At 41.6% G+C, this 283,740-nt stretch overlaps 10 protein-coding genes, 1 long non-coding RNA gene and 1 pseudogene across 64 annotated transcripts; 2 read left to right on the top strand and 10 right to left on the bottom strand.

Moving 5' to 3' along the window:
• Positions 1-17,827: 17,827 nt before the first annotated feature.
• Positions 17,828-28,526, bottom strand: LOC139041954 (uncharacterized). The gene is made up of 3 exons (XR_011498009.1): positions 28,376-28,526; positions 22,963-23,359; positions 17,828-20,190 (listed from the first exon to the last, which is right to left on the bottom strand). It is a non-coding gene; the product is annotated as an uncharacterized lncRNA (long non-coding RNA).
• A 1,429-nt stretch (positions 28,527-29,955) lies between these two features.
• On the bottom strand, positions 29,956-35,409 carry ECM1 (extracellular matrix protein 1). 4 transcript variants are annotated; one of them, XM_014865389.2, is made up of 10 exons: positions 35,186-35,409; positions 33,901-33,963; positions 33,719-33,820; positions 33,316-33,396; positions 33,001-33,057; positions 32,345-32,667; positions 31,691-32,065; positions 30,953-31,173; positions 30,709-30,796; positions 29,956-30,280 (listed from the first exon to the last, which is right to left on the bottom strand). In XM_014865389.2, the coding sequence occupies exons 1-10, from the start codon at positions 35,253-35,255 to the stop codon at positions 30,050-30,052; spliced, it is 1,611 nt and encodes a 536-aa protein (XP_014720875.1). In that variant the 5' UTR covers positions 35,256-35,409; the 3' UTR covers positions 29,956-30,049. The 4 variants fall into 4 exon arrangements, with proteins under 4 accessions (XP_014720875.1, XP_014720876.1, XP_014720877.1 ...); XM_014865390.2 differs by having other exon boundaries at positions 33,001-33,054; positions 35,186-35,403; XM_014865391.2 differs by lacking the exon at positions 33,001-33,057 and having other exon boundaries at positions 35,186-35,395.
• Positions 35,410-35,867: 458 nt separating this feature from the next.
• Positions 35,868-47,787, bottom strand: TARS2 (threonyl-tRNA synthetase 2, mitochondrial). 4 transcript variants are annotated; one of them, XR_011498000.1, is made up of 18 exons: positions 47,631-47,787; positions 47,117-47,313; positions 46,679-46,802; positions 45,649-45,773; positions 44,605-44,722; positions 44,422-44,486; positions 43,883-43,961; positions 42,571-42,717; positions 42,284-42,382; positions 41,509-41,726; positions 40,866-41,028; positions 40,511-40,648; positions 40,250-40,327; positions 38,433-38,533; positions 38,121-38,218; positions 37,877-37,949; positions 37,139-37,253; positions 35,868-36,234 (listed from the first exon to the last, which is right to left on the bottom strand). XR_011498000.1 is itself a non-coding variant. In XM_014865386.3 (18 exons), exons 1-18 carry the CDS (start codon positions 47,694-47,696, stop codon positions 36,086-36,088), a joined length of 2,157 nt encoding a protein of 718 aa, XP_014720872.1. In that variant the 5' UTR covers positions 47,697-47,787; the 3' UTR covers positions 35,868-36,085. The 4 variants fall into 4 exon arrangements, 2 of the variants coding, with proteins under 2 accessions (XP_014720872.1, XP_014720870.1); XR_001401913.3 differs by having other exon boundaries at positions 47,622-47,773; XM_014865386.3 differs by having other exon boundaries at positions 38,121-38,222.
• A 4,979-nt stretch (positions 47,788-52,766) lies between these two features.
• On the bottom strand, positions 52,767-148,681 carry RPRD2 (regulation of nuclear pre-mRNA domain containing 2). Of its 8 annotated transcripts, none has more exons than XM_044758524.2 (12): positions 148,587-148,681; positions 145,680-145,738; positions 101,697-101,826; positions 78,416-78,516; positions 77,480-77,557; positions 76,154-76,206; positions 75,437-75,563; positions 73,844-74,019; positions 67,367-67,649; positions 65,465-65,725; positions 63,273-63,473; positions 52,767-59,450 (listed from the first exon to the last, which is right to left on the bottom strand). In XM_044758524.2, the coding sequence occupies exons 2-12, from the start codon at positions 145,684-145,686 to the stop codon at positions 56,677-56,679; spliced, it is 4,191 nt and encodes a 1,396-aa protein (XP_044614459.1). In that variant the 5' UTR covers positions 145,687-145,738; positions 148,587-148,681; the 3' UTR covers positions 52,767-56,676. The 8 variants fall into 8 exon arrangements, with proteins under 8 accessions (XP_044614459.1, XP_070352937.1, XP_014720866.1 ...); XM_070496836.1 differs by lacking the exons at positions 145,680-145,738; positions 148,587-148,681 and adding exons at positions 141,310-141,453; positions 142,353-142,474; XM_044758527.2 differs by lacking the exons at positions 145,680-145,738; positions 148,587-148,681 and adding an exon at positions 141,310-142,113 and having other exon boundaries at positions 53,932-58,128; positions 59,031-59,450.
• On the bottom strand, positions 92,934-94,953 carry LOC106846545 (elongation factor 1-alpha 1-like; annotated as a pseudogene).
• A 1,757-nt stretch (positions 148,682-150,438) lies between the features above and the next one.
• On the bottom strand, positions 150,439-170,100 carry PRPF3 (pre-mRNA processing factor 3). Of its 7 annotated transcripts, XM_070496839.1 has the most exons (18): positions 169,968-170,010; positions 168,671-168,765; positions 167,599-167,788; positions 166,794-166,924; positions 165,420-165,515; positions 164,587-164,733; positions 162,920-163,003; positions 162,505-162,725; positions 161,259-161,565; positions 160,419-160,585; positions 159,314-159,393; positions 157,728-157,871; positions 157,121-157,220; positions 156,835-156,948; positions 155,203-155,321; positions 154,831-154,914; positions 153,439-153,500; positions 150,439-150,801 (listed from the first exon to the last, which is right to left on the bottom strand). In XM_070496839.1, the coding sequence occupies exons 6-18, from the start codon at positions 164,602-164,604 to the stop codon at positions 150,655-150,657; spliced, it is 1,647 nt and encodes a 548-aa protein (XP_070352940.1). In that variant the 5' UTR covers positions 164,605-164,733; positions 165,420-165,515; positions 166,794-166,924; positions 167,599-167,788; positions 168,671-168,765; positions 169,968-170,010; the 3' UTR covers positions 150,439-150,654. The 7 variants fall into 7 exon arrangements, with proteins under 7 accessions (XP_070352940.1, XP_070352941.1, XP_044614466.1 ...); XM_070496840.1 differs by lacking the exon at positions 168,671-168,765 and having other exon boundaries at positions 169,968-170,031; XM_044758531.2 differs by lacking the exon at positions 165,420-165,515 and having other exon boundaries at positions 169,968-170,009.
• Positions 170,101-170,134: 34 nt separating this feature from the next.
• Positions 170,135-214,050, top strand: APH1A (aph-1 homolog A, gamma-secretase subunit). Of its 2 annotated transcripts, XM_014865406.3 has the most exons (9): positions 170,135-170,187; positions 180,610-180,703; positions 210,061-210,722; positions 211,281-211,451; positions 211,608-211,681; positions 211,915-212,037; positions 212,191-212,318; positions 212,749-212,872; positions 213,210-214,050. In XM_014865406.3, exons 3-9 carry the CDS (start codon positions 210,610-210,612, stop codon positions 213,272-213,274), a joined length of 798 nt encoding a protein of 265 aa, XP_014720892.1. In that variant the 5' UTR covers positions 170,135-170,187; positions 180,610-180,703; positions 210,061-210,609; the 3' UTR covers positions 213,275-214,050. The 2 variants fall into 2 exon arrangements, with proteins under 2 accessions (XP_014720892.1, XP_014720893.2); XM_014865407.3 differs by lacking the exons at positions 170,135-170,187; positions 180,610-180,703; positions 212,191-212,318 and having other exon boundaries at positions 210,237-210,722.
• MRPS21 (mitochondrial ribosomal protein S21) lies at positions 180,045-191,648 on the bottom strand. 3 transcript variants are annotated; one of them, XM_014865412.3, is made up of 3 exons: positions 191,515-191,648; positions 190,938-191,052; positions 180,045-180,348 (listed from the first exon to the last, which is right to left on the bottom strand). In XM_014865412.3, exons 2-3 carry the CDS (start codon positions 191,018-191,020, stop codon positions 180,168-180,170), a joined length of 264 nt encoding a protein of 87 aa, XP_014720898.1. In that variant the 5' UTR covers positions 191,021-191,052; positions 191,515-191,648; the 3' UTR covers positions 180,045-180,167. The 3 variants fall into 3 exon arrangements, with proteins under 3 accessions (XP_014720898.1, XP_014720899.1, XP_070352960.1); XM_014865413.3 differs by having other exon boundaries at positions 191,270-191,525; XM_070496859.1 differs by lacking the exon at positions 191,515-191,648 and adding an exon at positions 191,265-191,376.
• On the bottom strand, positions 195,866-200,334 carry CIART (circadian associated repressor of transcription). Of its 7 annotated transcripts, none has more exons than XM_070496845.1 (7): positions 199,476-199,579; positions 198,465-198,890; positions 198,204-198,279; positions 197,895-197,973; positions 197,669-197,780; positions 197,225-197,279; positions 195,866-196,513 (listed from the first exon to the last, which is right to left on the bottom strand). In XM_070496845.1, the coding sequence occupies exons 2-7, from the start codon at positions 198,828-198,830 to the stop codon at positions 196,308-196,310; spliced, it is 894 nt and encodes a 297-aa protein (XP_070352946.1). In that variant the 5' UTR covers positions 198,831-198,890; positions 199,476-199,579; the 3' UTR covers positions 195,866-196,307. The 7 variants fall into 7 exon arrangements, with proteins under 7 accessions (XP_070352946.1, XP_070352947.1, XP_070352944.1 ...); XM_070496846.1 differs by having other exon boundaries at positions 199,419-199,481; XM_070496843.1 differs by lacking the exons at positions 197,225-197,279; positions 199,476-199,579 and adding an exon at positions 200,313-200,334.
• Positions 201,154-208,263, bottom strand: C25H1orf54 (chromosome 25 C1orf54 homolog). Of its 11 annotated transcripts, none has more exons than XM_070496856.1 (8): positions 207,982-208,263; positions 207,664-207,812; positions 207,215-207,273; positions 205,912-205,995; positions 205,438-205,496; positions 204,912-205,022; positions 201,928-202,026; positions 201,154-201,243 (listed from the first exon to the last, which is right to left on the bottom strand). In XM_070496856.1, the coding sequence occupies exons 3-7, from the start codon at positions 207,258-207,260 to the stop codon at positions 201,931-201,933; spliced, it is 396 nt and encodes a 131-aa protein (XP_070352957.1). In that variant the 5' UTR covers positions 207,261-207,273; positions 207,664-207,812; positions 207,982-208,263; the 3' UTR covers positions 201,154-201,243; positions 201,928-201,930. The 11 variants fall into 11 exon arrangements, with proteins under 11 accessions (XP_070352957.1, XP_070352956.1, XP_014720894.2 ...); XM_070496855.1 differs by having other exon boundaries at positions 201,928-202,029; positions 207,982-208,256; XM_014865408.3 differs by having other exon boundaries at positions 201,928-202,029; positions 207,757-207,812; positions 207,982-208,191.
• CA14 (carbonic anhydrase 14) lies at positions 210,671-220,615 on the bottom strand. 12 transcript variants are annotated; one of them, XR_011498003.1, is made up of 14 exons: positions 220,235-220,362; positions 218,126-218,222; positions 217,064-217,243; positions 216,527-216,669; positions 216,206-216,301; positions 215,946-216,012; positions 215,610-215,767; positions 215,377-215,497; positions 215,112-215,132; positions 214,917-215,001; positions 214,669-214,794; positions 212,422-212,499; positions 212,225-212,340; positions 210,671-210,807 (listed from the first exon to the last, which is right to left on the bottom strand). XR_011498003.1 is itself a non-coding variant. In XM_014865403.3 (12 exons), exons 2-12 carry the CDS (start codon positions 220,287-220,289, stop codon positions 214,731-214,733), a joined length of 1,011 nt encoding a protein of 336 aa, XP_014720889.1. In that variant the 5' UTR covers positions 220,290-220,338; positions 220,492-220,615; the 3' UTR covers positions 214,332-214,730. The 12 variants fall into 12 exon arrangements, 7 of the variants coding, with proteins under 7 accessions (XP_014720889.1, XP_044614472.1, XP_044614470.1 ...); XR_011498004.1 differs by having other exon boundaries at positions 212,464-212,499; XR_011498005.1 differs by lacking the exons at positions 210,671-210,807; positions 212,225-212,340 and having other exon boundaries at positions 212,484-212,621.
• Positions 219,937-253,073, top strand: ANP32E (acidic nuclear phosphoprotein 32 family member E). Of its 5 annotated transcripts, none has more exons than XM_070496848.1 (7): positions 219,937-220,312; positions 241,844-241,993; positions 242,717-242,839; positions 243,595-243,760; positions 244,862-245,040; positions 249,745-249,799; positions 250,708-253,073. In XM_070496848.1, the coding sequence occupies exons 2-7, from the start codon at positions 241,934-241,936 to the stop codon at positions 250,776-250,778; spliced, it is 654 nt and encodes a 217-aa protein (XP_070352949.1). In that variant the 5' UTR covers positions 219,937-220,312; positions 241,844-241,933; the 3' UTR covers positions 250,779-253,073. The 5 variants fall into 5 exon arrangements, with proteins under 5 accessions (XP_070352949.1, XP_014720901.1, XP_014720900.2 ...); XM_014865415.3 differs by lacking the exon at positions 219,937-220,312 and adding an exon at positions 238,476-238,969; XM_014865414.3 differs by lacking the exon at positions 219,937-220,312 and adding an exon at positions 238,549-238,969 and having other exon boundaries at positions 250,711-253,073.
• Positions 253,074-283,740: the final 30,667 nt, after the last annotated feature.

The following is a 283,740-nucleotide window of genomic DNA, read 5'->3' as shown; positions in this document are numbered from 1 at the left end:
AAAGTATCTCTAGGACTAGGACAGATAAAGGACAAAGAGAGGGGACAGGCTGAGTGACGGTTTGACTTTGGGCTTAGCAGAGTGATTTAATAATAATAATATGCCTAACATGTATACAGCACTGCCTCTGTGCCCAGGGCTATGATAAGAGCGTCACACGTCACCTCAGTCAGTCCTCATTGTCACAGATTTGGAAACAAAGACACAAAGAGAAATTCAGTAATTTGCCCCACATCTCACAGCTAGAAACTGTTCTCTCTATATATTGTGTGCAAGTTGAAATTTGTGAGAAATTTAGCTCGGTTCTCTTCATAATTTTTTCTTCTGGTAGGAGATTAAGGAAGTTTTATTTGCGTTGAATTAAATAACATTTTAAGCTAATGTTTCCTGTGAGACATTGCCCCTATTCCAAGTTAATGCTGATGCTAATGCCAGTGTGTACAGGGGGCCCAGAAACGAATGTGAAACGATCTGTCTTTTGGTTTGTGGTCATAGCAACCTTTTTCAGAAAGCCTGGTGTGTGCCTTTCTGCCTCTCGGAATCATGGTTTGCTCAATTCCTTTGTTCTAGAAGAGCCACTCTATTCCCAGTGGCTACACAGCAGGCTGGTCTCCAGCCGTTGATTCCCAGTGTCCTGTCATGTCGTTTCACACTGTTTTCTTTCACTGATGCCATTCTTCTGACGATTTGGCTTTGCCTTGTCCCTGTTAGCTCACTCCTGACAAGAGTTATGAGAACAACCTATTGTGACCTGGTCACTTCAAGGAGCCTAGGGGGTGGGGACCACCTGGCCATGTTTACCTTTGTATCCACCACCTCACCTTGCACATAGTAGGCATTTAATAAATGCTTGTGGGACGAGCCCATGAATGAGAACCAGTGAGCACTGCCTCAGCTCTGGCCATATTCCAGCACTTTCTGGTTATTGTCTCACTGCATCATGGCTGAGCTGGTTCTGGGGTGATGAAATGATGAAGAAACAGGATGTGACCTGTTTGGTTAGATGAGGACCAAGACGTGGATGGGATGTTTTGGTCTCCCAGTCACTGCTCTGGAGATGTTAAATTTCATCAGAAACTCCCAAAGCCAGAATTCTTCTTGATTTGATTTCCGTATTTCAATCTACCAGTGCCTCTCAGGCAGGTCCCCGGGTTCTGGGTGACAGAGTTTGCCTTGGTACTGCCCTGAGCTGTGTGTCTGGTCATTGGTATTCGGAAAACAGGAAGTGCTCGGTAAATGTTTATGGAATTGAATGAATTGATCAGACATAGCCCTGGCAGCCATTAACTTTCCAAACTGATCAGTACTTTGACAACTATGTTAAGTGGTTTGAACCCGTGTGCGCATCTTCTTACATGTGTGTTTGGGAAACATGGGCATAAATTAGAGCCTCTGGATTAATTCTGGCCTCCAGAATGTTGGAGGATATTCATTGTCTGCTGAGCCGGGGAGATTTCTCAGATGATATTTTTCCTCTATTATAGTCTCAACATAGCTGATTTACAGATTTAATAAAATGATCCCCATTACTGGGAGTGGGGAGAGATTAGCCAGGACCCGTCCCTCTGACACAAAGTCTTCCACCCAGTCACCTCTGTCCTCATGATCTTAGAGAACATTCCCAAGCAGTCACTCTGCCTCACAGCTACCAGGGCCTGGGGAGCCCACCACAGTCTGTGTTGCTGCTGCTGCTGCTGCAAGGTGGCGAGACTCAGCACTGGGTCCTGAAGAGACTGAGTGCAGGAGAACCAGGACTGACCCAGATTCCGGGCCCAGCTTTGCCCTTTGGGAGCTGTGTGACCTTGAGCGTGCTAAGCGTCAGCTTCCTCATCTCTCAAATTGGAGTAACAACAGTACCCAGCTTATCTAGTTCATAGGTTACCGTAAAAAGCAAAATAAGAATGAGAGCACTTGGCTGGCCAGTGGCGCAGTGGTTAAGTGTGCATGTCCTGCTTCGGCGGCCCGGGGCTCGCTGGTTGGGATCCCAGGTGCGGACATGGCACCGCTTGGCAGGCCATGCTGTGGCAGGCGTCCCACATATAAAGTAGAGGAAGATGGGCACGGATGTTAGCTCAGGGTCAGTCTTCCTCAGCAAAAGAGGAAGACTGGCAGTAGTTAGCTCAGGGCTGATCTTCCTCAAAAAAAAAAAAAAAAGAATGAGAGCATGTGTGTGAAAGCTGTAGAGTCATATAGGACGTAAGTTAGTGTCATGATTTATGAAGCTGTTCAAAGTTTGTTTTAGTTGATGTAACGTGTAGATCAAGACTCTGAGTTGTGTGAAGACTTAAACCTGCCCCGTCGTGGTACCCAGAGCTCTTTGCTGAGGATGCCCTCTCAAGCCTAGCAAGACTCTTCGAGGATTTGCCAGAGACAGCACATATTACTGTGTTCTCCCAGCAGGTTGCTGATGGCGGCCCAGCCTCTGTGCCAGGGACTGGGGAGGAAAGTTATGCTGCTGTGTGGGCAGAAGCTGTCTTCCCCACTAAGACCTGGCGGCAGATACGCCACCAGCACTGAGTTCTGTGATGTCTTCCTGGCTTGGCGGGCTCCTTCACCTTGGGCTTCCTGGACCAGAATGTGAGGTGCTGTGGGCCGGCATAGGTTCAGCAGCTGCTGAGGGCAAAGATGCCCCACGAAGACTGGCCGGGTCGCAGCACGAAGGACCAGCGCTGCCTAGCGGTGGTGGGGACAAGGCTTGAGGACTGCAGGCATTCCGAGAAAACAGAGCAACCTATTGTTCTGTTCTTGAGTCTGGAATTGCCCTTAACGTCCTGGCCACATGCAGAACTGTGACCACTTCCAAGATCAATTGCAGACGTGAAGTAAGAGCAGGAAATAGCATATTTTGTCCCAAGTAATGAAGATGACAGAAATCTTTCTCCCCTCCCCACAGAGGCTCCTACGAGAGACTAAAGGTCCATATGATAATTGGGCCCAGTTTTCAACCCCTCGCTTTATTCCAGAAGTAAACTCAGAATGTCTGGCAGCACAGCAGAGACATAGGGATGCAACTCTGGAGGCAAGGCGGGCCCCCACGGGGTGCAAGCAGTGTCGCTCTCAGTTCAAGCAGAGCAGGGAGAGCAGGTGGCGTGCCGGCTTCCAGGGGCCAGAAGCTGGATAAGTGAGTTTCACCACTTGAGCTTGAGAAGTGGCTTCTTTCTCAACTGGGTTATCAGTGGAGACAGGGGCCTCTAACCTCAGGACGGCCTTAAGGAAGGGGCCATGGTAATTCTCCCCACATGAATCTTGCTCTTGTGCCTAAAAGTTTTCCTGCCCTTCCAGAGAAAGCCAAATGGGTGTCAAATTAATGTTGACAGATTGTGCTGAAGGCCAAAGAAAGGCAGACATAAAAGGGTAGGAATAAGGGTCCAGACTGGAAACGGCGGCCAGAGAGGCGGGCAGGGCAGCCGGAGGAGAGGCGAGAATTGCATTCATACCAAGGACTTGAGGTCAGAAACAGAAGAGTCAGGGCATGCTGTGAGGACATTTGGGCTGAGGCAGGAGGTATGTGGGCCTGCCCCTCTGACCTTATGCCCCAGCTTATCTCAGAGACCTCAGGGGCCCTCGTGGCCAAAGAAGCCAGCATAGCACGTCACCTTCTGGGGCTGGAGAGAATCTCCCTTCTCTGTTCTCGGCCTTCCCTGCTCCTGGCAGCTTCGGGATCCAGTCCTGGCTCTTAGCTTGGCGTTCAAAGCCTTGCCTTCTGGCCTCAGCCTGCCTCTCCAGCTTCACCCACCCCGAACAGGCCAAGCGCCCCAGCCAGGGCCTGTGCACCTCCTTGCCTGGAATGCCCTCCCCTCCCTCTCCTCTCGAGCTTGTAGCATCCACCTCCCAGCCCCAGCTCAGTCTCTCTGAGTGAGCCCCTCCCGCCCAGGACCACCTCTGTCCGTCTCTCTGCCAGGCCCAGACCCCTGGCCAGGAGCACTCTCACTTAGGTGTGCCTGACAGTTGCCTGCGGGGACTATTAAAATACAAGTCCCGGGTCTGGCTGATCTTCCTGAGCTCCACAGGGGTTCAGTGCTTATCAAAGTGTGAGGCCCCCTGGTCTAAACCACTCCCTGGGAAGATACTAATCTGGGTCCTTGGAGCACAGGTTTGCAGGAACAGCTTAACTGATTTCTCAATTACAGCCTAATTTCTGCTTCCAGCGCCCCTACCCCTGGGCCAATGGAAACTCCATTGTCAATGTAGGGGTTCCCCGTCACCTGCGGGCACTCAGCAGCCTAGCTTCTAGCAAGATTGTGTTGGTGAGGAGCAGGTGCTTATTCCCTGAGGGAGAAGCTGACAGATCTGAAGTAAGAGCTGGTTCCTCTTCCTTGCTCTGTCCTTGATGCAGCCAGGGTCACAGTCTCCCAGAGGAGGAAGGAAGCAGATGCCGCCTCAAGATGGAGGACAGATCAGCCTGTGACAGTGATGACCTAGAACCCAGGGAAGGAAGGGTCGCGACGGGGTCCTCTCAATTTAAAACTGAAGCCTTCTCCCCAAACCTGCTTCCTCTCCTGACTTCTCACCTCCTGTCGTTGGGACTTCTTCAAAATCCTTGAGTCATCTTTTCTCCTTTCTCTCCTTTTTCTAGAATAGTATGAGATGTTATAGGTCATTTTGCCCAGTCCCTTCATTTTCCAGGTGAAGAGATTGTGGCAATTTTTGGCAAACCCAGAATTAGATCTCTGACCGCGTCACAGACATGAAGTCCAGTCCTCTTGCCCCAAAGACTCCATGTCCTTCACATAAATATGTATTCTTGTCCATTCTGCGTCTGTCACCTGATTAAGCTCTCTTCACCACCTACGTGGATGACAGTGACAGTGATCCAGGCAAACGTGTGACACTTTGGTCACGGCATCGATGGAAGACCTTCTCTCCTCCTCCCCATCCCTCACATGCTACTCATCCTTCAAGGTCAGCTCAAATGCCACCTCCTCCAAGAAGCATGTGTGGGTCCGGCATGGCCTCCCCGCCCCAGCTGCATCCGGCGCTCCAATCCTCACGGTGGGATCGTAGGCAGGCTGCATCTTGATGCTGGTGAGCTTCCAGTAACTAGATTACAAATTTATAAGAGCAGGGCCTTGCCTCACACCGGTTAGCTTCCCCTGCCGGGCCTGGCTCTGAGGACTATGTGAAAAAATTTCAGTCCCCTCTTGTGTGGTGCATGCTAACAGGGGAAACTTTAGCAAAATCATTAGAAATGTCCACTGAGCCCTTGGCCAACGTAAAATGGGGACACAAACTCAGAAGCAAGTAAGCTATGAGAGTGGCTGACGGTGGAGGAAAGAACTGGTGCATCAGATCAGCGGGCGTGTGGCTCCAGAACAGGAGGAGAAGGACTGACATCGGGCGCAGGCGGTGGGGGCTGCTGCCAAGGAGGAGAGGCAGGAGGTAGCACAGCTCGCCCTCCAACCGCGGGCCCAGCATCATCCGCTCACAGATGTACAGATGCGCCCGGACGCTGGCTGTCGCCACTGGCCCCAGTGGGATTTCTGAGTCTCTAAGGTGACGACTGGCCTTCCTGAGGCTGAGAAGTGTGTGGATCCCTGCTCAGCGGCCTCGTGTTCAGTCCAGGGCTTCAGCCTGGCTCCCGGGCTTCCATGCCCCTTCTACCTGCCGCTGGAACTTGATTCTTTTCGTGACTCTGTTCCCAGGTTGGCCCAGACAGGGAGGGAGGGACTCCGAAACTCCGCAGCACGGCCTCGACCTGGGGCATTTTGGAGCTCCTTGTTCTGTCTGGTGCAGAGCAGGCTCTCGATTACATGGTTTACTGCACGAACCGTCATATTTGGGGTCAGCTCCCTGAGGCTTGTCCTTTGAAGCCTGATGAGTCAGCCCAGGGCCAGCGTCAGCAGGAAAACCCGTTTCTGAGCTCTTCCGTGTCTTCTCACTTCGCCACGGCCACCTGGAGGCGGTTCAGCCAGCCCCAGGAAGGGCCTGCTGCCACAGGAGGGGCAGCCTGGACCAGTGGAAACTGTTCTGGAAGCGTGAGGAGGGGCGGCTATGCCCAATACTGCCTGCCATTCTCCCCCTCAGGCCGTGTCCTCATCTGAGACTGGCAAACACGGGCAGGAAGAGGGTGCAGAGATGCCCGGCCTCACAGTCTGCAAGGGCTTTCTAGCTTCATCATCTGGGTGTTCCCCGGAGTCTTACAAAGTGGGGGTGGGCTGGTGGACATTACTTCCATTTCTCAGATGAGAAAAAGGAGCCAGGAGATGTCAAGCGCTTGACTTTGGAAGCAGAAGTGGAGCCAGAACCCGGGTCTCCTGACTCCCGGCTGCGCACCTTCCCGCTGGGACCGGCAGCAGGGTGGCAGGCTCGGCCGGCCGGCCGGGTCTTCAGAGAGCCGGCATCCTGGTAGGGGGAGTTTATGCTGTTACCCAAAGGAACGTGCAGCCTTTTGGAGGTGGAGGGGCCAAGTCCAGGCCTTCCCCTTATTTTACAGAGGAAACAGCCCAGAAGGTCGTGAGCTCCTCCGGGCCATGAGGTCCAAGAGTGCTGGGCTTCAGGGAGCCCGGGTCCCCCAACTCCAGGCCTGCAGGTGCCCATACTGTGCACTCTGAGCCCACAGTGCAGAACACTCAGGACCCGGGTTTTGAGTCTCTGGTTCCTGAGCCGCAGACTGGATCCAATTTGGTGCAAGATTGTGGGACCCTTCTGCCAATCACTTTGTCTTTATTGATGAGCAGCTGTAGGCCCAGTGGGTTCGCATCCCAGCTCCCTGACCCACCGGCGGTGTGAAAGGGGGACATCACCATATCACCGCCTCGGGGTCCTGGGAGGTTTAAATGAGATGACACGCATGGTCTTTAACTGAACAGTGCCTGGCCCACAGTAAGGCCCCACAAATATTGGCTGGCATTATTATTTAATTTAGAGTTAGAAGAGTTGCATTAAAATTTATTTGTCTACACGAGTATGAGTGGCTGTGTTGACACCCCAAGGAGGAAGCTATTGAAAGGTCTGAATGGTTCCACAGCAGGAGAGCTGCTCTGTGGTTGAACTGGCCTGCACAGGGCCTCCCTGGTACCTCCCCAGCGTGACCAGGAGGCCCTTGCCTGCTCTGCACCCTGCCAGGGACCTGTCATCAGCAGCTTAATCCACGCCCCAACTCGTGGCCTTGGATTACCAGGGATCTGAATACCCCGAGGGAGGCTGGTCCTTGCCCACTGACTGATCTCTGGGACCAGGTGGGTCCTGAAGGTCAGGCCAGACCTCTCTGTGGGGAGGGAAAACAAATACAAGCTGAGATTCTGGAGAGAATTAGAGAAAACATCTCCATGTCAGCCTCCATCTGCCCCACTAGGGCTGGGCATGCATACCAGGCAGAGCGAGGGGAACTTTTACTCAAAGCAAAATGATCAGCAAGGACATTGGGAATGGACCCTTCACAAAAGCAGCTGAGAGATGCATTCAGATCTGAGCCAAAAGCTCCTGGTGGGGTTGGCAGGGTGCTGTGCTCCAGAAGCCCGGGCTTCCCTCCGTGAAGGTGCAGGCCTCAAAGGAGCGTGGGGCACAGGCAGAGGAGGACGGTGGCTTCAGTGACCTGAGCAAAGGGCATCTCCAGGGGATCCGTTCTGGCCACTCCCTGAAAGCAGTGCAGTTGGCACTCGCCGAGCAGCCGAGCCCTCTGCGGGCTCAGAGCAAGGAGCCGCCCTCCTGCTGCGCCTGCCTCTCTGGGACAGGCTCTTGGGAGTTGAAGCATATGAGCACAGGTTAGGGGTGGGGTGGGTCAATTTAGGACCCACGGGTTTGTCACCGCCCTGCCCTGGCCACACCAAGACTTCGCACCTTCCTCCCTACCTCAACCGTCCTTCAGTCCTTTACACTGAAGAGGATTTTTAAAAATAGGCAAAGTATGTGGTACACAGTGAAAAGTGTCGCCCTCTGCCACCAGCCACCCATCCCCCTCCCCTGCAGCAACATCTGTATGTCCTCACTAAGACGGCATGTGCATAGGCAAGCACACACATCCATATTCTTATCTCTCTTCTTTTGGTCACAGAGACTCCTCTGAGAGTCTGAAAAAACTCTGGGTTCTTCCCTAATTAGTGTACAAATTCAGGGGTGTACACACAATCTGTGGCCCATTTTGTCCTTCTCAACAAGAGATTCTGGTGTGCCTTATAGCAACTGGGTCTGATCCACGTTTTATTGCCTTGACGCTGGCCCCCACATAAATACATTCCCTAACTGCCTGGTGACAAAATAACTAAGTCAGGCCAGCCATTCAGTGCCTCCTTTCAGTGGTTTCCTATTGTATTTAGAATAAAATAAAACAAACTCTTACCATGACCTGGAACGCCCTTCATGCATGGTCTGACCTGAGCCTCCTTCCTGGTCTCATCCCACCACTATTACCTTCTGCTCATGCTGCTCTAGCCGCACCCACCTTCTTCCTGTTCCTCCTTGAACATGTCAAACCTGGTTCCACCTCAGGGCCTTTGCATAAGCTGTTCCTTCTGCCTGGAAAACTATTTCCTCTGATAGTTGCATTGCTGGTTCCTTCTGGTGTCAGCTCAAATGTCATTCCTCCAAGAGGCCTTCCTCAACCACCCTTCCTAATGCTGTGCCCCCACACCCAGCACCCCTTCTCTCCATCACCTCATCCTATTTTACTTTCCTCAGGGCACTTACCGCTTCTGAAATTCTTATTTTTTCAGTCATTTACTGTCTGCCTTCCCCCACTACAGAGTGAGCTCCATGAAGTCAGTGGCCTTGCCTGTCACATCTCCAGCACCTAGAACAGTACCTGGCACACAGACCACTCAGTGAATATCTTGAATTGAATAAAGAGTCTTGGTGGAGTTTAGATAAGAATCTTGACGCAATTCTTCATCCCACCAAGGCAGCTTCAGGCCATCCCTGGATCCTGTTCCAGGCAAAATTCCTGCCTTTCCCTCACGCCTCTATTCCCAGCTGTCCTACCCTCTTCCCAGATCTCTGGAGCCCCTCCCTCCCAGTCAGCATCTAACAAAAACTCTTTTGTGATTTTATGCCCGGGGGATTTAATCTGAGTCAATCTGCTCCAGCTCTCACTCAGCTGAGTCCAAAGGTTTGATCAGTGTTTCCAGTGGAACAGCCAGCAACTCTGCTGTCCAAGGGCTCAGTGCTCCACCCCAGGGGGAAGGAGGGAACTGACAGAGGACGGCCTGAGCCTCTGCTCCCTGCGCTTTCCTTCCTGGGTCTTGTGGAAATAAACGAAGACCAACCAAATGGGAAAAGCAGTGCCTATTTATTCATAGCTTGCTATAGCAAGGGAGTCAGCCACAGTCGCTTGCGTTTTAGCAGAGACAAAGGCAGGCGGAGGGGTGGGAAAGCCTTATGGTGAAAAAGGGAAGGCTTCAGGAGTGCCCTGATTGGAGGCTGTTGATGGTGGTGGGGGCGGGGGGGGGGGGTGGGGTGGGGGCGGCGGCGGTGGGCTAACCAGAAGCCCAGCATCCTGTATGACTGGTTGGGGGTGCGTGTTTGGCTTCCTCTGGTTGGTTCTAAGTTGCAATGGGGATAAAAATTAGGGAAGCTATCAGTTATTAATCAAGTCCTGGGCATTTTGAGCAAATTGTTCCAGAAGTTATTATTTAGCTTCCTGGATTATTGCTACAGACAGTCTGACTTCCTACAAATCTGACTCGTAGATTCTCTGCGTGGTTTATTGTGGATAAGGAGCCAGTCTTCCGGGCAGGTTTCTGCAGGTCGTGGGTCAGTGTTCTATTTTTCCATCCAGTCTGGCCGTTGTGTGTCGTGTGTCCAGTCTCTGAGTATACAGTGCAGATCCATCTCTTGGTGACTCTGCCCACCTCCCCTTAAATGTGAAGCCTTGGAATAGTAGACTCATCAGGTATGTAACTGCCTTCATTCAGCAGCTCTCTAGAGAAGGCATTCTCTGTGCAAAGAATGGTGACAGGTGCAGGAAAGGAGCAGGACTGGGCCGGGCCCTGCCCCTGGGCATGTGCAACCTAGTTAGGGAGGTAAGACGCGTGGTAACCATGGGACTGTGCACCACATCACACGGTTGGTTCAGAACAGGGAATTCCAATTAGGGGAGTTGGGAAGGCTTTATGGACCGTGTGGGATTTCTCGAGCGGGATCGCTATAGCTGGAGACCGGGAGACACGAGGGAGACTCTGGGAAGGGATACAATGAGGAGGGGCCTTGGAGTTGGTCACTTCCTCTCTCCGGGTCTCAATTCTTTGTAAAGCTGCTGGGAGGCAGACACAGTCTGTGTGAAGGTGCTTTGTGAGTTGTGAAGATTTCAGTGTGAGGGAAGGCCATGGAAACCAGCCCGAAACGGCATCTCTCACCAAAATGAGAAACCAGAATGTACTGAGGCAGTGTTAATAATAATACCACCGTTTAGTGAGTTTGAATCCCTGCTCTGAGCCTGCATAGAAACCCTACGGCAATCCTAGGAGCTAGTCACTATCATTATCTCCGTGTTGCAGATGAGAAAACGGAGGCACAGAGCAGTTAAGCAACTTGCCCTGAATCACACAGAAAGTATCAGAGGGGAGAGAATGCTTAGATTGTGTGCTTTGCACAAGATTAGCCACAACTGTGCTCCCCCAAATGCTGATTCAACATCTTTGTCCTTGAATGTGTGTCCTGACGCATCACTAACCATTAGTTATAATAAAAATTAGCTCTTGGAGCGCCTGGCATGGTCCTAAGCATTTGCATGTATTAATTCACTTAATCTTTACAACAGCTCTCTGAGATAAGGACTAGGATTATCATTCCCACTTTATTTTATTTCATTTATTTAATTAACTAATTAATTTTTTTTGCTGAGAAAGATTTGCCCTGAGCTAACACCTGTGCCAGTCTTCCTCCAATTTATATGTGGGTCACCGCCACAGCATGACTGATGAGTGGTGTAGGTTGGCACCTGGGATCTGAACCCATGAGCCTGGGCCACCAAAGTGGAGCTCACCAAACTTAACCTCTACACCACGGGGCCAGCCCCATCATTCCCACTTTATAGAAGAGAAAACTGAGGAGCTAAGTGGTATGGCCCAGGCCTCTGACCTTGGAGTCTGCGCGTCTACCATTGTGCCATGCCACCTCTTGTCAACAAGAAGAGTTGTGACTGTCCATCAATCAAGTCAGTGATTCACACAGTGGATCCACAGCTAGGAGCCAACTACAGGTCAGTGGGTCTTGCCTTGCTGGGTCACAGACCCTTTTGAGGATCTGGTGGAAACTACAGACAGTCTACCCAGAAAAATGCGTGTGCGTACACACCCACACACACCATTTGGTACACACTTTAGAAGATTCACAGACCCTTCTAAAGCCTTTCCGTGCCAAGTGAGTGATGGGGAAAGACTTCTGGGGTGAGTGCTTCAGCCAAGGGATATTGTCCAGTCTGGAACAAAAGGGCAAAAGTTTGAGTTCTAAAAGGTTTCATTTATTGAGAGAGTAGAGACAAAATTCCATGTCTACTTTTATTGACTTTACAAGAGAACAGAACAGAAAGCAGCCCGGCCTGAGAGGCCCCATCTTTGCATCAACCTAATTACCCAGCTTCTCCCCAACACCCAGACAGCTGAACGCTGCTGGAGGAGATCTCATAATTCTGCCGATTTATGCCAATGCACATTTATGGTTTCTATCCCAGCTGGGTCCGTAACACTACTTGGCAACTCTTACTTGTACCAGATAAACACTCACACCCAGTTCTCACGATGGCCATTCCAGCCCCTTTTTAATGATTCTTTGAGCTTTAAAAGTTTTCATGTGTTAGAAGAAGCACAATTGTACACATTTTAATTTACATCCTCCAGGGTTTTTATCCAGTTTCTCTCTCCACTTGTGCTCCTGACTCTTTTATTTATTTATTTGCATATTTATTTATTTAGAGGCTACTATACCTGGCACTGGACTGGGCTCTGGGACACCTACCATGGTCTCTGTTCTCATGGAGCTTACAGCCCGGAGAGGAAAACTATTGTCCAACAAATAATTACAAATACATCGACAGGTACTAGAGCAAAAGTAGAGAGTGTTATCAAGTCTGTTGATCTGGGAGTGTCAGGAAGGCCTCCCTGAGGAAGTTACATTTAAAGCTGAGTCTCGAAGGATGATGTGTTGGTGAGGAATGCTTTGGGCTACAGACAACAGTGAAACCATAAGGATATTTATTATTTCTTTAAGAAGCCTAGAAGCAAAGTGTTCCAGGGTTTTTACGTGGCTCAACAATATCCAGAGCCGTGGGTTGACATCTCTGCAATTTTCTTGGCTTTTCCCTCAGTCATAAGAGGGTGCCACAGAGTCAAAGGTGACTTCCTTACATAACATCATCTCAAAGCAAAAAGAAGAGAAAGGGCTCTGGTTTCCGAACAGATCTCTTGCAAACGGGCACAAAAATGCATCCACAATTTCCCAGAAGAGTTCCTCCTGTGTCTTTTCACCCAAAAGTGGGTTATATACCCACCTCAGATGGGCAAAGAGGAGGAGGGATACCATGATTGGCTTAGACCTGTCACGATTTATCCCACGGCACAGTGAGGACCCTACCTCCTCTAAAGATATTTCTCCCCATTGGACTCCTCACTTGAGGGTGAAAGGGCCCACCAATTCTGGATATGGAAGCCTAGATAATTCAAACAAACCCTCATACCAATAAAAATTTTCTTAAAAAAACGTTTAAAAGTTACCTTAAAAGCATTAGAGAAGTAACCAGATTTGAGGAATTACTGAATTGAGACACTGAGATGCTGAAGAGGATGGGAAACATGAAAAGTGAAGCCTTCTCTGAAGCCTGCCTATGCCTTGAGGTTTCTGTTCTGGAAAAAGCTGAAGAGTAATTCTGGCAGTATGAGGGGCTAGGGTGGAAATTTCAGGACCAGAGTCCTGGCAAGAATAGGGATCCCAGTGAATATCTCTCTATACTGGGTGTGATGCTGAAGAGATGCGTGCTGGGTGTAAGACTGACCCAGAAAAAACCAAGACCTGAACTTGATTTAAGGTGATCCAGATTGCTAGTGACCTCAGGAGCTGGCAAAATAATAAGGTCCTGTTACAGGAAGACAATAGCATCTTGAGCCTCAAGGTATTTCTAAAAATAATTTTTCAAAAAGAATGTCCAGGGGCCGGCCCCATGGCCGATTGGTTAAGTTCACGTGCTCTGCTTCAGTGGCCCAGGGTTTTGCTGGTTCAGATCCTGGGGACGCACATAGCACCGCTCATCGGGCCATGTTGAGGCAGTGTCCCATATGCCACAACCAGAAGGACCCACAACTAAAATATACAACTATAAAAAAAATAATAAAACATAAAATATACAACTATATACTTGGGGAGTGGATGTGGGGAGAAAAAACAGTGAAAAAAAAAAAAAAAAAGAAGAAGGGGGCCGGCCCAGTGGCCAAGTGGTTAAGTTTGCGCACTCTGCTTTGGCGGCCCAGGGTTTCACCGGTTCGAATCCTGGGCCAGGACATGGCACCACTCATCAGGCCATGCTGAGGCAGCATCCCACATGCCACAACTAGAGGGATCCACGACTAAAAATACACAACTATGTGCCAGAGGGTTTTGGGGAGAAAAAGAAAAAAAAATAAAATCTTTAAAAAAAAAGAAGAAGAGGGGCTGGCCCCGTGGCCGAGTGGTTAAGTTCGCGCGCTCCGCTGCAGGCGGCCCAGTGTTTCGTTAGTTCGAATCCTGGGCGCGGACATGGCACTGCTCATCAGACCACGCTGAGGCAGCGTCCCACATGCCACAACTAGAAGAACCCACAATGAAGAATACACAACTATGTGCCGGGGGGGCTTTGGGGAGAAAAAGGAAAAAATAAAATCTTAAAAAAAAAAAAAAAAAAAAAAGAAGAAGATTGGCAACAGTTGTTAGCTCAGGAGCCAATCTTAAAAAAAAAAGAATGTCCAGCACACAAAGATAACCCACAGACATAAGACAGCATGAACAAGAACGGTAGGTACAAGAGATAAGAGAAATAGACTCACAGGGTCTCCAAATATTGAAATTATTAGCATAGGTTACAAAACAATTATGTTTGTTATGTTCAAGGAATAAAAGCCGAGAATGAAAAATTTGGCTGAGAACTAGAAACTTAAAAAAATGATATAGCAAATTTAAACAGGAAAAAATGTAAATTCTGGAACTTAAAACTATAATAATCAAAATTAAGAATTGAAACAGACGGGGGGGCTGGCCCGGTGGTGCAGTGGTTAAGTTTGCACGTTCTGCTTCAGTGGCCTGGGGTTCACGAGTTCGGATCCCAGGTGCGGACATGGCACCATGTGGCGAGCCATGCTGTGGTAAGCATCCCACATATAAAGTAGAGGAAGATGGGCATGGATGTGAGCTCAGGGCCAGTCTTCCTCAGTGAAAAGAGGAGGATTGGCAGCAGTTAGCTCAGGGCTAATCTTCCTAAAAAAAAAAAAAAAAGAATTGAAACAGATAGTTTTAGCGGCAGATTAGAAATAGCAGAAAGGAAAATTAATGGACTGGAATATAGGTCAGAAGAAAATATCCAGAATGATGCATAATGGAGTAAAAAGATAGAAAATAAGAGGAGTGGATAAGAGATATGGATGTCACAATGAAAAGGTCTAAACAGAGTCCCATAAAGGAAAGAACAGACATAGAGAATATTTGAAGAAAAAATGGCTCAAATTTTTCCAGAATTGATGAAACGCATCTAATCACACATTTAAGAATCCAAAAAATCCTAAGCAGGATAAATAAAAAAGAAACTCACTGCCTTACACATCATAGTGAAACTCCAGAAAACTGAAGACAAAGAGAAAATAGTAAAAGCAGTCAGAGTAAAACAAACAAACTATCTTCAAAAGTCAGAGCATTTGGAGAATTCACACTTCTGAATTTCAAAGCTTGCTACAAAACTACAGTAATCAAGACAGTGTGGTATTGGCATAAGGGTAGATATATAGGTCAATAGAATAGAATTCAGAGTCCAAAATAAATCCTCACCTTTAGGTTCCATTGATTTTCAATATGGGTACCAAAAATTCAATGGGGAAAGAATAGCCTTTTCAACAAATGGTTCTGGGACAACTGTATACCCACATACAAATGAATGAAATCTATCTCACGTCATACACAAAAATTAACACAAAATGGGTCAAAGACCTAAGTGTAAGAGCTAAAAGTATAAAATTCTTAGAATAAAACAAACATGGGGTAAATCTTCATGACCTTGGGTTAGGCAATGGTTTTCTAGATATGACACCAAAAGCATAAGCAACTAAAGAAAAAAACAGATTAATTGGACTATATGAAAATTAAAAGCGGGGCCGGCTTGGTGGCGCAGCAGTTAAGTTCACACATTCCGCTTCTCAGTGGCCTGGGGTTCGCCGGTTCCGATCCTGGGTGCGGACATGGCACCACATGGCAAGCCATGCTGTGGTAGGCGTCCAACGTATAGACAAATATCTGATTAAAAAATGGGCAAAGGGGGGGCTGGCCCCGTGGCCGAGTGGCTAAGTTCGCGCGCTCCGCTGCAGGCGGCCCAGTGTTTCGTTAGTTCGAATCCTGGGCGCGGACATGGCACTGCTCATCAAACCACGCTGAGGCAGCGTCCCACATGCCACAACTAGAAGGACCCACGACGAATAATACACAACTACGTACCAGAGGGCTTTGGGGAGAAAAAGGAAAAAATAAAATCTTTAAAAGAAAAAAAAAATGGGCAAAGGATTTGTATAGACATTTTTTCCAAGAAGACATACGAATAGACAATAAGCACATGGTAAGAGGTTCAACATCATTAGCCAGTAGGGAAATGCGAATCAAAACCAAAATGAAATACCTTTTCACACCCGTCAGGATGCCAAAATAAAAAAGATAGATAATGACAAATGTTGATGAAGTTATGGAGAATTTGGAATCCTCACATACTGCTGCTGGAAATGTGAAATAGTGTAGCCACTTTGGAAAATAATCTGGCAGTTCCTCAAAGTGTTAAACATAGGATTACCATCTGACCCAACAATTCTACTCCCAGGTACATACCCAAGAGAAATAAAAAATTTGCCTGTGCAAAAATTCCTATATGAATATTCATAGCAGAATTATTAATAGCCAAAAATTGGAAACAATCCAAATGTCCATCAGCTGATGAATGGATAAATAATATGTGCTATATCCATACAATGGAATATTATTCAGCCATAAAAAGGAACAAAGTACTGATACGTGCTACAGCATTGATGAACCTTGAAAGTATTATGCTGGGGGCTAGCCCCATGGCCAAGTGGTTAAAGTTCTGTGTGCTCTGCTTCAGCAGCCCAGGTTCACAGGTTCAGATCCTGGGTGCAGACCTACTCCACTCATCAGCCATGCTGTGGAGGCATCCCACGTACAAAGTAAAGGAAGCTGGCATGGATGTTAGCTCAGGGCTAACCTTCCTCAAACCAAAAAAAAAAAGGAGGAGGATTGATGGCGGGTGCTAGCTCGGGGCAACTCTTCCTCACACACACACACACACACAAAGAGTATTACGGTAAGTACAAGAAGGTAGACACAAAAGGCCACATAATGAATGATTCCTTTTACATGAAATTTATCGAACAGGCAAAATCCGTAGGGACAAAAAGTAGATTAGGGGTTGCCTAGGGCTGGTGGGTGGACGGGAGGTGGGCAGAGTGTGCATGTGGGGAATGAAGATAACTGCTAAAGGGTACAGGGTTTCTTTTCTGGATGATAAAATTGTTCTAAAATTGGCTGTGGTATTCGTTGCCCAACTTTTGTGACTATATTAAAAACCACTGAACTGTATACTTTCAATAAATGGGTGAGTTATAGGGCATGTGAGTTATATCTCAGTGAAGCTGTTACAAAAAAGAATAAAGAACATAGAACAGGTGGGACAAACTGAAATAGATTTAAATACCAAAATATCGCTAGTTATATTAAATGTAAATAGACCAAATGCTCCAGTTAAAAGACATGGTTGTCTGACTGGATTTTTTTTCTTTTTTGAGGAAGATTAGCCCTGAGCTAACATCTGCTGCCAATCCTCCTCTTTTCACTGAGGAAGACAGTCCCTGAGCTCACATCCGTGCCCATCTTCCTCCGCTTTCTATGTGGGACGCCTGCCACAGCATGGCTTGCCAAGCAGTGCCATGTCCGCACCTGGGATCCAAAGTGGTGAACCCCAGGCCACCGACGCAGAACGTGTGAACTTAACCAGTGCACCACCGGGCCAACCCAGGATGTTTTTCTTTTTTCTTTTCTTTTTTTTTTTTAAAGATTTTTTTTTATTTTTTTCCTTTTTCTCCCCAAAGCCCCCCGTACATAGTTGTGTATTCTTCGTTGTGGGTTCTTCTAGTTGTGGCATGTGGGACGCTGCCTCAGCGTGGTCTGATGAGCAGTGCCATGTCCGCGCCCAGGATTCGAACTAACGAAACACTGGGCCGCCTGCAGCGGAGCGCGCGAACTTAACCACTCGGCCACGGGGCCAGCCCCAGGATGTTTTTCTTTTAAGTCCAACTATATGCTCTTTACCAGAGATAGAGAGGGATACTTCATAATTATGGAAAGGTTCAATTCACCAGGAAGATAAAACAAGTCTGAATTTGTTGCACTAATAACATGACCTCAATGTATTCAAAGCAAAAATTAAAATAAACAAATAGCTGATTGTAGTGGAGATTTTCACACACTCTTTCAGTAGAAAAGAAAATCGGTAAAGATCTAGGAGATTTATATAACACTATTAACTAATTTTACCAAATAAATGTATAGAATATTATACCTGAAAAACTGCAAAATACACATTCTTTTCAAACAAATATATAGTTTCTACAATAATCGCCCATATACTAAGCCATAAAGCTAGTTTCAACAAGTCCAAAGGATTGAAGTCATTCAGAATTTATTCTTTAGCCATTCTGCAATTATGCTAGAAATCTAAAACAAAAGGATAGCTAGAAAACCCCATATGTTTGGAAATAAAACAATATACTTCTAAATAATCGATGGGTCAAAGCAGAAATTATAATGAAATTTAGAAGTCTGAACACAATAATTTAAAAATATTACACATCAAAAAGTGTTGGATACAAGCTGTTCTTTTGAGGGAAATTTATAGCCTTACATAGTTACTTTAGAAAAGAAGAAAAGCTGAAAATTAATGAACTAAACATGCATCAAAAAAGTAGAAAAAGAATAGCAAATTAAACTTGATGAAATTAGAAAGAAGGAAATAACAAAGATAATTGAAAACATACACAAAATAGAATAAAAATAAAACGCATGTTGATACTTTGAGAAGACTACTGAAATTTATAAACCTTCGGTGAGATGAAAAACAAAAAAAGAAAGAGAAGGCACAAATGAACCCTATCAGGAATGAAAAACAGGGCATTACTATAGCCCTTGCAGAACCTAAAAAGAAACCAAGAGGACATTATGAACCTGATGCTGAAGCATTTGAAAATTTTTACGAAATGGATAAATTCCCCAGGGGGAAAAAGACAATTCACAACATTTTATCCAAGAAGAAACAGGAATTCTGAAGAGACCAACAACTTAAAAGAATTGAAACATAGCCAAAAATTTCCCCCAAAGCATGTTCCGGGCCCACACGGCTTCATCAACGGCTTGTATCAAACATTTACAGAAGAAATGAGGTCTCTCTACACAAACTCTTTCAGAGAACAGAAGTAATTACATTTGCCAACTCATATTGAGGCTAGTATTATACTATGCATACAATGTATTGTATATGGTACAATGTATTGTAAATGTATATTTAAAATTTTTTCTATATATTGTTTTGACATCCTAAAAAAAACCTTTCTGGCCAGAGAGAGACAATTCTTAGAGACAGCCGAGGGCACAGTCCAGAGCCATACCGCCTCTATCTTTTCTTGCCCCCCAGGAGGCAATATTCCTTTCTCTTAATCCTCCCAGGGCCAGGTGCCAGGCAACTAGGAACCACCCCAATAGCCCAAAGCCAGCTGAAATTATTCAAAATAACCAGTCTTAAATTGTTCACCCTGCCCTGCCTGCCCTTTCCTGAAGAAACCCCCATAAAGGCTGTGACCCAAATCTCCCTCTACCCCACTGTCTTCCCCTCACCACCCTGGTGTCCTTCCCGTGTGCTTCTTGTCTCTAGGACCTGTGAGTTATTTAATAAACTTTCTTTTCCTGAGCCTCTCTTCTGTCTCCTTTTGTGGCTGCACAAGATTGACTACATCATAAAAACCACAAAATACATAATTTTTTGTTTGTTTTTTTGAGGAATATTAGCCCTGAGCTAACATCTGCCACCAAATCTCCTCTTTTTGCTGAGGAAGACCAGCCCTGAGCTAACATCGTGCCCATCTTCCTCTACTTTATATGTGGGACGCCTGCCACAGCATGGCTTAACAAGCAGCGCCATGTCCGCACCTGGGATCCAAACCAGCGAACTCTGGGCCACCAAAGAAGAATGGGCAAACTTAACCGCTGCGCCACCAGGCCGGCCCCTAAATACATAATCTTGATACAAAAGCCTGAGGAAGACAATATGAGGAAGAAAAATTACAGGTAAATCTCATTCACGAACAATGACAAAAATTCTAAACAAAATATTAGGAAGTTGAATCTAGCAATATATAAAAAAGAATGATTCACCATGTCCAGGTTGTGCTTATAATATTATTTTAGCAATACAAGCTAAGTTTAACTTTAAAAAAATATCAGTTAATGAATTTACCACATTAACAAACCAAACAAGCAAAACCATAGATCATCTCATTAGCTACAGGAGAGATATTCAATAAAATTCAGCATCCATTTATGATACACTAAACTCTTAGCAAACGAGGAATAAACAAGACTTTCTTAATACGATGAAGGGGGCCTCCCAAGCACGAACAGCAAACATCTTGTTAGTGGTGAAATGCTGAAAATGTTTCCTTTGAGATCAGTGATTTATTGCTGTGTAGCAAATTACCTCAACACCTAGTGGATTAAAACAACAAGCCTGTATTATCTCATGGATTCTGTGCATCAGGAACTCGGCAGTACTTAACTGGGTGGCTCTGGGTCTTTCATTGGGCTGCCGTCCAGAAGTCAGCTGGGACGCAGGCATCTGAAGGCTCGTCTGGGCTGGAGGATCTTCAGAGTCGCTCCTGTGGCTGTTAGCAGGAGGCCTCAGGGCTGTACTCGCCGGAGTCCTCGGCTTCTCACAACGTGGACCTCTCCTCACAAGATGACGGCTGGTTCCCCCTAGAACTAGTTTCCAAGAGAGAGAGACAGATGCCACTACGCCTTTTATGTCCTAAAATGTCCTCACTGGTGGAGATAAAAAATGGTACAGTCACTTTGGAAAACTGGCAGTTTCTCAAAAGTTTAAACACACATTTACCATATGACCCAGCAATTCCACTCTGCTATCTACCCAAGAGAAATGAAAACATATAGCCACCTATAGACTTGCACACAAATGTTCGTAGCAGCATTATTCACAATAACTAGCACTTCTGGTTATGCTCAACTGGTCACACGAGCAATATGAGAGGGGGCTACACAAGACTGTGAATACCAGGTAGGCAAGGATGCTCGGGGGCCACCTTGGAGGCCGGCTACCACAATCAGGAACAAGACAAGGTCAGGATGCCCTCTGTCTCCACTTCCCATCAACGTTACTTGGAGGTTTATCCCAGGTAGTAAAAAAGAAAAGAAATAAAAGGCAAAAGGATTAGAAAGAAAAAACAAATGTATTGACATTCACTGTGGATGTGACTGACTGCACAGAAAATCTCGAGGACTCCACAGCTAAGAGGCATCTTCTTTCCCTCACAGGCACCTCCAGATGCCTGATCCTAAGCCCTCATCTTGCGGTGCCTCGAAAGCCAATTCCACTGAAGGAGTGTTAGAGGTCCTAGGGGGACCTTTCAGGGTAGGGTTGCCCTGAAAAAAATTGAAGCTAAGTAAAAAAAGACAGGAAAGGATAAATCTTCAGATTAAAAAAAGTCTAAACAACATAGAAAGGAAGCAAAAGCAAAACAGAGCGTTAAATGAGAAGAAAATCAAAACCAAACAAAACGAGAATGTTATGTGAAGAACACCTCAAAGAAAAGGAAGGAGGAGGAAGAGAGGAAGAAGACTCATCGGAGAACACTGAGACGGAGGACCAGGAGGGGCCGCCTTGCACGCAGGAGACGGGGAAGCCAAACGCGGGTTTTACACCAGGGCTTATCAGTGGTCCTTGTACTACCCTTCAAAATAGTTTAACAATTGCTTTGCAGATGCATGTTTTTAGTAGCCCTAGAAGATTTTTTAGCAGCCAAAAACAAATTTTCGAGAAGGAGGAAGCTCTACTCCATCTGACTATTTTTTACAAATTTAGATAAATGTAAATGTGTTTTTTATGAAGTTGTTGATTCTTCTGTACAACCATAAATTAGTGGCATTTTGAATTAAGGAAGACTTTTATTGTCTTCAGTACAAACTTAACATTTCAGAGGCAGGGAAGGAGGGGTAACTTTCATAATGGATAAACAAATTTTGGTGAAATACAAAGCATAAATCAATGGCAACTGGAATCATAATCATGCATTTAACATGTCCTAAACACTTTAAATGGTCTATCTTCTATACTCATGTTTTTAAAAATAACTTTCAGGTGTACAATTCAGTGTGTTTAGTAAATTTACCAAGTTGTGTAACCATCATCGCATATCAGTTTTAAAACATTTTCATCACTAATAAGATCCCTCATGCACATTTACTCTTAACCCTGTTCCCCCCTCCTACTCCAGGTGATCACTAATCTACTCTGCCTCTATAGCTTTGCCTTTTCTGGATATTTCATATGCACAAAACCACACAATATGAGGTCTCTGGTGTCTGACTTATTTATTTCACTGAGCACAGTGTTTTTAGTGTTCATCCATGCCGTAGCATGTATCTGTATTTTGTTCCTTTTAATTGCTGAATTATATTCTATTGTGTGGATATATCACATTTCGTCCACCCATTCTCCAGTTGATGGACATTTAGGAGGTTTCCATTTTGGTTATTATGAATAATGCCACTAAGAACAATTGTGTGCAAGTCTATAGGTGGCTATATGTTTTCATTTCTCTTGGGTAGATACCAGAGTGGAATTGCTGGGTCATATGGTAAATGTATGTTTAACCTTTTGAGAAACCGCCAGTTTTCCAAACTGACTGTCCCACTTTTTACACCAGGGATGTTTGAGGTTTCCCATTTCTCTACAACCTTGCCAACATTTGCTATTATTTGTTTGACTATCACCATTATAGTGGGTGTAAAATGGTATGTCATTGTGGTTTTGTGGGTTTTTTAAAAGATTTTTTCTTTTTCTCCCCAAAGTCCCCTGGTACATAGTTGTGTATTTTTAGTTGTGGGTCCTTCTAGTTGTGGCATGTGGGAGGCCACTTCAGCATGGCCTGATGAGTGGTGCCATGTCCGTGCCCAGGATTCAAACCAGTGAAACCCTAGGCCGCCGAAGCAGAGTGCAAGAACTTAACCACTCGGCCATGGGGCCGGCCCCTTTGTTGTGGTTTTGATTTCATGTCCCTAATCACAAATGATATTGAGCATCTTGTCACATACTTATGAACAATTTTTATGTCTTCTTATGTGAAATGTCTGTGCAAAATCTTTTGCCCATTTTTTGATTTCGTTGTTTGTTTTCTTATTATTGAGGCATAAGACTTCTGGATATTTTCTTTGGGATACACACCATGTTGTTTTTCAGTAGAATTGTCTCTCAACACACAGCTATGCTCTGGGCATGAATCTCCCTCTCAGAATGTATGGTATCCTTGACATCTTTGGTAGCAGTAGTCTAGTTTTTCCTAATAACTTTAATAACGTGCTATGAAAGCCTGGAAATTTAAATTGAGTATATGGTGTGTATAATATTAAAATTTAAAAAAAATTTTAGATTAACACTGACAGTATTAGTTTCTTATGGCTGCTGTAACAAATTACCACAAATTTAGGGCTTAAAACAACAGAAGTTTATTCTCTTACTGTTCTGGAGGCCAGAAGTCCAGGAGGCTGGAGGCCAGAGTCTTACAGAGCCAAAATCAAGGTGTCAGCAGGACTGGTTTCTTCCGGAGGCCCCAGGGAAGAAACTTCTGCTTGTTTCTTCCAGTTTCTGGTAGCTGCCCACAAATCAACCATTCAAATCTCTGCTGCCATAGTCAAATTCCTTCACCTCTTTTGTTGTCATATCCCACTCTGCCTCCTTCTTAGGAGGATCTTTGTGATTACATTTAGGGTCCACCCAGATACTCCAGGATAATGGCCCCATCTCAAGGTCCATATCCTTAGTCACCTAAGGTCTCTTTTGCCAAGTAAGGTAATATTCGCAGGTTCCAGAGATCAGGACCTGGATATCTTTGGGGCCACTGTTCAGTTCACCACACTGTCCAACAGAAATATAATATAATGTGAGCCACAAATACATGCCACATATGTAATTTTAAATTTTTTAGTAGTTAATTTAAAAAAAGGTAAAATGAGACAGGTGAAATTAATTTTAATGAAATATTTAACTCAGTATACCCAAAATATCATGCAAATATGTAATCAACACAAAAATTATTAATGAGATATCTTGCATTCCTTTTTTCATGTTAAATCTTTTTTTTTTTTTTGAGGAAGATTAGCCCTGAGCTAACATCTGCTGCCAATCCTCCTCTTTTTGCTGAGGAAGACTGGCCCTGAGCTAACATCTGTGACCATCTTCCTCTACTTTATATGTGGGACACCTGCCACAGCATGGCTTGCCAAGCGGTGCCATGTCCGCATGCAGGATCCGAACCGGTGAACCCCGGGCCCCCAAAGCAGAACGTGTGAACTTAACCGCTGCGCCACTGGGCCGGCCCCCAAGACACTCTTGAAAAAGAACAAAGTGAGAGATATCAAAATTTGTTATAAAGCTATAGACTGTGTAGTACCGTGCAAGATGAAGAAATACTAGAACAGGGGGTTCAGAAATAAACCCATGGAAACATGGACACGATTCATGACAAACGTGGCTCTGCACAGCCGTGGAGAAACAACCGGTTTTTCAACAAATGGTGCGAGGATAAGTGAATCTCCAAATGGAATAAAAAATGAATCATGATCCCTATCTCCCAGAATAATAATAATCAACTCCAGGTGGATACTGGCCTTAAATAAGGTAGGCAAAAGAATAATACTTCTCAGAAGATAGAACAGGAGAGGATCTTTGTGACCTAAGGGTAGGAGAAGATTTTTTAAAACGGAAGGAAAAAGCACTAAACATAATAACAATTACATTAAATTTAAGAACATCTTTTTAATCAAAGACACTATTAAGAGAGTGAACAGGCAAGCCACAGAGTAAACAATGAAGAACGAACCACAAATCCATAAGGAAACATCTAACAGAAAAATATGCAAGAGACTTGAGCAGGCATCTTACAGAGGACATCCAAATGGCCAAGCAACACATAAAAAGGTGCTCAACCTCATTTACAGTCATGGAAATGCCAATTAAACCCACACTGAGATCGCAACACAAATTCACCAGCATGGCTAAACAGACAGACAACCTCAAGAGTTGGTGAGGATGTGGAACAAGGGAATTCTCATACACTCAGTGAGAGCGAAAATTAGTGCAACCACTTTGGCATTCTCTAGTTAGGCTGAAGAGATTCTATGACCCAACAATTCAACTCCCAGCTGTATACCCAACAGAAATGCATGCAATACGCACCATTTTTATATTGGCATATTTGAAATAGCCTAAAACTGGAAATAACCCAAATATCCATCAACAGTACAATAGATAAATTATGGTATATTTCTAAAATGGAATGCTATATGAAAATGAACAAACTACAGGTATATGGAGTAATATGACTGCAAGTTTAAAAAACCAGACACACAAACACTACATTCTGTCTGATTCCATTCTTATAAAGTTTAAAAATGGGAAAAATTAAATGATTGCACATTATTCACAGTAGCGAAAGTGTCCCAAGTGTCCATCAACAGAAAAATGGATAAACAAAACGTGGTATATCCATACAATGGAATATTATTCAGCCATAAAAAGGAATGAAGTTTTGATACATGCTACAACATGGGTGAACTGTGAAAACATTATCCTAAGTGAAATAAGCTAGACACAGAAGTACTTACAAATATTGAAGGTACTTACACAAGGTTCCTAGAATAGGCAAATTCACAGAGACAGAAAGTGGATTAGAGGTTACCAGAGGCTTGGGGAGGTGGGGATGGGAAGTTACTGCTTAATGATTACAGAGTTTCCGTTGGGGCGATGAAAAAATTTTAGAAATAGATAGTAGTGATGGCTGCACAACATTATGAATGTAATTAATGCCACTGAATTGTACACTTAAAAGTGGTTGAAGTGGCAAATTTTATGTTATATATATTTTACCAGTTAAAAAAATTAATAGCGTAGTATACCAGAATCCACCTATTTGTACATTTTAAGTGGGTGAATTGAATGGCATGAATTATATCTCAATAAAGTTTAAAAAAAAAACCCTAAATGACTGTTTTTAGGATTCATATTTAGGTGGTAAAACTATAAAGACAAAGCAAGTGAAGGATTCCTAGAACTATCAGGAGAGTGGCTGCTTTACAGGTGTGGGAGGAGTCTTAACCAGAAAGCAGCATCATGAGGGCCGCTGGGGAGCTGGCAATGTCCTTTTCCCTGACCCGGGTGGTTGTTGCTGGGAGTTTCATTTTATAATAATCTATTGCACTATACATTTATGTTTAGCACACTTTTTAAATGTGTGTTACTTTTCACAATGCTTTTTTTAAAGAATAAAAATTCAGCAAGAACAAAGTATTGGGGGGTTGGAGGAGGATGGCTTGTTGAGTAGACAAGAAGTGTCTGCCACAGGAGAACAGAGCTGACCCATCTGAGCAGATGGAGAAGAGAGTTCTATGCAGAGAGAGCTGCGTGTGAAAGTCCCCGAAGCAGAAAGAACATGGTGAACCTGAGGAACTGAAAGGTGACCAGCGCAGTGCTGACCAGGCTGAGAGAAGGAGAGGGAAGAGCGTGTGTGATGAAGTCCGAGCGCTGGGCAGGGGCCAGATGGAAGGCCATGCAGCCATGTGAGGATGTTTTAGACATTGTCCTAAGGGAGCAGTGGGAGGTCACTGAGGGGTCATAAAACAGCAACGTGACCTGATCAAATCAGTAAGCAGGTCATCCTGCCTGGAGTGTGGGGCGTGGATTGGACAGGGTCAGGGGTAGGAGCCAGGAGACTAGTTAGGAAGCCGTTTTGATAACCCTGAGGGTTGGTGGAAGCTTGGACTAGGGGGGAAGCAGTGGAAAGGCGAGGAACGCAGTGTCCTGTGCCCTGTGCCCTGTGTGCATTTAACAACTCTGTTCAACTATACGCAGCACTCTCTCATTTTTTTATGTAGTTAAAAATAATGTTATATTGTGTACCCTACTATATACTCTACCTTACTATATACAGCACATGCTTACACATACACACTGGTACATACGTTTTGTATACACAGGTGTGCACACAAAACCGTGGCGACTGTATTTTATGAGTGATTTAAGGGATCTCCAGAGGTTATGTTGACTATACAACTTTTGCCTTATGTGCCGACTTTAGAACCTAACCTGGTGAAAGGGGCAACTCCACTGTTGACGGACTTACGAGATATTTAGGGGCTCTGGTGACTGCAATAGAAGGGAGAAGGAGAAGGATTAACTAGAGAATGATATTCCCAGGTCTCTTGCCCAAACAACTGAGTAGACGGTGGCTCCATTCACTGCGATGGGGCCCACTGGCACAGGAACAGCTGGAGGGTAGAGATCATAGTTCATCTTCTCAATATTTTATGAAAAAGTTCAAAACGCAGAAAAGTTGACAGATTGTATAGTGAACACCCATATACTCACCACCTAGATTCTATAACTCACTTATTGCTATATTTTCTTTTTCACATCCTCCCATAGTCCCAGAGGAGTTAATTTTTGAACAAGCTGAGTTCGTGGTATCTAAGAGATTTCCAAGTGTCCTGTCTAAAGGCCCTGAGTACAGAGCTACGTTTAAAGAGCAGCCTACGCTTGCTGCCTCCCCTTCTCTGCCTCCCCTTCACTCTCAGTTCCCTAGAATGTGGCTTCTGACATCTTCCTTCTTAAGGTGGTTTCACCAAGGACACCGACTACTGAGGACTCCAAAACTGAACTTATCACTCTCCTGTAAAACCTGCTCCTCCTCCCGTATATCCTACCTTACAGTGACCCAAACCTCAAACTTGGGAGTCATCCTAGACATCTTCTGCAGCAAACAGGTGCTGTCAATCCTACCTCCTATAAATATCTTTAAAAGATGTCCGCTTTCGCTTCATCCCCTCTACTATCAACAGCGTTCTGGATCTCAGAATTTCTCATAGTTTTATTCACATTTAAGTATTACAGTTTCAACCTCTGAACTGGCTCTACCTTCTCTCCAGTTCGTCTATTCCAATCCACCTGTTTGTCAATCTAATTTATCTTAAAAAAAAAAAATCTGTTCACACCACTTTTCTTTTACAGTCCTTTACAGGTGCTTATCCCCAGGTTGGCATGACTTTTATATTTCTTCAAGATTTTCCAGAAAGCATGACTAAGCCTAAATTTCCAACCTCATGCCTAGCTACTCTCCCACACCATTGCTACTACTTAGTGGCTCTTCAAGTACGCGAACCACACTCTCTGCTTTATTGCCTTCTCCTCCAGGAAGACCTTGAAAGCCAGGCTAGACGGCTCTCATAGAATCCTGAGAATAGATATTCAACCTCCACAGAACTAAACATCCTTGAGGATAGTGACTTAGTCTTCTTCATTGCCAGACACTAAGCACTCTGCCTAACACAACAGACCCACAGTGTTGCAAACACCAAGTGCTTTGTACATTCTCCCCTTCCCTTCAACAAAATCCTCCTGAAGCTTGAATTTCTCCGTGAAGCTTTCCCGGGCCCGGCCAAGTAGTCAGGGGCTCTGACTCCTTTATCTACCGCCGCTGATAAACTATTTTAATAGTTTATCTATAGCACTAATTGCCGTAAATGTTAACACTTCCACCTTTTTTTGATAACAGCAATCCTATCCACGCTTCCGGGCTCTATTCAAAGCCACCTCCTCCATTTACTAGTTCGCTGCTTCCTTTTAACTCTCAGCTCCTGATGCTTATATCTATTTAGCACTTGATATACTTTCATTATAGCTGCTTATTATTGCTTTCCTGGTTCCCTTCCTCTCCTCCCAGAGTGTAAACTCCTAGGCCTGGGACCTGCTCCTCTCTGACTCCCTCTCCAGCACTGGGCGCGGCGCTTTGCAAATACAGCCCTAAGGCACCTCCGGGAAGCTCCTGGAGGGGCAGAGCCCTTCCAAGACGTCTCCGCCGGCGGATCCGCTAGCCCGTACCTGCACGGCCGGAGCTCCGCCCCCTCCACGAGCTCTTTTCGACCCGGGCACGGAGGGCGGGAGAACCCGTCAGGAAAAGAGGAGAGCCGACCCTGCCCTCTCCCTGCCCTGTCCCTAGGTCCTAGCGGCTGCCGGAGTACGCCGGGCCTCCGCGCAAGCGCAATGACGCTCTCTGAGGGCTTGTCGCGAGCAGGAGGCCCGGGGCCGCCCAGGCTAGAGTGGGCGGGGTTGCTGTTGCAGGGGCGGGGCACAGCGGAGCTCTCGCCCGCTCATTGGCTCCCGTGCTGACGGACAGGCGAAGGAGCTGCTGAGACGCTGCTTGGTTAGAGACAGCCGTCTGGGCAAGATATAACTAAGTAAATAAATAGAAGGCCGTGGAGGAGGGGAGGAGGGAGCGGTGGGTGTCGGTTTGAGAGCGGCTGGAGCTCAGCTCATCCCTGGCTGGGGCAGGACGGCGGTCCTCGGTTCACTCTCTTCCGCCATAACTGGGCCGGGGAAGTCCGGCTTTCTGGAAAGTTGTTCTGGCAGCAGTCGCAGAGGACTTGTCCCCACGGAACCCGAGTCTCATTCTACGTCCTTCAACTCCAGTTTTGTGGCTCCGGTTTCCTAGGGGCAGCCTCCAAGGGCTGGAGAGTTCCGCCACGCTGTGGTCCAGCTCAGGATTAGGGACTTCAGCCCCCTCCCCTCGGGCACTGGCACGACACCCTCCGAACTGGCCTCCCAGGTTTCTGCCTGGCTGCAGATTTTGTAAAAGGCAAATCTAAACACATCCTTTGCTTGAAACCGCCAGTGCCCTCGCGGGCAGAGGCGTCAGGATCCACTTTCAACCTTGGGGTATGAAGCGGTTGTGAAGCGCTCCTGCTTATCTTTCCAGCCACATCTTGGAGGAAGACCAACAGAGTCAGGCCCTTTCAGTCCTTGTGGTTCTGCATGAGCTGTCCCTTCTGCCTGGGCCGTACTTGCTCGCTTGCTCGCGCGCTCGAGCTCGCTCGCTCGCGCTCTCTCTCTCTCTCTCTCAGAAGCTCAGACCTCACGGCCATATTGTCCCTGGCCCCACTCCCACCTCTGGACTTGGTTATCTCGCGCTGCGAGCATACTGGCACTCTGGCAGCCCTGTACCACAGCTTATCACACCTGCTAGGTTCCTGGAGTGTAAGCAACTTGACGGAAGGGACTGTGTTTTCCAGATGTGTAGCCTCCAGTCTAGCACAGCGCACATCCATAGGAGTTCCATAAATGGATACTGAATGAATCAATGCATAACTTTTGATCCAAGGATCAAAAGTGAAGATCAAAAAATGTCAGGCTGGGCTGTGGCACTTTTGGGGCTCACTAAAGACATGAACTGTATCTTTTTCACCTATGAATCCCAATAGCTAGCTAACAAGGTGACGCTCCTTTTTAAGTATGTGAATAAACTCAAGATGACAAATTGTGAAGTTAAGCAGTTTAGTTATGGTCCCATCACAGCCTGTGTGATAGGACTTCTGCTCAGTCAGTGGGGGCAGGGCAGTAGGCCTCAGGGCCCAGTCACTAAAGAAAATTCAAGCAGGCTTAGGAGAGACAAGACAACAAGGATGCCAAATCCAAGAGGTGTTTACTGTAATGAGTGTTCAGGGAGGGTGAGGTCGGGTGGGGTTCCCCTAGTCTGATCCTCCAAGGCTCTGGGGTGACTCATTCTTCTTTGGGTCCAGGGGTGGGGCTGATATTTGTTCCCTGAGTTGGGCCCTGCTCCCCCTGGCCCTTGGCATCCCTAGTGTCTCCAGCCACTAGGGCCACATTCCTCAGATAATTAGTGTTAAAGCAGTTGGTCTGTTCATCTCCAGAATTCAGGTCACAGCAGAAGGCAGAGTCTGTCCAGAAGCTACGTCGGGAACCACACAGTTCGTCTATGAAGGCTGATTTCTAATGAAGAAGAGTGAAGCAGAAATGACAGGGAGGGGGTTGTCAGAAGTCAGGCACGGACGGATACTTGGGTGCCCAAAGTCCCCCTTCCCTCAGCTTCTACTGCTCTCTCCATGGATCCCTTCCTGGGGCCCAGAGAGAGTGCAAGGCTGTCTTGCATAGCTAGATTCATTGTGATGGACAGATGTGCACATCTGGAAATGCCTGAAGCTTGAGGCCCAGAGAAGGTATAATAGCAACTTATAAGTGGGGAGAGGTCAGGCCAGGAATGAAGACTTCTGGAACCAAGAAAAAAGATCTCCTCCACTAGTCCTCATTATTTCTATGGGCTGGTTTGAGGTACTAAAGAGAAGGGGTAGCCTGTAGTTTCAGCCCCCCCTCCCCCTTCCCCTGCATTCCTTTGGAGAACATGACCCCCTATCCCTCACCTCCTCCTCGGCACAGCATGCCTGCTCTGGAAACGGCAGTTCACAGCAGCGGGCAGTCATCTTCCGGATCAGCCCAGGAATCTGTTTACTATGTTGGTGAAAAAGAGCAGGGGTCAGGCTCCTTGGATATCCCCAGGTATCAAAATGGTACTTAGAGACCATGATTTTTCTCTTCCCAAGAGTGCCCCAGAAGGAAGGTTTTTGGGAAAGGAAGAGAGTTGGGGAAGAACTGGGCAAGACTCACTGCTTGGTGAGAACTCTTGTATTTCCACAGAGATGGCCCATGAGGTTGGGGGTGACTCGGCTGAGGTCAAGGGTCAAGATGTCCCGGTCATAGTTGGGGTAGGGAGCCCGACTGGCAAAGCACTCATCGCGGGCAGGGCTAGGAGGGTGTTGGCAACACGAGTGGTGATGGGTCTTTACAGCCTGTTCCCGATCACAGTATCTATCAAGGGTATCTTCCCACTGTGGGCCAGAGAGAGGGAAGTCAGAGGCCTGGACACTTGGCTCCTTTTCTCCTGACCCTCTGCTTCCCTTATTGCCCGTACTGTGAGATGCGGGACTCCCAGCCCCAGGTGCTGAAAGAGAGGGGAAGAGAACCAGAGGGCAAGGAGGCAGCTGTGGGTATATGGGGTTGGGAAGGCGGAAGGGTGGAAGCACAAATGAGGTTTGGAGCTGCCCACAGGAGATAAGCTGGAACGGCGGACGGAGAGGGTCAGGTGAGGTCACAGCTGGACGGACGGATGGTGGACAGGTGCACATGTGGGATCATGGGTGGACGAGGCCAGGAGTGCGGGATGAAGGCTCAAGATGAACAGACTCAGATGATGAACACAATGGATGGACGGACAGTCACAAGCAGACGAATGGGTAGCCATGCTCACAGTGGGGAGGTACATGGATGAATGGACCGGTGGGATCAGAGGTCGGAGATGGGTGGGCAGGCAGACAGGCTCTTGGGGGGGCTGGGATGCCCACTTACGGCCTTCCATGTACAGGTGTGGTTATTCCCCTGCCGGCAGCAGCGCTGGAACTCCCCCTCCAGCCGGGTCAGAGCCTGCAGCTGCCTTTGGATGGGGTCAGTAGCTGGGAGGTTTCTTGGCACAGAGTGGAAGCGTCTTAGGTGGCAGATGTTCTTGATATTGTCCAGAGTGGGTACCCCAGGGGGGAAAGGCAGCTCGGGGCCCGAGGAAATACCCGGCTGGTGGCTGGGGCAGGCCTGGAGCTGGTAGTGTGGCTGGGGCGCTTCCTCTTGGAAGCAGGAGAATCGAGCCTCCCCCTGCCGTTTGCAGCACCGGTGGGCTCGGGTCTTGACCGAGAACTCGGCCTCACAGAACTGGGTCATTGCATCCTCCCACTAGAGCAAGAGGGGTAGATCAGCCCAGCAGCTCACTGTCCGCATTCCTGTCTTCCTCCCAGCTCCAGAAAAGGAACCAGGGCAGGTAGATAAGAAAGAAGCAGCAGAAAGAAGCAGAGGCTGTCCTCTGCCCTCCTGGCACATTGGGGAGGCCCAAGGGAGCGCCAATAAAAGGGACCTGAGGTTCCTGCAGGCCTAGGCCTCTAGTCCTTAAAACACACACATACATACTGTCTGGGGGTTAAAGAATACCCCCAGAATCAAGAGCCCAACCCTTACCACGAGTTTTGCACACTCCAAGCGTTTTGTGTAGCTGTGGCAGCGGCAGCAGCGAGAATATCCAGTCTCCAGCAAATTGAGGGTCTCACCCTGGCGAGTAAGGTGGGAGTAGCCAGACTGTGGCAGGTTCCAGGGGCCATACACCACATGCTGACGATTAGGAAGGCAGATCTGGTCCAGATTGTTGGGAGAAGGCCGCCCAGGGGGGAAGCCATCCAGTCGGTGGCCCCAGGCCCCTCGGGATTGGCCCTGTCGGCAGTGCTGGGCTGCATTCCAAGACTCCACCTCTGGGGTGCCACGGCTCATGAAAGGAGCTGGTTTTCCTAGAATGGGGAAAACAGAGTGGGAAAGGGGAACATGTGGAGGAATAGACAAAGGCTAGATGAGCTGGGAAGATTGAAAGAACTTGGGGTTGAGGAGAAAGGGCTGGGAGGATGTATGGGAAAAGAGGAAGAAATGAATTTGCAGCTCTTACCTTCAGAATGACTGACCGAAAGGAAAAGAGAACTGAGGCATGAAAGGTGTCCCCCTTACAGACTGCCCTCTCAATCAGGCCTGCTCCCTGTGCTGCTTCCCAAAGCTCAGGCTCCCTGCTTCCCTCCCCTGGGTCCTGAGAACTAAAGCAGGGGGGAAGACTGACCAGAGCTGTCACTCACCCTCTCCCTGCTTAGGTGGGAAGGTCATCTCCTTCTGATGTGGGAAAGGTGGGTCTACTAGGGTAGAAGAAGATTCGTAAGCAAAACTCATGTTTGGATGGGCACCTCTAGAAGAGGGGACCTGTTCAGTTCCCATTCATAAACAAGAACTCAATAGAGAAGCAAGTAAAAGTAAATGCTCTTTTTATGCCATTTAATCTCATAACTTTATAAAATAGGTATTATTTCCCCAATTTTACAGATGAAAAAACGAAGGCCTAGAGAGGTAACTTAAGGTGGGGGGGGGGCAGGTAGAGAGGAGAGGGAGTCACCTACCTTCCTTCTGTTCCAGAGGGAGCTGGGGAGGGGGCAGCTCTTCTTGGAGGGGGATGGCTTCCTGAGGAAGAGGGGGATCCACTGCAAGACAGGGGCAACAAGGATCAGACTGATGTCAGCAAGATCATGGGGGCTGGAGGCTGAGGCGAGGGAACGGGTGAACACTCGCCTTCCTTTTGCACAGGGAGCTGGGGAGGGGGCAGCTCCTCCTCTTGGACAGGGATGGCTTCCTGGGGGCGGGGGGCTGCACTACAGAAGGGGGAGTATGTGAGTAGCCCACCTCTTCTCCTAGCTAGGTCAAGGAGAGCAGGCAGGGCCTTCTTCCCCTCCCCATCTGAAGAACGGGGGTAAGCCAGACCAGGCACCTGGAAGGGTAACTGAGAAGGGCGTGTGGTGGACTTACCTTCACTCTGTCCTTCAAGTTGAGCGCCATGCTGAGAGGTGTCAGGGTGATCCATGGGGAGGGCTCGGGTCAGGGGTGGGGAAGGGGGTGCTGCATGGCCAACTAGAGGCAAGAGGGGAGGTGGTTAGAGTCTACAGTTCCTCCTAGACCCTCAATCCCATGCCACTCGCCTAAACTCTTACCTTCTTGAAGGTGGTGGGTGAGCTGCTCTGGCCCCAGCTCCCTCTGCCCTGGAGCCTTGAAGCCTGGAGTGAGGAAGGGTGAGTCAGGGGTGGTTTTGAGGAGCCCCTTCTGAGCACAGGATGGAGAGGCAGTAGAGATCAAGTGTAGGAAAGATGACCAAGACACTTGAAGGCCCTCTGTATTGTTCCTGCCCCATGTCCCCTAATCCACCCCTCAGACACACCTAGACATGACTGACTGGGTTCTGAGAAAGCCTGTGATGTTCTGACAGCCTCACCTCTACCAGGCTCAAAGCTTCAGGTCTCCTGAGTCTGGGCCTGAAGGGAATGGGACATTTGGGGCTGGAGAGGAAGGCCCTAATCTCCTGTCAGTGCCTTCCCCTCAGGGCCTCTGGGGTCTCCTCCCACAGCCACTCTGCTGAGACGCTTCTCTCGTTTCCAGAGGAGGAAGTCCAGACCTTGAATTGGTTGAAGTCTTACCTGTCCACCTCCTCTGCCCTCCCTCCAACTCCAGGCCCTTAAACATCTTTGGGCCTTCTGATAAGGAGCCCACCCAGAAGTTTAAGTGTCTTCCCTTCAGCTAGTCCCTGATCCTCCTTAGTTTAGGTCTCAATTTAGGACCTGGGGAACTGGGATGGTTTAGGACTCCTGAGGCAAATCACCCCACAGCCACAGGGAAAGGAATCACTTGTAGCTGATCTGCAGTCACAAAGACTAGGACCTAGGAGGGACAAGATGGGGCCTTACAGAGATACAGACTGCATCTATGACATCTCAATAGTTTCCCTCAGTAGCATTTTGTTCAGCATCCCAGCAGATAACATGTGTATGCTAGACAGAGGGTGGCTTTGTCTGGTCCCCTGTGGAAGGACGACACCCTCTCAACTCCTCTCCAAACAGGCAAGGAGTCAGTCGAGGCTCTCTGTGTCAGCAAACTCGATTGAGCAGCCTGGGCCCCACACCCCCTCCCCCGGCCTAAGAGGCCCCATATATACATCCTTCTCAGGCAGAGGCCCCTCACTCTGTGAATCCACCCACCCCTCAGGAATTGTCCATTTGACTCCAATTTTGTGTTTCTTGGCAGCAATCTCTAGGAACCCCTCTCCTGTGCTCCTGCTCCCCCTCCCTGGTTAAAGGCTCCAGCGCCCAGGCCCACTGTGAGCCTGTTCAGCAACAAGAGGCCAAATGAGAATCACCCTGCTGGTGATGAGCCATCTAGGATGGCTGAGCCAGGCCCCAGGCCCATGCTGGCCGGGACCTCTTCCTTGACTCCAACTTCACTCACCTCCCTTGGAGGCTATACAAGCAACAGCCAAATAGGCCAAGACCAAGGCTGCTCTGGACATGGTCCCCATGCTGGGGCAAGGACTGGTCAGCGGCCACTCAGGAGGTAGGTCTTCAGGCAGATTTGGATTTGAAGGGCTGTGTTGCCGGGAGCCTGCTTCTCCAGTTGCTGCTACTGCTGTTGTGAACTTGAGGGCCGGTTCGTTCTTTTTTATATGGTTATCTGGGATAGCTCCCGCCCTCCTCAGCTTCCTGCCATGACTCAGTCCCAGCTGCTCCTCCTCTGGTAGCCACTCCTCCCAAATTCACCCTGGAGCCTCCTGAGAGGATTGAGAAGAATGGGGGTGATGGAAGGAGGGCATTCTTATGGCCCCAAGAGAAACTGATTCTGAGAGCCATGGAGCAAGAGATATTTGAGACCTTATTTTATGCTTTGATTCCTCCGTTTGCATGCTGCCCTCTGTGAAGAAGGGATCTAACAACCCGCTGAATTGGGAAAGGGAAAACAGAGCACTAAGGAGTTTAGGGTGGGGAGCCAGACATCTGTCCCAGGGAGCTCCCCTCCCAGTGAGAGGCCTGGGCTGCCCCTTTTCAATTTCCCCAACACCCTGGGACAAAAGAGAGAAGACAGAGTCAAACTCTGCTTTTATCCCTCCTCAGGAGTCAGAGATGAAGACACATACTCCGTAGCTTCAAGTTTATTTTTAGATTCACTCTCCTCACATCCAAACAGCTGCAGCTTCCCCCAGACCAAATCTCTTTCCAGGACAGCAGATTCATGCCTCCACACAAGTTCTGAGGGGTCTGGGGGACTCCAGACTCTGTCAGTCAGGTGGGGCTCTCTTGTGTTCAGGGAGGTTGGTGGCTCCTGCAGGTCTCTGTCACATCTATATACAGAAGCTCAGAAAATCTCTTCAGCATTTGGCACCCTGGTGTTCTGTAGCTCCAGCAGCCGCTGCACAGCTTCAGTCAAATCCCATTCCCCAAGTCGACGATTATCTCGAGTCCGAATGTTCACTGTTCTCTTACTCTGCTCTTTCTGACCAACCACTGCAGAAAGAGGGGAGGATTGGGAATCTCAAACCAAATTTATCCACATGGGGTATTTCCTTTTGCTATGCAGAAATTTAAGAGACCTAAATCTTTACGAAAGGTGAGAGCAGAGCCCAGAGATAGTTCAGGAAAAGGACATGTTTAGTTGTCTCTTGCTTGCCAGTTCCCTAGGGGCTCATCCTGAGGAGATAAACATTCCACAAGCCTTATCACTTCCAGTCAGGAGTCAGGGCTCAGAGATAGTAGGGTTAGCCAGAGAAAGACAAACAGGTCAAGCAGAAGTCACAGAGAGAAATTGTGTGTGTGTGTGTGTGTGTGTGTGTGTATACATTAAGGAAAGGGGAGGGTGGAAGGGGTGGAAGATACACGTGCAGGTCAAGGGGCAGCTTGCTCTAAGTGCTGGCAGGGCGCGTGGGTGTGTAAAACTAGAGAACAGGTAACCTGGTCAAGGAGTTTTTGCTCCTTGCCTTCTAGACAGAGCTCTGAACCTCGGAAAATGAAAAAGGAGCAAGGTAGGGCTAGAATTTTCTCCTTAAGGCCTTTCTCCTCACCCTTAGGGCTGACTCCATCTAAGTCCAGAATAAACAAAGCTAACTAATTAATGCCTTATTAACCCTTCCTGACCCTTTCTCTCCGATGCTCCCTTGGTTAATTAACCTAACAGACACCAAGAGCTAGTGTGAGAGTCAGAAGAAAACTGTTTGAGGGTCACAGGTGGTTGTCAGGGGGTGAAGGAACCTAGGGCCCAAACGTGTCCTGAATCCTGACTCCTGCCCAGTCAAGTAATGAGCCCCAATTTACCCAAATATGCAGATGAACAAACTGAACAGACAGAAAAAAAGCACGGTGTAGAGGGCAGTGATGTCGGGCTCCAAGGACCTGTGCTGACATGGCCACTTACCAAACTGAAAGTTGTAGTGGGCGAGCTGAGCCCTGCGGACTCTCCGGCTAAGGGTCAGTCCGGAGTCAGCATCGAGGTCGCAGACCAGTCCTGCAGCCTGCAGGCTCCGCTGTGCCTGGGGCAGAGGTTTGGTGACAGGAACTTAATTTAATGGAAGGCTGAGGAGGTAGAACAGGCTGATACTATTCTTCCGCAAACCCCAGCTGTTCCTCCTTCCTCTGCCTCAAAGCTCTCCAGTTCTCAGGACAACCCCTCCTCATACAATCCCTCCTCATTCGTCTCTACACTGAGGCCTCTCCCCAGGCCCCACAGCTTCTTTGTCTGCCTCCTACTGAAGCCAAGTTCGCCAATAGTTGCCTGGACTCTGCCTGCTTCTAGCTACCGCTCTACCCAACCAGCTGCTCAACTCTGGTACCTTCCATATCCTTACTTCTCTCTAGAAAGGAAAATAAAACCAACATTTATCCAAGCCCCTTTCTGTGCCAAGCGCTCTGTTGTCAGCATTTAACATTTGTTTGTTTGTTTAATTTTCACACAGTCCCCACCAGGCAGGGATTAGTCTCATTTCTCAGACGCGGCATTCCCAGCACACAGGCTGGCAGCCGTCCAGTTCGGTCTTGTGGCTCCAAGTGCTGTGTCCCTTTTACTACCCCATGTGACGGCCATTACCCACTCACTGCCCAGCCTCAGACTCCCTATCAGTCCTGCTTCGGCCCATCCTTACCCCCAACTCCTTACCTCCCTGGCATATCCCTCTTGCTCAGTCCCCACAGGGATGACCACCACCTGGAATGGGGACAGCCACAGTGGCCTGGTTGAGAGAACAGAGGAGGGAAAATTATTCTGGCTCTGACTGTAAGTGTCGCTGTAGGGAGCAGGTTCTAGGAGGAAACAGATGCTGTAGTCTAAAGGGGGCCAGGATCTGGAGCATGCACTATCTGGCTTGAGGGCCAGAACAGAAATCTGTGGTTAGAGGTCTCACCATTTTCCCCCACAGCTTTCTGCCAGCATTCCCAACATTCTTTCCACAGAACCTAGCACTGCTCGGTGAATGAGGACTGGATGCTCCAGGGCCCCCGCCTGCCTTGGAGAGAAAAAGGAGGGTGGGTGGAATGCAGGAAGTGGCATAAAACATGCATCCAAGATCACCTTCCAGTTTTCAAGAAATATTCAGTCCTGGCAGGGGAGGGTGTAGAGGATTTGGTTTAGTTTTTAGGGTCAAAGGTGGAAGGGGAAGTCGTTCTCCACCTATTCTATGGGCAGCCAAGAAAGGGGATGCAGTGAGGCTCTGTACCCCTTGTACTGGAGGTCAAATCTCAGGGGCAGTTGGAAGTCAAGCTGGATTGTCCCACACTGATGGGACCGACCCAAGGCATCGTGGAGGTGCACATCAATCTGGAGGAGAAGGATGAGAAGGCACCAGAGAAACCAGAATCAGTATATCTTCCATGATCGGTGCCCACCACTCGCCCGCCCCCTACCCCTGCCTTACCTATGTTCCAGGTTGTTTTGAGATACGCATCACCCAGCTGTATTATACTCTACTTCACTCACTGGGGACCCTGCAGTAGCTCTTTCCATTTAATGGTATTATAATATTAGGGGACATCAACATTCACATGAACAACCTATCCACAGCCTGGCCTCTCAATTCCTTGAGCTCCCCACCTCAGGGACCTTTACCCATACCCAGACTATGGCTAGACCCTTCCTCCTGTCATTGCCCAGAACGGCTGCCCCTCTGAAACAGGCCCTGAGACCCTGCTCTGATTACTCTTGGTCTTCTGGCTCTGAGAATGATTCCTATTAACGGCTCTTCAATCTCTAGGTTCCTTAACTCCTCTTCTTCCTTCCCGTTCACAGGCCCATCCCACCTTTGTTTCTTCCCCTCATGCCGCTGTAACCACTCTCCCTAGTTTCCCTCCTATCACTGTTCTCCTCTCACATCCACATGGCAAAACCCCACCCTGGTGGCACCCTCACCTCCCACCTGCTTGGGCCTCTAAAAGAACTGCTCAGTGCTGCCCAATATGTCACATATCACACAGATGCAAAAACAGGGATGGATGCCACCACACAAGTCGCTGTTTCAAACCTTACCTGGGCCCTTGCTTGCCAGCAATCCTCTCACTGCCCCAATAAGCTCTGTTTTCCTCAAGGATTTTCAAGCTTTCTCCTCTTTCTTCGTATCTTCATCCCCCTCACTGGCAACTCTCCTCTCCCCTACTCCTATCAGCAAATGATCCTGCCTCCGATCCGACGGAGAATTCAGAAAACTGACATCATGAGATGGGAAAATGTTTCAACTTCCTGTCACCACACCTATAAACTTCCTTGCATCTACCTCCAGCCTTTCCTCCTGCCTCCAAAACAATGGCAAAGGTGGTGCCTTCTGTGGAGGGTTCTCGATCTCACCCCTCAAGCCTTCCCAGGAACTTTCCTCCAATGAAACACCTTCTACAATGTCAACTTCTCCCTGGCCCACACAGGCTCCCTCTCATCACAGCATTTCAACATTCTCAAGTCTCTCCCTTCACAAGCATCTCTTTTGACTACCCAGGACCTTCAGCTCCTCTCCTCTGTCTTTAGAAAAGCCAAAGCCAAAGTTCTTCAAAGAGTTATGTCCATTCATTCACTTCTGACTCCACCCCCAATCCCTACTTTATCAAAAATGGTCCTTCAAAACCTAACAGCCTTTTTACTAAATCCAGCAGACACTTTTCAGTCCTTTTTTCCCCTGACTTCTTTCACTTCTTCCAACTTGCCACGTGAGTTTTCACCCTTCCCCCCAGCCTCTGCCTACACTGTTCCCTCCTGAAACACCCTCTTTACTTGGCCAACAATTACCTTTCAGATTGGAAAGAGATTCCTGTAGGAAGCCTTTCCTGACCCCCTTTCCTTTAGTACCTACACAGCACTGATCCCATGGTGCTGAAATGCCCGATTTACCTCCCACAGCCCTCATTAGACCATAAGTTCCATGGGGGCAGAGAATGTGTTGCTCTTCTCTATATCCTACAAAATTTAAAAAATATTCCTTCGTTTGTTAAACATTTAGTAAAACAAAACAAAAAATGAACAAATAAACTGTAACCAGGGCCCCCAGCTTGCCTTAGGCCCATAGAAGGCACCATCTCCAGGGTTGAGGTCCCAGGGTTCTCCAAACTCTTCCAGGGCCTGTTGAAGGACCTTTACAGGGAATGAGACAAAAGAGGATTACGTTATCTTAGACTTTATGAGCAACATATCCCTCCAGTCCCCAACAAATGACCCTCTCAGCCTATGCCTCTGCTGAGGATCCTGATTCTCATCTCCCAACCCCTCCCATAGGAGAGCAGTTTGTCTGCCTCTGCTTCCTGACCACCTGCTCACCTGCTCAGCCTGGTCCCAAAGGCAAGGCTCTCCCAGGAAGCCAGAAGGTCGGGTGGACAGTGCCAGGCGGAAGGAAAAGCCAAGGACAGCATAGATAGAACGGAGGAAATCAAGACAGCCTCGGATCTCTGCTTCCAGCTGGGGGCAGGAAATAAAGGTGAGTGTGTGCTAGACAGAACTTGGGGAAGACGGTAGTTTGGGGAGAAAAGAGGGCAAAAACAGAGGAAAGTTGGGAAGAGAATGTCGCTGAAATGTAGTATATAAAGAGGGCCACTGAGGGTCAGGACTGTTGGTGGTTCACAGGGAAAATGGAAGGTGGTGTAGACAAGCTTTGGTGGAGCTGGGGAAAGGCCACCTGGTCTGGTGCACAGAAGATGTGAGCGTCATCCTGCTGGAAGCGCCGCAGCCGGGTCAGTCCTCCCAGACTGCCAGAAACCTCTGCCCGGTGCAGGGCCCCAAAGTCTGCCAGTCGCAGGGGCAGCTCTCGCCAAGATCTGGGCCGGTGGGCGAACATCAAGCTGAGGTTGGGGTGGGGAGGGGTCAGGGCCGCAGGGAAAACTAGCCCCTGAGGACTGCTCTTCTGCCCACTCTGCTTGGTTCCTTCTCTGCACCATTAGCTAAGGTCCTTTCCAGCCTTGGCATGCCCTCCTGTTGAGTCCTGTCAGTCTGGCTCATCACGAGCTGAGCCCCGCCTGGTTCAAAAGTGAATTTCTCAGCAATGCTAACAGATACCATTTACTGTGCTCCTGTTCTGTGATAGGCACTGAGATGAAAGAGAAACCTCGGATAGCAGTTCCAAACCCTTGATGTTACACATAAAGAGACTGAGGCTTAGAGAGGTACAATGACTTTCCCAAATTCACATGGTTAGCTAGAGGGCAGATTCAAAACGCAAATCAGGCGTCCCAGAATTCATCCAAGGTACTTTCTCTTACTTCTATTTAGCAACCCTGCTGCCTAGCCCTGCGAGGACCCAGGCCTCCTGGCTCCCAGCTCACCAGTGCGCAGGGCAGTTCATGGGCTTGAGGGCGAGTGTGTCTGTGGGATGGCTGGTGGAGTGGTCACTCTGGGAGCCAGTGGGCCTGTCAGAGCCTGGGGGCTGCAGGGCAAACATGTCTTCCTGGTAATGCTCCCAGTGCCCTGATAGTTCCCAGAGTTTCGTAGAAAACAGTGTAGGGGTTTTCACTTCTGAGAAACCACGGCGGGAGTACTCGGCCTGCAGAGGAGGGTACAGATATTGAATGTCAGAGTGACTTGGGGGAGAGGAGGCAGGGTGACTGCTGTGTGATTCTCCTGGCCCTCAGGTCATGCTGATCACAGCTACAACCTGTTAAGTACCATGTTCCCACTCTATGCTCCCACTGCAGACCACACATTTTTAATACCTTGATAAAGGTCACCAACACTTTATGATATTTGTGTTTATGCTTCTAAGTCCTCTCTTTTTTTTTTCTTTTGAGGAAGATTAGCCCTGAGCTAACATCTGCCGCCAATCCTCCTCTTTTTGCTGAGGAAGCCTGGCCCTGAGCTAACATCCATGCCCATCTTCCTCTACTTTAGATGTGGGACACCTACAACAGCATGGCTTGATAAGCGGTGCCATGTCCTTACCTGGGATCTGAACTGGCGAACCCCGGGCCGCAGAAGCGGAACGTGCGCACTTAACCATTGCGCCACTGGGCTGGCCCTAATTCCCCTCTTTTAAAACTTAGCCTCTTCTGGGCCCTTAGTCCCTCTCTGGTCTTTCTTCCCCTGGACTGGGGTCCTCCTTACCCTGATAAAAGCCACTAGTGCATTATACACCCTTGTCCCTCGAGGCAGGAAGAAGCAGCTCCCAGGGCTCAGTTCATGGAAGAAGAAGAGCTCTTGTTCCTGGGGTCAGGAATAGTAACGGTCACTTCAAGGGGGAAGCAGGGGCTTTGGAAGCCAGAAGAAATAACTGACAGAGCTGCTCAATCTGTTGGATTCCGAATCTGCTCCAACTTCACACTCAGTTTCCTTCCTCTCTCTCCAACCCTTATCATCACCCCCCACACACACCATTTTCCTAATTTCTGTACCTTCCCAATGCGCCGGTGGTCCCGTAACTCTGCTTCCTCCCTCCATTCTTCCCAGGCCCTCAGCTCCTCTGCTGTGGGGAAGGAAATCCCTGATACTCTCTGCAGTACGTCTGGGGTGCCTGAAGACCTCCATAAGGATGACGAGTTCTGTGGAAGGACACAGGGAGTCAAAGGGCAGATGGGCAGAACTGAAGCTACCCAACCTCTCTTTCAACCTCACATGATACTCTCAGTGTAAGCATCACAGGTATGCCACTTGACAATGATCCCACCTCATCTCTCTCACTTCTCTTCCCAGCATCACCACCAGGAGGATGGCCACTGCTATCCCCCAGGCTCCCCTTGCCATGGTTACAGCCTTGGAGGTGCCTGACTCTTGATTCCTACATACGCCCCGCCCAAGCCTAACCTCACTCTGCCACCTCTTTTTCTCCCCATTCTCACTACCGCTGCCCTACCAGCACCTCCTTCCCTTTCTAATTAAGGACTGCTGAGGGGAGTAACCCAAGGCTCTGGTCAAATGTCAGTCTGTCCATCCCCCTATCAATCTCCCAGACAGCTGCTAGGAAACTCAGTCTCCCACACTATATCCTATTCTTGGCCACATGAAATTCAAATGTCTCTCCTTGCTCTTTCCTTGAATGATAGTACTAACAAGAAACAGCATGCATTATAGCACTTCTAACTTTTCCGCAAACACACACTCCTGCATTAACTGGTTTTGTCTCTATGACATGGATTTACTGGTAGGACGGGTACTAACAGCCTCATTTTATAGATGGGGAAGACAGGTAAGGAGATTTACCCAAGGTTACATACTTAATTAGCAGCAGAGCTAGGACCAAACGCAATGGCTAGGTTTTCAGTTCAGGGCTTTCTGCTCTACATATCTATCTGCCTCTCTTCTCTCTCCCTGCTCCCACTCCTCTAACAAGTCACCTCGCCCAGAACAGTATTTTCATAAACGGCAAGCCCTTGACTTAGAGTATTCTCCCTGTGCCTGTCAAACAGTGTTCTACACCCCTCTCCCCACAGGAGCCTCCCTTATGTGACCCTGTCCAGCCTGTTCATGCTCTCCCTCTCCATGTCTGACATGGAATTTGAATTGGTTTCTGGGCCCTGGCAGGGTGTCTAGTATCTGCCATCAGACTGAGAAGTTCTAGAAGGCGGAGACTAAGTATGTTTCTCCTTCTAGATTCCTCCCTTAGCTAACAGAGTAGAGACGGCACTGAGAGAGAGGCTCATCTTCCCATTTTCCTACTCATTCCAGTGAAAATGGGTGTCGCATTCTAACCCTGCCCTCCCAACTGACCGTTAACAGCTTCAGTGCTCCAATCTGTCCAGTATGCCGAAGGTGGGGGCCTTGGCAAAGATCAACCAACATGCCACACCTAGGAGAAAGAAGGGGCCAGTCAGTGGTTTCCAAATTCTTGAGCTTCTAGCTTTCTCTCTCATAGTCTTTAGTTGACAGAAAAAGGAAGTGAAAAACAACTACTGTACAGGAGTCAGCCTGGTGGCATAGTGGGTAAGCTTGTGTGCTCCACTTCAGCAGCCCAGGGTATGTAAGTTTGGATCCTGGGCGCAGACCAATACACCGCTCATCAAGCCATGCTGTGGTGGTGTCCCACATACAAAAAATATAGGAAGCTTGGCAACAGATGTTAGCTCAGTGCCAATCTTCCTCACCATTAAAAAAAAAAGAGAGAACTATCGTAGAGAGAGAGCAATGGGAGATGAAAATCAATTCCTGTCCCCATTTCTTTTCTTCTATCTTCTTTCCCTTATCCCATTTCTGGCCTTCTTAGTGCATCCCTACCTCTCCCTGTTTTCCTCAATCTTGGCAACTCTCACCCATAGACTGTTGCTTTTGGACCTGTCACTTTCTTCTCGATCAGGCGAAGCTTAAAGGGGTTATCCTGGAAGAAAGAAAGAGTGAAGTCAAGTCTTTATTCCCATAAAGATGTCCTGGGAGAGAACCACCTCTTCCCTCATGCCTCTGGATCTTCCTCCTAAACCTGTGTGTCTCCACCCCACCTTGAAGAGCTGGCGAAGCTGATCCTGGGAAGCCTCCAGCCTCCGGAAGGGCTGAGCAGCAGCTGCAAGTTTCCGGCAAAACTGCTCCAAAAGAGGCAGGTCTGAGCCCCGGACTGTCCTGGAAAGATGATGGTTGGCTTGCATCCTCTAAGGAGTATCACCTGGGTGACACACCTGTTGGCTAGGGGGTGAAATCCTGCCCTCCGGAAATATCTAGAATTACTGGCAAAGACAGACAAACTAAAAGAAAACATAAATAGGAAATCAAGTACAAATTTTACAGCTGGAGCAAAACATTTATGTATGAAATTAAAAGCTGAGTGCAGGCAATTTGGATGGACAAAATTAGAGCAATAGTAATAAGGGATGAAGAGTACGTTGAAGAATTCATAAAGGCTAGAGAAAATGAGTTTCAAGCAGAATTAGACAGAAAAGGAAGAACACGAACTAGTGGAGAAGGTGCTACCAAGGTCACAGTTGAGGCTTGGAGAGGCCCTCCCTCCAGCTTTCTCCTCCAAATTGAACATGCCTGAGGCCCCAGAAACCACCCCAGTAAAAGGGTACCAACTTTTACTTATAAGATGAATAAGGTCTGAGGAATTAATGTATAGCATGGTGAGTATAGTTGACAATTTCGTATTGCATAACTGAAATTTTCCAAGAGTACATCTTAAGTGTTCATCAAAAAAATAAAAAGCATGTGACGTGATGCATGCGTTAACTAACTCAATTGTGGGAATCCTTTCACAACGTAAGTGTATATCAAATTATTACATGTATATTTTAATCATATTACAATTTTATTTGACAATTATACCTCAAAAAAGCTGAAAAATAAAGTAACATATGGTGAAATCTCTACAAAAGAAACCACCCCAGTTTGGCAACTGTGAAGCTAAGGAGATCCCGGCCAGGCCGAGGACGTCAGATCTAACTGTCCTTGCAGCTCTTCGACCCTCCCCTGAAGTCTCTCAATAAAATGGTTTGAACTCCTCCACAAAAGGACACCCCAGAATCATTCTCCTCCTTCTTTGCACTACTCACCGTTCCTTTCCCAGGAAGAAATCATGGTAGAAGCCACATTCTGTACTTGGACCTCGGCAGAGGACAGCACCCAGGAGTTGTTCAGCTGCCGACCCCAGGACATGGGTGCTGGAGTGCCAGAACACCTGGGTTCACAAGAAAGGAGTTCATGAGTTCATAACCTTCTCCTTTAACCTCTAGCTCTCTGATCCTCTCCTTGGAGAAGCTGGTGTGAAACCAGCATGGCTCTTCTAGGAACAACTACCACAAAATGGGGAACCTAACCTTGAAGGTGACCAGTAAATAATAAAAAGTAAAAAAATGAGAAAAGAAAGGGAGAAGGCCAGTGGAGGCAGTGCACAGAGAGAGTACCCTCCAGCCCCACGCCTTGGTGCTTCCTGGTGCAAGGGCAGAAAAGTAGAAGGCCAGTCGGTTTTCTTTTGCTACTTCTATAACATCTCCTTTTAGGGCTTCAGGGTAAACTATCTTCTTAAGGCAGTGGTTCCTAAGGACAGTTTGGTCTTTTAGCCCTATATGTTTTCCATCCCAGGATCTAGCATGATGCAACCACTCCTCTAGGATTTTGTCACCATTTACACACAGGTGATACGAGAACTCCATTTTCTTGGATCCTAATAGATGAGGTCTGCATTACCCAAGCTGACATGAAGAAGACAAAGTGGGGAGGAGGTCATGTGCTCAGTTGTGGAAGTCATGTTAGAATTAAATATATGCTACAGATGACTTATACTGTGTGTCTCAAGTGTTGGGGGCGGGAGAGCTGATGGGCATATTATCCTTCTGTTTTCAACTTATTATCTCTCCCTTTCACTAGCACAAACAATGTCTCCCTAACAAACCTAGGCTAAGTAAAAACTTTCATCCTAAGTTTCCAGGTTAGCCAGGAATAGTCAAGACACACAATGTGTAGCAGGTCTCCTCCTAATTGCAAATGGAGAAACTGAGGCAAAAGAAAATAAATTCTAGAATTGCACACTTAAATCTCTCTTAGTTTAGTAGCTACTGTATTCCCAATAAGGAAGAAACTTACTGCTTTCCCCTCTGCAGAATCAAATGTCAGAAATCTGAGGTCAGAATCTTTCTCCAAGGGCCGCTCCAGATCATAAGGTTCTCCATTCACTTCAGCAGCCACAGCAGTATCTGCAAGTGTTGAACTTCAACAGCGGGGGTGGGGATAAAGAAAAAGACAGGGTTACAATCCACAGGGGAAGAGAGGGACTCATCTCTCAGCAACCCCAAACTTGCAAAGGGGAAATGTGTTACCAGAGCAATAGAACCTATAATTTTTTTCTGGACCTATAATAGAGAAAGAGCAAACTCTGAAACTAATGCAGATAAAAACGAATCCACAGGAAAGGCTATCTTCATGGGGGTGAAATAAAAAACAGGCAGAGTTTTCTTTCCCTGCTTACGTCAGAGAAAGTAGAGAAGTAGGACGATCCCGGTACGTGTCGAATGGGCCTGGTACCTGATCTGCTGGGCTAGCTGGTAAGGGGTTGTGTTCCATGCCACAGCGTCCACTTTGTGACCTCCAGGAAGTGCTATCTTAATAATCCGGTGTTCCTTCTGTGCCATGCTTGCTACCCTCTTTACTTGAGCAGCCCATAGCTCCTCAAAAAGGCCAAGCCGCTCTGCCAACCAGTGAGGAGGGGTCGGGACAGCTGCCTGGAGGGAAAGATTGTAGGCGGTAACACAGGTCCCATCATTCCTTCTTGCAATTGAGGATGGTGGGAGATGAGGATACTTAAGTGGCCGTCGTCCTAATTCCCAGTCTTTAAGAGGACTGGATGACAGAGGGCCCTAGGCTGCCAGCCCTACAGTCCCCAGGCTGTTGGCCCTAGGAAAAAGACGGCGCATCTAAGGGCTAGGGTAGCCGGGTCCGGGGACGCAGGGCGGGAGTAGGGGGTGTCAGGCTGGGCTGAGAGCCTACATCTTGGGCTTCAGCTGGGCTGCGGTTCGCAACTTTTGAGTACCTCACGCACCGTATGTAGCCCGCAAGCGTGTAACCCCGGCAGCCAGAGCCGTCGCCACCTCTGATACAGCCCCATGTTCCTTGAAACCCGTGCTACATCCTCAAACAAATTATGGCCGCTTCTCCTTCACCGGACTCCCCATTGGCTTCTGGCCCAACAATACCTATGCCTATTGGTTACTGCAGCTGCCACTCTAGTGTGGGACCACCTCCAGGAAATCCGAAGAGGTACACCCCACACAGCACGAGCAGCGGTGTGGGTGGTTCCGGCTGACCGGAAGACCTAAACTGTTACACACACCCGCAATCCTGAGACCTGCATTTTCAGCCCAAAGTAGCAATAAGGTATCCTGTGGCTTTGAGAACAGGAGTAGGAAAACTCTTGAGAGTGGGAGTGGGAGAAAAACGGACCGAAAGAGGTAGTCATTTCCTTTTAACCATAAGTTTTCTTTTACGTAGTCTTTACTGGCAGGTAGAAAACAGGTAAGAGAACCAGACAGACCTAGTGTAAATCCTGGCTCTGCCATTCGCTATGTAGTTTGGGGCAAATTATTTAATTTCTTCTAAGCGTCAATTCTCACCTGTAAAATGGGAATAATAATAGTATCACTGCCAATTGTTGAGGTTAATTTTGTGTAAATCGTCTAATATACCGCGTGGTGTACAGTAATGGCAACAATGGCGGACAAGCTATTAGAATAAGTGAATATAACAGCTTTAGGGCTGGACCAAAGAATCTACAAAGGGCACTTCTTGGAGTCCCTTCATACTTAAGGTGCTTAAACAGGACCTTAGATACCTTTTAATCTTACAGGAATTTAAGTGCAGAGAAGGTAAGTGATTTAAGGTCAAATACTAAGTGCTGATGCTGGATTCTGAATCCACGTCTTGTACTCTTCTACCACACCAGGCTTTCCCTGGTAATAGAGTTTACTTCCATTATACTCCCCCATCACTTCAGAAAGAGATGCCTGACCCTAGAATCTTAGCGCTCTGCTTCGTACACAAGACCTCTGCCTCTCATTCCCATCCTAGCTCTCAACCTCCTTTATCCCTTCTCTTCCCTCTCCCTGCTGTATCTAGGATACAGGACTAGGTATATTTGACTTATTTTACACAGTAAAAATGGAAACATGGTCAGAATTGTAGTAAACTTTGAGAGGAAATGGACTTGGAGGCAGCTGTGAGGTTCTCAGTATTCCCATTAGTCCCCTCACCTGGGGATGGGGATGGTTAGAGTTGGTTCTCAAGTTTCCACTGGTGACGGAGTGAAGGATTGCGAAGGAAGAGCTGTCAGAGAAAGCTGTTTAATCTAGGTTTCCAGAGGCCAGAGGTTCTGTCTGGGGAAGGCAGCAGTTGATCTGAGTCAAAGGCACCAATCTGGATCTTGGCTCCATCTTCTGATATGTCAGACACCCTGAAATACAAAAAGAAATAGACAAGACTGTGGAAGAGGAAGATTGTGTGTGTGTGTGTGTGTGCGCGCGAGCGCGTGCATGTGGTTGGGAAAAGGTCGTGAGAATTTAACAATGGCATTCAGAAAGTGTGACAACAGGCAGAACTTTTCCCATGGCTCTGCAACAAAAGGGTCAAGGGAGTGTTATATTGCAGGCAACAAAATGATACGCTCAATAAATAATTATTAAGAATGTATCAATCATGTATTGACTTGAAACCCCACAGGATACATATACGGACACACACATTCTTTGATCATTCTACCTTGTCTTCTTTTTTAAGGATAGTAGACAGATGGTGGAATAAGTTGGCTACACTGTTATGGCAGCTCCCTGCACTCATCCCTCAAACATTTACTGGCTGCTTACTGTGTGCAATGCACTGAGCTCGGTGCTCAGGGGATGCTGATCAATCAACTACTACATCACCTATGTAACTCGTGTTGCAGTGCAGGAAGGAATGTCAAGTTATTCCATTCCTCCCCCTGTAGCAAGCAAGCTAGTTAACAAACTAACAAGCTAGCTAGCAAGCAAGCAGGCAAGCAGCAAGCTAGCTAAGGCCAATTCATTAATCACTGATTCTTCTACAACTTCTGATTTGTGACAGCATGTCTCAGCCTCAGGGAATTTTAACCCATTAGTCTGCCCGGCAAATGTTTATGCCTAAAACTGCTCTTACCTTCCACCCAGAATATCACCAAACTACTACTATGTGCCAAGTGCTAAGCCTTCACTATCTCATTTAATTCCTAGAACAACCCTGACAAGTAATAGCTCTTCTTATGCTCCCTTTGAAACAAGGCAAATGACCCTCAGAGAAATCAAGCACCAGTCTTTCTGAATCCAAAGCTTGTGTTATGCCATGCCATACTGTCTCTCAGGGACCAGCATAGTCATAATGCATGTTTGGTAGTGCAGCTCCGTTTTTCTCTCCAGCGTATACTACTTGGAGCCTTTGGGGCCAAAGAGGCCGAGGCCTTTAATATAGGGTGGACAGGTGGGTCCAGTAAAAAGCCAAGAAAAGAGGTGTCTTACCAAATTTTCTCTACCAGCCTAAGGTTAAGGGAAAAATGCCAGATGATTTCACAGAGGTCTAGGGAAAAGGGAATCCCAGTAAAGGGTATCCTAGATCCTTAGTCAAGTTTTGGGAAACTCTCAGCTTTACTCCACTTAGACATCTTAAGTTAGCTAAAGCTTTGGCTGAGGAGGTATTGCTTTTATAATCTTAAACTATATGTGAGAATGCTCTCCATTAAAGGTAAAGATCCCAATCTTCATTGGCATCAAAACGTACCTCCAAATCTATCTCAGCTCTTAGAAGCAAAAATTTCCTTGCCACAAGGAGATAGAAAAGATACTAGAGGTAAAAAAGAGAAACTTAAGAAGGTAAGATATATAAAGAAATGTTTCTATCATTGCTGCCAAATGCTTTTGAGGCCCAAAGAACTAGCTACTGGTTCTAAAGGTACAGTAAGTGGTGTGGAGAGGTTATGTTTATTTAAAAAATTTTTCCCTAGCAATGAAAATCTAGAAAAGAGCCTAGCTTTTACTGCAAGATGCCACAAAGGGAGAAAAAGTCCAGCCAACTTTGCTGAGTAAACAAAGAAGGGGAGCTTCCTATCTGAAGCATGGGGATAAGGTCAACTTAGCTTTGAAAACAAAGCCTTGGACTCACCTAAAATCTCTAAGATTTCCCTCCTTCAAGACATCTCTTAAGTCGGTAGAAGAGAAACAATGAAACAGCCACCTCCACCCCTACCTTGACCTGACCTGATTTGTCAGGTCAAGGCCAAGGGAAACATATAAGGAAGTCTCCCAAACACAGGAGCCAGTGCAGGGATGTGTCACCTTGGATTCCAAGCTTAAGTAAAAAACAAAGGAAAGAGCAAAGCACTTTTAAAGAAGGTCCTAGATTCATCTATAGAAAGCAATAAATTAAGGCCCACTACCCAATAACCAAGATTTCAGAATAATCCTTTACTAATCTCTACTGCCCTTGGCAACAATTGGCTACTTAAAAGATACGGGACCTTAAGTATTGTCTCATGTAGGTGCAAAGCGGGAAACAGAAGGAACTAGATGCTGTCCATCTCCTTTCTTTCTACCCATTCCAACTGAAATACCCCAATAAAAGTGTAAGAAGTTTCAAGTCCCCTTATCTCTTTTCCACAAACTATGTGGCAATGGACTTGAGTAATTCTCAAAAATAAGGGGGGATGAGGAAGTTAGTTCCTGGAACATCTAATCTGCTATGAACCCCAACAGATCCAGGGTGGACTGGTTCAGCCAACACCCTTTTGAGTCAAACACAAAAATCCATAGGCTGTGGTTTTTTTTTTTCCTGTTGGCATTGCTCACTAGCCCCTCCACCCACATCTGTATTCTCAACTTTTAACTTGTGCAACAGTGAGAACAAATGGAAAGGACAGGAAAAAAAAAATAAAATAACGGAACCATAAGGTAACTGAAATATCAATTTCTAAATAGATCTCAACCTTCTTATCCCCTTCCCCTCAAATTTATAACTAAGCAGAAAAAGTTTCTCCTGTCCTCCCCCTACAGTTAGAATTTGATAGTTTTACATTGCACTTGCTCCTTTCCTTTAAAGCATATAGGCCTCCCTTTACTTCTACACAGGGGAAGGGAAAACAGGATGTTTACTTAAGAGCCCCTATCTCACTTACTGGTGTCCCTCTCATAGCTTTGTCTATGCTGCCTCAGTGAGTTATTACTCAGCAATTATAAACAGCAGCTGCCCAGACTTGTCCAGTTACTCATAAACAAGTATGAGAAACGCCCCAATACCCCAAAACCCATTCAGACGGTGTTTGTGTTACTGTCTACATACATCAGGGGGTAATTCATCCCTCCTCTACAAGATTGGCTTAAATAAAACAATTTAGGGGGAGGAACTTAATGAATTTTCAACATGACCAGAAAGGCCAGTGAGGAAGTCTAAATAAGCTGTTGCTCCCTTGGGGGTGGAGACAGGAATCAGGTGGGCAAATCAAGGTCCCCAGAGGGGACAAGCAAGAAAGGGTGAGCCACATTCCAGAATCGTCCAGCACAGTGGTACACCCTACCCACTGGGTGTGTTCCTGGGCCGCTATTTCTGAAGTGTCTGGTGACACACGTGTGTAGCTTCACGTAATCAAGGCTGCTATTTAGAGCCTTATACCCTGCCAGTGACTTAGGCCTGGTCTACATGTGGTGACTCTCTTTACCCCTTAAAGCCAACATTCCATTTATTAAGCCTCACTAGGTTATGAAAAAGAGATCGGACAAGAGAGAGGGGTTAAGTGTGACTTCTGTATGACAGACTGCCAATATGCAGCAAGATGGGTAGATGTGGGCAAATAATTGGCCAGAAGGATCTCTACCACCACCCCCAGCCCAATTCTATGCTTGTTTTAAAAATACTTCTTTGCTTACAATTGTACAATTTTTTGAAGACATACACAAATAATTATCCATACAGTATATCCCATTACCAACCACTCCCTGAACATCTTCATCTCACCCCACCCATCATCCTTTCCAAAACTGAATTATACAAAGGATCAAACAGAAAACCCATGAGGCCATGAAGATCTTAGAGGCTCAGATTGCCTTCAGTGACACTGAGTGCAGAAGTCAAAGGGGACAGCTGGACCAGATCAATGTGAGAGGGGAAAAGTCAACCACACAACAAAGGAAACCATACTTTATTAAACTGGAAAACAAAAACATAATATTGGGGAAATAGATTAAAAAAAAAAAGAAGGAATGGCTGGAAGAGAGGAAATTGCCAAGTGGTAACAAGGAAGGGACAAGATAGGTGGTCAGTGGCATCTTTGTGTGTGCCTCAGAAATGGGCAGGCACATACATTAGCACCTCTACCCCGTACACACTTTTAGACCAAAAGCCAATACAATCGTTATCTTCGGAGAAATATCCAGGCTTTTCTTTCTGCATTCTGTAGTTGGTTTCACCTTCAGCCCTGGACAGTCATGTAAGGTCTTTGTTGGAGAAAATTTGGGTTTTTCAACCACAGGCCTCCACAAAGCAGCAGTTTCAACTCCTGGAGAAGTTCCCTCCTATTTGCACTCAACAGAGAAGCCAGGGCCCTTGGTCAAAGCCCCAAATCTCAAAGAAAAATGTCAAACCTTTAGAACTAGTTATTTTATTAAATGATATTAATACACATTTCAAAAGGATTTCATTGTTGTTGCCTCTAAAGCATGTACTTGTTTTGTTTTCCACACTGAACATGTGAGAATATCAATCCAACATATCTAATTTTAATCTTAACAGGCACCCCCACCCATTCAAAAAAAAAAAAAGGTGGAGGAGAGAGGGCAGGAAAAAAGGGGAAAAAGCAGTAATTTACAGCGGCTTCAAAACAATAACAGCTGAAGCTTAATTCTGCATGACCCAGTAACTTCAGGATTGGTAGTGAATATTCTGCAATTAGGAAGTTTAGTATATTCACATTATCTAAACAGGTTTGCTGTACCATATATACCACAAACATTGTATTCCTGGGATCGGAAAGGATAAAAGTCCTACTCTCTGATCATTTTACCCTCCCTGGAATCAAACCAAGTTCTATTTACTCTCAGCCGTTGGGAGGGCAGAGGGGTGCAGGGAGAGAGCTCTCATCTACGCTTGACTGAAAATGAACTCTTACAAAATACTGAAGGACTCAATTTCTGATACTGTGTCACTGAGTTGTAAGTGGTACCAGTGTATTCACGACTCCCACCAATTCTCTGTCTGTGATTTTACAGTGAGCACCAAGGTCCTTAGTAACAACTTCACATTATTTTGCTTTCATATGAATCATGTCCTTGCCAAGACACACTATGTTATGCTTTCTTTAAAAAATATCTTGTTTATTTTTTTAAACTCAGGTTGAAATACAAAAGTCAGAGCATGGGCATGGAGTTTTAAATCACAGACACAGAAAGAATAAAACCCCTTTGTTTCAATGTTATGAATATCAGAATTGTTTTTTTGTTTCACTATATCACATATATACATTGTCATCTTCATTTACTGCTGTAGTCAGATTTCCTTAAAGTTAACAGCTGACAGTCACATACAAATCCTCATTTTCAGCCTGCAACAAACGCATTGAGGATTCTGTGGCTTAAAAAACAAAACACCCCACAAAAAAACCAACCCTTAAAAGTCCATCTTATAAACTGTACAACAAGGTCTTTCCTTCGCGTATTAGCCATCATGCTTTTGAGGGCAATTACCCTACCCCAACATTCAGGAAGCCACTTTCCTGACATCCCTACATTTTCTCATAAAATCAAATGGTCAGAGAGCCTTTTCAAGTAAACACTACTTAGCTTAAACAAGAGCAGCAGAAAGAATTCACATTCTTTTATTCTAGAATGAAAAACATCCCACTTAATTTCTGCAAAAAAAAAAAATCAATTTCAGTTTTAAGTCAAATAGAACTCTCCCTCCCCCTCCCCCCACCCTCACTCTCTCACACTTTTCCCTAAACAAATGTCTTAGGACTCAATATAACTATATTGTTTCTTGGCTTTGCTACACTATATACCCCCATCCCACATACAAGGTCATGGTATCATGCATTTTCGTGGGGAGAACTACAGGACAGAGACGCTTGAGAGGGTCAAAGAAAGAACAGTTGGCTTAAGACCAGAAATGCATTAGGAAGATGAATAACTTGCAGCATCCTAACCACAGAACACATGGCGAGCCCAAATAAATAACATGGAATAAATTACAAAAAACTCCCAAACTATGACACACACTGGTTTAAGCTGTTTTGTATCTGCAAAGCAAGTTTATTCGGAGACAATCATCTTCGTCACTACATTGTCCGCTCTACAATAGTAATCCCCGTACTTCCTAGAGTTAGTTCTACACTAACTTGGAAGAACAGAGGAAACTTGCCGAGATTCCCTAAAACACTCAACTCAACACGTATCGTTTTACTCATCTAGCTGGGGATTACCAGTGTGTACCTTAGGGCAAGACACTAAATAAAAAATGTAGTAAAGTAACATTTGCTTTTCAGTGTCCCTAGATAGAAAGATATAAACACGCAAAGTGCAGTGATTGTCTTTTTCCCAGTACTAGTTGTAGAAATACAAACAAGAAGTCTTTCAGTTCAGGGAGAAGAAAAGCACTTCTTTCTCATGTAAAATGACTAAGGGTAGAAACCTTATTTCCTATTGGGAGTGGGTGGTGAAAATAAGGCTTGAGCCTTGAAATGGGACAGGCTATCTGTAGAGTGGGGTAAGTTTGGATTTATCAGGTCTTCCTGTTTCTCTGTAGAGATATGTATGGTAATACCCACTTGTCACTAAGACATATCTAGAGAGGTATAATATAAAGAAAATGCTATTGAACCTCCTCCTCTGAAATACCAACAACAGAGGTGCAGACGGGACTAGGCAAGGGGAAAAGGAAGATGAAGACAAGTAATTGCCTTCCCCTGGTAGTTAACCCTTGCTGAAGACCGCCCCCAAACCTCACTCCCATTAGGGAGGCACCACGGTAAAAATGTCTACTGCTATGAAAAATACAGGGATAATATTCCAGTTGCCCCCTTGTAGCAACTGTCAACTGTAGTGACTTTCTTTCTGGTCAAAGTAGAAGTGAAAACTGAGGGAGAAAAAGTCAGTCAAGAAGAAAAGCAGGAAGCAAGAGCTTGGTGCAAGACGTGTGAAACTACCTTGAAAACGTTTCCCATTTATTCTTTCTGGTTTATGAAGGAAGGGCAGGTCATATCACACCATTAATGGTTCCTTTCTCTAACTCCATTTTGTACTTACTCCTTATTTTAACCTTGAAATTATACCCAGTCACCTCTCTTTCATTCCAAGGATAAAGAGGAAAATTTTTGCTACGATACAATGAGGTTTTTATCTCCCCAAAGTTACTGCCTGATAGTACTTTAGAAGAGGGTGATTAAAAATAAAATAAAATTAAGATTTCAGGAGAAAGGTAAAGAACTCAACTTCGACATGCCTTTAAAAATAAAAACAAAACAAAAACAAACAAACTTGACAGGTCCAAGGTCTCCCACATTTCCTCCCTTGCAACATCTCTTGGCTGTTAGCAGGGCAGAGAGCATACAGGGAAGGGAGCCAAGCTGGTTACAGCAGTTACTTAGCTGGAGAAGGGGACAGGAATCTTTCCATTGACTACTTGATAAGCCAAGCCCAAAATAACATCCCAACATTGCACGTGTTATTATCTGTACTGATGGAAGTTTTATTTCAAATGTAATAATACTCTTCAATAGATGGGGTGAAATAAGATTTGTTTTCCTCCCCGCCCCTCAAACCCCCAGCCAAATGAAGTGGCTTTGGTTGTGTTTCTTTGCCCCCTCCCCTGTAAAATACAAACAACTTGGGAAGGGTAGGTAAGTTGCAGTGGGAGGAAGGACTGGATGGAATAGTGAAATGTAAGCATATATGACTTTTTAATTTGGAAGGGAGACCCTTTGTCATAATAAAAAGAAAATAAGTCAAAGGAGGGAAAACAAATATAAACAACAACAATAATAAACCAAACTCCTACTTCCAATGCTCTCTAGACTGTTCAGAATGCCTTTCCCTTGGTTTCCATCAGTACCTGGGAGGGAAGAATGGGCGTTTTGGTGCAAAGAACGGAGGGCCCCTAGCAAAAGGTGGCCTGGGTCTCTTTAAACTGTGGAACGGGTCTCTGCTGAGAAAAGGTTCCCTAGGCCGAAAGTCTGGCCGGGGATTCCGCAAAATCATACCACTCCGGTTGATGGCGTCTCTGTGTGAGGGACCCAAGGGGGGGCCACTGCTGCTGTTGCTGCCTCCCCCACCTCCTCCTCCATGAGCTGGGCCCAGGTGCTCCAGAGAGTGGGAGGGTAGGCTCAGGCTCTCGCGTACATGGCTAAGGCCAGGGCCGTTGAGGTCCCGTTGAGTAGGGCCCCCATGGTCCCTGGGTCCTGCGAGCACCCCAAAATGCTCAGCCAGGGTCCCTTGAAGGAGAGAACTACGGTCCTTGGAAAATACTGCCATGGCCCCTGCCACTCCGTGCTCTGCCAGTGGTGGGGTTGGGAAGGGTACAACCCCAGCGTGGTCAACAGGGGGTGGAGGAGGAGGTGGAGTAGAAAAGGGGACACCACTCCCACCACTGCTGCTATGTTCCCCAGGGGGTGGAGGAGGGGGTGGAGTGGGGAAAGGAACTCCGCTGTGCTCTCCAGGAGGAGGGGGTGGGGCAGCATGGGCCAGGGCTGCCTCCTTTGTGAAGGGGTTCGAAAGATCCACAGAGGGTAGATGAGTGGGTGCATCTCGAGAGAAGATACCACCATGATCCTTAGCAGGGGCAGGTGGGGCAGATGATGGCCCCACTGGCTCTCTCTGGAAGGGTGTCCCATGTTCCAAGGGGGACGGGGGGAGATGATGCTCAAATGTTGAGTTGAAACTGTTGGAACGAAAGCTGCCGACACTTTCCTGAAACTGGGGTGCCCGTTCCTTGTATGGTGCTGTTTTAAAGCCAGTGAGGCCTCCGCTGCCCCCACCCCCAAGGGATGCCAACTCAGAGGCACTTGAGGGGCCATTGTCAAAAGAGCTGCCCGAGGTGCTCAGATCAAACCAACCCACCCTTGAAGCCTCACGCCCATGTCCTCTATTTCCCTTCCCAGGAACTCGGATGGACTCTACGGTCTGTATTGGCTCCCCTGACATCCTCCTATTGGATGCGTTATGATAACCCAAGGTTTCTATAGGGGCCCCTTTTTCTTCCGTACTATCAGGCAAGTCTAAGCAGGAAGAGGAGACTCGGGTTTCTATGCGGTAGTGCTCTTCTTGCTGCTGCTGATCAGTGGTGGTCAAGCTGGGCTGGGCGAGGTTTGAGAGACTGACACCATCACTTGAAGTGCCCTTGCTGGGAGTCTGGCCAAAATGCTTATCATCTGAGGGCTTTCGTGAGGCGTTTTTAAGCATATTCTTAAACTCAATCGTCGATGTGGTGGAAATGGTGGAGGCCAGGACTTTCTCCACGCCTGATGTGGGTGGGTGGCCCGTGGGAGCGGCAAGGGTATTCTGCGGAGAGAAAAGGGAACGATGTGGAACTGGGTGAGGAGAGTCTGGGTACTGCTTCTGTGGCAAACTGAGATGCCCAGTGGTAGATTGAGACAAGCTATTGTGGTTGGAGTCAGGGGTGAAAAATGAATCATTCTTACTCGGTGATGGTGACCGGTCAGACCCAGGTTCATTCCCTCTTATGTTGAAGGCACCAAATAGCCCAGGGGAAGATGAGAGACGGTCACAGTTCTCACTAGAGTCCAAGAGGGCCCTTACAGATAGAGGGAAGGCAGACTTTACCCCAAATTCTTGGGCCCTGTGGCTATAACTGGACAGGATTGGCTGGTACTCGGTGGTATCAGAAAGCTTGCTTGATTTCAGGATAGACTTGGCTGGTTTCTTCTCTAGGTTCATCATGGCAGAGGGTGGAGGCCCTGAATACTCAAAATCTCGGTAATCCTCATCTTCCTGGAAAGAAGTATCTGGATAGAACTTTTCCTGTGAAGAGTCCATCAGGGAAGATGGTCTCTCCATTCCATCAGAAGGCTGCTTATAGGGTGATTCACTCCCCAGGCCAAAGGGTCGATATGTAGATGCAGAACTGGAGAGCTCCCGGGGGTAGCTTTCCTCTCTCCCAGGGGGTGGTGATCTTGTACTGCTGGGTGTTGAGGAACCAGGGCTAATAATCTTAGAAAGCAGGGACATGGTATCTACACTGCTGGATGTGGGCTTGTCCATCATCTCATCCTGGGTGGGTGTCCCACTCCGTTCATCACGCACAGGGGTTCCATCAATGTTGTCGACTGACGTGCTAGTAGGGCCACGCTGGAAGTCTGAGGGATGGTTTTCTGCTGGGGCACTGGACCCCAAACTGCTCAAGATTGGGATGTTTAAATTTAAGCCACTGAAACCAGGATTACCTTTTAAGAAGTTGTGGATCTTCATTTCCAGGCTTGGGGAGGTGGACTCGGACTCCAGCTTTGGTTTGGAGATCTCTGAAGATTGGCACATGGCAACTTCAGTAGGTGGGACAGCAGGGCTAGTATTGTGAGTACCTGAAAACCCCAGAGAGTTGGATGGGAGCTTGAAAGTAGTGCTTGGGAGCCCTGGGCTTTGCCCAATTGAGGCCTTGCTGGCTGAAGTTGAAGACACTTCAGAAGTTGATGAATTAGGAGAATAGTTGAAGCTTTTGGGAATAAAGGATTGGGTATTGGAGGGCAGATTTCTTCCTTTTATGCTAGAGACTGTGGTACTGGCAGGGGAAGCTGAAGTAATCTGGGATGTAGCTTCACAGGCTGGAACTGGGTTCCCAGTAACGCTCTGAAGTAAAGATGACAGGCCTGTAGAAACAAAGATTAGAGGAATTAAGAAGAACAACTCCCTACCTTACAATAAAAACAAGGTAGGCTAACAGGATATTCTCATTCATGCCAGTGGGAACCAGATAGACATTAAAACATGAGGCCTAAGGGAATCCAGACCAAACAAGCAATGGCTAAATTTCACAGAAAACACTGGACCTATTTATCAATATAAAGAGAGCAAATCACTGAAATGTTTCCAGTACAGTCACGAAACAAGTCCAACAAGGCATAATAAAAGTCAACAGGAAAGGGGGAGATTTTAGTGTCAGAATCATTCCTAGTTTAAACAAGACAAAGCAGAGAAAGAAAGGGGGCAAAATTATTCTTAAAATAACACTTTAAGCCAGTATTTCTTAATGTTTGATCGGTGGAACTGTTTCCTAAATGCAAAGAGATATTCTGCCCTACCCTTCCTGTCCAGCCTCCACAACTGTCTCTAATACTTTAATGTACACTGTTATTCTAAAAAGGGATAGAGCATATGCAAATTGCAGAAATTTATTTGAACAGCAACACTTTTTTCAAGATGCATCTCTTGCTAGACTAGTGTTTCCTTTGGGGAAACAATGTTTTTAGTTATCATTTTTCGTTGTAAAATGTAGCAAGAATAAATATACAAACATACACCATAAACACTTACAAAGCTAGACCATCAGGGGCACTGATCCTTTCACAAGAAAACACACAATCACCATCTTAGAGCTTAGAAAATTCAAAGATTACTGATCTATCCAGGTTGACACTGATGAGATTCAACCCTACTCACTGATAGACAAAACCTCAGAAGCACTGAGAAACAATTCTTTGGGGCAAAGGCTGAAGTCCACCAAAGCAAACTGCTCCTGTAGAAGATTTTTTAGAAAAATACTTGACAAAGACATAACAGACAGTCCCATAAAGTCAATCATATTTCAGAAGATTTACCCAATTTATGGTCATAAATGAAAACTTTCTATGTACATTTCACTCAAACTTACAGCTTTAACTCATATACTAAAACTTTTCCTTGATAACGATATGGTGAAAGAAAATAATATTCCACATAATACTTCAATTAATGTTTCTTCAAAATTTCAATTTTAATCCATATTTGCTAAGAGATTTAAGGTCTGATGAACTTTAAGGCCACTCCATCCTTGTAATATTTTTAACTACCATCTACTTTTTTTTTTTAAAGATTTTATTTTTTCCTTTTTCTCCCCAAAGCCCACCAGTACATAGTTGTATATTCTTCGTTGTGGGTCCTTCTAGTTGTGGTATGTGAGACGCTGCCTCAGCGTGGTCTGATGAGCAGTGCCATGTCCGCGCCCAGGATTCGAACCAACGAAACACTGGGCCGCCTGCAGCAGAGCACGTGAACTTAACCACTCGGCCACGGGGCCAGCCCCACTACCGTCTACTTTTAAATAATGGTATGTGGCAATATTCAATAATACCCAAATAACTGGAATATTGTTTACTATACTCTTAAAAAAAAAAATCCATGCTTGATTTCCAAAAAGTTCCCTGGCTATATAATTTTCCCCCTCCTAATAGATACTACTCAGATTTCTGGTATAGGTGAAATAACCTCTCACCACTAGATATTACTTTTCTTCAATCTTAACAAGCCATACTCAATGGACCTCTGCTCACTGAAGTTCTTTTGTGTTGAGCCTTATCTGTCAATAAGGGCTGTGAGTGACAAAATCAGAGCACAGTTCTAAGAGATTTCCTTTACAGTCTTTGAAGAAACACATCTATTTAAGTCACTGGATGTAGTTCTTTTAAAAGTCAAGGAGAGGGGCTGGCTCCGTGGCCGAGCGGTTAAGTTTGCACGCTCTTCTGCTGCAGGCGGCCCAGTGTTTCGTTGGTTCGAATCCTGGGCGCGGACATGGCACTGCTCATCAAACCACGCTGAGGCAGCGTCCCACATGCCACAATTAGAAGGACCCACAATGAAGAATATACAACTATGTACCGGGGGGCTTTGGGGAGAAAAAGGAAAAAAATAAAATCTTTAAAAAAAAAAAAAAAGTCAAGGAGAATTCCACTTTTCATAAGGAAATGAAAGATGATGAACTACCCTGTCATTCCACAAAGGTTGTTTTCTGGGATTCCCGCTTTCATTTTGTCAGAATACATTTAGTTCTGTTCAAATTTTGCCTGATGAAAAGGTCCACATGATACTGTTGCAATAATTTGCTGAAAGGAAAACCTTCTTAAGAGGAAGTATTTTATCAATATAAGAAGCAAAAATAAAAGTGAGTTCAAGATTTTTACTTTAACTATAGAATGGTGATAGAAGAGAGACTAGAAGGGAGAAATTATAAATATGCCAATCTCTCAAACTAACTATCCCTGAAATTAGCAGTCTAAGACGCGCTGTAGTATCATCATTAATTCTTTACTGCTGGTCCCAAGATATGGGGGCTGTGGATTATTATCTAATAGTATTTAGTTCTTTCTAACAGAATTCTCCTATATCATAAGACAAAGTTCACTCTAATATAGTGCTTGGCTGACCCACTTACAGAACAGTTTAGAGAATAAGAAAATTAATAGATACCTGTACTGCTCTCTATTCATATAAAGCAGGATTTCTCAATCTCAGCACTATTGGCATTTTGGGCTGGATAATTCTTTGTTGTTAGGGCTGTCCTGTGCATTGCAGGATGTTTAGCAGCATCCCTGGCCTCTGTCTGCTAGATGTAGTAGCACCCCTACCCCAGTTGTGACAAACAAAAATGTCTTCAGACATTGCCAAATATCCCCTGAAGGCTCCTGGTTGAGAATTACTGATACAGAGTAAATCACTATATTGAAGATACCGTTCTGGTATTTGTAATTCATTGAATAATTATACTGAGGTATTTAAAAAAGGTTATGTTGCTATCTGGAGGGTCTGAGAACAAAGAGCAGGTAAGATTTATGAAAAAATGTTAGAAGTAGACATTTTTAGGCACAAAAGAAATAATTAGCAAAGCTGAATAGAGGTTCACATAAGGTAGAGATTACAGGTAGGAGAAAACATAAAAGATGTACTCTATAAATATAGGCCTCTATAAAACATTAGGACATAAAAAAAGAGGTAAACATGTCTCATAAGATTTTTGATAGCAGATTGACCTTTCTTACTGTCTTTAGCTTTGTTTAATATTAAAATATGTAAACCTCAGGGCTGGCCCCATGGCCGAGAGGTTGGGTTCGCGAGCTCCACTGCAGGCGGCCCAGTGTTTCGTTGGTTCGAATCCTGGGCGTGGACATGGCACTGCTCATCAAACCACGCTGAGGCAGCGTCCCACATGCCACAACTAGAAGGACCCACAACGAAGAATATATAACTATGTACCGGGGGGCTTTGGGGAGAAAAGGAAAAAGAAATAAAATCTTAAAAAAAAAAACCAAAAACGTAAACCTCAATATATCCTAACCTGTACTAAGAGCTAGGATAAATGAAGCTCCTAGGGGTGTCATGGTATAGGTGAAAGAATACTGGACTCCAGTCAAGAAATCTGACTTTTAGTCTCAGCTCATCACCGAATAGATAGATGTGTGACCTGCTTCAGGTCACATCACCTCACTGAGCCTTGATTTCCTCACCTCAAAAGGAGGGGATTAGACTAGATGATATTTAAAGTCTTTCTCAGCTTTGATATTTTATAATTCTGTAAGTGCCAGCTCGTAGGTGATAAACATAAAGAGAATAATGAATAAACTGTATTAAACATTCCATGGTTTTGGATCTGAGATAAAATCCAGGATTAAGCCAGAGACGAACACTCACAATGCAAGGCCCTCTGGCACATGCCCGTTTACCTTGCAGCGCAGGGGCCGACTGCGTCTGGGTTTTGGAAAGAGCAGACAGAATGCTCTCTGGGGTGATCTCCACCTTCGAGAGGATGTTTGCCAGAGGGTTGTGAGATGTGGTCGTGGCAGGTGCGGGTGTTTTCAGGCCACTGGTGAGGTTGCTGGGACTTGTAGGAGTTCCTGGAGAAGGTCTTGATGCAGGACTGACCCCTGGTGGCAGAAAGATTAACTCAAAAAATTGCAATTCAAAAATTACCTTTAAATTCATACTTTCCACTCACTTAATGGAGTTTGGTATGTTTACCGGGAATTCTTTTTTGACTGATCCACAAATGATCCATATCATGGCTTGCACAAAGAAAAAATCTGAAAATCAGACTAAGATTTGCTGTCAACTATTTGGAACACTCCTAAAATAAACAAGTTTTAAGTTTTTTTCATATGTATTCATTAGTTTCAAAAGACTCAACAGGAAGAGACCAGGGAATTTATTTCTTTTTTCTCTACCAAATGGCACCTACAGCTCAGAGTCCTGCTGACTGACTATGATCAGGGCCATTACAATTGTCTAACTCAACCACTGCATAATTCCAGGTGATTAGTAAGTTGCTTGTGAAATGGCCTCTTAAATGAGATTATATAAACAACTTCCTTTACATTTTAAACACTGGATTGATATTTTAATGACCAAAAATATGAACAAGTATTTCACAAAGTAAAATAGATAAGTGAACAAAAAGAATTTTAACCACATCTTTAATCAAAGGAATACAAATTAAAACAAATGACTTTTTAAGATTGAATTTGACAAAGATTAAAACAAAACAAAACAGTGTTGGAGAGGTTGAGGAACAACAGGAGCTTTCATATACCTGGAACATAAAATAGCACATTTTTGGAGATCATTTTAGTTATAATATGAAAAGACTTAAAAACCTACATGCTGACTTTTTTTAAGAGTCTTTATCTTTTATTAACACATTTGTTTTCCTGGTTTTTCTCCCCAGATCCCCCCAGTTGTATAGTTGTATATCTTTTTAGTTGTGGGTCCTTCTAGTTGTGGAATGTGGGATGCCGCCTCAGCGTAGCCTGATGAGCAGTGCCATGTCCGCACCCAGGATCCGAACTGGTGAAACCCTGGGCCGCCAAAGCGGAGCGTGCGAACTTAACCACTCGGCCACGGGGCGGCCCCAAGAGTCTTTATCTTTGAAAACTTGTATTTAAGGGGCTGGCCCGGCGGCGCAGCAGCTAAGTTTGCACGTACTGCTTCGGTGGCCTGGGGATCACCGCTTGGTATTCCCGGTGCAGATCTACGCACTGCTTGGCAAGCCATGCTGTTGCAGGCATCCCACATATAAAGTAGAGGAAGATGAGCATGGATGTTAGCTCACGGCCAGTATTTCTCAGCAAAAAGAGGAGGATTGGCAGCAGATGTTAGCTCAGGGCTAATCTTCCTCAAAAGAAAAAAAAAAAGAAATAATAATATACAAAGTATTTATGAACAAATAAAATAATTGCGATTTTCTACAAAATAATCAGGATTGGGTTGGACAGAGAAGAAACAAGACTGGCCATGTGTTTACAGTGCTGAGGATGAGTAAGTGGAGGTACTCTATTTTTGTATACTTTCATTAAAATTTCCATTGGAAAGAAAAGCCCTGTGTATTCACCAACTCTTTTAGGAAGGCTTATGCGTAAAATTTTAGCATCAAGGTTGTTCATTATAGTATTATTTATAACAGTGAAAAATTGGAAACATACTAGATATTCAATAATAAAGGCTTAGATAAATCATTAAATGCTATGTAACTACTAAAAATTATATAGATGAATATTTATTGACTTACAAAAACATTCATGATATGTAAATTTCTAATAGCTGGTTTCAAAACAGTATATGCACTATGCTTCAATTATTAAAAGAAAAATTACTACAAATATTTAATCTCCCCAAACATTCATTTACCCATAGGACTTGTATGGTTAGACACAAGTAGTTTCCCCTTTGGAGTAGTGGGATTATGGATATTTATTTTATTCTCTTTATTTTTTAATTTTTCTATAATGACCATGTATTGGCTTTATTTTTTAATTCAAAAAATTACTTTTAATTTTAAAAAAGTTACAAAAAAAAACCAGGCTGATAGTTCAATTAGAAAGATGGAAATCAGCTTTTTATCCTCTTTACTAGGCTCACTTACCAGTATTTTTCATGACTGATGTCAGGCTGCTGAGGATGGAACTGATCTTTGCCAGATCCACGTTAGCCAGGTTTGGCAAAGCCAATGCTGGGGAAGGGGAAAGAAGAGAAGTATTCACAGGCTTTGGAAGAGGTGGAGTTGCTGTCATGGTCACAGGCACTGGGGTACACGAAGAGGCCTTTGAGATACTTTCTGTTGGCTTTGTAGGTACAGAAGTGGATACAGCAGACTTCTCCATAGGTTTTTCCTTCCTGTCCTCTACTGTTGAAACAAAGGAAGGACATGATAATGCATCCTAAAACTTTCCAGATGGTACTTTCAGTATGAAACAACATGTCCTAATATTTCCTCATTTGGGGGTAAAAAGCACTATGCTTTTAGAGAAAACCACCTACTTCATGATTTTTTAAAAAGTCATACTCTTTATAATATATGATCCTTTCTGCCCTCAATATCTGCTTTTCCAAATTCTTTTTTTTTGCTGAGGAAGATTTGCCCTGAGTGAACATGCTTTGTCAATCTTCTTCTATTCTGTATGTGAGTCACTGCCACAGCATGGCCAATGACGAGTGGTGTAGGTCTGCACCTGGAAATCAAACCCAGGCCACTGAAGCAGAGCATGCTGTACTTAACCATCAGGCCATGGGGCCAGCCCCCCAAATTCATTTTTTATCTTACTTTTATTGATCTCCTTGCATCTTCTTAGTATCTGTGTAATAAATTTGTACATTTCTGGAAGCATGTTATTATTTGGTACACAGTTGTGTTCTGTCTTTTGGTAATATTTATGTCATAAATTGTCCTGTCTTTTCTCTTCTGTTAACCTGAGAGCTTTCTAAGAGATACAAACTCTGTACATATTTTTATTTATCTTCCTTTAGCTTCCTGAAGTTGGCCTACAGGGGGGTGCAATTAGGCACTAATTTGAAACTGCAATGTTTTAACTCTTGATGTCTTTGCAATATACTCCTTTTAATACTTTAAAAGCTAAGCAGTATATGAATAGTGCATTAAATTCAACAGAAGTTAAACTGCCTGATAAGAACAATTACAAAAGCTGGAGATATCAGAAAAACAATTCACCAATCCAGGTTAATTTTGGAAGCATGGTTAACAAATGGTGGTTCTGGAATCTTTAAGATCAAGAATGACAGAAAATAAGGAATTCCAGTATAAGTGTCCCTCCCTTTAGAGCAGTGTTGTTCAATAGAAATATAATTCAAGCTGCATATGTAAGTTTAAATTTTCTAGTAGCCACATTAAAAAAAAAGGTAAAATTAATTTTAACAATATCTTTTATCTCAATATATCCCAAATAATTTCATTTCAATAAGTTATAAATATAAAAATTATTAATGAGTTATTTCACTAAGTACTAAGTTTCTGGAATCCAGTGTATATTATTTTATAATTAGAGCACATCTCAAGTTGGCCATATTTCAAATGCTCAATAGTCACATGTAGCTAATGGCTACCAAATTGAACAGCACGGATCTTAAGCAATAATTCCTTTTTTTGCTTTTCCTCCCCCAATCCCCCCAGTACATAGTGGTATATTTTAGTTGTGGGTCCTTCTGGTTGTGGCATGTGGGATGCCGCCTCAGCATGGCCTGATGAGCAGTGCCATGTCCACACCCAGGATCTTAAGTGTCAAAACTCTGGGCTGCCAAAGCGGAGCACACGAACTTAACCACTCGGCCACAGGGCTGGCATGAGCAATATTTCTTAACCCATGTGGCATACCAAATCTTAAATCACCGCTCTAGAGACAATAATGCTACATCGGTGTTCTAATCTTGTAAGAATTAAACTATCTTTTAATACCTGCCTATGATAAGATTCACTGGTGGGAAAGCAAAGCAGATAAGGAACAAGCTGTCTATTCATCACATATGGACATACCAATGATTTTTGACCCATCATCTTCCACATCTGAGAGTTCCATGTCTTCCACATCACGATTATCTGTTGCAGGCTCAGGTGTTGCAGATTTCTCACTCTCCACAGTTGGTGACTGGGATTCCTCACCTCCCATTCCCTGAAAAGGAGACTCAGAACCAGTCGGGGAGGGAGCATCCATGCTTGGGGAAGGGACTGGTGATTCTTCAGGATCTGGAAGAGTTGACTTCAACTGATCCAGCTTTTTCTTTAAATTGTTCACTCGATTGGCGAAGGTTTTGTATGCCTAAAAGAGAAAAAGAAGAGTTAACTGCTCAGAGAAAAGAACCAAGAAGCTACCATTTTGACTTTAATCAGACTGCTACAAAAGAAAAAAATACCATCTGTCAAATCATGGAGTAGTTTTCAATCTCTACTTTTTGTATTCCGTAAGTGAAAAGGACCATCCACGCAGTTGCCTAAGTTAGAAACCTAGAGGTTATCTGTAATTCATCCTCCCTTGCTCTCTTCTATCCACCCAATCAACCACTATTTACTGAGAGCCTAAATGTGCTGGCCACTATTCTAGGTAATGGAGATACAGCAATGACTAAGAAGACAGAAAAAATCAAATCTATAAAGTACAGCCTGGGAGGTCAAATACTATTGATTTTTTTAAAAAATAAATTTTATTTTACAAGAATTTCAGGTATACAAAATTACTGTGAAGATAACAGAGAGTTCCCACATATCCTGCATCCAATTTTACCTATTATTAACATCTAACATTCGTATGATATACTTGTTATAATTAATGAACCTATTTTGATAATTATTATTAACTAAAGTCCACATACTTTATTCAGATTTCCTCAGTTTTTATCTAATGTCCTTTTTCTGTCCAGGATCCCATGCAGGATACCACAGTTCACTTAGGAGTCATGTCTGCTTAGGCTCTTCTTGTTTGTGACAGTTTGTTAGACTTTCATTGTTTTTGATGACTCTAACAGTTTTGAAAAGTCCTGGTCAGGTATTTTGCAGACTGTCCCTCAACTGAGATTTTCTGATATTTATCTCATGATTAGACTGTGGTTATGGCTTTCTGGGAGGAAGACCACAGAGTAAAGTGCTACTGTCATCACAATATATCAAGAGTACATACAATCAATATGATGTACCACTGCTGATGTTATGATCACCTGACTTAAATCCTAGTGATCTGATTATCTTAACTGCCAATGCCTTAAAGCTATGTCTCTTTTTCCTTTTTTATTGTTAAGAGCCTTGGCCCATTAGGATTGTGAAATCATTTTGGTTGGTCATTCAAGAAGCATTATTTTAAAAATGGAGGGGCCAGCCCCGTGGGCAAGTGGTTAAGTTCATGCACTCTGCTTCAGCAGCCTGGGGCTCACTGGTTTGGATCCTGGGTATAGACCTTTGCACTGCTTGTTGGGTCATGCAGTGGTGGCATCCCACATAGAAGAACTAAAATAACCAACAACTAGGATCTATGTACTGGAGCTTGGGGAGGAAAAAAAAAAAAGAGGAAGATTGGCAACAGATGTTAGCTCAGGGCCAATCTTCCTCACCAAAAAAAAAAAAGAAAAAGAAATAAAAAATAGTCTAGAGGGGATAAAAAAGAACAAATAAAACAGAGCAGAAATCTAAGAGTACATGAGACATGTAACTGGAATCCAAGAAGGAGAAGAGAGAGAATGGAAGAGAAGAAATAACAGAATTCTATATCAAGAGAAAATATTTCACAAAAACCAAAGTAAAATAAAGACATTTTCAGATAAACAAAATATGAGAAATTTATCACCAGCAGTCCTATACTACAAAAAATGCTAAAGGATTCAGGCTGAAGGGAAATGATCCCAGATAGAAATGTGGATCGGCAAAAGGGAATGAAGAACACCAGAAATCGTGAATATGTGAGTAAATATAGAAGAGTATGTTTTTTTCCTTAATTTCTTTAAAAGTCTACTGACTGTTTAAGAGAAAATTAATAAAAATTATCAACTATATAAAATATATGCAAGTAAAATAGGTAACAATAGCATAAAGATCTGGGGGAAGGGAACTCTATTATTGTAAGGTTCTTACACTGTAATTGAAGTGATAGAATATTAATTTAAGGTATTATTATAACAATATTAAGATAGTAATATTAAATTAACACAGTTTAAAGAGGTAAGTTAGGGATGTATACTGTAACGCCCCCAGAGCAACCACTAAGAGAGGGAGTGAGAGAGAGATAGGGAGGAAAGGAGAGAGGAAGTTGGGGACGGAAGGAAAGTGAGGAAGGGAGAGATAGCAACAAGAAGAGATAAAATGGAATCTAAAAATTACTTTATTAACTACAACAAAAAAGGCAGAAAAGGAATAACAAAGAAACAAAGGACAGATGGGACAAACAGAAAACAAGTATCAATATGGCAGACAAACTCAAGCATATCAACAAATGGAATAAACACTCCAATTAAAAGGTAAAGATTGTCAGACTGAATTAAAAAACAACAATAAAACAAAAACAAGATGCAACTAAGTGCTGTCTGTAAAAGACACACCCAAATATACAAATTTATGGGATGCAGCTCAGAAGGAAATTTATTGTATTAATACCTTTTTAAAAAAGCTGAAAATCAATTACCTAAATATTCATCTGAAGAAATTAGAAAAAGAAAGAAATTAAATAATGTAGAAGAAAGAATATCTCCCAGTGTATTGCATATAACGAGTAAGTTTCGTTTTGTAAAACTTTTGCTGTGTGTATATGCACATGCTTGTTTGCAGATCTCAGTTTCCACGTAAAATCTTTCTTGTGGATTGTAGTCAAAACCTTTTAGGAAATTCTGCTTAGAGGTTTAGTTTTTCAACATAAGCCAACCTGGATTACTTCAACAAGCTCCTAAGTTGTCTCTCTGCCCCTAATATTCTCCATTCTGCTAGCTAGATTTGAAAATGCAAACCTTATCACATGACTAGCAAAATTAAAATCCTACAACTGCCTCCCACTGCTTTCTGGGTAAAATTCAAAGGCCTTAAAATAAATACCAGGACTTTTCTTCCTGACTACCTCTCCAGTTTTATTTATCACTATCTCATACACACCCAGCTATAAGAAACTACTCTCAGGCCCACCAACTTTGCCGTGCTCTTATGTTCCCATGCTCTTTTATTTTCTTCTTCTCCCCAAAGCCCCCCAGTACATAGTTGTATATTCTAGTTGTGAGTGCCTCTGGAAGTGGTATGTGGGACGTGGTCTCAGCATGGCTTGATGAGCAGTATCAGGTCCACGCCCAGGATCCGAACTGGTGAAACCCTGGGCTGCCAAAGCGGAGCACACAAACTTAACCATTCAGCCAAAGGGCCGGACCCCCAAGCTTTTGAAAATGCTCTTCAGAGAATACGGGCTTTCATTTAGCTAACTCTTGCAATTTCAGAGTTCAGCTCCTTTGGGAAATTTTTCTCCCTATCTTCCATCTCCACTTTCAAATCAGCTAAAGCACCTATTAAATCTGTTTTCACAGTACTATAGTTACCTCTATTATAGCATTTATTACACAAAATTACAATTATGTGTTTTCATTGTATTTTCTGCATCACATCAAAAGAGTTCTATAAGAATAGAGTCTCTTTTTTCTCTGTATTACACAACGCTTGACATAGAATAAGCGCTCAATAAATGCGTGCTGAATAAACCTCTCCCAGACATTTGCTGAGGAGCCTCCAAAACAGACTAAATGACTTTATATGATTTCATATATAAGGGCCCTAGGGACTATTATAGGTCAACACTCAAAAATTATAAAATGGTCTTTTGGTCAAAATGATGAACTGACCATTCCCATTCATGGTTTCTCCTTCCTGAGACTCCTATAAAATGAATTGCAAAGGAATACAAAAAGGAATAAACCAACAAGAAGCAGCAAACCTGAGAAACAGATTTCCACAAATTTTCAGAAGACAAAGTGTGCAAAGTGAGGAGGCAGGGTGGAGAAAAACGAGGTTAGGAGTATGCAGAAAGGAGCTGATTTGTCTTGCAGAATCCCTGAGAGGCTTTGATCCAGGAAATGATGAGTATAAAAGGGTTGAGTGAGTAGTGGGATTGATGTCACAATAATTAATTAAAAGTGTGAATACCAAACATTCACTACCACCTCCTCTGCAATCTTCATACTTGGCAGCCTAGGCACTATGCCCCGGGCAAAAAAAATATGAGTTCCTTCCTAAAGAGTTAAAATATCTGGGCAAAAGACTCTAGCCTTCTGACATTCAGGGCTCCTCCTACCCTAAGAGCCAGCTCCTCACCTGTCACAGACTTTAACGGTTAAACCCAAGAGTACATAATCCCTTCCTACATACAGAGAACCTCTCAATTTTTTCATATCTCATTCTTAAATATGAATGGACAAAGAGATATTATCTGACTTTTGAGGAAAAGCAGAATCATAAAAGAAAAAGTCCAAGATAATTAGAGGGGGGAAAAAGACCCTAGAGGAAAATAAGACAATTCAGGAAAGACAAAAAAGTTGTATCCTCAAAGACATCATATACTGGATCCATAAAATGAGAAAGAGCTGCCATAAAAAAGGAACAGAGATCAAAAGCGAATTCTTAGAAATTTAAAATATTAATGTCAAACATAAATATGAAAAGATGAAGCTGGAAGATAAAGTCGAAATCTTCCAGAAAGCAGAACAAAAAGATTAAAGTTGAGAAAACACAGGACACACAGGTGATCAATCTGGGAAGTCCAGCATCTGATTAATCAATATTCCAGAAAGAGAAAATAAAGAAAATAAAGATAAAGAAATTATCTCATAGTTGAAGAATACCAATCTTTAGACTGAAAGAGCACACCAAGTAAACCTAGAATAAATGAAAAAAAGAAAATCTCACATGTCGACATATCACTGTAAAAATTTCAGAACACCATGGATAAAATCCCTAAAGCTTCCAGACAGAAAAAAACAGCTACAAAGGATCTTGCAAAGACTTCATATCAACATATTAAAGACAATGGAGTAATGTCTTCTAAGCTATGAGGGAAAATGATTTTCAACCAGGCAACTATCAAAGCAAATGTGAAAACAGAATAAAGACATTTTTAGATATAAGAACTCAAAAAATTTCTCTCTTGCAAAGCTTTTTTTGGGGGGAAATTAATTGAGGATGTGCTCCAGCAAAACAAGACAGAAAACCAAGAAAAGAAGACATGGAATCTGGAAAATAGAGGGCTCATATAAAAATAGCAGTAAAGAGTGGTCCTAGTATGAAATCTAGAGACCTAGAGAGCAGGAAATGGAAAACTCCAAAATTTCTAATATACCCACAGTTACTGTAAGGCCTTGCAGTGAACAATGTTTACATAGTTATAATATAAACTTTGTCTATTAATTTTCAACCTTTAAAGCAAGGAAATAAGACAATTATGATTATAAAATGGAATGTAAATATTATCAACCTTGACAATGTAGTCTACTGAAGTTGGGAAACTAAAGGGATAGACGAAAACTAATGGGAAAGAATAGGGACGTTAATATCCTCATTTTACAATGTGAGGAGACTACAGTCAGTGGTCAAAAAATAGTATATATAGTAGTTCAATTTACAAAGGTAATCAATATATTTAAAACAGTTACATAATGATATTGGGAGAGGGGGAAGGCAGGTGAGCATAAGCTAAATTCTCATTTGTCATACCAAGTTAACAGATATTTCTTAAACAGGATAAATCAAGAAAGAACAATATAGGCATATTATTTAGAAATATGGAGACAAAACCCAGAAAAAGTAGCTAAATGAGTTAAGAGAAACTGCTTCTAGGAAGTGGGACTGGTGGGATCTACAGTACTATATGCTTTTATGATAGTGACTAAAAATTAAGTAAGTATAGGGGCCGCCCCGTGGCCGAGTGGTTAAGTTCCTGCGCTCCACTTCGGCGACCCAGGGTTTCGCCGGTTCGGATCCTGGGCGCGGACATGGCACCACTTGTCAGGCCATGCTGAGGCGGTGTCCCATATGCCACAACTAGAAGGACCCACAACTAAAAATACACAACTATGTACCGGGGGACCTTTGGGGAGAAAAAGGAAAAATAAAATCTTATGAAAAAAAAGAGAGAACCATAAGTGTGTTTAAAAAAAAATTAAGTAAGTATAAAATGGACAGTTTCTTTCAGAGGCCATTAGACAAATATCCAATCATTAACACTCCTTCCAGTGGAGGTGGGAACAGAGAGGGTCCTTAATTCAGTCAACTTGCATAAAATTTAGTAACGATGTTTCCATCAAACTAGATGGTTAAAAAAAAAAGGTTATATATACTTCTGCCTTATTTTATATATTACCTGTACAAGATTACTAACTCTCTTCAAAAGTGACTTCATCTGTGAACTGGAGATAATGCTTATCCTCATAGAGTTAGTAACACATATAAACAGTCACTGACATATAGGAAAGCAATCAATATAAGATATCTTTAATTATTACTTACATTGGCCACCACTTTTACTTCTTTGTACTGTGCTTCGTAAAAAATTCCCGCATTTTCCAGTGCTTCTGTTAGTGAGGGTCCATTTTTCACCTGCTTATCTAATCCATTCACAAATTCCTCCAGCTTGGAGCTTGCTTCTTCAAATTCTTTGGAGAACTTCTTCCCACCTGTCTTATCTAAAATAACAGAGGAAGTATTCATTTTAGGATAAAAAGTAAAAAAATTTAACCTTTTGAAGAAAACCCCTCTCCAGATGATCTGTGAACCTGTTCTTGCTGCCTTACTGTGTAACAGTCTCTTAGTTTCACCTTAAAGAAGCTTCTCCAAATGACAAAAATCACAAAACAGATTATTAAAATGATTCATGTGAATCTGCTAGAGTTCAGCAAGAGAGCATTAGGAAGGCACCTGTAATTAAGGTACAGAAAATAAAGTCCAACTAAAAGAAAGTTTATTGATTGCTTTTCTTCACAAATTTGATGCCACACTGCTAACTTAGGAATAACAGAATGAGGCTCAATTCTGTTCACTTATACCATTAAGTTTTACTCTATAGAATGTATAAAATATGTCTCTTAGATGAGAAAACTAAAGTTCAGAAAAGTCAAGATAAAGTGACCTCTGTGTGTATAACATTAAAAATTCTTTCCAATCTGAAGAAGATTCCTGATAATTTCATATCAGAAGAATAATAAACCATGAATTATTTCTTCCAACAACAGTGACATTACAAACTGTTACTTACTTTCCTAAGTATACTTATTTCCCCATGACTGTTGGAATATGGCTTTAGATATGGGCACAAATTTTGGCTTTGCCTCTTATCAGCTGTGTGACTTGGGCAAACTACTCATCTCCTTTGGAAGCCTCAGATTTCCCATTTATAAAACAGAGGTTTTTAATACGATTCTGAGTTGTTGTAAGGATTAAACTAGGTAACATATACTAACTTTAAAGCATGGTACAAGAACAAAATAGGTGCCAAAATGAATATGTAGTAGCCATTTACTAACTATTTCAAAAATATTTATCATATACCTATTATGCACCAGGTATTGCTCTCGGCACTGGGATACAGCAATGAACAAATAGGGATAATTTCTACCTTCATGAGATTTACATTCTAAAAATTAATAATATGGTTATTGCTTATAATTCACAATGTTAGAAAAAGAGAGCAACTAACTAGATTTTATAAGGCATTACAGTGACCTTATTAAAGATCACACCCAAACCAGTTAATTACACATGTGAGACACACTTGTCTAGATATAACCCAATACATTAAGAAAGCACTAGAAGTGGGGAAAAGGACAGAATTTGTTTGTTGGGTTTTTTAAACTTATTTTTTCTCCAGCTTTATTGAGATATAATCGACACGTAACACTGTGTAAGCTTAAGGTTCACAATGTGAAGGACATGAATTTACCTATGAAAAGTATATGCAGGAAATTACAACCTGGGAAACCAGAGGTGCCACAACTGCTCTCCACAACCTAAGGTTCTCTTTATGGGAGAAGCCACTGTGATCTGAAAATGACAGATCTGGAAAGAAAATCTGAGTTATTCTATTTAAAGGGATATAAGCATTACCTTTTAAGCATTTGAGGGTTTCTGTGCTACACACATCTACCCTCATTGTTGACAGCTGTTTTTCCTTCAATTCTATTTGATCTTCTGAGCGCTTGTACAGCAACAGCTCTTCAATGAGGGCCTGAGACTGAACACACACCAGAGTCATACTTCATTTATGAGATGATTCACTTTTCGATTTTTCCCCACTAAAATAAAATATGACTAAAACCTAACAAAACTCCAAGAGGAAAAAGTTCTTCATGTTTCCTCAATCAGGGATATTAATATCAATTCTCATGTCAAACTCATATTTTCTTATACACTTTAAAGATCCTTTTCCTTGTTATTTAAAGCTAATTTAAGGATACAGGGTTAAGACCGAAACAGACAAAGGTCCACTTATATCCACTTTAAATTTTAATTAGATAAGCATAGTCTTATTATATTAACACTAAGAAAATTCTAATTTAGAAAGATGAATCCCTTGTTGGGGGGGTTCAATAAAGAACTCAACTGGTAAAAGATATTCTGGAAGAAGGTTATTTCTTCCGTTGGGGAAGAGATAAAACTTGAAGACATCTGATTGCAATCTGGATTCCTTTAGAACAACTCAAACATGTTTAAAATATAATTGATGTACAACTGAATAAAAATAAACCTTACTGGACTGTATAGGAATCTAACACAAAAGGGGTGAACAATGCTTTGGCATGTTAAACATATTCTGTAACTTACTCGAAATTCAGCAACTATCTTAGACTTGAGAGCAGCTTTTGGATTCGTGGATGCTGTTGGAATTAAACAAAAGATCATTAAGAATACAGACACAAAAAGTCAACTAATATTTAGGAAGATTTTCAACTCTATAGTTAAGGGTGTAGTCTTTGACTATGTCTCAAACATGCACATTTAATCATGATACAATTCCTAGAATAAACAATGGAATATGAAATTTCAACACTCCTAAGTATAGTCAATATAAAAATATACTATTTAGACGAGTCTAACCTACTTACCTCCAACAGACCCTTTAAGCGACAAAGTCCTAGAATTACTCATTTGGAGATACTGAGATACATAAAGTACGTTTTCTCATAGTCTGACTGAGTGTAAGAGGATCTCAATACTTCAAATTAAGAGTGTTCAGGAGCAAGACATCCAGTTAATCCTGAGCACTGGCTGAAGAAAATTACCTAAAACATTAACTCTATTCCTATGTATTTAGCTTTAGATTCCTTTTTTCTGTCGACTCAATTCACAGCAAAAATAGGCAGGGAGAGTTCTAAGTACATTACCACTGCAGTTGAACTTTGGCTGAAATGATGACTCCTGTTGTTCCTAAGCATGCAACTTATGACCAAAAGGATGTCAGAGTACTCCCTTATGATGATGAATATCATATGCTTGCTGGAGCAAAACCATCCCAAGTGTCTTGTTTCACCTCCCAATTCTCACTCTCTTTTACCTTGTTCCCTCCACACCTTCAAGTCTTTCTCAATATTCCTCAGTGTGGCCCACAGCAGCCTACAACATGCAGTATTTCACTCCCTTGTTCTCATGCTGGGTAAACATGATAAACATAGCAGGAGCTCCTGTTAAGAGAATGAGGTTCTGGCCAGGATTTGAGGCCCATGTCTAATCTGTAGAGTGTATCCCCAAATCTGAAGGATTTCATGGCTCCCACAGAAATGCTTCTTAATGCCTAGTCTCCTCTTCAGCTCTGTTAATGCCAGCTGGCTCTAACTTCATTATCTTTGAACCTGAGGGTTAGCCTGGGCACTATCAAGTATTTTTTTTCTTCTTTCAATCCCCCAACTACTCTTGAATCTTCACTCATTTAAACCCTTTTTCTGCATTTCCTTTGCTTAAAAGCAGCTTTTTTTTTTTTTTTAGAAGTAACTCCATGATGGCTTGTTTAGTGTAAGTCACTGGGAGCCTCCCAGGCCTGGAAAACACAGGCTTGCCCATGGTTTATGCCAGGTACGATGTCAAATGGTCTACATTTTCTTCAGCTCCAAAAAGAGGAGGTAATTTTATATTAGTTGAGATTTTGTTCCTTACTTTGTGATTTCTTCCACTGCTTATTCGGTTGTTTGTTCAGATTTTCTTTCAGCTGCTTCTGAGTTTTGAAAGTGGTACCTGGAAAACATTTCAGTTTTTGCAATCTGGCATTATGGGAAGCTGTTCTGTCTGTCCACTTCAGTGTCAAAGTTGTAGCATGAAAAAAGGCAGTCCGAGACTGTGTTGTTTCTTTCTTTCCTTTTCTTTCATTTTTATAAAAAAAATTAAAACACCCACCATATCTAAGAAGCTGTCAAATAAACATCATTTCTATAATCAATGAAATTACTAATTTTGAGAATAGGGCAGTAAGCTAAAAATACCAGTTAACACATTCAAATGAAGAATTTAACAGCTTCTTAGAAGGTATTATTTTTAAAGTAAAGCTCTAGTCAAACAATGGTCACGGTATCAAATATCACCAGCCTCCATTCAATGACTTAATTACACGCATCTAATATATAGAAACTAAACAACTTAAAAAACAGATACACAACTTACTGCAAATCTAAACTACAATAGAGACAGAAGAATGTCGATATATGCTTAATGTCAAATATCTTAGTAAAAACTGGAACCCTGTCCAACAATCCTCCAACAGTAAAAGGACAGGACAGTAATTATTAAACACAAAAATGAACAGCTTAAAACACTCAAAGTAAAGCAAATGCAGGAAAATAATCAGATGGCCATCACCACTGAATATACTTGACTTTCTTTAGTCAATAAAAATAAAATCCAACCCTCCCCAAAACAATTCTACTTAAGTTTTAAGTCAAACAGATCTTTGTAAGCATTTAATTTTATATAAATAGGGCCAAATACAAAACTTTATTTTTCATTATTAAGCAACAAGACCAGATCTATAAAACACATACAATTTTAAAGACTGAACAATGACACAAATTTTCCTTTTAGGATAGAAAAGATACTTACTCAAAGCTTCTCTTAATGCCATAATCATTTCTTCTGGGTATACATTTCTATCTTCCCAGATTTTAAAGATTCGTTCTATAGACTTAGAGACAGATGGATCCCTGAGGAGAAAGGAAAAGTGAGACAGACATAAAAACGTTAACTTATATCTTAAACTAGAAATCTGAAAGTAAAGTTGTCAACAAGATTATTTGCCAAATGTTTTCTGATGTTTATTTTAAAACATTTTTTTTTTCAGAGTGCCTAGGACTAAAATCTTACTTAAACACTCTTTTCAACACTTTTTATCAATGACATAGATGAGGCTATGAATGACATACTGAACTTTTAGAGGCATATGAAGTTGAGAGGGCTAGCTGATGTGCCCATTGACACAACTGGTATCCCAAAACATAGGCTGAATCTAGGAAGATGATATCTAATAAGGGAAAAGCTGGTCCAAACAGCCAATTGCACTAGTGTAAATGAGAAGACAAAGGCTTAGCAATGCTGTGCGGTTTTCTTCTTCTTAAAGGTTTGGTCGAAAATAATCACGAGTCAATCACATACTATGACATGTTTTCCAAAAAGTTATCACCTAATACTATAAGAATACACATCAAAATGAGGGAGGTGAGGAGTATCACTTTACTTTGTTTGCTTCACAGATGGGCTTCTGCGTCAGGCTGGTCATCTTACTTAAGGAGGAAAATGATTGCAGTAGAAGTGCTTGACAAATAATTACCAGGAAGCAAAAATTAAAATTATATTTTATGTGGAATTGTAGAAGAAACAAAAAACAGTGCAGGGAGGACATTAACTGTTGTAAAGAAGAGGGATCAAACTGGTTTTGTGTGATCCCAGGAGGCAAAATAAAGACAAAGGCATACAGTTATAGAGAATGAAATTTCATTCTAATCAATCTGTCAAAGAACTGAGAACATTCTAACATTCTTTTTTTTAAATTTATTTTTAAAGATTGGCACCTGAGCTAACAACTGTTGCCAATCTTTTTTTTTCTCCCCAAATCACCCCAGTACATAGTTGTATATTTTAGTTGTGAGTCCTTCTAGTTGTGGCATGTGGGATGCCGCCTCAGCATGGCCTGATGAGCGGTGCCATGTCCGTGCTCAGGATCCGAACCAGCGAAACCCCGGGCCGCTGAAGTGGAGCACGTGAACTTAACCACTCGGCCCTCTAACATTCTTAACAGATCTGTCAAAAGACAAAAACAGGGAAAAAACAAAAAACAAAACAGGAACTTATCCTTTCTCTAAGCAAATCCATCAACTCTTAAGAAGACTGAAGAAACTGAACTATGTCAACTTTATGGCCCCTTTCAAACAGGAGAGTCCATGAATCCATAACATCACAGTTCACAAAGGACTTTTTATGGCCTAATAACAACATGCACAGGAAACAGAGAAAACTGTACTAAGCGTCTAGAAAATTTTATTTTCTAGAGATTTATTAACCAGAATGGACAGACTCTATTCTTGTTTCTTTTCTTAGGCTTTTTATGCTGACATCTTTCCTCTTATTATCAAAGAAATACATATACACTTACATATAATAGTATATATACCATTTATATAATAGTACTTGTATTTATAGTGTATATCCTAGTATATATAGCACTTATGACTATCATATATTACAGACACTAGAATATATAAATATATTACATATTATAAATACTATAAATGTATGTATACGTAACACTGAAAAAATTATAGAAAAGTATAAAGAAAATTCCACTCATTTCCACCAAATGGAGATTCACAGTATACCAATTTCAGCATTATCTTCTAGTATTTTTTTTCCCCATGGATGCAGTATTGTATTTGAAATCAATTTTATACGTGTGTGTGCACATAATTGTACTCTATTCTATTCATTTAGCAAAACAAGCACTTCCCAATGTTCTAATCAACTCTTTATAAGCATTACTTTTAATGACTACACAATACTCCCTATGTAACTGCTCCAAAATTTACCACCTGCCTACCATTGGATACTTAAGTTGTTTCTGGACTTCTGTTACTATAATTAATGCTGCAATAAGTATCTTTTGGTCAAAGCCTCTTTTTCTCCTTAATAATGCCAAAATGCTTTCTAATAGGGTTGTACCAATTTATACTTGTACCACTAATAATGAAGTTTACCGTTCACCATACTTCTGCAGCAATGGTTAGTCTCATTTGTTTGTATTTGTAATCTCAATTTAACCATTTCCCTTTCTCTAAAAATATTTACTCAAAATTTTCAAATATACTTCAAAGTAGAATCACCCAGATCCAAAAAATCATCAAGATTTTGCCATATTTTCTCCATCTATCTTTTTCTTTTTTGCTGAAGTATTTTAAAGCAAATTTCAGCTATTGTGTCATTTTACCCCACTCTAAAAAAATTCTAATATTTTGCTGTATAGCTATAGTACTACTACCATGCCTGATAAAATTAACAGTAATTCTCTGACATTGTCTACATTCATTCCATAATCAAATTTCCCTGAATGTTTCAACGTCATTTTACTGTTAGTGTGTTTGAATTGGAATCCAAAGGTCAACATGCTACATTTGGTTAGGGTGCTTAAGTCTCTTTTAATTTAGAGTAATTAGATTAAATTGTTCTCAGTATTTGTTCCATGCCATTCATTGACTTGTTGCAGTCAAGGGGTCAGCTGTCCAGAAGAATGTCTTATATTCTAGCTTTATTTGCTTTCTTTAGTCATTTAACTTGTTCTGCCAATTCTTGAAGTTCCTCTAGATGAAAATTAGTTGGATTACATCCACGTTGAAATTTTTTGGAAAAAATATTTAATAAATGATGCTATATGCTTATACTGCATCCCATCAGGACATATACAATGTCTGGTTATCCCACCTTTAATCATACTAAGATTAAGGCTATCCCACCTTTAATAATACTAAAATTCATCAACAGATTGAGGTGGTCTATTCTCTTGTGAACTGTGCCTATCTGCTCACTAGTATTTTAGTGTTTTTCTAATGATTAAATAAGTTTTACATATAAAAATATTATTTTGCCCACATTACAATTATCTTTCCTCATTTTGCACTTTAATGTTTAAGTTACATTTTAAAACATAGAATTTTAAAATGTAGCCTTGTTAAAGTAAAAAGCACTCTCTATTGCCACCACTTTTTTTTTTTTTAAAGATTGGCACCTGGGCTAACAACTGTTGCCAATCTTTTTTTTTTTTTTCTGCTTTATCTCCCCAAACCCCCGCTGTACACAGTTGTATATCTTAGTTGCAGGTCCTTCTAGTTGTGGGATGTGGGACACCACCTCAACATGGCCTGACGAGCGGTGCCATGTCCACGACCAGGATCCGAACCCTGGGCCGCCACAGCGGAGCACGCGAACTTAACCACTCGGCCACAGAGCCGGTCCCAATTGCCACTTTTTAAGTGCAGAAAATTTTCCTACCAAAGATTTTTAAAATTGTAACATTTTTTCTCTCTGTTTTTGATGAGGAAGATTGGCCCTGAGCTAACATCTATGCCAATTTTCCTCTAGCTTTTGTATGTGAGACACCACCACAGCATGGCTTGATGAGCGGTATATAGGTCCATGCCTGGGATCCAAACCAAAAAGCAGGAAAAAAAAAAATGAAGATTGGCAACAGTTGTTAGCTCAGGTGCCAATCTTTAATAAAAATAAAATAAAATAAAATAAAATAAAATAAAATCTACTGGGATACAGGATGTAAAGTCGAGCTCTAAATATATTTCCTATTAATTGTTCCAATATTATAATTTCTTTTTTCCTCATTGATTTACTGTGCTTCCTTTAGCATACATTTAATTATTAATCTTTTTCTAGGCTGCAAATTCAGTTCCATTGATCCATTTTTACATTATATTGTATTATCTCCCAAACTGTGGCGTATCTTCTCTCATGACAATTATATTTCAAAATATATATATATTTCTTAAAGATTTTATTTTTCCTTTTTCTCCCCAAAGCCCTCCGGTACACAGCTGTATATTTTCAGTTGTGGGTCCTTCTAGTTGTGGCATGTGGGATGCCACCTCAGCATGGCCTGATGAGCGGTGCCATGTCGGCGCCCAGAATTCGAAACAGTGAAACCCTGGGCTGCTGGAGTGGAGCGCGTGAACTTAACCATTCGACCACGGGGCCAGCCCCCTCAAAATATTTCTTAGTTATATTCTCACTTGCATATTTTTCCAGAGTAAATTTAGAGTATTGTTAAGTTTCAAAAGGGGGGAATCTTGGCATTTTTAATTTAAATTATATTAGGCTCGTATATTAATTTAGACAAAGTATTATCTTTCTATTAACACCTATGAATTATTAATACATTATTCATTATTGCAGCAAAACATTAATACTTATGAATTTATATTCAACATTCCCAACTACAATTTATTCATACAGGTCTCACATATTTCTTATTAAGGCTATTCTTATAGATATTTCATAAATTTTACTGCTAGTATGACTCACCATCCTTCTTATTGCTAACTTTTCAGAGTAAAACTGATTCAGAAGTTTCTTAATGATAAATTTATCTCAGTTTTTGTTTCTCTGGAGATATCTTTATATGGTTTGTCTGGGTCTTGAAAGCAGTTTTGCTTTGTATGCAAATCTATGTTGACAAAAAATCTATGTCCTATGAATGCTATAAAAATATTTTTCATAACTGCATTCTAGCTTCCACTGTTGCTATCAAGAAGTATGTTGTCAGTCTAATCGTAGTCCTTGTGTATGTGATCTTTCTGTCCTTTCTCTTTGGCCTCCTTGTTTTTTGTTTCCTTTTTAAAAAATTGTGGTAAAATAATATAAAATTTGCCATTTCAACCATTTTTTAAAATACAGAACTCATTATATTCACAATGTTGTAAAACCACCACCATCTATTTCTAAAATTTTTCATTATCCTAAACAGATACTCTATACCTGTTAATTAATTTCCCTTTACCCTTTTCTATCCAGCTCCTGAGAACTTCTAATCTACTTTCTTTCTGTACAGATTTGTCTAATTGTAGATATTTTATATAAGTGGAATCATACAATATTTGTCCTTTTGTGTCTGGCTTATTTCAGCATAAAGTTTTCAAGGTTCATTCACATTGCAGCATATACCAGAACTTCATTCCTTTTAAAAGAAATTGTAGCAAAATACACATAAACTTTACCATCTTAACCATTTTAAGTGCACAGTTCAGTAGTGTTAAGTACATTCACCTTGCTGTGCAATTGATCTCCACAACTCTTGCAAAACCGAAACTCTATAGCCATTAAACATTATCTCCCCATTCCCCCTACAACCACCATTCCACTTTCTGTCTCTGTGAATTTGACTACTGTAGTTACTTCACAGGAGTGGAATCATACAGTACTTGTCCTTTGGTGACTGCTGTACTTCACTTAGCATAACATCTTCAAGGTTTATGTTGCAGCATGTGTCAGATTTCTTTCCTTTTTATATATTTTACGTATATACCACATTTTGATTATCCGTTCACCTGAAAATTGACACCAGGGTTGCTTCCCTCTTTTGGCTATTGTAAATAATGCTGCTATGAACAAGTGTACAAATATCCATTCAAGTTCCCGCTCTTGTTTCTTTTGGGTATATACCCAGAAGTAGAATTGCTGGATCATAGCGTAATTCTATGTTTTACTTTTTGAGGAACCACCTAACTGTTTTCCACACCAGCTGCACCATTTTACATTCCTACCAGAAATGTAGAAGTTTTTCCCCATCCTCTCTAACACCTGTTATCTTCTCGTTTTGTTTTGTTTACAAATTACAGTTATCCTAGCAGGTATGAACCCTTTGGCTGCTTTCAAAATCTTTTGTTTTGTAATTTCATCTGAATGACTAGGTGTGAATTTCTTATTTATCCTGCTTATTATTAGTATGTGTTGTAATTCCTGTATCTGCAAATTCATGTTTTTCATCACTTTCAGAGAGGTCTCAGTCATTACCTCTTCAAAAGAACTCAGAAGTTCTCTCTTCCTCAATTCCAACTTGATGTTAGTTACGGCTCTCATTCTAATCTTCACTTTCCCACCTCGTTCCTCTCTATTGCTGCATTCTACTTTCTTCAGAACTATTTTCTAGCTTAATCTCTTTTTCCTCTCTACAATACCTATTGGTTCTTTTGAAACGTGTCCAAATATCTTATCCATTGTTCATCTTATTCTATTTAATCTTTAATATTTCTTACACAGTTGTTCTATATATTCTGTCTGATAATTCTAATATCTGAGGCTCACTGTGGGGGGATCTAAATCTGCTGATTATCATTCATGGTGGTTTGTTTCCCAGTGTGGCTGGTGATCTTTGTGAGCACATATTTCTTCAATCTTAATCTATGGGATTCCTAGTGGTCTAAGTAGGAAATATGTTCCTAGAGAGACAATCCATACTGGAAGCAAGGGGAGCTTATGACTCCAGACCACTTTATCCCGTCTCCAGAGTCTCAGTCTTAGTGCCTAGATCACATGGTTCTGATACAGGCATACAGGTCAATGTCAGCTCTGCCATTCTAATATGTCCGCTGTTGCTGGTTCAGCTTATATTCTGTCAAGAATGTAACTGTTTTATAAAAAAAGGACTCTTTGGGGGGCCAGGCTGGTGGCGTAGCAGTTAAGTGCGCATGTTCTGCTTCAGCAGCCCGGGGTTCACTGGTTCGGATCCTGGGTGCGGATATGGCACTGCTTGGCAAACCATGCTGTGGCAGGTGTCCCACAGAGAAAGTAGAGGAAGATGGGCACGGATGTTAGCTCAGGGCCAGTCTTCCTCAGCAAAAAGAGGAGGACTGGCAGCAGATGTTAGCTCAGGGCTAACCTTCCTCAAAAAAAATAAAAGGACCCTTTGGAATAGCTGGTTGGCCACTCAGCCAGCTGTTCTCATAATCTGTAAATGTCTGTTTTTTTAACCAGACTAGAGAGCTTCTTCATGGCAAAAACTGTAACTTATTTGTTTTTTCAGCACCTACAAGGTGCTTACTACATACTAATTGAATGAATGACAATTGAATTTTCTCATTTTTAAACCAAACTATTCATTATGAAGTCCCAGTAGCTATTTACCAAAGTCCTCAAGGAAAATATGCTAGAAAAACAGCAACTGCTAAGAAAACACAAATAAGACTAGGGGGTATAATATAGTAAAAATAGCATTAGATGGGGAAATTCTTTTAGGAATTCTCCTAAAAGAAAACAAAAATCAAATCCAAAACAGCAATTTTACTTACCTTGTTATTCTAGACCTCCATTTTAGCCATTACGGATCACAATCTCAATTTCTACAGAATATACAATTATTACCACACATAACATAAAACAAATTAATTACCAACTCTGTTGTTTGACTTGTAAGTAACAAAAATTGGCTGACCTTGGAGAATTGCTAGGATGTTTAATAGATGCTTCCTTTGCTAGCAACCCCCTACCCCGCCTTTACAACAGCAAGATGTTAGCAAATTATTTCAAAGTATAAAGTTGAAGAAGAGTACAAGAAGGGGTACCCAAGTATCTTTTCTTTATCAATATCTTATTTCTGGGATGCCATCAGAATAACATGTTATATCTTGGAGGTCTTTAGTAAATATTTGCTAACCGACTAAACGGAAAGCTAAATAATGAGTCAACTCAAGGAGGAGACAGTCAATACTTAATCAGAAAACCTTGAAGCTCAGAACACAGATGGAGATAGATTTCCTCTCTAAAAACTAGATACTCTGGGGGGGCAGCCCCGTGGCCGAGTGGTTAAGTTCACACGCTCTGCTTCAGCAGCCCAGGGTTTCGCCAGTTTGAATTCTGGGCATGGACATGGCACTGCTCATCAAGCCATGCTGAGGCGGCATCCCACATGCCACAACTAGAAGGACCCACAACTAAAAATATACCAACTATGTACTGGGGGGCTTTGGGGAGAAAAAGGAAAAATAAAATCTTAAAAAAAAAAAAACCTTGCTACTCTGTATTTCCTAAAATAATCCCCATTTATACAACTTAACTTTTTTATTTGCCTACAACAAATATCTTTCCTAGTGTGTCAGATGTCTTTAATTTTATTGTGTCTTCTATAATGTAGTAGTTTAACTTTGATGTAATAAATTCATAAATACTTTTCTTTGTTATCTGTTCTTTGTGTCTCAAGAGCTTTTTAACCCCTATAGTCATAAAAACATACATATTTTCTTCTAACATTTAAAAGTTTTGCTTTACACATCAAGGTAATTAATTTGGAATATATTTTTGTGTATGGCGTAGAAAAACATTTAACATTTAATTTTATTTTTTCCACAGGGAAAGCCTATGTCCCAGAATCACTTACTGAAGAGTTCACCTTTCTCCCAGTGATTTGTAATGCAACGTCTACCATTTACAAAGGGCCCATATATGTATGGGTCCATTTCTAGGCTCTGTTTTGTTCCTTAAATCTGTCTTATCCTTGTAATATCACACTAATTACTAAAGACAAATAATAAATCTTGATATTTCATAGATTAAGCCCTACTTGCTTTTTTTGTGTGAGGAAGATTGGCCCTGAGCTAACATCCGTTGCCAATCTTCCTATTTTTACTTGAGGAAGACTGCTGCTGAGCTAACATCTGTGCCAATCTTCCTCTATTTTATGTGGGATGCTGCCAAAGCATGGCTTGATGAGTAGGGCTAGGTCCATGCCCGGGATGTGAACCTGTGAACCCCAGGCTGCTGAAGCAGAGCACACAAACCTAACCACTACATCACTGGGCCAGCCCCCCACTTGCTTTTTATAAACAGACTTGGCTACTGCTAGACACTGACTCTTCTATATGAATTTCGGAATCAGTATAACAAGTTACTTAAAATGTCTTATTGGGATTTTGATTAAAGTGTACTGTATTTACATGCTGATTTTTGTCTTTTTCTAACAGTTTATAATTTTCTCCATAAAGGTCTTAACACACTTTTATTCTAGGTAACTTACAGAGCTTTTGTTGTTACTGTTAATAATATCTTTTTATCTACTATGGTTTTTAATCAGTTATTTCCGATATATTGAAATGCTATTGATTCCTATGTTAATTTGTATCCAGTAACCTTGCTAAATCCTTTTTAGTCTGTAAATTCTCTTGGATTTCCTATGGATCACAAAATCTCCATATATCTTTTTACCCCTCATTATTCCATTGATTACATTTAATAGTTCTTCAACAACTATAAATTGGAATTTACAAATTAAATACAAATAAAGCAAATACCATGCACACTGTTGAAACTAATTACAAACTGCAATGTGAACATGATACTGAATATACACACTGAATATATACAGTCTTAAATTTATCAAGCCTACACCATTATCATTCAATTATTTCACCATTTTCTTCATTTGAAATATCATGAAAATCTTTTTCATAATGTATGGTGAAATTATTAGTGCCTTCAAGTGATGCAAACAATCATTTATATATTAAAGTCACCTTTAACCTTTCCTCATTAGCCTCTGATAAAGTAATATTATCTTAAGCAAAAATACAATCACAAATACATGTTAACATAGCCACTGAAAATAAGTCACAGAACTGTTACAAGGCAATGATACAGATGATTCTGAATATGCTTACAATTACTTTTGAATTATTATAAATTAAAAATTTAAATTTTATTTCTCATAGCTAATTCTCAGATCCTTTAAACTACATCCATCGATCCACCTAGGAATACTGAGGCCTGTAAGAAACACCGATTTACAGCACTCCATGCTATTTCCATCCATCCATCCATAATCCATTTTAGAAGCATTTACTAATCACCTATGAAGTGCCAGGCATTGTGCTGGGAACAGAAGCTCAAAGTCTGGGGGATAGAAATGTGACAAAAGGCACTTGTACCAATTACAACGCAGTATGTTAGGTGCCATAATAGAAGAAGAGATAAGGTATAATGGTAGTAAAGAGAAAGAATTCTTTAATCCAGATTGGGAAGCAGAAGACACGAAGAGAAAATTTCTTGAAGATACCAAATCTTTTTCTTTTATTTTTTCCTTTTTCTCCCAAAACCCCCTGGTACATAGTTGTATATTTCAGTTGTGGGTCCTTCTAGTTGTGGCATGTGGGACATCGCCTCAACATGGCCTGATGAGTGATGCCATGTCCGCGCCCAGGATTCGAACTGGTGAAATCCTGGGCTGCCAAAGCAGAGCGCGCGAACTTAACCACTTGGCCACGGGGCCGGGCCCGAAGATACCGAATCTTTAAGGAAGGTGGAGGCATGGAGTGACCAAAACCTTACAGAGCTTATCATCTAATTGGGAATATGGTACTGCTCTATGGTTTATTACACAACTTATTCTTCTAGGCTGCCAATTCAACTTTCAAAAGGAACCAACTACCTCAACTCATTACTCAGTATTGTAATTTGAAAATCATGTTCAGTCTAAATAAGTCTGTTTTTGAGCTCTATTTCCATCTATTTACGTGGTGACATTTCGTGAAATTATGAGATATCCATGACAGAAAAGTCACATAAAACATACATATACATAAAATTATTCAACAAAAAATTAAAAAGTGAATACCCATGTAATCACAGCCCAGGCCAAGAAATAGAACATTGCTGGCTCCCCAGAAGACCTGAGTGGGCCCCTTCAAGATGATAATCCCTTCCAACCACCTGAGATGGTAAACCTTTGTGGTTATTATTTCCTTACTTTTCTTTAAAGTTTTAACATCTAGGTATGCATAAATGGTTTATTTTTGCCAAACGTGAACTTCACATAAATGGAATCATATCACATATAAATATTCCTTTGTACTTTCAATCAATATTTTGTGAGATTTATCTATGTTGCTGCATGTAACAGAAAGTCATTAATTTTCTTTGCTGTCTGGTATTGCAACATGCCACAAGTCATTCATTTTATTGCAGAAAAACATCTGGCTTGTTTCCAAATTATTATCATGAACAATGCTGCTATAAAAATTAACTTCTACTGATCCTATTGCACATATGCAAAAGTTTCTCAGGTGTAAAAGCCTAGGGGTGGAATTCCAAGATCACAGGGTGTATATAACAGTTTTTAAAAGGAGGTTGTTTTATACCAAGCAAGCCGCAAACCAACAGAATGTGAGAGCTCCCACTGTGCCACAATCTTACTAATGCTGGTATTGGTGGACTTTAGAGTTTATGCCTTATCTGGTAGGTATGTGTGCCAGTTATTAATTTATTACTTTTCAGCTCTAAACCCACCCTTCCTCCTCTTACTGGAGTCAGACTGTGCAAACTCCATTTCTCCTTTGCTCAGCGTTAGACTCTGCCAATAGAGGGCCCTAGAGTGACAATGAGATGCTGGAAGAGGCAGTAAGGATTCTTCTCTTGGTGTTCTGTTCTGAAGTGGATCAGCATGTAAGCGGAGGGCTGCCCTTGCACTTCAGCAATGAATGCTCTCTCTCCAGCCTGTTTCTTAGCCACTGCAGTGGCAGGTAGCATGTTTGTGTAGCAATCTGCTCTTTCTTCGGGTCTGAATCTCAGCTTGGAGGAGAGAGGGCTCCTTATTCACTTTTCCCTCAGATCCAGAGGTGGTAGCTGCTTTCAGCAGATACTATCCCATCACACCTTAGAGTTCTTTTATTCCTTCTAGTAGTCAGCTACTTTTTACCTACTTAACAAAATTCGTTATATTAAGTTTTCCCTGTTTAAATTACTGGTGTGTGGTTTCTCTCTTTTGATTGGAACTTGACTTATACAGTATGTAGTACTATATCTCAGCAGTTCTAGGGCTATATGGCATGTATTATCACCACAGACTGAATGCAGAAGCATACAAGAGAATTTACCTGTCTGCCTTTAAGCTAGATATTAAGGAGATCCACAAGAATGCAAAACACCACCACTCTTCTCACTAAAAATTATTTTATTTACATTTATTGTTTTAAAAGTGATTAATAAATATCCAAACAATTTCTGTTTTAATTTCTGATAAGTGCCAGGTGAAATCTTCTAATTTTTTTTGGTCTTGTTCTTATTATATTGTATATATTATATATGCTGGATACGAACACTTTGGTGACTGCGTTGCAAATATTTTCTCCTGTTCTGTGGCTTGTCTTTTCACTCTTTATGGTATCTTTAGATAAATGGAAGGTCTTCATTTTAATGTAGCTGAATATATCAATCTTGTGAGGTAAGGTCATGAGATATTCTCCTATATTGTCTTCAAAAAGATTTATAGTTCTTTCTCATTTAGGTATTTAACATGGAATTAATTTTTTGTGTATGGTGTGAATGGGATCTAATTTGGTTTTTTCCTATATAAATAGCCACTGTCCCAGCAATATTTATGAAAAAGTTATTCTTTTTACACTACCAGTAGTTTGATACACAGACCAAGTATACATATACATTAGTCTGTTTCTAGACTTTATTACATTCCACTGGTTTCTCAGGCTATCTCTATAGGGCCAAGTCCATACTGCTTTATTTATCATAGCTGTATAAGAAGGCTTGAAATCTGGTACAGCCAATATTCCCACCTTGTTCTTCTTCAAGAGTTTCTTGTCCTTTTCTTTTTGGGAGAGGAAAAGGAGGGAGCGCTCTGCACTTTCACATAAAATCCACAGTCAATGTGTAAACTAGGGGGAAGAAAACTCTACTGAGATCTTAATTAAGATTGCATTAGATTTATAAACCAATTTGGGAAGAAGTGACACTGTTAAATATTGTCTTTCCTACCACAAATATTTATTTAGGTTTTCCGTAATGTTTCTCAATTACGTTTTATAATTTTCTATATAGAGATCTTACATATCTTTTGTTAAGATTTCTAGGTACAGTCAATCTTCATTTATCATGGGTTCTGTGTTTACAAATTCACCCACTTGCACTAAAATTTATTTGTAAACCCAAAGCACTACTTGTTGTGCTCTTGCAATCATTCCTGGACATGTATAGACTGGTGAAAAATTTGAGTTGGCCAATGTGTGTGTTTTTAGATAAGGTCAAACAAGGTGATGCTCTGCCATGTTGTTTCAACTATGATACTAAAAAAGTGTCCTTTTCATAGTCTATTTAGTGCTACATTTCTTTGCATTTTTGTGCTTTTTCTTGATGATTTCGCTGTTTAAAATGGCCCCCAAACATAGTACTGAAGTTCTGTCTAGTATTCCTAAGCACAAGCAGACTGTAATGTGCTTTACAGAGAAAATACATGTATTAGATAAACTTTGTTCAGACATTAGTTATAATGCTGTTAGCTGTGAGTTCAATATTAATGAATCAACAATATATTAATATATATACTAAATAAGGTATCTTTACATAAAACAAGGTTACATATTGATTGGTTGACAAAAATATGGCCAGGGGCTTACAAGACCGTAACCCTGTATTTCCCCCAGGAGCAATGATTCACTATTCACTCATTCAGTGTTAACAGCAACTTCATGGAACATAATTACTTGAATAACAAGAATCAACTGCGTTTTTTTTCCAATATAAAGAATTTAAATGTTTTTCATTTTCTTACTTTTTTTCTCATAGTCAAAATTAATTTAACATATTGATTTGAGTCCAGCAACCTTGCTAAATTCTTTTAATGCCAATTATCTACCTGCAGATTGCTTTTCTATGCATACAATCATATCATCTGCAACTAATGACAATTTTGGTATTTTCCTTTTCCAATCCTTTAATTTATACCTTTTATTTCTTTTCTGTTTTTTGCCTTACTGCTCTGGCTAGGAACTCCATTACAAAGCTGAACACAACTGTTGATACTGGGCACTATCCTTGCTTTGTTGCTCTTAGGTAGCATGTTTGCTATAGGTTTTCATTTTGGGAAGATAATGCATTACTAGACTGAAGATGTTCCTTTCTATTCCTGTTTTGTTTTAGAAGAAATGGATTTTTACTCACTTTTGGGGTACCTCTTAAGATGATCATACGATTTTCTTTTAATTTTTAAGCATAGTAAAACAGATGATTTTCCAGTATTAAACCATGCTTCCATTCCCAGGATAAACTCCACATAGTTATGATATATTATATTCTTTATGTTCTGCTAGACTTAGGTTGTTTTTTGCATCCACATTCATGAATAAGATCAGTCTATAAATTTTCTTTTCTTGTACTCTCCTTCCTAGTCAAGTTTCGGTGTCAAGCTTATGTTAGTCTTATTAAGATGAGTTGAGGCATATTCTCTTTTTTCCTCTGAATGAGTGTGTGTAAGACTAGAATTATTTCTTCCTTCAATATTTGGTGAACCTGCTGGTGAAGAATGGAGGTCAGGGACGTTCTTTTTTTTTTTCCTCATTAAACTTTGTTTTAATGGGTCTCAAAATTGTGTGACAGACTTTTGGTCAAGTCGTTTCCATTAAAAAGTACTGATTTTGAAAACTAACAAATCAAAACTGCCCCTCCCCTCGCAACAAATGGTCCACAAAACATTTTCTTTTCCTTCTCAAGGTTTTACCATGTACTGTTATCATAAACTAGTCCCTTTTTTCCGTATTGTCTTTTAGCATTTATCACATATGTAATAATATTAATTTAATGGACTTTACTTTTTAGAGTCCTTAATCAGTCTTTTACTATCCAACTTAAATGGCCAATTGAGACAAATAGCTCTGAGACAGTTTTTCCACCAATGATTAAGACTGGGGTGACAGGAATAGAGATAATATTCACTCTGCCTTCTGAGTTTTCTGGGCAGACTTGGCGACTTCGCCAGCTCCAGCAGCCCTCTTGTCCACTACTTTGATAACACCCATAGCAAGGATCTGTCTCATATCACGAACAGCAAAGAAGCTCTCAACATACACAGGCTTGCCAAGAATAATATTAATGATTTCAAGAGTTTGGGGCCATCTTTCGGCTTCTTACTAGAATGGTGATCAATCTTCTTCTTTAGCTCAGCAAACTTGCAAGCAATGTGAGCTGTGTGGCAATCTAGAAGAAGTGCATAGCCAGTACTGATTGGCCTGTATGATTCAGGATAGTCACCTGAACTATGCACGATAAGCATCTTTGACAGACACACCCTTGACACTGATGGCCACATTGTCCCCACGAAGAGCTTCACTCAAAGCTTCATGGGTGCACTTCAAGAGACTGTAGTTGTAACACTGATCAGAGCAAAGGTGACCATCACGCTAGGTTTGAAAATACCAGTCTCTACTTGGTCAACAGGGACAGTACCAATACCACCAATTTAGGAGACATCCTGCAGTGGCAGACAAAAGGACTTGTGAGGTGGACAAGACGGTGACAGAATGCAATCCAGATCTTCAAGCAGCATGGTTCCACTGGCACTGCCAACTTCACAGGTGACCTTCTCTCTCTTGAACCAAGGCGGGTTAACACTTGGCTAAGCATGTTTTCACCATTCCAACCAGACATTAGCACAAATGCTACTATCTCAGGATTGTCGCCAATTTTCCTTTTTTTTTAGATTTTATTTTTCCTTTTTCTCCCCAAAGCCCCCCGGTACATAGTTGTATATTCTTCGTTGTGGGTCCTTCTAGTTGTGGCATGTGGGACGCTGCCTCACGTGGTTTGATGAGCAGTGCCATGTCCGCGCCCAGAATGCGAACCAATGAAACACTGGGCCGCCTGCCGCGGAGCACGCGAACTTAACCACTTGGCCACAGAGCCAGCCCCCCCCCCTTTTTTTTTTGAGGAAGATTAGCCCTGAACTAACTGCTGCCAATCCTCTTCTTTTTGCTGAGGAAGATTGGCCCTAAGCTAACATCCACACTCATTTTCCTCTACTTGATATGTGGGACGCCTGCCACAGCATGGCTTGCCAAGTGGTGCCATGTCCGCACCCAGGATCTGAACCGGCGAACCCCAGGCCACTGAAGCAGAACATGCGCACTTAACCGCTGCACCACCAGGTCGGCCCCACCAATTTTCTTAAGGTAGGGGCTAACTTCCTTAACGATTTCCTTGTATCTCTTCTGGTTGTAGGGTGGTCCCACAGAATCCATTTTATTAACATCAACAAATCATTGTTTCATACCCAGTGTGTAAGTCAGAATGTCATGCCCATTCTTGGAGATACTGTCTTCAAATTCACCAACACCAGCAGCAATAATCAGGACAGCACAGTCAGCCTGAGATGTGCCTATAATCACGATTTTGATAAAAGTCTCTGTGCCCTGGGGTATGACTGACAGTCACATAATACTTGCTGGTCTTCAATTTACACAGGGAGATATCAATGGTGATACCATGCTCACATTCAGCTTTCAGTTTATCTAAGATCCAGACATACATGCCCTTTCCCATCTCAGCAGCCTCCTTTTCAAATTTTCTGATGGTTCTTTTGTCGATCCCATCACATTTCCAGATCAGATGGCCAGTCGTAGTGGACTTGTGTCCAATGATGACAATATTGGTATGAGTCTTTTCCTTTATCATTCTGGCTTAGCTTTAGTAGTAGTTTTCATGACACCTGTGTTCTGGTGGCAAATCCATTGTGAAAAAGGAGGATGTTCTTATGGGAAGATTTCTGACTACTGACTGAATTCATTCACAATAGTTATAGGATTATAACTTACGTCCTCAATTTTTTTTCTCTGAGCCACTTTTACAACTTGTATTTCTTTGAAGAACTTAACCATTTTGTCTAAATTTTCAAATGTATTGGCCTAAAGCTGTTCATATTATCCTCCTTTTACGGTCTGCAACATTTGTGATTGTGTCCACCTTTTACATTCCTAATATTGTTTATTTATGCCTTCTCTCTTTTCTTGATCAATCTCATCTAAAGTTTATCAGTTTTATCACCTTCTCAAAGAATCTATGCTTCCTTTGTTAAACGCTTCTATTGTATGTTTGTTTGGTCTTATGGTTATGTTTTTTCCTTCAATTTTATTTTATTGTGGTAAAATACAAGTAACAAATTTACCAACATAACCATTGTTAAGTGTACAGTTCAGTGGTATTAAGTACATTTATATTGTTGTGCAACCATCACCATCATCCAGAACTCTTTTCATCTTGCCAAACTGAAACTCTATACCCACTAAACAATAACTCCTCATTCCCCGCTTCTTCCAGTCCCTGGCAACCACCATTCTACTTTCTCTACGAATTTGACTATTCTAGGTATCTCACTGTATGCTTGGGTTTTTTATTTCACTAATTTCTCATTTTATTATACCCTTCCTTCCTTTCTTTGGCTTATTTTGCTCTTCTTTTTTGAACTTCTTGAGATACATACTCAGCTCATTAATTTCTGGAGCACGTTTATGTTCCTGACACTCTTATAACCGCTTTACAGATATTAGCTCGTTTAATCCTCACAATAACCCTAAGATACTCTACTATAAAAGCTGTACTATTATTCTCATTTTACAGGTGAGAAAATGGAAGCACAGAACAATTAAATAACTAGTTTAACAAGTGGTAGATCCAGGATTTGAACCTAAGAAATCTGATTCCAAAGCTTGGGTTCTTAACTTCTAAGCTCCATTGCTTCTCAACAAAGAAGAGCTATTCCAGGACAAAAACTTCACAAACACTTATATTAAGACATACAGTAAGAGAGTTTGGCTAGAGCAATGGCTCATTACTGGGACATGGGAGAGCTGGTGATAAGAAGGGGAAGGAAGGTCGGGATTTGATTGTAGAGGGCTTTAAGTGCCTTCCCAAGGAGCTTGGATAACAGTACTGTAAGGTAAAAAAACTCACTGAAGGCTACTGAGTGACCCGATCTCATTCTTTCTTATTTTTTTATGTTCTCTTTCCTATCTTAAGTTAGTTTTATACAACTTATTATCAGTATCCTTATTTGTAAAATGAAGATAATCTTTGCCTCTATATTATAGAGTTGGTTTGAAAATCAAAGAAAATAACAAAGATGGAAAGGAATTTATTAAATCATAAAGTAATATAAAAATATATTTTAAAGAATGATCAGAGTAGTGACTTGGTAAAATTAATTTGTCAATAATAGTAGGAGTAATCATCATCATCATCAGAGCAGCAGCAAACATTTATTAAGTGTTTATTATATGCCAATCACTGTTCTAAGTTCTTTATATGTATTATTAACTCATTAGTTCCCACACTCTCTCAGGTAGGTACTATTATTGCTCCATTATATAGATAAGAAAACTGAGGCTAATTTAAATTGCCTAAAGTTATAGAGCTGGGAAGTGGCAGAACCAGGATCCAAACCCATGTACATTGGTTCCAGAGCCTATGGTCTTAAACCATTATATCTCTGGACATCAATGTGTATGTGGCCTAAAGTGGATGAAAAAGATATCAGAAACTGAGAAACTAGTTAGCAGGCTGTTATAATCATATAAATACACCAAATCAAGATGATAATGGGAAACTAAAAAGCAGAGAGAAAAGGAGGAAGAAACAGCAAAGAATCAGCCCCTGCTAAGTGACTAAGAAATGAAGGGACAAGAATTTAAAACTACTAAGGGGCCATTATAAGATGAAAAACTGTACGTTAATGTTTAGGAGGATATGTGGTAGAATAGAAATAACAAAGGACTATGAGTCAGAAAAATCTCAGTTCTAGTCTCAGCTCTTTTACTAAACTGTCATTTTATTTTGGGCAATTTCTTAACTGTTCTGGGCTTCAGTTTTCTCATCTTGTAAAAAGGAATAACAAAAGCCAATCTGCTTACCTGCACAGTTCGTTACTTTGAATTTTCAATAACACTGGTATAACAATTTTTAACTTATACTTTCACACAAATTGTAGGAATAGGACTTTATACAAGCGTAAGGTGTATTACTGCTTTAGACATTCAAAGCTGAATATCGTCCTTAACAATGAAGCAGTAATTCCCAGAAAGCAGTTGAAGACATGGTCAAAAATCTAGAGAAACAGATATAGCAGTTATTAGTACAAGAGTAACAGTTAAATCCACGAATAGGTAAGTCTCCGAGAGAGAGTATATAAAGACAGAAGAAAGGCAGGTCTGACAGTTTAGTCAGAAAGTGAGAAAACTACCAAAACCCAAACTTCCAAATGGTTTCAAAACTTTCTTCAATAACCAACAAGTAGCCATGAAACCCTTCTTATGTTGGGTTTATTTCAGAATATAAAGCTCATTATTTCCCCCCAAATCTTTATTTTTTCCCAACAAAGGTCATATATACAATTTTCTCTATACTCACAGTCAAAAAATAAATAAAACAAACAGAACCCACATTAAGCTCTGATGATAACTGACATAAATTCACTTTTCAATTCAATTAAAGATGATAATTTAAAAGAAAAAATGACTGCCTTTTATGAAGGTTTGGGATGGCGACAGGCCTTAGGAAAGTTTCACCCACATCAAAGATATACCTACACTCAAACAATCCTGACACAATACAAGCAAACCTTCAGTTCTTAGAGGAATTCTAAATCTAAATATAACATGTGCGTGTAAAACTTATGGAAGTCATTGCTGGTGGCAGAGTAGTCCACAGTTTTCCAAGTGGTAACTCAACTCTGACATTCATAAAGACATTTTCCCTGTGCTTCAAACTGAAGTTTCAACTATTCTGTGCCCACAATGATGTACACATTCAGATAAATTGACATTTTTGTCCCTTAGCTGAGATCTCTAGGACACAAGTGGCAAGCAAATATCATCAGGTTGGTTTACTTTCATTTATGGCCCTCCCTGTCATAGACAGATTTTCATTACAATAATAACTAGTACGTCTAAAACAAAATCCTCAGGTTCTCAGCCTACAGAATTTCAAACCAGTGAGGGAAGGACAAACTGAAATTTAGTAAAAAGGAACTGTGATAACCAGGTAATTATTTGGAAAGAAAGAGCTTTACAACCCATCTGAAAGCAGTAGTTTTCCTCTTCAGTCCTCTCTCTCAACTCATGGCTGTGAGTCCAGCCCATATCAACCTTTATTGAAATTGAGCAGCTCCTTAAAGGGATTAAAGGAATAAAGGAAATGCCTTATTGCAGAGGTCTCTAACAGGTTGCCCATGGCTCAAATTTAGTCATTAGATGTGTTTTTGTCTGCCTAGCAATACATTTTTTAAAACGTGATTTAGCTTCATACATTTTTTTTTTAGCTTCACACATGAGACACTGGACTCATATTTCCTTATGGCCATAGGCTAGAGCTGAGTAGTGCTGCCCCTTTAAATAGGTTTTTCCTCACATTCAACCCACTTCACTCATCTATGTTACCTGCCTAGAACTTCTAGACGTGTGCCCCTCCTTAATCAAAGAGATTAAAATGATAGCCTTAAATTAGGAGAAAAGAATTCAAAAACTATAGAACTGAGTCTAAAGTATTACTGTGAATAGAAATTTAAAAGGGGATAGTCATGGTTAAGATGGGGCTGTTTATCAAATACTGAAGCTGGTATTTTAATGTCCTCTCATTTATCATATAAACAAGGATATATTATGTTTCACTGATATAGTCTTCTGCTCCTGCCTCTATTATTGTTGTTGGTCTTTTTGTTGATACTGTTTTTTAACCACCCAGGGGAGATCAAGGCTCCCTGGAGGTATTTATGTGTTTGTTTGTTTGTTTATTTTTTGGTGAGGAAGATTGGCCCTGAGTTAACATCTGCTGCCAATCTTCCTCTGTTTTATATGTGGGATGCTGCTATAGCATGGCTCTATGAGCAGTGTGTAGGTCCACGCCTGGGATCCGAACCTGCGAACCCCAGGCCACCGAAGTTAAGCATGTGAACTCAACCACTACACCCCTGTGTCGGCCCCTATTATTATTTTGAAATATATATTGATAGCTGACAGGGGAACTCTAGCCTTCCTGTTCTTTTAAAAAGTTATCTTTGATATTTATCCTTCTACATTAAATCCTATTGAGATTTTGACTGGGATTAGAACGAATTTACAAATTACATATTGGGAAAGAATCGTATTTTTAACAATACCAAATGTTTCCCTTCAAAATGGTATACATATTACCTCTTCATTTATCCAGACCTGCTTTAATAGCTTTTAGCAAAGTTTAAAATTTTTCTTCAAAAAAGCTTTACCTACTTATTACATTTATTCTTGGTTAGAGTTTCTCTTATTTTGAGGGGCAATACTTTTTGTTGGAAAAGGAATCTTTTCTTCTGATTACATTGTTTTAATTGGTTACTGCTAGCATACAGAGGAAAGCTACTGATTTTGTATGTTGAACCTGACTGGCTATTTAACAGAACTCTTTCATTAGTTGATTCTATGTAGGCCAGGGTGGCAAACTATGAACCTCAGGCCAAATCGGGCCTGCTGCCTCTTTCTATAAGCAAAGTTTTATTGGAACAGTCACAGCCAGTTTATATATTGTCTATGGCTGCTTTCATGCTAGAAAGGCAAAGTCAAGTAGTGGTGACAGAGATCCTATGGTCTGCACAGCCTAAAACACCTACCATCTGGCCCTTTACAGAAAAAGGCTGCCCACCCCTAACGTAGATAATCATATTATCTGCAAATAATGACAATTCTGTCTCTTCTAACTGCATTCTTATTTATTTAGAAATAAATGGGATCTCCAGCGTTAAGGGGGAATATTAATGACAATAGATGGCATCCATGACTTGGAATGCTTTTATTGCTTCACCATTAAGTCTGACGTTTATTACAGGTTTCTGAAGATACCCTTCATTGAGTTAAGAACATTTTCAGAGATTAAAATTTTAATTTAAAGGACTGTAACTTTATTCTGAGATTATGTTCTTCCCACCTTTTTCTATGAAATAGTAATACAAAGTGGTTGTTTTTTTGTTTTTTTTTTTAAGATTTTATTTTTTCCTTTTTCTCCCCAAAGCCCCCCGGTACATAGTTGTGTATTCTTCGTTGTGGGTTCTTCTAGTTGTGGCATGTGGGACGCTGCCTCAGCGTGGTCTGATGAGCAGTGCCATGTCCGCGCCCAGGATTCGAACCAACGAAACACTGGGCCGCCTGCAGCGGAGTGCGCAAACTTAACCACTCGGCCACGGGGCCAGCCCCCAAAGTGGTTGTTTTAAAAACTATCTTTACATGGTAAAATAAAAGCTGACAACCGTATATTAATCCATGAACTAGGCCATGAAATCTAAGTCTAGGAAACACTAGGTTAAATTTTAAAGAGACTATAATGATATCACAGCAGACACTCTAAGTGAAATCATCCAGTATACTGCTTTTCTTACTCAAAATTATACTGGGTTTATATATGTAAAGAGGCAGCACAGATTAGTGGTTAAGTGGCAAAGAACACAGGCTTTGGGGTCTAGACAAACTTGGGTGAGAATTCTGCCTACCCACCCCCTACCCTGCCCCACGTAGCTATGAGAATTTAGGCAAGCTACTAAATCTCTCTAAACCACAGTTTCCTCTTCCTCAAAATAGGGATAATAGTAGTAACCACTTTGTAAAGTTGTTCTCTGGATTAAATGACTTAAAGCACACAAAGCACTTTGTATAGTATCTGGTCAATTACGAGTGTTCAATAAATGTTAGGTATTGTTATGGTTATTACTTTATGTATTTCTTGATGTGTATAAATCTTTATCATTTAGTACATTCAATGAGGACCATATTTTAATCTTTTGTAATACCAAAGTAGAAATCCCAAGTTAACAATCAAAAGGAGGGAACAAGGATCATTCAGTTCTGACTGGGTTAATACTAACAAATGAGTCAATAACATACAACATTCATATATTTATATAAATATATAATATTATGCTAATAATATATAATTTGAGGAAACATTTAGCTATTTTGATTGTTCCATATAATTGTTTATCCTCCAATTGTGTGTGTGTCTCTTGCACCAAACAACTTACAAATATGGATGAAACACAAGGAAAGCACTATTAATACAGAGCAAAAATAAGATCAAATATAAGTGTTCCATGCACTTTGGCAAATGATGGATACAATTTTGCTAAGAATGGAACAAATCGATAAGGAGTTGGGAACAAAGATTTCCATTTTTCTTTAATTATACAGCTTTCCTGGAGGGGGCAAGATTTCAGGAAGACTCTGAAAGAACAAAGGAAATGTGTAAAAAACACAAAAACAGAAGAAGAGGTGTAAGGCAGTACAGCCAGAGAGTATGATCAGGAGATACATATGGTCAAGTTAGAAGAGAAGAGACAGAGAGTAAATAACAGACAAGCTTTCAAAAAGGGAAGAAAGGGTTTTTAAAAGACAAATGTGTGTATTAGCAGGAAAGTTACAATGAACAATTTGGGCAAAATATCCTTGGATCTTCAAGCATGTGCAACTATTACAGTTCTTACTAATGGGTAAAAAGGGGAACTAAAATTCTAAATTTTCTAAGTTTAGATCCCAAAGAGCCGTAAGAATTTACTCACTTCACTAGAGCAGCTGCTTCAGGAAGCACATCAGCAAACGATTCACGAAATACGATGGCGTTTTTCCTTTTGCAGTTCTGTATGACATCGTTGGCAAGGTAAAAGAGATTCAAACGGTGGGGATAGGCAGCTGGAGATGATAAAAGACAATAAATAAAACCAAGTGAGTCAACTTATACTTGGTTCAACTTATTCCAAATACAGCGTTCTCAAACTATGTAACTGCCATTACATGGATGGATAGACGGATAAACAGACAAACAAACTAGCGGGTCAATTTACTGAACTTAGTTTCTAAAAACCTTGACTGCTTCAGGTTAACTTTCTGTTCAAGGTACTCCTTGAGTAGATTTCTACTTCACTTTGTAGATGTGTGGCAGTAAAAAACTCATTTACTCTGGAGAAGCTACAATAAAACAAGATTGTTCTCCCAAACATTTAGAAAGATAAAAAAATTAGTTGAAGCAGCTCAACTTGTTGCAAAAACACCACGGTTAGTGGAAAGAACACAGGCTTTAGAACCCAATCAGAATGTGACCTTAAGCAAATTGGTTAACCTCCTCTACATAATTACCGTAGATAGCTTCTTTTCATCAACTAGTCCAGACACCACTTAGTTACACCTAAGTCCTCTCACCTACTGAAAAAGAGGCTCTGTTGCTACTTTCATGACAAGGTGAATGTCCTAGGAAATAAGTAATCTGCTCCCATAAACACACCTACATCAACCTTTTCAACGGCCCATGACAAGGCCCAATAAATTTACGATCTTGAACCTTGAGCAAAGCCACCCAAGTGTGAAGTTTCATTATTATCCTGGTCAATGTTAATGTCCATGTAGATGATCTATCACATTTTCCTGTCTCTCAATTTCTTCATGTCAAATTCAGCGATCTACAAGAACCACTCCTTTGTGTATTTTATTTTATTTTTTTAAAGATTTTACTTTTCCTTTTTCTCCCCAAAGCCCCCCAGTATATACTTGTACATTTTTTTTAGTTGTGGGTTCTTCTTTGTGGCATACGAGATGCTGCCTCAGCATGGCTTGATGAGCAGTGCCATGTCCGTGGCCAGGATCCAAACCAGTGAAACCCTGGGCCGCCGAAGCAGAGCGAGCAAACTTAACCACTGGCCATGGGGCCCGCCCCTCCTTTGTGCATTTTAAAATCCCCTTTTCTGACCGTTACGTTCCATTCCCATTATATTTGTTCTTCAATTTCAACAAGATCTCACTTCTTTCTCTCTCACTCTACAGTCTCTTCCAGTACTAAATTCTTTATCAATTTCAGAGTCTTTGATCCATTATTTAAACCACTCTTTTATCAAAACCTTCATTTTCTTTTCCTCTTCCTCCTTAATTTAGCCTTTTGTTATGTGCATTCAACAAAATCCTAACGCCGGATCAATCTAACTGAATGCCTTTACTGCACCTTTATTTCTGCTCCTGGGTTCTGCTGAAGAAAAATCATACACCAGGAAAACTGAAACCATATAAATTCAGTCTCCTCCTTCAGTTGGGCCCTTACTGCTACGGTCCTTCCACATGTCCTTTATTAGGGTAAGCCCCCTATCTTACCAGATTCCTTCTCACTCTTAGGAGATAAACATATGCTATTTCACAGAGAAAGCAGCAATCATTAGTTAGGAATTATGTGATCTCAAAAAAATGTATCCATATTTAAACCCATCCAGATCAACTTACCTGAGTCAGCTAAAACCTTTCAGATTCAGGGATCTGAAAGTTTCATATACTCACTGCCTCCACTTTAACTCTTACTAACTCCATAATTATACGAGCTACCTTTTCCTTTTCTACTTAAAAAATGCAACCTACTATGCTAAGAGCTTTATATAAATTATGCTATCTCATTTATGTTGCCATCACTCCACTCAAACAGCAATTACCAAAATTATCAATAATTTTCAACTTATTAAATCCAATGGAGATTTTTTAAAATGTTATTTCTTTGCACACAGAATAATCTGTTATAGAAATTTCTCCTTTGGTTTCTGCCATAACCATTCTCCTGGTTTTCCTCCTACCTCTCTGGCTCCTCCTCCATCCATATACAGCTGGGCATGTATAGGTAAACAGCTCTGCCTGTGATTATCCTCCTTTAAATATTGATGCTCCCCAGGGTTCTCTCCTGAGCACTCTTCTCTATTCACCCACAGCATAGTCTTTAAGATTTCAGGTTTTAAATCAGATAGTCTGTTCCATTCCTGGCTTTGTCACTTATTAACTTTGGGTTTTTATACATTACTTAACTCTTCTATATGTCACTTTCTTTTTCTTTGTAAAATGACAACCTTACAAAGGGCTGTTATAAGAATTAAATGAAACAATGTATGTAAAGCATTTAGGACAATACTTAGCACACAGAGAATGGAATACTATCAGCATAATCATCAACTTCCATGGCTTTAACTACTACCATCTATGTATCAATGACTCCCATATCCAAAGATATCAAGCCTGGATTTCCCTTTACCAGTCAATGCACATATGCACTTCTAAATCTCAGAGGTACCTTGAAATTGATTTTTCAGTATTTTATTAATAATTTTCAGGGGCCAGCGCCGTGGCTGAGTGGTTAAGTTTGCGTGCTCTGCTGCAGCGGCCCAGGGTTTCGCTGATTCGGATCCTGGGTGTGGACATGGCACCGCTTGTCAGGCCACGGTTAGGAGGCATCCCACATGCCACAACTAGAAGGACCCACAACTAAGATATACAGCTATGTGTCGGGGGGATCTGGGGAGATACAGCAGGAAAAAAAAGAAAAAAAAAAAAGATTGGCAACAGTTGTTAGCTTAGGTGCCAATCTTTAAAAAGAAAAAATAATAATAATAATTTCCCCCCTCTTCCCTTATTGCTCTTGTATTTAGCCAGAATTTTAGCAATCTTTGACTCCTCCTCCTCCCTCCCTGACCCTCACTCCCATATGATAAATCTCCAAGTCCAGACAATTCTATCTCCAATAACTCTTGTCAAATTTATCCCCTCTTCTCCTTCTCTCCCTCCTTTTGCTCCCTGCCTGGGTTCATCATCTTTGACCTGTACTACTGCAACAGCCTCCTAACTGGTTATCTTACCTCTAGACTTGGTCCCCTCAAATTTACTCTCTATATTATTGCTAAATTCATCTTAAAACATTACCCAATTATTTCTCCTATCTTTCAATGCTTTCCAACCGTTTACTGGAAAATAACCAAACATCTTAGTCTCCATTAATGATCTGGATCCTACTTGCCCTGCCAGTCTCATCTCTTCCCCTTCAAATTCAAAGTTCCCTCTTTAATGAATTACTCAGTTCCCAGAAATCTTGCATGCTCTCTTAGAATTTTCCTTTTCTATGATAAACCTATTCTGAATAATCTTCAGTTTTCTACTCATCCATAGGAAAAAATCCAAAATTTTAAATTTAATTCACGTCAGATTCTGACCCTCCATCTTATCTCTTCTTCCCCAAATAAATCACCTTAAACTATTTTATTGCCACTTCTTCCACCCTCCACTCCAGTCAGAGCACTGTAGAAATTCAGAAGGAATGAGAGAAGCTGGCTGAGGTAGTCTGGGAAGACGCTTAGAAGCAGTGGAATTTGAGAAGACCAATGCTGAATGCTTCCCAAACCCTCTGCAACCTAGCTCTCACCTGTTTAGCTTCAACTTGAGCCGTTCTCTCCCTTACAGCTCCAGTTTAGTGAACTACACTCTTCTCATCTCCAAGCTCCACCCTCTCTTTGTCTTGCTGCCCATATCTCAATATTTCCTTTTCTTTCGTCAAGTCTCAGCTTACATATCATATGGAAGCTTCCATGGAAGCTTCCCATCCATGAAGCTTCCCCTGACTCCATAAGACTATGCCTTTAGCGCATCCTCAACTTGAACCTGTCATAACATTTATCACACTGTGGTGTACTCGTCGGCCTCCTCCAGCAGAACATCAGCTCCCTGAAGGCCGGGATTCTGCCTTGTTTAATGCCATGTCCTCAATGACAAATCATTGTCTGGTAGGTGCTCAATTAATACTAGCTAAATGTTTGATGAAGAAGTTAAATTTTCATAGGGAGGAAGGAAGGGGAAGAGTATTCCCATGAGAACAAGTCATGAGCAAAGGTGCTGAATACGACTGTGCAATGAGTGTCTTTTGTTTTGGAGAAGGGAGAAATTTAGGCTAGAATTTTTAATTTATTTAACCAATACTTATATAGCACTTCCTATGTGCTAGGCACTGTTCTGAAGATGATACAATTATTAACTGATATTGTTACAACAATTCTATGAGGTTGGTACTGTTATCTCCTGGAGGTGAAATGAAGTGAACTGTCCAAAGTCACAGCCAGTAAGTGGTGAAGCTGGGATTTTAATAAAGACAGTTTGGATCCAGAGTCTATGTTCTTAACCGCAACCTATTTCTGTTTCTGTCTTATCAGGAAGGTTTGGGTGCAAGAACAGTGGGAGAATAGGCAAAGATGACAAAGTCTGATGGGACTTAAATAATAATCTAAAAAGTCTTAGCCTTTATTCTGTGACTAAAAAGAAGCCATGAAAAGCTTTTATACAGAAGCATGTTTTAGGAAAAGTAGCAAATAATTTCACTGTTAAAAAAATAAAAAGATGAGCTGGCCCAGTAGCATAGTGGTTAAGTTCACATGCTCTGCTTCAGTGGCCTGGGGTTTGCAGGTTCGGATCCTGGGCACAGACCTACACACTACTCATCAAGCCATGTTGTCTGGGGCATTCCATATACAAAACAGAGGAAGACTGGCATAGATGTTAGCTTAAAAACAATTTTTTTTCAAGTAAAAAGAAGAAGATTGGCAACAGATGTTAGCTCAGGACCAAGCTTCCTCACCAAAATAATAATAATAATAATAATGATGATAATAATAATAATAGCTAATCACACTATAAGGAAGGAACCAGACAAATCCAAAACGTGAGTTATTCTGCAGAACAACTGAAATCAGTGGCATAAAATGTACTGGAGAGATTAAAAGACTCAAGGGACATAGCAATCTGATACAATTAATTTGTATTCCTGAACTGGATACAGTTAGGACTAACCAGCTATAAATGACATTTTTGGATCAAGTGAAGAAATGTGAATGTACCTGGGATTAGAAAAGATGAAAATTTACAGAAATGGAAATAAAGAAATTATCAACTGAAAATAAAACAGTAATTACAGAATGATCTCATGTTAGGAAAAAAACCTGAAAAAGAGATCAGAAAAGACAGGGAATTGAGTTTTAACAGTACTGATCTCTATTTTTTTCCTTTTGCTTGTCTGTATTCTAATTTTCTACAATACATATTTACTGCTTCCATAATAAAAGGTTATTAAAGAAACATAGTCATTTTTGCCCAGAAAGTTTAACTGGTTGTCTTGAAGTACTTTGTATTTCAGTCTGGACCTCTTCTTTGAACTGCAGACTCAAATATCCAACTGTCTACCCAACATCTCCGCATGGATGTCTAATACACAGCTCAGACTCAAATATGATCTTCTGCTCTCTTCCTCCAAACTGTCTCCTTCTACAGTCTTCTCCAGCTCAGTAAATGACATTTCTTTTGGAGGCCTTTTTTTGTTTTTAAAGATTGGCACCTGATCTAACAACTGTTGCCAATCTTCTCCCCCCTCCCCCCGCCACCTCTTCTTATCCCCAAAGCCCCCCAGTACACAGTTGTATATTCTGGTTGTAGGTCCTTCTGGTTGTGCTATGTGGGACGCCGACTCAGCACAGCCTGATGAGCGGTGCCACGTCCATGCCCAGGATCCCAACTGGCGAAACCCTGGGCCACTGAAGTACAGCATGTAAACTTAACCACTTGGCCACAGGGCCAGCCCCAGGAGGCTTTTTTTGCAGCCAAAAATCTTGAGTCATCCTTGACTCCTCTCTGTCTTTCACAATCCACATCCAAACTCACAATGCCAATCTCATTAACGCTACCTTTGAAATGTACACAGACTGAGAAAGTCACAGATGCAGAAAGGGGGAAGGTTAGAATAAACGCTGTGGTGTTGGATCGTAATTGGAAGTCTTGATATGAACTCACAGTTATATACAGAAAACATACAGTGAATGAGTGTGTGTATGTGTGTGCATGCGCACATGCATACATACAACTATTTCCTAAATCTTTCCATGGAAAATGCCTAGAAGTAATAGTATCCCAATACCTAATACCTAGATCTTGGTTTCTACAAGGAACCAGGGCTTCTTGGAGAAATGGCTGATTCCAGGCCAGTAAAGAAAGTATAAGAGCTTGGAACGTCTTGTACCAGAAAGCAAAAAAGTGCCCAAAGAATGATGTGAAAAGGAAACAGGCACTATCTTCAAGGGGTTCTTGTTGGTCAAATCTATAGATGGACAAGTGTCAAAACAAATAATGGTAAAGGATTATAACCCACTGAATAAAACAGCAATCCATGAATACATACTGATGTAAATAAATAAACAAATAGGGGAAGGGGAAAGCCCTGCCTCATAACCAAATGCCAATTAATAAGTGCATTAGGAAGGATGGAATTAAAAAAAAAACATTTTGGGCCAGGCCCAGTGGTCTAGTGGTTAAGTTTGGTGCACTCCACTTTGGCAGCCCAGGTTCGATTCCTGGGCACAGACCTAAACCATTTGCCCGTCAGTGGCCATGGGTGGTGGCTCACATACAGAAAGAGGAAGACTGGCAGTGGATGTTAGCTCAGGGTGAATCTTCCTCAGCAAAAAAATAAATCAGCATTTGGCAACCATCACAGTAAAAACTGACTCAAGCAACAATCACCAATGGACGCTAAAGCTAGTGAGAGAGAGTTTAATTCAGAACAGGATATTTACAGTCTCAGACTACTTCCCCACAAAATATTCACTCACTTTACAGTGGAGAAAGCAGGCAAAGACCATCTTAATCGAGTGATAAAAGTTAACACCACTATTAATAAGGCAGATTGACATCACGTTCCTCCACATATAATGTATTAAGAACCAGCATCAGGGCTGGCCCGGTGGCGCAGTGGTTAAGTTCGCACATTCCACTTCTTGGCGCCCAGGGTTGGCTGGTTTGGATCCCGGGTGCGGACATGGCACCGCTTGGCAAAAGCCATGCTGTGGTAGGCGTCTCACGTATAAAGTAGAGGAAGATGGGCATGGATGTTAGCTCAGGGCCAGTCTTCCTCAGCAAAAAGAGGAAGATTGGCAGTAGTTAGCTCTGGGCTAACCTTCCTCAAAAAAAAAAAAAAAGACTACAGCATCACTTCTGGTATTTTTGCCCAAAACTGCATAATCTGAATCTAATAATAAGCAAACATCAGATAAACACAAATTTATGTATATTTTACAAGCTATTGGCCCAGATTCTTCAAAAATGTCAAGGTCATGAAAGATAAAGACAGACTGAGGAACTGTTTCAGACTGAAGAAAACTAGAGAGACATGAAAACTACTGCAACACATGGCCCTGGACCTTTAAAGACCAACAGTGGCATAATTGGTAAGTAAAATTCAACTAGGGTCTGTGGCTTTGATGGTAGTATTGTATCAGTGTTAATTTCCTGATTTTGATGGTTGTTCAGATGCTATACAACATCTGTTGCAATGTACTGAACTGTGTGTCCCCCAAAACATATGTGGAAGCCCTAACCCCTAATGTGACTATATTTGGAGACAGGGCCTACATATAAAGAGGTAATTAAGGTTAAATGAGGTCATAAGGGTAGGGCCTTATAAGAAAATAAGAGTGTCCTTATAAGAAGAGGTACCAGAAATCTCTCTCCCCCACACCCCCGCCCCCTTCCCATCATATGAGGACAGAGTATGGAGGTGGTCATCTGCAAGCCAGGAAGAGAGCTTTCACCAGAAACTGAACTCTGTCTGACCTTGGCCTTGGGCTTTCCATCCTCCAAAACTGTGAGAAAATAAATTTCTGTTGCTTAAGCCACACAGTTTGTGGTATTCTGTTATGGCAGCCCAAGCTTATTAATACAACTATATAAGGAGAATATCTTTTTTTTTTTTTTAGGAAATAAGACACTGAAGTATTAAGTAGGTAGGGTATCATGTCTGCATCACACTCTCAAATAGTTCAGAAAAAAGTATGTGTATGAAGAGAGGAACAAGAGATAAAGCAAATACGGTAAAACATTAATTATTGGGGAATCTAGGTGAAAGGTACCTAAGAGGTCTTTGTAATATATCACAACTTTAAATTTGAAATTACTTAAAAATAACAAAAAAAACCCCACACAGACTCTAACCAATACTTACCATTGCCTCCTGGTCTAAGTCATAACCAACTTTTGCTTGAATTCTCGTGGTAGACTCCTAACTGGTCTCCCTGCTTCTACCTTTGCCCCACTTCACTCTAATTTCAACTCAGAAGAGAGACCCTTTAAAAACTAAACCTGATCGTTACCATTCCACTACTTAAATCCCTCCAATAATGGCGCCCCTCTTACTTAGAGTAAAGATCAAAGTCCTCACGATGATCTATAGTCCTAAACAACCTGCCCCCGCATTCTCTCTCTGATCTCCTGTCCTGGTCACCATTTATTCATTCCATTCCATCCACCTTGCTGCTGCAAGATCTACAACACAGCTGGCATGCTCCCTGCCTCCGGGTCCTTTAAGCTCCCTGCTTCCTCTGCTTGGAACATTTTTTTCTCATGTATTCTCATGGTTTACTTTACCACTGCTTTTAAATCTTTGTCCAAATGTCACTTTCTCAGTGACTTCCTATACTTCCCTGACCAGGAAAACTGCAACATCAAACCACCAATACTTCTATCATCTTTCCTTATTTTATCTTCTCACATAACACATATTTCTCAACATACTATACAATTTACTTACTTTATTTTTTGCCTGCCTCCCCCCATGAGAACATAAGCCTCATGAGGGCAGGGATTTGTGTCAATTTTGTTTACTGTTTAATTCTCAGCAACTAGGACCATGCCTAACACATAGTAGGCTTTCAGTAACTGTTTCTTGAATGAATAAATTAGAAAAAAAGAGAAGGAAAATACAAGGAAAAAAAGAAAAGGAATGAAAATGAATAGTCTTCTATTCAGTCTGGTTAATAATCCCATAAGGCAGTTGGCTTCTGTCTAACTATAAGGGACAGATAGGTATTCGAGAAGCTGCAGTAGAAGTTAATCTAGATATAAAGTCAGTGTGCTCACAACATCAATTACTCAACAATCTGGAAACTAGGTACTCAACGCTCTTTTTTTTTTGAGGAAGATTAGCCCTGAGCTAGCTACTGCCAGTCCCCCTCTTTTTGCTGAGGAAGACTGGCCCTAAGCTAACATCCATGCCCATCTTCCTCTACTTTATATGTGGGATGCCTGCTACAGCCTGGTGTGCCAAGCAGTGCCATGTCCACACCCAGGATCCGAACCGGCGAACTCCGGGCCGCTGAGAAGCAGAACATGTGAACTTAACCGCTGTGCCACCGGGCCAGCCTCTTCAATGCTCTTTTTATCATTATGAAGAAGGGGAAAGACACTGACAAGAGGAAAAGGAGGGCTATTAAGTACTTTCAAAATAAAACTGTTAAGCTGGTGGCAGAAGGATTAGATAATTTTTAACTTGTTGATATTAATATTTTATGTCAGCCCATCCTTGTTCCAAAAGGCAAGGTTAAGGCAGCTGATATAATATAGAAAGTGTTTTCAACCTGAGTGGTCTTTCAATTACAGAGAAGAGGCATTATGTATAATGGAAAGGGCACAAGGATGAGAGTCAGAGGGTCTGATTGTAACCCTTCAAAAGGATTCAGTTTCATTAGCTTTAGTCTGACTTCATTTGTGAAACAAGGATGTTGAAAGAAAAAACAGAAACAAGGTTACGTGAACAAAAATGTTATCTATAATTGTAGAAAAACTAGAAGCACCTTAAAGAATAACAATAGGAAAACAGTTAAGTAAAGGTAATCCATATTACGTGGTTGATAAGTGTCTGTAAATAACACGAAAAAGCTTGCATTAGAGTTAGTGGAAAAAACCAGGAAAGAAAAATGTACATATACCCTATGTAAAACTGGATGATTATTTTCTAAATTTTCTATAACACAGTTATATGATTTTTATATTAAAAATGAAGGCATATAAAATAACTGATTTGTATTAAATTATCTATGGTGCACTCTCTGGCTTTAATAAACTATAATTAAATAAATATTTATTTGTGAGGCTATTTAGTACAAACAATGGCAATGCTACACAAATATTTAAAGAGAAAAAAAGGGGCTATCCCCGTGGCCGAGTGGTTAAGTTTGCACGCTCCACTGCAGCAGCCCAGGGTTTCACCAGTTTGGATCCTGGGCATGGACATGGCACCGCTCGTCAGGCCGGCGTCACACATGCCACAACTACAAGGACCTGCAACTAAGATATACAACTATGTTACCGGGGGAATTTGGGGAGATAAAGCAGAAAAAAAAAAAAAGATTGGCAGCAGTTGTTAGCTCAGGTGCCAATCTTTAAAATAAATAAATAAATAAAAATAAAGAGAAAAAAATTACACCTTTTCCCAAAGAATCCATATCTTCTCTTAAAAAAGATAAATCCTCCAAATTCCTTAAAATCACTTAATTGCTTTGTTGAGGGTCACGAGAAAAGAATAATCATCTGAAAAAGCATCAAGGTAGAAAGAACACTAAACTCAAAGAAAAGCTTAGTGCCACGCTGACCCACCACTATGTGAGGATGATCTTACATCATCTAAACCAGGAGGTTTCAAGAGTGAAAGGGGTGTTGATCACATCAGGACACGTGGTTACCTATGTCTAGTGCTGAGCTAAGACCTAACTAGCCTAAGCTTCTGTAAAATGAATGCATTCAAACAGTTTCTAAGGCCCCTTTTAGAGCTAAAACACAATTTTCTCTCTCTTTATGAACTTAAAATACTGAACAGTGCTGTATTGTACAGAAGTTGGAGAAGCTTACTTTGTTTACTCAACTATTTTTTAAATAAATACCTGAATGTTTGCTTGGGGGCTCAGACTTACAATTAAGTTTTATCTGGGAACAGATTCATCAACAAATTTAAAATGTACCTTAAACTTCCTCTCCATGAGATGTTCCTATCGGCATTGGGAAACAATGTACTAACTCAGTGACACCATGGTATGAGAATGCTGGCACTCTATGTGCCATCTCCAATGACCAAAAGTCTTACTATCACATGCTCCATAGAATAAAGTACAAAGAACATTCTAACACAGAAATTAGAGATTTCAAGAGCTATAGGTTACTGGAAGTCACATCATATTTAAATTTAACTTCTAAGAATTCATCTGTAAGTACTTAGCCAGACTTTAAGAGCACAAACAATTAACAACAGAGTTAAACAAATTCAGAAGGAAAGGCAATCAAATTTCAGAAAGAAATAGGAGTGCATAGGGAAATACTGACTAATGAAGAACTGGAAGAAATAATAAGATTACGTTAACAAAGATGAAGAGAAACAGAAGAACCAGCAAGTGTGAATCTCCCTAAATTTGTTGGCGTTCAAAGTATCAGAACATTCAACTGATTTAATTTCCAAATGATTCACTCTATGGAATTATATACTACCAATTAATATCACATTCATTATTCTTGTTTTACTATTCACTTCTACACGTGCTTTTGGTAATCAAAGATGTAGGAATACATCATACATATTTCTGTACAAGGTTGTTTACCAAAAACTCATGAATATTGTAATTAGTAAACAATTTTAAGACTAATCTTTTGTCTTACATACTGATTTTAGAACCTGAGTCCCAAGTAAAATGATTTCAATGTACACTGAAAGAGCCACATCTAAACTAAAAATTTCAAAGAAGTCTCTTAACATTCATAAGGTATCAATCAGAAGTTCTTTAAATAATTTGCCAGACAGAACATTTGTTAAATATCGTTATATACAATTATCTAGAAATCTACTAAATCCAAATGTTCCCTAATTCTAAACAGAAAACTGTTCAGTGTTATCAATGATCTGTAAAAGGTCAAGAGAAAATTAGAATCTAAACATCCACCAACAAATGGAGCTGCTTTATTAAATTCACAAAATTAATGTAACTATTAATCAACTATGAAGACCATGTAGAAAACAGAAAAATAGTTTACACACTGAAAGTGAAGAAAAAAAAGATCTGTCAACTTTGACTCTTGCTTTTCCTTATTTTCTACATGCAAGTCCTGTCACCACTTTATATATCACCAAGAAATTTAAAAAGTACTTCCAGTTAGTTGAACGAAACCATCAACTGTAAAATACGCACTGATTTCAAACACATTAAAATGTGAAAAAACAATGTGCATCTTAGAATTGATGGAATATATAACTTCTAATTCATTCTCTCCCTCCCCACTCCTTTTGCCACTACCCTACTTCAGTTTCCCATCATTACTACAACAAACCTCCTAATAAGTGATTTCACCACCATTCAGTGCATTCTCTAGACGGCTGGGAATTTATCCCACAGATAGGCTTACTCCTATATACAAAGATTGATGTATAAAGATCTTCTTTGCAGCACTATTTCCAACAAAATCCTGGAAATAGCCTAAAAGTCCATTGATAGGGGCTTGGCTAAATAAATTATGTTACCTCCATCCAGCTGAGTAATACATAATTATTACAAAACACAAGGACAGGGGCTGGCCCGGTGGCACAGCGGTTAAGTTCGCAGGTGCTGCTTCTCAGCGGCCCGAGGTTTGCCGGTTCGGATCCTGGGTGGGGGCATGGCACCGTTTGGCACGCCATGGTGTGGTAGGTGTCCCATATATAAAGTAGAGGAAGATGGATATGGATGTTGGCTCAGGGCTGGTCTTCCTCAGTGAAAAGAGGAGGACCGGCAGCAGTTAGCTCAGGGCTAATCTTCCTCAAAAACCAAACCAAACCAAACCAAAAAAACACAAGGACACTCTATAGTTCATGTGGAACTATCTCCAAGATACAAAGTGAAAAACATAAGATACAATGGGTCTACTATGCTACTATATATGTACAAAAAACGCAAACATAAACCATAAACTTTCACTCACAGAGAATACGTCTGGGAAGATAGACAAGAAACTGCTAACAGTGATGCCTCTACAGAAGGAAACCAAGGGATCAAGAGAGAGAGGGACACTCATGATAGAGGAATTCATTTTTTATTGTACACTTTCCGGAATTTGACTTGGGCATGTATTTACTTATTCAAAATAATACATTAAAAATTAAAAAGAAAATACCCCTATGCGGCTACATTTTATGCCCTTCCTCAATACTGCTAAAATACTTCGTATATAGATAATGTATTTTTCACTTGGAGTTGAAAATAGCCACTCATAATGCCTCCACCAGACCACGAGCTCCTTGAGCACAGTGGCTTTGCACCTCAATGCCTTATCAACTACTGATCAGGTAGACAATAAAAATCTTCTATTGCAGAAATGAATACTAACCAAACTCTCCCTCCTAAAATCACCTCCATCCAGGCCTCATCTTCCCCCATGCTCCAAATTATCTGCTTCTCTCTCCTATCAATTACCTGCAAATGTTTTGGAGTCCCCTAAATAACACCAAGCAATGATCTAGGACGTGAAGGAGAAGGAATCTTCTACTTCTGACCTTTGTTAACTGAGTCCATCTTCCCTAAGTCTATATTGCAGAGTCTTAAACCCCTCTCCCCAAATGGCTCTTTTATAACATTTACTCTTTCAAGTTTGACCTAATTTCACTAATATGAAAACGCTGGTGAAAAGAGGAATATTAAATAAATAAGGTAATCTGTCCCACCTTAGGTGCTAAAGATAGTCCTGTCTCAAATGCACATATCAGTATTCTCATTCCTTTCAGAGGATGGTATAGTAGAAAGAAAACAGAAATTAGACTGAGACAGATATCAATTCAAATTCCACCTCCATAACTAACTGGGTCATGACCTGGACTAAAATTATATGCCTCTGAACCTTAATTTCCATATCTTAAAAGGAATATAATAGCTCAAAAGGCTTTTGGAAAGAATAAATAATATATGTTAACTATCTGATTATAGTACCTGTTACAGAGCAGGTCAAATACTTCATGAACAGTAGTTGTTTTCTCCCAGTTTTCCTTCCTTCTAAGCTAGTATATTATCAGGTGAGTATGAGGAGAGAATGCCATCTAATTAAACTAATCTAAATTAAGGTACATGGCACGACAGTTTCTTTCTCCTTAACTCTGGCCTCTGAAAATGAGAAGAAAAAAGGTTTTACAATTCTCAGCTCCTCCAATCCCACGATTGCCTTGCTCTGTTCTGGCTCCTAACACCTAGAAAGCTTGTGAAAAAAATCAGAGGCTCAATCACTTGGGAACCCTTCTTTGAGGAATGAAGTCTTAGAGTTTCAAGCCAACTGTTTTCTTCTCAGCCGATCTCAGAAATGTTTGGTCTGCCTGTAATAATACTAAATACAGAGATTTACATGAGTTGTAATAATTGCTTATACTTAAAAACTATGCAGAATAATAACTACGCACATATATTTAATCAACAAAATATTTTAAAAAGGTAATTATAACCGAAACTCTGTTCACATATGATTCAAATGTTGGTTAATCACAGAGCCAAGCTGTTCACTCATGGAGTTACAAAATTGTTCATACTATTCCTTTCATCTAAAATGACGTTACTCTTCTCCTTTCATTTATTTGAATTCTCATCTCAAAACCCAAGTCAAACCTCCGGTCCTCAATGAAAGCTCTTGTAACCACTTCCATCTTTCTTTGCTCTGAACTCATACTGTTCTTATATTTAATTAACATCATGCACTGTCTCAAACATTAGCTTTGTCTTGGCTAGATCACACATGCTTTGAAAACAGAATTATATCTTCTACTTCTTTTCTATCTTCCATAGTGCTGAACATGAACTAGACTTTTAATATGCATTTGTTGACTGACTGTCTGTCAGCTTTGGGCTAACTTGAGGTAAGAAAAGTCCAACTACTCCTTTTCATTTTCAGTGAGTATTAGCACAACTATTTATCATTCACAACAATGAAGGGAAATACTAGTGTGGCTGATCCAAACTAATTCCCAAAACATTTACATTGTGCATTTAGAATATACTATATCAACTCTTTTAACAAATTTACTTTGGGAATTATATGCTTAAGCTTATATCATAATAATCTATCTCACTCTCCCACCTTATACTTCTCTGATAGGTTAAGGAAGAGAGATGCTGCAGAGAGTAGGAAAGGATAACTTGTGAGAAAACAATATCTTAACCAGGGTATCATTTGACATTTCAACATCAATGCCACCGCCACCACCCGCAAAGCATATCTGAGACCAGGAGTTGTAAAATTATACATTTACAAAAAACATACAAGAATTAGTTTCCATAAAATGTTCATAATATAATGTCAGCCAATCAGTTGTCACAGTTAGATACTGCGCCCTGACTTTTTACATTGAAGTGCAAAGGCCTAAGAATAACAAAGACATAAGGCAGAAGAATTTGGTCTTCCAGATACCATGACATCACATAACAGACTATGGAATTGGAGGAAGTATAGCCAAATTGACCAGTGGAACCCCATGGAGAGCCCATAAACAGATCTGTGTGTTAATTGCTATTTATGACAGGGGTAGCCTTGCAGGTCATTGGGGAAAAGGAGAAAACTACTCAATAAATTGGACATCGACAACTGTGGTTCTATACATAGAAAAAATGAAAATGAACTATCATGTTACACACAAAAATCAATTCTAAATGAAATCAAGACAAATACAAAAGGCTGTAACAGAAAATATAGAACATCTTTTTGATCATAAGGTAGGGAAAGAATTCTTAAACCAGACATAGTGTGCTAACCATAATAAAAAGTGTGCTAACCACAAGACATATATAAATTAAGAAGCTCTCTTCATCAAAAAGACACCATAAAGAAAATACAAAGGCATACTCCAAATTGGGAGAAGCCCTTTGTAACTTCTAACATGGGCAAAAGACACAAACAGGCAATTAACAGAATAAGAATCTTGAATAGTCAATAATCAAAAAAGAACTTCATTAATAATCAGGAAAATGCAAATTAAGATCACAATGAGACAGTGTTTACCCTCCTAGATTGGCAAACAATTAAGAGAACTGACAGCATCAAGATTTGGTGAAGATGCAGAGAAAAAGGAAGTCTTATTTATTTAGTCTGTCGGTTTTTTTTTTTTTAACTTTTAATGTCAGGTTTATTGAAGTACGATTTACATATTTACATAGAGCAAAATTCACCCCTTGTAATGTATAGTTCTACAAACTTCGACAAACTTAGTTGTGTAACCACCACAGTTATGATTCAGTTCTATTACCCCCGCAACACCTTCTTGCCTAGTTTTCGTGAACCCCTCTCCCCACCTCTACTCTCAAACCTTATATATATTCTTTCTAGAGTCTCAAATAAATGGAATCATATAATATGCAACCTTTTGAGTCTGACTTTTTTCACTTAGCATAATGCATTTGACATACATCTCTGTTGTGCATACCAGCACTTGATTTCTTTTTCAGTCATTTAAAAAACAATTATGGTAAAAGATACAAAACATTTCATTTCTTTTGATTGTCAAATAGTATTCCATTTTAGGGATGTCCTACAGTTTGTCTGTTTGTTGAAGGATATTTGAGGCTCTTTTGTTTTTGGTAATTATAAATAAAGCCACTAAAAACACATTAATAGTATCCTTAATGGAAAACTTCTTAATTTTGATGAAGTCCAGTTTATCAAAACCTTTCAGGGCTGGCCTGGTTGCATTGTGGTTAAGTCTGCACGCTCCACTTCAACAGCCCAAGGTTCGGAAGGTCAGATCCCTGGCGCGGACCTACACACTGCTCACCAAGCCACACCGATGGCATCCCAAACACAAAATAGAGGAAGACTGGCATAGATGTTAGCTCAGTGACAATCTTCCTCAAGCAAAAAGAGGAAGATCGGCAACAGATGTCAGCCCAGGGCAAATCTTTCTCAGTAAAAAAAAATTTAATGGATTGTGGTGTGGGTGTCATATCTAAGGCATCTCTGCCTAGATCAAAGTCACAAAGACTTGCTCATATATAATGGTGAAAGATGGAAAGCTGTTGCCTTAAGGACGGAGGAACAGAGCACCAATGTTCATTCTCACCCTTCCTCTACAACTAGAAGTTCTAGGCAGTGCAGTAAGACAAGGGAAAGAAAGAAAAGGCATATTGACTGGAAAGGAAAAAATTAAACGGTCTCTATTTGTAGACAACACAATTTGTCTATATAGAAAATCACAAAGAATCTACAAAACAGGTACTAGAACAAATAAGTGAGTTTAGTAGAGTTGCAGGATAAGGATACATAATAGCTGGAAAATGATTTTTTTCCTAAAAGCAGTATCATTTATAAGAGCATGAAAGACTTACATATAATCTAGCAAAATATGTGCAAGGTTGTGTGCAGAAAAAAAAATACAAAACACTGATGAAAGAAATCAAGAAGACCTTTAAGTAAGGTCTTAAGGATTTAAGTAAGGTCATATTTATGGATTGGAAGACAATATTGTTAAGACGTCAATTCTCCCCCCTAAATTAATGTACAGATTCAACATAGTCCTAATCAAAATCTCAGAATGATTTTTTGTAGAAGTTAAGAAGCTGATTCTAGGAGCCAGCCCCATGGCCAAGTGGTTAAGTTTGCATGCTCTGCTCCGGCAGCCCAGGGTTTCGCTGGTTCAGATCCTGGGCAAGGACATGGCACCGCTCTTCAGGCCACATTGAGGCAGCATCCCACATGCCACAACTAGAAGGACCCACAACTAAAATATACAACTATGTACCGGGGGGATTTGGGGAGAAAAAGTAGAAGAAGAAAAAAGAGATTGGCAACAGTTGTTAGCTCAGGTGCCAATCTTTTAAAAAAAAAAAAGCTGATTCTAAAATTTATATAGGAAGACAAAAGACCTAGAATAGTCAAAACAATTCTGAAAATTTTGTTGGGAGGACCACCTGATTTCAAGACAAACTACAGTAACCAAGACAGTGTGGTATTAGAAAAAGGACAGACACACACATCAATGGGACAAAACAGAGTCCAGAAATAGACTCATGTGGTTAATTGGTTTTTGACAAAAGTACATATGCTGGGCCAGCCCCAGGGCAGAGTGGTTAAGTTCACTCGCTCCGCTTCGGTGGGCCGGGGTTTCATCAGTTCAGATCCTGGGCACAGGCAAGGCACGCTCATCAGGTCATGCTGAGGCGGCGTCCCACATGCCACAAGTAGAAGGACCTACAACTAAAATAAATAAAATAAAATAAAATAAAATAAAATAAAATAAATAAATAAAATTAAAAAAAAGATGGGCAACAGTTGTTAGCTCAGGTGCCAAGCTTAAACAAAAACAAAAAAGAAGATTGGCAACAGTTGTTAGCTCAGGTGCCAATCGTAAAAAAAAAAAAGTATGCACACAATTCAATAAAGAAACGAAGAAAGGACAGTCTTTTCAACAAGTGGTGCTGGAACTGCTGGACATCCATAAAAACAAACAAAGAAAACAACTTGACCCATTCTCATACCATTTGCAAAAACTAACTCAAAATGCATTATACACCTAAATGTAAAACCTGACTGTAAAACTTCTAGGGGCTGGCCCGGTGGTGCAACGGTTAAGTGTGCACGTTCCGCTTCGGCGGCCCGGAGTTCGCCAATTCGGATGCCGGGTGTGTGGACATGGCACCGCTTGGCACGCCATGCTGTGGCAGGCGTCCCACAGAGAAAGTAGAGGAAGATGGGCACGAATCTTAGCGAAGGGCCAGTCTTCCTCAGCAAAAAGAGGAGGATTGACAGCAGATGTTAGCTCAGGGCTAATCTTCCTCTAAATAAATAAATAAATAAAACTTCTAGAAGTTTAATGTCTGCAGGATCTGCACTGTTGTCCCTTTTTCATTCCTGTTATTAATTTGCAACTTTTCTTCTTAGTTTGACTAAAGTTTTAGTAACTTTATTAATCATTTCAAAGTACTTTTGATGGGGTTTTAAACGGGAAACAAATTGGCAGTACTTGTAAAGTCCAACAGCTGCATCCCCTTCAATTCTGCAATTCCACTCTTGCACATGTGCCTCAAGATCTAGGTATAAAAGTATCCACAGCAGCATTATGAATCATAGAAAAATATCTATAATACACACTGAATCCTGAATAGTTTAGGATCTCTTGAACCTAAGTTATAGGTAAAAAATTATTTCAAACTAATAGCCACAAAATACATGTTAATAGAAGTAAACACATATGTGATTACACAAGTGTAGCTGCTAAAACAGTTGAGTCTGAGGCCTTTTCAGGTTTTCTACTTTTTTTTTTTGAGGAAGATTAGCCCTGAGCTAACTACTGCCAATCCTCCTCTTTTTGCTGAGGAAGACTGGCCCTGAGCTAACATCGGAACCCATCTTCCTCTACTTTATATGTGGGACGCCTAACACAGCATGGCGTGCAAAGCGGTGCCATGTCTGCACCCAGGATCCAAACTGGCGAACCCCGGGCCGCCAAAGTGGAACATGCACACTTAACTGCTATGCCACCAGGCCGGCCCCAGGTTTTCTACTTCTTGAGCCAACAGGGTTAATATTTTCATGGGCATTTTCTCCATTTCCTCTAGGCTTTCAAAGTTATTAATGTAAAATATGTATTTGTCTGTAATTAAAAAAATGTATCTATAGTGAGTCCTCTTTTAAGAACACATTGAGTCAACAAAATGTGATATATATATATATACACACATACAATAGAATATTACTCAGCCTTAAAAATGACAGAAACTTTGACACATGCCATAATATGGATGAACCTTGAAGATACATTATGCTAAATGAAACAAGCCAGTCACAAAGGGATAAATACTGTATGATTCCACTTATATGAGGTGCCTAGAGCAGTCAAATTCATAAAGGCAGAAAGTAGAATGGTGGTTGCTAGGGCTGAGGGATGAGAGGAATGGGGAATTATTGTTTAACAGGTATGGAATTTCAGTTCGGGAAGATGAAAGAAATTTCTGGAGATACATGGTGGCAATGGCTGCACAACATTAAGGTACACAGGAAACTGTTAACAAAGGGACTGGGCATATAGAGGAAGAAGGTGGAAGGTAACTTACTTTCATTTTATAACACACGTATTGTTTAGATTTTATTTACGTACTTTTATAATACAGTAGTTTAAAAAACAAACTGATGTCTCCCTAATATACTGAAGTGACCCTCCTTTGAAAATAACCCTTTCTTTACACAATCCATTGCAGCTACTTTCTTATTTCTTACCTTCCCTTCTCACTCAAATATTTGGAACTGTCTACTACAATGGGCAGACATCTCTCCACTTTCTCACCTACCATTCACTATCTATTTTAAAAAAAGAAAAAGAAAGAATTTGTCGTTTAATATTGAACATATAAAAAAATGTATGCAACTTGTAAGTTGACATTCTTCTATAAAGAAGAGTTTTCCTTTTTTGCCCCTCCCTTGTTCTCTTTCTCTCTCTTTTCTTTTAATGAACATCACTATGGACTAAGGGATTCTTTCCTTCATTCACTACTGTCATTATTCTTCCTGATGTGCAAACTGTCCTATATTTAGCCAGTAAAATCCCTTTCAAGCCAGCTCTTACAACCTTTTGATATGATCTCATTCATCTTTGAGTGCCTTTCTTGCTTTTTGGCCCAAGATGTTTGTTCCACGGGCCTGATGTTTTCTTCACAGGAAGCTTTTATAAACTACTAATTCAAAATAGTTAGTATCTACAGAACTATTCAAGATTTCTAATTTTTCTTGGATCACTATTAATTTTTTAAAGGCATTTGTCCATTGCATCTCAGTTTTCAAATGTATTGACATAGTTGTTTACATTATTTCTAAATTTTGACTTTTTCTGTAGGCATGCCACCTTTCCCATTCCTAATACTGTTTATGCTTTTTTTCCTTGATAAATCTTGACAAAGGTTTATCTTTACTAGGCTTTTTGAAGAAGCAAGTTTTGTCTTTGCTGATCTTCTCTATTATATCCTTCTTTTGTACTTATTCTTTGCTCTTATTTTTATCTTCTCCTTGGCTTCTCTTTTCCTTGGGCTTACTCTGTTGCTCTTTGTCTAATATTTTACAAGAGATGCTTAGTTAATTAATTTTCAACCTCTTGCATTTTAGATTATAAATTTGTCTTAGGTATAGCTTCACTGGACCCCAGCTGAGACCTCTTTCCTTAACTCAAGACCCATATATCTACCTGTCTAATCTAGTATTTCTACTTAAGTATCTAAAAGACATCTCAAATCCAACATGTTAAAAACTAAACCCTTGATCTCCCCCAAATCTTGTTCACTCAAACTTTCATCACTTAATAACAACTTCATCCTTCTATCATGCAGGACACAAACCTTGCAATTATCTTTAAGTCATCTCTTTTTCCCATACCATCCGCAATCTGTTCTATTTTCAAAATATATCCAGAAATCATTTACCTCTTATCCCCTTTATTCCTGCACTCCAGTCTAAGCTACCATCATCTCTCAACTGGGCCATTACATTACTCTTATAATAGGTCTCCCTGCTTCTGTCATTTCCTGGTTATGGTCTATTACCATGGCAGTGGAGGATCCTTTCAAACGGTAAGTTAGAGCATGTTACTCTCTGCTCAAAACCCTCCAATGGTTACTCCTTTCGCTCTGAGTAAAAGCCAAAGACTATGCCCTACATGATCTGCCATCTCCCTTCTCTCTCTGACCTCATCTACTGTCACCCTACTGCCTCCATTCCAGCCACAGTGTTCTGGAACACTGTTCCTTGCACATACCAGATATACTCATACTTTAGGGTCTTAATTCTAACTATGTCCTTTACATAGAATCCTCTTCCTCCAGATATTCACCTGTCTAACTCAGTATCTTCAGGTCTTTACTCAATTCTTGCTCTCTCAATGAAACCTATCTTAAGTGCTTCCTTTCATACTACAATCTGTCCCCCTGATCCCCACTGTTAATTTCAATGCCCTTTACCCTGCTCTAGTTTTACATTTTTCCCATAAGACTTTATCATTTTCTATCATACTAGATAATTTATCCTTTTGTTATGTTTATCGTCTGCCCCTTCCCTATCAGATGTTGGCTCCACAAGGTCAGAAATCTTGATGCACTCACTGATGGATCCCAAATGGCACAGACATAGTAAGCACTCAATAAAATGAGGCATTAGTTTTGACATGCATTATCCTTTTTTTTTGGGTGAGGAAGAGTGGTCCTGAGTTAACACCTGTTGCCAAACTTCCTCTATTTGCTTGAGGAAGATTGTCACTGAGCTAACATCTGTGCAAATATTCCTCTATTTTGTATGTGGGACGCCACCACAGTGTGGCTTGATGAGCAGTGTGTAGGTCCACGCCCAGGATCCAAACCCACGAACCCTGGGCCACCAAAGTGGAGCATGTGAACATAGCCACCCTGCCACTGGGCCAGCCCTAAGATATAGCATTCTTATCACTATTTACTTATTACTATAATATACTACATATACTTATTACTATATAATACTATATAATATTATTTAGTAATATTATTATTAGTAATTATTAGTGATATTTAGTAATAAGTAATATACTTATTACTATATATACTATAATACTATATATACTTATTACACTAATAGTAATAAGACTGTTAAAAATAGTGTTAAGTATTTTTAAATTTTTTCTATGATTTCCTCTTAGACCCATGAGTTCTTCAGAAATGCATATTTTAATTTCCAAACAGCAGAACTTTTTGTTTTTTGTTTTAACTTGTCAGTTAATAGTACCATAGGCTAAAGAACAAGAAGCTGTATGATACAGAGCACTCAAAATTATATCAACCTTGCATTAGAGACTAGTACACATCATTAAAGGGTTTAAATATTCCTTGATTGTTCAAAAAGAATGCATGTTTTCTAATTTTAAAGCCCAGGGTTCTCTCTATATGTGAATTTATTAAATCAGTTGTGGTGTAGTGGAAATTTTCTATATTTTTACAAACTTTCTATCTGCTTAGACTACCAATAATTAAGAGCTATGTTTTAATTCTCCCACTAGGATAATGGAGCTGATAAAGTCTCCTTTTATTATACCAATTTTGCCTTATATATTTATGCTATTTTATTAGGTGCATACAAATTTAGAACTATTGTATCTTCCTAATGCACTGAACTTTCCGGCATTTTATGGACCCTCTTTATCTCTAATTTTTTTTTGGCTTAAAGTCTCATTTTTTAGTATTCAATCAGCTACCACGGTGGTGTGTTTCTGATTGACTGTTTTTGGTTAGTAATTGCCTCTTACGTTTAACTTTTCCCTCTTACACAGCTAGACTTGTTTTTCTTAATCCAAACTGATCACCTCGGTCCTTTAACTGGTAGGATTATTATTTACATGTAATTGTGATTGATATATTTGGACTTCTTTTTTATTTGCCCTGCTTCTTCTGTGCATATGTTTGCCATTCTCCTTTCACGCCTCTTTGGGAAGTTTCTGTTTTTTAATTCTGTTTTCTCTCTTTCAGTGGCTAAAAGTTACATATTCTATTTCCACTCGTTTAGTAGCTACTCTTGAAATTTTACTATATATGTATGTAAAACAAAGTCTCAAGTTAAATAATATCTTAAACATCTCCTCTCTCCTGAACAAATACAAGGATCTTAGAATACTTTTATTTCAAATCAATCTCTTCTTGTTCTGACTTTTTTTAAACTCCACAAATTAAACTTTATTTTATACAGATAAAGTTCATTTATATTTACTCTCATGGTTACCAATTTATTTGCTCAGCATTCCATTTTATCTCTCAGATCTTCCTCCTGGGATTATTTTCCTTCTTCCTTCAATATATATCCTTCAGAAGGTCATAAAATGAAGATCTGTTGGTTGCCAGCTTGTCTTTCTGGAAATGTGTTAATTTTGCCCTTGTTCTTAAAGAATAGCTTTGCTAGGGATACGATTCTAGATTGATAGTTGTTTTCTCTCTACACTGAATATTTTATTCCAGTGTCTTCTGGTTTCCATTGTTGCTATCAGTCTAATTGTTACTCCTTTGCAAGCTATCTATCTGTTCTCTCTGGCTCTTTTTAAGGGCTTCTCTTTGTCTTTGGTATTCTTCAGTTTAACTACAAAGTGTGTAGGTACAGATTTTTTAAAATTTAACCTCTTTCATATACATTCTGCTTCCTGTACATTCGTGGACTTGCATTAATTCTTCAAATTTCTCTGCCATTATTCCCTCAAATATTGCCTGCTCTCCATTCTCTCCTTCTGGGACTTCAACCACACATATGTTAGATTCATTATTTTATCATTCCCATCAACTTATCTCTCAGCATTACATTCTGGGAAATTACTTTAGATCTACCTTTCAGTCCATTAATCCATCCATTGAGCTTTTAATTTTAATAATTGTATTTTTCAGTTCTAATATGTCACTTTGGTTCTTTTACAAATCTACATAACTATGTAGATAATCTTTCAATTCTTCCTATATTTTAGCTTCCATCTTTTATTAAACATTTTATATACAATTATTTTATATTTTGTATCTTATCATTCCAATAGTTTAAGTCTTTAGGGGTTTGTTTCTATCAAATCTCACTCAGAGTGTTTTATTTCCCTGTGTTTGGTAATTCTCTTTTATTGTGAGCTTATATTTTGTTGAATTTTATCTGCAGGAATTCAGAGAGCCTAGTCAGAAAAAGCTTTCTCTCAAAACACATTTGCATTTGCTCTGGCAGAGTCAGCAGTGGTACTGACCTTGGTCCAATTTAGCATCGTTCTCAGAGGGCTCTTCCACTTCTCTGTGTGGGCCAAAGGTTTTAGTCTCCCATTAGGGCTAATATGGGCATTTGCCTTTGGGGCAACCTCACCTTTTCTGTTTGCTCACAGCTCACTGCTCCTGTTTCAGCTGACTCTTCACTTGCGTAAGTGAGAACAGATGCTCAGAAAGCTCCTTTATTTTTTATTTTATTATTATTTTATTGATTGATTGCTCAGGAAGATTTGCCCTGAGCTAACCTCTGTGCCAATCTTCCTCTATTTTATATGTGGGTTGCCACTATCACATGGCCACCAATCAGTGGTGTAGGTCTGTGCCTGGGAACCAAACTCGGGCTGCTCAAGTAGAGCATGCCAAACTTAACCACTAGGCCACGGGGTCGGCGCCCTCTTACTTTTTAGTATACCCAGTAATGCATTAAAAATTATGCTTGTAACCTTCCATAGAGAAGAATTCCAAATAACTTACATAGATACTGCCCCATCAAGGACGTGGAACTCCCCACTCCTTAAGTGTGTACTGTGCAGTGACTTCTTTCCGAAGTGTACACTACGATAAGGTGGAAAGAAAGAGTAACTTCACAGTGAAGAAACCTGACAAACACTGCCTCAGCCAGGTGATCAAGGTTAGCATCATCAGTGATAAGTCACGTTGGTAGGATACCTTGACATGATGTGACAAGAATGGCACTTTACCTGTGTTCTTCTCCCCAAGAATTTATAACCCCAGCTAATTATGAAAAAAAATCAGACAAATCCATATTGAGGGATATTCTACAAAATACCTCATCAATACTCTTCAAAACTGTTAAAGTCTAAAGGAGCCTAAAGAGACATGATGACTAAATGTAATGTGGAAAGTTGGAAGGGATCCTGGGACAGATAAAGACATTAGGCAAAAACTAAGGAAATCCATAAATAAAGTATGGACTCTAGTTAATAGTTATGTATCAATATTGGTTCACTAGTTGTAACAAATGTACCATACTAATGTTTAAGATGTTAACAACAGGGGAAACTGGGTTCAGGCTCCAGGAGAACTCTCTATACTATTTTTGCAACTTTTCTGTAAATCTAAAGCTATTCTGGTTTTTGGAGTATGTGTGTGAGGATGATTGGCCCTGAGCTAACATCTGTTGCCAATATTCCTCTTTTTGCCTGAGGAAGACTGTTGCTGAGGTAACATCTGTGCCAATCTTCCCCCATTTTATGTGAGATGCCTCCATAGCATGGCTGGATGAGCAGTGCTAGGTCTGCACCTGGGATTCTGAACCTGTGAACCCTGGGCTGCCGAAGCGTAGCATGTGAACTTAACCACTATGCCACCGGGCTGGTCCCTAAAGCTATTCTAAAATTAAAAGTTTACTTTAAAAAATGTTTGTTGCAATTTCTCAGGATTTAGTTGTATTTTTAGTGGAAAGATCTGGCAACATATCTAGTCTGTCGTATCACCAGAAACAGAAGTCATCCCATCCACCCTTCTGCTCAATACAATCATGCTCCTTCCCAGAATCACGCTCCATTGAAACTCCTCTGGCAAACTCTCTTCCCTTCATTTCTGAGAAATCACTTTGCTCTGATCCTCTCCTCTATCTAGGACACCCTTTCTTCTGCTAACCCCTGAAACTCCAGGTTCTTTCACTGGCCCTGTTCTCTTCTCACTTAAAACACCATCCCTTCAAGTGCTTATCCATTAACTACTACCAATATGCTTACAATTCCCAAGACTACATTTCTAGTCCAAAGCTCCCTCCGAAATACAATATAGTGGTTATTAATATATTTCTGAAGTCAGTCAAACCTACTTTCAAAACCCAGCCTTTATTTACAACTGCATGACCCTTTCCTCATCTATACAATGGGACACTAATAGTACCTACCTATTCATGATTGTTTCCAAGATTACATGACATAATCACGTACAATTCCTAGGATAGCATCAAGTACATAACTGTTAATAAATATTAGCCAGTATTAGGATTGTAAGTACTATCTAAATGGCTAATTATCTACTAAATAACTCTTCTCAAATGCCCTCCAGACACTCCAACTCAGTATGCTCAAACTTGCTTTCATCATCTATTTTTTCCTCCCAAATTCCCTGTCACCCAAGACAGAATCCATCTTCTAAGCTTTCCTATAACTTCATCGCCAACATCCAATTGGTCAGCAAGTTCTGTCAAATTCTTTTTAAATACCTCTTAGATCTTTTTGTCCTCTCCACCACTAGATTAATTCAAATCTTTGTCAACTGGTTAGATTATTATAATGGCCTCCTAACACTTCCCCAAAATGTTATTATTTATTTTCAGTAACTGTAATATCAGTTTCAGGAATTACAGTTTACTGTGCTATTTTATAGACCAAAATACAATATTTTTGGTGGCAGAGCATAAAAGCAAATTCAGTCATCTTTCTTGGTTCCTTGTCTCTTCCCTACCTACTCACCCACCCCCACCATTCCACTCACTTTCACCAAACTCCTTCCCCTATTTACTACTATTTACCACCCAGCTCAGGAAACTCTCCTGAGTTACTTCCCTCTATCGTCACCTCCCACTTACAGGGTGAGTCTGCACCTGATGGAAAGAACCCTCCACAACAAAGGATCTTTGCTTGGGGAAAGAAAGGATTTAGACCTTCATTAAGACAATCTTTCCCAAGTAGGCCAAGGAAAAAAATCAAAATATCAGCAATTTTGAATTACTGAACAGAGACAGATGGTTCTGAAGGCACTGTCAGAGAAGGAAAATGCGGCAAGAAGATAATGAAGCCCAACCCAATCAGCTACATCACACATGGCAATTATAATGGTGCCTGAGGCAAAAAGACCAAAGTAAAGGGAAGCAGCAAAGCCAGGACAGCTGATGACTTATATTAGAAGGATAATCTATGTTTAATATTTATGTTTCATAAATTCACATTTTTTCTTGATGTTCTAGAATATGATAATTTGGAAAATATGAAATATATTAAATATCTGGCCTCACTGATTTGATTTCAATTTTTGAATTCTTAAAGCTTTGAATAGGGGCCTGCCCAGTGGTGCAGCGGTTAACTGTGCACATTCTGCTTCGGTGGCCCGGGGTTCGCCGGTTCGGATCCCGGCTGCGGACATGGCACCGCTTGGCAAGCCATGCTGTGGTAGGCGTCCCACATATAAAGCAGAGGAAGATGGGCACAGATGTTAGCTCAGGGCCAGGCTTCCTCAGCAAAAAGAGGAAGATTTGCAGCAGTTAGCTCAGGGCTAATCTTCCAAAAATAAATAAATTAATTAATTAAATTAAAGCTTTGAATAAAACCTAGAATTAAACTAATACCAGTATTACAAAAAATAACTTTGGCCCAGTGTTACAATCACTATCTACTGCAGCTTTTGTGCTTATTTGTAGTTCATTTCAGTTTCTTTTTAACATACTTTATCCCCTTATATCTTAAAAATTATGCCTTTTATTCCTTCTCTTTGTCTTTTCCATCCTCACTTGTCTATGTGCACCTCTGGCTGTCACTCTCTGCTACCGTTTTGCTTTTTTTTTTTTGAGGAAGATTAGCCCTGAGCTAACTGCTGCCAATCCTCCTCTTTTTGCTGAGGAAGATGGGCCCTGAGCAAACATCCTTCCCCTCTGCCTCTACTTTATACGTGGGATGCCTACCACAGCATGGCTTTTGCCAAACGGTGCCATGTCCACAGCTGGGATCCAAACCGTCAAACCCCGGGCCACGGAGAAGCAGAATGCGCACACTTAACCGCTGCGCCAGTGGGCCAGCCCCTCTGCTACTGATTCTTTTACACTTTTGATTATATTTGGGATGCCTTCCTTTACCTGCTTCACAGCTTTTTTGAACTGTCTCCTCCATGAAGCCTGCCTTACCACACAGAAGTATAAATTGGTTCTTTCTGTTCTTCAACTGGGAGTTTCCTAGAAAACTTCCATAAGAAAGCTTCCCAAAGCATGTTCCATGGAATACTAATCACGTGAGATGGCTAGAAAAGAAAGGGATTCCATGGTCAAATAAGTTGGGAAATGCTGAATATCCTATCTCCCACTCCTCTTGGAAATTCATGAAGCATTTTATTAAAGGTACTGAAGTCCAGTAGCATGAAACGAGGTTTAACTTTAATTTGGTAGTTCCTAAACTAAACATCATCACTTTTTGGGAAATGCTGTGGTACACATTTATATTGCTATTTTTGTTCATGGCTATGTTTTGGTTGGTTTGTGTTTTTTTTTGGAGGAAGACTAGCCCTGAGCTAACATCTGCCAATCCTCATCTTTTTCTGCTGAGGAAGACTGGCCCTGAGCTAACATCCGTGCCCATTTTCCTCTATTTTTTTGGTATATGTGGGATGCCTACGACAGCATGGCTTGCCAAGCAGTGCCATGTCTGCACCCGGGATTCGAACTGGCAAACCCTGGGCCGCCAAAGCAGAACGTGCGCACTTAACTGCTGAGCCACCAGGCCAGCCCCCATTGCTATGTTTTACTTTCTTTGCATCTTAACCACATTTGTCAGTTTATACATATGCACTGCACATGGCAATTTGAGAAAGCTAAGAGGAGAGAAAATGACTTCCTAAAGTAGTTGATACTAAGGACAGCACATACGTGTAAGGATGTCCTTATAAATGGATTTCAAAAGCTCTTCAGGGGCTGGTCCCGTGGCCGAGTGGTTAAGTTCGCGCGCTCTGCTGCAGGCGGCCCAGTGTTTCGTTGGTTCGAATCCTGGACGCGGACATGGCACTGCTCATCAAACCACGCTGAGGCAGCGTCCCACATGCCACAACTAGAAGGACCCACAATGAAGAATATACAACTATGTACCGGGGGGCTTTAGGGAGAAAAAGGAATAAAATAAAAAATCTTAAAAAAAAAAAAAAAACCCAGCAACACTAAAGATACTGCTGTCCCTCTGAAATCTTTCCCTTGAGATGCATTTCATATTAGCACGATAGCTATAAAAACATACGAAAGATTCTGAAATTCTACGAATTTCTGGAACTGCAAGATGTTGTTATATGAATAATAGATACTCGAAATAATCAAAATAGGTAAAGTTTCCAAATTAACAGGTTCTCCAGGCATTCACAAATATTAATAAAAGGGACTAAAAATCCATGTTTATTCCTTTGGATTATTAACCTTAAAATTTCACCTACGGTATGCGGGAAGAAGAATTGGAAGAATTCAAAACTTAAGCAGACAGGCCTGCATGAAACATGGTGTAATAAAATGTATACATACCATAACTGCATTTAAAAATGACAACAGTTACCATTTGCTTAGCTTTCTAAATGTCAGGTAGCTTGCAAAGCACTTTACAGAATTACCTTTTTTTTTTTTTTAAAGATTTTACTTTTCCTTCTTCGCCCCAAAGCTCCCCGGTACATAGCTGTATATTTTCAGCTGTGGGTCCTTCTAGTTGTAGTATGTAGGATGCCGCCTCAGCGTGCCCTGACGAGCGGTGCCATGTCCATGCCCAGGATCTGAACCAGTGAAACCCTGGGCAACCCAAGCGAAGCGCACAAACTTAACCATTCAGCCTCCGGGCCGGTCCCTAGAATTATCTTTTATTTAATACCACCAACAGTCATATAAGGTGGGTTATACTATTATTATTCGCATTTAAAGGCTTTAAGATGTTAAGTAGCAACTATAATGCCTCTTGGAGTCCAAAGCCCATGTTCTTTGCCAATTAATCACTAGACAAATACTATATATCCCCCTACATACGTAGATCTAACAAAACTGGGTATAACCTCTTTAGCAGCAATTCTCAAAGTGTTGTCTGGGCTCCGAGTTAAGAAAAATTCATTAATTAAGCACTTTCTATGTTCCACACCATCTTCAATATGCTCGTGGATAAAGCAAATTCCTTGCAGTCATGGGCTTACACTCTATTTGGGGATGGGGAGTAACATGAATCTCAGGAAATAAGCAAATAAATAAGATAGTATCTAATAATGAGAAGAACTATGAAGAAAATAAAATAGGGTGATATGATAAGAGAATGCTGGGCAGGAGGGAAACGGGGTGAGTTCTTTGACTAGGACGATAAGGGGGTCAATCTCTAAGGAGATGACATTTGAGCTAAGACCTGAAAGACAAGGACATCAAGGCAACTTCTTCATATAAAGTGGCAGTTTACAAAATGGTAGTGATAATATAAATGATAGTGTACTTTTACGTCCTTAGTAAGCAAAATAAAAAGTTGACAAACTTATGGTCTCACAAAGTAAAAAGTAATAACAATTAAATGGTTGATAAAATAAAGTCTGGAAACTACTCGGCAACATGGAGTATTAAAATGAGAGACAACGGATGTGTTCCTTGTAGAAACTTGATAAAGGTCATTCTATATTACAAAGCAATGGTTCTCAAATCTTTTGGTTTCAGTATCCCTTTACATTAAAAATTGAGTTTTCGTTTATGTGGGTTATATCTTCACTATTTAGTGTATCAGAAATTAAAGCTGGGAATTTAAAATTTCTATTAATTCATTAAAAACAATAATAAAACCATTAGAGTTAATAGGTTATACACATTTTTATTAAAAAATAACTGTATTTTGCATAACCAAAAAATTTAGTGAGGAGAGGAGCACTGTTTTACATTTTTGAAAGTCTATTTAATGTCTGGCTTAATAGAAGACAGCTAGGTTCTCATATCTGCTTCTATATTCAATTTATTGCTATATATGAATTAATGAATTGTTTTCAACTCTGCAGTTCAGTGAAATCATCAAAACAGACAGGCACACGAACTCAGAGAAACAGGGTAGAACGTAGCTGCCAGTGGCTAGGGAGTAGGGGAAAAGGGGAGATGTTGATCAAAGGATACAAACTTCCAGTTATAAAATGAGTAAGTTCTGGGGATCTAACATACAAGCATCATGACTATAATTAACAATATGGTATTATTTACTTGAAAGGTGCTAAGAGAGTAGTTCTTAAACGTTCTCACAACAACAAAAAAGTAATTATGTGAGGTGACGGAAGTGTTAACTAACCTTATTGTGATAATCATTTTGCAATATATACATGTATCAAATCATCATGTTGTACACCTTAAATTTATACAATGTTATATGTCAATCATCTCAATAAAGCTGGAAAAAAACTGACAGGCACAAGGCTGTTTGGGAACCATTATAGTAATTACTCCACACTGCCTATGGAACACTACAAAATACCAAAAAACTTTGAAAGAAGTGGGAAGCAATCTAGCACAATGGTAGAGTGTAGACTCGGGAGTCAAGACTGCTTAGATTTGAATCCTGGCTCTACTGTTTACTAGCTCTGTACCTTGAACAATTTATTCTACCTCACTGATCCTACAAGTACTTCTCTTATTATAATTTAGAACGTTTTCTTTATTATTTTGCCTGTCATGAGTATAGCTAATCTTTATATATGTCACTAATAGACTTAGTAATAAAAATATACAGTACTAACCTCGTAAATTGTTACATTAAGTGAGATCACACGATAAGAACTCAGCAAATGTTAGCTATTTATTACTAAATCTATTAGTGATATATTTATGAAGTTAACTACATTAATGACTGGAAATTTAATAAAGAACATTGTTAAATAATAACAAAGTACTTGTAAGCAACTCAGACTTTGAATCCATTGTATTTCTTTTCTTTCTTCCACTCACTCTCACCTTCTGCCTATATAAAACAAAAAACAAAACAAAATTAAGCTTATGCTTAGCCACCGTGAAACCAGGTATGGTTTCCTTTTCCTATGCTATAAATGCTCTGACAATTTCCTCAAAATAATCAATTAACTTCTGTGAGTCTCAGTTTATAGATTTTTTTTTTTGAGGAAGATTAGCCCTGAGCTAACTACTGCCAATCCTCCTCTTTTCGCTGAGGAAGACTGGCCCTGAGCGAACATCCATACCCATCTTCCTCTACTTTATACGTAGGACGCCTGCCACAGCATGGCTTTTGCCAAGCAGTGCCATGTCCGCTCCCAGGATCCAAACCAGTGAACCCCGGGCTGCCAGGAAACGGAACATGCGAACTTAACCACTGTGCCACTGGGCCAGCCCCGGTCAGTTTATAGATTTTTTAAGTGGGGATAACTCATATCTTGCAGAGCTGATGTTGGGATTACAGGTAATACCTGTATGATACCTAGGAAGTGTGCTCAGTGAATGACATCTTCACTCTAACAAAAAAGTGATACCTCTTCTAAACTGTTATAGCATATAAAAACTCATACTATCATACTTCACAGAATCAGTTATTTTTGTTCAATTCTTATCTTTGTTACTAAATGTTAAATTCCTTATAATTCCAAGTCTCTCAGCACCCAATAGAGAGATTTACATACAGCAAGCACTCAATATTTCTAAATTCATTTTCTGAATTCTGTATCTTTGGATATAGGAACACACAATAAAAGAAATTTTAATAACTTAAGTAATACTGATTGCCTCCTGGACACAGAGATCATCATTTTAAAATAATGCATTATGCTATAGTATTAAAACTATCATGACAGTAAAGGGAACACAAAAACAGCAGAGGATCCATTCTGGTCTTTTTAAAGTTAAAAATGGTAAATTATAATTCCTAACATTAAAAGATCTTTCCCCGTCTAACAGTGCAACTTTTACTAGAAGGTAATAAAGAAATTCTCTCTGCTAGTGGGGACCAAAGAACCACAGAGTGAAACTAATCACTAGAAAGTGAAGTGGAGGAAGAGAGAGTGAGAAGGAAAGATAAAATTTAAACCAAAGATAAAATTCACAACCAAAATTTAAACCCAGCATACTAAACATTTCATTTCTTTCATCAAAGAACCTCTATTTCAATGTTTCTCTCAAAGAGAAAAAAAAAGATACTTTAAAAAAAACTATCTTTATCTTAGCAAGAAAAACTTCAATATTCTAAAGCACAGATGGAATTGCTGCCTTTTTCCAAAAGGAGTAACTAGGTTCTACTACTTTCTCTACAAGATGTGCATTTCTCCAGTGTTCTATAATTAAAATCTGTAGGGGGCAGTGGAATTTGAAAGCACTACAAAACACCAACTACTTTTTGTTTCCTTGAAAAATAGACGAGAAACTCAGTCAAGCTGGTTTGTACAAGAGTGTTAAGTTTTTGAGGAATTTTTACTAGGGTCTCTGAGCTCCTTCTACACTCTACGGGATGGATAGTGAAATCATATTTTACATACTGCTTCAAATCCACCAAGGGCCATGTATATAATACCACCCTTCTGCATTTGAGAGACAAAACAGCTAAATGAAGAACACAGCAACTGCCTGTAGAGTCTCAGAATACAGGTAAAAAGGCTCATTTAGTATACACCATTACAATAATTATACATTATAATTTAGTTCCATGTTTTGAAACATTGTCAGGAAACATGGAAAATTTTATCCACATCTCTATGAACCCAGGGCAGTGGAATGAGGAAAAGGTGACCCAGGCATTCAAAGGGGAGAGGACAGATTATGCACTAATTTTACAATCGGGAATTATAACAGATCTTTGCGTAACTAATCCAGATGTGCCATTAAGCCTAAAGCAAGAGTAGAAACATTCACGAAGTCAAAACAAATTCATTACTTCTTTGGGAGCTGAGATAAAGTTTATCTTGAAACTCAAAAAGAACCAAAGCCAGGAACACATTAGACCAAGTAAGGAAAAAGGGGTGTCTACAATGCTGGAATGCCCCAGAACCTTCTCTCTGGACCTCTTCTTTATCTACACTTATTACCCTATCTTACTACACTTCCCTATCTACACTTAATCCCTGATAGATCTCTTCCAGCCTCTGGCTCTAAAGACAATCTACACACTAAAACATCCTGTGGGGACTGTCGCACAACTGTGTGAATATACTAAAACAATTAAATTGTACACTATAAATGAGTGAAGTTTACATTTGTAAATTCTATCTTAATAAAGACTTTTTAAAAGTAGACAACCCAAACCTAACATATTCAAAAGTAAATTTCTGATCTTCCTCCCCAAATCTTACAGCCTTCCTCATATCAATAAAAGCCAACTCTTTCTAGTGACTCACACAAAAACCAGAGTGATTCTTGATTACTCTCCTCTCTCATCCCATGTTTCAATCCATCTAGAAATCTGGTTGGATCTACCTTCAAAACAGATCCGTAATTAAATTACTTCTTAACACTTCCTCTGGCCACAACCTGATCCAAACCTCCAACATCTTAGCCCAGGATTACTACAATAGCCAATTAACTGGTATCCCTGTCAGTGCAGCAACCAGAACGACTTTTTTTTTTTTTTAAAGGAAGATTAGCCCTGAGCTAACAACCATGCCCATCCGCCTCTACTTTATATGTGGGATGCCTCTCACAGCATGGCTTGATAAGCAGTGCGTAGGTCCACACCCGGGATCCAAACTGACAAACTCCAGGCTACCAAAGCGGAAAATGCGAACTTAATTGCTGTGCCACCAGGCCAGCCGCTCAGAATGACCTTTTAAAAACATAAATCAGTTCACATCACTCCTCTGCTCAAATGGCTCCCCATTTCATTCAGGATATTACAATGCCTATAAAACTCTTTGTGATCTGCCCTCTCAACCTTAACCCAGCATGATCTCTCAGTTCATCTGCTAATCCTCATTTTTAACTCCTACTTTCCAACCACAAAAGTTTTCTTGCTGTCCTTAAGGTCACCAGGCACACTCTACCCTCAAGACCTTTGTATTTCTCCCCTCACACTCCCGTATCTATAGTGCCTAATACCTCACATCCCTGCTCAAACGTCACTTTTTCAGTGAGGCCTTCCCTTACCATCTAATTTAAAACTGCAAGCTCCCATAACACTCTGTATCCTCCTGCCCTGCTTTATATTTCTCTGTAGCACTTCTTATATTTTTACCTTCGAATATATTTAATATTTTACTTATTTTGTCATTTGTCTCCCCTTACTAGAGTATAAGCTCTGTGAGGGCAAATGTTTTTTCTCCATTTTATTCACCTGCTGTAACCCCAGTGCCTGGCACAGTAGGTTTTCAATAAATATTTGTTAAAAGAACTGAATGTAAACTAGGGACTAATAAGCAAAATTCATTTTGGAACTCGAAGTTAGAATCTGTATCTAGTTCACCTGTATTACTCATTTGTATACATATGATATATAATCAAAAAGCTTTATGCGGGGCCAGCCCAGTGGTGCAGCGGTTAAGTGTGCACATTCCGCTTCAGTGGCCCGGGGTTCACCAGTTCGGATCCCAGCTGTGGACATGGTACCGCCTGGCAAGCCACACTGTGGCAGGCATCCCACATATAAAGTAGAGGAAGATGGGCACAGATGTTAGGTCAGGGCCAGTCTTCCTCAGCAAAAAGAGGAGGACTGGCAGCAGATGTTAGCTCAGGGCTAATCTTCCTCCAAAAAAAAAAAAAATTAGGAGGGACAAATGAAGTAAAGAAATGATAATCTGGTCAAATTGTACATCAGGTCCATGTAAGAGCCTTATCTTGAACGTGCCAACAACCACACCTACCATTTCTTTTCCCTAAATTATAAAGGTTCCCTTCTGATAAGCAGAAATTAAAAGAATTCAGTTCTTGATGAACTATTTCACAGAATTATGTTAGCAAATATCTACTCATTGCTTACTACTGTGTGCCAAACATCGTTCTAGTTGCTTGGGGATACAGCAGCAAAGAAGACATAGCCCTGTCATCTGGTGGGAGAAGACAGACAATAAACATACAAACAAATAAATACAGTAATTTCACATACTGAAAATAAAGTGATGTGATAGAAAGCAACTGAAGGGACCACTTGAAATAAGGTCATTAGGGAAGGACTTTCTGAGGAGGTAATATGTGAGCTTGGATCTAAATGATAAGACAAGATTGGAAGAAGCCTGAGGCACAGCAGACAGGGCGATTGGTGTAGGAACTTGTAGACCATAGTAAAGAAGCTTAGACCTTAAGCTTTTTCCAATGGGATACCACGACTTCAAAGCACAGGAATGACATCTGTTTATGTTATGGAAAGATAACTTTAAAAAATGATGGCAATGAATGCTTCAGTCAAACAAATTCAAAGTCTGAATAAAATCAGTAGAACCCACCCATGGAGTATATCTTCAGGAAGCCTACTTGCCTTCTCTAAATTAGTTCCTTCAAAGTGAACAAAAGTCTCTAATATCTCTGGAAGAGCTTAACAGAGTTACTTAAATTCACACTGAGGTCTAAATATAAATTACTAAATCACGGATGCAAGAAGGAAAAAGAGAAGCCAAAGGGGCATCAAGAAAATGGACAGAGGGCCTGGCCCCGGGGCCGAGGGGTTAAGTTCGCGCGCTCCGCTTCAGAGGCCCAGGGTTTCACCCGTTGGAATCCTGGGCGTGGACATGGCACCGCTCATAAGGCCACATTGAGGCAGCGTCCCACACGCCACAACTAGAATAACCCACAACTAGGATATACAGCTATGTACTTTGGGGGATTTGGGGAGAAAAAGCAGAAAAGAAAAAAAAAAAAGAAAGAAAATGGACATAAAAAAGACTGGGAATGCCAAAGACATCTACTTCACTAAAGCTGACTTAGAAACCAAACTCAAACTAAAGTAATATTAACTGTAAAGAAATACAAAATTAAATGAAAATGAGGCCCAAGCATAAACTGTTTTCATTGTGCCCTTCGCCACTCTCCTGAATATTTCTTTCAAAAGACTTTATTTATAGTAAGATAGACAATATTCATTAAAGGTAAATACAAAATCACTACAAACTACCCTTAACCATTCTAGAAAGTTAAGTTCCATTCAACTAGGAAAAAAATTTTTCAGGTTTTTAGAAAGCCAAAAGCATTTAACTATATAAGCTATAGATAGTGCACTTCAAATGAAGTATTGTCTTCCTAGAGCAATCATGTTTTTGCTCTTAAGATATCAACAAGGGAAATAAGCTCAGGCACAATATCAACAACAACAGAGGCAGAAAAATTCTGGCTCCAACACATCTCATTATTGCTGACTGAAAAAACAAAATATTGTAATTGTCATTTGTAATGCCACAAGGCAGGGATGGGGACTAACTTATTCATGCAAATGATGTAACCATACAGTTAAAGCACCAGAGCCCAAAGGTAGGAAATGTTAAATGCTCACATAATTTAGTAAAAATGTTTTAAAACAAAAGGAGAATATGCCCTCAGGCTCACATGAGCACTGCTTGCTACCACTGGTGTACCAAGTACATGAAAGAATAATCTTGAAAACATTATTTTACAAAGTTAAATGTGGCCCTTGTTATCTGATATGGTGGAGTCAAATCCTAACTCCACCACTTCACTGTGTAACCTTAAGCAACTTAACATTTCTGAGCCTTAGTTTGCCCATCTGTAAATCAATGATTTAAAACATCCACTACTAGGGGTTATTTTAAGGTATAATGCAACAGACGTATTGCAAATGACAATAGAGGGCTGGACACACAGCAGATACTTAATATGTGAGACTTTGATGATGACTGTTACCACACTTCATATTGTATGTTCTAATTTTACCTCTTGGAAAGAAAGTAACTTCAATCTGCTGTTAGTAAATACAAGTAATCCCGTTTTGGTTCTACAACCCTTTCAGCAAATATTATTCAAAGAGCCACAAAACACCTGTCCCAACAGTAACTTGGTACACAAATGGTTTGAAGCTTGGAGTCCATGATTTGGCAGGTTTTACCCATCTGTTTCCTAAAAGGTAAACACAAATCAAAACACTACAGGGGCAATGGCAGAAGTGGAATAAGAATAATAAGTGGGTAATGGGTCTCACTGGCGACATGCCATAGACAGGAAGCAACAAAAGACCTAAAATTCAAATAGATATATATGGATTTAGGGCTAACCTCTTCTCAGCGGGAAGCAACAGTGACTTCTCCACACTTCCTCCTAAAAGATTTGAAATCTTTTGCCAACAATTCATGCTTCCTGACAGTTTAATAGACCTCTTTTTTGCAGTATAGCAGCAAAGTGGAAAAAACTCCCCATGAAAACAAAAAAGCAATAACTAGGCAAAAAAGTACTACACGTATACTCAAAAAGCACATTTCTTGATTTCCTGTTTTGATCACCTATGAAACCAAACTCAATTATTTAAAAAGGTACTTCAAGCGATTAAAAAGTAACCGGATTTGTTTTACAATTTAAGATATTAGTGATGATACAGACTACAGTTGTTTCCGGTCAGTATCAAGAAGGCTGGATTTTATTGCAGCTAACACAGGTACAGGGAAACCCCCCAGGTGGTCGCCTCAGCTCTGTATGGAGCTCATGTTACTTCTTAACATTCATCCAGGTAAGGCCCTTATTACACATCACAAGTTTCAGGTCAGTGAAAAATAAAGCAGTCCAACATATTCCAGCGAAAGAGGTGGACTACTACTGCTTAAACCATAACCTGGCTATCATCAGGAAAACCAGGGATCTTTAACACGTCAAGGCCTATAAGAAATAAACGGACGCGACAATTAACGTGAAGGTTCAGTAAAGTCAACAGCACCTTACAAGGTTGTGAAATGAAATAATACGTAAACCTCCATCGATCTGGGCCCAATGGCCCAAGGTCACACCAAGTCAGCGGCTAAAGAATTCAAGAAATAATGAACCTCCTGCAGTTCAGGGCAACCCTGGCTACAAATGGAGTCTGGGTTTGGGAACACTCGAGCCAAAGCTTTAATGGGAACAACCCCAACCGAATGCAGTGGCTCCGTGGGAAAACACCAAACGTTTCGGGCAATATTTCCTTCCATTTCCCCAGTCTTCCCTTCCCTAGTCACCCCCAACACTCACATCTCCGGAGCCACTTCATCCAATGGTAGACGATGGTAGTGTGGTGTTTCTTGTTCTCTATACACCAAGACGACAAGCCTTGAATAGATTCCATGGTGTTAGTTACCGACTGGAATTTTCGATCCAACGAGGACTCCAGAGCCCCTGCCGAAGACGCCGACGAGGAGGAGGCCTTAGTGCTGCCTCCGCCGCCGCCAGCCGCCATCTTCCCGGTTTGCACAAGCGCTGCTGCTCCTCTGGCGGCCGCGGCGGCGGCGGCGGCGGCGGGAGCGGGCAAAACAATCACTGCGAGTGCGTGAAAGCCGTAGGTGGGGAGGGAGGCCAGGGGGTGGGGTGGTGCACGCGCTCGGCTCTTCTGGAGGGAGGACTGGACGGCCAGCAGCTGGGCACGCCGGCGGCTCCTACACGCTGCAAGGAGGGGCTGCGCGTTTCGAACGTTTATCAGAATTGTTCTAAGGGGTCGTGTTTAAACCAGTCAGTAATCACAGCAGAAAGACGCAAAAAACAGGTCCTGCAAAGCCTCTCAAAATGCCTGGCCGCGAAACTAATGGTTTTATATTCTTCGGCTCTCAACGCTAAGGCCCTTCCCCACTCCTATTCCCACTTACTCCTGTAAGGGCGGGCGTTAATATCTTAAATGTAATACTACCCGACTGCCCCTTCAGTTGCAGAAATCTTTCTCTCGCCTTTAGATCCTCTAGTACAGAGAAGGCCCAAAGCTACCTAGTCAGGATTTTTTTTGCAACGCAACAGCAGCAAAGGGACGGCAACAGCATCGCGCACGCGCTGCGTGGCCCCGCCCCCCCCGCTTCCTTCTCAACCTAGAAAGCAGAGGGAGGCGTGATGGCGGGGCGATCCGGCCAATCAGGGGAGAAGAATGAGAAGCGCGCGCAGGAGCCCGCAAGCCCGAAGGGCCAAGGAGGCGCTTTGATTATTTGTGCGCCTGCGCAGTAGACCAGAGTGTAGCGGGTAAGGAAGAAAAACGGGGAGGGAAGGGTGAGGGAGTTGGTCAAACTAAGGAGAGGTTGGGGGAGGGGCTTCACCGCTCCGCCCCGCCTTTTGCTTCCTAGCGAGGGCTTTCTCTTGAGGCTGTGCAGCTCACACAACAGGGCCAGGAAACTCCCACCGCTCAACGGACACTGTTACTCTCTGGCGGCTGCAGCCGCTGCCTCCGCCGCCGCTGCTAAGTCCTCGAGAGCCCGACGCGCGACCAAGTGGCTGGCAGCCATCTTGCAGTGTCTTACAGGATGCGCATGCGCCAGCTCCTGCTAGCCATTCACTACGCAGACTCCCAGACCGAACAATATTTTACACTCCCCTTGGACGATACCACTCACAGCCGCTTGACTATTTGGATTATAGGAAGAGGAAGTAAATGAAGTGAAACGAAAAATTTCCCTGTAAAATTTTCGAGACGAGGAAACAATAAAAGGCAAGTTGTGATGTCATCTTCACCAGTGGTGATTTAATCTGACAATTGCATAATATAGTTTACAAGAGCTTTCGCTATTACATTGATTAGCACAACCTAGATTAACCATTCCATCGTATCTGCCTATGCAAATCCTCTGGGCAGATTTGGAGGCTCCTGTGTTCCACTGAACACATCCAATTACGTATTGTATTTTAATTCTCTTACGTCTCCCCAGTAGACTCACGTTTCTTGATGCAGGGAACCTGTTTTATCAAGCTCATATCTAGTATTCATTAATTCAACAAAAAAGTTGCTGAACGTCTTGTGCCAAATACTGTTCTAGATGTTGGGAAATAGCGACCAAAACGGACAAAAATTCCTTCTTTCTGGGGCGTAGTGGCAGGAGACCATAAACAAATATATGTAAGAGAGTTAGAGGTTCTATGGAGAAGTATGAAGCAGGGTAAAGGAGAGAGTGGGTATGGTGTGTGATCCTGTATGGGAATGCGAATGGTGGTTTGGTGATCCAGGAAGGCTTCTGGAAGGAAGTGACACTTGATCTGAATGTTGAGAACCACGTAACCAAGTGGATATCGGGGAGGGGGGGAAGAACATGCTGGCAGAAGGAACAGCAACTGCAAAAACCCTAAAACAGGAAGGTCTTGACATATTAGAGTAAGAACAAGGAAGCCAGTGTGGCACTAAGAGAGGGACAAGTGGTAGAATATGAGGTCTGAGAGGTGAAGGGAGAGTCTGAGTAGGGCCTTGCAAGCCCCTGTAAGGACTCTGGCTTTTAACCCTGAGATGGGGAGCCCTTTTAAGCAGAGAGGTTACGTGGTGATCTTTTTAAAAGATCACATTGGTTGCTATGTTAAAAATAGACTTCAGAGCCACCAGTTAAGGAGGCTTTTGGAACAACCCAGATGAGGAAATGATGGTGGCTTTTTCAAAGTGGTAGCAAAAAAGATAATGAGAAATGGTGTCAGATCCTGGATATATTTTGAAAGTAGAGCTAAAAGGTTTGCTCATGGCTTTAAGGAAAGTATGAGAAAAATGAGTAAAGTATGACACCAAGGTTTTTGTTGTTGTTGTTGTTGTTTGAGGAAGATTAGCCCTGAGCTAACTACTGCCAGTCCTCCTCTTTTTTGCTGAGGAAGCCTGGCCCTGAGCTAACATCCAAACCCATCTTCCTCTACTTTTATATGTGGGATGCCTACCACAGCATGGTGTGCCAAGCGGTGCCATGTCCACACCCAGGATTTGAACTGGCGAACCCTGGGCCGCTGAGAAGCAGAACACGCGAACTTAACCGCTGCACCACCAGGCTGGCCCCAACACACCAAGGTTTTTGACCTGAGCAATTAGAACAGTGTTTCCCTGCCTTTTTTTCATTATCATTGCCCCTAAAGATACTTTTTAGATTTTTTTTCCTAATCCCCCCAACCCTCATGAAATTTTATTTTATTTTATTTTTTGGTGAGCTACCATCTGTTGCCAATCTTCCTCTTTTTTTTTGTTTTTGCTTTAAGAAGATTATCCCTGAGCTAACATCTGTGCCCATCTTCTTCTATTTTGTATGTGGGATGCTGCCGTAGCATGGCTTGATGAGCAGTGTGTAGGTCCACGTCTGGGATCCGAACACAACAACCCACTGCCGCAGGAACAGAGCGTGCAAACTTAACCCCTATGCCACTGGGCTGGCCCCATGAAATTTTAATGCCACAGATATACTGTATATCTATTTACATACTCGTATGTATATCTGTGCTTTATACAACAGAAAGCATGAAGTTTACTCTTTTTATTCAATGCAGAATTAAGAATGACTAAAATCTTTAAGTTAAAAATTAAAATTTTTAGGGGCCGGCCTGGTGGCATAGTGATTAAGTTTGCATGCCCTGCTTTTGTGGCCTGGGGTTCACAGGTTCAGATCCTGGGCATGGACTTACACACTGCTCATCAAGCCATGCTGTGGCAGCATCCCACATACAAAACAGAGGAAGGTTGCCACAGATGTTCGCTCAGGGCCACTTTTCCTCAAGCAAAAAAGAGGGAGATTAGCAACAGGTGTTTGCTCAGGGCCAATTTTCCTCATAAAAAAAATTAAAAATTTAAAAACTATTAATATTTAACAACTTTATAATTGTATTTGCTGAGTAAACTTTAATGTATTTATTTATATAAATAGTAATTTATCATATTATATATGCAAATTAGCAATTTATATATAAGTACATAACAATGTAATCATTGTTTTAAAATGCATCCAAAACTGTTATATTTCCAGCAAAAGTAAAATAATTGAAAAAATTAAATTTCTTAAAAACTTTTAGTGAACTTTTAACTTTTTTTTTTTTTTCCTGAGGAAGAATAGCCCTGAGCTAACTACTGCCAATGCTCCTCTTTTCGCTGAGGAAGACTGGCCCTGAGCTAACATCCATGCCCATCTTCCTCAGCTTTATATGTGGGACGCCTACCACAGCATGGCTTTTTGCCAAGCAGTGCCATGTCCGCACCCGGGATCTGAACCGGTGAACCCTGGGCTGCTGGGAATCAGAACGTGTGAACTTAACCGCTGCACCACTGGGCCAGCCCCTGAACTTTTTTTTTTTTTTTTTTTATATTTTCACCCCCTGAACTTTTAACTTTTATTCGACATAAGAAAATTGCTAGCCACTTGATATTCAGATATTGTTGACATCTTTTCTTCTCAGCATTTGACATAGTTAATGATGAATTCAATAACTTTTCTAGAATAAAATATAAACTATTTTTATTTGCTTCTTAAAGCCCAAGTCATATGCAGAAGCACTGAGAATCAATTACACAAGGCAGTACATGACAGCCAATAGTCATGTGTAGGCCAATTCCTGTGTTAGGACTTTAAAATAGGGCAATCGAGGGAGAGAGTTCTCCAAACACAGCCATCTATTTCTCATAGTTCTGTAGCACTGACCTCGCATGCATTTTGTGTGTCTCCCAGGAACTCAATGTCATTGCTGCTTGTGTCATACCCTAGAATGAGAGAAATTAAATAATAAGAAATGAAATTTTGTTAGGTACAGTTGAGCTTTGGAGGGTCACAAACTATTGTGATATCTAAGATTTTTCCATCCCCCAAGAGCCAATTTTTTCCCCTGTGGGATGATATTGCCCCCATTGAGAATGCTTGAATTAGAAGAATGGAATTGCCATTTTCTCAGATGGACCAGGAGAGGTAAGGGGGAGTAGTAGTGCAGTGAGAAATGAGTAGGAATCAGGATTTCAGTTATGGACATCTTGAGTTTAAGATATCAGACACATAAATGGCACTGTGTGTGTGTGTGTGTGTGTGTATGACATATATAAGTCTGAAGTTCATGAGAGAGGTCTAGGCAGGAAATATCAATTTAAAAATTGTCAGTATATAGATGATCTTTAAAGCCAAGACATGAATGAGATTGCCCAGCAAGTGGGTGTAGATAGAAAGTAAGTCCAAGAGAGAATAATGTTCTGAAAGCCAAGTAATGAAAGTTTGTCAAGGAGAGAGTAATCCATTGTGTTAGGTGTTGCTGTGTAGGTTGCATAAGATGAGGACTGAGATGATTATGAGATTTGGCAACACTGTGATCATTGGTGTTCTTGACAAGCGTTGTTTCCAGGAAGTGAAGTGATTGGAGAGGGTTCTAGAGAGAATGGGAGAAGTGGAGATGTCGCATATAGATAACTCTTTCAAGAAATAAAATGGGGGCCAGCCCGGTGGCACAGCGGTTAAGTTCGCATGTTCCGCTTTGGCGGCCCAGGGTTCACCGGTTCAGATCCTTGGTGCAGACATGGCACCGCTTGGCAAGCCATGCTGTGGCAGGTGTCCCACATAGAAAGGAGAGGAAGATGGGCACGGATGTTAGCTCAGGGCCAGTCTTCCTCAGCAAAAAGAGGAGGATTGACAGCAGCAGTTAGCTGAGGGCTAATCTTCCTCGAAAAAATAAATAAATAAAATGGGAGCAGAGAAATGGAGCTGAAGCTGGAGAGAAATGTGGGTTCAAGGGGGTCATTTCTTTTTCCAAGACAGGAAATAATTGTAGCTGATGCAAATGATACATTGTGAGGGAAATACTGATACAGGAATAGAGATGGGACAATTACTAGATTGATTTCCTCCAGAAAGTGGGAGAGGATAGGTTCAAGTGATAGGTCCACAGACAGTTCCTTTCTTGTAACAGGAAGGTAGTGAATCTAGGGATAGATTTAGGTAGGTGGGTAGGTCCGTTGGTGAGAATGTACAGAAATTCTCTTCAATTGCTTCTCTTGTCTCAGTGAAATAGTCATTGTAGTAGGTGCAAAGGAAACACCCTTTTTTTTCTTTCTGCTTTTTCTCCCCAAATCCCCCCAGTAAAATTGAATATTTTAGTTGTGGGTCCTTCTAGTTATGGCACGTGGGACGCCGCCTCAACGTGGCCTGATGAGCGGTGCTATGTCTGCACCCAGGATCCGAACCAGAGAAACCCTGGCCCACTGTAGCAGAGTGCTGGAACTTAACCACTCGGTCAGGGGGCTGGCCCCAGAAACACCCTCTTAAAAAGCACCAATGATCTGTTAATTGCTAATTCCAATGCACTGTTTAGTCTTAACCATCCACTTTTCTGTTAGTGTGATAGTTAAGAGCAAGCCCTCTGGAACCAGACTGCTCAAATTCAGGCTGCCACTTGCCAGTGGCAATTTTAAGTCAATTTCTTAACCTCTCTGTGGTGCTATAATTATTAAATGAGCTAATGCATGTAGAGTGCTTAGAGTAGTGCCTGACTTAGCAAAGGCTTGATGATATCAGCTATAATTACACTTAAACCTTTCTTAAAACTCACTTCCCTTTGCTTCTGTTAAATATACAATCCTTAACCAGATCCTATGAAATTAACGCTCCTTTCTCTGCCCATTGCTAGTTTTCTCACTCCTTGTGTTTGTCAAAGTTCTATTTTTAGTGCTTCTCGTATCTTTCTCTTCATCCTCTCCCAAAGATTAAATTTATCACCTGCATTCAGATTTATTCAAGTTGGATATTCTAGTTACCTTTGATCTCACCCCATCCATCTAGTTATCAAATCCCACAGACTTGTACCTAGAAATCTCTGGTATGAATCCCCTTCTTTCCAGTCCCCTTGCCCACTACCTACTTAAGGTTATCATTACCATTCTAATAAATTATAATATGAACAGTACCAGTCAGTTTCCCAGTCTCTTTCTTCAGCTTGTACACCATTACTAGATTAATCTCCTAGTTCTCCTCTACTCAAAACAAAAAACCTTGTTCCTTGTTACCTACCAAGTTAAGCAAAAGTCCTGGCTTTTAACACCCTCCACAATGCTTCCAATCTAACTTCCCAGTATTTTCTCAAATGCCTTCCCTCTGTGGTTTCTTGGGCTCCAAACTGTTCTTTTCCTTAAATATATCATGTAATTTTCTATTTATAATTAATGCTGTTCTTTCTGCCTAAAATGTCCTCTTCTATTATTGAAATTCTACCCATGTTTCAATCGTAATCTTAAATTACCTCTTTCATACAAACGTCTCTGATCATTCCAACTAGATGGAATTTCTCTTTTGTACAACAGCATTTCCTGCCCTGAAATTATTTATCTTCTTACCGCCAGGAATACTGCACTGAATAACATGTAAAAGCACCTTGAAAACTGTAAATTACTAAACAGTGTTAGTTATTACTGAACTGTCTTATCCAAAAATAATTATTTGGTATCTATATTCCAATGATATTACCATTGTTCAAGATATTTCTAGAAATTAATCAAGATAAGCCACATAAAGGAAGGAAAAATCAGTCCAATTACTTTATATTCACATTTTTTAACGAAGAAAGCTATTATCTACCTTGATCATCCCACTTTATTCTCCATCGTAAATTCCAAATGACTTTTAAAATTCTTTCCAGAACTCTGTTAGAGGACAAATAACTGCCATTAGCTGATTATGCATGATTTGAAACAGATTATGAAAGTTCTAAAATTCACAACGTATTTTAAGTGATAACAGCATCTCAACATAGGAACTATTCTGAGAATAACACTCCTTTGAAAGAACACATCTGTCCCTACCCCCTTATTTCACAAAGAATGCAGCATATATTTGGGCTAAAAGTTTGAGCTCTAGTGAAACCTGGGTTCAAATTAAGCTCCATCACTAGCCATAACCTTTGGGCAAATTACTTACTCACTCTAAGCCTCAGATTCCTCAACTCTAAAATCTGCTTTTCTCATAAGGTGGTTCTGATAAAAGAAGAAATGCTTACTGAGCACAATGCTCAATACAGTATGGGGGTCAAGAAAATTAAACAACAAAACCTACCCTAAGGCACAGAGAAATGAAAGACTTGCTAAAGACAAGAATAAGTCTCATTACGGGTACTTTATAATGAACAACAGTATACTATAGTATAAGTACTCCTTTTAGGTCTTATGCAATCAATACATTTTTGAAGTTGTATATAAGTTATTTATACACATATTTGTGATAAACCCTTTAATAAAGGTAAAAGCCCTTATTTCTATGACAATGAATTTTTCCCCTGGATTTGCTTAAATCAAGAAATATCAAAAACGAGTTCAATTCTCTAGCTCCCAAGTCTCACAGATACAGAGATGATTCCTGGTAAGCAGCCAAAGTCGCCACTGCTGAGTCCTGGCAAGGCAGGCTTCTTTCAGAGTTCACCCTTCTCCAGGAATGAGGAACCTCACCTGTCTGGCTTATTGTTTGCTTATCTCTAAAAAAAGGAGAGAGGTTGTACTCATTTTTCTTAAGGCCTTTTGCAGTCTCTTGTCTCTTTCTGCCTTTTATCCTAGTGCTCCCTAATACTGCCTTAAAATTGGAACTCCAGGACCTGAAACACCTGACTTTGTTAAAAGAGTTAGTTTGATAAGAGAATGTTCTAACTTCTGGTCAAGTATTTATTCTCCAACACTACTTCCTACTAAGTTCCAGCTAGCAGGCAGTTACGGGAGCTCTAATGGCTCCTGTGTTCGATCCATTCCCAGTACGTCCTGAACAGGCAACATGAAATTGAAGGATAGATGTTAAGAATTTTGGACATCACTGGATACTTATTCTGACACAAATACTCCTAAAATCAAACCAGAACATTAAATGCTTAAACAGAACCACATCTAGTCCAATTCTTAGGGGAAAAAAAAATAAACTACACATGGTCTTTTAGAAAAGATTTTTTTTTTTTTAATTAGTAGAGAGGAAATAGGCTAAATTCCTGAATCCTATTCCACTTTACAAACTGACCCATGACATCCTCCTTGGATTCTCCATGTCCACTTCACCTGACACACACATTCTCATATATGCACCCGTTTGAGGAGTTGATTTCCCATTAAGACTACTCAGCCAAGACCAGAGGCAACCTGTCTATCTTGTGACTCTACTATTGAAGGTTAAGAGATGGACACTCATTTGTTCCCTTCTCCCCTACCCATCACTTAGCACCTCTTCCTGCTTTCACTCTGCTCCAGAAAAACAGTATTTATCACTCTTGCTCCAAGATGAGGTCAGAAATTTCCATTAGATCTCAAAAATACATATCCATTCATCCATTTATATATACATCAGTATCAATGACAAAATTTTCTTTTTCCACAGCAATTGCTAGAAGTCTGGAAAAAAGATTACGTGATGACCCAAACTCCACTACCTATGAGTGTGTGAAAAATATCATACAAACTTTAAAAATAACTCTTTAATCATATGCACATAAGGGGAATTAAGGGCAGCACCAGGCTGACTGGGAAAGGGAGCAAGGTGTTCTCCCTCTGTCCCAATGTCAGCTTGGCAGAGTTCTGAGATCACACACACAGGTGGGGCTGGGTTGGGAAGGAGAATAAGGGACAGGACTGAAGAGACAAAGGGAAGAGCAGGGAGGCAAGGGCTTGCAGTAGTCTCAGTCGGTGGACTCCAACACAGATTCACTAAGCGCAAGGTCCCAGTAGTGTTCAGCCCCATGCTTTTTGAAATGCTCCCGAGCCATGTTCTCTGTAGGGCACTGTTTGAACTTCATCTCCCCAAAGCTCCGGTCTTTGGCTGTACCCTGGGAAAGAGACAAAATCTGTAATTAGAACACTGCAATTTCTTTTTTTTTTGAGGAAGATGAGCCCTGAGCTAACATCTACTGCCAATCCTCCTCTTTTTGCTGAGGAAGACTGGCCCTGAGCTAACATCAGTGCCCATCTTCCTCTCCTTTCTATGTGGGACACCTGCCACAGCATGGCTTGCCAAGCGGTGCCATGTCTGCACCAGGGATCCGAACGGGCAAACCCCGGGCCGCCGAAGGGGAACGTGTGCACTTAACCGCTGCCCCCCAGGCCGGCCCCAACACTGCAATTTCTAGTTTAAATCAGATACAACATTCTTTTATAAACTTCAATTACATTTGTGGAGCAACGTGCCTCGCTGAACGTGACTTTATGGTAAAAGCAATTCTAACCTCCACTCCCTTGGATATTTGTGTGAGTTTTCTTGAATTTATATGCACAAAGGTGTCAGTTTTTTTGACTGAATGGAAGATGAGGAATTCTGTGCTCTGGTGACTGGCGTGGAAGAGCAAGTCAGGAAGGACTACAGAAGATGATATGGGATAAACTTGTCTCCCTCAAGGACTAGATTTGGGCTTTTAAGACAAAAGGAGTTAGAGAACCAAAGGCTACAATGCCTCTTTTCACAAGACTTAATGAGATCTTGCATATAAGTAGGAGACTTTGGGGCCCTATGACAAAGAACAATACAGGGGTGAGGCTGGGTGGGGAATGGAAGCCAGCGGGGCTGCAACAGAAAAAGTTACAGGGCTGGCCCTGCGGCCGAGTGGTTAAGTTCATGCGCTCCGCTTCAGCGGCCTGGAGTTTCGCCAGTTCGGATCCTGGGCCTAGACCTAGCACCGCTCATCAAGCCATGCTGGGACAGCAGCTCTTGTGGCAGAACTAGAGGGACCTACAGCTAGAATATACAACTATGTACTAGAGCTTTGGGGAGAAGAAGGGGAAAAAAAAAAGGGAAAGTTACACTACTGGGTGGAACTGCATTCTCACCAAAGGCACCAGCAGCAATGATAGCCATAAAGTACTACTGCAAGAAGCTTTCAGGGATCAGATTCCAACAAGGAGGCTAGAGAAGAACTTGGCTTGTTTCTGAACCTGAGATACAGTTCCTGAGGACTCTCACAGATAAATGGAAGAGAATTTGGAAAAGATGAAGGGTGTGGGATATTAAATATGCAGGTGGGGACTTAGAGAAATAGGTATTACGGTTATTATGACCTAATTTATATGCATAAATTGGAGGAATCTGGGATAAGAAAAAGATACATAAAAAACAATTAGTAATGGGGCCAGCCCCATGGCTGAGTGGTTAAGTTCATGTGCTCCACTTCAGCGGCCTGGGGTATGCTGTTTTGGACCCTGGGCACAGACTTAGCATGGCTCATCAAGCCACGTTGTGGCAGTATCCCACATAAAAGAACCAGAATGACTTACAACTAGGATATACAACTATATACTTAGCGGCTTTGGGGAGAAGAAAAAAAGAAAAAGATTGGCAACAGATGTTAGCCTAGGGCCAATCTTCCTCACCAAACAAAAACAAAAAGAAAAACAACACTTAGTAGTAATTATCTATAAAGAGTGGTCTTAAAGAATCAGGGAATTAGAAGGGGACTATTTCAGTAAGTGCTCTTCTGTGTTAGAATTTATTTTAATAAGCATTTACTACTTTTGTAATAATGTACTTTTATAATAAAGAACTAGTAACTAAACATGAGCACATTTAAAAAATAGAAGATACCATGCCCCCAGACATAAAAGAATACAATGAAAACATTAAATCGATACAAAGGTAGAAAATATTTACAATGTATAAAGCGCATTTTGGAGTGGGAATAAAAGGACTACTGCAAAACATCAGGATGAGGATATAGTCACTGAGGAAAGAAACTGTTAATGCTTCCTGGAAAAATAGGATATTTTACATTTCACAAAGGATGAATAATCCTTAGTTCATATCTTGGCCTGAAAAGCATATTAATCTACTCATTCATTCATTCTTCAGAACTAATACTGGTTTGCTAAGAAGATTTCAGAGATGAAAGAACTCTATAACCATAAAAAAGTTCCATTTGAAGAGTGATTTAGTCACATTTTACAAAGTATTATTATATAATAATCTAATTAGGTTCTCAAAAAAATAACTTGACAATAGGGAGGGAAAATAATATCCATATTTTATAGACAAAGCAACAGTATTTGATGTTAAGTGTCTTGCCCAGTTACACAGCTAGGAAGTGGTACTGCCCAGACTCCCAACTTTATATTCTTGTCTAGTACTTCTTTCACTAGTTCCAAAGAAAAATCTCACAACAATTCATGTCCCTCTTTCCAAGTCTTGTATCCATGACTGTGAAATAAATAACTCAGTCAAGAATTTGTATTCTTGCCACCAGTTTTCCATACTCTTCCCCAGATGGCATATACAATATACTCATCAATTTAACTAAAATATAATCAGGAAGAATTTGCAGCCAAACATTTAACAATGAATTCCAAAAAGAAACACAAATTACTTAAAGGATTAGTCATACTGTTTAATTTTACCATTCCATTGCTCTATTTGAATAGTATAAACAATCAAGAATTAGCTTAAGTTCTGCTTCAGTGTTTAACAAAGGATCAAAACCTACCTCCCAGACTAGTACACATTTGTTGGTTTTCTTCACAGCTTCCTCATCAGATTCCTCATCATCTGGAAAAGACAATATAGCTAAATCTTGCTCTAGATTTAGACTAGAGACCAAGATTTAGATCCCAAGCAATCAGTATTCAAGTCTACCCAAATTCTTTTAAGTATTGTCACTCTTTCCTGTGTATTGGGACCAACTGTCTTCTGTTGCTCTAAATAGGCAGAGATATTAACTAATTTAACAAACATTTACTGAGCACTTACTGTGTATTAGGAGCTGTGCCAGGTACTTGGGATAAGAATATAAATAAAAGACAAGCAATCAACAATAAAAACTTGTCCTAGGCACCTTGAGAGCCAGGCTTCAGACGCCAACATGATAAAGTCTGTTCTCAAAGAACTTTTAAGTCTAATGGAGGAGGAGGGCAGATATACCAAATGAAAATATCTTAGGAACACCTTGCAAAGCAAAATAAAATATAGGTCAATTATTGTAAGAATTGTACTTTAAGTAAGGTACAAAAATACTTTAAGAACAAAAAGTCTAAGAGGGACAAAGTTAGGCAAAATTAAGAAAAGTAAGGCTCTCTGAACATGTCACTCAGGTCTTCAAAGAAGGGAAGAACAAATATTGATGGAAGAATGGCCAGGAGGATGTCAAATATACATATAATATGATAAAGTTGGGCAAAAGAACGAAAAGTGTTTTTTTGTTTGTTTTTTTTTTTTTTGAGGAAGATTAGCCCTGAGCTAACTACTGCCAATCCTCCTCTTTTTTTTGCTGAGGAAGACTGGTCCTGAGCCAACATCCATGCCTATCTTCCTCTACTTTATATGTGGGACGCCTACCACAGCATGGCTTTTGCCAAGTGGTGCCATTTCTGCACCCAGGATCTGAACTGGTGAACCCTGGGCCGCCGAGAAGCAGAACATGCAAACTCAACCGCTACGCCACCGGGCTGGCCCCGTAAAGTGTATTTTCTTGAACAGAGAATTTTTGATCTGAAAAATCCACCCTTTTGTTTTTTGCCTTAAATCCATCAAAAAACTTTTTATCAAAAAATAATGTATCACAGACAATGCACACATGATGCATAGCTTGCTGAATTTTCACAAACTAAATACACTCTTGTATCCAGTATCCAGATCCAGGGCAGACAGGGAAACTCGCTAGTAGAAGGGTCCCTAAGGACAGGCAGAAGAATAACTAAAACTCATGCATATGATCATATAATAAATACTGTATGAACGTCTAGCATGCTCATAGTCCAAATGAGTCTTTCTAATTCCTGAACATTAGCCGGTGTTAGTAAGAGTGTCAGAGAGAGGAAACAAATGAATGGACAGAATACCATCCCCACCTCCCAGTTAATCCCCTCTAACCCCCATTCACCATCTCCCTTTGTGTTAGATGTCTGTTCATCCCACTTTATCCGATGCAGCATAAGACGCTTAAATTTCTTCTGGGCCTTGGGGCCTGGAAACAGAAGGAGAAATTTTGCCAAAGTGTGGAAGATGATGGGGTAGAAAGAACCTCTGAGCTCATTCAATGCTCAGACACTAATGTGGTAGTTGAAGCAATCCCAGGAACCACATCTTAGATCCTTCTACTCCAAAAAACACAAAAACAGAGACCCAGGATATCATACCCAGCAATAAATATGGTTCTAATATACTAGCTTTTTCTCCTTTCTCCCCACCATGCTAATCACTTCAAGGCCTAGGATTGCCTGGGGACAGTCTCCCTCAATTTTTTCAGACTCACCCCCTTCCACTACTACCACGTTGACATCCTTGTGCAGTACCACCACCCCTGTCAGGTACAGTTGCCCAGCATTGGCCTCAATCTTGAACTTCTTGGCTGGGTTGCTCAAATTTCGAACTCTAGAGAAGGGAAAGTTTAGTTATGGCTTTCATTTTAGCATCAGGAGCTGCCTGAATGGAATGGCAAATAAACAGATGGATCCGAAATGGTTTTTTCTTTAAAAACAAAGGCCTTTGGAATAAACAAATATACTAATGCTTAAAAGGTAGAAGTGATGAGTCTCGAAGTCTTTCCACTGTCATACTTCTTCAAAGTCTAGCACTGTTCACCTTACCACAAATGGCAGGAAAACAAAATTTAATCTAAGAATGAAGGAAAGGTACTTAACATCATCCAAAAACATTTATAAGGTAATCCTTTTTTTTTTTTTTGGTGAAGAAGATTCACTCTGAGCTAACATATGTTACCAATCTTCCTCTATTTTTGCTTGAGGAAGATTAGCCCTGAGCTAACATCTGTGCTAATCTTCCTCTATTTTATATGTGGGTTGCCGCTACAGTGTGGCTTGATGAGTGGTGTAGGTCCACGCCCGGGAGCTGAACTTGTGAACCTGGGCCACTGAAGTGGAGTGCGCTGGACTTAACCACTGCGCCATGGGGCCAGCCCCGCTAATTGTTCTTTACAGTATAAAGATCAACAAATTCTTTGCCCTCTAGATGTTTATCATGTAAAGTAGTCACAATGCTATGCATGAAAAATTTCTAGAAAGATACATGAAAAACTGTTAGTGGCAATTACCTATAGTGAGTGGTCCTAAGGGACCAGAGAATAGGAAGGGGACTTTTTCATAGGTGCCCTTCTGTATTCTTAGTATTTTATCTTAATAAGCATTCACTACTTTAATAATACAGAACTAGTTACTAAACATGAGCAAATTTAAAAAATAGAAGATACTCATGTACTCAACATAATACAATGAAAACATTAAATCAATACAAAGGTAGAAAATATTTACAGTGTATAAAGTGCATTTTGGAGTGGGAATAGAAGGACTACTGCAAAACATCAGGATGAAGATATAGCCACTAAACAAACTTTTAGTGCTTCCTGGAGAAAGAGGGTCTTTCATGCTTCACAAAGAATGAATGATCCTTAGTTCACATCTTGGCCTGAACAAGTGTATTCATTTATGCATTCTTCAGAACTAGTACTGGTTCACTAAGAAGAACTCAGAGATAGAAGAGTTGCCAATCCTCTTTTTTCTTTTCCCTTCTTCTTCCCAAAGCCCCCCAGTACATAGTTGCATATTCTAGTTGTGGCATGTGGGACGCCACCTCAGCATGGCCTGATGAGCGGTGCCATGTCCACACCCAGGATCTGAACAGGCAAAACCCTGGGCCACTGAAGCGGAGCATGGGAACTCAACCACTCGGCCACAGGGCCGGCCTCAAAAGAGTAAGTCTTTAACCCTCACCACTGCGTAAGATTTACTAGCTCCTGATTCACACTAGGGTCATTAAAAGAGAGTAGGGGTTGATGCTGGGTATGCTTTAAACCAGTGATTCTGCCTCAAGCACTTGGAGAATGTTTTGTTATTTCTAAGGGAAAAGCTGGCCCAATTTGGACACCTACCTATATACCGATATGTGTACCCCCTGTGAAATGTCTTCTTTAAGCTTTTTTATTTTCTTGACCTTTCTCTGTTCTGCTGTAAGTTTTCGGGCAGCGTTGGCCTCTTCATGCGCTCTGTCGTGACAGGAAGGACATCCACAAGTGAGAAAGGCATTGAAGATCAGAGGCAGGGCTGAGGGAAAGAGAGAGCAACGGAGGACTCTCCCCTCCCTCCAAATATGGATCCCCCAGAAGAGTTTGGGAAAGGTACTTGCCCTGGGTTTCCACCCAATCCCATGGCACTTACTTCTGTCTTTTTGCCATTTGAGCTCTGACATGGGCTTCTACCTTCGTGGGGTCTTGAACAGCTTCTGTTCCTAATACTCGCATCAAATTTGAAATTCTCACTGCAGTGGAGAGAGAACAGAAATCAATCTCCTAAGTCACTTCTCCAGTTGGGGAAATTTTTATCTCTTCTCTACCAATTCATATTGTTTACCTATTTCAAATCTCTGCTTAAAACTCACTTCCTCCAAAATATTACTGAATAATGGAAACTATCGGAGTGAGTTTTTAAACTGTATTTCCACTTTTCAAATATTAAGAATTATGTACATAACAACTCTATGCAAATACTGCTACTACTATCTTCATGAATTTCAAGAACATTATTCTTCTAGGAAGAACAGAGAGTTATAAGGTCAATAATACTTAAAAATAAGCCTTAAATGACCTCTACAATGAATATGTTTACTTGTCTTAACAAGGAAAGATATAAAATTTAGGAAAGAAAGCAAAATACCACTGAATGATTCTGAGAAACAGAAAGCACTCAAATACAGAAATGCTAAAGTTCCTCTAACATTACAGAAATAAATTTACCTCCCTTTCTTCCCTGCCTCTAAGATATGTACCTTTGGGTTCTGGAGGGGGCATCAGGCCCAGTCTGACTTTCTCTTGTAGTTCCTTCTGTGCTTCCCTCCTTGTTTGCCTTCGAAGTTTCTTCTGTTCCTTCTTGGTAAGATATACTCCGAGAGTAACTGGTGTGTCATTGTCAACTGTCACACAGAGAAATGAATGTACCAAAGCAATAACCATTTTAGAGAGACTTAGGTGAACATCAATCACATTAAAAGGACCTTTAGTTTAATTGTTCTTAGTTATTTTTAGTGTGACTGTGGCAGTATCATTATATTTTTAAAAAGCATTCTTATCTTTCATGAGTAGTGTTCTAACTTGTTTTTCTTCAAGCAGTTGAACCTTTTAATCAACTGAAATGTGACAAATATAGAAAACAAAACTGGAGCTGCTCTGGTTGCTCTGTGTGAGGATTTGCCGTAGGTGGGGGGTATCTAGAATCCCACTGGGATCCCACCTCCCGAACCTCAATGTTTCTATGGAATAGAATTTGAAAACCACTGGCATACATGATACAATTTGTAATTTTAGAGTTATAGGGATTGGGAAAAATCCTCTGGACTCCAAAAGCAAGTTTACGCAACTTTTAAAAACAAACAAAACCCCCCACATTCTTCTAATGATTCACACTGATTACAGCTAAGTAGAACCTGATTAAGTAAAATACAATGATTATTATACCTTGTACTACCTTAAGGTCTCAATCTATTATTATGAACTTACCGGAGATACTGGCAAACAAATTTACTAACTGAGGTATTACCTTCTGTTTATCCCAAATTTGATAAAAGTGTTAAAATCTTTTATTATCCACATAATTTTTGAAGAAGGCATATCAGTTAATATTATCTCTACATATGAGGAAATTCTGTGTTCTAAGTGATTCAATCAAAGGATTCAGTTGGTTAAAAACACAGCCACACTGAAACCTATACCTTTTGACTGAGCCAACAGACTTTTTGCTAAAAAAAATGATAGAAAGGCTGAAGTCAAAGATGACTGAAGAAGGGCAGGAGTTCAGTGGTGGTACAAGACTGAAGCTGGGAGTCAACACTATGGCAAAAGCCTTTTTTTTTCCTTCTTCTCCCCAAAGCCCCCCAGTACATAGTTGTATATTCTAGGTGTAGGTCCTTCGGTTGTGCTATGTGGGACGCCGCCTCAGCATGGCCTGATGAGTGGTGCTAGGTCCACACCCAGGATCTGAACATCAGAAACCCTGGGCCGCCAAAGCGGAGTGCGTGAACTTAACCACTTGGCCACAGGTTGGCCCCCAAAAGCCTAACTTCTAATATACATCAGTGAGCTATCTCTAGATTAGGCTTCAATGCTCTAGAACTGCACTGTCCAATACTGTAGCCATTAGCCACACGTACCATTTAAAATTTAAATTAACTAAAATTAAATAAAATTTAAAATTCAGTCTCTTAGTTGTACTTGTGTAACTCAGTTTTCAAGTGCTCAATACTCAGATGTGGATAGTGGCTACTGCATAAGACAGCAGAGAGAGAACATGACCATTATCACACAAAGTTCTATTGGATAATATTTCTCTAGAGACTTGATTGAGTAATCTATATGTTACCTGGAGGATTGAGCTGGGCTGGATGTTCAACAAGATTTGTGATTCCAAAATAATCTTCTCTCTTGGGATTTTCCTCTGTACTAAAATTGGAGAAAAGAAGGAAAAACAGGATATGTAAGTAGAGACAATTCCAAGAGAAAGGGAGTCTCAGTAACACACTGATGCGTCCTAGCACTTTTTAGCATTTGCATATCTATAATATGTAATTATATTACATATAATTTTCTTTTTTTTTTTAAGATTGGTACCTGAGCTAACAACTGTTGCCAATCTTTTTTTTTTTTTTTCTGCTTTTTCTCCCCAAATCCCCCCAGTACATAGTTGTATATATTTTAGTTGTGGGTCCTTCTAGCTGTGGCATGTGGGACGCCACCTCAATGTGGCCTGATTAGTGGTGCCATGTCCGCACCCAGGATCCGAACCAGCGAAACCCTGGGCCGCCGCAGCAGAGCGCAAGAACTTAACCACTTGGCCACGGGGCCGGCCCCACATATAACTTTCAAGATGAGAAAAATGGGTCCCACTAAGGTTGAATGTACAGTCCACAATAGTCATTCTCAACCTTTTTCTACCCTAACACCCCAAAAGATACCACACTCTCTCATTAGTAACAATAACTCCCTTAGACGGTGATTGACAAAAGAAGGGTAAGGAAAGGCTGAAACACAGTCTCCGAAAGCCAGGTATCACTGATGGAGCAGATAGAGCTAAAGTTCTCCAAATGTTTCATATATGCTTTATTCATCATTCTCTCCCCTATCCACTAAGAATCTTTGCTCTTATTCTAGGATTGGATCTTTAAGAAATGTAAATACCTATTACAAGTACCAAAAGAATGTAACTAAGAAAACAAATATGCTAAAAGCAAATAACAATGTATAACAAAAGCAAACAGAAAATTTACAGATTTGCTCTTTTAGATTATTTGTGCCCATTCCTCTACATTAACCCAAAAAACTAAAAATAACACATACAACGTATTCTTTACAAATATATGAGCTTGTGTACAGTTACTTAATACCCTTAAAATTTTACTTAATGCATGAGTACCATCTCTCCCATTAAAACTCTAGCCTTATTAAAAGGTATTAACTAACAAACTCACAGGTCAAAGCCATTGGGGATGATATAAGAGTCCCACCACTCAATTTCAGGGATATCTCCTTCCTTCAGCTCCTTCTTAGGAGCAATGAGGGCCAGCCTAGTTGAAGTATGGATGCCTGTTTTTCGAGCTGCCTGTGAGATCTCTGCCTGCAGCTTTTCCAGTTGAGCCTAAAGACAAGACAAACCAAGCAGGAAGATAAACTGAAGTCAAAGAAAACAGAGACATGGTAAAATCCCAGATTTTAAAATATTCCCTTGTTGAACTCTTTACACCTAATGCAATGAGTTCATAATTTCTGAAAGCTTAGAAGAAAGAGCCATTCTGCTTTATTATTTACTTAGTTGATTTACATACATCTCATCCTCCTCACTATCTCTTGACCCTACAATGTGTGCCTACAGCAAACATGCAGAAATGGAGTTGTACGAAAAACTCATTCTGAGAGGATGAAAACAAGAAAACAAAAATCATTGAATACACAGTCAGTTCAACTCTCCAGCTGTGTGGATTATCTGCAGTAAATTTTAACACCATACAAGTGTTCCTCATTCACCCAGGGATTTTGAATATTTTCCCTCCACTGTCAGTTGTATGTGGAGAATTTTCAAACTCAATTTTACTTCCACCTAAGTACACTGTAATTAAGAAGACAAATCAGCTAAAAACCAAGTATCCTAGGAATAAATACAGTATTTTAAAAATTATTCATTGCCTTATTATTTATCTAATTTCCTAAAACACAGAAAATTGAGTTGACACTATTTTAGGACTGTATTCAATTTCCCTTCTGTCACCTTCCTAACTTCTTTGAAGTTCTAGGTTATATTCTAAGCCAGATACCTTTGTCCGTAATCGTTGGGCAATCTTCTCAAATTTGCCTTTGTCGTGGAATTTAAAAGTACGTCTCTGGCGCTGGGAAGGGGCAATTGAGACTCGGGGATCAAAAAAGGTATTAGATTCCATGTCTTCTGACGGCTTTTCTTTTAGCTGTTGCTTGAATTGTTCCCTCTTCACAGCACGAATATTGGCCTTCAAAGTAGGCATGCGGTGTGTCAGCTCAATCTCCTTGCCTGTTGCATCTACAGTGCGACCTTGCTCATCAAGGATCAACGGTGTAGGTTTAGTTTGATCTTTTAACTCCACCTTCCTGAAAGATAACCCGCAAAGAAATAAATGCTGTATGGAACAATAAAGCAAACAAAAAAAACAAACAGAAAATAAAACGAATCAAACCTGACAAAGACAATTAGGTTAAACAATTCTTGGGAACATAAATCTATCAGTGAATAAGAACATCTTGATTGAAAACATCAAACTGGATATTTGAATACAGAGTACAATCAGGTTGAATGAATTTATAAATTACATTGGTGAGAATTTGTAATCCTATCCTACTTTACTACTGAATTCTTGAGTCAGAAATGGAATGCCATGGGCCAGCATGGTGGCACAGCGGTTAAGTGCGCACGTTCCGCTTCTCAGCGGCCCGGGGTTCGCCGGTTCGGATCCCGGGTGTGGACATGACACCGCTTGGCAAAAGCCATGCTGTGGTAGGCATCCCGTATATAAAAAAGTGGAGGAAGATAGGCATGGATGTTAGCTCAGGGTCAGTCTTCCTCAGCAAAAAGAGGAGGAATGGCAGCAGTTAGCTCAGGGCTAATCTTCCTAAAAAAAAAGAAGAAAGAAAGAAAGAATTTAAAAAAAAAAAAGAAAGAACTGGAATGCCAAATCAATCATAGGTGCTAAATTAAAGTCTACCATCTTTACACAGTTGTAGAGAACTCTCAGATCTGGTGTCACTCAACATGGTTTAATAGATATAGCTCTGAGTTAGAAAGCAGGAGACCTGGTTCTCTTCCTAGCTCCAATATTAGATGAATAATCTTAATGTCAGTTTGATCAATTACAAAAAGAAGATTAAACTCTGAAACAAGGAAAGCAAGACAATAAATTCAATCGGTATTTACTGATCACATGTAAGAAATTATTTCAGTTCCTTGGAAGAAGTGGATCAATAACATTCAAAGGTATTTATTGCTTCTCAAGCTTCAGAAACGACAAGGGGTTCCATGAAATAGATACTCACGGGGGAGCAATGCCCATGGCATGGAGATTGGCCAGGCCCACCATGTTGGCATTGCCGATGAGCCCTGGCTTCAGTGCCAGCTGGGCTTGGATGCGGGCTTGCAGTTCAGCTGCTTTCCTCGCCTTTTCAATGGCATCATTCATGAAAGTGGCAGCCTGGGAGGGCTGAATAGTGTTACCAATTGGGAGTCGCTCTGGTTGGGAGGAAGAAGGAGTCTTTGGCTGTCAGATAGAGAAAAAGAAATCAGAATCAGAAGGATTTCACAGGCAGACAGATCACACAGACACACACAGAGTGATAGACTGTGGCTGACTGTGGGGTGGACCATGCAGTCACCTCTGGTCTCTTAGTTGAGTAAATGGCAAGAAATTCTGTGCTCAAGATTCTTCTTTTCAGAGTAATCTGGGTACAATACCTGAGGTGTAGGTGGGCTAATGAAGCTTAGCTGTTTTTTCCTCTCCTCAATTTGTCGTGTTGCTGCCTCCATCATCTGTTTGATCTGTTCTCCAGATGGGAAGAAAAGTTAAAAAACTGTTAATTTCTCTCTTATTTCTCCCATACAGGTTCCTAAACCCAAAGGGCTTTCAGGTCTAAAGACCTAAAATTTTTTGTATGATTCCATCATATTCTGCCTGTACCATAGCCTAGAAAATTTAGTAAAGTTAAGCCTACACAGTTCAACACTGGAATTTTTCAATCCATCTTCTCAAAGCAAGACTGGCATGTTAGGTAGTAACATAGCTTGAAGTTTAATAAGACTCTGGAGTCAGAGAGATCTGAGTCTGATTCTTAACTCTGCCACTTAATGCCCATGTGACTTTGGACATGGCATTTAATCTCTAAACCTGCAAGTGTGAAAAAGGGGTAAAAACAGTACTTACTTTATAGGGCTATTGTGAGTATTTAAATAATGCATGCAAAACTCCTAACAGAACCTCAAATTATTATTCTTTTTTTAAAAAATCATGCTATTGGCCCCTGAATTCCTAGTTTGGGTAACCAGAAATGACAGTGCAAAGATCTGCTCCCTAGTCTCTGTAAACCCCTTCTTCTGTCCTAAAGAAGTTCAGAATAAGCTTTTGAGGATATGGTCAAATAACTCTTCTTGAATTTTGTAAGAGACCAGCTGTCAGGTGCTTCAAGATAATTTTTAAAATTTATTTTTTGGGGCCAGCCTGGTGATGTAGTGGTTAAGTTCACGCACTCCACTTCAGCTGCCTGAGGTTCACAGGTTCAGATCCTGGGTGCAGACCTACACACCACTCATCCAGCCATGCTGTGGTGGCATCCCGAATACAAAACAGAGGGAGATTGGCACAGATGTTAGCTCAATGACAATCTTCCTCAAGCAAAAAGAGGAAGATGGGCAATAGATGTTAGCTCAGGGCCAGTATTCCTCTCACACACACAAATATTTGTTGTTAACATTTTTTGAGTAGGTGATATATTTACATAGGTCAAAATGCAAAAAAAGTACAAAAGGGTATATTGTGAATTCTTCCACTCTTAATCTCTATAGAGAACATCATCAGTTTCTTTCCATCCAGAAATACTGTATATACATAAATAAGCAAATCCATGCATATATATCTACATATTCAATTTGCCCCCAATAAATTTTAAGTGGTAGAATATTTACTGCTTATGTAGTATCAAAATTGTTTAACAGTGCACATTTTAAAAACACAGATACTTTCCATTAAAAAAATATGAAGTCAATATGAAATTATTTAAGTGGATTACATCTTCTCTGCATTATATTCGGAAATTCTTCTCCTCTGCCATCAAGCTGAGTTCTGATGATTTCAATTAATTTCCTCAATGACCCAATGAAGACAATTTGGCAAATAATGTATGTAACATACGTTTTTTGCCACATAATCGGTGCTCAATAAATGCTATTTCCAGAGCCCTCAACTAGAATACTCCTGGTTAAATTAAGGAACAATGAAACATAAAGCAGGATATTAAAGTTCTGCAACGCTAAACACTGATCCAAATCAAGATCACAATAAATCTGGACCCATGCATCTTTTGCTTCTTCAAATCACAAAATATGGCTTCCAGTCCCTAATTACTAACCTGGAGCTTAGTCAGCATGCCAGGACTCTCTGATGGAGGCCCAGGAATCACTTCTGGCTCTTCTTCCACCTCCTCAAAACGGGGTATCCGTCGCTTTTTCACTCCTGATGATTCCTTGGAGATCTCAGAGTCATCACCAAACACTTCCTAAAGGAACCCAAGATGAAAAAAGAGGTGTATCCCTACCCATGGGCGAAAAGAAGAATCATCCTAGTTCCTATCAGCATTTTGTGGCTTTTCCCAGGGGACTATGATGCAACCTTGCAAATGGCTACGTGCCAGAAGCCAGTTTTCTAGACCCTCCACCAAATGGACCATCTCACCCAACTTCATCATCCTCCTACTCCAGTCAAACAAATTTCATCCCCATGTTCTTATAAATGCTCCCATCTCAAAGTCTTTGTAAATGCTACTGCCACACTTGTAATGATCTCCCTCAACTTTTCCACAACCCCTGTTCCAAATACTGCCTACCACTCACCTCCTCCAGGAAGTTTTCCTCATTAATAATCTCATCCTACTCTGATCAAACTTTTGTTTCACATCCTCTTAGCACTGAAGAGCACTTAAGCTTGGTTCATACTAGGTAAAATTACATTGCTGATATTCTGCTTGCCAAGTGTTAAGTCTTTCAATGTTAGTACTTTCTCCCAACTAGAGTCTAAGCTCTTCCAGGACAGGGGCTCTCTCTTTCTTCTTCAGTTTTCCCCAATAACATTTTGTTCTCATCAAACAATGGGAACTCAAATATGTTGACTAATTTGCAAGGTGAATTTAACAGGACCAAGAGTGGCCAACTGGAAGGGACAATGGGAAAAAGCAAATGTACACACCGGTGGTAGGCTTTGGGTGACATCCCCTCTTCACTAGGAGGGCTCGTGTTTTGCAAGGACATATCCTCGGCCAGGGGCGAGCGCTTCCTGGAACTCCTACAGTTCAAGAAAAAGGACTCTCCCATAATATATTGTGTGGGGTGGGGACTTGAATGGACCAAAATGGGACCCATATCCCAAGGCTATCTAGATATCTCCTTCAATAAACCACTTTTATTAATCCCACCCAATGTAGTCACTTCATTCACAGCATGCCTTCAACACTTATACAGTAGCATGTCCTATCATAACATAATCTTCACTCTACTGATCTGTGTATACTGTGGATCAAGCATTCCCCCTTAAATATAACAAAATCCAACATAAGTGTGAAATTCTATAGTCAACCCTAAAATTTACATGAAACTGCTATTCAGATTTTATAATTTGTGACTGTGCTTTCTTGTGCTCCCCCACCCCTCTTAAACTGCAAATTCATTTAAGGCAAGGACTACCTCTCATTCCTCTGATCACCCTGAAATGCCCTAAAAACAAAGGGCACACCAATCTCTACTTCTTTTGGTTCCACAGCCTGGCCAGGGAGCAAGCAGACACTGCTTATACAGTCTTTGTGCCTCAGGAAAAGCAATGGGATAGCCAAGGTATCAAAAGCACTTTGGACAGTTTGATGGAAGTCACAGAAAAGAATTCTTTTCAAGAAAGAGACAGAGAGAAATGAGGTGGAAAGATCAGCTACTTGACCCTGCTACTACGGAAAGAGGCCATGACCAATCAGCCAATTACACAGTAAAAAGTGAAGGTAAGGGAGTATTGATAGTCCCTTTAAGAACTCCACTCATGGGACCAGATGACCAGCAATACGCTATATAGGAAATGGGAGGCTCTCAAGATATATAAAAAATAATAATTGTTGTAAGATATCCCATCTACAAATTCACTGCAGAGAAACCTCTATACAGCAGCAACAATGAAGTCTATAGCTTAGGTAGCAGTGGAGTCACATTCTGAAGCAATCTATTAGGCCTCAAGTAAATCAAAGCATAAAATCTTAGCGCAATCAACTTGTAGGTAGTAGTAAGGAGGAAAAAAAAAAAGGAAACATAGGGAAACATGAGAACCAAAACTACTAACCGTATATGAAAAAGAACAAAGCTACCAACTGTTTCCTTGGAATATTTCAACCCATGAACTTGGGTAGTTCATCACCATAAGATGGTGATAATACAAATTCATCCCTTCTACTTTAATGTCTAAGCACCTCTCTTGAATACTAGGTTCCAATAGTGGATATCAAAGTGTAAGCCAGGTAAGCTCAGTAACTTTATTACCATTCAAAACACTCCTGAGCTCATGAGTAGTTAACTGCAAACCTACCTTTAGCTCTCGTTTTCTGCTCCTGTCACTGCTAGACTTGGAATGCCTAGAGCTTCGGCCTTCCTCCACAGCCTCAAACAGTTTGTCCACAAATCGTAGAGTAGAATCATCGAGAAAAGGTTTCAGATGGTCTAAAAGGAGAAAAAGAGGTGGTAGGGTTGAAAAGGTAAGAGTACTTAGTTCAATAATAGGCATATAACAGACACCAACACTGGAATTTTATCCCCAGGTGGGAGGGAAATGTTTTCTCCAGTTCTTTGTAGGATCCCCATAAATTCTCTTACATTGAATGACCCTGCCCTATGAGGTAAAAATACAGTTCTAATTTTTTGGAGTAGGAAGTAGCATAGCCAGAGCAACTTGTTTAGGTTGAACATCAAAGTTTACGATGAATAATCACCCTAACTTTTCCCAAATAGCAAGTTGTAGGAGACTACCATTAACAAAATCTACCTCCCACAACTTTTTTCAGGTATTTTATAAAGACTTCTATATGTCTGGATGTCAATCTGAATCTACCCACTGATTTTAGTATATTTCCTAAGTAAATATGACTTAAATAACTCACTACAGTGGTCAGAGGAAGTCAGTCTGAGATTCAAAATATGTCACAAATAGTATAGAAAATACAAAATAAGAGAAAAAGCAAACATAGTCACTTGGGCTAGGTCATTATAATGCAAGAGAACATAAAATGTGGCCTGACCTTTTTAGATGCTTCCAACAGAGAGAATTTTGGAGAAGTTCAAAGCAGTGCTTGAGATCATCCTATACGTTAAGTCAAAAGATTCAGAAAGGTACATACCAGCGGCCTTCTTCTTATCCATGCCCTTCCCCACACAGTTCAGTGCTGCTGTGACCACTGTGGGCTCTGAGAACCCCAGCACCCTCTTCACTGTCTTCTCTATCCATGGTTTCAGCTCATCCAGCTCCCTCTTAGACAGTGCCATTCTTTGGGAAAAGGAGGATAGCTCAAAGGGGATTCAATACTGCACCTATAAAGAAACCAGGAAAGAGTTAGGATAGGAAAAGGCCAAAGTGATTCCAGGCAACAGTTAGTACATCAGGAATGCCTTCCCCACCCCTATTCTCAATCCTTAGGCAAGTTCCTCCACGTCATTTCAAGCCAGTTTCCCTAAAACCACGCTTCAAAGCAGAAAGAACTACATTCCGTTTGATTTTTAACCTTAACTCAGTAAGTATCAGTGGATTGATGAAATCTGCAGAATTCAAACAAACAAACCCTGGGAATAACCTAGTCTGAGAAATGAGTTGTAGCTTTTTGATCCTGTCATAGCCTGATAAACATATAACATGAAAACAAGACTGAAAAAGTCCACAAGAGGCCAGCTTTTCTATTCCTCCTTCTTCCAGGCAGGCATTCCTTAACCCCGCCCTGACCTATAGGTTTCCCTTCTTCTAAGGGATGCAATTAAGGGAGGGCTTGTCCAGGTCAGTCATCCTATATGAAAGTTCATAATCCTTAAAAATGTTCTGTCACACTTCTCTGTAGTCATATTCATCCTAGTGGGAATTCTGTACTCAGATAATTTTCTCTCATGTTCTACAGGGTCTCTGTCAGCTGATTTGATAAGAGTAATCCCTTAGCTCTGAAAAGAACACTCTCATTTTGAATGTACTCTCTCTCTCTCCCTGTTCACCTCTATTCTTTTTGGCTTAGCAGAGAAAACACTATCATAAAGGACGTTCTATAACAAATCTTTACTTTTTAATGCAAGTTAGTATAATTCTTAAACATTATTCATGTTTACATTTTGACCTCCTACCTAAATCTCAGAACTCCTCATAGAGCACAGAGAAAATTTTATTTCCCTGATTTTCTCCATAGTGTCTAAAAGTCAATAAACTGCACTGACCTCAATTTCCAAGCTAACTTTCTCCCAGCAGTGCCACACTTCAGGGTTTGATCTGGGAGTCAATCTTTCAAGATGTTTGAAGACATTTTTTTCTCCTAAAAGACACAGTCTGATTAACTTCTACATTCCTGGCAGGTTTATCCTCTACGAGACTTGTTGCTAAAGAGTATATTTAATTTTGGTATAACCATACGAAGCTAGTAGATTAAAGTCACGAATCCAGGAATGAAAGATTTTGTGCCTCAGTGATATGTTATATGAATAATTCTATGGTGGCTCTGTTCACCCATCATGAGATAGCAGTATAGCCTATCAATCTCTACATATTAAACGTGCATTGCTCAAAAGAAGCATATTCAGATAGCATACAGAGTGAATAGAGCTCACAGTGAACAGCTTGGACATCGAGCTCTACCATTTACCAGCCTTTGGGCAAGTAATTCCTCTGAACCTCAGTTTACTCATGTTACAAAATGAAGACAACTGCCATACCTACAGGGTACTTAACTCATCCAATAAATATTTATTGCATAACTACTCAATGTCAAGCAGTGTACTGGGGGCTGAGGATACATACAACAACGAACAAAACAGACAAGAATCTTTGCCTTAAGGGGGCTCATACTCCACCAGAATTGAATCATAGGCTAGAAAGTGCAAGTAACTTGAAAATCCAAAGCAATAAATGAGGTACCACTCTATCAGATGAAACATGTGCCCAAGCACTATACTAACAAACGTATTCAAGTTCAACCCAATCCTCCACAAGATGATGTGCAAACTAAACAGTCAGTGGGCAAAAATTAAAGTTTCAAACAGTAACTAGCTTTGTCACTAGTCAAATGTTCAACAATCACTGCCTGGGGCGGGGGTGGGGGCGGTTTATGGCGTGGAAGGAGAAGGCAGAAGGATCTCTTCTGAATGAGCAGGTAGCAGAATCCAATCTTCCGAAGGATTTCCGTACTCCGTCCTCTTCTTTGCTACAACCCGAGTTTCCCCCTCTGAAGCCCCCATTCTTCTCTTTCTGCTCTCTCCGTCTCTCCGACCGGCCCCATACCCCACCTTGTTCTACCCCAACTCCTCATCTCCGAGCTGGTCTCCCCACCCCGTCCCCTTCCCGCCCCCGCCCTTTTGCTCTCCACAATCTCATTCCAACCCGTTCTACCACAGAACCTTGTACTTCTCTCCGCTTCCTTCCCGCTGTACCTTAACGCCTCGGTCCTCTCCTCGGACTGAGTCCTGGCCCCAGTTGCTCGGACCCCAGGACACCCTCTCTGGGCCCGGGGCCACTACTCACCTCACAAACTTCAGCCCCTGAGACGGAGCCCGAACGTTACACCGGAACCGGAAACCCTCCGACCGCCCTACGGCCTGCCGTCGCTACCGCCACAGCCTCCGCCACGCCGCGGTCCCCCAACATGTGACGGGGGAGGGCCCGGCCGCCGATTCGCGCAGCCGTAGTAGCCACTTTCCCGGCGGCGGAGCGCATGCGTGGGGGAGGCCTAAAGGTTCCCCAGGTAAGTTCCCGCCTCCTCCGGTTTCCCCAGCTGAATCTACTAACTAGATTACTGCAACGTTAATGTTGCCTGAAGCAGAAATTAGGCCGCTTGCAGTATTCCTAGCGCGGAGAATCAGTGCTCTAAACTGAATTTATGATAGAACCAAAAGCGGGGCTTCTGCGTTCATGCTAAACGCGGCCTTTCTGGCAAAAAGTAAACCCTCCGAGAGTCGTGATCACTAGCCTTAGCCACCCCTCAACCTTTCTCCCTTACTTAACTGGTGCCAGAGATTACCCAGAAAAAAGATGAGTATAGGAGGACTCTGAAAATAGCCCCCCCTCTATGCCTTTTGTTTCATTCATTAACAGAATATTTATTGACTGCCTACTACTACGTGCCACACATCCTAAGAATTAATATTGCTTAATGATGAAGTAAAAACAGGGGCTTTAAAGCCAGACTGCCTAGATTTGTGTTCCAGCTCTCTCACTCATTAGCTGTGACATTAGGCAAGTTACTTAAGCCCTCTGCTTCCTCACCTGAAAACAAAATTCACCTCATATGGCTGCTGTGAGGATCACAAGAGTGATTGGGGGTAATGCACTTTAAACAGTGCTTCTCACAGAGTTCAATAAAGCTACATGATACATAACAATATATCCAATTGCTTACATAAATGTAAAATAGACATCGCAAACTTACCTAATGAAAACTAAGCTCCTGATTCTAACCACCACCTCCCCGCAAAAATCAGCTCGTAACAGTCTTCCTCATCTCAGGTAATGGCAACTCTATTCTTACACTTAGGCAGGCCAATAATCTTAAGAGTCATCCTGGACTCCTTTGTTCCATTGACCCTTATTTCGAAATATATACAGAACCCATCTGCTTCTCACCACCTCCACTACTATCACCTTTATGCTCGGTTATTTTAGTAATCTCCTAACTGCTTTCTCTTGCTTCCACTTTGTCCCCTATTAGTCTAGTCTCGTCATAAAGTAATTATCTACTACTAGCACGGTAGGCACTATAGCGATCATGTTAACACATCAGAAAGGTCATATTACTCCCCTGCTCAAAACCCTCCCCTGGCTTTCCATCACTCAGAGTAAAATGCCCTATAAGATCTGTCCCACTCTGTTACCTCAGTGATGTCATCTGCTACTACTCTTTCCTTCACTCATTCAGCTCCAGAATCCTGACCTTCTTCCTTGAAGGTGCCAAGCATAGTTTCACCTCAAGATCTTTGCACTAGTTGCTTTCTGCCTGGATTGTCATTCATCCAGATATCTGCATGGTTTGCTCCCTCATCTCCTTCAGATTTTTATTCAATGTAACCTCAGTGAAGCCTTTTGGGACCACCCTATTTAATTCTGAAGGCTGTGTAGCAGTCTTGGTTCCCCCCAATACTTTTTTTTCCATAGAACTTACCACCACCTACCATACTAGTACTAGATAACTTACTTATGTTTATTGCTTATCATCTGACTCCCTCTGCTAGAATGTGAACTCCTTAAAGGCAGAAATCATTGTCATTGATATATGTTAAATGCCTACAGTAGCACCTGGTGCAATTATATTAATAAATATTTGTTGAATTAAAGAATGAATCTTTTTTCAGCAGTAGAACTTGCAGACCTCAGAACCTACTTAAGTCTGGTTTTTACCTAAAGAATGGAAATTCCTTAAGGGTAGGAATTGTGTCATATTGTCTTTGTATCTCCAGGACCTAGGACAGTACCAGACACAGTAAAGCCTCAATAAATGATAAATGAGTAAGACCTGTCAGTACTGTTTTCTTCATTCTAGCAATAAGCCTGTATTTTTCCCTTTCTTCAAAATGAGGCTCTAAACTTTACTGCCCCTTTAAATCAGTGATTCTGAAAAGCATGTGTGTGGGCAAAATATAGTTTGGAAAAAGCACGTCCAATCCATTATGACATGATTTCATATATGGGAAATGAAAAAAAATTCCATAATATCAGATTACAAACTATAGAAGAAACTAAAGATTCTGGAAACTAAGAAAAAGAAACTAAAATTCCAAGATGTTTTCTTAGATGATAGGCTCACCAGCAAAATACAGTTATTCTCTAGGGAGGTTATTGGAATTTCCCAGGGAGCACAAGACTTTTGTACCTAAAGGCTGGTTTTTAAGAAGTTTGAGAAATACATACAAAAACCCCCCTTCCCTGATGGTGCAGCATGACATAACAGATTAAAACTTGGCTTTGGAGAACAAATTGAGGAAGCTTGAACATGTTGCTCAAGTTATTCATGCCTCAGTTTCCTCATTGTAGCTACAGCACCTAACACCAATGTCTCACAGAATAGTCAAAGAAAAAAGTCTGTTAAATGGGTTAATGAGTTCCAATTCTGTGGGGTTTTAAGTTTCTTCCAGTGCTTTTAACCAGCTGGGTTTAATTCCCAGAGGGAAATGTTTTTCTAGGAATTTATTTTATTTCTGATATTTGGGTTTAAATCCTTAGTCTCCCAATTACTAGCTGCAATTCCTTCAGGTAATTAATTTTTCTGAGATTGTTTCCTCAATTATAAAATGAGAATAAGAATTTCTACTTCAAAAGAGTGTTGTGAGGAGTATGTGTAAGGTATAAAATACATTTAGTGTGCTACTGGCATAAGGACATACAGACCAACAAAAGAGAATAGACAGCCTAGAAATAAGCTTTATATATATGGTCAGTTGATTTTTGACAAGGGTGCCAAGACCATTCAGTGGAGAAAAGACAGTCTGTTCAACAAATAATACAGGGAAAACAAGATATTCCTATGCATAGGAATGAAGCTGGATCCCTTCCTCACATCATAGACAAAAGTTAATGCAAACTGGGTCAAAGACCTAAACTTAAGAGCAAAAACTATAAAACTTTCAGAAGAAAAAATGGGAAAACTTTCATGACATTGAATTTGGCAATGATTTCTTGGATAGGACGCCAAAAACACAAGCAACAAAAGAAAAAAATAGATGAATTGGATTTCATCAAAATTAAAACTTTTGTACATCACAGGACACTATCAACAGAATGAAAAGACAATCCACAGAATGGAAGAAAATATTTGCAAGTCACATATCTGATAAGGGATTAATATCTAAAAATGTATAAAGAACTCCTATAACTCAATAATAACAACAAAAAACAACCCAGTTCAAAAATGGGCAGGGCCGGCCCCATGGCTGAGTAGTTAAGTTTGTGTGCTCTGCTTCAGCAGCCCAGGGTTTCGCCGGTTCGTATCCTGGATGCAGACCTGGAATTGCTTGTCAGGGCATGCTGAGGTGGCATCCCACAGAGTAGAGCTGGAAGGACCTACAACTAGAATATATAACTATGTAGTGGGGGAGCTTTGGGGAGAAGAAGAAGAAGAAAACAAAGATTGGCAACAGATGTTAGCTTAGGTGCCAATCTTTAAAAAAAAAATGGGCAAAAGACTTGAATACACATTTCTCCAAAGAAGGTACAAAAATGGCCAATAAACATATGCAAAGATGTTCAATATCATTAGTCATCAGGAAAATGCAAATCAAAACTACAAGGAGAGGCTGGCCCAGTGGCATAGTGATTAAGTTTGTGTGCTCCGCTTCAGCAGCCCAGGGTTCGAAGGTTTGGATCCCAGGCGTGGACCTAGCACTGTTTGTCAAGCCACACTGTTATGGCATCCCACAAAAAATAGAGGAAGATTTGCACGGATGTTAGATCACCAACAATCTTCCTCATCAAAAAGAGAAAGATTGGCAACAGATGTTAGCTTAGGGCCAGTCTTCCTCACACACACAGAAAACCCACAAGGAGATACCACCTCATACCCATTAGGATGGCTACTATCAAAAAACCCCAGAAAATAACAAGTTTTGGTGAGGATATGGAGAGAAACTGGAACCCTGTGCACTATTAGTGGAAATGTAAAATAATGCAGCTACTATCTAAAACAGTATGGTGGTTTCTCAAAAAATTAAAAATAGGGGGCCGGCCAGGTGGCGCAGCAGATAAGTGCGCACGTTCTGCTTCTCGGCGGCCCGGGGTTCACCAGTTTGGATCCCGGGTGCGGACACGGCACTGCTTGGCAAGCCATCCTGTGGTAGGCATCCCACATATAAAGTGGAGGAAGATGGGCATGGATGTTAGCTCAGGGCCAGGCTTCCTCAGCAAAAAGAGGAGGATTGGCAGCAGATGTTAGCTCAGGGCTAATCTTCCTCCAAAAAAAAACCCAAAACCAAAAAAAAAAATCCTGATAAACTACAAGGAGAAATAGGCAAATCCACAATTCTACTCAGAGATTTTAATACCCTTCTCTCAATAACTGATAAGACAAGTAGGCAGAGAATTAGCAAGGATATAGTAGACGTGAACAACACTATCAGCCAAAGTGACCTGGTTGACATTTATGAAACACTCCACTCAATAACAGCAAAAAATAAATAAATAAATAAAATAAAAAATAGAATTCCCGGGGGCCAGGCCTATGGCCCAGTGGTTAAGTTCTGCTTCGGCGGCCCAGGGTTTCACCGGTTTGAATCCTGGGCATGGACATGGCACCGCTTGTCAAGCCATGCTGAGGCAGCATCTCACATGCCACAACTAGAAAGACCCACAACTAAAAATACACAACTATGTACTGGGGGGCTTTGGGAGAAAAAGGAAAAAAAAGAAATCTTAAAAAAAAAAGAATTCTCACAGGATCCAGCAATTCTCCTTCTGGGTATACTTAAAAGAACTGAAAGCAGGGTCTCAAAGAGATATTTGTACACCCATGTTCACAGCAGCATTATTCACAATAGATAAAGGTGGAAGCAACCCAAATGTCCCGCTGACAGATGAATGATAAACAAAATGTGGTATATACATACAAAGGAATCTTTTTTTTTTTAAAGATTTTATTTTTCCTTTTTCTCCCAAAGCCCCCTGGTACATAGTTGTATATTTTTAATTGTGGGTCCTTCTAAATTGTGGCATGTGGGATGCCGCCTCAGCATGGTTTGACAAGCAGTGCCACGTCCACGCCCAGGATTTGAACCGGTGAAACCCTGGGCCACCAAAGCAGAGCGGGTGAACTTAACCACTCGGCCATGGGGCTGGCCCCCCATACAATGGAATCTTATTCAGCCATTAAAAGGAATGAATTTCTGATGCATGTTACAACATGGATAAGCCATGAAAATATGCCAAGTGAAATATGTCAGACACAAAAGGGCCAATATTGTATGATTCTACATATATGAGGTATCTAGAATAGATACATAGAGACAGAGTAGAGTAGAGGCTACCAGGGTCTGTGGAGAGGAGGGGTGTGAAATTATTGCTTAATGATTACAGTTTGTTTCAGGTGATGAAAAAGTTTTGGAAATAGATAATTGTGATAGTCACACAACATTGTGCATATACTTAACGCCAATGAATTGTACACTTAAAAATGGTAAATTTCATGTTATATGTATTTTATCACAATAAAAAAAATTTAGTACAGTGCCTGGTACATAGTAACACTCAGTAGATCATTGCTATTATATATTCCTTCGAGAAATCTTTACTAAGCATTTAAATGCTGGGTATTATACTAGGTGCTGGGAATATAGTGATAAAAAAACCAAAGACTTAACCTTCAGGTAACTGAAAATCTAATGAAGGGAGAAAGACAAATAAGCAATAAATCACAACATATTATAGAAATAAACTACTATTACAGAAGCAAATTTATAAAGGTAAACTCAGGATACAAAAAGAAAATAGAGAGGCCAGGCTGGTGGCGCAGGGGTTAAGTTTGTACATTCTGCTTTGGAGGCCTGGGGTTCGCCAGTTTGGATCCTGGGTGTGGACCTATGCACAGCTTGTCAAGACATGCTGTGGCGGGCGTCCCACAGATAAAGTAGAGGAAGATTAGCATGGATATTAGCTCAGGGCTACTCTTCCTCAGCAAAAAAAAAAAAAAAAAAAAGGAGGAGGATTGGCAGCAGATGTTAGCCCAGGGCTAATCTTCCTCAAAAAAAAAAAAAACCCAAAAACAAACAAACAAAAAAAAAAATAGAAGAAAGGAAGCTGGTAAAGGGATTAGGGAAAGCATCTCAGAGAACATCAAAACTGAGAGCTGGTATACAAGCAAGGAGAGCAGAAAAATAACATGTTCTGTCATCCAGAAGTGCATTTGAGGGGAGAAAAGGCTAGCGAAAAGCAGGGTTCAATCATGAAGGCCCTTAAATGCCATGCTAAGTGGTTTGGACTTTATGTTGAAAACAACAGGAACCAATTACCAACTTAAGCAAGAAAAGTAAAAAGATCAAGGTTGCATTTTAGAACAAACATTCTTGCCAAAGCGTTAAGGGATTGAAGGCCAGGCAACACTGAGAGAAGATGGTTAAATGGCTGTGGTAATAATCCAGAAGAGTTATGACAGTGGCTGAGACTAGGACTGTGGCATTTAGTCATGGAGACAGCCAGAAGGGATTAAATGGATGCTGGTGATAGTTGAGCAAAGAGGAGGAATCAGTGATCAGGTTTCTGGCTGGCACAACTGGGGGATTTTTATTGTTAACATTTATTAAGCTCTATGTGCCAGATACTATGCTAACTACTCGACATGCATTATCTCATTTAATCCTCACTACAAACCTGTAAAGTAGATACAATTATCCTCATTTTACAAGGAAAAGTAGAATTTATGTTAAATAACTTGCCAAAATCATGATTGAATCCAGATCTTTTTGACTAAGTAAAAAACTATAGGGGCCAGCCCGGTGGTGCAGCAGTTAAGTTCGCACATTCCACTTCTCGGAGACCCAGGGTTCACTGGTTCGGATCCCGGGTGCGGACATGGCATTGCTTGGCAAAAGCCATGCTGTGGGAGGCGTCCCATGTATAAAGTAGAGGAAGATGGGCATGGATGTTAGCTCAGGGCCAGTCTTCCTCAGCAAAAAGAGGATTGGCAGTAGTTAGCTCAGGGCTAATCTTCCTCAAAAAAACCCACAAAACTATATATGTGAAAGCTCTAACATTTTCCTTTCCCTTCAGTTACCTGCATTTAACACATCACTCCATTGTTACTTTGTTAGCATACAGTGACTTATTATTCCTTAGTATTTTCAGTTAACATATAGGCAAAATCTCACTTCATATTTAGTGCATTTCTGAAAATTTTAAAGTACATTGTCAAAGTTACTCAACAGAGTCCCAATTTTTTTTAAAGATTGCCACCTGAAGTAACATCTGTTGCCAATCTTCTTTTTTTTCCTTCTTCTTCTCTTCTCCAAAGCCCCCCAGTACATAGTTGTATATTCTAGTTGTAGGTCCTTCTGGTTGTGCTATGTGGGACACCGCCTCAGCATGGCTCGATGAGCAGTGCCATGTCTGAGCCCAGGATCTGAACTGGTGAAACCCTGGTCACCAAAGTGGAGCATGTGAACCTAACCACTCAGCAACGGGGCCAGCCTCCAGAGTCTCAGTTTTAAATGGGTACCTGTTTCCAGAGCCCTAAACACTGTAAGACCCTTAAATTATGACTGGAACAGGCCTGCCAGAGGCAATCCCAGTGGATGTCTAAGAGATGTCACAGATGCCTAAGATCAGGGTAGGAGGTATCGCATCCATCACCCTGTAAGTGGGTAAACTCCTGAACCCAATGCTGGGATAAAAGGAATAGGGCAATCCCTACTCATTATATGACCATGAGGTATCTTCCAGCTTCCCAGAGCAGGGAATGGAAGGTCTTTCTCCCTGCCAAGACAGCACAAGCCGAATGGGCCTTCAGCCAGCCAGCCAGTGAGGTCTCTCAACTGGCTATCTGCTAAAACCCACCATTTTTTCACTGCTCTGGAGGACACGGACAATGATCAGAACTAGAGATTAGGATAAGCAGGAGATAATTTCAGAGACAAAGTAAATTCCAGATCTTAGCCATTCCTTAGTATTTTGGAGGAAACCCAGGAGCAACTTTAACATCAGAGGAATACTGATAAGTAACAAGCCTGTTTCTGCTATCACAAACATACCCCACCATTTTGGCAGAGGCCAGGCCTTTATTCTTCAGCAACAGCAATTGGCAGGAGGTGATACCATGCCATGGCTCACAATCATTCAAAAGTGATGTATTAAAGATCAAATTCAGAGACTGAAAGGTGATTAAGAAGTATCCGTGTCTAATTTAACTTGTTAAAATGAGGTTGAACAAAGGTAACAGCTGAAGACAGCCTCTATACAGAATTTTTCCAACCACAATGTAAGTTTCCAGAGGGCAAGGATCAGATCTTCTATTTAGAGCTATTTCTATGCAGTGCCCTATAATATGCTTTATTCACCATGGGCCTTACTGCTAAGGAGTGGAAGACAGATGATCAAGCCTGAGAGGCAAGGAACAGTGGTTCCAGTTTATCTTCTTGCAGGCTTGCTTAATCAATAAGTATGGTAATTGTGAAAGGGAGAAAAGATATTGAAGACAAAATTAAGGCCAGAAGAAATCTGAAGCCACGCTAGTATACCACAAGGGGGCAATGTTTGAATACCAGCAACCTGGAGACTAGGGGCCTCGGGAGTCGGCTCTCTATTTACTTCCTTTTTGAACATCATGCTGAGAAGGCTGCAGCCTGGGTGGGGAGAGGTGGGCTGGCCTACCCTCTGCGTTCTCCTACAGGGGCTGGCACCAACTCTTCTTATACCAGCAGCATGGCTGTCGGGGGACCAAGGCCAGAGGAAACAGACAGCAGGAGAGGAAGCAGAGCGGCTGGTCTTCCCACAGTGGTCAGACGGCCCAAGCTGTCTAGTCATACCCAGGAGTGCCTGTTGAGGAGAGGTAGGGACCCCCACCTGGAATCTTTTTTTTTTTTCCCCAGTGAGGAAGATTGGCCCTGAGCTAACATCTGTGCCAACCCTCCTCTATTTTGGCTCGATGAGTGGTGTATAGGTCTATGCCCCAGACCCAAAGCAGAGCATGTGAACTTAACCACTACACCACCGCGCTGGCCCGTGGAATCTCTTTTGACTACTACAGGACAGTGGTTCTCAAACTTTAACAGGCATCAGAATCACCTGCAGAGCTCGTCAGAACAGATTACTAGGCTCCAACTCCAATTCAGAAGATCTCAAGTCCCGGAATTTTCATTTTATAATTTCTCAGGTGATACTGATGCTGCTGATCTGAAGACCACACTTTGAGAACTGCTGCTGTAGATATTTCTGGTTCTCTGCCCTTCTGTCTCCCAACACTCCGCAATTCCCTCTTTTCTACCATCCATCTACTGCCGTACTTCTTCCCCACCAAGCCTCTGTTAGTCTCCTTTAGGAAACTAAAGGAAAGATAGTGAACAGGAGTGAATGTTAGATTTGTATTAAGGATTCCTTTGGGCAAGGATTCCAACACTCTAGTCTAGCTGATGGATGTTTCAGAAGCAGAATTTATTCCAAATACATACACGCTTCCTCTCCTTTACTTAACAGTTGGGGGGCAGTTCAGTAAAGACTAACAGATGCTTTTCCAATAATAAGATCTTGCTTTGGGTTTCATAAAAATTGGGTGGGGAATGGTAGATATATTCCACCACGTTTTAGAAAATTTCCTCATCTCAACTATTTAAAAAATTATTATAGTAAGATATACATAAAATTTACCATTTCACCCATTTAAGTTTATAGTTCAGTGGCATTAAGTACATTCACACTGTCGTGCAATTATCACCACCAGCCATCTCCAGAACCTTTTCCATCTTCCCAAACTGAAACTCTGTACCCATTAAACAATAACTCCCCATTCCCCCTTCCCAGCCAGCCCCTGGCAACCACCATTCTACTCCTCGACTACTTTATGGCTCCGTTTCTTTCACTTAATAAAAGAGGGTCCAACACTGACTAGTGGGATTGCTTCTATATATGCAGGCCTTCTTAGATATACGTGACTGAGTTTATTGTAAGAAAGGTAAGAGAAAATGGGATGGGAAAAAGAAAGGAGGTGGAGATAGAACTGGATAGGGGTTTTCATACTGGGCCGACTATCCACAGGCCTCAGCAGCCTTGCCATGGATCCGCCCGATTCTTTCGCATCAAGAAGTTGATCTTGCGAGCCATTTCCATGTTGTAGATTCGCCGGCAAGTTTCATAGCTTTCCCTCTGTCGCCGGCGGCAAGGCTTCTCATAGTACCGCCGTCGCTTAATGTCCTCAATGAGCCCATCCATGGTGAGGATTCTGTATAAAGGCAGGCAATGAAGTTAGAAGCTTGGGCTCTATTATTCTTTTCCAATTTCACAGGTGGCCAGAAGTCAACTGACCAAGCAATTGGTGTCTCTAAAAATTATGGTGTGAAATGGTGGCAATATAGCATTAATGCCCTACTGATAGAGGCCCGAAATACGAATTTGTGGGGAATTAAAAAGCAATTAACTACATAGTCCTTGCTCTTGGGGAATTTCAGTCAAGCTCATGTTCTCAACCTTTTTTCTACCATAGCACACCTGAGGGATATGACACAGTCCCATAAGAACAGTGGCTCCCTATGGCAGTGATTCTCAACCAAGGGCTCATTTCCAGATCTTCAAATGAGGTGAGTCATATTTGAAGCAGGAAAAAAGTCACTAGGGTTGATTCCTACTTGGTCCTTAGTGGAGAACCTAGTTCTAGCCCTAATTTACTTAAAAACAGATATAGCTGAAGTCTATAGGTCTGAGAAATCTCTGGGCCTACCTAACACAGGGAAGGAATAGGCCCTTATCACACCAGTGATACAAATGGAAGCATTAAAATCACAGACTCACTCATCATTTTTCCATGTACCACCTGCTCCAACCACACTACTCTGCTGACTGAACACATTCTAATACTCTTTACTCATACTGCTCCCTCAGCCTAGGATGCCACCCCAACCCCCAGCTGCCAACCTTCTGACTGACATTTCCCTCATCTTTTTGATACGAAATCCAGATACCAGTTCTCCAACAAAGGTTTCTCATCTTCTTAGAGAAAATCATTTATTTTATTGTATACCCATTTAGCAATGATTTCATCCTGCCATTTGTTATTATACAAACATCCCCCTCATGAGACTGAAAATCCCTCAAGGCAGAAACCGTGTTTTGTTAATCTTTAGGTGTCCATAAAATTGAGCTTAATCTGTTTTTTTTCCTGCCCACCCAATTCCTTGCAATGCAGCTTCTCTTGTGGGGTTTACAACACACCTAACTCAAACTCACCTTTTTGTTCTCACTCAGCCAAGACACTGGGGCTTATTCTATAATCTATGTAATCCCTAGGCTTCTGAGAGCTCTGGCTCTACTCTGTAACTTCTCTCTACCTCTTAACCCATCATCAGTTGGTCCTGAGGCGGTCTGGAGGCACCTGCTGCTGCAGCTTTCCATTCATAGCATTGTTTATATGGCCCCATTCTTGCTTACCCTGTCCTTTCCTTACATGTAAAAAGTAAGTCACAAACACAACTGGAGATAAGGAGGTTAAGACATGGCTATTATAATTGGAAGGGGGACAGAAGAAGGAAATAAAAATAAGGGAAACCACTAGCTACTTCTGCCAGTGGGAAACCCTATTTATTGCTGCTGTGTGATACCAGAAAGCCCAAGATAACAACAATAGCTTGAATATGAACTTGAAAAGATTTAAGCTTTGGGTAAATTACAAATGTGAATAGACATGGGAACCACTGTCCTATGGGATCCTCTCCCAGGCTCTTCCTTTTTAATATTAAGAATGATGTGTAGGCTGCTAGAGAATTGTATTTGTATAGATCAGTTTGTTTAGGTTTTAGTGGCAGGGAGATGGGAAGCAAGGAAAATGCTGCCAACTCCCAGAAGCAGGAGAAGCAGATAATTCGGGTTCTGTTGGAGACACAGCCATGTCCAGAAGTCATGTGGATCCAACACTAGAGGCTTATAATAGAGAAGTAGGGCACCAAAGACCAAAAGACCCAGTATCCTGGACCACAAAGGGTATCCTTTGCTGGCTTTCTTCCTCCATTTACCCTTAAATGTTGGTATCCCTCCAGATTCTGACTGTAAACCTCCTCCTTTCTGATTCTACGTGATTTCCTTAACCTTTACCAGTGAGCCTCAACCCTGATGCACAATGAAATCATCTCCTAAAGGGTTTTTAAAAGGTCCTAATGCCTAGGCCCCATTCCTCAGTTTGGTTTAATTGGTCTAGAGTGGGGTTATGCACAGGAAATGTTTTACAAGACTCCAGGTGTTTCTAATGTAAAGCCACACTGAGAACTGACCCAGAGACTGCTGACTTCTAAATCTTTATCTCTAACCCCAATCTTATCTGAAAGCTAGCCTAATATTTCCAATTGCCTCAAAGCCTACAAAAACCAAATATATTGTCCCCTCTTAAAATCTATTCTTCCTCCTCTACACTCTGTTAATGGCATCTCACCAGATACTCAAGCTAAAAATCACAGCATGTTTCTGAACAAGGCCTTCTCCTTTACTTCCTACATCCAGTTACCATATCATATAAATTCTATAACCTGAAAGAGTTCTTAGATTTCTTCCTTCTCTCCTTTCCTATGGCCACAGCTCTAATTATGGTCCTTATCCTCTTGTACCTGGACTAGTGAAATAATCATCTAAATTGTCATTTAATCCTTAAGTACATATGGAATCCCAACTCTGAACCAGACACTGTGTTAAATGCTAAAATAGAAAACAAACCTAGACATGGTTTCCTACCTTGTAGTCTAGTAGAGAAGACAATTATACAAGAATTACAATAGAGTGTGATAGGTGCAAAGATAAGAGAAACTGTTATAGAAGCACCCAGGAGAGCCATTTAATCTGGACCTGAGGATGAGAAGGTGGTTATGAAGGCTTCCTAAAGAACAACGTTTGAATTGTGAAGGGTAAGTAGGTTGCCCTATTTCCATTCTCCTTCCCTACACCAATTACTGTTCTAAAACATAAATTGGATCATGTCACTCTGATGTTAAAAAATCTTTCCCAATATACAGAATAGTCTAAGCCAGTAGTTCCCAGACTTGTCTGCACATTACAATCACCTGGGGATCTTTTAAAAATTTCAAACCCTAGGTCACACTCCAGACCAATTAAATCACAAGGGTGGAAGGACATGGGCAGGGTTTTTCAAGTTCCCCAGGTGATTCCAACATGCAGATAAATTTGGGAACCACTAGTCTAAGCTCAAAGCCTAATCTCTCCAGCTTTAATAACTTGCCCTATAAAGCCCATGCCCTAGTCGCACTGAACTAGGTGCAGTTCTCCAAACTTATTACATATCGATTTTTGACCTTTGCTCATGATGTTCTCTTTACTTGGAATATCATTCCTTTCTTTTTCTGTTTTATGAAATGCTATTTATTCTTGAAGGCCCAAATCAATGGTTACCATGTCTGTAAATTGGTCCAGGTGAAATTAATCACTCCTTCCCTCCGATCTCAAATTTTAGCATGCAGCAGTCATGTGGAAAACTTGTTAAAACAGATCGCTATGCCACCCCCAGTTTCTGATTCCATAGGTCTAGGGTGGGGCCCAAGAATTTGCACTTCTAACAAGTTCCCAGGTGATGTTGCTGCTGGTGGTCCAGGGAGAACCAATGCTGTAGCACACCGTTAATGCTTCTTTTAAAGGACTGAACAGATAGTATTATATTTAACCATGTTTTGTTTATTTTTTTTAATCTCCCTTACTGGGTCATGTGCTTTCTGAAGGTTAGAGATTAAGTCTTTATTCATTTTTGCATTTAACATAATGTGTGGCAAAGAGCAAATTATCGGTAAATCTATGACAAAAACGAATCCTCTAGGTGACTGACAAATGTCCACAGCTCAAGGGATTAAGTGACTTTATAGTAAACACAGTTCTTGGGAATATTAGCTCAGAAAACCTCAATAAATATTACCTTTACTAAGATGGCACATTAGGGTTTAGATAGAATTTTCACATCCATGATCCTAATTACAATCCTATGAAATTGACTAAGTAGCTAACATCATCTTTTTACAGATTGGGAAACTGAAGTTCAGAGAGGCTGACCTGCCCAAGATCACAAAATGGACCTGGAAGCAATACTCAGGTCTTTAGTGCAGTGTTCTACAATAGCATTCCGTCTCTCAAACAAAAACCACTGAGGTTCAGAAGACAAATTATTACAGTGTCTATGGGCAAAGGAGACAATGAGGGAGGAAAGAGCTGCGCTAGGCTTCTCACTAAGAGCAGAGATGGGGCCGGCCCTGTGGCCGAGCAGTTAAGTTTGTGTGCTCTGCTTCAGTGGCCCAGGGTTTCGCCGATTTGGATCCTGGGTGCAGACCTAGCACCGCTCATCAAGCCATGCTCATGCGGTGTCCCACATGCTGCAACTAGAGGGACCCACAACTAAAATACACAACCATGTACTGGGAGTTTTGGGGAAAAGGAAAAATAAATTTAAAAAAAGAATAAAGAGATGGAAGCCAAGATGACATGGCACACTGAGTCAAAGGAATGATCCAAACATTTAAGTATTTATTTCTGTCTAGATCTTGTTTCCTGCTGTTTAATGAAGGCCATTTTTTAGACTAGTATATCAGAGAAAAAAGTCCCTGAAACAGAAAGACAAGATCACATATAATATAAAAAGGACAAGGAGAATGGATTTGGGGAGAGACTATAAAAAGAACAGAGACCCTGGATACAACTTCACCTAGGAAAAGGATCCTACTGGAATGACAAAGACAGTTTAAAAGTAGGATAAAAGAAAACTGCAAAAGGTGGAAGGAATTTAGACGCATACTCAGATATCTTACTGGAGTTTCAAGTGTTTTGAAACAGAAGCGATCACCTTACCAAGTAAATTCCTGTGTGGTCAGGCAAAAAAGCAAGACAAGAAAAAATCAACAAAAAAATATGAGCAGAGGAGGGGAAAGAATGAAAAGATCAGTGGCCCCCAACATAAGGACAGTGCTCCTAAATGGTGTTCCCTGGATGGCTCTAACTACTTCCAAAACACAGACCAATAAATTCCAAGATACCAGCTGAGGATTCCCTCCCTTACCCTGCACTTTCTAGTTATCCTAAAAAAGCACAGATTATCTTCAAATGCTCCAGAGTCCCTACAGTAGAGGCATCTACTCATTTCTAATAAAAAAGGATGCAGGAAGAGCTTTGTAAAACTCATGAAGTAAACAGAGAGGGTGTTACTAATGATGCTTCCACTTCCAAAGGCAGTTCAAGGACTAACAGACCAAGAGCTGTAAAGTAAACAGATCAGCCTGGAGTTTGGGTGCCTGGCAACATAACGCTAAAGGAGAAATCGCTGCCAGGTTTAGTGAAATTCAACGGATTATGTAAAAGGAGCTGAGCTGCCTGGGCTGGGGGAGGTTGGGGGTAGCAGACTCACATGTCAGTGTAGCCAGCCTACGTCAGGACCAACGTGTATGCAGAAGGATTCAATGGGCCCAGAAGGTCACCTACCAGGAATAAAAGGGGTCGACCGGGCATGCTTCCAGTATGCTTGCCTTTCCTTGCTTGGGGACCAGCCAATCATGTGGGGCTTCCTAGCAACCCCCACCTTTCCATCTCCTCATCACAGGGCAGCAATGAGGGCCCTCGTTATGTAAGAAGCATTTTGTGGCATTCTCGTTGGGCAGACACATAGGCTGTTTCCTTTGTAAGACTACCTCTGCGCTCTAAACATGCTAAAACTTTAACCACCTCCCTCTCCTTCCTACTGTTGTAATCAGACCATAGAACATGCAACTTAGTTTAAATTACCAACTATCACAAAGCTGAGAGAAAAGGAGACGCCTGGAATGTAAGAGAGATAAAGAAAAGGTGGCCAAAGAGAGGACATTAGGGAAAGGCAGAGAAAAAGAAGAAAAGTATGTCAGAAAATACTGTGTTTGACAGACAGGAAGACTGGGACACTCCAGAACCAGACTGCTCACATTACCATGCTTAAAAGTCCTTGCCTACAAAATTACTCTAAGAGCAAAATACTTTTTTTTCCTGAGGCTAAAATGCAATGTAAGGGATATGTATCTAATACTCCAAGATAAAAGGAACAGAAATGCAGCTTCCTAAAGAGTAAATCTAAATTGACAAAATAAGTATCCTCCCCAAAGATTACAAAAATCACTGCCATAATACTTGCCCCAAGCTGGCTCTTTCCAACCATATCCACTTCTTGCACTGCTTTCCTAGATAATCCCAGCTACAAAGTTTGAATTTTCCAAATTCGTAAGGAAGCCTAAAGGAGTTCATCACATTTCAGGCCCTAAGTCTCTGGGACTTGAATCTCTTCATTTATTTTTCTGTCTAACCACTCCTTTCTGATCATTTTATTTTCAAGCAATGTGAATTGTTTTCCCCCAAAACCTATTCCTATGTTGGTGTTTTAATTCCTGAAGTGAAGAAAAAGTAATGCCATGTTTCTTAACTAGGATACCTGACAGAGTGCCAAGGGCAGTATCCAGAGACAAAAGTCTCTGGATAAATCTGATGCGTCTGCTTGGAGCACCAATTTTAACTTTTTTTTTAATTTTATTTTTTTATTTTTTGAGAGGAAGATTAGCCCTGAGCTAACTGCTGCCAATCCTCCTCTTTTTGCTGAGGAAGACTGGCCCTGAGCTAACATCCATGCCCATCTTCCTCTATTTTATATGTGGGATGCCTACCACAGCATGGCTTTTGCCAAGTGGTGCCATGTCTGCACCTGGGCTGCCGAGAAGCGGAACGTGTGAACTTAACCGCTGTGCCACCTGGGCGGGCCCCATCCAATTTTAACTTGAATGGGGGTAGGGGTGCTAGTCCTAAAATAGATGTAATGACAACAAATTTAAAAAAAATCACCTAAAAGTTTAATTTAAAAAAAGAGAGACTTCAAAGAAATTCCATGTTTGCTTGTAGTGGCAGAACCCCTGTAGTTCTTTCACTCTCTTCTGCTGTTAAGGACACTTCAGTGGAAAGGTTTGACAAACACTAAAGTAAGGGATTGACGGAAGATAAAGGAACATTTACATTCATTAAGTAGACATTTATTGGGAGCTTTCTGTGTGCCAGACACTTTGGTAAATACAAGGGATATACAAATGAAAAAGCACAGGACTCGGCCCTGAAGAAGCCTATTACAATGCTGGCTGAATATTAAAATCTCATGGGACATTTTTAAAAATATTGCTGGTCAGACACCACCACCCAAAGACTCTGATTTAGTCTCAGGTTGGGCCCTGGCATCAAGAATTGTTTTTTTTAAAGGGTCCCCAGGTGATTCTAATTGGCAGCCAGGGTTGAAAACCATGTGGTGTCACACTGACCAGGCTCCTGCTCTGACTAAAATTAGCAGTTCTATCCAGGAATAAAGTATGTATAAACTGCTAGTCACCTATAAAAAGAGAATCTTAAAAGAAGCATAAGGCTGTTGTTTAACAAAAAGGAGAGAAAAAAAGGAGAGAAAGAAAGAAAAAGGAAACTAATTTAGAGATATTTGATAACTGATTCCTAAGAGCAAGAAGGTCTGAGATAGTGCCTGGCCAGGCCAGATGCTAGAAGGTTTCCACAGAAGCCTCACCTTCTGCCATTTATTTATTCTTCCCTCACCTACCACCCACTCACACCTGGGATCAAGAATGATTTTTAGATAAAATTTAAAAAAAGAAAAAATAGGAAAAGCAAAACTCTAATGTTGATTAAATAAAAAAAGATATTGGCTAACTGAGGATTTTGCCAGAGGCAGATATAGAGAGGTTTGGTGCTGAGTTAATTAGAATAATCCCAGACAAAGAAACAGGAAGTCTTCTCTCAGAAGGTGGAGCTGGCCTTGTGCTTTCTGCAAATCTGGCATCAATGGAAAGATGATCAACCCTTTCGGATAGGAAATTAGAAGTATTTTGTTTTTCAGATTTTAAATTTTTGTGAGTAGAAATGGGGGATGAGGGAGCAGTGCATACAGAAGGAATAAATGCTGTTATTCCAAAATTAGATTAGCAATAGGTTAAACAGAAGGAGCCTTGGTTGGAAAGAATCACTGCCTATAAGAAAAAGCATTCCAGGGGCCTGCCCTGTGGCCGAGTGGTTAAGTTCGCACGCTCCGCTTTGGCGGCCCAGGGTTTTGCCGGTTTGGATCCTGGGCGTGGATGTGGCACCACTCATCAAGCCATGCTGAGGCAGCATCCCACATGCCACACCCAAAAGGACCCACCACTAAAAATATACAACTATATACCGAGGGGCTTTGGGGAGAAAAAGGAAAAATAAAATCTTAAAAAAAAAGGGCATTCCAATACCAGTAGCATACCGGATCCTCATGACAAAATAAAGCTTAATTATTTTCTCATTTTTTCATCTCCAGGCCACCACGAGCACAACCCAATGATCAAGGAAGATAGGACAAAAAACAGCTAAAGCAAACTCTCAATCTCTCAAAATAAACAAACATATCACCCATCAAACAAAACCAAAGAGTAAAAACTTCCTTACAGTGACTTTCAAATTATGGTAATAGCTAACACATAATGCCTATGTGCCAAGCACTGTTCTAAGTAATTTAATTATATTAACCAACTAAAATCCTCACTTGAAGTCCATGAGGCAGGTACTATTATTAGTTCCACTTTAAAGATGAAGAAACTGAGGGAGAGAGACATTAAGCAGCTCACCACGGATCATGAGGCTAATAAGTGGCAAGGCTGGGATCTAAACCACGTAGTCTACTTCACAGTTTGAAGCACTTAATCGCTAAGTCATGTTGCCTCATTTATGTAAGAAAACTATTTTCAGGGTGTGGCTTTGGTCAAAAGTATTACAGTTGTAGCTACTTTTTTGATACAATTATAAGAAATAGTTCAATAAATAATGCTGCACTACAAATTGTTTGGCTCTTTGTCAAAGTAGCCAATTTCCTAAAAACAAACTTCTTGCTATTGTGTTCCCTGCATTTTAGGAGTGGGAAAGGTGAGAGGAGCTAAAGCTGAGCCTTTACAAATCTGTTTTACCATCAAGTAACAGCTGCCCTTTGATATCCCTCAATAATACAAACATCTCAATCACCCTGGCTGGAAGACCCACCTAAATCCACCAAAATAAATCATACAGAAAAAGACTTACAGGGAGAGGTCACAAAAAGGATGAAGTAAATTCCAAGACCTCCTTTTCAAAAATTCTGCATTTCATCTCACTAGCTAATTCACTACAGAGTCTGTAAAGACATTCATTTTACACTTCTAGCATAAGAGTAGAGAAGGATGACTAGACATCTCAACTCTCTCACAGATGTGCCACTAGAAGGTCTGAAACACCAGAGAGCTGGGAATGAGCAGTGGTAGAAAAAAAATGAAATAGGTCATTTTACCACCCAGTACTTAACTGATAATCTTTACTCTCAATGTAAGTGACAATGCAGAGGAAACAGCTTCTGCCCAAGGACATGACTGGCATGTACAGACACAGAAAGAGGTAATAGGGCTGACCGAAGACCAGATCCTTTTAAAAGACATACAAACCACCCTGAGCCTGCAACTACTTCTCAGTTACCCAGCTTCTGACAGTATCTTTGCCCTCATTTACTATGGTCTTCTGCCATCCAGCCCTCCACACCTAGAACTCTTTGCTTTGCAAAGAACTAGGTTCTCTTTCATTTACCCTCTTAGTTCCCAAGAACCCCACCAATATTTAAATCCAATCAAACACAGATCCTTAACCGGAAAATGACTGCCATAGGTCTATTTCCAGAGAAACTAGCAAATAATCTAGTAACGTAGAGCAAAGAACACTGCACTAGAAAGATGTGTTTTATACTCTTCTCCTTCATTGAAGAACCGTGTGAGCCAAGAAATTTAATCTCCCTAGGCTTCCCTTACTTGTGAAATAAAGCTACTACCTTACTAGCCTTAAGGAAGAGGGCCAGCTCATATGATCTCTTAAGATCTCTCTGATACAATTCTTTGATAATTCAACTCAACAAGCATTTGTTTCTCCAAACTCTGCCTCACAGTGGGGGGTTGAAAATGATGAATGAAGCATGCCAGAAAGTCAAAATCCTTAGAACTGATGACAAGGGAAGGCTAAGGAACTATCTGCTTAAGAAACTATGGTGGTAAGGCATTCTTTATAAGGGCCATTCTAAATCTCTTACCCTAGCATTCAAAACCTTTCAATACAGCTCCTCCACTCCAGCCAGTTTATTTCCATCTCTATGTTTTTGCTTATGCTGTAACCTTCCTTTAAACCTGTAATGCTTTTCCATCTCTTGCTTGCCCCTCCAAGATCCCAAATCTGAATTCATCTCTTCGACTGGCCTTGTCCCACAACAATCCCTCCCTTAGCATTCTGTTTATCATGGACTATGTTCCTGATCCTAGCAATTTTATATATTCATTTTCGCTTTGGCTCTTTTTTAAGTCTTGGATAGAATTCAGGTTCATTGTGAAAGGGATGATTGCTAATGAATAAGCTTCATACAGGCAGGTTTGGGGAACAGCTGCCGCTGCTTTTTTTTGTGAGGAAGACTGGCCCTGAGCTAACATCTGTGCCAATCTTCCTCTATTTTATGTGGGATGCTGACACAGTGTGGCTTGACCAGCGGTGCTAGGTCCGTGCCCGGTGTCCAAACCTGTGTACCCCAGGCCACCACACAAACTTAACCACTACGCCACTAGACAGGCCCCAAGAGCTTCATTTTTAAGATAAAAAGCTGAGGGGCTGAGAAGTTTCAAGAGACTGTAAACACCTGGACTGGCACTAGTTTGAGAACAATCTATGATAGGGGAAGGGAGAGAATAACCACTGCACTTCCCAAGAGAGCTGGTCTAGGCATGACTCTGGTCCCATAACAGTTACCTGTTGAGGGTCCTATATGCACCCTCCACGTTCCCTTCCTGTACCATCACAGTCCTGGCAATGAACTTCAGGTGTTTTGCCATAACCTTGGATTTAAGTCTGCACTCTGCAGGACCTAAAGGGATGATGGAGAGAGGAGGAGGAAAGTATAGAGACCAGGTAAGACAAACAAAACAGAATACACACTCTTCCGCGTGGCTTATTCAAGGTCTAGAAATGCAACGTGCACGGGAACATGCAAAACAGGGGCATGTGGAAGTCCTCTTATCCTAGAAAGTACACGCGAATCGTTATCAGGACTCCCTCGTTCTCTTTGCCAATACAAACCTTACCATAGGGAAGAAAAGAGACGGTGGCAGGGCGTCACCATGGAGATTTACGTGGCTGGGCACCCGAGGACCGGGACACACCGCAGGGCCCCCTACACCCCGCCCAATTCCCGCTCATGGCCCCAGGAGGATTTGGGGTGGGAGTTGGGAACCGAGTCTTTCTCGGTATTTCGGAAAGGGGGTAATAGCGCCCAACCCTGCCCTGCCGCCACAGCCGCCTTCCCCCATCGGCTGCACTAGCTCCTCACCCCGCGCACTCAGGACGTAGCCGACGCGGCGCTAGCTAGCGACCGGAAGCGGAAATACGTAGTCTCCAGCGCTGCGCAAAGAAACGGAGGCTGGAAGGAGAAAGCTATGGGGAAACCTGGACAACGTTCTTTCGGGCCCGGGTTAGCGGGCTTTCCGCTCCCCTAAATTTCCCCACCCCCAGGGCCTGGACTCAACACCTGAAAAAGCAAAATATTTGTTGCCTTAAATTCCCCTAAAATAGGGTCTCGCCTTCTCATGGAGTCGTCGTCCTTCAGCCCCTGAGAAGCTCAGCCCGATTCCGTACCCCTTAATCTCCTTAAATCCTTAATAGATATTTAAGCCATTTCTTTTTCTGGAAGGAAAATGAGAGACATATGCGAAGCTTCCTGAGTGTGCTTCCTGTTTTCTTTTCGCAAAGGACATAGATTCTTTGATATCTGCTCTCCGAATGAAAAACAGCTTCACACCCCTTAGTTGCCTAAAAACTAAGGAAAAGAAATGAACAAACTGTGAGTTTCCTACTCCATCATCTTCCCAACCGTTTCACTAAATAAAGTGAGGTCACTAAATAATTGGAAAACATCTGCAAGATTTAGAATCAAAGACTTTTGTAAGTCGGCTTCTATCCCATTTGCCTCCTAGTGAGACCGAGTAGAAATATATGTTTTTAATATATATATTTTTTAAAGATTGGCACCTGAGCTAACATCTGTTGCCAATCTTCTTCTTCTTCTCCCCAAATCCCCCCAGTACGTAGTTGTATATTGTAGTTGTAGGTCCTTGTAGTTGTGGCATGTGGGATGCTGCCTCAGCATGGCCTGATGAGGGGTGCCATGTCCATGCCCAGGATCCGAACTGGTGAAACTCTGCGCCGTTGAAGCAGTGCATGCAAACCTAACCATGGACAGTCCCGAAATATCTTTTTTATTTCTTCCTCACTGTGGAGACACCCTTCCTTTTGTTTTATTTGTATGTTACTTTTACATATCCATTTATGGTTATTCACGTAAGTTCAGATCTAATGGCTACTGGAAAACAGTAGAGAAAGGATCAAAGGAAGAAAGCAGGTCCCAAGCAGGTACTTGTGTAGTAAGGTTTTTTGAGTACCTCCCCTAAAACACACAGGTACATACACACCGATGCATCCTCCATCAATTATGCTGATAGAACACACACAAAAACTGAAGCCAGCTTCAGAGTCAGCCAGGTTCAAAGTACCAAAATAGAGCTAGACTGGGACATCATTATGTTTATCAATGAACTTACTGAATGCCTACTCTGGCTGGTACTGTTGATACCATTCCAGTGTTTTGGACCACGAGAGGACAGTGCGTAGATATAAGATAAACAGTAAAACAAGGTAATATATAATAAATGCAAAATAGATAGGTAATAGCATAATATGATAGAAAAGCACTGGATTAGAAGTCAGGAAATCTGGATTCTATCCAAATTCGGATACTTATCAGGCATATGACCTTGAACAAGTCACTTAAACCAGGAGTCTGCAAACTACTGCCTACAGGTCAAATCTAGCTCCACCCTGTTTTTGTAAAGAAAACCATATAGGAAAGCAACTGTGCTCATTTGTTTATATATTAGGTATGGCTGCTTTGGGCTACAATGGCAAAGTTGGGTACTTGCAACAGAAATATATGGCCCACAAAGTCTAGAATATTTACTATCTGGCTCTTGCTGACCTCTGGTAAACTCTAAGTCTAGCTCCTCATCTGTAAAATGGGACTGATATCTGCCCTCAGTCACACAAAATTTGTCATGGGAATCAAATGGGATATAATATAAAAATATTTTGAAAGAAAGGAAAGGGAAAAGCAACATTTTTGAGAGTCTATTATATACCAAACCTTGTACTAGGCCTGTTATGTACAAAATCTCATTTGATAGAGTAAAGGGTCAAAAACTGAGCCTATATATCACGTTTAATGGAGAGAATAATTGAGAGAGGGACTTGAGTTTGTCATTGAAAGAAAGGCAGGGTTTGGTTAACAGAAGCAGGAAAGGCTGGGCAAGATGAACAGCATAAACATGGAGTTTCAAGGAAAAAAGGCTTACAGTGTTCAGGGCATATAAACTGGACAGAGGGATCCTGCAGAGGAACAGAGGGAGAAATAGAGGCCTTGACTAAAGGTTTTTGGCTTTTTTTCTCAAAGCATTGAGGAGTCATTAAAGGATTTGAATAGGGAATGACATGCAAAGCACTGTTCTGGTTCCACTGTTCTAGAAAATTAATCTCGTTATCAGCGAGAAGGGATTAGAGGTAAGAGAGGCTATTGCTATAGTCAAAGTTTAGACCAGAAGGACCCACAACTAATATATACAACTAGGTACTGGGGGGATTTTGGGATAAAAAGCAGAAAAAAAAAGTTTAGACTAGAGAAGTGGCAACAGAATGGATAGGAAGAAATGGATTTTAAGAGACATTCCAAATACAGAATAAAAAGCATTTGGTGACTGAATGGCACTAAGTTTTAAACCTAGTTATCTAGAAAAATGACAGTACCATAGACAGCACTAACAGAAGAAAAAGAGACTGTAAAAAGGCAGACAGAACAGGACATCTTTAAAAGAAAGATAATATTTTGATTGGTGAGCACTGAATAAAGCACCAGACTGGAAACCAAGAGTTGTGTGCCACACATTGTGTTGTCTTGCCTAAGCCACCTAAGTTTCCTCATATATAAAATGAGGGGGTAGAATTAGATACAAAAGGTACCTCTTGGCTCTAAAATGCTGAAATTTTCAATAAGTTTTAGTGTTAGTAATATGTAAATAGAACTGTCTAGCAGACATTCAGTATGTCATCTCAGGGGAGAGACTGGGACTTTTAAATTAAAGCCATGAGAGAAGATGAAAGCTTTAAGTGAAAGAATGTAGTCAGAGAAGAGTAAAGGGCCAAGGACTGAGCCTGGGGGGACACCCACAACTCTGCAGTGGGCAGAAGTGGGGCCATTAAGAGATACAGAAGTTGCTGCCAAATAGGTAAGAGGAGAATTAGGATAATGTGCTGTCATGGGATCCAAGGGAGGAGAGTTTCAGTAGGCAGAATCAAATGATATAGAGACCATGAAGCACATAGCCTTTTTAAAGGCCCCTGGTCTTGCTATTGATTGGGTGGAAGCTATATTATAATACCCTAATTCTGTGAGATCATTAGTGATTTAGGAAGGTGCAGTAGAGAGATAGCAGTAGAAGCTAGGCTGCGAGAGGTTAAGAATTGAGTGGTAGGAACTCCCTCTTTCAGGAAGAGTATGATTAAGACTACTCTGTCAAGAATTATGGAGAAAAGATGAGAAAGAGGACAATCAGGCTGAAGAGATGTTTTCAAGAAGGGGGGACCTGATCACAACTGTAGGAGGAATAATTATTACTTCTAGAAGAAAGCAATAAATAATAAATAATGCAATAACAAATTGCAGTTACAAGATAAAGAGGGGATAAGTGATACAGCAAAAGTTCGAGAGGTGGATGGTAATCAAAAGCATAGAGAGGTTTGCCTTAGAAAGGAGGTCATGTTCTCTGACATAAAAGGAGACAATTATTCACTGAAAACCGAGAACTTGAGAAATAGGGGAAAGATGTATCACTAGTATGAGAAACATGCTAAAGAGCCGATAAGCAATAACTAAAATGACTAAGTAGTTTGGTACACTGCAAAGGCTTAGGATGGAAGAGGACATTGTTCTTTTGGAAACTGGGACAAATCAGAGTAATATACGGAGAAGGGTAGATGTAGGTAAATTCACAGACTTCATTTTTGCCTCCTGATAACACTGGGTAGTTTTCCTTAGTCTAGCATACATTTAGCAGCTGCAGCTTTTTGAATAAGGATGACGCCCAGGGTCTGAGGGGATTCCCCATTCTGACAGTTCTAGGGTGCCCCTTCCTCTTCAAAACTAGCAACCACAGTGTCTTTTCTGGTTCTTGTGTCCCTTTTCAGGCAGCAGTAGATTACATATGCATTTATCCACAAGCATCAATAGCTCCCATCAAAGCAAAGAGCTAGCCCAGAGCAGAAGAACCTGCTAGTCTGGGCCAGCTGGAAGATTACAAGAGCAAGAGACACAAAGGGAAAGGTACTAGTCTCTGAGCCTGAATGAAAAAACAAACCCAACTCTGAACCCTGTAACTGTCCCAAGGGTGTTCCCTAGGACAGCAGCAGAGAGTTCCTTTTCCTCTCCCACAGGACTTATATTGTCCAATCCAGACTTCTAACTTGGTGGAGCTAATGTTCACAAGTGTTCCCATCCCCCTTTCTTCTTTTTTGCACCTCAGAAGATAAATATTGGTATTTTAAACAGAAGGTTTCAATTTCCCCCAATCAGCAAACTGTTTAGGTATAAAATTTCTTTAATCAGAAAGGATTTATCTTCCTTCAACACAAATGCACACATTAAAATATATATATAAGTAGACATACATTCACACAAATTATAAACCATAGTCTCAAGTCCTGGATTAGGGCTTGAGAGGACGGACATCAGGAGCAATTGGAGGAAGGCTTCTCATCTGCTCTAGGTGTCTTACATTCATCTCTCTGGTCATGGTGGGTAGACCAGGAGAAGACAAGGTACAGCTCCAGTCTGATGGAGTTACTGGCAAACTGTGGCAACGAAGTCCCTCTCCAGATAGTTTCTTAGGATCACCAGGGATGACAGGAGTTGCAGTAGTAGGTAGGACTGGAGTGGTTGGGGCAGAGTGGGTGAAGGGCTGCACTCCATGCTGGAGGAAAAGGATGACTCCAATGCTGGTTCCAGTGCCTAAAGGACTATGGCTAAAGGAGATAGTACCTGGGGAACTTAGAGGGGGGTTGCAAATTGGAGTGGTGTGGATCCAAGTGAGGTTCATAGCTGGCCATTGAGGGAGGTGCCAAGGCTGCTTTGGTTTCAATACTAGATGTCCTAGCCGTGTCTTGTCCATCTTTTCCTTGGGAGGTGCAGGAGAAGAAGCAGTTGGATAACCTTGGTGGCTTGGAAAATGCTAGGGAGGGGGAGAAAAGAGGAAACAATTATATAAGAAAGCTTTCAGATTAACTCCAGCTGGTTGCTTAAAGCTTTGTTTTCCTTGGGAACTCTGCAATACAAATATACCTTGTTTTATGCAACAGATAATTTCCTGCTAGACTATGATTAACGAAAAGTTTGAGTGATCAAATTATACTTTCATTTATTTAACAAGTACTTGAGGGCCTACTATGTACCACACACTATGTTAGGCACTAGATATCCAGACGTATACAAAATAAACAGTTCCACAGGTTAAAATGAATTTATAATTTGTAATTTATTTTAGAACTTCTTTTTTAAAAGTCTATTTTTAATTGCAATCATCATTTACTTCTTTTTTAACAGTCTATTTTTAATTGGAATCATCATTTCTCAATTTCTGTATTTTAAATTCTAATTTCCTATGTTGAGTTGCTTAAGAAGTATAAATTAATATGCAGGCAACATCCTCCTGCTTATTTTTAAATCAATTATTCCCACAGCAATAATAATTTTGGTAGTTGAAAACAAGGACTATCCTTTATCTTCAGGAGACTTTCCCCTCCCCATCATTTGAGTGCCCCCTAAATACCCTGTTATTTGAAGGCACAGAAGATAGGTCACTTCCACACTAGGTGTAAGAATCTATCCAACACTCCGTCTCTGGGTGCCCCACGAGTGCCCTCCTCCCCTCCTGGTGATGTACCTCTTATGACCAGTCCTTGAAACCCAGGCTTCCAAGAGGGTTTGGTACAAGGATCCTCGAGCAGGAGTAAAAAGAGGGAGAGGGAAAGGGTTTTAGAGGCAGCAGAGGAGAAAGGATTTGTAGAGAGAAGCTGAGGAATCTTCCTGCATGACTCATTTGGCCAGGTAAGAAGCCTTCTGTATTTATGCAGAAAGCAGCTAAGCTGCAACATGAGGGAGAGGGCTAAACTTCAAGGAGTTCTTCACAATGACCCAAACAAAATGGAATAAAAAACATCTAGGAATCAACACAATGAAGGAAGATTAGGCGTTCCCTTCCCTGAAAAAAACTTGTTGAAAAGAAGAAAAGACCCAGAAGAAAATGGAAGAGGGAGCCCATTTCTGCATATACACTTCATTTCCTTGGCTGTTTTCCCACCTCTTCCTCAGGTTTATAAGTTCTTACCTTGGTCAGCTGGTGCCTGCTACTACCCAATGATGACTTCTGGGCAGCTATATGAGGAAACCAAGTCTTTAACATCCCTTCTACCTGTAGCAGGGTCCCTAGATAACGCTCCCTGTAAAAAAGGACATTTTTTTTTAAGCTGTTAAGTGTAAAAAAAGCAACAAAACAGGACTGGAGATATTTCCTTTTTTATGAAGTACTTAGGAAAGAACCAGGGGGGACTTACCCCATCTGTGGCTTCTGCAGAACACCTACGATACGCTGGATCCTGTCCATTGCCACACTCTGCTGGAAACTGCTCAATCCTGGGGTCAGGGAGAGACAGAGAGATCAAGGATTGAGATTCAAGAATTTAGTCAGGTAAAGGAAGGACAGAAGGGGCTTAAAATTGATTCACTTAAAGAAATTAAGTCACAGAAGCAAAAAAAGAATAATCCAGGCCCCAAACAAAGATTTAAGAGAAACAGACATTTAAAACATTAAGAGAGAGAAAGATGAACCTAGACCAAATGAATGCAGCTAATCAGATAATTACCTCTCTCAAAGCGACCCATCTTGAGCCCATTCAGTAGATCTGTGAGAGGACGTATGAATCCTTGGAGTTCTCTGCACTGCAGAAAAACAGGACAAAGGCTAAGGAGGCTAAGAACTGCCCACACCAGGACTCAGTCTTCCTCCACCTCCAGATCTGGGAGCCAATACTATCCTCATAGGGGCCTTACCTCATAAGGCCCTTACCAAACAGCTGGGCGCTAAGCCACTCCAGTAGTGTCTCCTTTCACCTGCTTTCTCTTACCTTCTGAGCAAACAGCAGATCTCCTTCTGTGGTATAACCTTGGATGTTTAGACTGGTCTCCAATTCACCATCTCTTGGTCTTTTGACCCCAGATCCTGCCATGGGAGAAGCCAATCCCTGCTGTTCCGAGTGAGATGCTGTATGTTGGTTACTGGAAACCTTGGGTCGTTGCCTGCAGCGGATAGGACCAGGGCTGGGCCGAGCACCTGGCCTCTGCCCGACAGTGCCTAGGTTGGGGCCAAGGGTCCCCTTGTCCTCCCCCTCACTATCAGAGGGGAAGCCAAAGTCACTGTTCACTGGGGAGGTGGAAAAAGAGGAAGAGAGAGAGTAGGAAGAATAGGAAGAAACGCTAGATGGAGAATCCATAGATTCAGAAGCAGGGACTGGAGAGCAGCTCCCGGAGTACCCAAAGATCCGAACCTGCAACTGAAGAGCAAAGCGAGGGAGTTTGAAACCAGAATCTGAGGATTAGGAAAAGGACTCGGAGACTGGGGTGTACTGTCAGGGATAATATCTCTCCCCTCTCTCCCCAATATTACCTGTCTCAAAGACAACAGAGAAAGTCATCTCCCCCGCCTCCTCCCCTCCATTAAGAACCTGGACGGCCTCTCTGACCTCCGCAGAGCAGCTCTTAGCCGACGCGGGCTCTGTTCTTTCTTTCCTGAGTTTAGAGTAAATTACCTGACTTGACACCTTCCCCCAGCCTGGTTGCTCGCCTGGTCTGTACCCAATCTGACCTCGCAGCGAGCCTATCTCTGCGGTCACGACACCAGCAAGCCGTAAATCTCCGGCACTCGAACCCAACTAGTGACCCTGTAGGAACCGCGCTCAAAGAGACCTCCTGCCTTTTCCCAATCTTTTCGATCAGGATACCTGCGGACCCTCTCCAATCGCGCCTGCCACGTGATGCGATCCCTCCCAACACCAAGATCGGCTTTCGGTCCCTAAACCCACTTCCTCCGGGTCTGATCCTCTCGCGCAGATCGCTCCCGGTCCTCCGAGTCTCCTCACCTGTGTTGGTCGGCTCAGCCTAGGCTGTCTCCAGCTCCTTCTCAGACTCTCCCAGTCTAGGCTACCCACCTCCGCCTCTCTCCCAGTAGGTCCCGCCCCTTCCCCCTCCCAGACACGTGCGGCTCGGCACGTGCTTTCCCCCTGCGTACACAGACCTCACATCCTCATTGGTTGTCTAGCCGGTGGCACGTGACCCTCGTTACTGAATTTCACATCCCATTTGCTACAGCATACAGGGGCTCGGCCAATAGAGAGGTAGTCAGGTGACGATTGGTTGGAAGGGAAGCATTCCGTGCTCCGCCCCTACATGCGGCTAGCAGAGAGCACCCGGTGATGAGAAAAGGAGGAGGATGGAAAAAGAGCGGAAAAGAAGCGAGGGGAGGAAAAGGGCGGAGCCCGTGGCCTTAAATAGGGTGGTGGTGCGCCGGAGACTCGTGGTTGGAGAGTGCAAGCTGGTTGTGTGACCTGAGGCGCGTGTCTCGAGATGTGGGATTCCTGGCTCCTCCTCGGGAGCCGACCTCTCTGCCCCCTCTTTGAGCGCCTCGGCTCACGAGTGCAGCACGTGGAAACCGTCAGCGACTTGGATCGGCAACGTGTGTGAGAGAATGGATGTGTGCCATAGTGTATCCTCTCCCCCCTCAGCGGCCCAGCCCTCGTGACTCCCGGGTCTCTGTTTCACTCTCCCCTCCTCCTCCTTCTCCTACAAGTTGGGTGCCTCCTGCCCTGCTGAGTGAGGAGGGTTGAGGACTGCTGCCGAGAACACCGCGTTCTCTCCGCGGCCCCCCCTGGGGCGCCTCCTCCAGCCCTTCCCTTTACATAACCCATCACGCACGTTACCAGCTCAGATGCCAGCCCGCCTCGACTTTAGAGGTCAAAGCCGAACTCGGTTGTTCCTCACTTTTCTACCCGGGCTCCTTGGACCCTGCGCCCTGAATTCTGTGATTCCTAGCACAGGGAACAGAGTGAGGGTAGGTTCTTGATCTCCTAGGTTATGCCTTTGTCCAGCTTCAGTTTCATCATTTGTCCGCTGGTGAAGATACGAAAGGCTCTGAAGGAGGGAGGTGGCAAGTCCGGAGTTTACTATTCGCTGCCTCTTGCGTTATTTAAAGTACAGTGTAGAGAAGGGGATAGGGATTCAGGGACTGTGGACTGATTGAAGCTGTGACATCGAAGAGACCACAAGGGGGCAGCCCAGTTCTGATTAGGGTCCCGAGGACAGAGAAAAAAAATTTTAAAGTATGTCCCTGCCTGCCCTAATTACTAACTGGAAAAGGCACATTGCTGCTGGTGAAGTGGGGGTAGGAGCGTGTAAATGGAGGAGGGTGCGAATTTTAAAAATCTATTCTAAGTAGTTTTTGATATTTTACATATGTTTAACAATGTGCTTATTTTATAAAAAGAAAAAAGTGTTCTAAATAAACCTCAACTCTTTCCCCAAACACATTGTCTCAACACCGTATATAATAAAGCAACAGAATAAGAGGGAATTATGGACTGTGGTAAACCTGTTGTCTGTGGGTGCTCTTCTCCATTCTTCCCCAAATTTCAGGTTTATTTACAGTCCTAATAATTCCCTTAAATTCTATTGTCACCTAACTCCTTTTCTAATCCCTTCCCACCCCCATATCCTGGTGCTCTCTTTAGTGTTGTGGCTTTAGAACAGACTCTCATGAAGGAGTAGAGAGTAACCAGATTATTTCATTTATTTTATCTTCCAATTTCATCTTCCCAAATACCCATCCAAAGAGTCGTAGCAGCCTTCTCTCTCCTAAAAAAGCAAAGAAAGGGGAAAAAAAAAACCCACAGGGTCAGGGGACTCAGGAAATTGCTCCATGCCCCCACCTCGATGAAAACTCCACACATTTCATATTCTGAGCTAGATCTCCCCATGACTTCTCCTGGAAGATGTGTCCCCTCTCCTCTTCACTCCTTCCTTCTGCTAAAACTCTTCATGCCCCATAGTGTTTAGAATCTCAACCTAAATCCCTTCCCTGTAATACAGATTTCTCTTCCCTCCTCATTTCCCCAATGATTTCTCCCCTACATTAGGGAAACACTACCCCTCTGCCTCTGAACTTTGCCTCTTGACTCTACCGGTTGTAATGCCCCTCCCATTTTGCCCTTGGCACTTCCTATGCCTTAAATGACAGCTAGGCTGGAACCAGCTTTAATTACTCAAGGCAGACCGCAAACCTAGACAGGTTTCATTTCCATTCCACCTGCTTCTGCTCTACGAGGTCCTGAAATCCTCCCAGTTCAGAAAAAGTAAAGACTTATTACAAAAGTCCTTGCCTCAACATCTCCTAAACTTCTTTAAAGTTAGATAAGATTTTTCTAAATGTGATCCCTGTTCTTTTAAGGCACTGAGAATTGACCATGCTAGAAACACTAGCCAGAGATACTGGTAAAAACTGCTTCACAACTCCCCCAAGGCCAACGGCTGCACTCTCACCTTCTACGTGAAATACATCCTGCCCTGAACGAGGGCCCAGGACAGGAGGAGGGGAACAGGACTCTGCAGACTGGATGCAGCATCAGTCAGATCTGGACTCTGCTAAAATACAGACATCACACCACAGCAGGCCAGTGTCATCCTTCCTACCACCCCCAACCCCTCCGGAAGAATAGCCATCCCTTTACCCAACCTCTGTCTTCCTTTCCTCTGGACTCAGAGAAAGATCCAGCCCTCCTCCTCATCACTACAAGGAGTCCTTTCCTCTGTGCCTTTCAGCCATTCCTGACCATACCAGGGGAGGCCTGATTCAATTCAATGACATGTATTTCTTATCTGTTATGTGTATGACATTATGCTAGTCACTGTGCTAGGTGTTACAGGGGGGATATAAATATAATTGAGACATGGCTTCTGTCCTCAAGGAGTTTACAATCTAAAGGGAGCCTATGATATACTTTAAAAAATTTATCTGTCCTTGTTGTCAATCATCAGCTTTGCATTCCTACTGACTCCTCCCATCTGCGTTCAACTCATATTCAGGCTGTACTTTGCTCCTGGTTGCCCTTTCTAGCTGTTGCTTCTCTTTGTTCATTATCAGATTTCTCAAATGGTTGGTCTATACTATCCCTCCACTTCTTCACAACATACTCCCCCTCTAACTCCACAAAATCTAGCTTTTGCTCCAACCATTCAATTAAAACTGCTTTCAGGGCTGGCCCCGTGGCCGAGTGGTTAAGTTCACGTGCTCCGCTTCAGCGATCCAGGGTTGTGCCCATTTGAATTCTGGGCGCAGACATAGCACGGCTCATCAGGCCATGCTGAGGCAGTGTTCCATATGCCACAACTAGAAGGACCCACAACTAAAATGTTCAACTATGTACTGGGGGGATTTGGGTAGAAAAAGCAGAAAAAAGATAAATAAATAAAATAAAGTTAGTTGTTTAAAAAAAAAAACCTGCTTTCTTTGGGGTTACCAATGACCTCCTTCTCCTTGGTCTCTTGGTAGCTTTCGATTGATTATATTAAACTTTCTTTTCTAGACTCTACTTGGCTATCTGCCTACCTCTCCAATCAATTCTACTCCATGTCCTGGGATGATTCCTCCTCCTTCTACTAACTACAGGCACAGTCGTTGGCTTTTTGGTCTTCTGTGTATACTGGCTCTGCTAAGCTCATATACTTTTTTTTCCCTTCTTTTTTTAAAGATTGGTACCTGAGCTAACATCTGTTGCCAGTCATTTTTTTTTCTTCTTGTTCTTCCCAAACCCCCAGAACATAGTTGTATATTCTAGTTGCTGGTCCTTCTAGTTGTGCTATGTGGGATGCTGCCTCAGTACGGCCTGATGAGTGGTGCCATGTACCTGCCTAGGATTGGAACCAGCAAAACCCTGGGCCACCCAAGCAGAGCTCAAGAACTTAACAACTCAGGGCCGGCCAGGTGGCGCAGCAGTTAAGTTCGCACGTTCCGCTTCTCGGCGGCCGGGGGTTCGCTGGCTTGGTACGCCATGCTGTGGTAGGCGTCCCACGTATAAAGTAGAGGAAGATGGGCACGGATGTTAGCTCAGGGCCAGGCTTCCTCAGGAAAAAAGAGGAGGACTGGCAGAAGTTAGCTCAGGGCTAATCTTCCTCCAAAAAAAAAAAAAAGAACTTAACCACTCGGCCATGGGGCCGTTGCCAGAGCTCGTATACTTTTGCAACTGTGACTTTGCAGTTAGAACTGTAGCCCCGACCTAGTTCAGCTACCTTTAGAGCACCCTCATAGGCCTGTTACCATGAATTCACCTTGGCCAATGCCAAATTTATAACTTCACTCCTAAACCACTCTGACCTCCTACAGTTCCCATTTGGTCGACAATTTTCTCAGACATCCGTGTTTAAAACTTATAAGTTATTTTACCTCTCTCCTCATTTATTGCTCATATGAAATTATCACTGAAGTAAGCTATTTTCTTCAAAATATTTCTTATTTTTCTCCTGTCCCTTGAAAACATCACTTCCCTAGTCCAGGCCTTTAATGAATTGTTTCTGGAAGGATGCAAATCTCATGAATCTCTCTCCACTTCATTGCATCCTGCATACAAGCAGACAAATAGTTTTTCTAAAATACTACTTTCATTGTCTTTACCATACCAAAGAACTTACGAGGCTCCCTGTTGCTTTTAAGTCCAAACTTCAGCCTGACATTTCAGACTTTCTATAATTTGGCCCTATCTTGCCATATATGAAATTACCAAGCAAATACTAGAAGCCTTGTAAATTTTATTTTTTAATTTTCCACTGTCCCTTTCCATACACCCTCTCCTTCAATCATACCCCATCCACTAAACATGCTATGCTTGTTCTATCCCCCTCATTTATGCAGTTTTTTCACTCTTGGAATATCTATTCTTCCTTCTAATTGCTTTCATCCTTTTGTAAGTTACCATCAGTCAAAAACTCAGTTATTCTTCAAAGTGTACCTTAAGCACAATCACCTCCTAAAAGTCTTCCAGACAACTCCACCCTATACTGATCTCTCTCCTTCCACTGCCTAAAGCACTTGTCTATGTCATATGCTTTTAAATTTATATGTAATTTAACATTGTTGCAACCTTTTTCATTTTTATCTAAATGTTTCATAAATGTAAACTTGAGTTTTATAAATACTTGAGGGCAATAACAACATCATAGATTTCTTTTCCATCATCATCAGCATCTTGCAGCTTTAGGCATAGGTTACATACACATTAAGTACTACTGCACTGAAATTTAGCTGCACCAAATATTCCCAGTGTTCTGTATACAGGCTTAGTATTAAATCTCAGTGAAAGACAACGGCCAAGGTGGGATGAACACCTGCACTGCAGTACTAGTTATTTGGTTCCCCCATCCACCAAAGCCAGGTATTCCAGTCCTCCCTCTGCTGCAAATCATCAGCCCTGGGATCTATCCAGGGTAAGGGATATCTTGTCTCCCTCCCCGCTTATACCCAGTCCACTCACTGGTTCCATTGTCACTGGTTTCACCGTTACAGGCTTCTGATGGTCTGCATGTTCTGTTTCACGACTAATGGTAGTCTCTGCTGGTTCCATTATCTCCTTATCCAAACTGTTCTGCCCTCAGTAGGATTGGGAAACACAGAGTTATCATTGCCTCCTCCCAAGTTCCTCATAGATTCGTAGATTCTCTATTTAGAGTTCTTCTCTCCTTCACCCACCCCCCACTTCCTCCAGCCCCCACCCAAGACTTAAGCTCAGGCATCCTCCCTACTTTATGTTTGTATGGATTATGTACCCACCTCATTCACTAATTCCCTTAACTCAAAGACTGCCCCCCTCTCTCAGCATCTTAGCCAACCTACTTTATTCTCCTCCCCAGCGGTGGTTAACAAATCTGTTTCCGGCCCACTACTTAGTTTCCTTTCACCTAATTCATTTATGTTCCTGCTAATCACTTACATTTCAACATTGCCCAGTTTCTTTTTAACAGTTACCTATCCTGACCCACTTACGTGTAGAGATCACTTACCAGCCTGTCCTCTGACTCAAACAGGGAGTAATCAACAGTGAAATTTACACCAAAGTCATCTGGGGAGGAGGAAAAAATCAGTGGTAACAAGGAAAAAGGTAGCACTAAATCTAGAAATGAGAAGAGGAAGAAGCTGCTCAGAACACTTCAACTTGCTCAAGTTGTAAAATTTACTGATATAATCTAATTCTAAAGAACTTTAATGTCAAAAGTGTTTGTGAATGTGTATGCACTTATATTTTCAACCAGGTATCCAAAATAATTTACAGATTTGAAAATATTCAAATTGTTTCAACAAGTTTCCAAGGAATTAAAAATCACTAGCTTGAGAAATAACATCATGAGCCTTGATAGTCTTTGCTGATAGCCAAATTTCTCTCTGTCCGCGTTGCTCCATTGCAAAGGGAAAGACGAGACTTCAGACTAAGGGCCTCTCTCCATCCTGCTAAGGGCCAGAGCCTTACACATACTCACCATAATTGGGGGTGACTGTGTAATAATAGACCACCTGATAATAATCATCCTCTTCCAGTACTTCTTCATCCTCATATTCTTGTCCTATGGGGACAAGGACTAGAAGTCAAAGGGCACCTGGAACTCCTTAGCAACAGAAGGACGCCTGAAGTTGATCTCAGTTCTATCAGATTCCTTTCTCTTGGCCTCCCTTCCAAGGGTCCTACTATCTCCCTGCCTTTGCACTTTGAAACCCTTCTCAGTCTTCTGGGCTCCATATCTGTGATGAAGCCTGTTACTCTGTGCCCTTTCAATCCAGGAACTCCCAGAACAGAAAACAGATCATGTCACATACTGTAAACCCAAAATGAGAACTACACCTGAAAAAGATAGGAATCAGAGAGAGACCAGAAATCAAGAACCCAAAATCAACTATTCTGTATGCTCCAGACAGTATTATATTTTTAAAGGATCTTCTCTTATCAATGTCTCTCACAAATAAGGAACACACACACACCCTGAGGCTTTTAGACTTGGGTTTTAGTTTCAGGTTTACAGCTAATAGAAAAATCAGGAACAGGCCATTTAACATCCATTTTCTTAAAATGAGTCAACTGGACTAAATGATCCATCTGCATTAGTTTTTCTTCCTTCCCAGAACTAAAAATATGTGACTTTAACACAATTGTCAAGAATTCTAGGCCTCCTGCTAAACATTTCCCTAAGCTCCTTGAATGCTCTCCCTTAATACCATGAGATGACACAAGAATCTGGAGGAAAAGGAAACAATGAGAGCACCTGGGAGACTGGGAACAAAGGAGGGAAGGAGCCAAGCTGCTTTGGAGACCCTGTCCCTGAAGGCAGCCAGTTTTCCACTATCGTAAAGGCCATCCTCACTTCTGTCTTTACTAATACAAGATTTTTTCCCCAACTCTCTCGGAAAGAAGATACCCTGTCTTCCCTCACTAGCTTCAGACTGCCCACTTCAGAGTCCCCCTCTCTCCTTCACTCTCTTTAGTCCCTCTCACCTTGTTCAACTCTGTAGCGATGGAGAGCTGAATTCACTCTTGTTAGGACCTCCCCATGTCTGGGCTAATGGGCTCTATCCCCATCAGCCATCTCTTCTTTGACAGGATTCAGCTTTCCTCCCCCTTTCCAGGCTCGTTCTGGATCTCCCCTCCGCCCCGACAGTGGACTCAAGCACAGATGAGAGTTATCACTCACCATGGAACTGCACCTCTCACCCTCTCCTCATTTTCTTTTCTCCCACCCTATTTATGGTAGAATACCTGGCCCAAAAGCTCAGGGAGAGAAGTGAACTTACCTAGGATAAGTGGCACAGCAAGGATGGCTACAAAGAAGATATTCATTCTGGATTGTGCACTATTGCCGTGAAAGCGAAAAAGGAAATTACAGCGTTTCCCACCAAACTTAACCCCGCCTCCCGCCCTCCTCCAAAGCAGGGAGGGAGCTGCAGCAACTCTTCACTCAGTGGGTGGGATTCCCTGACCACTTGCTCATGGACTAGATCATCATCAGTTACTACCGGTCCAGTCCTCCGCCAGAGCTGCCCAGATTAAGAGAGACAAAGTGGGTTCTGATGTGGACATGTTCAGTGAGCTCCCCAGCCCTAGATTAGATCCATTCAGGATTCTCACTGCCACTACCAAAAAAACAATGCCTCTCCCCTGCCCCCCAAAACCTAACCTACCAAGGAGCTTCCCTTCTCCCCTCCTTTCCTTCCTTCTCTTCCAGGCCTCACAAAAAGCTCACCCTTGGGGCCTCCCCGTGGCTGAGTGATTAAGTTTGTGCGCTCCACTTTGGCTGCCAAGGGTTCTCCCTTTCGGATCCTGGGTGCAGACTTACACACCGCTCATCAAGCCATGCTGTGGCGGTATCCCACATGGAGGAAGTAGAATGACCTACAAGGAGGATATACAACTATGTACTGGGGCCTTGGGGAGAGAAAAAAACAAAAACCAGGAAGATTGGCAACAGATGTTATCTCAGGGCCAATCTTCAAAAGAAAAAAAAAAGGCTTGCTATAAAAAAAAAAGCAGCTCACCCTGCCTCTCACTGTCCCTCACTTACCATCACCATCCAGAGTTGCCCTTCTCTCTGAGGCTTGATCTCAGTCTTTCTTGAAAGTCAAAATGTTCTGAGGAAGTGATAAGCATTTTTCTTGACTGAAAATAGTCCCTCCCTTCTGCCTATCTTGGACTGCGAAGGGGAGCAATATCAACGCCATTGTCCGACTATCAAAACACCTGCTGCATTGCTTCTGATCAAAATCTCTCAGCCAAGGCCAGTTATTTCCTCTCTGGTAACTACTGACCTCACCTCACCTCTTTCTCAACTTTCTGGACACAGGATGGAGGAAGAGAGGAAGCAGATCATCTCTTTCTCTGCTGTGGATGCCACGCCCCTCTCCCACTTTCAGTCTCTTGGTGTGTTCCCTTCATTCCAACCGACAGGGTAGAGTTCATCTTATCCTTCTCTCTGCTTTATATTTCCCACTATCATTCAATTCTATTCAGAAACATTTAGTAGTATGTGCTAGGCGGTGTGCTGGGCCTAGTTCGATAGGCAATTCAAGGTTCACACACAAGCAAATAAGAAAAGAATACTATTATTTTTTTAAAAGGGGTTAATAAATATGTGTTCAACATCTACCATGAGCCAGGTAGGCACTATGCAAATCTCAGAGGAACCACACATGAATGAGATAGATTTGGTACCTGCTCTCATCAGTCAGCAGATGCTGTGGTAACAACCCAAAGGAGAGATGAGAAGAGTTGTCTTAACCCTATCTCTTCCCCTTACTTGGCCTGCTAGGCTCAGAAGCAAGACACACAGAGCCTTGAGCACTGGCCAGGATGCTCCCACTCTGTCAACCTTATTGGGGGAGGATTTGCTTGGTGACTTTCCATGTAAATCTATACAATCTATTCCTATTTACATTGAAAAAATGTAGTGGTTAAGTTCGTGCGCTCCACTTCAGGGCCTAGGGTTTCGCTGGTTCAGATCCTGAGCGTGGACATGGCACTGCTCATCAAGCCATCGTGAGGCGACGTCCCACATGCCACAACTAGAGGGACCCACAACTAAAAAGTATACAACTATGTACCAGGGCACTGTGGGGAGAAAAAAGGAAAAATAAAATCTTCAAAAAGAAAGAATGTAAACACTTATGTGGATGTCCATATATGCATTAAATCATAAATCCCTTCAGGAAGGAAAGAGGAAAGGAAGCCTGGTTCTCTCTGAACAATTTCTATGGGTTTTTGGTACTTTGATTACTCTCTCAAAAACAATATTCCAGGGGCTGGCCCAGTGGCACAGTGGTTAAGTGTGCACTTCTGCTTCAGGGGTCTGGGGTTCGCCGGTTCAGATGCCGGGTACGGACATGGCACCGCTTGGCAAGCCATGCTGTGGTAGGCATCCCACATATAAAGTAGAGGAAGATGGGTACGGATGTTAGCTCAGGGCCAGCCTTCCTCAGCAAAAAAAGGAGGATTGGCAGCAGATGTTACCTCAGGGCTAATCTTCCTCAAAAAAAAAAAAAAAGAAAAGAAAAAGAAACCAATATTCCAGATTCCTTCACTTTCCCATTCTGGTACTCTTTTGCCTAAACCTTCTCCCTAAGGACTAACCCCACCCCCATCTAAAATCGGTTACTATACTCTCCTCTCCTACTTTAACTTTCTTTCACTCTAATACAAAATGCTTGCCCCTTCCTCCAGCCTGAGGAAAAGACACCACTGAGGTTCACTTTCAGAAAATAAATAGAGGAAGTATGACAAAAGGAACTGAGTGACTTGGGCGGGGGTGGGACGCGGGTATGACACATGACACAGACACGTGTCATTTTCCTTCAACCCCATCTCTCTAATTGCTTTTTACAGTTTTAACTCTGAATCCCCCCTAAGCTCCTTCCTAGCATTGCTCTCTTGCTTCTGATTCTCTTGTCATTACAGATGAAATCTTCATTAGCGATACCGTATTGCATGTTTCCTATACTAGTCTGTTCAAAGAGCTCCTACTTTTAAGTCTAACCTTCATCTCTTAGGCTGTAGCTCTAGCCCATTTCCTTTCATTCAAGTAAGAACAATACCCGTCCCTATCTCTCTGCACCCCTTATCCTGTGCTCTCTTTGTATTTATCCCTTAGGTTCTAACAGGATCTTCCCCCTCTACAGTTCTTCAAGAAGAGATGGGATTGCTACCACCCTTCCCCGGAAAATAACGAAAGGAAACCGCGGCCAAGGCCCAGCCGAACCCAGGAAACCGTGCCCCACCCAGGCCCAGTCCCTGCCCACACCCTTTAACCGGCTCCAGCCACTCCCCGGACCGAGGTCGAGGGCTCAAACGGGCAGCGGGACTACAACTCCCAGCAGGTTGTGCAACCACGCCCCCGCCTCCGCAGCTCCCGCCCGCCCCCCGATTCTCCATTGGCCTTCCGGGGGTGGGGATTAAATGGGAGGTGGCCGAGAGGCTGCGGCCGGGGTTTGTCCCCTGCTCGGCTTCCGTAGAGGAAGGCGCCCAGACCTGAATCTGGGATTTCGGTTCCCCCCCTACCCCTTCCCCGGGGTCCGGGGGTGACATTGCACCGCGCCCCTCACGGGGTCGCGTCGCCACCCTACGCGTACTCCCTAGCTGGCGTGCTCTTCCCATTCGCCTCTCTTGGCCCGGCCTCCACCCCGCCCCCAGCTGCCCAGCCATGGGGGCCGCGGTGTTTTTCGGATGCACTTTCGTCGCTTTCGGCCCGGCCTTTGCACTTTTCTTGATCACTGTGGCTGGAGACCCGCTTCGCGTCATCATCTTGGTCGCGGGGTGAGTAGGGGGTCGGGGAGACGTGGGAGGGCGCCGAAGAGAGAGATCCGGAAGGGGCTGGAGGAACTGGGGCTAACCTGGGAGCCTGAGTTGGGAGAGACAAGTGGGAGGTGAAGATTGGAAAGGGTCGAATCAGGGGTCTGGGTGATTTGCCTTCTACCGCAGTTGGTTTCCACCTTCCAGAGATCTCACAGATTCCTCCTATACTCCTCCCGGCGACGTCAGAGGAGGCCCAAGGCCAAGACTTGTAAGGGGGCTGTGCTGACCTCGGCCAGCCCTAAGGGAGAATCCAGGAATGGATACCTCGCCCTACTGTGCTCGTACACTCTGGCTCTCATCGCTCTGAAGACTCTTTAATCAGATTTCTACCCTTTTCCCTGCGTCCAGATCCATACAGACTCTCTTGGTGGAGATACCTATCCTATCTCCTCCCTGTTTCCCTTACCATCCGGAAGTCTTAACTTCCACTTTTCATGCTGCAGCTTTGGTTGGTTCCCCTCCTTGATTTCTCTGGCTGCCCCTATCCTTGCCTGTCTGATTGCCCTTGTCTTTCCTCAGGGCATTTTTCTGGCTGGTCTCCCTGCTCTTGGCCTCTGTGGTCTGGTTCATCTTGGTCCATGTGACCGACCGGTCAGATGCCCGGCTCCAGTATGGTCTCCTGATATTTGGTGCTGCGGTCTCTGTCCTTCTACAGGAGGTGTTCCGCTTTGCCTACTACAAGCTGCTTAAGTAAGAAGATGGGATGGTCTGGAAGGGAGGGCAGAGGATTGCACTGTAGAAGTGGGGCAGCCCTGGTGGTGGTTTGGAAGAGGAGGCACTAAGGGAGGACATTAGAGGGAAAGGAGCATTCCTGCCTTCCCTCATGTTTTCCCCACCCTACCCCAGGAAGGCAGATGAGGGGTTAGCATCGCTGAGTGAGGACGGAAGATCGCCCATCTCCATCCGCCAGATGGCCTATGGTGAGCCAAGGGAGAGGGACTGCAGGAGGGAGTTGGACACCCCCTTCCCAGGGAAGTCTCTAGACATCCACATGTTCTAAGTGGCTTCTTGTTTTCCTTCATACCTGACTCCTAAGGAGAGGTGGTCTGGAAGGAGAGTAGGTGTGGGGGAGTTGTGACCTGGAATGGGGAGGGATCACTGGTAATCAGGCTATAGTGATCTCTGACATTGATGAGACCCTCCCTCCCCCCAGTTTCTGGTCTTTCCTTCGGTATCATCAGTGGTGTCTTCTCTGTTATCAATATTTTGGCCGATGCACTTGGGCCAGGTGTGGTTGGGATCCATGGAGACTCACCCTATTACTTCCTGACTTCAGGTAAGATCCACTTTCTGTCTCACCTTCATGCCCCAACTGTCCCTGGCCCTGATCTGATTTATTGGCCCTCCCTGGGAGACTTCTTTGGCTCACCATCTCAGGAGGCTGGGAGAAGATGAGGGATGTAGCTCATCCCCATCTCCCTCCCTGCAGCCTTTCTGACAGCAGCCATTATCCTGCTCCATACCTTTTGGGGAGTTGTGTTCTTTGATGCCTGTGAGAGGAGACGGTACTGGGCTTTGGGCCTGGTGGTTGGGAGTCACCTACTGACATCGGGACTGGTGAGTTGGGGATACCAGGGGCCTGAGTTAGAGAGAAAAGAATTTAATGGTGAGTGGGATGGAGGGGAAATATATCCTCACTTCTTGATGTCTTAAAACTTACCTTGGGAGGAGGAAGAAAGGTGAGTCTTTAGAGGTTTCTCACCTCAGCATCAGTTGTATCATCTGCTCCAGAGATGCCCTGGGGAGGAGTTTGAATGGATTAGTCAAATTGTAATGCAGCTGGCGTGAGGTGAGCAGGAGTGGCAGAAACCTCTTAGGGAGCTGAAAATCAAGTCTCCTTAGCCACAACATGTTGGTGCTCTGAAAGGAAGGAATGGGGGATTTGAGTGAGATATCTGGGGGAGATTTGGGTCAAAGGCACAAAGAGAATATGGAGATTAGGCAGAGGGAGAATCTAACCTCTCTTCTACTCTTACCCCATCCCCAGACATTCCTGAACCCCTGGTACGAGGCCAGCCTGCTGCCCATCTATGCGGTCACTGTTTCCATGGGACTCTGGGCCTTCATCACAGCTGGAGGGTCCCTCCGAAGTATCCAGCGCAGCCTTTCGTGTAAGGACTGACTACCTGGACTGATCGCCTGACAGATCCCACCTGCCTGCCCACTGCCCATGACTGAGCCCAGCCCCAGCCCGGGTCCATTGCCCACTGTTCTCTATCTCCTTCTCGTCGGTCTATCCCACTACCTTCAGGGTTTTGCTTTGTCCACTTGTGACCTTTAGTCTCTAGGCTTTACTAGGAGCAGTCTGGGTTCAGCCAGTCAGTGACTGGTGGGTTTGAATCTGCACTTATCCCCACCACCTGGGGACTCCCTTGTTGTCCAGGCCTCCCCATGTGTCAGTGCTCTGCTCTTACCCTGCCCAAGACTCACCCCCCTTCCCCTCTGCAGGCCGACGGCAGGAGGACAGTCAGGTGATGGTGTATTCTGCCCTGCGCATCCCACCCGAGGACTGAGGGAACCTGGGGGGGACCCCTGGGCCTGGAGTGCCCTCCTGATCTCCTCGCCCTGTATTGCTCCATCTCCAGTACTGGTCAGTGCAGGTTGCCAAGAAAAGGGACCTAGCTTAGCCATTGCCATGGAGATGAAATTAATGGAGGCTCAAGGGTAGACGAGCTCTGAGTTACCCAGTACCCCCTCCCCAGAATGGACATCTTGGTCTTTTTCTCAGGTCTGAGGGGAGCCATTTTTGGTGTGATAAAGAACCCAAACTGCCTTTTTTTGTGTGTATGGGGAGGAGGTATGTTGGAATTCTTCTCCTAACCTCCTTGGACTGTATTTTCCCTCCTCAAATTGCTCCTCGTGTCTGGGCTCATATCTGTCCACCTTTCCACATAGTCCCAGGCCTTGGTGGAAAGGAAGGAAGTGCATGTTTGGGAACTGGTATTACTGAAACTAATGTTTTAACCTCCTCGACCACCAGCGTCCCTCCTCTCCCCAAGGTGAAGTGGAGGGTGCTGCCGTGAGCTGGCCCACTCCAGAGCTGCATTGCCACTAGAGGAGTCAGACTACCATGACATTGCAGGGAAGGAGGGCAGAATTTTTTCTAGTTTTTAATTAGGGTGTGTGGGGGGCAGGGAGGTTTTCTATAAACTGTATCATTTTCTGCTGAGGATGGCATGACCCATCCTTTTAATCAAGGTGATTGTGATTTTGACTAATAAAAAGGACTTTATAATTGTGGGGGAACTTGGCTTTTAAGGGAGGGGATAACATGTTAATTTGCCCTCTTGCCTCTCTTGTCTGCCTTCCTTCCTAACCTGGCAACCTCTGATCCCCTCCGAGCATAGCTTAGGAGCAAGGGCAGAAATCTGGGCTGGTGGTCTAACATGTTAGAAACTATGGGTTAAGCATTTTCCAAAAGTGGATCTCCCCTTCCAGGAATTGGGTACCAGGAGTTATTCATCCCTGCTGCTTTTTCGCTATCCTTTGCCCGCTTCTGCCACCTAAGGGTTAAGGAACTCTCCTAATCTCAGGAGCCCCAAAGATAAGGCCAGAGGTGAGGTCAGAAACTTTAATTTCCAAATATATTGAGCAAAAAAATAGAACCCCAACAACAGCAGCCTTTTTTTCTAAGAGGAGATCCTGCACTATATCTAGGGGAAGGGACATAAAGGTGAGGGGGTGGGGGACTTTGGGGTACATCCCCAACTTCCTGTAGAATTTAACTTGCTCTCTGCTTTGTCAACTTAGGGATTGTCTGATCTCCTTCTATATGTTTTGAGAGGCTGGAGGCTCTGCTGTTCTTCCTTAAATGAGGGCCTGTCCATGCCTCTCTGTAGGGGCTGTTCAGAGGAAGGAGGGGTGTCACCCTACATCTCCTATAGTATTTTCTGGCCAATCTGTGTACCCTATTTTAGAAGCTCCCTCATAGGCATGACGGGAAGGCATCCATGATGTCCAAGAGGGAGTCTATGCCTCGGTGGCTCGTGCTGAGGTGAAGACCACACTTTTCCGGCTTCCCATCCTCTTCTTCCTGAAAGGGGGAATGGTTCATGGAAATGACTAGTGTCCTAGGTGAAACAGATTAGAGGTGGACTAGGAGAGTGCTTTTCAGTAGAAAAGAAAGGATTAGAAGAATGGAAAGTAGGACCTCACCGAATCTTTCTAGCAATGAAATAAACAGCCAGCAGAAGGCAGAGACAGCCAACCATGATTCCCACTCCTAGACTCAGCATTTCTCCTGGGAAAGACAAAGGTGGAAGGTGTCAGCCTAGGACTAACAGAGATTTTGAGCCTTTCCCTTACTCGCTGAGGAGTCCCCCACCCCATACCTGGGTAGAGCTGTCTTACCTGTGGTATACAAGAATCCTGCTGTAAGGGAAGAAAACTTAGGTCAGTGAGACTTCGCATCCCCATCCCAGCTGGGAGAAGCACACTGTACTTCCATGCCTGGGGAAATCACCTGGCTACTCGGGGTTCGGGGATGGTTCCCAGTCCAAGCAAGTCCTGGGAACCTCTTCCTGTCTTAGCCTTCTTTTCCTTCTCAGGGGCTCCCTAGTTGCTGCCATTGAGTCCCCCAGTTTCCCATCTCCTTTTCCGAGCCCTGTGCACTCACCTTGGATGAAAGAGGCAAAGACTGTTCGCTGATTGAGAGGCTGGGGGGCTCGGTAGTTCTGTACCAGGAGCTCAGGGGGCTCTCCTTCTGTGGAGAACAGTGTCTCCTGAAGCTTTTCCAGCTGAGGAGTAGAAGAGTGGCATTGGCGGGGAAATGTCACTCGCTTTGGGGAGTGGAAAAGGGTCTGAGGTTACAATGGTGTCTTTCTGCTCCCTCACCTCTCCACCACTTACCTGTTCCATTGAAATCTGGGCCCTTTGATTGAAGACTGTCCAGAGCACGCTCTGGTAGCAGGGGGGTGTGGTAAGCGAGCCATTGTAACGGAAGAACTGCCCCAGCTGAGGGGGAAGCAGCTCTCCCACGTTGAAGGGAGGCACGGAGGTCTTCTCATCTGGAGGAGAACAGACTAGGACTCATCTTCCTCTCACTGCACGCTAGCTTACCTAGACAGGGCTCCCAGAAGTGAAGCCCCCTGGCCCTAAAGCTCACTGCTTCATCCCAGGCGTCTTAGGGGAATTTTCCTTGAACTCTAATCGTACTTTGTCCTAAGATAGATTTTTAGGGCCCACCTTTATGCCTAATTTCATGCAGGTGACCCAGAATGTGTTCATAAGCTGGATTCTTAGTCTCGCCCGCCTGGAAGGGGAAGAAAGGGAGAGAGTTTGGAATGAATCCATGTTCGCAATAAGACATTCATGTATAGAATAAATGGTCAGAGTGGGTTGCTGACTTGCCTTGGGAGGGAGACCACCAACAGACATGGGCAGAATAGGGCTGAGGGATACAGACGGAGTGGAGAGAGACCTGGGAGGGATTGGGGGCCACTGACCTCAATGAGGATGCCCAAGACAGCCAGGCCCTGAGGTCTCTGAGCAGCTTCACTCAAGCTATCATAGGAGTCAGAATCATAATGTACGATGTGGAGCTGAGGGAGGGGAGAGGAGATTGAATCATTTAATGTTTTTCTACTACCTCCTCTCAAAGGTTTTGACCCTAGCCACCAACACCACCTCTAGCATGCCCTCAATCTGTCCCATAAAGGTTGACCTTATCCACCAAGTAGGACTTTCCCCAGTTTCCAGATCCTTCCTTTCCCCAGCACCACCCATGCCTGTCACTGTTGCCTAGTCCAAGCTTTGCTCCCTGGTACCTCTGCAGCTGTGGCTTTGCTGTTGATCTGGTGCTCTGACCCCCCCGGGGCTCCTTTCTGACCCCAGTGCAGATGGAGCTGGGCAGCTACATATTTTTGAGGAAGTCCTTCCAGGTACAGGGCAGGAGGCAGAGAGAGTTGCACTGTGAGGAAAAGAGAGCAAGCTAGGGTTGATGGAGGAATGTGAACACATTCCCACCTGTGAGTTGCCACCACTTCTTGGGAGACTTGGCCAGCCTTTTCTCTCTCCCTCCCCCAGTAGCACCCAGCTCTTCCCAGAGGTCACTGCTTTTCTAGAACTTCTACCCCTTTCTCAGTCAGGATCAAGTTGATGCTATGATACTAATCCATCCATAGAGATCTTGATCACAGACATTCAGTTCCCTTTTTTGGCTGCTGGAGCCTCATCCCCATTCTCACATCTCCATATTTATAGATGAAGTCTTCTGAGAATTCAGAAGTTAGGAGAAGGCCTCTTTCCCTGCCTCCTAAGATTGGAACTGGAGCCTACACCCTCTTGCAGCCTGGGCTTTTTACCTGTGTGACCATTATTGTGCATGTCCAAAGGCTCAGTGCCAGGCTCGTCATATCCGTGGGGCTGCAGAGCAGGCAATTCAGGATCAAAAGTCACACTGTCCGTCTGGATATTTATGGGGGACTGGGCATTGCTTCCACACTCAGGGTAAGAGGCTGGCCAATGGTCTTGACCATGTGGACCTGGTGGGGGGAGTTACCATGGACATTTGTCATGTCCTTCAGCCCCAGCCACACTTGAGCAACCCGCCCCCCCCCCAAGTAATACATCTGTGTGGAGGTAGAAATGCTCTTCCCTCCACCCCAGGTGAAACCCCGAGTTGTGCAGGGCTGGGTGAGGTAGGAGTCCCTGCTGGGCTTGCTGCTGCAACTCCCTTCACCTCCCCAGAGGCAGTGATGATTCCCCGGCTCTCGTGATAGATGGGGAGTAATGGCTTTACTTACCTGTAGTTTGAGAGCAAGAAAGCTGAATAAGAGGAACAGGGGTGGGTAGGAAGCCTGTGTACCCAGGGAGCTGGGATTAGAGTAGGAGCAGGACAACTGGGAAGAAAATGACCCTGGAGAGAGGGTCTCTGTGGGACTGTAGCAAGTGGCCTTGGGATTCAGATCTGTTGACTTGTAATCATTCATGTCTTGCTCTCACACTGGACCTTGCATTCACTCTGGAATTCCGTTGTTATTAATCAGGAGTTCAAAGGAATTGAGTTCACCTCTATCAGGGTCACAAACTCTCCTACCAGCCTCTTCCTCACCTGTGATCTCAAGCTCTGTCCTAATGCCAGATATGAGTGGGAGGGTGGGATTGATTAGGATAAAGAGAGAGCCAGGAGGAGATTTGGCAGCTAAGCTCAGGGTTTCTTTCCCCACCTGGTTTCCTTTCCACTCCAGCTCCCTCACTTCCACATGGATTGACTGAGGACATAACTGGCTTTTCTGCTGAATCAGGAGGTGTGGGATTTGATAGTTAGAACAGAGTCCAGGAATTATATATGCAAAACCTAGGACAAGAGGAGATGGGGAAGGGAGGAGCTAGGGTGAGAAGCTAAAGGAAACCTCCCCACCCACACGGCAACAGTCTTTCTGCCAGGTGAAGAGGTCCCAGTGTGCAAGGGGTGTCGTAGGTCTTGGGTTCTGCTCTCACCCTCATAGGTCCAGTGTTGACCTGCAAGGCAGAGTACTTTGAGTTACAGCCAGTGCAGCCTGGAGCAGCGCCCTCCTCCACTCCCCTCTCTCTTGGGCACTCTGCACTGCTCCACCTCCCTCTGCTCTTTCTCCTCCCTCCACTCCAGCACTTCCCAGAGGAAGCCCTGAAACTGGACACCTCGGTGGAAAGGTCGGGGGGCCTATTTAAAATTACCAGCCAGGCTGTCCTTGTGTTTGCTAAGTAAAGGGGGAGGAGAAATGAAAAGAGATAAAGCCCAGAGACTAAAATTAACCTGGATCCAAATGTGCAGTCTGCCCAACGGTCAGTTTTCTCCAGCCTCTGCCAATCCAATCTAACACTTAGAAGATTGGTGTGAGGTGAGGGTGTGGGCAGAGGGTTTGGAGGAAAGGGACTAGAACAAGCGGAAGGAAAGAAGTTCAGAGTGGGGGGCGGTGCTGCTGAGGGGAGAAGAGCGATTATTCCTTTGCTTTGAAGCGTTGCAGAATCAGGGCACTGAGCTGTAAATTCCCGTTTAAGTTCCTCCTTCTGGTCTCAGTAACTCTAAAGGAAACATTCTCCATCACCAGGAGCCTCTGCTCCCTAGATTTCCAGTTGGCTAAGGAAGGCAGGAGTCAGGGCAGGGTCCACTCCACATTGAGGGTGGTGGGTGGCCACAGGCAGCCAGGCTGGCAGGGACAGGATGAAAGTGAAGCATTGTGTGTGGAAAAAGAGAGCTGCCAGCTGGGTCACGTGCCAGGCTCTCGTGCAGTCCTGTCTCGGGCTGAAAGGCCGGGGGTCTGCTGGTCGAGACCTCATCCAGGGCCAAACTGCTTCAAGGGAAAAGGGAGGCCTTCTTGCGGGTTTTCTCTACATTATTCAAATTGCTGGAGACTTTGGAGAAAAGTCTGAAATTCCTTCCTCTGTGTTTCTTGTTCCCTTAAATTCCTCAGACTTCTAAGATATCCTTGATCTCATCCCTGGACTCTTCTGCTGGCCCATCCCTTGGTTCAGACGCCCTGAAAAGCAGCCCAGGGGAGGGCTGGTGGCAGCCTCTCGTTTGCCAGCTCAGTGGGACACCCCAACAACTTGAGTTCCCTGGTTCTGTGCAGGCTGGCAGCCTTGCCCTTCACCACTCACTAAATCCTCAACACACTAATTCTACATCTCTTCCTCCTCTTTCCCTATTTTTTTCCTTTTTCCTCAGATGCAATTTGCAACTCTCCATTTGGTTTCCCTTGCCCTGACATCATCCTCTCTGCATTCCCCTTTCGCTCTCTAGACACCACTGCCCACCCCTCCCCCACCACATTCTGTTCTTCCAACAGATCTTAATTACACACCTACTATGTGCTGGATACTGGCTTAGCCACAGGAAACACAGAAATGGGGGGTAGGGTTCCTGGGGACACTCCTGGAGCCCCTTGGTCTGTTCTCCCAAGAGTCCCTCCTCCTCTCCTGGGGGCTCCTGAAAGTCCTTTGTACACTGTAAAGGGCCCAACAACGTTGACTATTATTGCTACTGGTTTTAGGGAAAAACTGAGGAATTTGTCTCCCTGTAGAATCAAGAGGGGACCTCAGCCATGAGGTTCATGGTTGAGGACTAGGGTCTGAGTTAGGCAGGAGGTGTAGGGTATACCCCCACCCCCCATCAGCCCTCTATCCTTTCACTCCAGGCCTCTTTGGCTCCATAATTGGAGGAGTTTGTAAATAAAGAAGGCCAGGAGGGCTGCCTGGGACTAGGGCAGTGAGGGAAAGGGCTCCAGAGAGAAGCTGTAGCCTGCAAAGAGATTCCCGCAGTGTGTGTACACATCCTGCCCCCGGCTGGTTCTCTCCTATCTCCGCAAACAGCAAGGCTGAAAAGGCAAAGGGAAAAGAAGGAAAGTGGTCTCCTTCCCACTCCTCTCTTTCTCTGCATCCCTGAGCCTATTATTCTAGCCCCGAGGCTTCCTTTTACACTCCTCCCTCCGGTTAAGCATGCATGGCGACTTGTGGACATCAGCACAGACACACAGACATCCAGATGTACCTACCCCCGTCTGCAGCCAGGATCCAAAGCAACTCTAGCAGGAGGCTGAAGAACAACATGGTATCCTCAGAAGGAGCACAAGGTACTGAGAGTTTGGGGACTAGAGGACTAGGGCAGGCAGAGAGAGGCGGGGAGGGGGAGAGAGAGAGAGAGAGGGAGAGAGAGGGAGAGGAGATTCCTGAAGTTGAGTGTATTTATTTTTTTCTCTTGCTATTTCTATGTCTCTGCGGGCTTCCAGGGGATTTGGTTTTCCTAGGGTACCGTGGGTTTCTGAGTCCCCAAGACAAAAGTCCTGCTGCCTCTCTCTCTGTTCTCTTTTTTATCTCCCTCTTGCAGTCTTCCCTCCACTTGCTGGCCAGCGACTTCACAATTGCCTCCTGCTTTTAAGGTGGCTCTGAAAGGGTGTACGTGGGGAGGGGGGGCTGCCTGGGTTGCTGGCGAACAGCTCCTTAAATAGCCGATTAGGCACGCAGGATGGCCCTGCTCACAGCCGAGCGCGGCGGGTTTCACAGGAGTCCTGGCCCTGGCTCAGGAGCCCAGCTGGGGTGAGCTCTTCCTTCCTCTGCTGTTCACACAGACACTGTTCAGATGAGTGTCCCCTGGAGTGGGCAGGGGCAGGGGCAGGGAAGGCGAGCTTTGGGGTTTAATCCAGCCTCCTCAGGGAGACACTGGGTTCTCATTCCCTGTCTGGCTTCTTTGAGGAGCAACTCCTTGGGTAGTACGGGCAGATGGTGGGAGGACCTGTTCCCAGTCCCCTGCAGAATTTGAGCTGCCCTGGAATAGGAAGAGTCCAGAGTTAGGAGAGAGGTAACAAGAAGGAGTTGGGAGACTCTGGGTGCTGGGGGAGGGTAGGAAGTCAAGGACTAAAACCTGGGTTGTGGCGAATAAGAGAAGTGAGGCAAAGAGAACTTGTTTGGAGTAATCTCTTTCTCCTGCGCCTGTCACCACCCCCTTCCCACGGTGAGGCCTGGGTCCACGTGCCTGTGTGGCCTGGGTGGGGGGTGGTTTGTTTGCTGTATAAAGCCCATTTGTATGCCCAGTGGGGGAGGGGCTGCAGTAGCACCATGGAGAGACAGCGGCTCCAACTGCCAGGCCCAGCCACCTCCCTCCCCAGGGAGCCCAGATCTAGGGCGGCTTTTGTCACTGAAGAGGACACTGACCCCTGGCAGGGAGGCCAGCGCAGGAGGAGAGATGGGGAGACCTTAGAAACAATCGCTCCCACCATCAAAAAAAGGGCAGACTCCAGAGAAAGGGGGGGAGGGAGCAGAGAGACCATGTGATCCAGCTGGAAGAGGGGCCCGGGGTCTTCCCTCCCGCCCAACAAAGGGCTGAGCAGGACGTGTTGGGCTGAGTGAAGCCTGCCACCAGGAGCTGGGAGCTGGGCAAGTGGAGCATAGAGGCTGCCGTGTCTCAGGAATGTGGGCTGGTGCTTGTTCCTCCACGGGACTGGAAATCCCGATCGGAATGTACATCCTAAATCCCTCATTAGAGAATGTGAAACTCACAGATAATTTCATGCCAGACATTGAAACCTCTTTCTTCTCCATACCCTTCACCAGAGTCACCAGCCAGGAAGATGCACCTGATTGAGCTCCCTCTGCCGACCTTCCTCCTGCCAAGTAGCAATAAATAGCCAAAACAAAGGGAGCAGAAGCTAAATAGGGAGCAGGATGAAAGCCAAATGAGCAGAATAATGCACGTCCTGGCTCATCAGCGCCTGCAGAGGCAGGAGCCCGCCGTGCCTTTCTGTCCCCTGTGATTGATCTGCAAAGCAAAGCTATTTTGCAGATGTCATTTCCTTTTTAATTCTCTCATCACCCTCCAATTATTTTTCCCTTACAGAAAAGTTTATGATTTGAGGTTCCCCCAAAGCCCCACCTGTCCCATCTAAGAAGAATGAAAGGCTTAAAGTGTAAATCAGACTTCCTGGGAATCAGGTTAGTTAACACAGAGGAAGAGAAAAAAGAAATAAAGCAGAGATTTTTTGCACGGTAGGAAAGAAGATGCTTGGGCAGAGTGACCTCTGCCAGGACAGAGTTCTTTTGGAGCGTCTGGGACTGTGATGCAGCCTCCCAAGGCAGTAGTGTGTCTCGCCAGGCGCCACCTCCCGGTTGTCTATGAATTTTTTAGTTTTTAAAACTTTAATTTAAAATGTTTTGTGTGTCATTCCTTCTGGGAAGTGTTTCACTGCTGATGGGCTTCGGGATTTTGCCCACACAATTCAACATTGTTTCAACAAAGATGTCCTAGCCCCACATCAGCACTTTCCACTTCTGACTGAGCAGCCCCTCCAGGCCCTCGTGCTTCCTCAATGGACAAAGGCCCTGGTTTCTAGGAGAAAGGGAGAAAGGAGGCAAACGCCGCCCTCCTGGGACTTCCCTTGACTTTGATCTTTGGCTTTACTGTGGATATTCCTGTTGTCACCAGACTGATTTGGAATAGGTTGTCAAAAGGACCCTTATATGTTAAAAAAGACACCTCCTAATCCCAACACACACTCTCTCTCTCTCGCTTGCTCGCTCGCTCGCTCGCTCTCTCTCACTCTCTCTCTCACACATACACTCTCTCCACCTTAGCTGCTACTCAAACGAGCACTTTTGTTTCAATTCCTGCTTCTCCCCCTCCAGCCCATTCCTCACTCGGGTTGGCTAAAACCCTCCTAAAACCAAGGTATTTTGCTGCCTTCTGGCGCCATCTGCTGTCCTTTTAAATTCAGTGAAACGTGAACAGATCGGAGAATCAAAAGTGTCCAACTGTGTTGCCTATTTCGTTAATTTTTTCTTAAAAGGTCCTTTTTAAAAAGGGTATTTAAACTCACTAAATATCCTAAATAGTCTGAAAAACTTTACAGGAATCCACAAAGGGCTCTGAGTTTTTGTGGTGGGGTATGTGAAAGTTAATGAAGGAGGAAGGCAGACCAAAAGGAAAGGAGAATGGTCAACACAGGAACTTAAGCAGTCCAGGTGGTAACTAATTGCTGAGAAGAGAGAATCAAGGAGGAGACAGAATTAGATGGAATTTGATTTCCTAAAAGGCAAGCCATGTTGTGCCATGAAATACTGTAGACCCAGAGATATTCTGATTTGATAGGTAATCACACAAAAGTTTTCAAGAATTAAAGTCAAAGTAATTTGGGGATGGGGATAGTCAGAACTCTTTGGATCATTTTCTTAGTTTCCCAGTTCTCGTTGCACGACAGATGCAGTATGAGAATCTTGTAGACAGAAGACAGGTAAAAGTTTGTGGTCTGAACTATTGCAACTTTAATTAAAAAGGAGTAATTTTGTGTCATGCATTGATTTCATGCCCAGAACACTGCCTGGTACGTAAATATTTGCTGATTGAATGAATGAATCTAGTCATTGGAACATATATTTACATTCTGCCTTTGGTATTTTGCAGAATTTTAGACCAGAAAGGTCCTCAGGCATCATTCCAACTCCCTTGTTGTACCCTGTAAAGACTGAGTTTTGAGGGATTTCAGGATTCTCCTGTGGTTAGTCATATACCTGCTAAGCTAAACCAGCACGAGGACACAGACACCCTTGAACGTTCTCCTACACTACCGGTTCTCAAATGTCAGTGTGCATCAGAATCACCTAGAAAGCTTGTTAAAATACAGATCTCTGGGCTTCCTCCCATAGCTCCTAATTCTGTAGGTCTGGGGTATGTCCAGAGAGATGCATTTCTAACAGGTACCCCAGGTGATTGGTGCTTTAGTGGTTAAGATTCATCACTTTCACTTCTGAGGCCCAGGTTCATTTCTTAGTGGGGAAACCGCATCACCCGTCTGTTGGTTGTCATACTGTGGTGGCTGCCTGTGGCTGTGATGCTGAAAGCGATGCCACCAGGATTTCAAATACTGGCAGGTCACCCATGGTGGACAAGTTTCAGTGGCACTTCCAGACTAAGACAGACTAGGGAGAACAACCTGGCCTTCCACTTCTGAAAAAATTGGCTGTGAAAACCCTATGAATAGCAGAGGAACATTGTCTGATACAGTGCCAGAAAGTGAGAGGATGGCGTAAAAAGTCCGAGCAGGTTCCACTCTGCTGTACACAGGGTCACAAGGAGCCAGAATCGACTCAGCAGCACTGACAACAACCACCACCACCCCAGGTGATGCTGTTGCTACTGGTCTAAGGGACCACATTTGAGAATCAATACCCTACACCCACTGGAGAAGCAGAGGTAGTAAGGAGTTTGCCATTCTTTGTAGGATTCCAGCCATCTGGAATTGTTCTTTGCAGTCACCTTTGTAGAGGTTAGCAACAATTGCTTCATTAGTTTACACACGTATATTGAGTACTTGTAGGTGCTGGGCACCGTGCAGGCCCTAGAAATAAAAAGTTAAGAAGACATAATCCCTGCCCTCAAGAACTTCACAGTCTCTTAGGGGATGCAGACACCTTACTCAATTACTAGAATACATCATGAGACATTCTAAATGGTGGTAGAGCAAAGTGTTATGGGAACCAACGGAGGTAGGCAATTAGCAGTGAGATTTTCTTTACCTGACATCAACAATCATCCCACAGGATGAGAGCATAACCAGGTCTTATAGTTATGTTCAAGAAGATAAAAATTGTCACTCCAATGTAGGCTGACCCATGCTTCACCCTCTCTGAGAGTGACACCAAAGGATAGGTTATGTCAAAGCAGGATTCTCCTTATTATGTTTAATGAACTGCTTCCTCTGAAAAGACTAAGGAAAAAGGATATCATGGTGCCCTGTAATTGTAATTGTTTGTTCCGTCTGCTCTGGTGGCACTTCATTCTGCCTGTCTTTTCCCTTTTCTTCTTGTTCTCTACCATTCATCTAACTCAGATGAAGGTTGTGTACCAACCCAAGCAAAAGACATGATCACTTCTACCACTTCCCTTCATTGATGAGAAGGTTCTAGTTAGAGATTTTTTCTTTCTTTCTGAAAGAACTGTTATGTCTGAATTGCTATAGGAATAGGACTCAGAGGATAATATAGCAAAATCTCGTGGCCATGGGTAGCTTATTACTGGTTTAATCATCCCCCAAATAAAAAGTCTGTTCTCAGATCAGATTGTGACAAATGATTTGTTCTTTGAAACCTTATAGTGAAAGTTTGCTGTGCTTTCATTGACATTTTATTTGCTTCAAAATATCTATACATTTTTTTAAAAAACATGAGTCTTGAGGGGTAAAGGGCGTTGGCTGAGGTCACATAGAAATATTACTAGGACAAAGAATCAGGCTCTCACTGATCTTTCACTCAAAATGTGTTAACATACTTAAAAAACAAAAACAAAAACCTTTAAAGAAAATAGAAGACATTTTTGGCTCTGGTTGCTGCTGCCTCAGTTAATTCTCCTAGTGGGTGGGGCAGCATTGATCTGAGGAGGAGATCCAGATACAAAACCAACAACCTCTCCCTTTTTTTTTAATGCTTCAGGTCATTTCTAAGGAACATCTGCAGAAGTGCAATCCAGTTATTAATGAGCTCCTAGAGCCTGCATTCTCCCCATTTTTCTACCATCCAATATGCTTATTATTTCATGTTTTACATATATTTTTGTTTAATTAGCACTATCACAGGATGGTTATAAATCCATGCACATTGGGAAGAATTGACTTTTTTGCTCCTTTTTTAAAAAATAAAAAGGAAATAATTACTTAGAGTTGGCTCCAGAAAGGTAGGGAACATCAGATCTTAGCAATGGCTTGTCACTTTTCCTCTTATTATTTTTTAATTATACAAATCATACCTGATTAGTCTAGGGAAAATAGAAGATTCAAAAAAACAAAAATAGTAAAAATAACATCATTCAAAATTCTCCCAATTAGAGATAACCCCTGTTAACATTTTGATACCTTACAAACTTTTTTCTATGAAGCTACATCTAAATGCATATATTTTGTGTGTATAAATACTGGTTTTTTACAAAAACTACACCGTACTATGTACATAATTGGCATATAACCTTTTTTCCTTAATACTATTTTGTGAACGTTCTTCTATTCTTCTATGTCAGTAATTATATATCACTATCTACTTATTTATTTTTTTAATTTTTATTTCTTTCTTTATTTTTTGAGGAAGATTAGCCCTGAGCTAACTGCTGCCAATCCTCCTCTTTTTGCTGAGGAAGACTGGCCCTGAGCTAACATCCATGCCCATCTTCCTCTACTTTATATGTGGGACGCCTACCACAGCATGGCGTGCCAAGCGGTGCCGTGTCTGCACCTGGGATCTGAGCCAGGGAACCCCTGGGCCGCCAAAGCAGAACAAGTGCATTTAGCCGCTGCACCACTGGGCTGGCTCCACTGTCATCAATTTAAACTCCGTAGTATTGTATAGAAGTAACCTAATGTATTTAACCAATTCTCTGCCTTTGAACTATTAGGTTTTTAAAAAATTTTTACCTATGACAAACAGTACTTCAATTATAATACTCTTGTTCATATATATTTACACCCTTGTCCAATTATTTCCTAGAAGTAGAATCGCAAGAGGGTGTATATATATTTTTTAATTTTTTAGTATGAAAAATCTCAAACTCCTTTTTTAAAGTCAGATTTAAGAAGGTATAATTGAAATAGAGTAAAATGCACCTTAAATGTACAGTTCTGAGTGTTGAGAAATCCATACAGTTGTGTAGCCACCTTCATAATCAAGATACGGAACGGTTCATCACCCCCGCGCCACCATAGTTCCCTCGTGCCCCTTTGTAGTCGGCTTCTCTTCCCACACTCATCCTTTCATAACTACTGATCTGCTTTCTGACCCTATAATTTTGCCTTTCCCAGAATGTCTGATGTATTAAATTATACAGTATGTAGCCTTTTGAGTCTGGCTTCTCTCACTTAGTATTCATTCATGTTGTTGCATATCAGGAATTTGCTTCACTTAATTGCTGAGCTTTTCCATTATGTAGATGTACCACAGTTTGTTTATCCATTTACCAGTTGAAGAACATGTGGGTTGTTTCTAATTTTTGGCAACCATGATAAAACCACTATAAACATTCGAGTAGAGGTTTTTGAGTGGACATATGTTTTTATTGTTCTTAATTAAATACCCAGTGCTGAGTTGTATGGTAAGTGTATGTTTAACTTTGTAAAAACTGTCAAACCATTTTTCATAGTGGTTGTACTGTTTTTCATTCCCACCAGCAGTGTATGAGAGCTCTGGCTGCTCCAGCACTTCACAGTGTCAGTTACCAAATAAAGGTAGCCATTCTCATAGATGTGTAGTGATATTTCATTTTGGCTTTAATTTGGGGTATGCACTATTTTAGAGTTTTTGCTATATTTATTGCCATATTGCTGTCTATAAATATTATACTCCTCCAATGGTATATACACAAGTTGTCACTCTTTTCTTCTTTCTTTGGGGAAATAAACAAAGGACCCTACAATTGGTGTTCCATAATTAGGCAAAAATTCAGTATTTTTCTTTTCCTCGTGAAATTTTAGTTATCACACAAATAAAATTCATTTGTATCATGGTTAAATTTCTATACAATGAATCCCATCTTCTTACGGATTTTCAGTGTAAAGTGAGAGATCTGTTCATTTGGAGGAAATTTTGGCTTAAAGATGAGTAAAGTCTACATGAGTGAGTGTAGCAAGCTCTTCAAGGATACACATTGAAAGTAAACCCATCATTTTATAAGAAATCATAATGCTAAAGTAATTTATACTAATGCAAAATACTACTTGTCAAGATAGCTCAAATAACCAAGCAGGAGAAAAGCTTAATGAAATGGACCATATTGCACCAGTCACCCAGCTTCTATCAAATTTTGATATATTTCAGTAGGATTGCATTCAACACTTTGATTACTAAGACTGCTTTTGGCATTCTGTGGAAGCCATTGGCTTGATTGAGTTGAAGTTAAGTAGAAACAAAAACACAGCCTTGGCAAAAATCTAAACTGTATTAATAAAGAAACAGGGGAACATACTTACTGAAACACATGGCAGAAGAGTATACCAAAATCCTATCGACAGGCATTGTGCATTGAGTAAGTTGTTTATCTTGTAACTGTGTAAATTTTGATTTGGCATGCTAAACTCCCACACAACAAACAAAATACCTATATTCTTTTTTCTTTTTTTCCTTTTTTTTTGAGGAAGATTAGCCCTGAGCTAACATCTGCTGCCAATCCTCCTCTTTTTGCTGAGGAAGACTGGCCCTGAGCTAACATCCATACCCACCTTTCACTATTTTATGTGTGGGACACCTGCCACAGCATGGCTTGCCAAGTGGTGCCATGTCCGCACCCAGGATCCGAACCAGCAAACCCCGGGCTGCTGAAGTGGAACGTGCGAACTTAACCACTGTGCCATTGGGCCAGCCCCTATACCTATATTCTTATCTTTTACCAGGGAATAAGAAAAGCAGACATTGGTTTAAAGGTAGCTGGCCCATTCAATATGTTTTGTTGTATTTGTAGAAGGTCCACAAGTCAATTGTTAGCTACCTCATATTTTTTTTAGTTTTTATTTTTATCAAAGTAGTACAGGTACATAGTTTAAAAAGTCAAACAGATCAATAAATGTCATAATTAAACACTCTAGTCTCTGCACATCCAATTCCTACTTCCTAGAGATAATCACTGCAACTTTTTAACTTTTTTGTAGTCTATTACTCCAAATTTCCAATCTGTAACTCCAAATTTCCAAAAACACGTTTACACCGCTATTTCTTCATTTTTCGATTTTAGATATTATTATCTATAAACTTCCAACTATGAAAGATGAGCATTTACCTCTTTTACACAAGACTCGCTTCCCAACACGTTTCTACCTTATCTTCCTGATATAGTTATTATATCACATTTTAGTTAAATCAGCATTTAGCATTTAAATTGTCATCAATATTTACTCACAGCTAAGCCAAGGAGTGAATTATGATATTCCCTTTCTTTTACAACCTTTTTTTTTTTTTTTTTTTTGGTGAGGAAGATTCACCTTAAGCTAACATCCGTTGCTAATCTGCGTGTTTTTTTACTTGAGGAAGATTAGCCCTGAGCTAACATCCGTGCCAATCTTACTCTAGTTTCTATGTGGGATGCCTCCACAGCATGGCTGACCAGTGCAGTGGGTCCACGCCTGAAATCCGAACCCCATGAACTCAGGCTGCTGAAGCAAAGCGCGTGGAACTTTAACCACTCAGCCCCGGGGGCCGGCCCCTCTTAAACAATTTAATTTCCCTTGTATTGATAATGGCTTTTTTCCTCCTTTTGCTTTAGTTTTCTAGTTGCTTATTCATCTCTAAACTCGCTGTTGAAAATGTGACTCCTCTCTTACTATGTTCGAACATGACGGTAATCTGTCATAACATTTGTAAAGGACTTTTCCTCTTGGAGCCCTCCATCCTCTAGGTCTAAGGACTGGCTTCTCCTCTCTCTGGAAGCTTTTTAGTATATTTCCTTTATCCTAGATGTTCTATTGTTTCATGATAATGTATCTTGGTATAGGTCTTTTTTTGTTTCTTGGAAGGGCACTCAGTGAACTCATTTTTCTAAAAGCTTATATCCTTCAGCTCTGGAACATTTTCTCATATTTATTTCTTTGATAATTTTGTTTTATATGTTCTCTTTCTCTGAAACTCCTGTTAATTGTATGTTGAATCTTCTAGACTGATCTAATATCCTTAACTTTTGTCTTCTATTTTCCATCTCTTTGCTTTTTGTTCTCCTTTCAGAGAAATTTCCTCAACTTTATCTGTCACCTATTCTATTGAATTGTTAAGATCTGCATTCATATTTTTCATTTTCATAAGCTCTTCTATGAATGTTCTTTTTATAGCATTATTATCGTGATACATTATCTTTTATGATATTAACTTAGTCTTTCTTTTAAAGACTGTTTTCTTCTGCTGCCTGTCCTGTCTCTTTTTCCTCTGAGTCATTTTTTTCAGTTTGTTTATTTTTGGTCTCTTCTTTTATGTGAAAGGCCTTTCTAAAATATTTGGTGATCATTACCTCTCCATTCACATTTAAGAGTGAGGCACTTAAAAGGTGTGTGCAATCACATATGAAAGCTTGTTGACTGGTCGACTCATGGTGAGGGGATGGAACTGGTATCTGGGCATTTGCTACCGTTTTGTCAGTATCTCTGGACTTGTCTCTTAGGCTGGTCAGTTTCTCCAGAAAGGAAACTTTTAACTTTTTACTGGAAGGTACACGCAATTGTAAGATGAATGGAGGAGAGAAAGAGGTTGGTTTGTCGAGGAGAATTCTCTCACTGTTTGAAATACAGATTTTCACTTCTTCTGCCAGTTTTCATTGCATCTAACCTGGCCTTAGTTATGCCTGGTGCCTCCGAGTTTAGAGTACTTTATTTTGACTTCTGTGGGTCAGAGTTGAGAAGGAATTTAGCTGCTTTTAATATGACCTTCAATCAATTCTTCTGTTTTAGCCCTACCCTCACTCTCATCTTCAAGGGTTTTTAGTACTTCCAAATTCAGAATCTTTGTGGGGTTCTACAACGTAAATCAATTTGTCTATCTCCTGCAGGCAGTTAGGTTTCAACTTTCTCCTCTCTGCTAAGACAATTACCTCTAGTCTATTGGGATCTCTGAAGGGGATCCCAATACTGGCATTCCTTCTTTGTTCAAGGGTTCTGAACAAGTTGAGAAAGAAAGCACAAAGTAAATGTGAAGGTAAACGTGTCACCTTTATTACTGTTACAGGCCAGATTGGAGGATGCAGCTTAGTGTAAGCGTCAGTGGGCCTGCTCACTGTACCCTAGAATCAGGCAGCCTGGCTTGGGGCAGACTTCAATGTGGAGGAGCACAGTAGAATATGTGTTCTGATGAACAGGCTCCCTCTCCCAAGAGCAAGGGGGATGGAGCAGAGTGGAACACTCCACTTAGGGTGGATGAAGAAAGGGCTGAGAGAGGCCCAGTTACACTGATTGAGCTCTTTTCACAAGAAGGAAAACGTCAGAAGTAAGGAAGAAGCATTTCTGAACTACATGGTTCATCAGCTTTATAGATTCCAAAATTTCATTGAGCTCTCTCATCAGCTGTCTTCTCTTTGCTCAATCTCTTTGTCCTTTTGGGTTTGGTCTTTTTTTTTTTTTTTTTTATTAAGGTTATAAAAGTTAACATCCTTGTGAAATTACAGTTGTACATTATTATTAGTCATGTTGTAGGTACACCACTTGACCCCTAGTGCCCTCCTCCCACCCCCCTTTCCCCTGGCAACCACCGATCAGTTCTCTTTGTCCATATGTTAACTACCACCTATGAGTGGAGTCATACAGAGTTCATCTTTCTCTGTCTGGCTTATTTCACTCAACATGATACTCTCAAGGTCTATCCATGTTGTTGCGAATGGGACAACTTTGTCCTTTTTTATGGCTGAGTAGTATTCCATTGTATATATATACCACAACTTCTTTATCCAATCATCAGTTGCTGGGCACTTAGGTTGGTTCCATGACTTGGCTATTGTGAATAATGCTGCAATGAAGATAGGGGTGCATGGAGCTTCTGAAATTGCTGATTTCAGGTTCTTAGGATATATACCCAGTAGTGGGATGGCTGGGTCATAAGGTATTTCTATTCTTAACTTTTTGAGGAATCTCCATACTGTTTTCCATAGTGGCTGCACCAGTTTGCATTCCCACCAACAGTGTATGAGGGTTCCCTTTTCTCCACAGACTCTCCAACATTTGTCACTCTTTGTTTTGGACATTTTTGCCATTCTAACAGGTGTAAGGTGATATCTTAGTGTAGTTTTGATCTGCATTTCCCTGATGATTAGTGATGATGAGCACCTTTTCGTGTGTCTATTGGCCATCTGTATATCTTCTTTGGAGAAATGTCTGTTCATGTCCCCTGCCCATTTTGTAATTGGGTTATTTGATTTTTTTATTGTTGAGTTCTGTGAGTTCTTTGTATATTATAGAGATTAACCCTTTGTTGGATAAATAACTTGTGAATATGTTTTCCCACTTGGCTGTTTTTTTGTTTCAATCCTGTTTTCCCTTGCCTTGAAGAAGCTCTTTAGTCTGATGAAGTCCCGTTTGTTTATTCTTTCTATTGTTTCCCTCATGTGAGGGGTTATGGTGTCCGAAAAGATTCTTTTGAAGCTGATGTCAAAGAGTGTGCTGCCGATATTCTCTTCTAGAAGACTTATTGTTTCAGGCCTAATTGGGTTTGGTCTTTTAAAGATTTTCTTATTGAGATATAATTGACATATAACATTATATTAGTTTTAGATGTACAACATAATGATTGTATATCTGTATATATTGTGAAATGCCGACCATAATACGTCTAGTTAACATCCATCATCATACAGAGTTACAAATTTGTGTTCAGGTCTTATTCTTTCAAAGTCATTTTAGGGGGCTGGCCCCATGGCTGAGTGGTTAAGTTCGCATGCTCTGCCTCAGCAGCCCAGGGTTTCACCAGTTCAGATCCTGGGCGCAGACATGGCACTGCTCATCAAGCCATGCTGAGGTGGTGTCCCACATAGCACAACCAAAAGGATCTGCAACTAGAATACGCAACTGTGTACTGGGGTGCTTTGTGGAGAAGAAGAAAAGAAAGAAAAAAAGAAGATTGGCAACAGATGTCAGCTCAGGTGCCAATCTTTAAAAAAAAAAGTCATTTTAGTAAGGTTTGAAAAGAAATGGAAATATGTATATTAAATTCACATTTAACCAGAAGTTTCAAGTTATTTTAAGTAACCTTGTTATCAAGGTTACAAATTTCTTTTAAGGCAAGTATTTGTTATTTCTGCTACTGGAGAAATGTAGAAATGCAATAATTCTTAGAGGGCAAAATCTCTAAGTCATTCCTAATTGATATTGCAATTTGGATTTATTTGTAGAAGACTCACTCTTTTAATTTTGTTTGACTTTGACTAATGTTAAAACTAGTTTACATTCCATTAGCTTATAAAGAGTTGACTCAAGTTGGAAAATCTCAACATAGAATTTTAAATTTTTGTAAATATTCCACAGAATTTGGTATTCACATAGCAATAATCAAAAGTTTACTGTAACAGTATGCATGCTTTCCTCTTCACCACTTACTGACCATCCCTACAGAGAAAAGGATCCCAAATTAAAGAGAGAATGGGATTGGAAAAAACCTGGAAAACGCAGGGTAGTTCAATCATTTTATAGTATTCATGGTGCCAATCCAAACCTTTTCTCAAAAAAAAATCTGATAAATATCTTCAACTAAGGTTTAATAGAATAATCAAGTTTACTTATTAGTTATCCTGGGGTTTTTGTATCTCAACAGGGGTCATAATATCGAATGTCTATTTGTGGCATTTTGGGCATCAGTAGGGAATGATATTTTAGGAAGCAGAACATTTTGTGCATCCATGAATTAAACAGAATTATAATGGTCACCTTTGGAAAAAGATTTGAACTTTGATCAGAGGAACTGGGTTTGAGATTCAACGTTACAAATTACTGATCATAGGACCTTTGGTATACCCTTATTTTAGTCTTCTATTGCTATTGTTTAGTTATTCATTGCTAACAAATCACCTCAAAACTGAGTAGTTTAAAATAACAACCATGCTTTATTTACTCAAGATTCTGAAATTTGGACAGGGCACGGTGGAATGGCTCATCTCTGCTCCACATGGTGTTGGCTGGGGCAGCTTGACGAGGGCTGGAGGATCCAAGATGGCTTCACTCACATGGCTGGGGCCTCCAATAGGGTGGCTGCGACAGCTAGGTGATGTCTGGTCTCTCTCTCCCTTCATAGTCTTTCATCCTCTATGGCCTCTCTCTATACATGGCCTATCTCTCCAGCAGGGTATTTGGACTTCTTTATTTGAGAACTGGCTCTCTGGAGAACACAAACAGAAAGTGCCAGGCCCCTTAAGGGCTAGACCCGGAACTGGCACAGTGTTATTTCCACTACATTTTATTGGTGAAAGCAAATCACAAGGCTAGCCTAGATTCAAGGGGAGGGGACATACTGATGGGAGGAGTGCCATGTGTGCACCGACATGGGAGAAATTGTTGGTGGCCATCTTTGGAGACAATTTACCCTACTACTTAACCTCAATAGGCTTCACTGTTTTCCTTTGGAAACTTTAGATAGATATAAGGCCCTATACAAATATAACAACTTACCCTGCCTTGAAGAGTGCCGACCTGGAAGGTTCCCACTGGATATTAGCACAATGGGCATATAGAATTATTGGTGTTCTCTGAGTATTGAGCATCTATGCTGTTGTTAAGGGGAGCGGTAGTGGCCTTGTTGGATGGTTTTCTGAGATGGGATTTCTCAGAGGCATGGGTAGGAATGATTTCTGGTAGTTCTAAATCAGTCTGAATTCTAGAGGACATACACTGGCATTAATTGCACTAGCTTAGTTTTATCTTGTGACTGCAAATTAACTAGTTTGGAAAAGGAAAAGGTAACAAGTTAAGAGGAAGAGAAGTTTGCAGTTATCTTTCACTCATACTCCATCACCTGTTCCCCAAGAAGGCATCAACCACACTCCATATTTCCTAGTGGAAGTATGAATTTAAACTACCACCTGAGAATTATTTGAGACCTAATCAATACTAAACATGTCTTGAGTACCCACCGTGTGCTCAGCGCTGTGCCAAGTCCTGTGAGTGATGCCAGAGAAAGCCAAGTTACTGACTTGGTTTTTCTCTAGGATTTTCCAATCTGGATGGGCAAACCAGAATTCAAAAAACATATATGAGATTTTGTGAGGCAGCGTAGGATAAATGCTGAATAAATAGAACATTTAATAAGTCCTCAGAATTCAGAGGAGGTAAAATCATTTTGGTTCAGGTAGAACAGCATAAGCAAAACCAAAAAAAGCAGAATGACTATCACCTGTACAGAGCAAAAGGGCACTAGTGAGACGAGCAGAAAAATGTGTAGCAGGGAGATATTCCAGTTACTATTGCTGCATAACAACTCCCAGTTTAGAGGCTTAAAATAATAATGACGATTTTATTATCTTTCATGGTTTCTGTGGGACAGGAATTTGGGAAGGGCTCAGCTGGGTGGTTCTGGCTCAGGATTTATGTGGTTGCAATCAGACAGTGGCTGGAGCTGGAGTTGGGGGCTGGAGAGGCTGGGGACTCCGTGGGTACCTCTCACTCTCTTCATCTAGGCTCAAGGCTTCTCCATATAATTTTTCCTATAGGTTAGTTTGGGCCTCCTGAGAGGGTAGGTATTTGGAGAGGGCCACTGTCATAATTTGGGTTCCCAAGGAAGTAGATTGGGAGATGGAAATAGCAGTCAGGACGTATATTGGGGAATGATATTGGGACCAATATCTGTGGAAGGGAGGAGAAGGAAGCAGGATTAAGCCGTGGGAGAAACTGAATGGCAGTGCAGTCCTAACAAAGGCCTCAGCTGACTTACTGGGGGTGCCCTGGAGCTGGGATGAATGATCCATCAGAGTTTGCCTAAGTCAGGCAAAAGGGCTGGCTGGGCCTTTATACCTCTGCGGTGGTCACTCATGGGATGTGGGCTGCCCCCAGAAGGAGGTATAGATAACCCTGGGCAAGGCAATTTTCTTCAGCAGAGCTAATCCCCTACAAGGGCTGACCCCTGAAGGTCATCTCCCAGCGGTACTCCCAGCACTAGGGGGAATATGTCCTTCATTCCTGAGGGAATTTCTCGGAGGTGCAGCGCAGTGTTCACCACAGCCCTGACAGGCTCTGTGGCTGTCACTGGAGGGACTGGGCCCTTTTGTAATGACCTGGCACTGAGGAAGTTGGGGAATAAATACTCCAACTTCATTATCCTCCAGACTTCCGATCTCCTGCCGATACCCCTCTCCCACGTACCTAACCCAGGAAGTCATAGGACTCTGTGGGTTTTGAGTCACAGAGCAGGGTGGAGAAGGGTGAAGAGTCGATCTGGAGGGGCAACAGAAGATACTCAGCAGCAGAAGATGAGTTTAGTTTTTGAACGTTAAGGACTTGTTGAGTTAAATAAGATCCTGATGCATACTTCTCATTGGTGGATTAAAGTAGTGTTCTGAACCACCACTCATTCATTCCACTCCTTGCTCCTTTGCTTTCATCCCCCTCCTAATTACTTAACCTCACTCTTCATTCTGCCATGTAAACCCTGCCTTATTACTTCAGCTTAAAACATGTCCTAAGTTCATGAGTTTGACTTTTCTCCTGGCTATATTTCATTTTTTCACCCTTCATTTAGGTCCATACACCCATCTACTAGCTGGGTAATCTTCATCCAGCCTATTCCCAGGCACTTTTCTTTCCGTGCACCAGCCCTATGGAGAATCTTTCCTCCCCCAGCATATTATTTACCCTGGCTTCTTGATTAAGACTGGAAAGAGGTAAGGTTCAAGGTACTGAGGTAACCCAGATGAGAGGTGATATGAAGGTGGGGACAGTGGGTATGGGGAGAAGGCCCTCTTTAGCAGATCCCTGTCTAAGCTTACTGTGGTGTACTTTCTGAAGCTACTATCCAATGGTAAAATGAATTCATGGCCTTTTCTCACAGTCATTATTTCCAGCATACTCTCCCATTCTGTCTAATGTGTTCCAATACAAAAGCCCTGCCTTTTAACCCCAATAATCATCTCTTCTTTGAAACTCTTTGGTTTCCTACATTTTTTCCAAATTCGCCTCCTTCTTTTCTGCGCTCCTCAGTTTCTTTGACTACTTTGGTAGATAATCCCTCTCTCCCCTTTTCCCCCTCAACCATGTTTTGATCTCCTTTGCCTGATAGTTCTTATTAGATATATTCTCTGTGGACATCTTATTTTTTCCTCATGTCCTCAACTATCACCCGTATGTAGATGGTTCCTAATAGGAATCTCCTCCCTTTGAGCTCTCTCTGGGATTCCATTCCAGAGTTCCAGCCCCTGCCGTGGCTGGTGGGATCAGAACACAGGACTTCTTCTTCCCAAGCTGGAGCTAAAATGTGCTTTCAGGTTTCTTTTTGGCCCTTTTTTTTCCTAGCCTTGTTTTTTAATTCTTCCTTGAACTGTTCCTCAATCCATTTTGGTTCAGTTTTCATATCATCCTGGTTTTTTCAGTCTGTATTAAAACAAACAACAAACAAACAAACTCAACGAACTCCAAATTGCCCCCCCATGTCATTTTATACCAAAAGCTCTCCCTCTCCCCTTCTGTTTTCATTTTCAAAAAATTTCCTTTTTGAGAATTCAAAGGAAACACTTAGCAAGGGGAAGACAATTACTATTCTGTTTTCCTTTAAAGTATTTAACATGCCAAATACTAAATATTTACCTTTTAAATGTAAACCTATTTGAGGAGCTGTGTGTCTCTGTGTAGGGGGAGGGGGAAATGGTGGAGGAGGTGGGAGGGGTCTCTTCCGAAACCCTAAGGTCTCTAACCTGAGAAACTGAAAAAATAGCAAACAGCTCTGAGAGGGGCTGGACTAATTCACCCACTTCCTTCCCCAAATCATCTGGAATTTCTTTGGGTATTTATCCTGAGAATGGTGTAAGGGAATGAAAAGGACAGAATTTAAGCAAGAACTAACAAAAGTTAGACTTTCAAGCCACAACTTAAAAAAGTATTCTTATCCCGCTCTTTTATATCTCACACTGACAGACTTTGAAAAGCGCATTTTACCTATGGCTTTCCATGGAAACCAACGAAAGGGAAATTAGAAAGGAGAGGCATCGCAGTACCGTTTTTATGCAAACTGATGTTTGATTTTCATTAGGCCAGCATTGTTTTTCCTCCAAAGTCTTAGTGTTTATTACAGTAACAATTACCTCACTAACAAGTCCTCCAGGGTAGTTTTATTTAAAGGTGCCTAATCTACATACTTCACCCAACTGCTTTAAAAATCGTTCAGTCCTTCATGGTGGAAGTTAACATACATCTTTATCCCAGCTTGGTTCTGCAACAGAAGCCTGATCCCGGCAGGACAGTGCCACGAAGGCATGCTTTTTATGTGAGGTGCACGTTGCTGTGCACGTTGGCTGCAAAGCAGGATCTGCGCTTTAAAATGGCCAAGAGCCTGTGCGTGCCGAGTGCTGAATTATCAATCTCGCAACTTGGGCACGTAAGAAGGATGTTTTCTCCCTCCCGTTTGACTAAAAACAGAAAAAACAAAAAAACAAACCCAACAGGCATCAAAATCGTCCGAGCGCCTAGGGAAAGCGCGCCAACCACACAAAGAAAAGGAGGGGGCTACTGGGATTCAAAATCATTTCCCCGGGACGAACACCCTCCTGGACCTATCGGAGTTAACTGCGCGCTTGGTCGTAGCCAATAGACACAGTGTTTCTGGTTCAGGTCCGCCCTGAGGACGGATAGACTTTTACGCAGTCCAATGGAATCGTGTGATGCTGGAGAATCAACCAATACACACGGGAGGTGGGTGGAGTGTAGGCCAGGGGGTTGGCGGTGCCGTGTCATGGAGGCTCAGTCTCTGAGCAGCCATTGAAGGGGAAGGAACTGCGGGTGTGTGTATGTGTGTGCGTGTGTGTGTGCGCGTGTGAGTGCGCGCGCGAGTGTGTGGACAAGGAGGTGGGGGCAGCCGAGTTAGAGTCCCAACTCCTTGGACTCCATTTGCTATTCTCTTCTTTTCCCCCCACATCTATCTGGTGGTGGTGGGCGTTTATATTTGCGTTTCTTTTCATTCATTTCCAAATCTTTTAAAAATTTTAGGGTTGGGGTAGTGGGAAAGGCAGGAAAGGGTAAGGGAGGAGAGTAGTAGCAGAAGAGCAGGAGGAGGACATGGAGATGAAGAAGAGGATTAACCTGGAGTTAAGGAACAGAGCCCCGGAGGAGGTGAGATGACTCAGCCCCCTCCCCTTCCCCATCAGCCCTGTATTCGGAGGATCGGGTTTCTGGGGGTCCGGGTGGGTGTGTGGGGAGGGATAAAGAATTAAGCCTCACTTGGGGTTAGGGTTGGGGGGAAATATTTAATTTTAAGTTTTAAAGCATTAAAATCTTTTACTTAAAATGGCGAAGGCTTTAAGTTTCTAGGGGCGTTTTTGTGTGTGCATGGGGTAAGCTTAGCCCCTTTCGCCTCTCTTCGAGTCAGGCATCCTGGCCTCGTGGGGGTGGGAAGCGGGATGACGGGGCCCGCGCCGCCGCTTCGCCCCCAGAGTTCCTCCTCCTGGGGCCCTGCGGCGTGGGCGCGACCCCCCACTCCCACGCGCCCCTGCCGCAGCCGTCGTCGCCTGAGAAGTTAGTCCAACTTTTCTGCAGTGCTGCCAACTCTTTCATTTGGGGGGAGGCGCCCCCGGCCTCGAGGCCCCTGGGCGTCCCACGACGTCGCGCCGGCCGCGGGCTGGGGTCGCTCGCGGAGTCCGCGGACCGCCCGCTGCCGGCGGCGCCCACTCCCCCGGGACGCCGCGCGCGCCGACCGCCGCCGGGCGGAATCTGGGTCAGCGGCCGGCTCTCCTGCCGGGGCTAAGTTTTGGGACTCGTAGCAGTGACCAGAGGTGGGGAGGGGGACGCGAGGCATGATCTCCTTCGTCCCCCGCGGTGCAGTGAAATTCGGCGTGTCGTGTCGTGGCGGCCGCAACTCCGAATTTGAGCCCCGGAGACGGTTTCACGAAACTCAACAAACGGGTCGTAGTAGTTCGGCTCTTTCAAGATGGGTTCGGCGAGACGAAATGATGCGCGCTCGCGGCCGCCGCCTCGGTTAAAGAGACGGGCTGGGGAGGGGCGACGTGAGGCGGGGTCGCGGTCAACTTTCGGGGGTCGGGCGGGAGGTATTTCCGCCTCCTTTTCGAAGGCGCCTCCTCGGCCTCGCCCAGCCCTGCCCGCCCCGGGCGGGGGCGCTAGGGGGACGCGGGCTGGCGGGCGACCCCTTTTCCCTGGGGAGTCCCCGCCCCGTGGGGGTTTCCCGTCGGTCGGGGCGGCAGGTCGCGAGAGCGGGGCCCACGGCCAGCGAGGAGCCTCGCGCTTCTGGAAGCAGAGGAAGGCGTCGAGAGCCGTGCTAATTGCGGCCTCTGAAAAGAACCCTAGAATTTGGAATGTAAGGGATATAATTTTTTTCATCAGAGGTGGAGGTGGTGCTGGGCAAACCAGCACCGGGGATGAGTGGGGGCTGTCTGGTGGGCTGCGGCGGCGTGCGGAATGGGAACCCAAGATCTTTGTGTACTTTTAAGAAAAGTCTCTGTTTTTCTGATATTGGCAGGGAGCAGGAAACAGTCGCTGCTGTCATCCCAGAGAGACCTTGAAGCTTTCTAGGGCCTACGCTTTAGGGGCTTCAGGAAAAAACTAGCAAAATCAGACTTAAAAAGCTGTCTCTCAGGAGCACACATTTAGAATGCTGTTTTATGTCTTGGGTTGGAAAAGTGGATTCGTGTCCTCCCCCAACCCCATTCTTTCACCTACTGTATCCGTAGTAATTTCTTTGCCAGTTTTGGGGAGTGCCGGATGTTGCCTTTTCGCAGCCTCTCCTTCCTCTCCTGTGGTGTAATAACGGTCTCTTATATTTCTATAGCTCTTTACGGTTTACAAAGCACTTTTCGTGTTTATTTACTTTTCTCTTTCGGACAACCATGTAAGGTGGATTATATTGTATTGTTCTGGAATCCAAATTAGCAAACGGAGTCTCAGGGCAATGAAGTTCTTTACTCAAGTGGAAGAACTGGTTTTCTGACACCAAACCTAGCGGCCCTCTCTTCTCCACTCGGCTAAGATAGGAGTCAGAAGACTTGCACTGGAGGTACAGCTCTGCCACATACTAAGTATGTGACCCTGGGCAAGTCATTCTTAACCTCTGGGCCCTGGCTTCCTCATCTCTCAACAGGAGATCATGATGCCTTCTCTGCTCACTGAAATAATGTATCAAAGTCATATTCAAATAGAGAAGGTGGCATTCCTTGTTGCTAATTTTTAGCCCTCAAAATGCCTCAAATGTATTTTTGCATTGGGAATGGAGAACCAGTCTCCTGCCTCCTCCTTAAGAGTAAGTCCATTTAGGCCCACACCAGAAAGTTTTGTTCTACAACTCTGACCTAACAGAGGGTCCAGTTCCCCCCTCCCGGGAGTGGGGAGAAGTCACAAAAATGTTACCAGAGTGGCAGGGAGAAATAACATTTTGTCAAGGATATATTGTTCTGGGTGATCTTGTTTGCCCTCAGTATTAGGACAAATAACAAGAAGAGGCTGGATGGTGTCAGAAGGAGCTTTCTAAGTAAAGGATAACAAGGTGTTTTTGAGTTATGGTGGCATTTGTCAACCAAAGATAAGGAGATTTAAACTGAAAAAGTGAATAAAACAGTTTCCTTTCATCTCCCTGCTGTTTCAGGGCAGCTCACTCGAGTCCTTCCCCAACAGCCTGGGTATCCCCTCACTGCGTGAATATATGCCCTCATGTTGAGAGTTCTTCTCATCAGGGTCAGAAACAAGTTTCACATGGGACTTTTTTCGAAGTTTTGTTTTTTATGTGTCAGTGGTTTGAAGCAGGCATTGAACTTCTTAGTCCAAGTTTAAATTTAAAATGTTAACTTATAATGATGACTTGAGACTGTGTTTCAGTTTTGGAGGAGAATGAAAAGGATCTCTGTAAGGAGATTGGTGGTTTTAATGTTCACATTTCCAGTGTCAGGACCCAGGGCTTTTGCTAAATAGATTGCAAACTAAAGAATCATTCACATTGTCTCTTATTGCAAACTAAAGAATCATCCACGTTCTCTCTTACAGGTGACAGAGTTAGTCCTTGATAATTGCCTGTGTGTCAATGGGGAGATTGAGGGTCTGAATGATGCTTTTAAAAAACTAGAGTTTCTGAGTATGGCTAATGTGGAGCTAAGTTCACTGGCCCGGCTGCCCAGCTTAAATAAACTTCGAAAGGTAAGTTGGCATTAGGTGTGAAAGCATCATGATTTCTATGCCAAGGGCTATTATGTCTAATTTTTGGCTAAATGAAACAATCTTTCTGCCTTTTAATTAGAAGGTTCTAAGTTTCTAGAGGTAAGAAAAAGATTTATGTAGGATTTTTTGAATCAGTTCTGATATTTCTTTTAGAAATTTAAATTCTTTTTTTTACGATTTTATTTTTCCTTTTTCTCCCCAAAGCCCCCCGGTACATAGTTGTATATTTTTAGTTGTGGGTCCTTTTTGTTGTGGCATGTGGGACGCCGCCTCAGCATGGCTTGAGGAGCAGTGCCATGTCCGAGCCCAGGATTGGAACCGGCAAAACCCTGGGCCGCCGAAGTAGACCACAGGAACCCAACCACCTGGCCACGGGGCCGGCCCCTAGAAATTTAAATTTAATAATGAAATTGCTTTATGACATGAATTTGGATTTAACATCTACCACATGTTGTTCTCTGAAACATAAAATTCAGCTATTACACAACTGGAACCAAACCTGGGTTAGGAGCCCATTATATAGGGGTTCTAATATATTATTTGGCAGTTGTAGGTGGGAATTTGGAAATTAATGACTTGTGACAGTCTCGTGAAGCCAGAGAGAATGACAATTGTTTTTCGTCTTCAAATTGATATATTTAAAAAGTCTTTGATCTGTCCCAAGCCTTCACTATTTGTTTTCTCCCCATGTTGAATATATAGTTGGAACTTAGTGATAATATAATTTCTGGAGGCTTGGAAGTCCTGGCAGAAAAATGTCCAAATCTTACCTACCTCAATCTGAGTGGAAACAAAATTAAAGATCTCAGTACAGTAGAAGCTCTGGTAAGTGGAAGAATTTGTCTCTGGACCTGCTTTTTTTGGTTGAGTTTTCTGAGATTTGCTTGAATTTTGTCTTATTAATTTCTGTTTCACTCTTTTGAAACTTCTGTATTTCTTATATTTTGATCTAAATGGTTATTGCTTTCTTTTCCTTTGGAATAAAACATTCAGATAAATTTTTAAATCACTGAGAAATTTATTTTATTGTCAACTTCAGAAGTTGAATACCTGGTTTAAAAATTTTGAGTATTTTCTTAAATTCTACTCCTTTTCCTTCCTTCTTGATTATTTTTTGAGTTATTTCATTATTTGCTCCTTTGTTTCCTGGTATGAGTGAGGAAAAAGGAGATGAAGTGAAACTCTGAAAATTGTTGCCCTGATTTTTAAAAAAGCGTGGGAGGAGGTTGAAATTGTTGAAAATAAGCTTGACTGTGGATTTAAACTAACCATGTTATTGTTGTTGCCTATTTATGTACAGATTTGGTTAACAAAATATATTGAGAGTAAGTAAGGCACTAAGCCAGGTGCTAGAGATACAGCAGTGAACAAAAGAAGGTTCCTACTCTCATGGAGTTTGCATCCAGGGACCTCATTAAGAGAATCGGCTGTGCTTATATAATACCCCTTCATTAGAAAATTCTGAAAATCCAAAAATCACTCTCTTGATTTCAAGTGTATATTTCCTGGTTCATGAATTAAAAAGAAATAACATGATATTGTAAATCTTGAATGTAAGTTTTAACTTTTTACTTTTCCAGCAAAATCTTAAAAATCTGAAAAGTCTTGACTTGTTTAACTGTGAGATCACAAACCTGGAAGATTATAGAGAAAGTATTTTTGAACTGCTGCAGCAAATCACATACTTAGATGGATTTGATCAGGAGGATAATGAAGCACCAGACTCAGAAGAGGAGGATGATGAGGGTAATCATTCTTAATACTCAGAAATGTATCACAATTATAACCTCTACTCTAGCCATACAAATTAGATTGGGCCTGGATATTTAGGTGTAGGAACAAAAAAAGATGTTTAGTAAAATAAGAAAAATTTAAAAACCCACAGCCCTAGTCCTGTATTTCTTTTTTCAGATTTCTGATAACTTTGGGGAATTTAATGACTATTGCAATATCAAGCTCCATGAAATTTTTTACCTGTATAAACTTGTGTAACGACCACCCAGTAAAAGTGCCAACTTTTAAAATAGTACTCTTTTTAAAGAAAAGAAACATTCATCACAATATTATCCATAATAGCCACAGAGTGGAAAAAACCCAAGTGTCTATCTAAACTGATGAGTGGATAAACAAATGATCTGTCCATACAGTGGAATATTACTCAGCCATGAAAATTAATGAAGTACTTGATACATGCTACAGCATGGGTGAACCTTTAAAACATTCTATTAAGTGAAAGAAGCCACAAAAGGCCACATATTGTGTGGCTCCATTTATATGAAATGTCCAGAATAGGCAAGTTCATAGAGACAGAAAGTAGATTAGTGGTTGCCAAGGCTGAGGGAGAGGAGAATGGTCAGTGACTATCGATGGATATGGGTTTTTTCGGGGGGAGGGAAGTAATGGAACTGTTCTAGAATTAGGTAGTGAACATACATTTTTGGATAAATAGGTGACTAACAGATCAGATGACAAAATAGCTGTTGTTAGAAATGAGACACTATTGGTTGAAAAGTTTTTCATTATAAAAAGAAATTTGATGGATAAACAATGTTGTGGAATGATGGACAAGCAGGTTTTGAAATGTCCATGTAGTAAAATAAACTTTAGTACATATGACGTTTTGATGAAAATATGTTGGAAAAATTTCAATATTTAGAAACCATATTTCTCAATTAGTAAACATGGATCTTGTAAAAGGGAAATGTTAAAAAAAAAAAATCACCCTGAGTTATTTTCCACCCATTGATGTAAGAGTTTGAAGTGATTAGGGCAGGGATAAAAAGGATCGACATACTAGCAGGAACCATTTGCCCAGCCATTTGCTCATCTTTTAAAATATTTTTAAAGATGGAGATGAAGATGATGAAGATGAGGAGGAAGATGAAGCTGGTCCACCTGAAGGGTATGAAGAAGAGGAGGAGGAAGAAGAGGAGGATGAGGATGAGGATGAAGATGAAGCAGGCTCAGAATTGGGAGAGGGAGAAGAGGAAGTGGGCCTCTCATACTTGATGAAAGAAGAAATTCAGGTGAATAGACACTTCTTACATGCACTGAAAATTGATTATTTAGGCATAGGACTAAGTACAATAAAAAGTAAGTTGTGTAGACATCTCAGAGTTGTTTGTAACTTGTGGGTGTGCATGTGTCTGTCTGCCTGTCTTTTTTGCCACTGCCCCCCAGTTCATCCAGTATCCAGATAATCATAAACACCTAGTGATTTTATCTCCCAGGTATCTTTCAACTCCATTCTGCTCTCAGCGGCATGGTATGGTGGAAAAGTTTTACAGATGTTTCTGAGCCTCAGTTTCTGCATTTATAAAACAGATTATACAAGCCTCATAGGTTTGTTTTAGGGATTTAACAAGATAATTTGTATAAAGTATCTACTTGCTGGCAAGTTGTAGGCACTCAAGAAAACTTTCCTTTCCCCTTATTATGTCTTGCTTACGCTTTTGTAGTAGCTTTCTAAATGGTCTCTCTGAGTACAGCGTCACCACTTACGTGTATCCTCCGCAGTGCTTGCCTGAGGAGTCTGCCTGCAAGTGCAATCCTAGCAACCAGCCTGCTAGAAACCCTTTAATGTTTCTCTATTGCCACCAAGACTTACAAGGCCTTGTCTTGTGGGGCCCCTGCTTCCTTGTCTAGCTTCATCTCCCTCAACGCCGAGTTAAGGGTCACATGAGGCTGTTTCTTGCCTGTCTGTGTAACATTGTTTCCTCTATTTGAAATGACTTTCTACCCATGTCCTCTGATGAGCTTTATTTTCTTTTCTCTGAGGTAAACATTAGTACAATAAAGCATGTAAAGTACACTGATTTTATGTACAAGTCCATGAAATTTTATATATGCATATACTTGTGTAACCACCACCCAAATCATGCCTCTTGAACCCTTATCTTTAAAAGCTCAACTCTGTATTGCCTCATTATTGAAGCTTTCTGTGATTTTTCGTAGACAATCACCCCTTCCTCTGTTACCTTTGAACCTGGATCAGGCTTCTGTTGCCTATAGATATGTTAGTAAAAACTTGTTTACTTGGCCACTGTGTACTAGACGGTGAGCTCCTTAAGGGGACAGCCATTCATCTTTGTATCTCAGCATCGAGTACAGTGACAGGGACATGGTAGGCTCGTGGGAGATGGCAGTTGACTTGAAGAAATGATCTTTAGCCCCTTGGAGATTAGATAAGTTATTTGCTCCTAATGTTAAATTATTGAGTTTTGTTATCATAATTTGTAATTTAAAATAATTTTTTGTTATTAAAAGTAACATTTCTTATTTGACTAGAAATTGTTAGTATTCTCGTTTGTTCTCCTCTTTTACATTGGTTAGATAGATAATATCATTGATTAATGATAATTTTCCTCTGGTACCATTGTAAATATGGAACTACTGTGGAAAAAATAGGACTTAAACTTGTTTGGGGCCTTAGTGAGTTAGGAGCTATACAATAATGAAGAATAGAACTTTAAATTTTTTTTTTTTTAAGATTATGATAGTTAACAACCTTGTGAAATTACAGTTGTACATCATTATTAGTCATGTTGTAGGTACTCCACTTCACCCCTAATGCCCTCCCCCACCCCCCCTTTCTCCTGGTAACCACCGATCAGTAGAACTTTAAATATTTTAAGTATTCATAGAGAAGGGCAACCTGTTCAATTTACATCAGTGTACAGCTTGAATATTTTTCCCCTAAGTTATGGCTAATTTATTTAGTAAAATAATACTCATGTTATTGTGCATTTGGCTTTTTATTTTCTCTGCCAGCAATTCCTCTTTAAGTCTAAATAGTATTAAGTAATTTAAAAATGACCTTCAGGGGCCAGCTCCACGGATCAGTGGTTAAGTTTGCACGCTCTGCTTCGGCTGCCCAGGGTTTTGCCGGTTCGGGTCCTGGGCGCAGACATGGCACTGCTCATCAGGCCACACTGAGGTGGCATCCCACATGCCACAACTAGAAGGACCCACGACTAAAATATACAGCTATGTACTGGGGGGATTTGGGGAGAAGAAGCAGGAAAAGAAAAAAAGATTAGCAACAGTTGTTAGCTCAGGTGCCAATCTTTAAAATAAATAAATAAATAATGACCCTTAGCTAACTGCAAATGTTTATGTTTATCGTTCCATTGGATATTGGGAAATATTAACTAAAAACAACGTAGTCAAGTATGGCGCAAAAATCTCTTAAGATAATACATAAAACATTAAGTCAATGTAGTACCTGGGTAGCAAGGGCCTTTTCAATCATTATGAGATAATTTGGATGGTTAAAAGGGAGTCTTGTTTTTAGAAGCTAAGAGCCAGGAGAAGCCTTAGAGACTATTGAGATTTAAAAGGAATTAGAGGGAAACAGAAATGGTATTTGACCAGCTATTTTTTGTTTGTGTCTTGTTTCTATTTCAGCTGCTCTTCAGAGGTGAGAATTAATATGTATAAAGAAGGATTTTATGTATGTGTAGTATATTTCACTAAAAATGGGGATGGGGACTTTAGAAGAATTGGAAATTGTGGTGTCCTTGTACTATTTATAGTACAAATGAGGAAACATTTTATTTCCTACTAATTAACAAAAGACAGTAGTCTTTATGGAACAAGTCTCTGGTGATCTAATAGATGATCTTTAAAGAAAAAAAAAGAGGGCTTAAAAACACAAATCAATTAATCTAATCATATTTTGTTTAAAACAAAATCCAGAGGAGTAATTAGCTTTTTAGACTTGGGCTTTTCTAAATTACCAAGGAGTAAATGTGATTAGTATCGCAAGTGTTTTTTAAAAATTTATAAATATTTAAATATCCTCATTTATCATTCCTTACAGATTTAAGATGTTTAAAATGTCTCATCTCTCTCTTTCTTCTTCCCTCCCCCCTTCCTTTCCCCTTTCCTCTTCCTTTCTTTTCTTTCCTTCTTTAGTTTAAGGCTGCAGGTTCTCTTGATTTTTAGTGTGGTTCTTTTTTGTACTATTTGCTGTCCCATCTGTTCCTTTTGCCCCTTGTGGCTTCGTGGTGGTCTGGTATGGAAAGCTTTATGGTGTTTGAACTGACTGTAAGAATGATTTCTGATATGTGTCATGCAGCTTAGTTTCTCAGGAGCTTCTAGCTAAATGCTGGAAAATTAGGTTGTTTAGTGTTTCTAGACACAAATGGGACTATGGATACCGTGAAAAGGGTGGTTTGTCCAAGTTTTCCCTAACTATCCAGCAGTTCTTGACATTTGCCAGTTAAAGTGTTTTTAAGGAGCAGTAAACTTTTGTGGGGTTAGAGGGAAGATCCTAGATCGGTTCCATTTTTTCAGTCATATAGTAGAACTCAACCATTTGGAACATAGCCAAGAACAAGGCTGTAATTCTAACAGGCCTCTGAGTAGCCAAAATATAAGTAACAAAAGACGTTTTCTTTGTAGGGGAGTGTTATTATTCTAAACCTATTTTCTTGTTTATATTCAGTCCTCTGATAAGCTTGTTGATCTATTTTCTGAATCCATGGCAGATTAAAATTGACATAGTAACTGACTGCGAAAGAGCAGGCATAAAAACTAGGGAGACACTAACTCGGTGTAGAGGCGAGGGTTTTAAAAAGGAGAAAACCATCCTACTGATACTAATGGGCTCTGAGGGAATTGGCATATTCTAATTAGTAGAATGCTCACGATCAGAATGGTGACTATGATAGCTCAGCAAAAAGGTTTGCTAGGTTTACATAAACTGGTAGAAGAGTATGCAGTGCACTTGAGAGATTTGTATCCCAATTGGCTAAAGTAAAAAAAAACGGTCGTGATGTTTCAAGGCTGTGTTTAAACCTTAACTATCCAGATCAACTCATTCCACGAAAGTTGTAGATCAAGTTTTATTGTGATTTTTATTGATAGTTGCTATTTTGACATACAGATTTTTAGACGTAGAAGGAATTTACAGATCTTTCTAGATGGATACTTTCTTTTATTGATTGGAAAACTGAGGTCCAGAGGAATTGACTTATTCAACACATATGAGTGTGTTAGGGGTAGGATTCAGGTAATTCCTTCTTTAATCTATAAAATAGGAGACTATCTTTGAAATAGTCAAAAGTTACCCTGTTTGGGGCCAGCCCCATGGCCAAGTCGTTAAATTCGCGTGCTCCGCTTCCATGGCCCAGGGTTTCACCGGTTTGGGTCCTGGGCGTGGACATGGCACTGCTCATCAGCCCATGTTGAAGTGGCATCCCACATGCCACAACTAGAAGGACCCACAACTAAAAATATACAACTGTGTACCAGGAGGATTTCGGGAGAAGAAGCGAAAAAAAAAAAAAGATTGGCAACAGTTGTTAGCTCAGGTGCCAATCTTTAAAAAAAAAAAGTTACCCTGTCCATTATAGTAGCCACTGGGCACATTTGGCTATTTAAATTAAATAAAATGAAAAGTTTAGTTTCTCATTTGCACGTGTGGCATTTCAAATGCTCAGTAGCCACATATGGCTAGTGGGTACTGTATTGGACAGCGCAGATATAGAACACTTCCACTGTTGCAGAAAGTTCTTTTGAACAGTGCTGCTCTAAAACATAACTTATTTTCAGAAAGAAATGAGATTTAGTTGGGTTTTTGAAAAGAACCTATATACTTTAGGCAGAGGCTGTCAGAACACAGAATAACCATAGTTTGTTTGCTCATGTTGGAATGTATTTTATCAAACAGTGAAAAATCTGTGTCATGGCTTATTTATTCTCAAACTGAATATTTGAATTTCAAGGATGAAGAAGATGATGATGACTATGTTGAAGAAGGGGAAGAAGAAGAAGAAGAGGGTGAGTTACATTAACCATAAAACAATTCTTAAAGTGACAGCTGTTATTTATGGACTTTAAAGAATGAGTCTATAATTCAAATGATTACTGGTCTCTGATTTTGGTAACATATAGAATGCCTTAAAAGGTATAAAGCCTTTTTTTTTTTTGAGGAAGATTAGCCTTGAGCTAACTACTGCCAATCCTCCTCTTTTTGCTGAGGAAGACTGGCCCTCAGCTAACATCCGTGCCCATCTTCCTCTACTTTATATGTGGGATACCTGCCACAGCATGGCTTTTGCCAAGCGGTGCCATGTCTGCACCTGGGATCCAAACCGGCGAGCCCCGGGTCGCCAAACTTAACCGCTGCGCCACTGGGCCAGCCCCAATAAAACCTTTTTTAAAGGATAATTCTGTAAGGGTATTCATTAATTCCATTAAAAAAAAACAACAGCTTCTAACATTTAGTTTCAAAACAAGAATGAAGAGATAATGGAAACTTGGGCTCAATTTATTATTTTTTCAGTCTTTTATTTTGGAGAGGGTGAAGCCTTATCTATAAGAGAAGAATACCTGAACTCCATATCATGCCCTTTTTAGATTTCCTCTCTGGTATTCTTTACTTAGGTCTTTCAAAATAAATATAAAAATTCAATAATAATTCCGTTAGTATCAAGCCCTTACTTTCTTGATCTGTACTTCATGATTTGGCCACAAGGGTGCATAGCAAGCTGTCATTATTTATGGATTTCTGAGTCTATTAAGTCTGTTCAATACATGAAATTGAAAGAAATTCAGAGAGGAAACTTAACCTATAATTTTCTTATGCCATTAACTTTTCACTAAGATAGATTCAAAGCTTTGTAACTTAAATTCATCCATTTGTTAAAATTAAGTATTTTACAATTTTCCTTTCACTGTTCTTTCAGAAGAAGAAGGTCTTCGAGGGGAAAAGAGGAAACGAGATGCTGAAGATGATGGAGAGGAAGAAGATGACTAGATCATTCTAAGACCAGATTCCCTAATGTTCCTGGGTGTGCAATAGAGTGATCACATCTTTGTTTCTTCATGTATGATAGCTGTCCCTACAGAAGATAATGTGTTACTTTTTATAGGAAAAGTGTGGTTTTACTATTTTTGCCTTATCATTCCAAATAAGATTTACTAGTCTGTTAATGATCATATTGTATGTAGAGAAAAATTTTCATTTTGACCCATTGTGAAATTCCCTAGCAGTTTATTTAGAATCTTAATTTTTCTAATTGAAGCTCACTGTATTAGTCATTTTTAGCCCATAATTAAAACATGATCACTTTTGCACAGGCGTAGCATGGTGCATTTAATTCATAAGGTTTTAAAGTTATTTATAAATTAACTGAAATCACAGTCAGCTGGAATATGAAATGAAAATAGTTTCTTGAATGGTAGGTTGGTTATTTTTTTAGAGCTAACTCAGAGATCTTTAGTTTGAAGGGAATTAATTTTTTTTTTGGCTAAGGGTATTTGGGTGCTTTTTTGTCCTATGAGTAGCTTGGAAAGTAGGAGCAGAATAGTAAAGGTTCTATTCAGCAGTATAATTCATGGCTTTGGTGAAGGCTGCAGAAACCTTTTAAGCGAGGTGACTAAGATTCTACTTTTGAAGGAAAAGTTGCTTACACTAAGTTCAGAGACATGCAGGTGAGCCCTTTTTTCTTCATGCTGAAGATCATGATATGCTAATGGTTGTTTGTTTTGTTTGTTTTGTTTTTAAGTGTGCATTCTTCGTTCTCCTCTCAGCAAGTCCTCTATGATCGCCTTCTTTCTTGTTTCACACCCCTCCCTCTATCTCAAAAAAAAGTTGGGAAACTTAGGGACACCCAGGAAAACCTTCAGTCATACCTCAACCACCTTTTCAGACCTGTCTCAGTTTTAAACAAGCTTAGTGAAAGAAATTGAGTATTTTCTGAGATACGAATATCCTTATCAATCGTTTTATTCAACAGGCTCTGCTTACTGTAAATCTTTCTTGGTTGACAAGATGTACAGGCTGTATTAGTAGGATGAAAAAAGAAAAGCATCGGAGGAGGCTTTTGGAAGCAGCATTAGTGTTCCTCAAAAGTCAGAACAATTATCTGTTGATAATTAATGAGACATTCAAGTCAAATTTTTAAGTTGGCTTCCCAAATGATTTAGATACCACTCTGCAAAGTATTTTTAATTTTTCTGAGTAGAACCTTCAATTATTCTTCCTGTAGTTTTAAAGCATTACCAGATAGAGCATTAACTGGGATATACAGGGCAGTTGGAAAAATATTTGAAACTAAATCAGTATTAAAATTAAGATTTGTTTTCAAGTGGATATCCATTAAAGATAGAAAAATATTTGGGATAAGTGCGAGTGTGTTTCCTTATATGGCTACTAAATATCTTATGAATAGACAAGTACAGCTCCCTTTCTGTTGTGGAGGCTCCATGTCCGAGGCAGTTCCTTTTTAATCTCAAATATAAGTACCTAAAATTTTTTCCCCTTTGTTTTGAATATTTGTAAATTTTTTTAAAGTTAGTGTCAACAAATTAATTGGAGTTGCACTTCTCTGCTGGGACACATTTGAATTACTGAGTCTAGCACTGCTTCTTTAGTCTAAAATGTATGACTTGGGATTTTAAAGTAAAAATTATGAAGTTATTTGTGGATAAACTAACAAAGTTGCACAACTGACTGAAATAAAACTCTGGGGATAAGTTTAGCGGGGGGATTGGAATCTCCAAAAAGCTAGCATTTTATTCCTTTTTAACAATTGAAATGCCCTATTTTAGTCCCTGAGAATTCTCATCGCATAGTATGCCAGATTATAAAATACTTATTTTTAAAATTAAATCTATATATTGACTTTCTTATCAATCATCTTATTGTGCAATCAAAATTAGATTTCTTTGTTTTGAAAACAACACTTAGAGCCTCCAAATAACTTTTTAAGACTTATTTAGCTTTGTGGGTGGTATTTTCATGCAAATAAGTAAGGGTGGGTTTTATATTTTGTAGAAGTTTTTGGTCCTATTTTAATGCTCTTTGTATGGCAGTATGTACATAGTGTGTTAAATTCCTCAAAACTCTCCTTAAAAAACTTTGAAGTTAATACTTTTGTGCAACTGTGTTTTGAATAAAGCCATGACAGTGTTAAAAACAAACAAAAAAATGCAGTACTCCTGATTTATTCTTTTATTGTTTCTGACTATTCCGTTTTTTTCTGTGACTGCTGTAACTTAACGTTTTTGAAACCGAATTGCTTCAAATAAATTGAAGATTTGTTGTTAATGATTAGTTTCAGTGTATGATGTTGACTTTTTGAACCCCACCCTTGGGGGCTTTGGAGGTCTTTTTAAAAACCGAGAAACAGCTTGAACGTGAACTCATTCAAACACTTGGATGTGATATGAGGCATTACAGTTTAATACTTTAACTCATCATCTAACTTATTAACTTTTTTCCCCAAGAAGCAGAAAAAATTTTGAATTCCCTTGATTTTCCTTTTGGAGTTGCAAATTGAGCCAGTACTTTTTGTATTTTGATTTGAAGTAATAACTTTGTTACCTACAGTTCAGGTAACTGTTTCTAGTTAACTAAAGTGATTATAAACCATTTGTACACCAATAGTTTTCTAAAATGAGTCCAAAATCTCCATTTATACTGTGTAATATTTATCTTCAGAATCCTTAGATAATATAAATACAAACATACATAATTGTTCATGTTTACCTTGAGTAAATCAAACCTGAACCAAACTGCTTTTTTCTGCTCTTTTGGTTTTCCTGTGATAAGTGATTTTTAAAATGTTTTGTTTGTAGAAAACTCTGGAATGTATTTTATAAAGTCAAGGCACAAATATAATAAGTAATGCTTTTATGGTTGCTTTACAGGTTAATATTGAGAAGGTCTTTTAATTATAGAACTCTGCTTCCTGAGAGGTGGGAAATATTGAAGTATATTTCAACCACAGGAATTGTTTATTGAAATCAGTTTGGTATTTTTTTGTTTTACATCTTTAAAAAATTCAAAGCCTGGGGGCTGGCCCAGTGGTGCAGCGGTTAAGTGCGCATGTTCCGCTTCAGCAGCCCAGGGTTCGCACGTTTGGATCCCCAGTGCGGACATGGCACTGCTTGACAAGCCATGCTGTGGTGGGTGTCCCACATATAAAATAGAGGAAGATGGGCACGGATGTTAGCTCAGGACCAGTCTTCCTCAGCAAAAAGAGGAGGATTGGCACAGATGTTAGCTCAGGGCTAATCTTCCTCAAAAAAAACAAAAACAAAAAACACCAATTCAAAGCTTTGTCCCTCTTGGTTAAAGAAAATGGTAGAGCTACACTAAAAGTTTTTGGTAGAGGTGTTAGATAATGAAGCAATTCTGTGAGATTGTGATTCAAAACACTTTTAAGCATTTCTTTTCTGTATTTTAAAGAAGAAGCATTGGAACATGTGACATTTATTCTTGAGTTGCTGAAAATGTCCCCTCTGTTGTTCCTAGTACTGGATGCAATGACGTTCTGCAGCTGTTGCTTAATAATAGCATTCTACTACTGCATTCCTTTTTCATGTACTAATCAGTTTAAGATGTGAGAACTAGCTTGGGTAAGTTGGCCTGGGGCAGCTACTGTGTCACTAGTCTACTGAGCAGCCCTAACTTGAAGGAGAACAGGTTATACCACAGAATGAAAATTACAAAATGAGTTAATCTCCAGGAGAACCTTTAAAAAGACTTTATATACTGGTAAAATACTTTGATTTCATACGAATTTAGCCACTTTTTTGGGTGGTAAGACCCTGAGCAGGGTTATCCCATAATAGCAATTCTGATTAAAAAAGAATCAGAAGCAAATACGACTTTTTTTCAATTTTATTAATATGTAAAAATAATTTAAATTTTTGTTAAGGTATCATTTGGACCTGGTTACTTATAAAATGGACACATCCAGATCACTGGTCAATATTGACATAGGCCATGAAAGAGGCACATAACAGTGGTGAAAACAACCCATTCTAGCTGTTCAGGAAGGAACTTTGACATTGTAAACACTTGCCTATTTTCTCTGATTTTCCTGTTAAATACTCAGACTGCACCACTCACAGATGAAGGCCATGATCTGTGCCCTCCACCTTAGTTGTGACTTTTCCTGGATGGACTCAGTCCACAGCCCCAGAATTAGCTCTCAGAGGCTACCGGTTTCTCCACTTGGAGGTATTTTCTCCCAGAGCCCTCTTCTCTTGGCACCGAGAAGCCGGCAAAAGGGTGCACAGTGGAGCTCAGTGTCATTTATACAGACAGCTGTGACTGAGGAATACTGGGGTTGGTAGAAGAATCTCTAAGTATAATGGAAAGAATTGCAGTTGAAGCAACTGTACTTCTTAAGAACCAATGACAGCAGCACCAGAGGAAACCAGCGTCTGCAAGGGTAGTAGCAATTACCGCCACGCTGCAACTCTGGCAGAGAAGCCAGCACAAGTCCAGAGCTTTTAGTCGTGCACCTCTCCCTCCCACCCCGCGTTTTCTGAGACTATTCGGAGTTAAGAACAAACTCATTTCTGCAGTATTGAGGATTTATTATTTGTAGGACATGAGTGAAACTTTCTGAATAGAATTCCAGGTGACAGGTCTTATATTTACCAAGCTATCTATATTGGGATATGTGGAGGGAAATTTCCTTTTTTATTGTTTTGATGGATTTGGCATTTTATCCTTTTGCACTGTTTGATTCCCCACTGCTAAGGTTCCTGGACTGTAGCAGGCAGTACGTGAAGGATTAGAACTCTAGAACTCAGCCTCATCTATTTTGCTTTTACCCTACTCCCTTCTCACTTCAAGGACTCCAGCCTTAAGACTGAGTTTCTTTCAGGCCTTGTTTCCCATCACACTCCTCTAGGGCGAGCCAACCACATCGGGCAGTAGTCTCATCCCAGCATCACTACTTCAGATTCTTGATAGAAGGCTTGAAGAAACAGATCTGGAGATTTTACTTAAATGCTTACAGTGAAATAGTGATCTCCTGAGGTACGTTTTTGAGGTAAGTTATCTGTCATAGTCCTATGGGACATTTGCCTCTTTAAAATTTTACCTTAATTTCCCTAATCCTGAACCCCTGAGATAAAGTAGTTTTTCCTTTTCTAGGGTACTATTTTTTTTTTGGATTTTTTTTTTTTGAGTTAATGATAGGTTACAATATTGTGAAATTTCAGTTGTACATTAATGTTTGTCATTCGTGTTGTAGGTGCACCACTTCACCCTTTGTGCCCACCCCCCATCCCACCTTTCCCCTGGTATCCACTAAACTGTTCTTAGTCCATAATTTTAAATTCCTCATATGAGTGGAGTCATACACAGATTATCCTTCTCTCACTGGCTTATTTCACTTAACATAATTCCCTCAAGGTCCATCCATGTTATTGCAAATGGAATGATTTTGTTCTGTTTTGCAGCTGAGTAGTATTCCATTGTATATATGTACCACATCTTCTTCATCCATTCATCTTTTGCTGGGCACTTAGGTTGCTTCCATGTCTTGGCTATTGTAAACAATGCTGCAATAAACATTGGGGAGCATAGGACTTTTGGGATTGCTGACTTCAAGCTCTTTGGATAAATACCCTAAGGTGCCATTTTTGCAACACGGCGCCCTCCAGCGATTCTGGAGTCTCAAGCAGTAGGAGCAGGATTTGGGCGTCTTGGAGAGGACGGGACTTGACATTAGAAAAACGACACTCTAATTATGGAGAAAGGGAAATAGCGCCAATCACGTTAGAGTGTGCTCCTAATTTAATTCGCGGGACACACGGCAAGAAGTTGTGCCAAACCAGATTCTTAGATTCAAGAGCGGAGTCGAAAAGGTGGGGATTAAAAAGAGATCAGCACTGCGGCGGAACCGGGGGTCCCAAAACTGCTCCGCAAGGGGGCTTTCCGAACCTCCTCGGATTGGGCCAGAAATGCCGCAATCCGGGTCACGTGCCCTCCTCCGCCCTCCTCCTCTCTGGATAAGCGACGGCCGGCGCGTTCCCGCAACTCTGTCAGGGAGCTGCGCATGCGCGGGGCGGGGTCGACGTCGCGCCGGGAGCTCGGGAGCCAATGGCGGAAAGCGCCCTCTATCCCACTTCCGTTTCCCTGCTCCTGGCTCCGCCCACCCCCGCCCAAACTTCTGTTCGCCGCCAAGGTCCTTGGGACTATCGTTTTTCTCATTCAAGCTTTCATCTTTTACAACCCTCGCTTAACGATGTGCAGAGCTTCTGTTTTCTTTCTAATTTAACTTGAAATATTGAATTATTCTTAGTCCCGGATTCATGAATATCATTCAGTTTAGCTACTGTAAACGGCGGTGTATGATGTACGTTTTCAAGATCTCTAAGGTGGAGGTGCGATTGGAGCTGAGGCCGCTTTGCTTCTCCCTCTTGTTTGTGCCCATTCTGGTTCAAGTTTACACTTGGGTGACCTTTGTTGGGTGAACTTTGGTTTTTGTCCTTTGGAGCTAGCCCGCTATTATTCTCTGCTGATCCTATTCCCATTTTCCATATCTTAAAGCCAGAATTGCTGGATTGATCTGAGTTTTAATAGTTCAGTCAAGTGTGTACCTAAGGACGTTAAATTCTAGAAAATATGAGAGCAGCCAAGAACCCGGAGGGAGGCCGTTGAAAAATGACATGTAGCCCACATATAAAATGATAAAGAGCTTTAACATATGTAGTATCTGTTTGTAGAAGGAAAGAATAGTTTCATTCATCCATCAGGGGAAGGTTTTTTGTTTGTTTGTTTTTGTATTTTTAAAGAAGATTAGCCCTGAGCTAACATCTGCTGCCAATCCTCCTCTTTTTGCTGAGGAAGACTGGCCCTGAGCTAACATCCATGCCCATCTTCCTCTACTTTATATGTGGGACGCCTGCCACAGCATGGCTCAACACTCGGAGCATAGGTCCACACCTGGGATCTGAACTGGCAAACCCTGGGCCACCAAAGCCGACGTGAACCTAACTGCTGCACCACTGGGCTGGCCTTCATTGGGGAAGTGTTTTAAAGCTCAGCTTGCAGGCTTAGGACTTAAACTTTTTATTCTTTTCATTAGGGCAGGTGAATTGTAGTTTGTTTGAAGTGTCTCAAACTATTGAAGAAAAACTGTCATCAGGGGCCGGCCCTGTGGCCGAGTGGTTAAGTTCGAGCTCTCTGCTGCAGCGGCCCAGGGTTTTGCTGATTCGGATCCTGGGCATGGACATGGCACTGCTCCTCAGGCCATGTTGAGGTGGCATTCCATATGCCACAACTAGAAGGACCTGCAACTAAGATATACAGCTGTGTACCAGGGGTGATTTGGGGAAGATAAAGCAGAAAAAAAACCCCAAACACACAGCTGTGTACCAGGGGGCTTTGGGGAGAAAAGGAAAAAATAAAATCTTAAAAAAAAAACCTGTCATCAAGTTATACCATTTCTTGGAATCAGTAAGTCACCTTTCAGAGAATGTTTGCTTCAGTTTCTCTTGTACACCAGAAAGGTTTCTTTGGAGCTATGGAAAGTGGAGAAGACAATTGAATTCTTGTGTACACAATTTATTTATTTATTTTTTATTGAGGTTATGATGGTTTACAACATTGTGAAATTTTAATTGTACATTATTATTTGTCAGTCACCGTATTGGTGCACCCATTCACCCTTTATGCCCAGCTGCCACCCCTCTTCCCCCTGGTAACCACTAAATAGTTCTCTTTGTCCATGTGTTTGCTTCTCTTCCAGATATGAGTGAAATCATACGGTGTTTGTTTTTCTCCGTCTGGCTTATTTTGCTTAACATAATACCCTCAGGGTCCATCCATGTTGTTGCGAATGGGATGATTTTATCTTTTTTATGGCTGAGTAATATTCCATTGTATATATATACCATATCTTCTTATCCAATCATCAGTCCATGGCCACTTGAATTGCTTCTACTTCCTGCCTATTGTGAATAATGCTGCAGTGAACATAGGGGTGCTTAAGTCTCTTTGAATTGTTGATTTCAAGTTCTTTGGATAGACCCCAATAGTGGGATAGCTGGATCATATGACGTTTCTGTTTTTAGTTTTTTGAGAAATCTCCATATTGTTTTCCATGGTGGCTGCACCAATTTGCATTCCCACCAGCAGTGTGTGAGGGTTCCCTTTTCTCCACAACCTCTCCAACTTTTATTTTTTGTCTTGGTGATTATAGTCTTTCTTTCTTTCTTTCTCTCTCTCTCTCCCCCTCCCCCTCTCCCTCTCCCTCCCCTTCCTCCTCCCTCTCCCCCTCCCCCCTCCCCCTCTCTCTGCCTCCCTCTCTCTCTCTCCCCCTCCCTCTCTCTCTCCCTCTCCCTCTCTCTCTCCCTCTCTCTCTCTCTCCCTCTCTCTCTCTTTCTTTCCTTTCTTTTTGAGGAAGATTAGCCCTGAGCTAACATCTGTTGCCAATCCTCCTCTTTTTGCTGAGGAAGACTGGCCCTGAGCTAATATCCATGCCCATCTTCCTCTACTTTATATGTGGGATGCCTACCACAGCATGGCTTGCTGAGAGGTGCCATGTCTGCACCCGGGATCCATGCCGGCGAACCCCGGGCCACTGAAGTGGAACGTGTGCACTTAACCACAGCACCACTGGGCTGGCCCCGATTACAGCTATTCCAATGGGTGTAAGGTAATATTTTAGTGTAGTTTTGATTTGCATTTCCCTGATGATTAGTGATGTTGAGCATCTTGTCATGTGCCTATTGGCCATCTGTATATCTTCTGTGGAGAAAAGTACGTTTGTATCCTCTGCCCATTTTTTGATTGGGATGTTTGATATTTTTGTTGTTGAGTTGTGTGAGTTCTTTATATATTATGGAGATTAACCCCTTGTCGGATATGTGATTGGTAAATATTTTCTCCCAATTGGTGGGTTGTCTTTTCATTTTGATCCTGGTTTCCTTTGCCTTGTAGAAGCTCTTTAGTCTGATGACGTCCCACTTGTTTATTTTTTTCTTTTGTTTCCCTTGTCCGAGTAGACATGGTATTTGAAAAGATCATTTTAAGACCAATGTCAAAGAGTTTGTGCACACAATTTTTATAAATATATTAAAGGATGGGTTCACATTTCTATAGAATTAGCAACTTCAATATTTAACTTCAGTAAAAACAATGCCAATAGTTTTCAGGCATTTTCAGTGGCTTTTACAAAACAGCCACAAATGGGTAAAACAAAGGTCATCTACTTCACTTAAAATAAGAGATGAGAACACACCTGGATTTTAAGAAGCCAAGATTTTCTGTTTGGTAACAGCATTTCTCAGAAAAGGATTTTCCTTTTGACAGGATAAATATTTTGGAGAAGTTTTTGTGGTTTTTTCCTCCTTAAATTGAAGGATTGTGTGTACTTTCGGCATTGTTTTGATGCTGCCACAGTATTAAAAAATAATTATTAGCAGAGGAAGTTGACAGTGAATTTGTTTTTTACAACCCGTAGGACATCGAGAAGCTACTTGCTGAGAAAGGAGTTATTGCCATCTGGTGTATGTTATGAGGCCAAAGCATTACACTGATCCCGTGATAAACCTTCTTTTCTTTTTGTGTCATCTATTTTCCCTTCCACCATTATTCTACATCAGCTTTGAGTTTGCTGTTGGAGTTCAGGGACAAATAAGAGGTCATATAATGTAGGCTGTGTATAATGATGAAACGTCAATTCTGTGGTCTGTCTCTAAGACTCTGTCCTTGATAATAAAATACAGTGTGCTCTGATGGTTATGAAGCTTTCACTCCATATTAGATATTATTCACTACTGTTAGTTCACATGACTGTAAGTAACTTTGCTTTCTTTCTGTTTATTATGTGTTCAATCTTTATAAGCCGTTTGCAATTAACAGATGAAGAAAAAAACAATAGAGAGGTTTGTGTACAAATCCTTTTCAAGGCAAGGAGGTCTATAGCTATGATCAAAGGCATAAAATGTAGATGAATGTCCATTTAACATACTTTTTAATGTCTTTATTTAAGGTACTTAAATGCTAGGAAAAGAAAGATGAATAGTACACCCCTATCCCTTGAAGAACGTGGTCCAAACGCAAGATTATGAGCCAAGAGAGAAATGATGGGGGAAATGGCTGAGCTGACAGCTTGTGCCCACGAAGCTCAGAGGGGGCCAGAAGCTTGATTTGCTCACTTCAGTGAAGGTCCGATTCCCCGTTTAGCAGGGCTTGATTTTGTCACTGTAATGTTGATCAGTTTGTGAGGGACAGATCTGCATCAAGAGATTGATGTCTAAACCAGTGTCAATTTATTGGTTTACAGGGAGATTGTGTATTTGCATCAGCTGCAGTATTCTTGTTCAATGTTCTAGATCGGTGCTCTCCAACAGGAATATCGTACTGCCCACAAATGTGAGCCACAGAAATAATTTTAAATATTCTAGTAGCCATATTAAAAAAATAGAAAGAAACAGGTAAGATTAATTTTAATAATATATTTATTTAACCCAATATATCCAAAATGTCATAATTTCAACATGTAATCCATATAAAATTATTGGTGAGATATTTTACATTTTTTTTAAATGAAATCTTCAAAATCTGGGGTGGATTTTACACTTGCAGCGTATCTCAGTTCAGATTAGCCACATGTCGAGTACCCTTGTGGCTACATGGAGGTCTAGAGTATGTCTTCCTAGAAAAAGGGAACTGGCAGGCCAAGTTAATAATCAGAAGGCTCACTGGTGAGCGTGGAGTCAGAACAGAGGGTGCTAGATAGTCTTGAGGGATATTTTATTGGCCTGGTGAGCTTGATGAACCTACCCTGATCCACAGTGGAATATACATTTTTAGTGGTTTTAGGCTTTGTCATATTGAGCATGTCTTGCCTCAGCAGTAGTAGACTAATGCTCCCAAATTCTTCTTGTGATTCTGTGCAAACCACTTTCTTCTCTTAACACACTTTAATCAAACAGGGTTTTTTTTTTTTTTTTTTTTTTTTACCTATTTTATATTTAGTCATGTTTGAATGCAGTCTAGTTGATCTGATTTGGATGTTCCTAATCTCGTCACCCAAGCAATTTCTTTCATGGGGTTAATATTTTCTACATCTGGCTAGTTTTATCCATGACGTGATTTTGAAAAAATAAATATATTTTTTATCATAAATGTACTTTAAGAATGTAAATTAAAACCATATCACCAACAATTTGGCAAACAGAGAAAGCAAATAAAAATTGCCGCAATACAATAATTGCTTATTATAGTTCGTATTTGTATTTAGTTGGAATAATAGATTATAAACTCATATTCTGTTTATTTTTCCCCTTTTCACAGTAGTACATTAAAAAAGCATTTTCCCACATTACTAGTATTTCAAATGAAATGGAATTTCAAATGAAAGTAGAATTTTAATCTGTGGATGTGGCATAATTTATCCAATTTTTTTTTGCACATTTCTCTCTCTTTGTGTAAATAACACTGCAGTGAACAGCTTGACACTGTGGTTGCTGTCCCATATTTTAAGATAGTTCCTTAGAATGCATTCCCAAAAGTGGAATTTGTGGGTTAAAGGATATTAATATTTTTATGCCTCTTAATTGCCAAATTGTTTTCCAAAAGGACTTCTTTAAGAATGCATCATCGATGATGAGAGTAACAGTTTTACTTCCCCTGTCCTTGTAATGGTTATTATCTTTCTGAAAATATTTACTATTTAATAGGCTTCTTCGTTCCTTTATTCATTAAATATCTGCGGAGCACTTATTTTGCTCTAGGCAGTGTTCTAAATGCTCAGGACACAGCAGTGAATAACACAAAAATTCCTGCCCTCACAGATCCTCCTGGGTGAAACAATCAACCAGATAAATGAATAAAAATGTGTGCTAAAGGAAAAAACTAAAGCAGGATGGGGAATATGAAGTGTCATTGGCGTGAGCATTTTAGTTAGAGTGGCTAGTAAAGGTCTCATTGAGTAGGTGACAAGTTTTTTAAAAAATATTTTACCTTTAAATAACAGCCCCATAGAAAACTTGCAAGTATAGTAGCAAAAACTTTTTCCTGAACCATTTAAGAATCACTGACCCATATAATGCCCCACCTCCCAAATGCTTTAGCTTGTCTTTCCTACAAACAAAAACATTCTCCTACAGAATCAAAATGTAACCATCAAAATAGGGGTACTGACATTGATACATTAATACTGTCCTATCCTCGTACCCTAGTCAAATTTTGCTCTTTGTCTCAATAATGCCCTTTATCCCAAGGGCTCCTGCTCTACAGCATAAGTTGTTGCATTTAGTTACCATGTCTCTTTAGTCTCCTTCAGTTTGAAACAGTTTCTCAGTGTTTCTTCAACTTTTATGACCTTGACACTTTTGAAGATCCCAGGCCACTTATTTTGGAGAATATCCCTTAATTTTGGTTTGTCTGCTGTTTCCTCATGATTAGACTTAGGGTTATGCATTTTTGGCAGGATATCAGACAAGTAATGCTGCGTTCTTGTTGCATCTTATCAGATGGCACACCTAATTTCTATTTGTCCCATTACTGGTAGCGTTTACTTTGATCACTTGATGTAGATGGTATCTTCCAAGCTTCTCCACTGTGAAGTTACTTGTCTTCTCTTTGTAATTAAGTATTTTGTGGGGAGATAGTTGATCACATTCCTCATTAAACTTTCAGTTTGTTTATTTATATCTATATGAGCTCATAGTTTCCTATTTTAGTCAATGAATTAGTATCATTATTTTGGTCTTCAAATTGTTCTCAGATTTGCCCATTGGAACCCCCTTCAAGTTAAGCTTCTGTGTTCTTTTGACATGCTCATATCATTCTTTGAGCACTTCCTTGCTTTCTGGCACACCAAGATGTTCCAGGCTTATCTTGTGCTTTCCTGCCCCAGCCCTGGAATCTGCCACTTCTCGAAGGAGGCCTTGAGAATGCTATTTTGAAGCCACACTCTTGGTGCTAGGTGTGCTCCTTGCTATTGGGATGTTGCTCCTCCCGGGCCCTCTCAATGGACTGAGAATATGTGTATGTGAGTATGAACATTTACTTACACATATATACAAACAGTATACACGTATATTTATTTGTATCTACATTGAAAACAATGAGTTCACTCTAATTTCTTTCTTTCTTTCTTTCTTTTTTTGGGGGGGAAGATTAGCCCTGAGCTAACTTCTGCTGCCAATCCTCCTCTTTTTGCTGAGGAAGACTGGCCCTGAGCTAGCATCCGTGTCCATCTTCCTCCACTTTATATGTGGGACGCCTACCACAGCATGGCGTGCCAAGCAGTGCCATGTCCGTACCTGGGATCCGAACTGGTGAATCCCGGGGCTGCCTAAGCGGAACGTGCAACTTAACCGCTGTGCCACCCGGCCGGCCCCGAGTTCACTCTAATTTCAATCCAACATCTCAGGGTTCATTCTGTTTTTATTCCTTTCCGTTTTTGTACCTCTATACTCTGACAGTGAGAAATCTAGCTGCCTTTATCCTCAATTTATTTGCTTATTTGATCAAACCCTGTGTGTGTAGTCAATCTTTTCCTCTGCTGCCATCCCTTTCTCTGCCTTGATGCCTTTCTGACCCCATTTGGGCTCCCACACTCCATGTCAGCATACCCTCTCCTTGCTCAGGTCTGAAACCCCATGCCAGGCCACCCCTCTGCATGGGCACCCTTCTTATTTATCCTGCTTGGCAGACATACCACTATGGGTCAGTCTATCTTGCTCTGCGCCACCTAATGTGGTTAGGACTGAATTGTTCAGGAAAGGAAGGGAAGGAGAGGAGGAAAAGTAAGGGCAAGTTTTTAGTAATGACCCAAAGGAAATGAGAAAGCTAACCATTTGTTATCTTGGTAAGAACTTTCCAGATAAGGGATAGCAAGAGGAAAGAAAGCCTCTGTAGCAGGAGTACGGCTGGTGTGTTGGAGGGACATCAAGGCCATGTGGCTGGAACAGAGTATGCAAGATGGATAGCAGTGTTAGACGAGGTCAGGAGATAAGCAGTGGTGTAGGGTAAGAAGGAGATAGACCATGCAGGGCTTGGAAGGTCTTTGGCTTTTACTCTGAATGGGAATGGGGCAACTATTGGAGAACTGAGCAAAGGAGTGAGAGCATCTCCCTTGGGTTTTAACAGGTTCTCTTCTGCTGCTCTCCTGAGAACAGCGGAAGGGGGAAGCAGAAGCCAGGACAGCAGTTAGGAGGCTATTGCAGTCACCCAGGTGACAGACGATGGTGGCTTGGATCCTGGGGGTGGTGAGAAGTGAACTGAATTCTGGGTGTATTTTGGAGGTGGAGCTGACAGTAATTGCTGACTGATCAGATGTGGCACATGAGAGAAAGAGAGGAATCAGGATGGTACCAAGATTTTGACCTGAGCAACAGGAAGAATAGAGTTGCCATTAACTGAAGAAGGGAAGGCTGCAGGAGAGGCTGGTTTAGGTGAGAGACACAGTATCAGTAGATCAGACTGAAAAAGATTTACACTAAATTTGAGCCACTTGTTAAAAATCCAAGTGGAGGGGCCGGCCTGGTGGCACAGCGGTTAAGTGTGCACGTTCTGCTTCTCGGCGGCCTGGGGTTCGCCGGTTTGGATCCTGGGTGCAGACATGGCACCACTTGGCACGCCATGCTGTGGTAGGCGTCCCATGTATAAAGCAGTGGAAGATGGGCACGGATGTTAGCTCAGGGCCAGCCTTCCTCAGCAAAAAGAGGAGGATTGGCAGTAGTTAGCTCAGCGCTAATCTTCCTCAAAAAAAAAAAAAAAAAATCCAAGTGGAGATGGCAAGTAGGCAGCCGTATATTCCAGTCCGAGCTGGAGATATAAGTTCTGGGAATCACTGGTAAATAGATACTATTTAAAGCCGTGAGACTGGATGAGATCATTAGGGAATGAGTATAGATAGAAGAGAAGTCTAAGTACTGGAGTCCTGGAGCACTTCAACGTGCCCAAGTCGGGGAGATGAAGAGCGAAAGAGGTGAAGAAGGAGCTGTGGGAAAGGCAGGAGGGAAAGCAGGTAAAAACGTGCCTCACTGTTGCTTGCATTTGCATTTCTTTGATTACTAGTTGCATGTTCCTTTTTGTAGATTGTTTATAACCTTTATCAGTTGGGCTTTTATGGTTTTATTTTTAAAAATCAATGGTATTAATTTCTCTGTGTACTAGGGATGTTAATTGTCATACTAGATGAAAGTATTTCTACTATTCCTTATCTTTTTATTTTGGTTATATGAAAGTTTAAAATATTTATATAGTAGATCAATTTGTGTTTTCATTTGTGATTTATCTTGTTTTCTGAAGCCTAGAAATTGGTCTCACCCTCCAGAGATTTGATAGTCATTTATTTCCACTTTATTCTAGTTTTCATTGTCTTGATTATCTCTATTGACTTGTTGACCTTCTAGAATAGTTTTGGTGCGTAATATGAGGTCAGGGTTTAAACCCATTTCCTTAAGCAGAGGGCTCACGTAAACACCAGAAAGCAAGCATTATTTGGCTCAAGCAGGTATTCGTAAATAGAATGGTCAGCAGGATTCATGGGGTCCTGCGCTCGCTGTCCAGGAGAGTGGTGTGCTTGCTTGAGTGTACCAGATTTGCTGTGGTCCCACATGGGAATGACCTTGAGAGGGGAGCTGAATTCAGGTGTCAAAAAGCCTGAGCTTGGGTGCCAGCTCTTTAGAGAGCTGCCGGGAACACTGGCTGCCCAGCACCTGGAGACTGCGGGGAGGTGAAAGTGACACCTTCAGTTACCAGCCAGCACGTTGTCAGGTAACCTTGAGAGAGCCCCCTGGCTCATTCTTTGGACAGTCTTTTTTGTCTCTCCACACCCCCAAATTGTTAGTTTTTCCAACTCTACTTATTATTGAATAATCTATCCCTTTGCCAATGATTTATGATATCTTTTTTAGCATATGTTAAATTCTTATGATTTATATTTTCCCTTTATCTAATTATTTTAAAATATTAATATCATTAACATCAAGATATTAACTTCATGAAGTTAAATTTTAAACGTGTATTAATATGATCTGTAAAACATATGCTATCACTTAATACAGGAATAGGTAGTATTAAAAGAAAGCGTTATTATATATATTTACTATTCCTATTCCTGAGAAGTCTTAAGGTCTATCTCTAATATCAACAGAGTTTTCTCTCTCTAGCTGAGTGCTATGGTTCTCTACAGTAGAGAATTTCCAGATGAAGACAACACTTAAAATAATGGTTTTCTATTTAATTAGAGCAGAAATTTACAAGTAGGTTTATTTTCACTTCACTTTTGAACACATTTGAATTCTTGCACTCTTAAAGGTGAGGCGTTTATTTATTATTCCTTTGTAATTATAACTGGCTGCTAATATTCTGGTTCATCTTTTTTAGTTACCTAGAAGATCCCCTCTCAGTCTGAAAATAAAATTATCCATTGAAAAATAAAACTAGTAAGATTAACACTGAATACTAAAAATGAGCCTTACCTATAAATATAGACTTCAAATCTTAAATTTAAAACTGAGCAAGTAATTGTTACGGTCTATTGAAAGAATGATTTGTCATAGCTGAGAAATGCTTATCTCAGAAATTTGAGGATGGTTCAATAATAAGAAATCTAATCTTAAAACATTGAATATGAAAAATACAATATAAAAGATATCTGATAAAGGTAAACATTCTATTTTAAATATTTCTTAGGAATGGAATGGAAGGATACCTCAACATGATAAAATCTTTTCCAGAACAACAATATTACCCTTAATGGCAAAAACTTAAGGATGTTTCCATTAAAATGAGGAGCAAAGTTAAGGATGCCTGCTATTGTCTGTGCAAATAAATGAAGACCAAACAAATTAGAAAAGCAAAGGCTATTTATTCAGAGCTTGCTATAGCAAGGGAGTCAGCCACAGTCGCTGGAGGTTCGTCAGAGACTCAAACGCAGGCAGAGGAGTGGGAAAGCTTTATAGTGGAAAAATGAGAAGACTTCCGGTGTGCCCTGATTTGAGGCTGTTGGCACAGGGAAGATGTAGGCAGGCTAACTGGAAACAGGGCATCCTTGTGTGATTGGTTAGGGGAACATATTTAGCTTTCTCTAGTTGGTCCCACGTTGGAAGTGGGGAGGGACCAAAATTAGGGAAGCTGTCAGTTATTAATCAAGTCCTGGACATTTTGGGCTGGTTGTTACAGCAGTTATTGGACAGCTTCTTGAGATGTCAGGATAGGTGGCAACCTGACTTCTTGCAAGTCTGACTTACAGCAGGCTGGTTTCCTGAGCTGTTTATTGTAGAGACGGGGTGGGTTTCCTGGGCAGGTGGCTCCAGCTTGTTGGTCAAGGTTTTATTTTCTATGTGGCCTGGGCATTGTGCCTTTGTATATTCGGCCTCTCAGCTTCTATAATTTAAAATAGTTTTGGAATTTCTGACTAATGCAATAAGATAGTAGACAAATAAAAGTAGATGATGGAATTTTTATGTTAAACTAAACATTTGAATTAATAAAGTAGTTCAGGAACAAATACTAATGTTCTGAATAATTAGGTAACGAAAAAAGATCTCATTCATCATTTCAACAAGGAAAATTCACAGGCATGCTCTCAATGAGGAGTGTGTTTGATTTATATAATCCAAACTATCAAACTATTACCAGAGAGAAAAAATATTGGAAACACCCTTTAATAGAAATGCCCTTAGTTTTTCACCACTGAATAAAAGGAGAGGCATGCTAAATTTTGGATGGAAAGCCTAAACGTTGTAAAGATTTCAGCCCACATTAAATCAACTTAAAAACTCAATATAATTCCCCTTTAAATTCCTAATGGTATTTTTGTTTTTGTTTTTGCTTTTGTTTTTTGGTGAGGAAGATTGGCCCTGAGCTAATATCTGTTGCTGATCTCCCTTTTTGCTTGAGGAAGATTGTTGCTGAGCTAACATCTGTGCCAATCTTCCTTTATTTTATGTGGGATGCCACCACAGTGTGGCTTGATGAGCAGTGCTAGGTCTGTGCCTGGGATCTGAACCTGTGAACCCCTGGCACTGAAGAGGAGTGTGCAGACTTAAGCACTACGCCATCAGGCTAGTCCCATGACTGGAATTTTTTATTTATTTATTTAATTTTTTTTATTGAGTTATTGATAGGTTACAATCTTGTGAAATTTCAATTGTACATTAATGTTTGTCAGTCATGTTGTAGGTGCACCACTTCAACCTTTGTGCCCACCCCCCCGCCCCACCTTTCCCCTGGTATCCACTAAACTGTTCTTGGTCCATAGTTTTAAATTCCTCATATGAGTGGAGTCATACACAGATTATCTTTCTCTCGCTGGCTTATTTCACTTAACATAATTCTTTCAAGGTCCATCCATGTTATTGCAAATGGAATGATTTTGTTCTGTTTTGCAGCTGAGTAGTATTCCATTGTATATATGTACCACATCTTCTTTATCCATTCGTCTGTTGATGGGCACTTAGGTTGCTTCCACGTCTTGGCTATTGTGAACAGTGCTGCAATAAACATTGGGGTGCACAGGACTTTTGGGATTGCTGACTTCAGGCTCTTTGGATAAATACCCAGTAGTGGGATGGCTGGACCGTATGGTAGTTCTATTTTTAGTTTTTTGAGGAATCTCCATACTGTTTTCCATAGTGGCTGCACCAGTTTGCATTCCCACCAGCAGTGTATGAGGGTTCCTTTTTCTCCGCAACCTCTCCAACATTTGTTGCTATTAGTTTTAGAGATTTTTGTCATTCTAACGGGTGTAAGGTGATATCTTAGTGTAGTTTTGATTTGCATTTCCCTGATGATCAGCGATGATGAACATCTTTTCATGTGCCTATTGGCCATCAGTATATCTTCTTTGGAGAAATGTCTGTTCATGTCTCCAGCCCATTTTTTGATTGGGTTGTTTGATGTTTTGTGGTTGAGTTGCGAGAGTTCTTTATATATTAAGGATATTAAGCCTTTGTCAGATATATGACTTGCAAATATTTTTTCTCAGTTAGTGGGTTGTTTTTTTGTTTCAATCCTGTTTTCATTTGCCTTGAAGAAGCTCTTTAATCTGATGAGGTCCCATTTGTTTACTCTTTCTATTGTTTCCCTTCTCTGAGAAGGCATGGTGTCCGAAAAGATCCTTTTACTACTGATGTCAAAGAGTGTACGGCCTACGTTTTCTTCCAGAAGCCTTATGGTTTCAGGTCTCACCTTTAGGTCTTTGATCCATTTTGAGTTTATTTTGGTGAATGGTGAAAAAGAATGGTCAATTTTCATTCTTTTACATGTGGCTTTCCAGTTTTGCCAGCACCATTTGTTGAAAAGACTTTCTTTTCTCCATTGTATGCCCTCAGCTCCTTTGTCAAAGATAAGCTGTCCATAGATGTGTGGTTTTATTTCTGGGCTTTCAGTTCTGTTCCATTGATCTGTCCACCTGTTTTTGTACCAGTACCATGCTGTTTTGATTACTGTAGCTTTGTAGTATGTTTTGAAGTCAGGGATTGTGATGCCTCCTGTTTTGTTCTTTTTTCTCAGGATTGCTTTAGAAATTCGGGGTCTTTTGTTGCCCCATATGAATTTTAGGATTCTTTGTTCTAATTCTGTAAAGAATATGACTGGAATTTTTTAAGAGGGGAACTAAAAATTTTTTCTAACATTGATCTAAAGGAAGAAACAAAAAAGAGCAAGATAAATTTATTCATTCAAGAAGTATTTATTGATTCTATGTTCCAGGCCCTAGCAATACATCAATGAACAAGGTATTAAAATTTTAAAGTAATCAGGTATAAGTAAAATGTGTTATCTTCTTTTCTTATTAATTGTTACTGTGATTAAAAACTTTAATTTTATGAAGATAAGGAGATGCAGACCTGATATAAAAAAGTAATGATAAAAACTTTAAAGAAATCATGAAAAAGTAAAATGTATTACTTTTTTTTTTTTTTACTAAATTCCTATTATAGCATAATATTGCTTTTTTTTTCTTAAAGATTTTATTTTTCGTTTTTCTCCCAAAGCCCCCTGGTACATGGTTGTGTATTTTTAGTTGTGGGTCCTTCTAGTTGTGGCATGTGGGATGCCACCTCAGCGTGGCTTGATGAGCAGTGCCATGTCCACGCCCAGGATCCAAACTGGCGAAACCCTGGGCCGCTGAAGCAGAGCATGCGACTTAACCACTCGGCCACAGGGCTGGCTCCGTAATACTGCTTTTTTTTTTTTTTTAAAGATTTTTTATTTTTTTTCCCTAAAGCCCCCCGGCACATAGTTGTATATTCTTCGTTGTGGGTCCTTCTAGTTGTGGCATGTGGGGCGCTGCCTCAGCGTGGTTGATGAGCAGTGCCATGTCCACGCCCAGGATTCGAACCAACGAAACACTGGGCCGCCTGCAGCAGAGCGCGCGAACCTAACCACTCCGCCACGAGGCCAGTCCCTGTAATATTGCTTTTTAAGAGCTGGTATATTAAAATGATACATTTTAAATTCTCAGATTAACAAACATTTTTTTAAATCCTCATTACTGAAATAGATTTGGATAGGATTATTTCTAAGAATTTATTCTAAGAACATAATCTGTAAAGCAGATAGTGCACCAGGATGTTCATTGCAGGGGTAATTATATTAAGGAAAAACTGGAAGCAGCCTAAATATCCAAAAGCAGGGTAATAGTAAATTATCATTTACTCATAAGTGGCATATTATGCAGCCAGTAAGAATGATGTTTTGAAACAATTTAAATGAAAACAGGAAACATTGGCATTGAAAGGAACATTGGTAATCATGGAGTCCAGCCTCTTCATTTGACTAGAGAGTCTGGAGAGGTTAAGTGCCTTGCTCGAGGATGCACAGGGAGGAAGTATGCATTGTGGTCACCAGCACAGGCTCTGGAGTAAACTGACCTGGCTTCAAATTCTTACTCTACCATTTACTAGTATTATGATTTGGGGGCTCATTTTATGACCCCTGAGACTTAATTTCCTCATCTGTAAAATGGAGATAATAATAAGGTTGTGAGAGTGTTAAATCAAGTCCTTAATAAATATTAGTTATTAATATGTGTGTGATACAATAAAGAATATGTCTGGTCGTTGTCCCTGGTTCCTGGCACAAGCTTCAAAAACTTCGAATTCCCTGAGTGATGGGAGTGTCTTGTGTTATTCATTCCAAGTGCCTTCCCACCATACCTGAATTTATGCTAAAGAAGTGGCCAATGGTGGGCCCTTAGATATTTTCAAGTGAGGGGCTGGCCACACCAGGAAAACCAAGCACATGATTAGAGGGTTGGAACTTGTAGCCCCATTCTCCCACTCCCCACCCCCAACCTCCTGGGAGAGGAGAGAGGCCGGAAATTGGGTTCAGTCTCGTGGCCAATGATTCAATCAGTCGTGCCTACATAATAAAATCCCAATAAATACTCTGGATCCGGCACTCGGTGGAGTTTCCTTGTTCGTGAACACACTGATGTGCTGGGTGATGCGCTGGGTTCCATAAGGAGAGGGCATGGGAGCTCTGTGTGCCCCGTCTCCTCCGCCCCAGGCCTTGCCCTATGTGTCTCTTGCATTTGGCTGTTCCTGAACTGTATTCTTTATAATAAAATTGCAATCTTAACTGTAGTGTTTTCAGTGAGTTCTGTGAGTGGTTCTAGCAAATTGTCAAACCTGAAGGGGTTGCAAGAACCCCTGAATTTGTAGTCAGCAGGGCAGAAGTGTGGGTGGCTTGGGGATACCCAAAACTTGTGGCTGGTGTCTGAAGTGGGGACAGTCTGGTGAAAGACTTTGCACTTAACTTTTGGGGTCTGCACTGACTCTGGGTAGTTAGGGTCAGAGTTGAATTGTAGGATACCCAGTTAGTGTCAGGGAATTGGTGTTAGAATGCAATTCCAGAATGCCATTAATATAACAATGATAATAATCGTACCACTATTCTCCTAGTCCCCAAATTCAGTCTTACTTCATCTCTTATCTCCCGGGATCAAGTCTCTCTTGTATGTCCCTTTCTTTGTAAACTTTATGAGACCATTTTATTTGAGGCATCACAATCTCTCTATTCCTAGTGTAGCTTTCTGACTTTGCCTATTCCTTTTTCTACTACAATGAGTTTTTTATAATAGTGACAAATTAATTTTCCTAAATGGATAATTTAATTAGTAATACTCTTTTATTTAAAAATATTCTGTGGTACCCTCATTGCTTTCCTCTACAGACCAACTCCTCTTTCCTATATTATTTCCATTCTTTCCACAGATGTAGTCTACTTTCTAGCCACACTGAACTTCTTATTACTATATGTTGTGGGTTGAATTATATCCCCCAAAAAGATGTGTTCAAGTCCTAACCTTCGCTACCTGTGAATGTGACCTCATTTGGAAATATGTAGCTTTTTCTCAGGACTGCCTTAGTGATCTTTGGTTGCCCCACATGAATTTTAGGATTCTTTGCTCTACTTCCATGAAGAATGTCATTGGGATTCTGATAGGGATTGCATCGAATCTGTAGACTGCTTTTGGTAATATGAACATTTTAACTATGTTTATTCTTCCAATCCATGAGCAAGGAATTTCTTTCCATCTCTTTATGTCACTCTCAATTTCTTTCAGTAATGTCTTATAGTTTTCATTGTATAAGTCCTTCACCTCCTTGGTTAAATTTATTCCTAGGTACTTTATTCTTTCAGTTGCAATTGCAAATGGAATTGTATTCTTGAGTTCTCTTTCTGTAAGTTCGTTATTGGAGTATAGAAAAGCAACTGATTTTTGTAAGTTGATTCTGTACTGTGCAACTTTATTGTACTTGTTAATTATTTCTATTAGTTGTCCAGTGGATTTTTTGGGATTTTCTATATATAAGATCACGTCGTCTGCAAACAGCGAGAGTTTCACTTCTTCACTCCTTATTTGGATTCCTTTTATTCCTTTCTGTTGCGTAACTGCTTTGACCAAAACCTCCAGTACTATGTTGAATAAAAGTGGTGACAGAGGGCATCCTTGTTTGTTGCTGTTCTCAGGGGGATGGCGCTCAGTTTTTGCCCATCGAGTATGATGTTGGCTGTGGGTTTGTCATATGTGACCTTTATTTTGTTGAGGTAATCTCCTTCTATCCCCATTTTGTTAAGAGTTTTTATCATAAATGGCTGTTGGATCTTGTCAAATGCTTTCTCTGCATCTATTGAGATGATCATGTGGTTTTCATTCCTCAGTTTGTTGATGTGGTGTATCACGCTGATTGATTTGCAGATGCTGAACCATCCCTGTGTCCCTGGTATGAATCGCACTTGATCATGATGTGTGATCCTTTTGATGTATTGCTGAATTCCGGTTGCCAAAATTTTCTTGAGGATTTTTGCATCTATGTTCATCAGTGATATTGGCCTGTAGTTTTCCTTTTTTGTGCTGTCCTTGTTAGCCTTGGTATCAGAGAGATGTTGGCCTCATAGAATGAGTTAGGAAGTGTTCCATCTTCCCTAATTTTTTGGAGTAGCTTGAGAAGGATAGGTATGAAATCCTCTCTGAAAGTTTGGTAAAATTCCCCCAGAAAGCCGTCTGGTCCTTGGGTTTTATTCTTCGGGCTGCTTTTGATTATTATTTCAATCTCTTTCCTTGTGATTGGTCTATTCAGATTGTCTGTTTCTTCTTGACTCAGCTTTGGGAGGTTGTAAGAGTCTAAGAATTTATCCATTTCCTCTAGGTTATCCATTTTGTTGGCATATAGTTTTTCGTAGTATTCTCTTATAATCTGTTGTATTTCTTTGGAGTCTGTTGTTATTTCTCCTCTTTCGTTTCTGATTTTGTTTATTTGAGCTTTCTCCCTTTTTTTCTTTGTAAGTCTGGCTAGGGGTTTGTCAATTTTATTTATCTTCTCAAAGAACCAGCTCTTTGTTTCATTTATCCTTTCTACTGCCTTTTTTGTTTCAATAGCATTTATTTCTGCTCTGATTTTTATTATTTCTCTCCTTTTGCTGACTTTGGGCTTTGTTTGTTCTTCTTTTTCTGATTCAGTTAGGTGTAATTTGAAATTGCTTATTTGGGATTTTTCTTGTTTATTCAGGTGTGCCTGTATTGCAATGAATTTCCCTCTTAATATGGCTTTTGCTGCATCCCATATGAGTTGGTTTGATATGTTATCATTTTCATTTGTCTCCAGATATCTTTTTTTTCTTAAAGATTGACACCTGAGCTAACAACTGTTGCCAACCTTTTTTTTTTTTTCTGCTTTTTTCTCCCCAAATCCCCTCAGTACATAGTTGTATATTTTAGTTGTGGGTCCTTCCAGTTGTGGCATGTGGGACGCTGCCTCAACATGGTCTAATGAGCAGTGCCGTGTCCGTGCCTAGGATCCAAACCCTGGGCCACTGAAGCAGAGTGCATGGACTTAATCACTCCGCCATGGGGCCGGCCGGCCCCCAGACATCTTTTGATTTCTCCTTTAATGGAAATAGTAGAATCTTTGCAGATGTAATCAAGTTGAGACGAGGTCATACTGGATTAGGGTGGGCCCTAATCCAATATGACTGGTGTCCTTATAAGGAAGGACAGCCATGTGAAAATAGAGACACACAAGGAGAATGCAACCATGGAGGCAGAGATTGGAGTGGTGCTTCTATAAGGCAAGGAACACCCAAGATTGCAGGCAACCACAGAAGCTAGGAAGAGACAAAGAAGATCCTCCTCTAAAGCTTTTAGAATGAGCATAGCCCTGCTTACACCTTGATTTCGGGCTTCTAGCTTTCAGAACTAAGGGAGAATAAGTTTCTGTTGTGTTAAGCCACTCAGTTTGTGGTACTTTGTGATGGCAACTCTAGGAAGCTAATATGGCCATATCTCTCTGGTTTTCCTCACACTTTCCCCGTTGCCTAGAATCCCCCATCTGTACTCGTTAAGATCCTCTCCCTCCCCAGGGCAGTTTCTTTTATGGATCTCTCTGGATGCGGTCTTTCTCCTGCCTATCCTTTGGTTGCTTGTCTAGAGCTCCCTGATGATGTGGCTGTTACTCAGCCTCCTATCGTTATTCTTCCTGTCTGCACCAAAGGGGAAACCCCTGGAGGTCAGGAATTGTCCTTGCATCTTCCACCTTCTGTGGCAGTGCCTTGTTTATAATGCTTGTTTAAGTTTTTATAATCCCCTTAGTTATTATTATTTGCCTCATTACAGAAGTGCAAGAAAGGGAAAATTTCAAGTATAGGTTAAAAATGGCTAGAGTTTACTTTTCTTGAAATATTTTCACTTAAACCCACACTGTATTTGTTGTTTAGACATAAAGCATAAAGTTCTCTAGAGGCATTTAACCATATCAAGGAAGGAGAAAAAAATTAATTGTGTAAAGCATTCCATAAGAGAAATACAGTAAAATCCTCAAATGACTATACATATATAGTTCATATATTGCCAATTCAGATTAAACTGCTTAGTACAAAGGACACCTGAGGCCCACATTGATGCCAGCTGAAGATAAAGAAAATGTTCTGTAACGAATTAATTTACTCTGAGGACACTATTTTAAAAGTCAATATGCTAAATGACCATCGGCTAAGAAGAAATGAAGTCATGTTCTTTTTTTTTTTTTTTGAGGAAGATTAGCCCTGAGTTAACATCTGCTGCCAATCGTCCTCTTTTTGCTGAGGAAGACTGGCACTGAGCTAACATCCATGCCCGTCTTCCTTTACTTTTTTTAATATGTGGGACACCTGCCACAGCATGGCTTGCCAAGCGGTGCCATGTTGGCACCCGGGATCTGAACCAGCAAAGCCTGGGCCGCAGAAGTGGAACATGCGAACTTAACCGCTGCGCCACCGGGCTGGCCCCTCATGTTCTTATTGAAAGGCCAGATGATATTGAAACACGACAGGAGGAGGTGAAACTCGAATTTCTGAAGCTGACTTTCTTAAACTATAAATGCTAAGCTAAAATAATTTCTTACATTTCAAATCAGGGAATAACACATTTTGGCCAATTTAGGAAACAGCATCTGGATTAAGTATTCTTGTTTTTCATAAGGACTTTGGAAAAGATGAGGAAATAGTCTGTGTACAGAGTCTTCTTCATAAAGTTTCAAGAGTCCAAATCATAAGCGACAATGAACATTATGTTTGGAATTGTATCTTTTCCAAATTTGTCAGTGGGTTGGCTGAGGAAGGAAAGTTGTTTTCTTTGGAGGGGTATATGCCATTGTTTTAGTTATTTGAAGGTATTATGACCCTTGAAGATTGTGATTATAATTCCTTAAAGAGCATCTGAATAATACCTCTCCATGATGAGGAAGACGGTGTGGATGCTTGCCATCAAGAGGACCACTGGGAATCGATACATCAGAACGAGGCAGAGCAGCAAGCCTTCACAGCGGCAGCTTTCACTGTTAAAGTACTAGTGAAATGAGATGAGCATCCATTGTCAGCCAGTTCTCTCTATCTACGTTAAGGGGATAGGCCTATTTTTCATAATTTATCAAGCTCAGCTCTCTCCTACAGTGACTTAACTGGTTGTTTTTAACAACCACTAAAAAGGTCAGCTTTCTGCTAAAGGGTCACATCAAAGTAGCATTGTTAACTTCACCATTTTTGTCTTCTGAAGTCAGGTTCTATTTTCTGAATCATATTTCAGGTTAACAGCCAGTATGGTTGGGCTACTAGACTTATTTTATCTCTTGAGATTTGATAGGTAGCTCTTACCACATATTTAAATGCATGTGTCACATCCACTAAATTTGTGTCACGATGCTAGAGTGCATGCTCCTCATTGTATGTGTATTAGGCTCCAGGTTTTAATCTTGGGATATGTTATTTACTTGAATGTAAACAAGTCTATTTTAGTGAAAACATGATAGTTACTAGCAACTAGAGAAAGCACATTTTTTTTTTTAAACATTTTATTTTATTTATTTTTTTTCCTTTTTCTCCCCAAACCCCCCCCCGGTACATAGTTGTATATTCTTTGTTGTGGGTCCTTCTAGTTGTGGTATGTGGGACGCCGCCTCAGCGTGGTTTGATGAGCAGTGTCATGTCCGCGCCCAGGATTCGAACCAACGAAACACTGGGCCACCTGCAGTGGAGAGCGCGAACTTAACCACTCGGCCACGGGGCCAGCCCCGAGAAAGCACATGTTTTAAAAACACAAACGTGATAATAATGTGAGACGTATTGATTAAATGCTGAAATTCTGATTTAACAGGCTATTAAAAGTACTAAAAATTAATGAAATGTTCCTGTATTAGTTTCCTCTTTTTTTTTTTTTTTTGTGAGGAAGATTGGCCCTGAGCTTACCTCTGTTGCCAATCTTCCTCTTTTTGCTTGAGGAAGATGGTTCCTCAGCTAACACCTGTGCCAATTTTCCTCTACTTTGTGGAAGGCCACCACAGCATGGCTTGATGAGGGGTGTGTAGGTCCGCACACGGGATCCGAATCTGTGAATCCCGGGCCACCGAAGTGAGGTGCACGAACTTAACCACTATGCCACCAGGCTGGCCCCCTGTATTAGTTTCTTACTGCTTTTGTAACAAATTGCCACAAACTTAGTCACTTAAAACAGTACAAAGTAATTTTCTTACGGTTTTGGAGGTCAGAAGTCTGAAACGGGTGTTGGGCTAAAATCACAGTGTCGGCAGGGCTGTGTCCCTTCTGGAAGTTCTAGTGGAGAGTCCATTCCTCGCCTTTTCCAGCTTCTAAACGCTGTCCACATTCCTAAACTCGTACCCTCTGTATCTTCAAATCCAGCATTGCATCACTCTGACCTCCGCGCCCATCATCATGTCTCCTCTGACTTTCCTGTCTCCCTCCTCCACTTGTAGGGACCCTTGTGATTGCACTGGGCCCAGCAGATAATCCAGGATAATCGTCCGATCTCAGACTCCTTAATCACACCTGCAGAATCCCTTTTGCTATGTAAAGTAACATACTCTCAGGATCTGGGGATCAGGACATGAACTTCTGAGGAGGAGTCGGGTAATTATTCTGCCGACCACAGTTCCTTTAAATCAAAAACAGGAAATACTTTCCTTCACGAAAGAGTTTAAAGTGCTATGAAAGTAGCAATGAAAACATAAACTAATTTCTATAATAATTTCCTGTTTTTAAAAAAATCTTCTGGATGCTTTAAAATAATTGCATATCACAGAATAACCTGATTTTTTTTGTATAATTAAAAAAGTTATACAAAATTACTCAAATAATATCACTGGGTGGCATATATCTCTCTTCTCTCTCTGATCAGAGCCATATCTTTCCAGATTTTGTGTTTTCCTTTAGCTTTTTACTTTGATCCAAGTCATGTTAACTTTTCTATGTTGTGGTTTTGAATATATAGTCTAAATCATCTGGTTGTCCTTTAAAAGATCAAAGCCTAAAACCTACTTGGGCCTTGCTTTATTGTATGATTAGAAGACTTTCTGGTTAACTCTAATTAGAGAGGATGGGATGAAACCAATATAAACAGAGTCAGTAAAGCAACAGCCACGAAGAGGAGGACGGGGATTGATCGCAAACTGCTCCGCGCAGCTGAGACAGATTTCTGGCCCAAATTTCTGCTAATAAGAGCTTGACAATTGTAGAGCTATAATACTTTCAATTTCACTAAGTAATAAATCAAATATCAGATCTGAATGTGTTAATAAAAAGTGATATATTTTTAATCCTATGTGAATTAAAATTATTTATTGATTCTTATTTCTTGTTTTTTTCTTCAGTGAAACCAATTAAGTCAGTAGGAAATTTGGCGAGGGGAGGAAGTTACATTCAGTGCCTGTCCAAACTACTTTTTTGTTTTTAAAATATCTAGTCCTCAGTCATTTGTAGTCTTTACAATTCTTAGAATCAGGATTTATAAGCATCATGCGCTAACGGGAGGAATGATCATTCATGGCAGATCTGAATAAACCCTCCTAATATAACTTTCTAAAATCCAGATTTAAAACCTCTTTTGATTTTTTATAGGAATTTTCATATTATATTTACAATCAATACAGATTCTCGGTTGCCGGTGTTGTTCACGCTGGCCCTCCACGTTTTGCTAGAACGCATTACAGACCCACATACCTCCCCCACCGCTTTCTCTACCGTATTCCCTGCATTCGGTTAGAAGTGCAAGCTTTGTTTTCTAAGCACTTTGAAGAGAAGTGAACAGATCTAAAAAGTAAAGCTGGAACCGAAAGTTAAAGGTTTAAAGAGTTTCCCACTAGCTGGGACTTTGGGTAGGAGGAGGAGAGCTGAAAATATTGTGTCTATTTTTTTTTGTTTTTCATGCAGAGATGAAATTCTCCTTTATCTCACTCAAAGGAATCAGTCTAGAAAAGATTTTTTTTGCTCATAATTTTCAGGACTGATGTGAATGTTTTGGCTAATACAGTGGTTTTCAACCAGGAGCGATTCTGCTCCCCAGGGGACATTTAGCAATGTCTGGAGATGTTTTTGTCACAACTGGAGTTGGGGTGCTACTGCATCTAGTGGTAGATCAGGGATGCTGCTAAACATCCAACAAAGCACAGGACAGCCCCCCCACAAAGACGACTTAGCCTCAAAAGTCACTAGAGTGAAGATGAAAAATCTTGGGGTAGTAGGATGTCATTTAATTTGTGACTCTTTCTGTGGTATGATGTCAGATGGTGTTTAAAACGCATTATAAAAGTGTAAGCACTAGAGGGCAGTACCTGCCCCACAGAGGCAGCTGACGCTTCTCTGCTCTGGGGCCTCCGAAGGAAAGGAGCTCTGATTTCGGTAACCTGAGGACAAGCGACTGTAGGAGACCCTTGAATAACTACTCAAGTGATTCTAGATCAAAAGACAGTTTTAGCGATGACTGTTTCTGAAGTGAGTAAGAACAGATCAAGCAATTTTTTTGCTCCTTTTTATTAAAAAATGCTTTGTGAAGTTTTGCCAGAGAAAGGGGAAAATTCATGCTAGGTTTTCACACCTAGAAACACTAACGTCATTGTCGCTTACACTTCCGTTGGCTCTGTTGAAACAGGTGATGGGAAGTCGCTATTCCCAGGGCACGTGGATCACTGGAAGGCTGTGGGAGCTGCTCTGGAAGTGGGGAGCTTGGGGCAGACGGGCAAAGCCGACTGAGCCCGTTAGACAAGTCAGAGTCTGACTCAACTCTCTGACTCTCTGAAAAAGACAAATAATAACCAGTTTGTTACCTGAAGGTATTTACATTAGCTAACTATGCAAGAATGCAGTACAATTTTCTGTTTTCTCCTAAGAATCAGTCCAGTTTTCAAAAATGAAACAATTATTTTTTCTTTTTGATATGAAATGTTAGGCTCAAGCCTAAATTTTGGGGTATTTTAATAAAAATTGAGCCCCCTTGGGGCTGGCCCCGTGGCTGAGTGGTTAAGTTCGTGCGCTTTGCTGCAGGCGGCTCAGTGTTTCGTTGGTTCAAATCCTGAGCGTGGACGTGGCACTGCTCATCGAACCATGCTGGGGTGGCGTCCCACATGCCACAACTAGAGGGACCCACAACGAAGAATATACAACCATGTACTGGGGGCTTTGAGGAGAAAAAGGAAAAAAATAAAATCTTAAAAAAAAACAATTGAGCCCCCTTTCCCCAAACAGGACAAACCATTTGCTAAACTCACATTAAACCTACACATTCCTTTTTACTTATTATTAAATATTTAAGGTATACAACATGGTATAAAGACTGGACATCCATGAACCTGAATTCAACTTAAAAAACAAAACAACAATCCAGTTGAAACCCTCTGTGCTCCCTTCTCTGACGGCATCCTTCTCTCCCTGCCTCCCGCCCGCCCCGCCATCGTGCCCAGGGAAATGAGTTTCATGTGTAACATTCCTGTATATTTCTTCATACTTTTATTACATATGTTAAATGAGAACATATATAATACATAATTTTTGCATATTTTAAAACTCTATATAAATGGCATGGAAGTGTACTGTAATTTGTGCTTTCCCTTCAACATTATGTTCGTAAGATTTATCCATGTTACGAAGCTCCAGTTATACCAACATTTATTTCTCATCCTCCTGTTGTAGATATTTAGGTTGCTTCCAATTATTTGCTGATATAACTAACGATGTTACATATGTTCTCATATATAGCTGCTTCTGTGCACGTGGAAGAGTTCTCTAGGGCAGGACTTAGCAAACTATGGCTTGGTCCATAGGCTTTCCATCTGTTTTCACATGACCCAGGAGCTAAGAATGGTTTTTACATTATTGAGTGGTTTTAAAAAAATCAAAAGAACTCTAATATTTTGTGACATGTGAAAATTAAAATTTGTGTCCATAAATAAAACGTTATTGGAGCAGCCCTGCTCATTTGTTTCTATACTGTCTATGGCTGTTTTCAGGCCTACTGAGTAGCTGCAACAGAGACTGGATGGCTTGCAAAGAGTAAAATATTTACTACCCGATCCCCTAGAGAAAAAGTTTGCTGATTCCTGCTTTAGTGCACACATGTGAGGATGGAATTGGAATTGCTGGGTTGCACAGATTTGTTTTTGCTGTCTTATCAATTAAATCTAAGTTTAAAAAATGCAAAACCCTACAATATGTTGCATCAGATTGTATGTTTTCTAAAACTCTTAAACAGATGTGAAAGAATTCTCTGGATCTTATGCCTTCATTTGGTTTAAGTAATGAGCTTAAACACATCTTTGTTATATTTCTTTCCCCCTAGCTCTGGGTGGGTACTAACTGGCATAGTGGTACAGAGTACTGATTAGGTTTATTTTTCTTTTGAGAGGGTGCTGGGAGTGGGGAAAAAACTAGGAAAATAATGGGCTGGTATAATTTTTGAACTTGCTTTTAAGATCTCTTTTAAATATTTCATCTAAAAAATCCCAAGTAGGAGGCCGGCCTGGTGGTGCAGGGGTTAAGTGCGCATGTTCTGCTTCAGCGGGCTGGGGCTTGCAGTTCAGATCCCGGGTGTGGACATGGCACAGCTTGCCAAGCCGTGCTGTGGCAGGCATCCCACATATAAAGTAGAGGAAGATGGGCATGGATGTTAGCTCAGGGCCAGTCTTCCTTAGCAAAAAGAGGAGGATTGGCAGCAGATGTCAGCTCGGGGCTAATCTTTCTCAAAAAAAAAAATCCCAAGTAGTTCAGACTGACTTTATTGGTCGTCGGCTTTACTGCCCCCTACTAGGATGTAAACTCCATGAAGACTGCAACTTCTGTAAAAGTACCAAGCACATAGTAGATGTTCGAGGAATATTTATTAGTTGAATGAATGAATATATAGAACGCAGTCCATCTGAATGAAAGCTTGAAATTCGTTGAACTGCTTGGATATTTATAACACATCACTTAATACTAAGCAACAGTATATTTGGAATTATGCAGGATACTCCCCGTTTTCCTCTAGGTGTTTCACACAGTAAAGACGAGGTTTGCGACTTTGCTCTCCATGGTGAATAATAATGATAACCAAAATAGCTAGCACTAGTGAGTGCTAGGCACAGTTCCAAGTGCCTTACACGCACATATTCATTTAATCCATATGACAACCGTATGAGGTAGGTGCTATTATTGTCATCTCCATTTTTACCAGTGAGGAAAGTAAACACAGAGAGTTTAAGTAACTTGACTAAGTTCATAAAACTAGTAAGTGGCAATGCAGAGATTTAAACCCAAACAGTTGGGAAGGATTTTGTTGTTTAAACCTGCAAGGAGGGATCATTGAAGTTCCATAGCCCAATCCTTTAAGTCAAGTTGTTTAATAGAAATGCAACTTGAGGTGCTTTTTTGTAGTTTTAAATTTTCTAGTAGCCACATTAAAAAAGCTGAAAAAAATTGTTGAAATTAATTTTAATAATATATCTTATTTAGTCTAATATCTAAAATATGGTATCATTTTAAAATGTAATCAATATAAAAATTATTAACAAGATATTTTACAGTATTTTTTTCATATTGTCTTTAAAATGTAGCATGCATTTTACTTTTACCAATTACTCTTTACCAATTAGCAAAACAAATGGTCATTGAGAAGTTCTGATTATGTGCAGAAGGCATGGGGAGGTTTACTATAAAAAGACTATACCATCTTGGTTCTCAACAAGCTGGAAAT

Source organism: Equus asinus, chromosome 25 (assembly GCF_041296235.1).
Source record: "Equus asinus isolate D_3611 breed Donkey chromosome 25, EquAss-T2T_v2, whole genome shotgun sequence".
NCBI lineage: Eukaryota > Metazoa > Chordata > Mammalia > Perissodactyla > Equidae > Equus > Equus asinus.
The sequence above is the reverse complement of the archived record's forward strand: the minus strand, read 5'-3'. Positions and strand labels throughout refer to the sequence as shown.

Bases quoted from the DNA above. Each gene is read 5' to 3' on its own strand.
- ECM1 (XM_014865389.2), bottom strand. From the start codon at position 35,255: ATGGGGACCATGTCCAGAGCAGCCTTGGTCTTGGCCTATTTGGCTGTT. The intron at 30,797-30,952 runs GTGAGTCTTGCC...TCACCAACATAG, and splicing joins ACAAGAGTTCTCACCAAGCA to TAAACAGATTCCTGGGCTGA. The intron at 30,281-30,708 runs GTGAGGGATAGG...CTTCTTCATTAG, and splicing joins CATGCTGTGCCGAGGAGGAG to AAATCAGCCTTCATAGACGA.
- TARS2 (XM_014865384.3), bottom strand. From the start codon at position 47,696: ATGGGGCTGTATCAGAGGTGGCGACGGCTCTGGCTGCCGGGGTTACAC. The intron at 42,718-43,882 runs GTCAGTTGGGAG...GTCCTTCCACAG, and splicing joins GAGCACTGAAGCTGTTAACG to AACTCGTCATCCTTATGGAG. The intron at 37,950-38,120 runs GTGAGACCTCTA...TCTCTCAACCAG, and splicing joins GAAAGCTGTGGGGGAAAATG to GCCACTGTGGCTGTCCCCAT.
- RPRD2 (XM_014865380.3), bottom strand. From the start codon at position 141,514: ATGGCGGCTGGCGGCGGCGGAGGCAGCACTAAGGCCTCCTCCTCGTCG. The intron at 101,827-141,309 runs GTGAGTGTTGGG...TATCATCTCCAG, and splicing joins GATGAAGTGGCTCCGGAGAT to CTGCCTATCCCCACCGTTTG. The intron at 78,517-101,696 runs GTGAGTAAATTC...CTTTCTCCTCAG, and splicing joins GAAGCAGCTGCTCTAGTGAA to GGATCCATCTGTCTCTAAGT.
- PRPF3 (XM_014865393.3), bottom strand. From the start codon at position 167,743: ATGGCACTGTCTAAGAGGGAGCTGGATGAGCTGAAACCATGGATAGAG. The intron at 164,734-166,793 runs GTAGGTTTGCAG...GGGTTCCTTTAG, and splicing joins GCAGAAAACGAGAGCTAAAG to GAAGTGTTTGGTGATGACTC. The intron at 157,872-159,313 runs GTAACATATAGA...TCTGTGTGACAG, and splicing joins AGCCCAGCTCAATCCTCCAG to TTGACAATGACACACCAGTT.
- MRPS21 (XM_014865412.3), bottom strand. From the start codon at position 191,020: ATGGCAAAACACCTGAAGTTCATTGCCAGGACTGTGATGGTACAGGAA. The intron at 180,349-190,937 runs GTAACTGTTATG...GCCTTTATACAG, and splicing joins GCATATAGGACCCTCAACAG to AATCCTCACCATGGATGGGC.
- CIART (XM_070496843.1), bottom strand. From the start codon at position 198,830: ATGGATTCTCCATCTAGCGTTTCTTCCTATTCTTCCTACTCTCTCTCT. The intron at 197,781-197,894 runs GTAAGTCCCCCC...CCTTTTTTACAG, and splicing joins CTGCAGAAGCCACAGATGGG to GGAGCGTTATCTAGGGACCC. The intron at 196,514-197,668 runs GTAAGAACTTAT...CCCCCTCCCTAG, and splicing joins GCAGGCACCAGCTGACCAAG to CATTTTCCAAGCCACCAAGG.
- C25H1orf54 (XM_044758538.2), bottom strand. The intron at 205,996-207,214 runs GTAAGTTCACTT...TTGTCCCCATAG, and splicing joins TGCTGTGCCACTTATCCTAG to GACAAGAATATGAGGATGAA. The intron at 202,030-204,911 runs GTGAGTGGACTG...TCTGTATTTTAG, and splicing joins AACCAGTGACAATGGAACCA to CAGAGTCCAGATCTGACTGA.
- APH1A (XM_014865407.3), top strand. From the start codon at position 210,610: ATGGGGGCCGCGGTGTTTTTCGGATGCACTTTCGTCGCTTTCGGCCCG. The intron at 211,452-211,607 runs GTAAGAAGATGG...ACCCTACCCCAG, and splicing joins GCCTACTACAAGCTGCTTAA to GAAGGCAGATGAGGGGTTAG. The intron at 212,873-213,209 runs GTAAGGACTGAC...TCCCCTCTGCAG, and splicing joins TATCCAGCGCAGCCTTTCGT to GCCGACGGCAGGAGGACAGT.
- CA14 (XM_070496849.1), bottom strand. From the start codon at position 218,207: ATGAGGGTGAGAGCAGAACCCAAGACCTACGACACCCCTTGCACACTG. The intron at 217,244-218,125 runs GTGGGTGGGGAG...TCCCCCCACCAG, and splicing joins GGCAGAAAGACTGTTGCCGT to GTCCACATGGTCAAGACCAT. The intron at 215,133-215,376 runs GTGAGTGCACAG...CTTCCCTTACAG, and splicing joins CTTTGCCTCTTTCATCCAAG to CAGGATTCTTGTATACCACA.
- ANP32E (XM_014865416.3), top strand. From the start codon at position 239,784: ATGGGTTCGGCGAGACGAAATGATGCGCGCTCGCGGCCGCCGCCTCGG. The intron at 241,994-242,716 runs GTAAGTTGGCAT...TTGAATATATAG, and splicing joins GCTTAAATAAACTTCGAAAG to TTGGAACTTAGTGATAATAT. The intron at 245,041-249,744 runs GTGAATAGACAC...TTGAATTTCAAG, and splicing joins TGATGAAAGAAGAAATTCAG to GATGAAGAAGATGATGATGA.